The sequence below is a fragment of the Ixodes scapularis genome, unplaced genomic scaffold, assembly GCF_016920785.2.
Source record: "Ixodes scapularis isolate PalLabHiFi unplaced genomic scaffold, ASM1692078v2 PGA_scaffold0__279_contigs__length_252992795, whole genome shotgun sequence".
Classification (NCBI taxonomy): domain Eukaryota; kingdom Metazoa; phylum Arthropoda; class Arachnida; order Ixodida; family Ixodidae; genus Ixodes; species Ixodes scapularis.
Window position 1 is genome coordinate 54,078,326 of NW_024609835.1, and position 259,433 is coordinate 54,337,758.

Sequence of the window (259,433 nt, forward strand, 5' to 3'; positions counted from 1 at the left end):
ACTATCGCAGAGAATGAGCCAGCACGGGATGCTGGAGGAAAAATTCGCTTCGTTCAAGGGCTCGTGCAATCAAAACATTTGTTTGTTCGTAAGAATGCTTCCGCTTTCGGCACATGTGCGTTGTGCTTCAGTTATTAAGGATAACAAAGCAGCTCATAAAAACATGTAGACAGTACGAGCGCTGACTGGCAGTAAACTTTATTGGAAAACGTCGCCCATCTCCCGATTTTGATAACGTTCAGATCATAGACAGGGACAAATATCAAATGTCAATGGAAATTACTAGAGGATTTAAAAATAAAGAAAGAAAGCGTTATTAGCTGTATTAGTCAAATAGGTCATTTTTATCCTAAGTAATAATTTAACAATTTTATTGTTAAATATATATAAAGATATATAAAGATGTTTAACAACACTAAAATTATACTTGGGTAGTAATTCAATTACAGTAATTGAATTACTGTAATTTAATTTAATTACTTTTCTTGGTGATTTGTAATTGTAATTATTTACTTTCGGCCAAAAAGAATTGTAATTGTAATTTAGTTCCTTTCTAGCGTCAGTAATTGCAAAATTTCAGGCACAATTACAATTACTTTTGCAAAGCTTTGCGCCGCCGACGGAACCTCTCTGAAAGCCTCAGCGCTCGCACAAGCGGTCTAGCTCTCGGTGAAACACTCGCACAAAGACACGCACTCGCACACACGTACAACATAAATAGCGTCGCATTATTTGTTGTTTTGTTGCTTACACTGCGGGCTGCGAGACAATCCTCTTTGGAGGCCACCTCAACGGTGCCATGTTGCGCCGTCTGCTGTGCGAGCAGATTGAAAGAGAAAAAAATTGAGTTTCAGCTTTCAGTTGAGTTGTAAATTTAAATTGGCTATGAAGTTTCTTTGTTGTTGTTGTTTTTTTGGCCAGTTTTTTACGTTTCTTTTTTTTTTAGTACTGCCGCATATTTGTATATTTGTATTCTAAAATTTTATTTTCTCTGGTCTTACAGCGTATATATTTTGCATAAACATTTTGGGATCTGACCTCGCACCTGTGAATATCGTTACCAATGAATCGGGAGCTCAGATTTAATTCTTAAATATTTCTGAGCCATTATAATTTGAACTCAATGTAAATATTTTATAATACCATGATGTTTGTATGTGAATGCGGTCGTATTAGCGCGTGTGGATTTTAGTTTTATATTAACACTTGTAAAATATTTAAATACGACTAATTGACGCATTTTTATTTGCCGAGCTATCAAAACTCTGTCAACCCACTTTTTCTTTAGCGATCTGGCGTCTTCCAGCATATGAACTAATTTATTATTATTTATAAAAACTATAAGAACGTAGTTCTTCATTGCTTCAAACTGTCAAGTTCCAATATGAATTTAACAAAATTCATATAAGGAAAATACAATATGTGGCATTTATGCAGCGATGCTTAAGCCTCCTCAAACATTGGGGCAACTAATGAACAAATAAGTTGCATTCTATACAACTCGTTTAAAGTCATATAGCCCAAGTCGGGTCGCACTCAGAAATAAGTAATCGTAAAGTAATTGCATTACTTTTAATAGTAATTTGTAATTGTAATTAATTGCCTTTCACGTAGTAGTAATTGTAATTGTAATTAAACTACTTTTTAAGCAAAGTAATTGTAACTGTAATTAAATTGAATTTTGAAAGTAATTTAGCCATGTATGAGTCTAAAATGAGATAGAGTTGCTCAGTACTGGCTGAATCAAAATTCATCTGGTCCGAGTTTTTTTTTTTTTTTTTTTTTCTATTTGTGCATGTTTGTGTTGTTGTATTTTTTTTTTTTTTTTTTGTGGTTGTTATAGCTGGGTTTAATTTTCCAATAAATTTGGGCCGTCAATCAGCGCTCGTCCTGTGTGTCTCTTCCGCTCGTCGTTGAATGTTCGTGCGCTCTTTTGTCATCGTTATTCATAAATCAATTCGCGCACAACGCCACTTTAAATCAGTTATCAACGGGTACTGCCTGGCAGTGAATAAAACGAGCAGATTGAACTGCGTTATTAACAAAGGGTCTCAACTAAAAAGCATTTGTGAACTGACATTAATTCGCATTTTGACTTTCATCTGCTCATCAGACGTCTTTAGCGCTCATCAAATTTGAGCCACCTTTACTTAGCCTTCTTTGCTTCACCGAGATGACCAGCCGATAAAATGGGCGAGTACGAATCTAGACAAAACCACCGTTGTTGACAAGAACACTGTAGTCTCTAGAAAATTCATCCCGCGGTAATGACGTGAAGAAAACAATAAAAAAACAGTAAAAGTTGGTCATGCATGCACTACCTAAAATCTACACCTAAAATGCCCATGCCTGCACTACCTAAAAACGTCTACACAATTTTTTTATTTTTTTTTTTTAACAGTGGACAAAACGAAGGTTTTGGCTGGTCTCAACTATTAAAGTTATCTCATCGATCTTTGCCGGTTTAGAAACGAAAATCCTCATTACACAACTTTAACGACAATTTCGAGCACATGTGTTCTCCTGCGAATCACGCAGACCTCTAATCATCAAGTAGTAAGTGAAAATCTATACGGATGAAAACTGAGTGAGAGACAGAAGACGTGAGCGCGCGGGAACTTCAGAACGCCGAACTCTGGTTCGAAGGATTAATGGGTATAGACGTGAAGATATAGCTGCCTTTTGTCTCACAGCTCGAACGGCGAACATCGGCGTCCGGCGTCCGGCGTTTGCGTTCGAACAGTGAGCAGAGGTAAGGGCGTCTATAGACCTTTTCCGTTTACTCTCGCCCCCGACCGCCAAGTAGACATATCCGGTATGGGCGACGAAAAAATTTTAAAACGTTTCAACCAGCAAATACTAAAAAATAGAGGGGAGACAAAACGAGAATGGGTGACGGTTACGTTTATCTCGTAAATGCATTCTATTGGCGTGGCGGCGGCAAAACAATGTTTTCGCCCATACTGGAAGTGACGACAATTCAAGATGGCGGCGCCCTTGTGAAAAAGGTCTACAGTCCGTTGCAACCTGAGAACGAAGGGCGAGGATAAGACGGGCCGGGGAGGAGGGAGCAGACGGAACGCTGGAGAAAAGAGGGGAAAACCTCCTTCTCTCTTTAGCGTTCCGTCTGCTTCCTCCTCCCCGGCCCGTCTTACCCTCGCCCTTCGTTCTTAGGTTGCAACGGACTCTAGCTTCGTGTTTCCCCACTAATCAATCCAACCAGACCGTTGCGCTTTGCCGTCCCCGCGCTTTCACGTCTTCTCCTCTCACTCAGCTTCTACCCGTGCAGTCACTGATGACGAAAGAAATGCAGAACGTTGCGAGTAGTTCCGCACATCTAATTATCTCACTACGGCCATATATATTGCAGCATTAGCCAATCAGAATGCCGAAAAATAAATCATGAAGCAAGGAGCCCGAAAACATTGAAACACAATCCGCGTTTCTTAGATGACGGCGACTATGTACTTATATATGTGAGCGATCCGCTTTGAGATGGTTCCCAGGTCGGCGTTTGACAAAATAAATGTAATTATATCGTCCATGTCGTCACATGATGTCTTGCATGCTCGGTGGTACTGCTTGGTTCCCATTGTTTCGGGCAAAGTATGACCTGGTTCACGTCTTTTGACGATCCTCACCCATTACCGATTTGCGCTGGACGCTGGTCTCTAAAGAGACGGAAAAGAGAGTTCCCAGGACTGAATAAAACGCATGCTTAATAAACAGTTTAGCCCATTTTACCGACGTTATTGAATAATAGAAGATATGCAAAACTGCCTGGAATGCCAAAAAAAAAACAGTTAAAAAGCTATAGTTGGCGACATTTATAGGACATCATTTCTTTCTTCTTCCTGTGCCTCAATAGGTCGCTCAGAAAATAGCACGTCGACACATAAGTAGTTTTATCTATTTTAGAAAAATGCGCGAATTATATCCTCGCGAACTTCTTAACACCAACGATTTGAATGAAATCTCTTTCGCACGTGTTCTAGGCCACGGGTTTGGCACGCTGTGCTACATAGGACTTATTTTTCCTTGGGACTCTCGACGAAGTCAGAGGATTCGCTGGCCTCCTCGCGTTTTTAAGCTTGTATGATTATATAATGCCATAATGCAAATACGTTTGTTAAGAAACAGGCACTGCAGATATAAAAATGCGACGTGATACAGCTGTTACGCATTTCAAACGTTTCGCGTTTCGTTGTCTCCTTTACTTATTTCTTCTTTACTGCTATTCTCACCCATTTCCCAACACCGGATATTACTTACCCTGTGGACAAACCATTTTTTTTTTTTTACCTTTCCCACGCTACTGAATAAGTCAAGAATGGTGGCCCTGGCGATTGAAGAGCACATTCGTGAGCCAGTGCTCCCCAGCCACCAAAATGGCAAAAACGCCATCAAGTTTCAAACACACCTTGCCCGACCTCTTCTTCATCGCTGAACGTCGATAGAAAAGTGACAAGGCCTGCTGGGAGCAGGAAGGGTTTTCCGGCATTGTGTCGCTCCAGTCTGAGGGCATCAGTGACGCCTCACTTTGGATTCGAGGCTTCCGCGAAGAGGGAGCTTGGAAAGATAATCACTCCTCCTAAGGAAGAGAGCTGTTTCTCCACAAATTTCACTGTCATGTCAGATTGAATATGTTTCTAGCTTTTCGCAACACCATCTTTTCATTGAGAAGTACGAACAGGTTCCGTAACCTCTGCTAGTGCATTGAGAAACGATGGTCGAGTTGCGAGCCCGTCAATGTCACGTTCGATAGTTGCACCACAGATTTTCTGTGAGCTTTGAGTAGCGCCCACACTTCCGACCTGGTACACCACAGCCTTCAACGGGCAATGGTGGCGTCTTGTATGCCCTTCCTTGATGTCACCTGGCACGCTTCGGTGGTTACTTTTCCGACAGGGTAGTGATATTTACTGAGCTCGTTAACCTTACAAGCTCAACATAAAGAGACCTGCAACTCCAGGGTTAGGAGCACAAAAAGATGCTGAAAGCGATTATTTTAATGAGAGCACTTTTTTTTTCTTCCTTCTTTAGTTTAAGCGAACAATTTCGGGACCAAAATGAAGATAATGCTGTGTTTTTAAAAGCAACACTAAGTGTCTGGGTTTAAATTAACTCTAAAATAACAAAACACTACCTTCTAAACCGGGCAATGCTTCAAGTCGCGGCTTCTGTCAAGAGACTGAGGAAGAGACCGCCGGCCTTGAAACTTCTCGCCTTTCTCTTTTGACAAAAGTTGCGCTTTGAAGCATCGCTCGGTTTAGCAGATTTGCTATTGTATTACATTACTCGCAAGTCTTCTTTTTTGCTGTTAGCTTCCCTACCCCTAAAATATAATGTATATGCACTAATGTTCTGCATTCTCTGCACGTTGTAAATCTAGCTTCGCATCGACTTTGATATTTGCTTCGGAAGATAAAAGTTTATTTTGTATTCGAATTGGTCGCCATGCATCATCGTAAATATTTGTGCCCCCGATCTTAATTCAACTTTACAAATATCTCCTGCACCCCTTGCAAATATGTGGGTCTGATTAGCATGTACAACTAATTTTGTCTGTGCGCCAATCACTGCGAAGCCCAAAAAGTGAAAAGGCTACGTTCTATCCACATTCACGAGAAATACATTTTGAATCGTGAAATGCAGCAGTGCAGAAATTTAAAACGAGCTGTTAAATCGAAAGAATTACCTCATTATCAAGTTTCATTCATTTTCATAATCCGCAGGAACCGATAGGAAAATTGTTATCTTTCGTAGTTTGAACCTAATATTTGTTCGCAGTTTAGACACTCTAAAAGAATATAATTCATAACAATGTGTTTCTCTGTCATAAATACGAATGGGATCGTACCCAATATACCATTCGATCCCAAGATGTGTTGTTGTTATAGGGATATCTGATCATACTTAGCATGACCCCATTGTCATACGTGTGGTGGGCGTCTTGCTAAGAGTAATTCGAAGATATTAGTGTGTTTTATTCTAATCGAGACCGCAGTTCAACCTGACGTGTACATTTTTCCTAATAAATGTTTTCTGTGCACATCTCCTACCTTCTCTGCCCTGTATCAATAATATACACAAAAAAAAAAACAGTCTTCGCTTCCTGCAGCCGAAGCTAGATTTGGGCAAGATATTCTCACTTTCAGCTCCCCATTGCCTAAAAAAGTGTGACCTTTCATTTCATCTGTATAATCACACCGATGCCGGTAATTGCCAAAATCAATTTTATATTTATAAATTATGTTCTTCAGAGTAACTGTGCACCGAGTAAACAGTCAAGGAATATTAAGGAATACCCGGTACTCGGAGACAAGGGCGTGCAGAGTAACCATAAACACAAAAGAATTTGATTCTTTTGCGTGCCAAACCACCGAAAAGCCATAAAAGTCATGATGCTTGACGGTATACGTCCGTAAAAGTGACTGTTCCATGCCGCTAGCACCCCGAAACGACTCGTACAGTTAGCAGTTTAATGAACGTAAAACACGCATTCTTCGAAGAAAACAAGCGTATGCACAAGATAGAGTTTATGTTAATGGTGGCACTAGGCTGCAGTCACTGCAGGAAATGCCGGCGGTACAACACTAATTAAAGCCACTTTAGAAGTGACCAGCAAACCATAACGCATCTGCCATTGAAGGACACTACCTTTCTTCGCCATAACGATCAGCTTCATCAAGGTTATAATACGCTGCGTTTCGACAGCCCAACCATTCTGTACGTGTCACAGACGTTGTTTACAAACCGACCTATTATACTGGTTCACACGAACGTCGCGTTTCTCGCTGTCTCCTGGGATTCCTCTCTTATTTAGGACACGCTTGAGGTTTCAACCAACAGCAAAAGACGCAAGCCAATTTCTTGCGATTTCCCAGCCAGAAGTCGTCGGCTCGTTCACCCCCTTCTATTTTATACGCAGCTTGCGTCCGCAAACAGGTGAACCATAAGAAGATGAGACATACTACACGATAGAACCTGGTACTTCATTTGTTTGGGGCGGGCCAAAAAATACGCATTATATCGAAAATATTTAAAACGCTATTAAAAATTATTAATAGTTAATATTTCGATATATTAAAAATAGCGTATATGCCTTAATTTATAATGTACCACAGTTAAATTATACACCGTTATTGATGCCGAAAAAAAATGACGTGAGAATTAATCAAATGACAAGATCAAAAGGTTGGCAAAGTAATGTTTTGTTGCGCTTAAAGGGGCACTAAAGAGGATTCTGCAATCGTTTGTTCTTGATAATAAGTGATTCTACAGGTCATAAGCATCCTAGAAATTCAAAAATTGAAATCACGCAATGCGGATTTCCCTATTAAAAACGTGATGAAAGGTAGGGACCCACCCCTTTCTGAGCGGATTTTTCTGCTGGGGCGGCTTGCGATTGGCCAAGGAGCGCCATCGTCACCGCGCTGACACCGCTGCTGGAGTATGACCCGATTTCCTGAGTCGAAAAATCCGCTCAGTGGGGAGTGTGTCCCGTCCTTTCATCGCGTCTTTAATAAAAAAATTGGCGTCACGTGATTGCAATTTTTTTTTCTTAGGATGCTTAATGCCCGTAGAATCACTGATTACCAAGAACAAACGATCGCAGTATTCTCTTTAGTGCCCCTTTAAGTCGTTCTTTACCACTACCTAATCCACCTTATGTGCATCATTACCAAGGCTTCGGCTGTTTATGAGCACATAAGCGCCGACTACAAAGGGAGGGGGGGGGGGGGGGGGGGGGTCCAAGCCCCCCCCCCCCCCTCCCCCCCTCTCTCTTTCTCGAGTTCTTTGGAAAAGCAAGTACCATCGCTTCCGGAACCTCTCGGTGCACCTCATCAATCTCATCTATGCGCCCTGGCGCCCGCACATATCGCTAGCTGGCGCCCAGTGGATAATTTTTTCTAACTACTCGCGCAGTCCTGTTCGAAGACCCTGCGTAGTAGAGGAAAATACGATAGAGGCTAGCGCTAGAAATTTCTTGGAAAGCCACTGGAAGTAGTGGAGAGTGACTACAGTGGCACCTCTAGCGGACCTGTAGCCGAGAGTAGTAGACGACATAATACGTTTTGTAAGCACCATTTTGTTTTCCCAAACGTTGAAAGAATTCATTACGTCAGTGCTCTTGAAGCCTTGAACCACGGAATTCACTGATCACAGCTGCAATGACAGGTAAATTGTGGGGTCACAAAAGCCAACATTTGTTTCGGCATCATGCCGTCAGCATGCTTATCTTCGGTTATCCAGGGGATTACATACGTTTGGGACGCCTCTGTTAAGAGACGGCCCAAACGTTTCCCGGAAGAAAAAACAAAGGGGGGGGGGGGGGGAAGTCGCCCCCCCTACCCCCGGGAAATTGAGAACTTTCCGCTTACGCATGAGCACACAAAATAAAATACACCAATGACATTATTAAATAAAGGGAATAGATGATACCGTTGTCAAAGCTTTTGGTAACAATTACGTTACTTCCTTGTTCAATATATCTAAGGATTCTTTATGCAAATAATTGTAAAGCTTAGAAAAACCATCGCTGACATCGCTGGCGTAGAGGGCCAGGCGATGTCGAGCATAGTATACATTCAACATATTTACTGCAGATGATATAAATTGATTTAAAAGTATAGTAAATAATATGAAGGTGTCGAAACCTGCGGGTTACGATCAAATTGAGGAAAATTCAGACAAATTTTTAAGAACTAAACGACTTTTTATACAATTTAGTTTACAGCTCTTTCATAACAGGACAAATTCCCGTAGAGTTAAAAACTGTTGTGGTGCGACAGCTGTTTGAAAACGGTAGTAAAAAGACGTTAGGAAATACAGACACATTACAATATTACCGGTTATATCGCAAATTATGAAGAAATTTGTATTAAGTGTAATAATCCACAGCCGTAAACAAATATATATATATATTTTACATAACTCTCAATACGGACTTCGTAAAATAGGAGCACTAAAATCCTATTTTTACGCATTTTTACGTAAAAATAGGAGTACTGAACTTCTATACAGTCTGAAAAAGCGCTTTTTCAGACTTCTTAACACAAGATATCGATAGAAATCAATTTGTTTTGGCTTTATTTTTAACTTTAACAAAATCATTTGAAACTATCAATTAATATGTTCAAAGAATGTCTGCAAATAGATTTCAGACACTCATTGATCAATATAATCGATTCTTTCAAATGATTTTCTAAAGACGACTCATAAATAGTAAGTCCCAATGTCCTGCAGTTTAACAACACAAGTCATTGTCCTGATAACCTCCTTCTTATGTCAATTCCTGTATGGACGATGGATTATGTGGTTTCGGCCATAAAAGAACTTGCAACGAAAAAGTAATTTTGGAGAAGATGGGATCCCTGCCTTCATTGTTAAAGAGCGTTCTGCTATCGTGGCTCCCCTGCTGCCGTACATTTTTAACATGTCCTTAAAGACAAGTACATTTTTATCGGCGTAGGAAAATGCTGTGGTTGTGCCAGTGCACGAATCTGGAAGCTCTTCGTGTGTCGATAACTACAGCCCAATTGCACTGCTTACTGCTCTTTCAAAGGTTTTTGAGAAAGTTATTTGAAGCATCTGAGTTTTCATGTTAGACCAATGCTCAGTTCAAATTAGCACGGTTTTTGCCGTGGACGATCTGTTGAGACTAACCTTGTAATCTTTTTGGAGTTCGCAAAGCCCACAGTTGCGTCCAGTGGTCAGGTTGATCTTATTTATTTTCACTGTTCTAAGGCGTTTGACATCGTAGATTACAAGATATTGCTGAAGAAGCTGTTTTATATGGGTCTTTCTTCGGGTCTTTGTGACTGGTTTGGCAGCTACCTTAGTGATTGCTCAAATATGATGTCCTGCATAGGATGCAAATCATATCATTATGTGATAAATTCCGGAGTACTAGAAGGGTCCAACCTTGGACCTTTGCTTTTTAATATTTTTATAAATGACCTTGCAACTTGTGTCAATAACTCGGAGATGATACAGTGAAAATCTATTGCAGTATTCGCACACCTGCTGACTATGAATTGTTACAAAACGATGTTGATACGATTCGCCTTTAATGTTGTACAAACTCGCTGCTTCTAAACCCCAGCAAAACTAAGGTTGTTTCTTTCTCCTGTAACGCAAATGTTATTGTTCATCCATATTAATTGCACGACTCACACATTCCAAGATCTTCAGTTGTACTTGACCTTGGTGTTTTGATTGACTCACGCATCAATTGTAATTACCATGCCTCAAAATTTATTAATGATTCCCTACGCATCCTAGGCGTAATTGCACGCATTACCCGTAGTTTCCGCAGTTCCACCTGCATACCGCACCTCTTTCGGTCCTTCGTTTTGTCAAGGTTAAACTTTTCTTCTACTGTGTGGAATTCTCTGGGCGTCAGCTACATGCTAAGGTTAGAGTTCGTATAGCGACGGTATGTAAGAATTATCTATGATCGCTACATTGGACGGACAGCTTTCTGTGATTACGTGCAACTCTTGGATACAATCATATTTCGCCTCTTTCAAATAGACGACTAATTCTAGACATGTTATATATATATATATATATATATATATATATATATATATATATATATATATATATATATATATATATATATATATATATATATATATATATAACTGCTTAGCGCTGTTATTGATTCCTCCCTGTTATTAGTAGAACATATCCCCCAGCAACAAGAATGGCCTACCAGTTTCTTTGTACCCTTCAAACTTAGAATCTAGTCCTCCGTTGAGTCGGATGCAGACCATGTATGAAAAGTGTTTTAACCCTGACGTGGGCCTTTCACTACTCTTGCATGTTTTACTGTAATACTGGGGCTCACTTTTCAGTGTGCAAATATTTTTGTCCGATGGTCTTTCACTTCGCGCAAGTGTAACCTTTATAAGGCTCACCAGCTGTTTGGGGCACAATAAAACAGGATTAATTCATTGATTGACTAAAGTATTGATTGATTTATCGATTGATTGTTTGATTGATTGATTCATTGATTGATAATCTACTTAACACAACTATGTACTGTTTGTGGGTTTCAGAAATCTTTTCAGGTGCCTTTTTAATTAATTATATTACTGACATACTTTTTTTCAAGAATTAAATCAGCTAAAGTTTGCACAAAAAAAGACTGACAAAATTGGCAAGCATCAGTTTTGCATGAGTCAAATTGGAGCCATTCTGGTATTAAGATACGATGAACAAGCACTGCGAGCTTTCCTTTTTTCAGAAAGATGTTGAAATGTTAGTTAATTGGTTTTCGGCTTATTATATTTTAGCTAACTCTAATAAAACGGAGTTAATGTGCTTTCGTGGTCTGTATAAACGCCTGAACTTGACGACTCCCCTATTTCTGCACTCATAAAACTGTAAAAGCTGTAATTGCCGACTATTAGATTATGTTACAACTAAATATCTGCTGATGCATCTTGATGAAACTATTCTTGGAATTATCATGTTAAATTTCTTGTCAAAAGAATGTGCGTTTTTTCTGGGCATTTGTACAGGATCCGTGGTATAGAAGCTGTTTCCCTTAGGAAAAAAGTGTATAAATGCGCTCGGTGAATTCATCCTTTGATATGGCATCTCGTTATATAGCATGCGCACAAATTATAACAAGCTAGAAACACACAAAATACTCCACAAAATCAAGTAATACATCTCTAAAAAGTTCAAAATAGCAAACATGTTATTTACTATATTGATTTACCTCTAAAGGACTTTCATGGCATGCTAAAACACGCTAACGAAATAAATACCGAAAAACTGTTTGCTTGTTTAGTTTTGGCACAACAAAAAAGTTAAGATTTGGAGGCATGAGAGAGTTTTAATTTCCTGTTAGACGCCTGCCGGCACTAATACTTTCCAGCCAGAACAGGGACTGCTAGGCAATGTCGTCGGCTCATTCACACCGTTCTATTTGACACACAACTTGTCTCTGCACACGTGGACCAGAAGCCAAACGAACCTTCGAATCCACAGTAAATACTTCAATAGAATGCAGGAGACTCGAGATTTGTCACACTGGTTCCTCAGAATGGCACACTACACCTCAGCTTCAGACAGGTCAATTCGAAGACAAGTGCCTGCTGATCCAGTCCTGTATAGGCAAGGTTGTGCCTCTGTGTCACAACCCTGCCAGGCAAACGGCCCAGTCAGCTGCGGAAAATGGAACATACTAAGCCGACAAGATCTGCCACTGCGTTTTTCTTTCGACAGTTGATATGTTACACAGAACTGGAACTGATTCCAATTTCACCAGTCACTTACGTAAACACCACCACCGTGGCTCGGCAAAGATGCTGGTTTTGACAATTGGCCAAGTCGTGCCCTCATCCGCCTACATTTTTTTAAGACGTTACAATTTAATCAAATTGCAGTTAGATAGCTCCGTATTTTGTATCAATCAGCACGTCAAATTTTCCAAATATGGCTTGCTTGGAAAAGCACGGAGATGAACGTAATTTTCATTGCGACAGTCTGTGAACGCTCCAGCGATCTACATGTTTTCTGATGTTAACAAGGGTACGCTCAGACGTTGTCTACTCCGAGTTCTCAATTCACAAAAACAAAAAAAGTATTATAAATAGGGCTGGGCTACTGATCGATTAACCTACCGATTAATCAAATAATGCTTTAATGGCGATTAAAATTTTCCACCGGTTAATCGGTAAAATTTGGTGGAGTAAAATAAAATTAAAATTGAACGCTTTCACCACACAGACGTGGACGACCTGTATGAAGGGCAAACTTTGTATCAAATTTTAGAATAAAGTAGACTGTAAGGACGAGAATTGTAACTACAAACAAGTGCAGAAGGTTACACGTGGCCCGGCCCCTTCAACGCCATTCCAGTGTCCGTTTAATGCAGAAGCGACTATTGTGAACAATCAAAGGAGGTCGCTCTTGCCGGAGAATATCTACGAACCTCTTTGCTTCATGCAGCTGCAGTAAAAATGTGTAAATTCGAGTGTCTTTTGAACTGCCCTTAACTACACATCGCGATTGATTCATAATCGAAGTTGTATATTTCACCGTTTATCACATATTTAGGGAAAACATAAAAATATTATTATTCTGAATTTTTAGTATTATGCATGGAAATAAACGAGAGCGATTTATCGTATGATTAATATATTAAAGGGTAGAGGGTATTCGGGATAATACTTTTAATCGACACCCAACCTTAATTATAAACAAATTTTTATGTACACAGAAGTTGTTACATATCCTTGGGTCATCGTCCTATGTAAATCGCTCAAAGAACTATACATAGCCTTGCTGCATGTGACCCCGCCTCCTCCAGCGTACACACACTATGCAGCGCTAACTATGTGATGAGTCAGCGCTGACAGTAGTGCTAATGCAGCACTGACTTCGCATTATCTCAGCGAAGGGATGCATCTGTGAATCCTCCTTAATGAGTCACACAGATCTTACTGTCAGTGAACAACTCTTCAAACTTACTCATTCTGAGCGTTGAGTTGCTTTTTGAGGAAAAGCTCTTTCGTGAATAACTAGTTCAACAATTTTAAACTGAAAGCACTTATAATCGCTATCAAACGTTTAAAAAAAATATCTTGATAATATGTTTCAAGGACTACATTTTATCAAGGTGCCTGCTGCTCTTTATACGTGTTTCTATTCATCCCTTCTGCTTTTCTTCTTTTTTGTTTTGCTTTGCTAAGTGTTTGCAACGTCAATGTTTTGAAATAAAAATAAAAAACTCAATATTTCATACGTTAGAGTAGACATATTCATGCAGGTTAAAATTATAGAAGTTGTCCAGCGATATTACTCAACCAAAAGTGCGCCATGTATTTTCGAGAAATAAGCAGCATGCATTCAAACGTGCTAATGCATTAAAAGAGAAAACACTTTAATGTTAGAATGCTACTGCCGCAGCAAATGCTCGCGACTTATATGAATTCAAACATGCAATATTTATCCAAAATCATATCAAACCAGATCTAAGCTAGAGTCGTAAGCGTTGCAGTCGGAAAAGAGCGGTAAGACACTACACAGGAAAACCCAACTAAAACAAAGCATGTGGTAGCTAAAATTTACGCGTGCTAATAGCTTTAGCACACTACACCTGCCTGCAATGTGTTGTAAGCCTTAGACGTGAATATATATCTTTCTTTTCCTATAGGCACGTCGCGCGCGCAGCCACTTCCGCCTCCTGTCGTCACTTTTCATGCCTGCGGACAGGTGACAACGTGTCGGCATTTAAGATCCGCTACTATGCGCTCCCATTGTTGCGCAAGGCTGATTTAATGAAGTAGAACACTAAGATACCTTCCTTGCGACACTATGTTTCTATAGACAGAACGTCCGAAGATTATTTCACAACTGATTATGCTACCTCCTCGGCAACGTTTTGTAACGGAGGTCACATGACGGACGTGTAAGACGTAGTTACTTTTTTAACGGCTATAAGGAGGACTCGCTGAACAAGAGCTGTATGCTTCAGCGCAATACATACGGAGATAGAAAGAAAAAATATTGACACCTCTAATGGGGCAGTTTCAATCGCGTCTTGAACAAACCTTCGGAGTTACTTCTACTGGGCTACTAGCGTAGTGAAGGCTATTTCAGTCATTATTTTTTTTATCAGTTCGTGTCCTTGAATGTCAGAACTTGGGGAGCGGTTTTAGAAGGATAGGTAGCAATCAGTGGCTGCGTACAAAACGCGGAACAATGACAGTTTATACTTTTTCATAAGATTAATACGACTAGCACATCTCCGTGCATGTCAAGTGGCGTTAGAAGATGTCACATATAGTTCTGTGGCGCTTCATGATGCAACAACTGGTGCTTCCAAGCTCTCGCTCGCCACTCATTAAACCGCTTGCAATGCTGCCGGTATAAATCTCAAGAAAACGCCTCTGTGGAGTGGAGTGATGCCTGCTTCAGTACTCATGAATGGATGGATGAATCGGCATAATAACGGATGTTCCCATGACAGTGGGCGGTAGCTGGCACCACCTACCCTAAAAACTGAAAGGACGTACAATTCCTACTCCCGCCCTCATATGTCAATTTCCTTCCCCCTACATTTTCGTAGCCATCACCAGGCAGTGGGTGGTGACGGCCAGGGTGACCTTTGGAGGACGGAAAACCTTGGGAGGATCGAATACCGCCATCACCGTTACCAAGGTTCCACCATACTTGAAGAGTACGTAACATTGAAAAGATTTCTAAAGGGACTCATTGTGTGCAGTTCAAAGTTGTTTGCATCCTTCACTTTGCCTACTTCGACTGAAACCATCCCCGGAGATTGGATGTAGAACGAGAGGGCAGCAGGTATGCAGCAACGCGTGGTGCGGTGGCGTCTCAGAGAGGAACATATGTCAAGTTTTTCCTTCGCGTTTGACGGATGCGCCGTCTTTGAAGGCCGACTTCTGCAAACACGTACTCCACGCGTACCCAAGTGCGAACCACTCTATTGGAATGGACGACACTAGATAGCCTTTGTCTCCCACGATATGCCGTAGCTGTTCCGACATCCTCGTCGAAATGTGCTCGAGGAAGTCTACCGCCGGTGTTTACGAACCTTCTGTTCGCGCATAGCGAGGTCCGCGATATCCAAACAAAGATCGTCGCGAAGAATAAAAAACGAAGATATATTCATTCCTGTACGCGCAAAGTCAACACGTGTCGATGGGGCTGGTCGCTTTGACAGGTCAGCGCCAGTAACACTTTTACATTGTTATTTTTTTGTTTAGAAAGCCGATTTAGTTTGTTTTTTCAATACGTGTTTTTCTGTCCACATTCCGCTACTTCGTCCTTTAAAGAAACTGCGCCGCAAGAGCTGCTGAGTGCCGACGGCCGATATTTTGCAAGTCTTCACTTCTAGGAAATTTTTTACTATACTTTATGCTCAACTGCCGCCGCATGTTGCCTTGGGGAAAAAACAAAATACCGTTATATGCCGCCTGGTATTCCTGAATATATTTTACATAATAAAACGAATTATACAAGATATATCCTCACGTTTTGTCTTGGTTTTTTGTTCTGTTCTTAAAGCTGTCATCGCTTATCCGGACAAATTTATGGACTTTCTCCTGACTTTACTGCTGCCCCTCCACCATAAAACGGAATTATAGAGCTACATTAGGTAGCCAATAACTACAAAATGCAAAAATTGTGTCCATTCTGGGAACATCCTCGCGAAACTCCAGATAACGCAAATGAAAACAGTAGGTGGCACTTGGGTCCTACAAAAACAGAAAATGTCCCATTTTCTGTTTTTGTAGGACCCAAGAGCACAGAAGAGTTGAATGACCGATCAATCTACCAATCTGCATGTTATTTTATACTGTATTTTCCCTTATGAAAACGCCTACAAATGACAAATTATTTGAATTCTTGTCAGGGCACATAACTAAGGGGAGGAGGGGGTGAAATAGATCAAGTGTCAGGATGAGCAAAGCCTAAGAAACATCACTATCTTTGATTTGCTGTTTAATCTAGAACCCAAAGCGACCTCGCCCTGAAAAATATTTAGAGGAATGTCTATTTACGCAGCGACAAAAAACAAAAAAAATTCTAAATAACAGTAAATCTGCAGGCTATCTAGTGATAATTAATCATAACCTAACACCTGAGACCGAGGCGCGGAAAAATTAGGAAACTTTTAAGCCGAAGAAAAAGACAACCGCAGCAAGACTTCTCAATTGAGACGTTTTTTACTGTTGTCTCTTTCTTTGACTTAGAAGTTTCTTCATTTTTTTGCAACACAGTATCAGGTGTTACTGTGACAACCATGTGGCGCGCCCCTCCTGCCTAACCTTCGTGGGCCCGCCAGGCTCGGCGAGCAACATTGATCACTCGCATCAAATAAACGCTGACGAGCACAGCCGCTCGCGGCCAGTCATCGTCCAACGTCACCAGACTGCGTCTATTCTCTCGGCGGATGCCTCGAACCCTTGTCCGCGATTCCGGGCGATCGTGACAGTTACGTCATTAAGAGATTGCATCTTCGCATATATAACCGGGTACGAGCGTACGCGGGCAAGACGTTGGTAGAAAGCTTTCTCTCGTCCCATTGCACTTGCCAAACCCCCACTGTAGAAATTACCTTCATTACCCCCTTCAATTGACACTTTAAACTCTACTCGTTAACCAATTGATGACATTGGAGAAACAACAAACCGTGTCTCTAGTCGGACGGTGCGAGGACTTCCCGCTGTTTACTACGAGAGCAGCTCACGGCTGATTCTGATGAGACGCCTTTCACGGCAGTGACCGTACTGAAGATTGAGCTCAGAAGGCATTCCCCATCGCCTTATGGATGGCGGAGGTCTATTATTTCTGACAGGTGAATCCAAATCTTATCGCCAAAGAAAATGTCACTACGGCACAAGAGAAAAGGAGTTTCCATAATATCACCAAAAATGGAAGCCTTGAGGTATGCGTTTTCCCTCTCTGTCGGCAACAAACAAGCTTCTAGATTTCAAATGCGTCGCTGGAACTGATGTTTCCGCAAATTTACTACCGTCTTTCCCGGGAAGGTTGGTAAGATCAAGAATGTCTTAGTTAAGCACGCGGATAAACAACTCAGGGGGTATCACAAAGGGATGGCATCTGCCAGATGGGAAATTGCTTATGTTCTCCAACACCCCTGCAGTATCGTCAACCATGCACAAAACAATGTAATGCGACGAACTTTTTCTTTTTTCTTTTAGAATTCACCAGTCAAAGGTAGAAATCCATTCTTGACAAGTGGTACGATGCTTCCGTTGCCAAAAGCACAAAAATCATAATCTTAACCATGTGACAAGACGAACTAAGACTTTGGGTCGTGTTGTCCGTTATTTAATTTTTTCTTGTCTCGTGGATTAGATTGTGATGTTTTCGAAACAGCTCGACTGTATACTTTCACTTCTGCCATGGACATTTTGTTAATTCAAACGGCAGGACTCCGCAATTAGGTTGTTTATCAAATAATTTTTAAAAAATAAGCAAAGAACAAAACAAAATGAGCTGGACTCTTCTTAGTGTTCTATACTTTCCGACACGCACTCCCATTTCATGTGACGTATGAAGTTGTATAATTTTTCACACTACTTTTTTTGTCTTCTCCTTATTCACTTCCGTGTCTTTTCCCACTGAATTTTCTCCTCCTGCCCGACGTAAACAAATGTAAATCCCCGGGAAACCAGGAAGTTCAAATGTCAAGGAGCACGAAACAGGATACGGTGTCAATCCGCCTGTTGTTTTTTGCCTGAGTTTTCTTATCGCAGAAGATACCCGGAAGATAATGTATTTTATATTTAAAGAAAAACGAAAAACTCTTATACGAGCTGTTTTGTTTTGTTTTCAGAAGGGGGCTTTCAGGAACCAAAATACAAGGATAAGCAAAACCTTGTTCTTTACAGGTGAGTCTACAGTAGTCACTCAATTGTGACGACACAGTATAGTCATCGTTAACGAACTTTTTCTCGCAGAAGGGTAGGAGCCATCAAGTGCTTCTGAAGCATTGCTCAGAGCTTTCGGCTTCAGTCTGTACATATTGAACATAATTGCGCCCTTACTAACCTTTCATTTTGTGCTTGTACTTACATTTCGATCTTGTCGCCACGACATTTTACATTCGTTGTATATTTCTAGACAGCGTTGCCTTCTATCGTATATCAGTTTTTACAGCAGCGAAGTCTGTCTTGAACGTACAGTTGCGGCAGTAACGCCTGAATATCATCAAGGAATACTTTTCGTCAACTGTAAACTCAAAATTAAGTTCAGTGTCCCATTAAAAGCGCCCAAGTGTTTTCATTTCACTTCCGAGCTATCCAGCAATGTGTCTCTTAGGCCACCTCTTCACCGCGTACACTCGACATATTTATGATGGGGCCCTGTGAATGGCAACATCAAGAACACGCTTCTGGGGGTTTTAGTCACACTCCCGTTGACGACAGCGGTTGTGTAGAACGGAACTTCTCAAAACGAAAGAGTCTGAAAATTTATCTTCTAAATATTACGACGCTTTTTAGGTCGATAAGCGTGGACGACGTAATTCCAACATTCCTGAGTAAAATATGCATATCGACACTGTGGCAAAACACATGGTCGTCTAACGATGGTAAACAGAGAACACAGTTACCGGACAAGCTAAGTTTGTTTCTGACCGCGTTCTGTTTCCTTCCTAACCTCTTTTTTTTTTTTTTTAATACGTGTTTTAGGTAAAAACGAACGCTTTCGGGACAACAGTAAAAAAAGAATGGAAGACGTTTACAACTCCTTTTAATGCCGAATTAGAGAGTCTCTTGAGGAAGAGGAGGGGAGGGTATGCCCCTCCTCCTCTCCTGCTCCTTTCCCATTTAGTGGAAAATTTTCCGATAAATTTAGCGGGGAAAGTTTTCCGCTAAATTTGCCGGGCAATATTTTTCCGCTAAATTTAACGGGGATTTTTTCACGCTAAATTTAGCAGGGAAATTTTTTCCGCTAAATTTAACGCGGAATTTTTCCGCTAACTGTTGTGCGGGATTTTTTCGGCTAAATTAAGCGGAAAACATTTCCTTCTCCCTCGTGACCGTCGTGATGTCACTCATGAACCTCGTGATGCCACATGTGACGTTATTATGGAAAACGTTCCATAATGCAACGCGCGGTTACGCCGACGGCGACGGCGACGCCGACGCCACTCAAGCCGCCGACGCCACTCAAGCCGCAAACGGGCGCCTAAGAGCTGCGCTCTAAGAGATAATTCATGCATCTTGTATACAAAAAGGTGAAATAACAAGGAAATAAAGCAATAAGTACAAGCGGATCTTTATTATGTAATATTGTTCTTGTCTTTTTTTTTTTTAGGTTGTGTGCAATTTTACAGCACGTATATGCCGTTCATTTTGCACTTTATCTTAAATTGTATCTAACATATATAGATGTACGGTGACCAGAACACCAAATTTGCATTGGGGTTGGCACCATAGAGTTATTATAATGCACGCTAGAGGTTCAACTGGCGCTAGTGTCTATGCGACTTCTGGGAGGCTTTTGCGGTGCTCCTGTGCATTCCTATGGGAAAACGCACGCACATTTTGTCTCTTCGCCGGAAAATAACTCGAATAACTTTTGTTATTTCGGTTGTACCGTATAGTATGTACCTTTAATAATATTGTGAAAGTGTAATTGCTTCGGTTACAGCATTTTTCTTTACCACTGAACCGTGTTAACCTTCGCTGTATTTCAGGCCCAAACCTCTGTACCATAGCAGGTATGTAAAAACGAGTGGCGATTCTAAGCAAACAAACGATCAAAAGGAACGTAGAGTGTGTTCAAGGTTAGCTAGCATTTCGATGGCGCTTATATATTGCTAATATGCCCGTCCTGCCATTGTATGAAAATGACTCCGTCGTGCGCATCTTTACGATCGGTTAAAAAAATTTGCAAAGATTTGGAGCGTGCGGGTGATGATTTGAACCCAGAACAAAGCATCTTCGCACATATTCATGAGCAGAAAAAATAAAGCCCTACTTATTTATTGGAAATCGAACTATATTACGTGGCTTTCAATTTATTTTGATGCTAAAAGAGTCACTTATCCAGTGTTACTGCGTAGTTCTTGCAGTCTCTCTTAGTTTTCCAGATATGTCTTTCGTTCGTTTGGCACGTATATATCCTCCATGCTAGAAAGCGCCGACAACGTGTTCGCGCTAACAATGTGCGGCAGTGCACATAAATACACGTACGAAGCAGTTTTAGCACCATTTTTCATGCCAAGAATTTCAAATAAAAATGCCGTAAGTGACCAATTATTTCGTCTGCGTGACTGAGAAATGCTCCAATGTGCCTAGTACGTACGAACTATTCGTGATATTTGCTCTTATAATCGAGCGCAAAGAGAAAATGCACTTGCTTTTTCCTATAGAAATGCATTACCGGAAGTCAATTTCAACAACAGTTCAACACTAGCGCCAGTTGAACCTCTAGCGTGCATTATAATAACTATGGTTGGCACAATGCCACATCACTACAATGTGTCGCGGGGGTGGGGAAGAGGGTTGGTAGCAAGGTATGATAGTGTTCTGTCATATCTCGAAAATAAATTCTGGTGACGTGAAACCTGTTCGGGCCCATGCGAGCGAAAACACTGAAAACATCCGTCTTTCTTGACGAAAACGAACAGCGAAAGATGCTCAGTTTTGTTCGTGACGTAGCGGACGCGCGGGCAGAAAATTTCGCATGGCGACTCACTTGACCACGGGAAAGCGTATGAATCTAAACAGTTGCTGCCAACCGATCTAAGGCCCATTTTTTGAATTCCCGATGATTCGAGTGTAGTGCGTTGCACCTCAAGACACTGAGCACGAGCGCGTTGTACCCAAGAACGACACAGGCTGCACAAGGGTGCACTCGATGAGCTACAATCGCCGCAGAATCTCGACATTACGTATAACCGCACTCCACTGGGTCCCGAAGGTCCAACGCCCCCTTTATTTCTTTTACAATGAGTTTATATCTTTCATTCATATTTTTATTGACTTTTTCATGATCATTTACAATAAATAATACATATGGGTGTTTTCACCTGAATTCATGCAGGGTTTAGAGGTAGAATATTTAATTCTGACGAACAAAAATGTTTTAGGACCACTCTTAAAATTAAATAGAGCGTAAACGGCAAGCTTCGCGGATTTTTTGTTCTCAAGTTGACCATTGAAGCGGCCTTTCACCTGTCCGGTATCGCATGTATGACCGCTCGATATTTCGTCATTTCTCTTATTGCTGCACTATCACACTTCTCTGAAACTCTCAAAATAAATTTCATATTTATTTCTTTTTTCAATGATTATTTTTTTTTTATTTCGGACATTCTTTTTTTTTATAATTTTTGGTTAAGTTTGGCAAGGTCTTACGTATGATCTATTTAATATATTCTGATTACCTTGATATTACCAGAAAGCTCGAACTTAGCTCTTTCTATTGCATAAAAATTCGATATGATGTACACAAACTGAAATCCGTTATATGCAGTTGAGTGAGCGAAGGTTTAGAAAAACCTAGCAAATTCGGGATCGCTTTTCTGAAAGACCTATTTTTTTATGTTTTTATCGGTTGCAAGGTATAATAGTGTTCTGTCATAAAATTTAAAAATTGCTTATTTTATTTTTATTATATGACCGGAAAAAAGGCTTGAATCTTGTTAAATGTGCGTTATAAAACGGAAAGCATTATTACTGAGTAAAATAACGTCTACTACGTATTACGCACACTTTCAATTATTTTAAGCTGATATGTTAAGTATTAATGTCATGTAATTAGCTAGGTTTTAGAAGCATTTGCTCATTCAAATATATATAACGTATTTTATTCTGTACCATCGGGTTTAAATGAAATGCGAACAATGACGGAGCAAGTTAGAACGAGTAGGACGCACAACCCTGCGGCGCCCTACTCCGATCTGTTTGAACCAGTTTTGGACAAAATACTCGATAAAAGTATTTAAGTTAAGTTATAAATACCTGCTAAATAGTGCAGTACAACCGCTAACCTGGGTTTCTTAACGTGCATCACGCAGTAGTAATTACACGAACGCGTGCCGGTACGAAACTCACCCCGATCGAAACGGGCGGGGGCCGTGGGATATCGAACCAAGGAGGTTCCCAGCGTAAACTTTCGCTACCGCCACGCGGAGCACCTTTTGTACCCGCATGAGTTTCAAGAACATTCGGCGTAACAAGTTCGGCGCGTAGAACATTCGTAACTCGATCACACGAAAACGTTCTTGAACTTACGAGGACTTCAAGTTTAAATAATAAATAAAAGAGGAGTCCGTTCCCTGGAGTCGAATCCGGAGGCTCCGCGCGAGAGCCAACGCGGTAACCATTCAACCACGCGCTCACTCGGCAAAGCGCGTGGCAATACCACTGATACCGACGCCACCAGCACCTACTTGAATGTTAGTCCTGGTCGCCATCTTGGCCGAAGGACGTCTGTGAGGCAGTTTCTAGGACTGCCGAGTATAAGTTCGTGGGAACGGAATGTGAGGGGGCCCCTTGTTCGGGAATGCCACTTCATCTGCCTGCGTCTTATTTATTTCTGCGGTCAAACTTGCGTGATGAGCAAAATTAGCACTAGTTTTCGAAAGTAGTTTGTAATTTGAGTAGAAGTTACCTGAAAAAGTAGTTTAATTTAACTACTAATTACCCAAATCAGGTTGTAATTGAAAGTTACCAAGTTACTCGGAAAAGTAGTTAAACTACAGTAGTTTGAGTAGAGTTCTTGAACTATGTCCAAGTCTGGATACATGTTCCAAAACATTTCTTGGACAGAAATAAAGAGGTCGCTTCAGCTAAAGTGACATCGCAGAATATCACGTTTTGCGGCGCACCTTAGACGCATCGTTTAACTACAATCTATATTCCCTATAGGGGGAGTTCACTATAAACAAACTTGGGATACCGATATGAGTGAATGGATGACAAAGAGAACCCACATAATAGCCACGGCAATGGTCTCACCTTCTTCAAGTAGGTTGCGTTCAGAAAGGCATTCAGCTTTGGGGCGCGCTTTGTTGGGATTTTGAGAAATCATCGAAATGTGGTGTAATATGACAAATGACAGCACCAAGCCCGTAGGATGACGCATCGCAAATCAATGCAATTGGCTTCTCTACGTCATAAAAAGTGTTAACAAGCAACTGCTTCGTAGCAGCAAAGGCTTCGCTACACTTCCGCGTCCACGACCACTTTTGCCTCTTTTTTAGAAGCCGATAAAGAGGCTTTGCTACGCATGAAACGTTGTTTAGGAACTTGGAATAAAATTTCAACATCCCCAGATACGCCTTTAGCTCCGTTTCGCTGGTGGGCTCGGGCGCTTCAGTGATAGCCTTTGTTTTCGGCCTAAGGGGGATAAATCCCGTCAGCACTCACTTTGTGACCAAGACAAGTCACGTCGCTTTCAAAGAAGCTGCATTTTTTTCCAGTTTGAGGGAGACGTTGTGATCCCTCAGCCGACTTAAGTTACGTTCCAGTGTCTTTTGACAGTCTGTGATGTCCTTTCTAGACAGGATAACGTCATCAATGTAGCAACCAACATTTGGTATGCCTTTCAAAGCCTCGTCCATGAAGGACTGTAAGATGGCTGGCGCTCTGGCCACACCATATGGTGGGCGTTGATACTCAAACAACCCCATGTGTGTATTAACGGTCAAGAGTGGTCGTGACTCGGCAGTCAGCGGCGCCTGCTGATACGCAGCAGACAGATCCAGCACACAACACTTTGCCTCCCGCAATGGCGGTAAACAAATCTTCGGGTCGAGGCAGTGGATAGTAATCCGTCTTTATCGCGGGATTTACGGTTACTTTGTAATCGCCTTACAATCTTAGCGAACCGTCTTTCTTGTGCACTAGGACCACCGGTGTATCCCAATCACTTTGGGTCACTCGGCGCACAACACCTTTTTTCTCAAGATCAGTTAAATGTTTTTCAACCTTATCGCGTAATGCGAATAGCACGGGCCTTGCTTTGCAAAAAACTGGCATGCAGTCTGGCTTTAGAACAACTTTCGCTTGATAGTTGCTTATCATGCTAGGCTGATTAGAAAACACTGTCGGGAACTTTGTTTGCAAAGCTTCCACCCTGTCTTCCGTCGTAAGATGCGACAATGACATGACACTTGTCCAGTCAAATTTGAGCCTCTCCAGCCAATTGCGCCCCATGAGCGCGGGCATTTCCTTGCCTTGACTTTTCACCACGATCACGGGCAACGTCATGAATTGGTTTCCGTACGTTACCGTTACCTCACATTGCCCCTTAAGTGGTATACGCTCTCCAGTATAAGTTTTCAGGACTACCTGAGATGGCTCACACTTGACATGGGGAAACGCTTTTTCTAAAAACTCTCTCAGGGACTATCGCAACAGCGGCTCCGGTGGCAGTTTGCACGCAAACGTCCTGACCTTCTACATTGACGTACACTTCGTAACCCGAGTGCACCAGATTAACGCAGCGGTAGATGTCCAGGTCAGAGTCTGCATCTGAGCAGTCCACCACGTTGGCACTCTTGGGGGACGCCTTCTTTCCATTTGGGCACATTTTCTGTAAATGTCCCACCTTAGAACAGCTATGGCAAGCAGCATTCTTGCACCAGCATTCGCTTGCGGAATGTGCTCTACCGCATCTTTCACACCTCTTGTTTTGGCCGATTTTCTTTGCTTTACTTGTTTTCTTGTATCTCAAAAGTACGGACACTAAAGACATACATGAGTTTGATATATCTGATCTCAAACATTTGGCAACATATTTTATTCGTAACTATTTATATTCAAATGACATCGTATGTCATAACTCCCTCTCGTATGCTCAAATATGTATAGTTTCAACTGCGCAAGGGAGATCAGAGTGACGCCTTGAAAAACTAACTTGCGCAATCTTTTCAGGGAACGAACGATCCATTTAGTCCGTTCCGCGTTGGCACCAACATAAATTGGTGAAAGTCCAGTCCGTGCAAGTCCGGCTGTGGAGCTGATTCGAGGTGCCCGCAATATGACGGAGGCTTATTGTGGAGAAGGCGCCGTGTAACCGAGCTTTCGGTTGCACGTCAAAAGATCCCCAGGTGGTCGAAATTAATCCTCAGTCCTCCGCTGGGGCGTGCCTAGGGTGACCACCCGTCCCGCGACTCGCGGGACTGTCCCGCATTGAGGGCTTCTGTCCCGCGTACCGCGAGAAATTTCCGAATCTTCAGAATGTCCCGCATTTCACACTGTCGTACAATTTACTCTGCAACGTATGGTGCTGCCGAACAACGGGGCACGGGGAAGCGCGGAGGTCGCCGGTAATCGTGTGAATCGCAATGGTATGCCATTTTATATACCAGAATTGCGGGAAGCGACTGCCGTTCTTGCAGGAGATCCGACGCGCATGCGCCGTTGTGCCTGTCCTCTTGGTGGCAAAATATTCTAAGGGAAAACTGTTCGCCAAAAGTTTAAATATAAATTATTTTACTCATCTTCATATCGCTGTATCAATGCGAAAGGGTTCCTGTGGAAGTGTTTTTTAGTGCAAACAGCAACACAAGGACAAGAAGCCTGAAATTCACAAAGGTCGAAAAGAACATAATGTTAAAACATTTGTGTAGGACCATGTTGATAAACGTAAGTGTTGACAGAAAACAATAACCCGAAAAAAACGTCCTGTTTCTTATTTACATTTGATGCATTGAGTTCTGCTGCAGTCGATTTTTATGTTTTCAACTTCGACGCAATTAATAACACATTTAGCATTAAAAAATTGTATCACTGGGAGTGAAAATTATTCGAACTTAATTGCTGTTATACAATCTGCGAGAGTATAAACAGCAGACGATATTAAATGTGTTAACGAAGCCTCGGGTCGTGGTGTGCGTGTTAAAAAATTTGCTCCCCCCCCCCCCCCCCCCCTCTGCCCCGCGTGTCCCGCATTTCGCTGGCAGGAAGGTGGTCACCCTAGGCGTGCCAGATGCCCGTCGTAGGTTTGGCACGTAAAGCCCCCAAATTTGACTTTTGGTGGAGCTGATTAAATATAATGAGGTGTTGGGTTCACAACAAGTTTGTCGAAAATGTTGAACAGCCACTGCAAATTAAAAATCGGCATGGCGTTCACCCTTTTCTGTCCTTGTACAACACTGCTTTCGGTGGTGCTTTGAGTGCCCAAGAAGTCCAGTCGTGTTGGCACACCGGAACAGTGCTTGAAGATACTGGTATAAGAAAACATGAAAATCTTCTTGTTGGTCCAGATCATCATCATCATCATCATCATCATAATTTATTTTCCTTGAGGGCTTGAGGGGAGATGCTAAGAAAGTACGACGACGAAGCGCAGAAGGAGCAAACTTCTTCAGGTCTAAGTGCATAATATATTCTCTTGTATTTTTTTTCTTTTTGTCAACAAAAAAGTTATGATTTTTTTTTTTTTTTTTTTTTTACTGAAAGGCATTATTATTTCAAGTCATTTTCCGCTTGTCCTAATTCATTATTAAGGGTAAAAAGATCCTAAAAAATCGCACTTTAAGAAATGTACATTTATTTTAAAAAAAAAAAAGAGACAAGGTATCAACAATGCGGTTGTTGATGTCCAACAGGGAGCCATGTGTGTCCGGTTTCTCACCGCCGCCGGCATGGAATTTCCTTTGGAACCGCGAAAGCCTGGGTTCGAGAGACGCCCTAATGAAAACCCGAGAATGGCGACAAATAAAAATCGGACAAGCACACACCGTCTCAAACGCGATGTGTTCTTGTTTGTGTGTTTTTCACGATTCTCGGGTTTTCATTATGAAGTTAGTTCACTGGCTGGCCTGCGTTTGTTGTTGTTGTTTTCACTTTTATTGCGAGACGTCATGGTTTGTTTGTTTTCTCGACGGGCGGGAAAAGTACCGACATCGAGGCGATCGACTCCTGCAACCCTGATTACGCCTAGTCGCAAGTGCATCGCAATTACCGGTGATAAATAGGAACGAAACAATCGTCAAAAACGAATACATCCCCGGAGAAGCGGGCAACATGATCGTTCAGATGGCAGCAAACGATCTGCTTTGACACACTGACCAAATCCGCTTGCATACGGGTGTCGAAGTAGCCGCACTGACGTACAGGGGACGATGGTTCATCACCAGTCCACACGTAGTAGGTTGCCCGAAATGAAAAATTAAACAATATTAATCGACCGATTTATACAGTAATTTCGGGGACTTATTGATTTGTTTATACCGGGTGTTATTCTTATTTGAAACAGATTTATAAAAAAGGCGTCTTTACTGCTACGTGAATGCCATTTTCACTATGCTTCTTGAGCTCGGCGGACATTCGAGGCGCAGGCAACCGCAACAGCCTGGTGAGTAATTAACTAAAATTCGTTTATTAACTTTCTCATTAATAAAAATATACATATGGTTCCAACGGGAAACTTGCTCAGCGTCATTCAAAATCACGAAATCAGTCATTTTCAGAAAGACTTTGAGCGCGTGAGAAGCGCAGTAGTGCGCTAGTTACCGGTGCGATAAGGTGCCCGCGCGATTCTTCCGTCTTGTCTGTTGTCATAGCCCAGCCTTGTACCTGCTGCACAAGTGATAACTTTGCCGCACTCCTGCTTTTCTCATGCGCACAGAGTCTTTCTGAAAATGACTGATTGAGTGGTTTTAAATGACGCTGAGTAAGTTTCTAATTGAAACAATATGTCTATTCTTATGAACTAGAAAGTTAATTAACGAATTTTAGTTAATTGCTCACCAGACTGTTGCGGTTGTTTGCCCCTCGAATGCCCGCCAAGCTCAAGAAACACATAGCGAAGACGGCATTCACGTAGCAGTGAAGACGCCTTTTTTAAAAAGCTCTTCCGAATAAAAAAATAACACGCTTCGCAGTTGTATATTCCCCACTGGGGTTTATACTTAAAATAATCGCGTCTCACTTTCAGCCAGGCTACTAAGCTAATGCGGAGCGGGATATACGGCGCCTTGAAACTGGTGCGACCCACTGACCTTGGAAGCGAGCCCTTCACAAGTAGGTAGGTGGTCGGTCGACGGGAAGTACCCAACCGGTCACAGTTGCGAAAAATGCTGAAGCGCTCGCAAAAAGAAAGAAGAAAGAAAGAAAAGACTGGTCAACAGATAGGCGATCCAAAATTTGAGTCACCTGTAGATACCCCAGAGCCCGAGTCGGTTTCCCCGCTTGTATGCGAGCGTACTTACCTGTTTCCGCGTGTTAGAGCATCTTGAAAACACATAACTGTAGTACGTTAAGAATTCTTTTAAGACCATTATTTATTTTGTTTATTAAAAAAAAAACACCTACAGCGCCTGGAAGGCGTTATCGTGTGTGTGTGTGGGGGGGGGGGGGGGGGGGGGGGGTACGAAATAACACACGGGACACATATTCACACGATTACTTGTACAAACAAAACAAAAACACTGTTGTTCAATATGCTTATCTCTTCCTCCGGTAGAAAATTCCACTCTCTGATTGTTTTACACAGAAAGAATTCTAACACCTCTTTGTTTTAAATGGATATTCGAGAACATTTTTAGAATTATCACACCTTATTAAAATTTCAAATTGCTGCATGCCACGCATAACCTTTTCTGAGACCGTGTCGAATTAACCTGAGACTTGGGTGGAAGAGAAACATCCAAGCGTGAAATGAACAAAAATAGACAGACATGATGTATTTAGAATTATATCTCAATAGAAAACTACAATTTTCTCAAGCCGATCGTACACTGCTTAAAATGTATCTAAATAAAAAAAAAAGAACTTGGCCTCTCAGATAACCTTGCGTAGCCCTGGAAGTGCGACAGAAAAGCTTTAATAATTATTATATTTATTAGCCGAAGAGACCATGAAACGATTGAAGGTAAGTCGGAAAAGGATCCTTATGTACATAATAAATAAGGAATGCAATATTCCTTCCCTTCCTGTGCAGGCTGTAGCAGGAAAAAAATTTAAAGAAATCTAGTACATCAAAGTAAAGTTTCTGATCCGTATGCTGTTCAGACTCAAACTATTTAAATCTTCCCCAAGAACAAACATAGCATTTATTTTAACGTAACTAAATTCAGACAACTAAAATGTAAGCCTGATGTACCTCAAGACAGGCCCACAGCTACTTCTCGTGTGCAAACATATGATATCAGTTATGCGGCACTAACACTTGTTTTCTGGCAGTACAACATGGTTAATGTCTTAGGTAAAACGTGCGGGCTTAGGAGGAGTTCCTAAGCAACGCCGGGGGTTACTGATCAGGATTCAACATTGGCCACGTCATGAACGAGTCTTCAAACTTTTCAAATAATAGAAGAAAAATAGAAGTCCGATTTTACTCTTGATGTTACAAATCGGAAATGAAGCCTCTGGCTGGTCATCTTTTATGCTGGAGTACTCGTGTCGTAACACACAAAACACACTTGGTACACTTGCTAAATTCCGAGCACAATTGTATTTTGGCCTCCTTCTATGCACTCTAAAAAAAAAGGTTATCACCTTACACCGTTTTGTCCCATATAATACACCCCAAAACTTCATTTCGATGTACAGCGCCCTATAATCGAACATACGGCCCCAAATTTTACGAGGGGCTTGATAGCCGTGTGGTACAACTTGTTAAATTGCTAAAGTACGTATCAAAAACCAAAGAAAGAAAACACGGAGCTTTTGCAGTACGGCCAGGAAAACTCCGATAGTCTTTTTTGTAGTCAATAATACGTCCATCAGCTATCTTAATAAGTTGTACCACACCGCTATCAAGCCCCTCGTAAACTTTGGGGCCGCCTGTTCGATTATGGGGCGCTGCACGTCGAATTGAAGTTTTGGGGTGTATTATATGGGACAAGGGGTGTAATAATACACCTTTTTTCCTGAGAGTGTGGGCAATAAGTGGTATACTTTGTTTCCCAGTAAATGCAAGACAAGCTGCAGATGTCTTGATACTATTTTGAACGGTGCATTTCCACTTCTGGAGCCCGCGCGCACAGGAGGCCCACTCATGTTTTGTTTTTTTCGTTACTGTATACTTTTGTCTTTAGACCCTTACGATGAAAAGAAGTTTAGGTGAACACGTTTCGTTCGCCTCACTTCGTAAATCACCCGTCGACTCCAGCCGTCACAAAAACATCAAACATATTGCAACCCGGAACCATGAGAAAAATGCGTGCGTCATTTCATGCACTTGCGTTTCCATGGTTAAAACGAAGATAATTACACGTGTATACACAAGCGTAGGCATAATAAACGAATATGCACGCGCACACCCTGCACACCCCTTCGCGCGAATTCTCGGACTCCGGACACGTTAGCTGCTCTTCACATTCTACCTGAGCAAGTTAGTGTGTCGCATGTTGTGAGCACATATACAGGGTGTTTCAGAGAACGCAGGCCAAATAGCTCCTGCGAAAACTACTCGTCGCAACGAAAAAAGGCTTGTGGCGTTGTGGCCCTAGGCCAGGGGCCCATTTAAGAAAATTAATAATGTCCCGGATAATTAACTTGTTAATTATTTTTGCCTAATTAACTTTTTTAATATTGTGTTTAAGGGCATGGTTTAAATTAGAAAATTGCTCAGCATCATCGAAAACCACTAAACCAACATATTGCAGAACGATAGAAGGCACACGAAGCATTTTACGGCCTTCTGAAAAACCGCACAAATTCGACGGGTTTTTAAGTTTCGGTTTGTTATCGGAGCGCATTGCGGCCCCGGCAGCACCGCGCCGCGTGGAGAGATAGTGCAACCAGACTCTGCTGCGTCGCGCGATAACAGCGCAGCAGAGGTTGGTTGCACTATCTCTTCGCGGGGCGCGGTGCCGTCGGGGCGGAGATGCGCTCCGATAACAAACCGAAACTTAAAGGAGCGATGCAACAATTTTTGTACTTTGCGCAAATACCGCTTAAAACGGATCCCTAACGTTAATGACCTATGAAACACGCGCTCGTTTTAGAGCGCAGCTCTTAGGGGCCCGTTCCCGGCTTGAGCGGCGTCGCCGTCGGCGTCGCCGTCGGCGTCGCCGTCGCCGTCGGCGTAACCAAGGTCATCCCAAGGTCACGTGACCCCTCCCAAGGTCATCTCAAGGTCACGTGACCCCCTGAAGGTCACGTGACCCCTCGAGGTCACGTGACCCCAAGATGACCCCACGTGACCCTTTGAAGGTCACGTGACCCCCAAGTCACGTGACCCCTCTGAGGTCACGTGGTCGCCTCCCCAAGGTCACGTGACCCCCGAGGTCACGTGACCCCCAAGGTCACGTGACCCCTTCCAAGGTCATCTCAAGGTCACGTGACCCCACGTGACCCCCAGGTCACGTGACCCCTCCAGGTCACGTGACCCCAAGGTCACGTGGGGGTCACCTTTGGGGTCACGTGGCCTTGAGGTCACCCCCAGGTCACGCCTCCCCGAGGTCACGTGACCTCCTCCCCGAAGTCACGTGACACCCCCCCCCCCCCCGGAGCATATTAAAGAATGAGGGGAGGAGGAGGAGAAGGGGGAGGGGTCTACCCTCCCCTCAGTACCCTTCACTCCTCCTCCTCAAGAGCTGCGCTCCAATTCGGCGTTACAGGGATTTGTAAACGGCTTTCACTTTTTTCACTCCACGCAATAGAAGTCCCAGAAAAAAAATTAAAGAAAAACGAGCAGCGTTCACCCCCTCAACTCGCAGCCAGAACAAGCGGCCACGTGATCTGGAGCCGATTATATGCCGCCAGTGTTGATCATATCCACGCGCTGGGGTTGGAAAAGCGCAGGACACGCGCTGAGTTCCAGACATTGTTATGGCTCGGCTGTTGTCGTCGTTGCAGCGATTGGACACGGGTCACTACCCGAATGCTTCTCGAGCTAGCAATTATCACGAGCCCAAGTCGAGTGCCCACGCAATGCTCGGGTCCAATCTATGAACCGCATTCAAATATCATCACTTGGGTGTACTGCGATCCCCACGTTACGTCATCAAATTTTGCAAAGGAGAGATTGAATGAAAATGATCGCTTTTGTCCTTGAAATTACACCGCAACAAAGGAGTTTCTTGGCCAGTGGCGTTGCGTGTGAGTATCCTTGAGTCCCAGGTGTGCCAGTAAGCTCGCGTCAAGTGAAAAACATTCCAACTGAATATCGTTGCACAGCTCCTTTAAACACGCGTGGAATTTGTGCAATTTTTCAGAAAGCCGTAAAAAGCTTCGCGTGCCTTCTATCGTTCTGCAATTTGTTGATTTAGTGGTTTTCGATGATGCTGAGCAATTTTCTAATTTAAACCATGCCCTTAAACACAATATTAAAAAAGTTAATTACGCAAAAATAATTAGCAAGGTATTTGAAGTTAATTACGCAAAAATAATTAGCAAGGTATAATTAGCATTCGAGGCACGACACCGCCATGGGAATGCTGGCCTTACGGTTCCCTCTACTTCAGGTGTTCCAGACCACCTTGCTGTCCACCTTGCTGTCAACGGCGCCGAGGACAGTACGAGGAACGACGACTACCATCGACGGATACACTCCGGAGCCCGAAGCGCTGAACAAGACGAGCACCTACCAGCCAGCCTTCTTCGCGGCGACCATTTCGCCAGGAATGGACGTCCACTCGCTTTTGAGCGTGCAACCATGGTCATCGATAAGAGGCGTGGGACCGCTTGACTGTCTTCCACCAAACCGTCATTCGAGGCACGACACCGCCATTGGAATGCTGGCCTTACGGTTCCCTCTACTTCAGGTTGGTCCATCACACCTTGAATGTTACAAAGACGATAACCCATTTTTGATTGCGGTGTCGTGCCCGACCCAAGCGTACACATTCATTGTTTCTGTCCATCGCTTTGTAACTCAGAAGATTAGAGCTCTACAGCTACTCCTTTCCGGTGACATCGACGAAAATCCTGGACCAATGTCAAAAGAACAAGAAAAGCAACTAAATCTTGTAGTGTCCGGTGTTCAAGGCCTCGAGAAAGGTCAGGCTGAAGTGCTTGTCACTCTGAGACAACTTCGGGAAGACCTAAACAAAAGTGACGCTATCGTTGCATCATTATCAGCTACGGTGGCAGCCCTTGAGACGCACCAGACTGTTATACCGGATGTAAAAGAAGAAATCACCGCAGCTACTCAAGCACTATCAAACGTCAGGCGTGAGTTGACTGTTCTGGGGACGCGTTGCGAGGATAGCGAGAACAGACAGCGGCGCTCAAACCTGTTTTTTTATGGATCATCAGACAAAGAGGGGGAGACCTAGGCTGAGTCAGAAAGGCTTGTTCTCGATATCTGCTCTGCGCAACTTGGTTTACCATTAGAACCTGGCATCATTGAACGCGCCCACAGGATCGGTCGTTTCGGCCCGATTAAAAACCGCCCTATCATTGTAAAGTTTTCTTCAACAAAGCAAAAGGACTTAATACTAGGGAAAGCTTACAAGTTCAAGGGTACCACGTTTTCTGTAGGCGAAGACTTTTCCCCTGCCGTGCGTGAAGCTCGTCGAGAACTCCTACAGTTTGCCAGGCCCCAAAATAAACCGTTTAAACTAAAATTTAACAAACTTTCGATTGGAACGCAGATTTTTGTTTATGATCCTGAAAGCAAGAGGGTTGTGGAAGACAGGCATCCATAACATTTGTGTGATCGAGACTCACCTCGGTGCCCCCAGATTAAAAAAAAAAAAAAAAGTTTTTCTGTACTTTACACTAACATAAGAAGTATACTGCCAAAGCGTGAAGACATTCATTTATTAACTGACTCTTGTGCTGCCGACTTTGTTTTCCTAACGGAAACATGGCTAAGACCTGAAATAAAAGACTCTGAAGTGTTTCCCACGAATTGTAATTACAATATTTATTATAGGTGTGATAGAGAGTTCCGACGCGGGGGTGGAGTACTAATTGCTGTACGGAATCATATTGTAGTTTCTTTAGTTCAAATTCCTACTTGCCTTGAAATGGTATGGCTACGGCTGCATTCCCCCTCCGCGTGTATCTTCCTTGGTGTGTGCTATAGACCGCCCGACTTTGTTAATGGTTTTTTTTAAAGCTTCATGACGCGCTCTTTTTCATCTTCAACCAATCCCGAAACGCATCATGCATTCTCTTAGGCGACTTCAATTGTCCTGACATCATTTGGGATACTCTTTCGTTCTCGACTCGCATTTCAGGAGAACTCATAGACACATGTCTTACATTTAATCTATCGCAGCTGATTACTCAACCTACCAGATCAACCCAAAGAACAAGTCATATTTTAGATCTATGTCTCACTACTGACACTACACTTGTTAAAAATATAACATACCACCCACCCATTAGTGACCATGACGTAATTCATTTCAACATTGAATTTGAAACTCAGCGGGAATCACCATATTTTAAAACCATTAAAGACTATAATAAAGCTAATTACTCCGCAATTAACAATGCGCTTGAAATATTTTTCGATAGTTTTCAGCATGGCTGTGTGAGCAGGACAGTCGATGAAAACTGGATTCTCTTCAGAAATAAACTTGCACACCTTGCCAACACTTACATTCCATCAATAAACATAACTTGTGACAAATCAAATCCCTGGTTCACAAAAACGCTTAACCAACTAAACAGAAAAAAGAAAAGACTATTTAGCCGTGCCAAACAACTGACTACCGATCTCGCTTGGAAGCAGTACAGTGATATTGCTAAAATTTATAAGAAATCTATTACAGAGGCGAAGGCAAAATTCTTTAACAATGACTTAGTAAACATTCTTCGCAATAAACCTAAAAAGTTCTGGGAGGTAATTAATCCAAAAACGTCTAGATCTCTACAACTAATGAGCGACGATCGGTTGCCATTATCGGATGAAGAAAGCGCCAACTGTCTTAACGACTATTTCACCTCAGTCTTCACCACAGATGACCACAATAACATGCCTCATCTTAACAACACATATCACACTCCCATGGCTGCCATTGAAATAACGTATGCAGGTATCATAAGCTCTATAGAAAGGTTAGTTGTCGTCGTGTTCTGGGGACGACAAAATTAGTTCCAAATTACTGAAAAACACTAAATTACACTCAGCTCGTTTTTGTTAATTATCTTCCAACAATCTTTGTCTTCCGGCGAGCTTCCTACAGATTGGAAAATTGGCAGAGTGATCCCCATACACAAATCGGGGGATCGAACTTCACCATCAAATTATCGTCCTATATCTCTAACCAGTGTCCCCTGCAAGCTACTTGAGCACATAATATATTCAAATGTCATGAAGCATTTCGAAAATAACCTCATCCTCTTTCCAAACCAACACGGGTTCAGACAATCATATTCTTGCGAAACGCAACTTCTACAACTTGTTCATGAAATACACAATAACATCGATAATAACATACATTCGATAAGGTATCCCACAGTTTACTCATGCTCAAGATAAACCAACTTCACATTCATCCACTCGTAACATCATGGATAGGACAATTCTTAACCAATCGTACTCAGCATACTGTTATTAACAACCAGTCGTCAGCTTATTCTCCTGTATATCATCCGGAGTCCCCCAGGGCAGTGTTCTCGGACCTCTGCTTTTTTTAACATTCGTAAATGACCTACCAGATCGCATAACATCCTGTATTCGATTTTTTGCTGATGACTGCGTAATTTACCGATCTGTATCTAACCTGAACGATAACATAACCCTACACGCTGACCTTAACCTAATAGCCGACTGGTGTAAACAGTGGAAAATGACAATTAACTTTTCTAAAACAAATCTCGTTTCCTTCACGCGTGCTCGTAGTCCTTTCTCTTTCACTTACACCATGTGCAGCCAGGTAATTACCAAGTGTCCATCTTACAAATATCTGGGTGTTCACTTATCTGACGATCTCTCATGGAACACGCATATAACACACGTCCTGTCTAATGCTAACCGCTCTCTTGGCTGTCTTCGACGAAATCTGAAACTAGCACCATCATCAGTTAAACAACTAGCCTACATTACACTCGTAAGATCGCAACTTGAATACGCGTCATCCATCTGGTCCCCTTGGCAACATTCATTGATGACAAACATAGAGGCACTTCAAAACCGCGCAATCAGATTCATTTTTTCAGATTACTCACGAGACACCAGCATCACTTCTTTACGAATGAAAGGTAACCTTCATCTCCTCTCAACCAGAAGGAAATTATCACGCCTGTCTCTTTTTCACAAGATTTACTATCATAACCAGGACATCAGAACTTCACTATTATCCCCAGCCACTCGCATATTTCCTCGCATTGATAACGTCTGTAAAGTTCGTCCAATTTTCGTCTCGTCAGTTTCGTTTCTTAACTCCCCCTTGCCATTCACAATAACGGACTGGAATAGCCTGCCTAACAGTATCGTGACCCAAGCAGATTATAATACCTTCATATCCCAACTGACCATCCATCTGCATTGGCACTAATAGCAAAGTCAACTCGTGTTTATAGAAATGTTTTATTTGGGTATTTTTCTGTTTCATCAGCTGTTTTTCCCTAAAAATGTTTTAAGTGTTTTTTTTTTCCTGTTTTTGCTGCTTTATATAACAATGTTTTCCAGCATGTAACCCACTTTTTTGTTTGTTCATTTATATAATGTTTCTTCGGCAGTTACTCCCACCTTGTGTAATGCCAGCAATGGCCTTCAAGGTTTAATAAATGATGATGATGATGATGAATTAATTATCCGGGACTTTAATAATTATGGCGTTTTGGTCCTGGCCCAGGACCAAAACGCTACAAGCCTTTTTTTGTTGTCATAAGTAGTTTTTGCAGGAGCGATTTGGCCTGCGTTTTCTGAAACACCCTGTATACATACGCCCATTTTCCTTCGCTCGTCTTCTTTCTGGTAGCATTTAATCCAAATGGACAAAACTAAGGAAAATTGCGACGTTCACGCGTTTGAACGTACCGTCTCAAGCTCTGTTCATGCCAAATCGCACCTTAGGAGGTTTGGAACCTCGGGTGGCAAGCTCCTATAATGTTAGCTGATTTTTTTATGCTTAATTTTTTTTTTTTCTAAACACAAAATAATTATAATTTTAGGCATTTAACATTCGAATTAAAATCGTATGTAACAAAATGAAAGTTTTGATCAAAGGCCGGGACACTAAGTGCTCTTCGCCAGCTAAAGGCTATCTTAACAATTTCAATTACAAACATGTGCCTCTATTTCATATACAGCTAAATTAAGCCGTCCTTCGCGTAACTCACCCAAAGAAAACTGATAGATATCGGAATTTATAATTGATACATCACATTCCCGGATGAACCAAGCAAGACGGACAAAACTTTGAATTGCCGATCTATTGCCGGCCTTCAACATCGAGCTCAGCACCAAGGCATACACAGGTTCCATCTTAGAACCAAGCCGGTCGGCATATTTCAGCTCGACATTCCTTGATAGGTGGCAGAACTTCAGCGGCATACCGCTGGATCGGCTAGTTCCGAAACACTGGAAAACAGCATCGCCACAAAGAGAGGTTCTTCGGAAGGTAAACTATTAAATTATATTTGGTATTTAGTCAATTCCTGGCGATACACGCTTGAAAACACCCGAGTGTAGAATACGAACTTGTACGGCGAGCACCAAGAAAAGAAGCGGCCTTTGTATCATTCACATTTAGAAAACCGTTGTATTTTCCCGGCGTAACAAAAAAAAAAAAAGGCAACGGCCTTTAAGGAAGGAAAGGACGCTGAGTGCAAGGAGAAAGAGGAAAGGGGGGGGGGGGGGGGGGGGGGGGGAGAGAGAGCATGAGAGAGGGCGATGCTCGCTTCGTTAACAGGAACATCAATACACCGTGACCGTGGTGAAACAGTCAAAACAGCGTGGTCGGAGTGATCAGCTACATCTTCACACTATTAGTGTACAACTCATGAAGTCAAACTTTATAAAAAAAAAATCGTCATTAATATCGTACTTAATAGTGACGTGCTGTCGTCGCTATTAAGTGTATAGGAGGCTGCAACAAAAGACAAAAAAAAAAAAAACATCTGACACGGTCATCAGTTTCCTAGAGGACAAAATACGAAACATCAAACTGAGAGAAACATGAAATTAAAAAAAAATCATAATTTTATTACTAACAAGTCAGGACCTCAGAAAGCTTCAAAATACTGTAAATAAAATATCCTATGCAGACAAATTATAATATTATTTTTTTTAACACTGACACAGGTAATTGGCAAGCTGTGGAGCGGGTGCTACTCAACTCCAGATGTTTGTCTTCACAAAGTAAACCACTTTCGCCGAAGTATATCATACGTGTAAAGAAAAACATCTCGCTTTCTTTTCTTTTTCCTTTTCTTCTTTTTATTAACTAGGCCAGCAATAATTTGAAAGGTTTCCGGCTTAATTACGGTTCGTGCACAACGTTTCGCATAAAGGTATAGTCCCATATTTCGTTTTTGGGCAAGTTCTCGAAATGATCTCTCAAAGGGCTTCCAGCTCAGAATACGATTAGATCTGAAAAATGCTATGCGCAGAGGGGCACAAGCAAATGAAGCGTCACGCCTACTCTTTGCCGTGATTGGCCGCCTATGTGTTCTACAGAGAAGCGAACTCACCGATTTTTTCTTAAAGTGTACACCTGCCCAAAACAACACTTTAATATTATTATTATTATTATTATTATTATTATTATTTATTGGCGGTTCCCACGTGTTGATTTGCCCGGAACGGAATCCTGGGACAAAACACTTCATCGATTGCATGATGATAGCCCGTCTCTACCGTTTCCCCATCCAATACGAAAGCGAAAGTCAGTGAGTGACGGGGGCAACTGCCCCTGCAAAACCTTCATTACAGAAAGGAACATCGACCAAAACAAAACCAGGGACACCCAGAGGCTGCGATTCCCAACACGTAATCCCGATATATATTTCTTCCAGTCTAAATGCCAACTGAACACGCCTAAACATTCTGCGACGGTCCGGTCATCGACACGTACTGGCAACGCCACGTGGCTGGCTACCAACCGAATATGCTTGTGAAGCAATATATGTTAGTCAAGGCATTACGGACCGTCGGTCACGTAGTCTTCCTACGTGACCCATAGCACGCTTTCTTCGCTTAACATATGTGTATCGAATGCCCTGCGGGAGAAGGTGGCAGGAGCATCGCAAATGCATCCAGTTGCTGCCATTTCTAAAACGTTTGCCAGAAAAAAAAATCGCTTCGGAAGTTTTTTGGCGTCGTGGTGGAAGGGGAAGAGAGTCGTGTCAAGGTGACGTCACAAGTAGTATGGCAAGATCTCTCCAGTCGACCTTGCGCGCCAAACACTTCAATTTCTCCGTTGTCGCAGCCTTTCTCGTCGGCTTCTTCTGTACACTTCTCGTTCGAATGTCATGCGGCTTCTCTGACCAACACAAGCCATTTTCACTTTGTTGGCCGGAGTCGAGCACTGTTCTAGTAACTATATGTACTTATGCTGATTTGATTCAACAAACCGATCGGTTTGGCCGACCTTGAATAATGTGCGCGCGACGTTTCGGATAGACTTCAGTGTGACAACCTTGTTTGAGCGCTTTCTTTTATCTGTTCATTAACAAATTGTTTCAGTTAGTAGTGTTCGTGTGCTGCCTTGTAATTGTGACGTTTATTACAACAAAAGGCACATAGACGAGATGTCGCGCATTACGATGCCCGATGACTCGCCATACTAACCGATAAAAATTAAAAAAAAAACTAAATATGCATTTGGCCTAGCACGCGGACGCATGTGCGCTCCCGCACTCGCAGAAACATGCGTAGCGAAGCGAACAAGTGCGCCAAAGTGTCACATGGTCCTCCATGGCCACATATCGCTCACAAAAGACGGGCTCCCTTCCGAAGTTTCAATCGTACTAACTGACACTTCATATCACGACGATTGACGCCTCAGTCGTCTTTGCTTTTTAATGGGCGTCAGTTCAGGCATTTAGAGAGAGATAGATAAAACATCCTATACTGCGTCAAGTCCAGTGCTACTGATGCAATAGGCCCCATGCAAAATTATTGCCAGCTTTCATCATCATGCCATTTGGAACCGCCATATTGTTTGTTTATTTGTTTCACATTTTTTAGCTTTGAACGAGGCGCATCTGCATTTAACTCAGTTTTTCTGATATTAGGTCAATGCATTCATACACTCAATAAGTAGCTGTTTAATTTCGGTTCCGAAAAAAAAAAAAAAAAAAGGAAGACGGCCGCGGAAACGAGGTCGCAAGACTCGTCACTCAAGCAGTGAACTGGGCCATCCAGGTCAGTGAACGGTCTTTATCGAAGGCGCTTTGTGAAGGCTTCGAATCGGACCTGCAGCACGTGGTCCTATTGAGATCTATACGACTCCCACTTTTTTTGCCGGGACCATTGTCTCTCCGCCTAAACTATCGGTGTGGGAATGCCCAATATGGAAGAAATTTGATAATTGATTATGAGTACACTAGGTGGCGCTTTTATTTTGCATACGGTCTATTATTCGCACATTCTTGACGTGTTTAGAAGTGGCATGGTGTAGGTGTCTCTTAGTCTTCGTTGTTACAACGAAGACTAAGAGAAGGAACACAACACAGGCCATAACGTAAACTCCACAGCCCGTGGAGGAGTGACCCAGTCCTCCCTTCGTTACTGAAACTCCCACGTGAGCCTATACGAAAGAAATGTCGGTGCACAAATACGGAAGTAAGGGAGCTGCCGGGTCCATATCACATGAGCGAATGACGTTTTAGCGAATTACTGGGGCGCGCACCTACTGAAGTTTCAAAGCATTCTGGGCATGCGTGCAATGTCTTCCGCTGGTAGGGATCCCAGATTTCTTGCTTGGTGGAAACGGAAGAAGATATTTTGATGTACCGTTGGCTATTTATCCGGAAGTGCAGCATTGTCCTCTGGGAACGCCGGCCAAAGTAAACACTTCACAGGGCATTTCGGTGAACAGCCAGTCAATGAGGATTTCATTCTAGGAGCCACCCTTCCAAAGGCGTTTCAAAGAATTGCCGCGTCCTGTCCTCTTTTACGATTACCGACAAACACGTCGACGTCGAAGACAACGTTATTTCAACGCTTTGTCAAGAACCGCCAGCTTTACCACAAACGAAGCACGGGTAGTTCAGTATATTAAATGTAACTTTATATGGGAACCATCTATGGATCTTCGTTGCTCGTGTTTGGTTGCACCGTAGGAAGGGAGGGAGCGGAGGAGAAGGTAGAGAGAAATAAGAAGGGATGCAAGCGGTGTCCAATCCCCACTCCTCCCCCTCCTCCACCGGTGCTACCGACCGACCAAGGGACTAACACGAGCAAGCAACATCCCATCAATCACATCAAATGCAATCGCACCTTCAGACATTTGACAGAATGTCTAAGTCAGGCTACTTTTTTTGCCACATAAGCAAGGCATTGACATATTACATTAACACTAAAGCACTGACATCTGAGCTGCTGTCAGCTAGTAAAATTTCTTCTCAGAGGCATAGTTGCGGTCTTGTATTCCTACAAACGTGCTACAAACAGACATCACACCCCATTTCCAAAGACGGCCGGTGCACTCCTAGGTGGTCACATTTTAGCATTGTTACGGAGCTGCCCCGAGCCTATCGGGAATGTGCTACACCAGGGCTTCGAAAACTTGTTTGGCTTCGGAAGGTGTCTCCATGATAGGTTTCAGTACTCGGTACTTTAAAACAGAAACATTTGTACGAATACTTGAAAGGATAAAACATCGAGGACGGGGACGCAAACAGGACTTCTTTCATACTGGCACGGCTCCAATTTCAATGAGGCGCGAGGTCACTATCTCCGACAACAACTTCGAGGCCTGAAGGTGCTTATGAAAAGCAAAGACATCCATTCAAATTATTCTACAGGTCAGCACTAGTCAAGTTTGACCGTGCAATTGCCCCCCAACCCCCTTTTCCCCCCACACACACACATACGCACACTAAAATAAAACTAGCTAATTTTGTTTGAGCAGCCACAGTAAAGATTCATCTAGAGAGAGGTTGCACATGACAGATATGAGAAAAATCACAGCCTTCATTCAGTGCTGTAAAATGCCTAAATAACAAAGGACAAAAATAAAACGTCCTTTTTGGTGCTAGCTTTTTTGAGAATTAATCGAATTTCAAGAAAATTTCAGCGCCGTTTTAGTGTGAAATGATACGCAAAGTTTTGGACCCCTGTAGTTTCCTTGTCAGCGCGTCCGTGTGCTTTGAGTAACACTGCAGTGGTGCGCGTTTTATACTAAAAAGGCAACGCGAACCAGGACATATCGGAATATCCGCGTCAACGATGTCGTACCCTCAAGTAAGGGCGGCTTCGTGTGGTTTCGAACAAACTTGCCAAATAAGGTCTTCATTTTTTTTTTAATAATATATGATCGCCAGGTAGCTGTGACTAACGAAGCTGCCTTAAACATATTAGATCTGCTGTTTTGGATAAACCTAATGTAATGTTCCGCGTGATGGAATAAGTCAAAATGATTTTAATTTTCTTAGGTTCAGCCGGTTTCCGAACAAGCTGACCTAACTTAAACCGATCGTAACCGGGACTATTGCGGACTATTTTAGACTCCTAATATTGTAGCCTATCATTGGTTCTTTTTCATGTGTCCAAAATCGCAAACTGGCGATTCAAAATAATTGTACATCAAATTCACATCCGTATCTTTATAGCTAAGCTACCTAGTGGCATATAGTTCGTGTTGTCGATTTGCTGACAATGTTAAATCATAACACAAATTTGTGAAACAAAACTTTTAATGATGAAATGACCCGAATATATTATTTATTGTAGTGTATAACGATTTATGCCAGAATGAACTACATTTACTCTTTTAAGGTTTGCTTACCAGACTAATTAAGGGTATTTAGTACGCAACGCCGATGTGCTGAGGACTAGCTTCGATCCGGGGTATCTTCTGACGTGCGGCCAAAAGCTCAGTTACATGACTGTGAGCACCTCTCCTGCACCCCGAGACTCAAGTCACGACCGTATCAGCCCTCTTAGCCATCCCCACCCCGAAAATAACTCTATACATGCCTTGCACGTGACGTCATATGGCACCGTACCAGCTGCCATTGCTCCGTACCAGGTTCCTGTACGGAGCATTCTGTGGCATACATTTGGCACCATCGAATCTGCTCTTTTCGGCAAACCTTGACCAGAAAAACAAATTCAGTGGTGTCAAATGTAGGCTGCAGAATTTACGGGCACAGGAGAACGGTACGAAGCAATGGCGGCTGATGGTGCACCGTACGTAGGTACGGTGTTTCAGTGACTTCCCTAACCCCTCCCGCCCCCTTTGTATTCCCGAAGGCCAGTGGCGTACCAACTTGTTTTTGAGTGGGGGGAAGGGGGGGGGGGGGGGGGGCCAAACCAGACCCTCTCCCCTCTTTCCCCGCCCCGATGGTTGCATATTTTTACTAGTGATGGGTCGAACTTTTGCCGAATCGAAAATTCGGCGCAACTTTTGCCGAACTTTTCTAAAGATTTCGCAATGATTCGGCAAAAATACAATGGTACCAGACTTAACATTGATATTTTGTTTGTTTTTTCTGACGAAAAAAAATGTGTTTTTTCTTCTTAAAATAAATACAACACGTAGTGCCTATTGAAACAGGGATGACTAAATAAGATGATATCCTACAAGATAATTGTATCGATGTCGTTTTTGTGTGTTCACTGGCAATTTTAGTGTTTGCTTGCAGAAAGTGGCGTGACAACGAGGTTGGGTAGTAGCCGGCGCAGTCACGAATCACGCTACGAGAGTTTTGATTATGAGGCTTCATCAGCGCACGCCTGCAAGTGTGTTTACATTGTTAAAAGAAAGTCAATCACTGCGTTCTTACTTTCTCTAGAAGTCACCGTTTCGTGCGCGAAAACGAATGCAACGATTGCTGAGCCTTCACCAGAAGAGATAACAATATTCTAAATATGCATGTTTTTCGATTTGAGTCACTTGACGTCAGCTTTGCATGAAAGTGCGCGTTCCATATTTGCAACGTGCCGTTTTTAACCTTTAAAATTCCGGTTTCTTGTGTTAGGACACACACAGACGTTTAGGAAGATGGGGAGAGTTAGGAATGGTCGGATGTGCAACGTCGAGCACGATAGTTCTGTGTTTAACGAATACTTTTCATCAGTGTTTACTAACGAGTGCTTAGACTCCGTCCCCACTCTCCCTGAAGAGCTTTACGAGCGCGTGCATCCTATTAATGTTAACTCCGCCGGTATTAAAAAATTGATTGTTAGACTAAAACTTGCTTTGTCCGCTGGAACCGATAACATCAACTCTAAAATTAAAAAAAAAAAAAAAACACCAGTGTTATTTCTAGCGAGTATTTGAAACTCATCTTTAACCATTCCTTATCTCAAAGCTGCCTTCCATCTGACTGGAAGCTGGGAAGGGTAATCCCAGTCTTTAAACAGGGCAGCCGCTCTTCCGCATTTAATTATCGCCCTATTTCTTTGACTTCATTTTCTTGCAAACTACTTGAGCATATCCTCTACTCCAATATCATGAGGCACCTATCATCCCTTTTTTTTTTCTTTAAACAGCAGCACGGTTTTCGAAAGGTACCTTCCTGCGAAACAAAGCTCTGCGACTTTATCCATGACTTGCACAATAACCTTGATAGCCACGTCCAGACAAACGCAGATTTTTTTTTTTTTTTTTTTTTTTTTTTTTTTTCAGAGCGTTCGAACGTGTCTTTCATCGACGCCTTCTTTCTAAACTATCATATCTTTGCCTCGACCAATAACCGTTTGCATGAATTCGTGACTTTCTTTTTTCTCGTGTACAGCTCACGTCCATTAATGATCATGAATCTTCCTTAATAAATGTATCTTCTGGTGTTCCCCAGGGGCCCGTACTTGGGCCCTTCCTCTTTTTAATATTTATTAATGACATTCCCATTGGGATTTCTTCAAAAATACGCTTTGTCGGTGACGACTGCGTCATCTATAACAAAGTAGCTTGTGTGCAAAATAATAACCAGCTTCAGGAAGATCTACATAAAATTAACAATTGGTGCAAAGAGTGGATTATGTCATTAAACAAGTCTAAATACAAACTAATTCACTTCACCGGGAAAAAAAACCACCCTGTCATTCAATTACTTCTTGGAGTCCGATCTGATTGAGACCGCTACTGTGTATAAATACCTTGGTGTAAGACTAACATCTGACCTTTCCTGGAATAACCGCATCGAAGAGATTAGTGCCGATTCATCTAGAAGTCTTGAACTAATCCGACGTAACTTAAAAAGCGCTCCACCCTTTGTCCGTAAGCTGGCCTTTGACACGTACGTCAGACCAAAATTAGAATATGCCTCAACCATCTGGAATCCCCATCAACTATACCTCACCAATACCCTAAAGGCAGTTCAGAACAGAGCTGCTCGCTTCATTTCATCCACTTTAGACTTTTCTTTCAGTGTCTCAGCGCTAAAAACTCAACTAACCATGCCATCTTTGCAGCTTCGCAGGAAAGTCTCTCAGCTGCGCCTTATTCATAAACTCTACTACCACATTCCCGATCTCAAAACCACTTCGTTATTACCCCCCAACCGAACATCTTCTCGCCTCAACAACGTCTGCACCATCAAACGCATTTGTGGCTCTACTAACGCTTTCAATCGGACATTTATTCCTCAAGCCATTAACGACTGGAACAGTCCCCCATCCTCCATTGTCACTATCTTGGACCTGCTGATTTCTCCTCTGCAGTAAAACTACACCTTTCTTGGCCCATGTGATGGTGTGCGGGGCTAGGCAGATAGGTGAAAACCCTTACGCACAGCGCCTGCCAGCCAGACTTGTACGTAGTTCAACTACTTTACTCAAGTTACTGTAGTTTAACTACTTTTCTGGGTAGTTTAGTAACTTTCAATTACATTTCTATTATGGTAATTAGTAGTTTACTTTAACCACTTTTCCGAATGACTTCCACTCAAATTACAAATTACTTTCTAAATTTAGTGGTTGTTTTGCCTATCAACAGAGAAAAGATGTTGGAAGATCAGCCGATATTTGCAGAGGGGGAAGCATGGTGGCGTTGAAGAGGGGGGAAGGAAGCAAGCGATTTCGATAGTCAAAAAAAAAAAACCGAAAATATTGAGCCCACCACTGCAACAAAACTGCTACGAGGCGCGGGGAGCGAACAGACACGACGCAAGAGAGGCCGAGTAACTGTGGGATTAGCTCCGAATACTGGCAATTATTTGTATCCCGAAGCTCAAGGAGATTTGACGCATTTGAAGAAAGGGCTTGTCCCCGCTTCTTCCCAATGTAAGAATTCTTGCCCACTACAGGAGGTGCACACACTGCATCCTCACTCAAAGGAGGTAACAAAGTGCAGCACCCGCTCTGAAGTTAATCTGGTGCTTGTGCTGTCTTTCGAGACGTCATCTGGTCATTTTTCTGAGTGAAGAAATGGCGGCTATAAGACCGATACAAATAAGTGCCTTATAAGTTGATTGCGTTAAATGGTTCGTCAGCGAGAATAAAGCAATCACTCTATGGCGTATTAATCGCCGCCACTCCCCCCCCCCCTCCCCCCCCCCCCCAAAAAAAAATGATGCACCTCCGATTTTGCCGCCCTTCCCGAAAAAACACTGATGCACCACCATTTCCCTATAAACAATGCTAACCGTCCATAAAAAAAAAAAAAAAAAAAAAAAAAAAAAAAAGTTGTACAGGTAATGAAAGGGCATTCTGAAAGAGCGTGTTAAAAAGTACTTCTACTTTACTTTAGAAGTTCATTGTAATTATAGTATGTTCCTTAAAGTACATTGCACTTACTACTCTACTTGAAGTACATAACCTCTCATTTACTTTGAACTTTCAATTAGTTTTTAGACGTACTTTACGCAACACTGTAAGCAATCCAACACCGTCTGCAAAATCAAGCTCAGGCAGTGCTAAACCTCAAAGGTGAAATGACACATCCGCAGAACATCCTTGACCAAAGAGAAGTACACAACAATTAGGCATGCAGAAGCAGAACTAGCTATTAAAGCATTCCTGTGAAAACGCGAGCCGCCTTATATTCGGCTCGCAGAATTTCGCTCACGCATCAAAACCTACGTAAGTACTTCCTTGTTAGCATAGAAAAAAATAAAAGTAACTTTAAAAGTAATTCGCTACTTTTTTACGGTAATTAGTAATATACTGAATTACTTTCCATTTGAGTAATTTTTAGTCTACTCAAATAACTTTTAAGGCTAATACTCAGTAACTTAACTTAATTACTTTTTTTTAGTAGCTTGTACACGTCTGCTGCCAGCCCGCCACCACATATGAAAAAACAAAACAGACAAATAAATTAGACATGAGGAAGATACATAGAAAGGGGGGACGTCCCCCCTTTCTATGTATCTTCCTCATGTCTAATTACCGTTACCAACACGCTCGTTTTGTTCTTAAGACAAATAAATGTACTGAATATACACACAACAGAAAGTACGTAAAATGGAAAGAAACGAAGGGAGAAAACATGTATCACAATATGACGAGGATGCCAGATGCATCCCATACATTCTGGCAAGCTCTCGTGAGTCTGCCCCGTATGCCGGCAGTGGGCTGCGCACACTGATCGTAATTGTCAGTTGACAGTCAATGTTTCAACTACCTCGTTGCACCAATGGAGTGGTCAAATGAAAATCACGTTATCCAGAATGCATCGCACCATTTTTCACTTGCGCAGTGGACTGAGTAAATTACTGGTCGATCTTCTGCTCTTGAGGCAGAAAGTATTGAAGAGAACCACACTCGCAAAAGCTCACAAACGCACAGTTACCGTATAGCCTACTCCAGACCTCGCCATAACCGATGGTTGTACTAAACTGTGCGATGGTAACCGCGCGACTGCGCGGCGTCCATTTGCGATCCATGGCCCCGTCGCGTTCGTGCGCGTGCGCAGACATTTGCCAAATTTTTGCCGAATCTTTGCCGCATATATACTATCCTTCAAAATATCGGGAAGTGCGGAACTTTGCCGAATCTGAAGTTCGGCAGATGCGGTCCATCACTAACTTTTACGGCGTGTGTGTGTGTAGGTGTTGTAAAAGGGGGAAAGGGGGGGAGAGGAGAGGGCCAATTGTGTATGAGCACCGGGCGTCTTGGTCACTGGCTCCTTTTACGGCGCAGGCGATAGACTCCCTTGCAACGACGCTCACGCCGGATGGGCTGCTCGGCAACGCGCGGGAACAATTTTGGATTCGGACGGCGCGTGTATCACTCGAAGCGCATTAACCCACCCCCGCGGCTGCGTTCACGCCGCTTCGCGGCGACAGTGTGCGGCTGCTAATTACAAATCTATTAACCCACTTAGCCCCCCCCCCCCCCCCCTCCCCCCGTACACTCCGCTTTGCGGCGTCCAGTCGGCAACCTAAGCCCCGCTGTCCCCCATGCACTTCCATAGAGCCCCATACGATTTAGTTCAGCGATGTTTCGTCAACAGCATTCGTTTTTTTTTCTCCTTTTTTTTAGTTTTAATGTTAAAAAAAAATGTAAATATCGCCAAATGCCTCGATAACACAAAAAGTTCGAGAAAAAAAGAATAAAAATAAGTAAGCCCACACCATAAACAGGACCCGGGTCTGATACGTATTAGGCAGACATCTCACCACTAAGCTACGCTACCTCTTCGGAAACTCGCACTGTATCCGATGCCTATGTTGACGGCGGCAGCGCCTATCTCGAAGCAAGCAAGCAAAACTTTATTTTGTGTAAGGGCCTACATCCTGGTCCGGACGGCCCGTCCGGCCCACGTCTCGCGGATGGATTCCGCAAAGGGACCGTGGAGCCTTGTTCGCGGAGCAAGGCTCCACGAACCAGCCAATCCGGCGTGAGCGCCGTTGCTAGGGTTTGTATCGCCCGCGCGTTAAAAATATGCCCGCGCGGGTCGGGGGCCAGTGCCCTTGGTAATTTGGTATTCCTTGGGCGCCGCCGGCCAGTGTTTGCCCTGCCCAGTGGCGGCCGTTTCAGGGGGAGGGGGGGGGGGGGGGCAAAACACCATGCCTTGACCCCCCCCCCCCCCCCCCACACACACACACACTCTGAGAACTGGGGAGGCAAGCGCCCCCCTTGCCCCCACGGTTGGTCCTCTATTCTCAATACCCTCCCCCCCCCCCCCCCCCCCCTTTAAACATTTAGAAAACCCCAAATTTCAGTTCCTGGGAAAAAGTTCCTAGGGGTTGTGTATCAGATCCCCTTCACATGTGGTAGGGTGCACATTGGACAAACGGGGAGGTGCGTGAACGTGAGGGCGAGGGAGCATTCCCTTTCTCTCCGTTCTTCCCCCGCTGGCCACTTAGCGGTACATAGCAGCAGTCTTGGGCAGTAACTAGTTACTAGTAACGCGTTACCGGTAACTAGTTACTTTTTCCGGTAACTTTTGCCTGTAACGCGTTACTCTTTAATAGTGGTAACTTGTAACTGTAGCACTGTTACTTTTTATGGGGTAACTGTAACTGTTCACGAAGTTACAGTTACTTTTTTTTTTTTCCTATATAAATTAGAACCCGCTGCCGCGGACATGAAAAAATTTCCATCTTGAAGTATTGTTCTCCAAGCTCCTCGATGACAAAAAAAAAAAAATAAAGAGAAGCGTGATCACGCATTAAACAAACAAAAAATTGTCTGGTTTAGCCCACGACCGAGAATGGAGAAAGGACGAGTCAGCACGAAACTGAGAGATAAAGGAAGCGGCGCCTGCGGTGGTAGGGGCAGCAAACAATGTCTGTTTCACCGACTTTGGCTCACTCTTCTTTCGTGGGGACCATCTGCGGGTGTCGGTGGTCCTGTGATATGTCTCCGAGTATTCCGTCTGGGCTGTGTCCGTGCTGTCGTTTTTACACCCAGCCGTTCGCCGTTTCCTCTTCCCTATTAGTTTCCAAGGAAGCCGTCCCCATATTGTGCAGAAAGCCGGCGCTTGTTTAACTTATTCATTCCCTTCGGAGGCTCTCGAGTGAACACGACTTCTACAGTTGGCGTTTCGGACATAGACGCCGGGGTTGTCGCCGTACACTCGCAAAGCACCAGAAGTTAATTATCTCCTTTCCCCCTTTATTCTTTCGAAGCTGTTTGACCTGCTATGTTTAGGCCTGCTTCCAAGTATATCCCATAAGGTAATGATGTGACTATATCTGTTCTCATTCGTTTCGGAGTGAAATATAAACCAAAACGTTCACTTACACGTGCCAATGACAATTTTGAAAAACGGTTGATTGTAGGTTATAACAATTATTGCAGATAAATTATGCACATCAAAATGCTGAAATGGCGAATGATGCAAAAAAAGAAACACCCTTCGGGTTTAAATTTGTCTAATATCTCATTTTACGTTTCTTTTCACTATAGTGTAACAACTAAAATATTACTGTTTTGGTTTGGGATATCTTGTGTCCAATTTTCGTACAGTAACGAGAAAGTAACGACGTTACTGTTTTTACAGTAACTGTAACTGTAACACGTTACTTTTTTGAAACCGGTAACTGTAACTGTAACAGAGCTACTTTTTCCCATAGGTAACTGTAACTGTAACACTGTTACTTTTTACTGGTAACGTGCGCATGCCTGCATAGCAGTAGGTGCGGCTGCGTACCTATATTTAATGACTTGACGATCTTGGCGCGTAATAAAAGTAAGACCGCCAGAGAGATTGAAGAGGCATTTTTTTCATTTTATCAAAAGGGGAAGGGGAATGTGTGAGCGCACCGTCGGTGCACTTGGGGGATGATGAAGTCCTTTTTATCGGGGAGAATGGCAGGCACGTGTGAGGGTAATGACGCGGTAGAAATCTTGTTGGTTGGGTTGTATTTTTTGTGTGTGTGTCTGGATTGGTTCTTTCCTATGCTCCTTGTGTTTATTTTTCCGGTTCGCTTGAAAATTAAACTTTAGTTGATTGTCAGCGCTTTGTCCGTGCACTTCTTTCACCTATCCTTTGTCATATTTTTGCGCTGTTTTCACGTTTGAAGATGTTCAACCAAATCGCCCAACTTACCGCCTTGTTATTGAAAATTATATGCCACGTGAAACAAGACCTTCGATCATCTACAAGACCTACACCTACAACACCGACTTAATGAATCGAATTTGTCTCTTTCCAAAGTGTTTTAAATATATATGCCTAAACAGCTTCACGGTAAGATGGACATCCTAAATCTACTTCTATGTGCCGTCAAAGTGACATAACGCGTAAATTATTAGCTCCAGGAGATTCAGAACTCTGCAGCACTTTCGCAGTAAAGCCGTATACCAAAACAATGTCTTCTATATATGAATTTCTGCTTGCATCGGCCTGTTCTTTAAAGGGACACTGACAGTGTATTTATGCTCGCCGGGGTTTTTAGTTGTACGTGACATATGAGAGCTCAACTACCCAGAACAGAATTTGCGGCTCGAAATTCGGTTTCTTTCCGCCCGAAAACCGCCGATCAAGAACTGGCCGGTTCGAGTCTCGCTCACTCTCTTTTCCGCGGTCACGGGCCGTTTTCTAAGGTATCGATGCGACCACCAAATTTAATCAAAGTCGTGGGTCACTGAAGGCACACACTCAATATTAAAAATAGAAAAAAATATGAAACCCATTTTTTGTGGCTTCTAAAAAGCTGCAAATACGTTGATTGAAAAAAAAGTTCCACAGACAACCGGAAGCATTCTGTGCGTGCGTCGTTTCGCGTTTCGCGTATCGTGGGACTCGCAGGGACGGCGATGGCAGCGGACGACGGGCGTGGGGCTTCTATTTCAGAACTGTCGTTCGCGGTACCGGCGAATTTTGTCTGCTTTTAAAAGAGAAATTTGGGACTGATCAAAAGAATTGGTATTCATCCCGTACGACATGCCCGACCACCAAGCCGATTTGCACGAAGACGTCGCCGAGCCGTCGCTCCCTTCTCGTGACTGAAGACATCGCTCGCGCAAACGTCAAGCACGACGTGTCTACTTCGAGTTGAATATGCACGCGTACGATTTCTTTACTAGGTGAGAATGTCGCCAATGCGTGGTGCATCCCGACTTCGACCCGGGAGTGCTTTTGCTAGAGGAAAATCGGCAGCAAACTTTCCAATTTACAGTTTATTGGCTGAATTATCACCAAGGAGAGATCCCCCAATTCCGGTATGCCCCAGTAGCTCAGTGGGAAAGACGTCCCCTTCACACGCGGTAGGACCGGGTTCGATCCCCCGTGAAACTTTTTTTTTTCAAATATTTTTTGATGTTTACATTTCTTTTTTTTTTTACAATTATCATTGAAGAAACAAAAAAAAAATAAGAAACAAATGTTGTGGACGACGCGTCGCTGAATTAAATGGTATGGGATTTCCTTTTTGACACCTGCGAACTCATCACTTTCCACAAAATGCAAGGAGCATATAAATCAGCGTCCGCTTTCCGAGGTGCCCGTAAATGGTCTACAGGAATTGCAGCCAGCCATTGGTCCCGATCCCGTTGATCTTTCGGAAACTCTGTCGCACAATGCCACTTCTGTTTCGGACGCAGGACATGTGAGCCAGCTCTTCACGCAACATCTTGGGTGTATTCTTTTCGGAGCCGATCAAAATTCACCACGGGCACTCACTACTCATCTCCAACTCCTCAATGTACAAAACAACTCATCTTGGAGTACAGAACGACGAGCGGAACATACATAACTGCAAAAGAATCCCACGGCGAGCAGTTCCCGTACGCCGCATGTCGTCTGCTACCGGGAAGGAGAAAAAAAAACAAAAAAAAAACACACGGTCGGGTGTAGCCACGTGACTTCCGCCACTCACTCTCTTCTCTCCACTTCTGCGACCTCCGTCGGGTTTCGGTTTCGGTTTCGAGCAGTTGCGTCTTTTGGCTTTATTAAAAAAATACGCTACTCTGTTGCAAAATATTAATTGGGTAGTCCTCCGACACCATAATAAAGCGCCTGGCAAAAAATTAAGAAAATATTTTGGGGGGTGTCAGTGTCCCTTTAAAAAAAAAACGCCACTCAAAATAGAAAAGAAACATGCTTAAACAATGTTCAAGATTTATTTATAAAACTTTCACTGTACAAAAAAGTAAATTTAGTAAAATAGTACAGCATAAAAATACTAAAATAGATTTCCACAAAGTAACGAAAGCTTACAGGTACCATGAGCAAAATAATCTTCCAAAAAATACCATGTGAAAGCACTGTCTAAAAAGCTTAAATTTACAGATAGCGAAAGTGTACTCTTTGTGAGACGTTATTGTGTTGTCCCTTCCTTTTTGTGCCCTGTATCCTTCGCATTATTTCAGTCTGTCAGTACTTTTTTGTGAAGCATCAAGCAGGGATCAAAGTTCTGAACTTGTTGAGGGGCATACCCAATCCAGTGCTTACTGCAGTCACAATGACGAGTGGGTACGTGAAGAGATGACAGTAACATTCCTGCAGACAATTTTCATCTTCTAGAGCTCAATTTTTAGGAAAAAAACTGGTACGCTACCCTGACAAGATTAAATTGTCAAGCAAAAACGTTTTTCTTTTTTTATGTTTGAAACTGGTTTACCTAAAATAGTGAATAACTGATCTTAAATATAAGTACTTCAATTAACCAAATAGAGAGAAAATTTGGTAACAGTCTCGGTGGAGCTGAACGTTTTTCACTGCCGTTCTTCAGGTGAGAATATAGATGTGCTTTGAAAGTTTGGTTTTTGCATGGCATTTAGAGCTTCTTGTTGCGCCATAGAATTCGGAAGATTCTACAAGTCCGGCTTTACGTGGGGTTGCTCATGAAAAGAATGAATTGCAGAACAGTTTAGAAATTTCAACAGATGATGAGCTGAAAATACTCAATATTCAAGCCCCACCCTTGTGCATTCTGATCCCCTTTGCCAGTTTTGCTCAAGCCAATATTTTATTTTCTACTTCACGTATGTGCCACTGTCTGGTTCACTGGAGTTGCAAAGACTATTGCTCCCCAAACCTTGCACAATAAATTTAAAGTAGATACCGGCACCTTCAACAATACTTTCCGCAGTCCCGGCCGATTCGATTTCAAGTTAGCCATTCGCCAAATGTAATGTGCACAGCCCATTTTATCATTCCCTTTCCCGCTCCTCGAGTTTTAGGCATGATATATATCAATAGCTAGGATTGACCTTTACACAGCTCTTTGAGAAACCTGTCACTTCTGACTTAAAATGCAATCTAATGAATATACTAGCTGATAGCAAGTTTTACTTATGAGGCATATTTTGAGGCATGATTGAAAAGGATAGATTCACATGGACCTTTTTTTATGAGTAACACTGAAATGCCCGAAAGAATGACCCTACTTTTTTTAGGAACATTCACCATTTAATAGTGGAAATTGATTTATTAATTAAGTGCTTGTCTCATTCCTCTGAGTGTCATGCCTTTAACCTCCCACATTAAAATAAGCTGTAGCTTCCAGCTGGAAATGAAGAATTTCCAGCCACATTTTCGGCTAAATTATACAGCAGCAGCTGGAAATCCTGTTTACAGCTGGAAATGGATGCTGCTCATGCTGGAAATCAGAAATTCCAGCTTGGAAGTACATGATCCACCTGGAAGTTTCCCAGCTAGATGAGGAAAAATCTAATTTCCAGCAAGAAATTTCTCCATTTCTGGGTGGAAACACCCTGAAATTCGGCTGGTAAAATAGATTTCCAGCTCCAGCCGTAGTCGATTTCCGGTTCCATAACACAGCCTGGACTGGAAGCATTTCTACGTGCATTAATGCATAATGACTGGAAGCATTTCTATGTGCATTAATGCATAATTATGCATAATGACCAAACCTCCTTTTGAAATGAATTTTGGTGCAGGATGTAGGGGGCCAACTAGAGAGTTGTCTAAAGTCACATGCTGCATCACACCACCTCAGAAAAAGTTCGTTTGTCCTCCCCTTGCAGCCAGCAAGGAAAATAAATCTGCAAGCTACTGGCACCCCATTGTGACCTGGAAGGAGTTGGAAACAGATCACAAAGAAAAAGCAAGCCACGTTTGATTCTTGCAACAATAACATCTGAGAAACCAAACTTACAAGGCATGTTGCTAAAAAAAGGAAACGCATCACAAAAAAAAAAAAAAAAAAAAGCCAACAACTTCTCCCAAGTAAATGGTGGGGAAGCTGGTTTCCCACTTTTAGGATTATTCTACTGTTCAAGGAATCTTCAGAACGACATTAAGGAAACCCACAACTTCCCTCAAAATAATCCTAGAACACACAATCACAGGAGCCTGCATTGTACAAATGTAATAAATCTATGAGTGTTGTTAGTAGACAAGCCAGACCAAAATGTTTTGACTGTAAAATGTACTCAAACAATCCTGTTGAGTAATTTCAACAAGAAGCTGCCACTGATACTGTTGTCACTTCATGTGATTCCCTTGCAGGAGATCAAAGAATAGCTTGACAAGCTAAGGACAGCAAAGAAGACGAGAGTCCCAAAAGTCCATTGTGCCACGCCTTGAGCTTGCCTGCCCAGAGAAAGCTTCCTGGTAACCAGCTGATTGCATTTACGAAATCAGCCACATTGCGAAGGATGCCCAAGACATGGCCCAGTTGCTCCTTCATGAGAGCGTCACACTCCTGCCTGAAAGATTGGTGAAAAGAAAGTTCAAAAAGTCATAAACGATGCTCATTTTGTCGAAAAAATTACAGGCTTGATCACTTGCATGTAAGCAGTGACCTGCAGGGTTACCAATATTTGGCTAGAAGTTCTCCTGCCGTCAATGTCAAGACATAATTGGTAACTTGCTTTTGCATGCCCAACCCATTTCATATTGATGGAAAAAATATATAAATTAATGGCAAACAGAGAACTCGAATAATTCTCTAAAGTACTTGCGTATTAAAGCCAATATGTCAATCTTTGCCAGATATGTTCCAACAAAAAATAACACTTTGCTGGAGCAAATTAAAATTCACTCCTTTGTTAGAACACCACCCGGAAATACAGGCTTTAATGTTTTAATTTATACAGAGAAAAAAATGTTACTGTTCTCTGCTCTACATTACCATTTTAAAATACAGACAATGTGCCCACACTTGACAAGTGTTGCACTAGATGTGCTAGACAAGTATTGCAGCCATTTCGTAAGTCATGCATTGGAGAGGCAGTGGGGGAGACTGGAGGATGCAGTGATTAATTAAGGGTTCATTAAAACGCAACTATTTATATACGTCTAGGATAAGAAAGAAAGACAGAATCGAAAATGCCGGCGGGAAGTCATCCTATATTTTAATGTTATTTTTAACATGAAAGCTTGTGCAAAGACGTTTGGGGTGAAAACCATCTTCACTTCTGACTTAAAGTTAAGTTGATGCCTTTTTAAACAATGCAAAATTAATGCAAAAAAGTAACAGCAAAAAGTATGTTCCTTGGAAAGAAATAGCATTATTCACGAGCCATCGTTGGCTTGAAGTTTTAAATATGCAGGCTAGACCTCGAAATACATCAATGATAGATTGACTGAACACAAACACAATGCCAAGAACAATTTTTCCAACTTGGATTTAGCTAGGCCAATGTAAGGTGAACTAGCTATGTAACAAATGTGAGGTGAACGGATTGGAAACAGAGGTGATTCACAGAGTCCAATGATGATAAATCTGTCGTGAGAGAAACAATTCAAATAGTAATTTAGAAAAACTGCATCAGTCACCCTCCCATGCGGCTTGGCAATATGTCCAAAAGATTTGTTAAAATATAAAGTTCCAAAGTGTTTTCTTTTAAAAGTTGTTTGCTAGGTTGTCAGTAGGTCTAGAACTCTTCCATTTTTGGGCTTGTTTTATTCTTCTGCAGTGTGCCTGAGTTTGAACCCGAGGTTATTTGTTTGTCTGTGTAGAAGTTCGGACAATCTAAGTTTGTCCATTGTGTCATGTATGTCCGTGTATGAATTTTGTTCCAATGGTCTCAACCATGAAAAGTGAAGGTGAAGATATCAGGAGGTAAGACAATAGTTGACACCCCTCTTTTTTTCTTTTTGTGTGTGGGCGTGTGTGTGTGTTTGTTCGCGTGTTGTTTTGTTTTAGACAAGTGTCTCTCTCATGGAACCGTAATGAGGAAGGTACATATCTGTCTGTTGCATTGACAACATTGGAAAAAAAGTATGCAAGGCTTGGACGGAATAAATTTTATCGCTGAGTTTGATGCACTGTCTGTCCCCCTTTTTCTGTTGTATCTATTACTGTTTTAACTCCTTTCCTCCCAGTCTGAGTTTACTATCATGTTCAAAGAAACAGCCGTGTTCCTCGTCATACCAACCCAAAAATGGCAAAGCAGGTCCTATGTATTTTCTTTAGTACTGTTCCATCATGTCTTTCATGCTTGTCACAAACACGACTAAAGTTTTTCTGGAACGATTTCATGAAGTAATGATTGCAAAACTTCAAGAACATGAGTTGCGAGATCAGAAATTCTGAAGCTCTGGTTCTCCAGAATTTCCGCCAAATTTGCAAAATTGCAATGACAAGTCTACTGCTATACAATAATTTTAGGAAGGCTCTATCATCTTTCAATAGACATATTTGAACCTATTTGTGCTGTTCAATTTTTTCACTCATTGCATTTTGTCCATAAATTTCACAGATTTGTCACTTAATCCCACACACTCCAACATTTCGCCTTTTCAAAAATTTCATCACGAAGCAAACTTCATAACTGGTGGGTCATTCAATAAACCTAAACATGGTTAAAGTTTAAAAAAAACTGTAAACATAACCACAGTCTCACGAAATGGTACCAGGATGTGAACAGTGGATGAAAAGCACAACTGCATATGCACGACTCTGAAGCAATTACCTGTGCAAGACTTAGACGTGTGTAAGGCTCCAAAAGCTTACAATTTCAGGGCTGGAACTAATGAAATGTACTTAGGAGCAGCCATGGGAGCAGCTGAAACTGCTGTCTTGGATCAGGCTGGGAGCAGCTAAAACTACATTCTGGAGCAGGCTAGGAGCAGCTCAAATCAGTTTTCATTGCACTTCAGCTTGTCTTAGATGAGCATGCAAGCAATTTCAATTGTGCTTAGCAGCACAGATGAGCATGACTGGTTAGGAACCTATGTAGATGAGATAACAGTGTATTAGGTGCAAAAACTTGGCCTTAGTGAGAACTTAAAAGCAAGTACCATATGTTTGTGAAGATAGTGTCCTTGATATTTTCTGAGTGGCTTTCAGCTGCACAAAATCCACACCTGCACTGTTTATAGCACGACCCAAACGTGCTCGACATAGAAATTATATGTGCAAACCACGTGACGTGCGTAAGCAACGGACGTGCAGTTGTGCGGAGGAACAGGGCAACAAATTTTGAGCTCATCCTATTGTACAACTCAATATCGAAGCATCAGACTACGATTAACGGAGTTATCATATTCGAAGCAATGAGCCAGAGCAAGATTAAAGTACGCCGAGCAGATCTACCACTCACGTGAGAGCTGCTGGCCGGCAAGGATTCAGATCGGACAGCATTTCAGTCCGATCAAATCACGATTTATCTTGCAGGAATGCGGTTCTAACTTCTAACGATGAAGCACTAAAAGAAATCTTTCGCTGATGTGTTTTCAACTGGCTGACGTCTGGAAGACGGGCCGCAGACCTTCAGGCTATCTGACGCTATCTGAAACCCGGGCCGCAGACCTCACCTCGGCCGACTTGCTTAACCGCTTATGGTTGAAGAATAACAATCCAGTCACAGGTGATGTAGTGCTTGAAATCCGACCCCAGAGTTTTTTCGCGTGCTTCCGACTCGGGATACACAAGAAAAATAAACAGAACAAAAAATTGCAAGGCCGACCAAGCTAAACGCACTCATCGTTGCCAATCGAGTCGATAAAAACTGAAACCAAGACAAAATAGAACTATTTTGGCACACGTTGTGCGATTTAGAGCTGTAATGGCGCAAAGTGTTGGCTGTGGCGCAGTTTCCGCAAAATGGCGCAGGATGGCGCGGACAAATGCGTCTGGTGCAAAATGGTGCAAATGGCCCCTGAATTTAGGCCCACCCCTGAATTTCGAAGCAGGGAAAGTTTGAGCATGGGGGAAGTCCCCAGCAGGGAGGGTATCACATCATTCAAGAACAGCCTGTGCGGTGGCCCGCACCTCGTCCTGCTGGTTGTGACTTGGGTGGCTATGTCTAACATACTCTCTCCGATGAACTACCAACACAGCCCCTTGGTTTTGTTTATGTAGCAAGAACAGAATGTTGCCACCCATTAACAAGAAGATGCTTGCACCTCCTGTCACGATTGTTGTGCTGTTTCTATCTGTACCTGCCCCGCCAGCTGAGGGCTCAGAATGCCAGGGGCGAGTTGTGCCCTCTAGATGTCAGATTCGTGCCTGGGTGCCCTACGCCCGGCACCGCAAGGGTCACGCGCTTGGGCTCTGACACTGTGTGGGAACACCGACCCTCACGGGGAAGCGGGAAAGGGGATAGACAGAAATATGCAAGAGCAAAGACAAGGCAAAGAAGGAGGTCTTCGGGTCGGTGCCACCGCAGAGATCCGAGCCACTGTCTGACATCGGCCAAGTTCAAGGATCAAGTTGCTGACATCATTGTGTTGTGTATTTGCCCAGTCATATGTCATCTATTCTTGTCTGCCTGCTATTAAACTTTAAACCTTTCTCATCCCGGCATTCGGGCGACCCAACACCTCATCGCTCAATGCTTCGTTTGGCAAGGGATGAACAAAGATGTGCGTGAATGGGCTCGCACGTGTTTGCATTGTCAGCTGTCTAAGGTTCATCGACATACCCTTGCACCTTTCACCACAATACAGACAACCACCGCTCACTTCAACAACATCCACGGGGACATCGTCGGTTCTTTGCCACCATCCGACGGAGCCATCTACATGCTCACTTGCATAGATAGATTTACCCACTGGCCAGAAGTTTCCCCTATTGCAGACATCCGCGCGGAAACCGTAGCGAAGACAGTCGTCAGTGGTTGGATTTCGCGACTTGGCGTTCCGTCATCTATTTCCACCGATAGAGGCGCATAATTTGAATCTTGTTTGTTTCACGAGATCATGACTCTTATCGGATCCTCCCGAATTCGAACAACAGCGTACCGTCCCGCTGCTAACGGCCTGGTGGAAAGATTTCATCGTACCCCAAAGGCCACACCAAGAGCACACAATGACCCGAACAACTGGAGCACACTTCTTCCCATCGTGCTTCTAGGCCTCCGCACAACACTCAAGCCAGACTTGGGATGCACTGCCGCAGACCTAGTCTACGGGCAGTCACTTCACCTCCCAGGAGAAATGTTTGTGACGTCTCCTACTTCTACCGTGCCCGATCCTTCCAGCTATGCCACCCAGCTTCGAGAAGTTATGCGGAACCTGCGTGCCACACCAACAAGGCAGCACGACCGTCATCCGACGTATGTATGCGACGAGTTAACCTAGGCCACACATGTTTTCTTGCATTGAGACGCAGTCCGGAAGCCTCTGCAACAACCTTACGATGGCCCTTTCAAGGTCCTCAAAAGGTGCAACAGGTATTTCGTTCTGGATTTGAACAGGCGGCATGACACCATCTACGTTGACCACCTGAAGCCTGCTCACATTGAACTGTCGTCCGCATCCAGCCTACACCCTCTACATTGACCGCCTTCATGCCAGCCATCGGCACCATCCTTACGAGCTACCGAGCATCAGCATCATCGCTCCGTCTCTTGGGCACAACATCGCCCTTGCGACTCCTCTAGGGGGGACCCCTTTTAGCGCCAAAGCGCGAGACTTAAAGCGGTGGTGCCAAAGCGCGAGACTTACAGCGGTGGCACCAAAGCGCGAGACTTATAGCAGTGGCTCACGCAACGTCAGCAGCTAATGACGTTTCAAGCGCGCGGCACGAGCAGCACCGATAAGACCGAGCTCTGGGCTCGAACAGAACAGCACGAGCCTGGCAGCGTTCGACGATGTAGCAGCGCGGTCTCAGCGGAGCACCCCTTTTCATGTTCTTTTCAGTTTTTGTGTGGTTATAAAGATCAGTTTGTTGATTTGCATCGACGGACGTCTTGGTGTCCAGCACTAACGCCGAGCAACATCTCGAACACCTGGAGATCCTTTTCCAGTGCAATGGCGTCTGACCCAGGTGATTGTTGAGCGGCAACGATAGAGCTCTGGTGCACATATCCCCCAAGAGGATGGTGTTTTCGATGCAGCCGTGGGAAGGGCCTTCCGTAAATTGTCGGTAAATAGTGCCATATATGCTTTGGCTGACAGCAACAATGTGCGATTTTCCTGGTGTGTGTCAATGGTAACAGATCGGGTGGTTGTCTTCGGTTCACAAGATGTCAGTTTGGCATTGAGAGCCATTGGTCCGTGATGATGGGAGGGTAAACAGATGGTTCGAACGAGCAGGTGCAAGAGGCATGTGGCAAGAAATTTGAAAAAGAACTGCCTGTGGTGCTGGCGTAGAAGTGGAAGGTGGCAGAGCCTGGTGATTGAACAATTTCACCTTGCTCAACTTTCTGCGTGGATTGTAGCTGTTGTGTTGTGTAGTGAGGGGCGACTTACGGAAGCAAGACAGACACACGTGCGACGCTTAGGCAGCCATGTTTGAAGAACGTTTATTTCTACCCGTGTTGCCAGCGTCTTGGGCAAACCTGCTAGTTAACCTATGTGTTCATAGATGGCAGCACTATCCCACATCTCCCCTTTTTATGGGATAGGCATAAGGTCTGCTACTGAGTATATCGCTGTGGTGTTTTCAGACACCGGCCACCTCTGCTGCGTAGGTGCGAGTTGTCCCCGCATCTTGTTTGACCTTTTCCCGAACCATCGTCGTCTGACACACTTGTTGACGGTTTCGATTGGTTTGGTGAGGCAGGAGAAGGCGAACAAGGGATTAGATGTGTTCTGTTCCTCCTGACTGGGCCTTCTTGGGTGTCGACGATGTAAGATTTTGGCTCAGAAGTGCGACGGTGTACTGTTCCTCTTCTTTCCAGGTCAACGACCCAGACTTCTGTTCGTCGACAATGTCGGCAAGGTCTTGTACTCGATGTCGGCGATCATAGGCCTTGCGCTGTTTCACGCGAAGCTCTTCTTCGTATTTTCGTAGCTGTGTCATGTCTGGAGTTGACGGAACCAGCATCTTCTTGGCTGTTGGGATCGTGGACCGGAGTCTTCTTCCCATGAGCAGTTCAGCTGGGCTGAACCCATTGTTTAGTGGTGTAGTCCTGTACGCGAGTAGTGTCTTGTATGGGTCTCCAGTTTTCTCCATCGATTTTTTGATGATCTTAACAGCTGCTTCAGCCAGGCCGTTGCTTTGCGGGTAATGGGGACTGGATGTGATATGTTGGAAGCCGTACTCTTGAGCAAATGCGGAGAATGCTGACGTTGTCACGCGCGAGAACTGAGGACCGTTATCCGACACAACAATCTCCGGTATCCCGTGGCGGGCAAAGATGCTCTTACAGTGGCCAATCACTGTTTCAGAGGCGAGATTGCTAAGCAGTGCTACTTCCGGGTACCTGGAGAAATAGTCCGTAACGATGAGCCACCACTTGTTCTGATGATAGAACAGGTCCATAGCCACCCGTTGCCATGGCCTTTCAGGGAAGTCCGTTGGTAGTAGTGGCATCTTTCTGTTGCTTGACTTCTCGATGCAACGTTGGCACCTCTTTACAGTCTCTTCAACATCCCTGCTGATGCCAGGCCACCACAAAGAGTGTTTAGCTCTGGCCTGGGTCTTGACAATTCCAAAGTGCGCTTTGTGTAGAAGACGTAAGGCATCTTGCTGGCAATGCACAGGCACGACGATCCTTGCGGTATACAGCAGGATGTCGTCTTCCAGTGTGAACTGATGCCGGAACTCGTAGAAGGGTTTGACATGTTTGTTGAGGTCACGGCGACTGGGCCATGCCTGCTGAGTGTACTTGCGCAATACTTGGCATACAGGATCCGTTTTCTGGTTCTTGACAAGCCATTGAAGACATGGTTCTTTGACAGGAATGTTGGCTCTGACTTGACGGACATAAGCGCCGACCACTTGCTCAAGGTCCAATGAGCCAGTTTCTTGGAGAGGCGATCTGGAGAGTGCATCAGCAGCAAGCAGCTCCTTTCCTGGCACATAGGTGATGCTGTACTTGTAGCACATCATGCGCATATGCAACCTCTGCAACCTCGGGGTGAGGTCATCCAGTGCCTTCGATGAGAAGAGGGGAACCAACGGCTTGTGGTCCGTTTCTAAAGTAAACTCCTTGCCGACAAGGTAGTCACTGTACTTCTCACACGCCCAAACAAGTGCCAGTCCCTCCTTCTCTATCTGGGCATATCGCCTTTCAGTCTCAGTCAGGAGCCTTGATGCATAAGCAATAACTTGAAACTTCCCATCTTTTCGCTTTTGTCGCAGTACTGCACCCAGTCCATAAGAGGATGCATCCGCAGTGACCACTGTCTCTGATGCGGGATCGTAGACGCCGAGGACAGGCTGTGATGACAGGATGCTCTTCCACTTGTCAAAGGCTGTCTGTTGGCTTGGTCCCCAGACAAATTCTTGCTTCGAGCTAAGCATGGAGCTCAGTGGCTGAAGAACGTCAGCCAAGTTAGGGACAAACCTGGCGAGGTATGTTGCCATTCCCAGCATTCTTTGGAGTTCTGGCTTTGATGTGGGAGGGCACATTTCTCGTACTGCTTTGGTCTTTGCATCATCTGGACGGATCCCTTGGCGGTCGATTTTGTGGCCCAGGAAGGTGATCTCCTCAACTTGAAAGGAGCACTTGCGATGGTTGAGTGTGACTCCCGTCTCTTGTAGTCGCTGAAGCACTCTACGGAGCCTCTCGTCGTGCTCTTCCTGGTTGGAGCCCCAAACAAGGACATCATCCATGTGGCAGACAGCCCTGTCAATGCCGTTCAGGATGCTTGAAAACTGCTTCTGAAAATGTTCCGGGGCAGAGGAGATACCAAATGGAAGTCTGTTAAAACAAAACCTCCCGAATGGTGAAATGAATGTTGTCGGACTCTTACTTTCTTCACTGAGCGGTATCTGCCAAAACCCTGAGTTGGCATCAAGTTTGGAAAACACTCTTGCGCCTTGGAGAAGTCCCAGCGTGTTTTCAACAGACGTGATGGGGTGCCATTCCCTCTTGACGTAGCAGTTGAGCTTTGTAAAATCTACACAAATCCTCACCGTACCATCCGGCTTTGGTACTACCACCAAAGGAGCACACCAGTCCGTTGGTCCATCGACAGGTGATATAACCCCCATAGATTCCATCCGCTGTAGTTCTTCTTTGGTTTGCTGGTACAACGGTAGAGGAACACGGCGTGGGGAACTCACCGCAAAAGGAGTCGCTCCGTCTTGAAGCTGCACGTGGTAGGCGTCCTTGATGTGGCCTAATCCTTTGAAGAGAGCTGGGAATTCCTTTTTCACGTCAAGATGTGAGCTCCGGTGAATTTGGCTGTTCTTTGTGGCAAGGCGGTCCACAAAAGAGACCACTTGTAGCGCTTGAATGGCGGGTCTGCCGAGCAGAGGTGTGCGTAAGTCCTCGAGGATGTAGACATCTTGTAAGGATGTCGAACCTTTGTAGGTCATGGTCAGTTGTGCCACACCTTGGACTGCTAAGGGACTGCCGTCTGGGCCGTGAAGTTGCCGTCGTGGTTCTTAAAGCAGTGGTTTCCGCTTGATTTTTCGGAACACGCTTGTCGGGATGACTGTTTCATCAGCCCCTGTATCAATTTTGAAGCTGACAGGGTCGTCTTGAAGCACCACCGTAGCCTCCCACTTGTCTGCTTCTGGATGCGACACACCTCCGATGAACCCGATCTCATCGTCGGAACCGGAGACATGGTTGACCCGTTTGGAGAGACAAACTGAAGCATAGTGACCTTTTTTGCCGCAGTTTTTGCACGTTTCGTAGCGAGCTGAACAGGACCTCCTCGAGTGCCGTTTCCGCCCGCACCAGTTGCACGATTGCTTTTCTTGAACAGCTGTGGATTTGGAATTCGACGCGGCAGCCGCGAACTTTTCTGTAGTGTGAGTAGCTCTGTCCCCGGTTGTGCCTCGGGAAGACTGCTTAACTTGCTTGGACCCAGAGGAGACCTTGTTGACACTGCCGTTCGACTTCCCGTCTTGCGTCAGCTCCGCTTGTTGTTGTCGAACACTTTCCACTTGCCTGGTGGACTCGAGTGCTTTGCGTAGCGTTAGATCCGAGTCCAGTTGGAGCTTGGCCGATAACTTCTTGTCACGAATTCCTACCACAAGGCGGTCTCGGACGAACTGTTCTTGCATCTTGCCGTATTCGCAGTGTTTTGACAGGCTGTGAAGCGCCGTCGCGAATTCTTCCACAGACTCCCCTTCCTGTTGGACGCGCGTGTTAAATCGAGCTCGCTCGAATATCACGTTTCGCCGGGGTATGAAGTATCCGTCGAAGCTGGCGATGATGGTCTCGAAACGGCCTGCCTCCTCTTCCGAGAGTTGGAACGAAGCGAACACGTCTTCGGATTGGTCGCCCATTATGCATAGTAGAGTGTCTACCTGATGCTCTTCGGGTTTGTTGCTTAGTCCGGACGCATTGTGGAACCGTAAAAAGCGCCGTTTCCACTTGGGCCATTCGTTGGGGTTGCTGAACACAAATGGCTCCGGTGGTTGGAAAACAAAGGATCCCGACTGGGGGCCCGTCCCGGGTGTACCGTTGGCGGCTGTCCCGTCGGCCATGGTCAGGAGTCAGGCGTGACTTCGTTTCCGGTTGATTCTTGAAGCGATTCAGCACGATCCCACTTCTGTCACCATGTTGTGTTGTGTAGTGAGGGGCAACTTACGGGAGCAAGACAGACACACGTGCGACGCTTAGGCAGCCATGTTTGAAGAACGTCTATTTCTACCCGTGTTGCCAGCGTCTTGGGCAAACCTGCTAGTTAACCTATGTGTTCATAGATAGCAGCACTATCCCACAGTAGCTACAGATGTTTATGGTTGCAAGTGAGCAGAATAGGGATAAGGATCATTCTACCTTGAAAAAGCACTCAAATGGTGTCTTTGAAATTTACATTGCTCTGAAGTTCTTTATATTCCCTACATTCATCTATGAGTTGTTGAAGTGAAGGGGACAATTTTGCAACAATAATGAACCAGCTCCTGTGCAGAACTTCCAAGTGCAGTTCCCTTCCAGCATCGAAGCATCAATAATGTGGAAGAGCTAAAGTATGTTTTTGATTTAGTAAGCGGACGATTTAGTGGTGGCCTCACGATGACTAGCCAACTTTTCCTTTGCTTACTGCTTGCACTGTTTTGGTTTGTCAAAGGCATCTGAAAAGGTTGTCTCGAGGTAATCCAGGAGCCAATTTCCTCACTGGGGTTGTGAAACAATTGTACTTTTGTGCTCTTTAGAAAAAATATGCTGCCTAACTTAAAGAAGCCGTCCCAATAGTTGCCTTAACCTGGCCAGTCGTAGCTCTTAATTGAGCAAGTCGTGGACATTGAGATGTGGTATTGTTAGTGTTTAACAATTTGAGTTTGTCAACAGCCTGCTGCTGAAGTGGTGGCTTTACCAGCTGCCATTGCAGACTTGAAATCTGAACTGAATACTGCATCTACACCAAACTTTTTGGCACAAGCTTCCAAGTTATAAGATATTATATAAATAAAAATAGTGGATCTTTGATTTTTGTTTTTCTTTCTTGTCTATGGTATGTAATGTCAGGTGTCTCTTAATGAACCCTTCTTTGTATCCTGCGTTATGTGGTCTCTTTGTAGGACCACTGCCACAGGGGTCGCTGTCGTGTCTAAAGGTCTAATATGAAAACAGTACCTACCTGCATACGTCATCACTCAGGCCATACAACTTTTCTCGCTTCTTTTGAATGATGTTGATGGTTCGGAGAGACCTAGAGAAAGAGTAAAAACTTTGCTACAATAAAAATGCAGCGTAACTAAACTTAATGTGGGGCAATTTAAGTACATAATGCCTGGTGATGAACAGGTTTTCAAATTTTTAATTAATATTGTTCCCAAGCTGATGTGCTTTTGTGATATATTTTGTGGGCCACAGGTCCCTTAACCACTAAAATGTGGATTAATAAGCAAAAGCATGTTTATTTTGAGCATTCATTACAGTCTAAAAATGATGTAAGGACGATGTTTTATGGCAACAGAAGTTATCAAACTACCACTTTTATGGTACTTATTATAAAGGCTGGACATAAATGACACATTTATGCTTAGGGCATATATTTGCACATTTCTCATGCTACAGCAAGATATTTCTTTCTATTCAGGCATAAGCCAATCATCCAACATCATTTTAAAGTTAGAACACATGAAGCTCTATAAAAAGCATAAATGCAGAGCAAGTGGTGCCGAGACATGGACAGCTTTACTCCTAAATGTTATAATTACCTTGACTATGCCTGGGGTCCTTTGTTTACAAATTCGAGGATGTAAGATAGCTGATGTCCATTTTGTCATAAGGGTGTCTCAGAAGTCTGGTTAAAAGCAAATACTATATATAGTTCAATTGTTACCAATGCTTGTTCGAAAAATAAGAAATGGGAACTAGCATGAAGCTCCAGCTTGACACATGCTTTTCTAAGACAAAAAAAAATGATTTACATTTTTGGGGAGGTAAGGTTTAGCCAGATATCTTGAAAACATGTTTGAGGTACAAACATCATGCAGCTCGTGTATAGTAGTATATTGTATTATATACACAGTGTCACAATACTAATATCCTGAAATCGCCGCACTCCACAGTAGCTTAACGGCTCTTCTTAACCCTCTGAATACTAAATTATCTTAAATTGACTGCATCTTCTTCCCTAATTTATCGGTCGTTATTACTGATCAGTGATTATCCTGCCATATGCTTCCTTGTCTCAAGATCAGGCAACGTACTAAATTAGATTTCGGCGGTTTATGTGCCAGAACAACAAAGGGTTCTAGCGCACCCCAACAACAAAAAAACTGAAAATGACCATCTTAGTCAAGGTGTTTTTGCAACAATAAGCAGCCTTCAATAAAACGCGACCCAAATTCAAACCCACCAGCTAGGAATTCAAACACCAACACCGTGCCTCGGAGCCACCAGTGCAGCTGACTGGGCTTACGATCATGCTATGATGGCACATACTCCACGGAGGGCTCGGCACGACCAGATCAGTCTCTTTCCTTCAACATTACAAACATTCATATGGTAGTGAACACCAGAGACAAGTTCTACCAGCCCCTGTTTGGCCACTTAGACATGTCACTGGCTTTGTGGTTTTGGTCTTCTTATTGTGAAATTATTATGTGTCACAAATCAGAAAAAAAAAAGTGGTTTCTCATCTTTGTTTTGACAGTTTGTAAGCTTCTTTTTAACTGAGCATTTGTAGGATATAAAGACAGCTCTATCATATGCCGCCCCACGATTTCATGAGGGCGCCTCTCTCCCTGGCTTCGTGGTCGGGGGGCGAGTCGGAAGAAAGAAGTTGCCTCCTGACCTCCGTTTGCCCTTCCGACCAATAGATGGCACTAATTGGCACCCTTTGGTGGTGGCTGCGAGATATTTGTTTGCTGATCAGTTATAAAAGACGATGCACCGGGGATGCCTCTTTTCCATCCCCTGGACGTCGGCCTAGGACGTGGGCAAGAGAAAGGCCGCACAGGTATGATATTTGTATGGTGGATGCCACGGGTACAACAGGCGTCGGTCTGCATGTCAGGCCTAGCTCTTTGTAAACAGCGTGGTGCAGAACAATTCACCTGCTGCCGTAGTTAGCACGTCCGTTGTCAACAGATGCAGCTGGCCTTGCATATACTGAATGCTCGATAAACAGGAGCATAACTTCCCTCCTCAGTAGTTTTATGTATTTATGTTTCTTTTGTTTTGTTTTTGTTCTTTTTATGTTTTGAGCACATAACCAACAAACGGACCTGGTCCCGTTTGCTTGATGGTGGACCACGTGGAAGCTGGCTTGCCGGAGGGTGTACATAAATCTCCCACAACCAGAAACCTCCATAATGTCATGGCTCTTAAAAAGAATGCTGGGTTGCCTACCTTGCAATGCCACAGTACAGGGAAAATGCCCACAAGATGGTCCCTGCAGCTTCCCAAGAGTCAGTTTGAATGTTAATTATCTGCTTCTTTGCCAGCCACGTGACATGCTCCACTGGGTAGAACACCTGGTCCGCAATATTTTTGAGAACTCCAAGGATCCGTAAGACATAATCCTGCTCCTGGAACCAAGAGAGGTCAATAGCAAAAAAAACAGTAATCGACCCCACATTTTAACATACAAAGGTCAGGGGAAAAAAAACAATCAATGTTATTTGTGATTCGAGAATAAAACAGCAGTACAGTTGAAAGGTTAGACTCCACTAGATGAGTATAGTCCACACACTAATAATTTTGATAAAAGCCTTCTAGTTGTGCCACAAAAACAAGAAAACTTGGACAATTACTTGCTTAACTGTACCACTCTCGAGATTATCCGCAACAGCAATTATTTTGTCATTTGTACAAACTATCTTATGTTTGGTTAGACCATATCCTCCTTTACACTGGGAAAAATGCTTGTCCAAACACCTTGGAAGGATCTTTCAGGGTGGCACCACTATTAGAAAGGAGCACATTTTGGCTCATGATTCAACTATGTTTATCAGGTCTTCATTGACTTTTTATGCGATCGGCGAGCGCATGACATTAAAAATTCTTTTCTGCATGAGTGCTTGTGTTGAGTCGAGGACATGAGACTACAACAGGGCCACGAAATAATCTACACGAGCCCAAGGTTTCACTGTGCAAGTGATCTCTACACAGGTTGCAATCAGAAATGGCTTCAAAACCGCAAAGGTAGAACATGCAAGTAGAAGGCTTCTTTATCGGTTAATTACTCTCGCATGTCAGTGAGTCTAGGTCATCCCAGTGTGCTGCTAGGACAACATTCTCTTACAAGGTCAATGAACAAAAATTTTTTTTTTTTTTCAATTCGAACACTTGAAAGAGGAGGACCTCCTGCAGGTGTTGTGGAATTTGAAAGCGTTGTTGTACACTGGGCTTGTGGCACCTCTATCTGGCTTTAATATGAAACAAAGATGATGATGGCACAATATATGGGGAAGTACGGGCAAGCATTTTTCTATAGTGTTCCAACCGCAACTTGTCTTAAGGCGGTGGCTCGATCGGAGAGCCAAGCTTGGCAGGCCGTGCCTCGGCAAAGCTACCCAGAATCAGAAGCACGCAAAGGAAACAGACTGAGTCGACAAAGGGTCGAGAGACCATACTACATTGGCGTCCAGTTGCGGTGGTGGCGGCTACTCCCTACAGAGGGCTCGCACAGCTACGCCTGCTCTCGGTCAAATCCTGTGGCGGGTCGCTCCTCGACTTCCCTCCCAAGAGCCAGCTCTCTAGCTGGCTGTCATCAGAGTGACTGGTGTCTACTTACAAAGAGCTCTCCCGACCCGAAAGTGGGCCTTCCCCGTGAATCGCACTTTGGGGGATGAAGGGTAGCCGAGAGAGGAGGATCGCCTCTTGCGCCATCTAGTAACTACAATCTACACTACACCTTGTGTGCCTCCAGTGCCATCTGTCAAGAATGCGTGCAATTAACATTTATTTTTGTAACCTCAGGCAGCATTGCACGTAGAATTCTCGCACTTTGGATAAGTTCTATAGTTTTTGCATTAACTATAGTCTGTTGCAATCCAAGAATGCAGGGCGGGGAAAAGGAAGGATGGGGAGGAGGAAGCAGACAAAACGCTAAAGAGAAGAGGACATTTTCCCCCCTTTTCTCCAGCATTTCGTCTGCTTCCTCCTCGCTGGCCTTCCTTTCACTCGCCCTACCTTCTCGAGTTGCAACGGACAATACATAGCTTGCATTGATGTCCCACCCACCGCCATTGTTCTGTACCCTCCTCCTGTATCCGTACCTTCTGCAGCCTACATTTGGAATCGTTGAATTTGTTCTTCTCGGCAAGCCTTGCCAAAAACAAATTCGATGGTGCCAAATATTTGCTGCAGAAGGTACGGACACAGGAGCAGGGTATGGAGCAATGAGCCCAGCGATCCTGGGTTCAATCCCCACCCCTACCCGTTTCGATCTAGATGAGCATTGCACCGGCGTGCAGTCATGCATCACTACTGCATGCACGTTAAAGACCTCAGACTAGCGGTTGTACTGCACTGGCTAAATTGCTCATCTACATCGAGTGACTCGTCGCAACTTTGAAAATGGCTGACCAACTACACGCTGTTTAAATATCCGTACAACCCCAATTAATTAACAATGATGGCTGGTACAGTGCCATACGACCTCATGTGCAAGGCATGTATAGACCATCTGCAGTGACTGGCAGTCAGCCATGGCCACTTCTGTTTACTGCTGGGGTCCTATGCTACTAAAATGGCAAAGCAAGCAAGTTAATTCATGACTTATAAAATTTAGAAGCGCTATACAAACATGAGGACAAAAAAAGTGAGGCGAACAGGACGAGCGCTTACTCTCAACTGAACATTTATTTAGAAACAGCTAAGGCAAACAACCTTCCATAAAAATGCACTGAATCACTCAGTGGTGTCCCTCCATCACCACGCGTCAATAAAATCACTCTCTTTTTGATGCAGGAAAACTGATGGCTGGCTGAGGCAGCCTTTGGTGCCCTCTTTCTTTAAACCATGAGCTTCAAGCACTTCGCTTGCAGCTTTTTCATGGGCCCTCCCCACGATCGTGGTATTTTGAAAGTTGGGCTGTCACAGACAGTCTCTGCAATGAAGAGGCAAGTGTCCTCCGGTTGTTGAGCGCAAAGACAGGTCATGCTCGCGCATTCTCTCATTTATGCACCGTCCTGTCTGGCCGATGCACACCCTACCGCATGTCAGCCGTATTCTGTACACCACGCCCACGTTGTAATCTACAAATCTTTTGGCATGACTGACAGTGCATAAGCGCGCGTCGTTTTTTTTTTCCTGAATCCTCGGGCGAAATTGGGCCAACTTACATGGCGCCGAAAACACAAGTGGCAGATCAAATCTTTTTGCCACCTTTTTTAAGTTATGTGAAATTTTGTGCAGGTAGGGGATGACCTGAAGTCTCGTTTTTGTTTTTGCTTTTATACCCTGACACTTGCCCGTGATCTTTTTCAGCAGCGTCTCAGCAACTCCAAGCAAAAGTGAAGTTGGATAACTGGTATCTCTAAGTTGATTAACCTGCAGACTGAAGCTGCCACTCATAACACGGTGGCATGACTTCTGAAGTGCCGCTTGGTGACAAAACGAAACAATGCCCCTTTTTACTAATTTGGAGTGTGCCGAATCGTAGACGAGGATTCCCTTCTTGGAGCGGGGGTGGTAACTCTAACGCACATGGTTTCTCGTGAACTGCAGTCTCAAGTCTAGGAAGTGGAGAAACTGGCCGTCCGAGAGTTTGTGAGTGAACTTTAAGCCATTTGAGTTGTCATGAAACACTTTTAACACACTCTCAACAACCTGGCATGTCAAAAGATTGTCAGAATGTTGCCATAGTTGAAAGAACGTATCATACCTTTTAACGTGCCAGGTTGTTGAAAGTGTTAAAGGTGTTTCATAACAACTCAAATGGCTTAAAGGGGCCCTGCAATCATATTTAAGCGTCTACCTTTTTTGCGGTTTCCATGTCTCTTGGGGTTCGGGCAAACCAGCGGGCACGGAGAGAGGAACTAAATATCAGTGCTTCATATTTTAACCGGACGACGCGGAAACCTCCTTTCCCTACAGGGGCGACCCGCGGTGCCGAAAACGCACGAAATGTGAAGTTTTTGGTCCTGGGCTTACTACTGGTAAGAGCCGCTAAAAGCTTCTTTTTAGTCGAAATACAAAATAGAAGTGGCGGTTATTAGCTTCAGTGGTTTCAGTTCTTTATAAAAGTTGTTTTTGTTCAGTGTTTTATATCAGAAAAGAAACAAATGCAGTTTATAAAGTATGGAAACAAGAAATGACCTGTCGACATACCCACCACCAAGCGGCGGAAAAGGCGGCGCATACTAGAAAGGCGTAGTGGGATCAGGCACCGACTAGCGGAGAGCGTAGAAAGGTCCCGGATGTACGCAGCGGCGCTGCAGTCGAGGATCCAAATGGTTCCGAGCTTTCCAAAGGCCTTCGGCGAGTAGCTTTGGCTTGCGGTTCGGCCCTTTGGCGGTATGGCAGCGTGAAGTGGCTTCCGTTCTGAACTGATCTTTACCCTGTGTTTGCTGTAGCTTGCGGCCAATGAAGTGTCATGCCGAATTAGTGTTTAATCGTGCACCACATGCAATGCGAGCTGCCCTGGCTGCCTGACTCATACAGCCTATCCAGAACATGCTTTAGTGGCGCCCTCTCAAGCCGTCGACACGGAGTGCGGCAGCCGTGAGCATTCGCTGAGCTCACTACCCCTCCTCTAGTTCACGGCCGCTAGAGCAACCAAGGACGTCATGAAGGAGGTTATTTTTTGCTTGTTTTTGTAATTTTAACTTGCATGTAACTTTTAAAATAAAGCGAAATTCGAGAAAAGAAAAGTTTCATTAAGTTACTATGTTCAGTGCGCTCAATTTCGGTGCAAACTAAAGACCAGTTAAAAAAGTCCTTGCAGGGCCACTTTAAAGTTCACTCAGGAACTCCCGGATGCCCAGTTTCTCCAGTTTCTAGACTTGAGACTGCAGTTCACGGGAAACCAAGTGTGCTGGAGTTACCAACCGCGCTCCAGAAAGGGAATCCTCGCCTACAATTCGACACATTTTAAATTAGGAAAAAGGGGGCATTGCTTCGTCTTGTCTCCATGCGGCACTTCAGAAGTCTTGCTACTATGTTATGAGTGACAGCTTCAGCCTGCAGGTTAATCGACTTAGAGATACCGGTTATCCAACTTCACTTTTGCTTGGAGTTGCCGAGACGCTGCTGAAAAAGTTCAAGGACAAGTGTCAGGGTATAAAATAAAAAACAAAAACGAGACCTCAAGTCATCCCCTAGCTGCACAAAATTTCACATAACTTAAAAAAGGTGGCAAAAGGATTTGATGTGCCGCTGGTGTTTCCAGCGCCATGTAAGTTGGCCCAATTATGCCCACAGATTCAGGAAAAAAGAATGACGCGAGCTTTTGCACCGTCAATCATGCCAAAAGATTTGTAGATTGTAATGTGGGCGTGGTGTACAGAATACCGCTGACATGCGGTAGGGTGTACATCGGCCATACAGGACAGTGTGTAAATGAGAGGATGCGCAAGCATGACCTGTCTTTGTGCTCGACAACAGGAGGACACTTGCCTCTTCATTGCAGAGACTGTCTGTGCCAGCCCAACTTTCAAAATACCACGATTGTGGGGAGGGCCTGTGAAAAAGCTGCAAGGGAAGTGCTTGAAGCGCATGCTATAAAGAAAGAGGGCACCGAAGGCTGTGTCAGCCAGCTGTCAGTTTTCCTGCATCAAAAAGAGACTGATTTCATTAATACGTGGTGATGAGTGACGCCACTGAGTGATTCAGTGTATTTCTATCGAGGTTGTTTGCCTCAGCTGTTTTTAAATAAATGTTCAGTCGAGAGTAAGCACTTTTCCTGTTTGCCTGCCTTTTTTGTCGTCTTTGCTAGCGCTTCTAAATTTTATAAATCCTATGCTACACGGCGGGACCAAACGGAACCAAGGGACCGGGACAACATCGTTTGCAGTGATTGGTCAGCGCCGCGCCACTGACCAATCGCTGCAGACGGCCTGTCCTGCTTGGTCCTGCCGTGTAGCATAGGGCCCTGCTTATAAGCACTGCGCTGAAGTTCCCATCCAGGGTGAATCTTAAGATATATCCACTGACAAGGCGCTATGTTGAAGCTGTCTATTTTGCCATGAATCTCACAGTTGAGACATCTCAACTCAATTTGCTCTGCATAATGGCCTAAGGTCTACGGGCTCTCTGTTTTAAGCTGGAGTTACAGCTGACACGTTCTGCTCAACAATTCCGCAAACGATGTACGAAAGCATCACCGCCCTCACCCCTGCCTCCGCCCCTGCCTGACAATTATTTTTGTGGCCATGAACAGAAGTAAAGTTTATTTAGCATTTGTCTACATCACGCATGGGTTAGGGAAGTTATTCCTCCGCTGACTTAGAAACTGAGTGTGCTTTCGATTGGTTTCTTGCCATTTCTTTCGTTGTAAATGCAAACCAACATGCGAAATAATCTGTTCGAAAATAATGTGCTACGTAACAAAAAGAGGGACGACAGGGACGAAACAATAGGTTATGTTTTGTCGCCCCTCTACGTCGTTGTCGTCTTTCGCATGTGAAACTTGAACCAGCACAATCGCAAAAGCAAGTTTTACAAACTTACTTGAGTCCCTAGACCGTACGACATACTGTACGTCAACATCGGCCAGTCGTCCAACAGCCTGGAGATCACTCTGCAATGACTAAACTCTGAACTCAAGATTCCAAACTTTTTCGATAAACTGCCTTTTGTAAGGCCACTGCTCAAGAGACACGCATAACCTAACGTCCGAATAATCCCATCTCGACCGCTATGAGTACGTAAAAGTTCCTCCAAACTCGGCATTGTAAAATTTCTCGTGTGAACTAGGTAACTGAATAAAACTTCGCATATACAGCACGACAAGCCGCTAAAAACAAAAAGGTTTGCTAACTTTCCTCAAATGATTTCCGCTGCTGTGATACAATCGTCGGACACAAACAAAATCGCCGTCAGTAGCAGACTTCAGCATCGCGTAGGAATATGGCCATTTTCCTGTTCCGCTAAACGTGAGCATGCGCAAAACTTTTTACTTTTTATTTAGTTAAATATATGACTTAATATTTAAAATATAAAACTCATTAAATTATAAATTTTATTATTTATAACTATAAAAGTTAATTTATAAATTACGAAATAGACGCAATATTTGCACTACATTTTTCCGCGCAGTATTGTCGCTCTAGGGGCAGTGCGTTGGTCGTGGTTGGTTTGATAGTGGACGGACAACACGACCGGCTTTATACTGCGTAAAACATTGTGATTTTCCAATTATGGTGAGAGTTCGACTTGTTATCCGCGCCGACGGGATGAACAATCTGGAAAAATCAATTATAGTAACTGTTTTGTTCAATCGGAGAAAAGCGACGGAGGCTTGGCGGAAGTTGTGGTTGACCCGATTGAGCTCTGAGCAGATTGTAACATCGTTTTTTTCGCATTTTCAGGCACGATACTTCAGAGAGCAGGATATTGATGGTGAGCTCTTCTTAAAGTTTGCGAATAACGGTTTTGTCATAGATTTTCGACAACGGTCATTCTGTCAAAGCTCCTGCTCGGGCACCGACAGGTGTACTACGAGGTGCTATGCTTTTTGGTACACACGGTACACACATTCGTTCAACTCGTTTTTCTCTTTTTACCCAGAGTTTCGTGACTGCTTCTACTTAAACGCCCATTCAGGCCAAATTCGTACGCTGGACGAGCTTACCCTCATTATGCGATCTCTGGGATTGAGTCCTACCATAACCGAGTTGAAAAAGTACTACAAGAATAAAGGTGAGTCGATACCTCCATATTTCGAGACAAGCATTGTGAAAAAATTGTAAGGGTGCAGGCGAGCTGGTGGAAGTTAACCATAGCATTGGAAGTTAACCATAGCATAGCATTGTATGTGTGTTTACCTGCTTTCCGACCAAGAAGTTGCGTGCCATAAAGGTAGTACCGTAATTGAAATTTTACAAGGTAACTGCATCTGCTACTGCTTGCTGAAAAAGGTGTGCCCCTAGAGGCCTGCAAATAGCAGGTTTTATTCGGAACAAAGGGGACTTATGTGACATCACATCATCACCTTGAAAAGGACTAAACATGAAATGACAAGCTCAAAATTCAATACACGTGGGTGTTTCAGAGATAAACGAAACAATGGGAGCCCTAATGTACTGCAAACAAAATAATTCAAGCCTAAATGGCCCAATAAGCCGGTATCATATGCTTGAAAACAATGAGTCCACACACTGATCTTCACTAGGGGGCTGGACGATGCATTGGGCATAAAGATCCTCGATGTGTTTGTCTTACAGGTATCATGAAATGTGCGAGGCCTGTACCGCATGCTGCAACGTTCTTAGATCTATGAGCTGACAAGCTCCATATAGGAGCGGCGTTTGAAAACAGTTCTATGTTGCCTGCATGTGAGCAGGCACAGGCGGATGGCATTTCTAGCGCTACCAGCGTCATCGCCTCTATGGGCAGCAGAAAACCATCTTCGAACGACGCCCTTTTTGCGCAAACTTTATGTTTACCCTAAAAACCACAACAGAATCACTTCCCACCACAAGTAATGTGCATCCACCGGTTCCGCTGCTTCTGTTCATAGGGCGGGCTAATAGTGTAGCAAGCGCCGCCGAGCGGACGTGCCACGAAAAGGTGCCAGCATTCTAGGAAGCTTGCCAACTGGCTTTGATCTAAAAGTTTGCATGCGGCCGTTGGAGGCGAATGGTGGTGCACCACTGAAATGAGTGGCCCTTGGAAGGGAATGATGGCAGAGCACTCGCTCGTGGCACATGTCTCGCACATTCGCATAACAGTGATTGGCGGTACTTTCAAGAAACGTGAAGTGTGGATTTTATCAAAGAGCGTAAGTGAGCGTCTAGCAGCCTTTCTGAATGTTTCGAGCATTGGTCCAAACGGTGTCCAAGGTGCTGGATATTTTTTCATTTCATCCGGAGAAAGTTTGCTCGTTGCGCAGTAAACATTTCAAATGAAGCAAAGAAGTATTCTGGAAAGCCGTTTTTTGTGCTAGTATTTCGAGCCTCTAGTTAAATCAAATGTACATTCCCGCTTGTTCAGGCACTTTACTCTCATGGTAAAATGCTAAAAGCTTATTATTAATAACCGCTTAAAAGCATGACTCAAGACATCGACCTTTTTACTTTTTCCAGATAACTTTTACATTAAACCGTCAATGTTCACTGAATGCCGAACAGGCATCCGTTTTCGTCTCGGTTTATTAACTTTTACACAAAAAATTATTGAAATATCGACTTTTTCATTCTCTCCAACTGACCGCAAAAGAAGCCGTGACGTAGACCGTTTCCGGAACCGGAAGTTCTCTCGGCAGTAGCGGCAACGAGTTGGGGTGCGCCGGTAGGTTTTACTGCGCTGATGTCACCGACGTATTTCCTGAATCGGCGCCTCTCATCGCCGCATCGCAGCTGAGCGAAATTCAATGAGATATGTTGCGCTACAGCGACAGCATGGGACTAGTCCCATACGCCGGTATGCCTGTTGGGAAGTGCAGCGAGTCTTGTCACCACCCCGTCATTGTTGGCAGAAGGGCCGGCCCGTGTCAGTCGTTTGCAAAGCGACGTAGATGGCGTTTTTCGCGGCCTCGGAGATGCAGGAGCGAGGCGACGTTAAAAAAGATACGTTTGAACTACGAGTGTCAGCAAGAGCCACGTAAATACCTGCTTACACTCGGAGCGGACGCGCGCGCTTGATGGAAGTCTTGTATTCGCGCTGTTGGTAAGCTCTTCGGGACCGTTCTTTTACGATTGCAACTCGATACTGACGCGACACTCGGCAAAGAAAGGTTGGACCGGGGTCGACAGTGACGTGCAGTCTCTCAGAATAAAAATGGCATACCAATAACAAAGTGTACATACCGTGTTACGAGGCAATCCATACGGCGTTTATTTCAGCTCTATATCACACAAAACAAGAAGATAGAATCGACGAGAGTCCCTTTTCGACGAGTGTTCGTCAACACTGCCTCGGAAAACAAGGGGAAGAGATTGACCTCCTCACCTCTTAATCTAGAATTGAGGTCAGTGATCAAACTATAATACGGGAAGGGTCCACAAGGGTCGCGCGGGCATATTCCATTTAGCACGCCAGCCGGTCGTAGGCAGACGGTCTTGCGACGAAGCAACGCAGCGCCGAGTCGGAATGCCTGCTAGGCCTATACGCTTCGTCGGAGTCGGTGAATCCAGCGTTCTTGTTCGTCGTGGTCTGTTTTAAGTACTGTTTTCTTGCTGCTTGAAGTCGGCACGCGCGGGAAGAACACGTAGAAAAATAAACGTTCAGTCAGTCAGAGTTTTGAGAGGAAGGAAAACAAAGAAAGAAATGTTCGTCGGTCGCCGTCACCCAAGTAACTGGCGGCCCTGCCCTACTGCGCACGCGCAGTAGTTGCTTCGTTTACCACACGATAGATGGCGCTTGGCTCTCAGCATTATCAAATTTGGCAATTTTCGCCACACATCTCTAATTATGCTACAAAATGTGGATCTGAATATTATTTAACAAAACTTTTAGGAAACATTCGCCGGCTATTTATTGTTTACGATCGCGGTGCTGGTGAGGTAGGCTCTTACCCAATAGGCGATGTGGATTCGGCTGACGTGCACCGATTCTGCGTATGCATCGTAGTGAACAGGCGAAGGAAGGAAGGCGCAAAAGAGTCCAGTTTTCTTTTAAAAGTTCTATAGCAAATAATTTTTTTTGGCTCCCTATTTTTGTGTTTTTGTGTTTCTTTTCACACCTTTTACGACGTGCGGTGGATGAAACTCGATTTTAAAATCATTTCATGGTCCCTTTAAAGGCACACTAAACCATTTTCTGCTATGGTCTGTTTATGATGATAACTCAATCTATGCTCTTTAAGCACCCTAGAAAACCAAAGATTACATTTGTGTGTGGACGATTTCTCTGTTGAAATGGGTATCAAAGATTGATTACCTTGGAGCTATCATTACACCAGAGGGCGCCGTCGGACGAGAAGAAGGGTTTCTCCTCGTCATCTCATGGAGACCTTTATTAATTAACGAATGATGATTCTGGTAGGTAAAGGTGGGTTTATGGTCTAACCAAAGTACAGTGTGAAGAGTGTCTTTTTTTTAAAGATTACCATGCTTGCTTGAGTGAACTTGCCTTTTATAAAGCTGAACTACAGAAATAATGCAAATAGACTTTTTGCAAAGCGTGCAGCGCCCTCTGCGGCACCGAAAGGAACGCTAGGTACAACCGGGTCTAGCAAACGACAGAGGTGATGGCGAGCAGGTCTAGGCAGGCAAGCAACTCCGGTACCCTCTCACTCTCTTTAGTATCACGTGGTAGATGCTGAAGGGGGGGGAGGGGGGTGGCAAGGAGCACACGGCATTTTGTGATTTTCGCAAAAGGTCTATTGAATCGCTTTCAAGTGTTGATGTCATGCCTAAATCTAAAGTACCCAACAGATGTCTGTAGTGTGCCCCTGATATCCGTCTTTTCCTTTGTCCGCAGGGGGAAAAATCTCATTTGCTGATTTTCTGGAGATCATGCACACACACAGTGAGAAAGAAAGCATTCCCGAGGAAATCGTCAAAGCGTTTCGCGCCAGTGACAAGAGCGGATCCGGGCAAATATCTGGGCGGGAGTTGCGTCGCATCCTCATGAACTGGGGCGAGAAGCTTAGCCCCCGCGAAGGTAAGAGCATTTTGCAATCTTTCAGTTTAGCAGTTGATTAATAAATTATGGCAATTCACTGAATATGTGATTGTACGCAGACGAGCTGGTTTCATGACCACATGGCAGTGATGTGATTGCTGCGTCAATTGCGCCAAACTGCGCCAAGTGGCTAACCCTGCTACATTCTGCTACATTTTGCCAAAATATGGGTAATCTGCGCCAAGCCTGCGCCAAAGGACCAATGTCGGTTGCCTTTAAAAACCGAAACTTAACTGAGTACCGTAATTGAGCATGCGCCATCCAGTCTTGCCTGGTTTTCCTGCCGTTTCACGTTTTGCACTCTCATCGTCTTGTAAATTTCGTCTCGCGTCTTTTTTTTTTTTTTTTATGTTTTCAACGATAGAGGTGGGTGTGTGCGGACGCTCCGACGCTAGAGTGCCGGGTACTAGCCATGCCGTCATGCTGCGAAAAGCAAACACGTTTTTGCGCGGCGTGAGTTACTTTGTGAGCTGAAGCACTCGCTCCTGAAAGCAACGGCCGTGGGAAACTATATCGGGTCCCTGCCTTCCAGTCACCGTGGTCGCGCGACGTCGGGTGTTGCCGTCCCCACGTCGCTGTCTATATGGCGCTTTCTAAAATGAAACTGAGTACCGCCGCATGTTCATCACCATTCCTTTTCTAGTTTTAATCATACGTTACTAAAAAAAATACCTCTTTAACTCGGACTGTTGTGTCGAAGTATTGATTTCCTAGGTTTCTCTCGGTGGGCTTTCTTTCGAGAGGGCCCCGGTATGCGAAAACTCTGTTGCGAAAGAAAGTTGGTGAAGACAAGTGAGCTAAAGCAAAGAAGGCAAAGTCTGCACGCTGAACCCGCACAGCCCGCTTGTTTGTCTCGAGTTCAGTGGTTGCACAAAGCGCTCCAAGAACTTTTTAACCCTGGCTCGCGATGTCCTGGCTCAATGCGCACAATTTTGTTTGTTTGTTTAGCTTGTAGTTTGTTTGCCGGCCTTGCAAGCACGTTCCGCTCGACTTCTTTTGTCGTATGCTGGACAGTTACATTTTGCACACAAATTTGGGAATCGGTTGGCGACGGAGCAAAGTGGCCTGGGTTCGGCTTCGATCGAATAGCCATTGCCTCCGCTCGCGCGACAAAGACGCGCATCTGCAAGCCTACCGAAGTTGTCCTCACGTGCATGCGAACATGATTGCACGACAGAGGCACCAGTCGGGACGCTTGCAATCCAATGTTTTACGTCTGCTTACTCTTTGACGAAAATCGGGCACGTCAGGAACCAGTAAAATGGTGGCTTGCTGTTTTTTGGAATTGCTCGGCAATGCCTACAGTACTGTACACTTGTGGGATGTCTCAGCAATAAAACCACAAGTAGCGAGTTTTGCCGCAACAAGTCACATCAGAACACAACATGAAGTGCCCTTCGTTTGTACAGCACTTAAAACAAATATTTTTATTTTTCTAAGAATATCTGCTTCCAAATCCACTTTTGCTGCTCCAAAACATTGTCTTGGCTGCTCCAAAAGCCACTTTTCCTGCTCCAAAACACTGTTTTGGCTGCTCCGAAAGGTGCTCCAAAATGGCTTAGGCCAATCACATCACTGATATGGTTAAAAACTCTACTGTACTTGAGTATTTATAGATTTCATTCTCTAAAAGTTTTCTGCTTAATTTGGGACTTTATCCACCTAGTTTAAATATATCTTTTTATCAAAAACATACACAGTTGTTTGAGGTTGTATGGTTGTGGTTATAAACAAGACAATGTTCATGTTCTAATAGAGGAATGAATTCAGTTTTGTGGGCATACAAATTGTCTTTTTTTCATGGCATCTAGCAACCGGGAAAATTGGGAATTGTGAGGGAAATTTTAATTATCGGGAAAAATCAGGGAATCGTCAGGGATATTGCCAAAAACCGAGCCCAGTCAGGGAAAATCAGGCGGAAGCGCCATAGAGTGCCCTGAGCAAAAACTTGGACTTAAGGGCAGAAAAATAGGCAATAAATTCTGCTTAGAGTGGAGCGCGGTCTCTGCTCACCCGATGTAGAGTGTGCTACCCGACGCAAAGGGAACAGCCGACAAATCCAGTCCAAGCCTTTGATTGGATTGAAGGCGCGACACTTGGCTAAATCAAGTTAGAGCTACTGCATTTAGTACGAAATAGAAAAGCTGCAGACCCCAATCCAATCCAAGCCTTAAGCCGAAAGTATCCAAAAGTGTGCATCTGGTGGCCATGCTGCCATTTGGTTATTGACGTGTGTGGTTGAGCATCATTTTTTGATCGTGCTTCCGGAAGTGGCTTCTTCACTGATGATGTCGGCGGCAAGATTGTGCTCGTTTATTCTGGACTAGACATACCCGAATATTTCAGAATATGCAAGTTGGATTAAGCCGTGCAAAAAGATCCTCACAGTGCTCAGTGCCTTGTGTTTTAATGGTCTTTTATATTTAACCACCTCCACAGTGGTCAGGGAATTTCCCCTGTAATTGTCAGGGGATTTAAAAATAATAATTTGCTAGGCACCCTCTTTTTTACTGAATTACATTTTTAATTGATTTTTCATAACCCTATGTCTCATTTCTAAGTAGCTGAAACACATGAGCTGTGCTCACAAGAGGCACTCCATGAAACAGTGTGCAAGACAGGTGTAGAAAATGCTGGTGCAGATGGGTTCAAATAAAAATGTGAGGCAAGTTTAGTTTACAGTGTGGCCAATGCTCTCTTTTGAACATCTCAGATTTTGCAAAGTATAGACGTGGCTGCGGTTATGCTTGAGCAAAAGTATTTGGATGTGTGTTTAACTGTCCATTCCTCTTTGCAGCCGATGGAATCTTCCGAGAAGCAAATATTTCACCGAATGGGGCAGTGCGCTACGAAGACTTTGTGCGAGTACTGTGTGCTCCTGTGCCAGACTACTACTAATGCACACACCACGGAACGGCTTATTGGCTCTCATTCCACTTTTTGTGTGTATTGACATGCATACATTCCAGTATTTATTTACCTAAATGATGCTGTTGGGTGCTAGGAGGGGTATAGGTGAAGTTTGTGCCTCAACTCTTGTAGCTTGCCTGTGTACCTAAGGCATTTTTTTAATCCTAAAACTCCTTTGCCTTTAATAAATCCACAAAATGTGCCTTACACACCAGCACCTCATGTGCCAGTGCCGATCACTTGTAGATCTATATGGGCATTGCAAAGTGAAAAGGCTGAAAAACCATATTTGTAAGTTGCAGTAAAATATTTACATATTAATACTTTGAACCAATGGGTCATCAGTTAGAGGAAAGGAGCCCAGAAAACTCCCTGTTGCTATTTGTCAAAGTATTGCTTGAATTTTACAATTTATATAGTTCTACAAGATGTGCTGGAAGGACAAATACTTACTTATCTGGTTGTGATAATGGGAAATATTTCTTGTCCTAGTGAAACTGCACTTTTACACCTTGTAACCTTATTGGACTGCCTATCAAAGCCACATAAAGAGTGTCAAAACATGAAAGTAGTACTTTGTCATTCCCCAACAGCAGCTTAAGCATTTACAATCGACCCTCTTTTCATCTCTTCCAACACACTTCACCTATGCTTGTAAGTGTTCTGTGCAACTGCTAAACTAGTAAAGAATAATTAAAGCATAGCTAAACTAGGTGGCTTTTCTTTTTCATTAATAATTGGCTTAAATAAGTAGTGTAAATCAATATGGTGTGCCCCTCATAGTTTGCACATTTAACCCTTTGCATGCACTTCTGGAGTAAACATAGAGTTATGTTGCCTCGGTACATTTCAGGCTTCCATCGAGCAAGGCTATACTCGGTTCAACCCTAAGCTGACAGTGCGGTGCAAACTGCGGGCGACGTTGTTCTCCGTGGGGATTGGCAAACTCCCACGGAGAGCGTGATCCCTTCTAAGACACGCGATGACACACATCAGTTTCCACTGATAACCCCTAGATTCGGGAACGCTGTTTGAAGCGTCATCCTTCTTGGCCGCCACGGTTGTGTTTTGAACTGCTGTTGCAAGACGCACCGCAGCGAGCAAGAAGGTTGGTGCTTTGAACAACGTTAGCCTGGCTGAGGGGTACGAAAAAGTATCATGCTCTCCATGGGAGTTTGCCAACAGAGTTGATAGAGTAACGTTGGCTACGAGCTCGTTGGACCAGTCGTACGCCTATTTTTCCCCACATGATCCCACTTTACCGCTCCTACCCAGAAGAAAAAAGTGCAGTCAAGGGATGAAATGGAGTCGGTCGATTAGTCCGGCGAATACATAGCATCCACTAAGCTGTCAGCTGAGGGGTGATCTGAGTATAGTACTGACTAGTATAAAGGGCCAACACCACTGAATAAAAATCCTGAAGCCAAATCTCCAGGCTTAAATTCTTCTTTTCCTTTTTAGCCTTCAAATTATACATTATAACTGCACTTCCAAAATAAGCGGAGAGACTGCAAGTGTACTGCATCACTAACACTTCAGTGTGGGGCAGGTGCCAAGTGCCTCCTCACGCTGCAAAACTCAGATCCTGCTTTGAGGCATTACATATGCCACTGGACCTCACCCTAGTAGCACACTTAGTTCTGTGAATGTCCTTAGGATATCTTTAGGATGTCCCAATGTTCTGAGAATGTCCTGTGGGCATTTATAGGACATCCCCACAAAGTTAGAAAATCCTAAGGACATTCACAGAACTAAGTGTTCTACTAGGGCAACCACTAATGTTTTGTGGACCCCTACTTTTTTGGCAGAAATGATGGGGGACCTTATCCACTGGGGAGGAAGGATGGTATTGAATGATTTGAAGCTCTAAAACAAAATAATCAACCCTACTCACTCTGCACACATGGTTTGGTCTATTTAGCTTCTTGAAACAACTAGCCTCATTAAAAAAAAAAGTTTCATTCATTAGCTTTACTGACGGTCAAGGGCTCATATTTAAGGTGCATTAGCCCATTATGCAGTAGTATACTAGTACAGCAGCACATACCTTTGCTTGGTTCTTAATTGGTAAGAAAACCCTAAACAATGCTATCTTTTGCAGCCCAAGGTATTTGCATGTGGGAGCACACTCAGCTACATCACGAAGGATGAATCAAAGCTAGCTGGCAAATCCAAATTGATATAATCATGCAATTCTTTTTGTTCCTTCAAGTATGTCCCTGCACATGCTGTTTCTTCTGTCCTTTACCCTGTTTCTGTCCTTGTGTATGCTGTCTTCTACCAGTCTACATAACTTACATATGGTTTTTGGTACCCATCGTTTACTTTCAAGTTTCTCGGAAAATTTCTCTCCACACACTATTGATGCATATCAGGCGCATAATGAGCTGGCACGGCGGAGTGCCAGTTGAAGGGGGAGATGCTCCATGCACCCTGTACAGTAAACGACACTGTTAATCTAAACCTGACATTAGCGCTTTTTTCTAATTTTTTCCAGACTGGTTAATGTCAAACGCTAAATGCCACTATCTGGGTCGACGCCCCACATATGCACATTACACTGCACCAATGTCTAAACCAGGCTTCACTGTTACACAGAGAAAAGAGAAGGCATATAAAAAAATGAAAGCCGTTTACAACTCCCTATAACACCGAATTGGAGTGCAGCTCTTGAGGAGGAGGAGGGAAGGGTACTGAGGGTTACCTGTTCTCGGGGCGGGGGGGGGGGGGGTCACGTGACCCCCTGGAAAAAATTTTCCGCTAGATTTAGCGGGGAATTTTTTCCGCTAGATTTAGCGGGGCATTTTTCCCGCTAGATTTAGCGGAGAAATTTTCCCGCTAGATTTAGCGGGAAATTTTTTCCGCTAGATTCAGCAGGGAAATTTTTCCGCTAGATTTAGCAGGGAAATTTTTCCGCTAGATTTAGCGGGGAAATTTTTCCGCTAGATTTAGCGGGGAAATTTTCACGCTAGATTTAGCGGAGAAAATTTTTCCGCTAGATTTAGCGGAGAAATATTTCCGCTAAATCTAGCGGGGAAATTTTTCCGGTAGATTTAGCGGGGAAATTTACCCATAATGCACCGCGCGGTTACGCCAACGGCGACGGCGACGCCGCTCAAGCCGGAGACGGGCCCCTAAGAGCTGCGCTCTAAAAACACACTGTATTGTCTTTGTGACAACCATAAAGCACACACGGCTGCAAAAGTTAAAATATTTATTTGTCACTCGATTATAGAGATCTCATCTGACCTTGGCAATTGACAGCATCCCAACCTCATGGGAACATATGGAATATAAAAACCCACAGGCACAAGGTGCACACAACAATGGAATGATTGCTTTGTTGTAAATGCTCACATATATATTAGAATTTAACACAACCCTTAACTGGCACATGTTTATGAGCAAACATGCACCTCGGAATGTGTGAAACCAGTACTTTTCACAGCACTTCCTCTTAATAAATAACAAAAAGTTTGTGTCCAGCACATATTCCCACACGTCTAGCAATCTCTAGCATTACATCTAGAGGAACAAACAAAAATAGCACAGAAACCATTTCCAAGTTGCCACAACCGTCTTTGTGCAAAACCAGAGCAAAACGCTATGATGGACGGAAGAACTTTCCAAGAACCACAATTGAAATGGTAGGATTGCTATCAAAATGTTCACTATAAATGCTCGCGGGTCATAACCTGCAATTAAGAAATGCGAGTCATATGATGCATAAACAAGGCATGCTAAGCTTGTGTATGCTTGTTTCTTAGATATGTTCCAGCATAAAACTTTATTGTAAAGCTGCTGGAGATAAAAGCATACGCATAGACATGGGGCAAGATTGACTTTGACAAACAATTCACCGTACATTAATGATCAGAAAGACGTGTTATGCTTATATGTGATAAGCACGTTGTGCAGTGATGGGCCGAACTTCTACCGAATCTTCGCACTCTGTAAAGCAGAACTTCTGCCAGGGGCTCCGGAACCGGGGGGGGGGGCTGGAGGGGCGTCCGCCCCCCTCGTGTTTTTTTTCGTAGGGGTCACGCCCCCCCCCCCCCCCCCGACGCTGAAGGCTGACCCACAACCCTCCCTTAATGTAGCAACATGCTACCGTGCCTTTTAAGCTTGAAGCGGAATAAGAAAGGACAGCGACGATTTGTCGGGACGAGAATTGGTAGTAAAGCTGATACCCCTGTTAAGTGCTGGAGTAAACGTTTCTTCAGAGCTAGCCTTGAGGCGCGCGTATTGGTCACATCTTAATCACTGGCAGCCGGATGGGGACAGCTTAGGAAAGGCACCTTTCTACCATTCCTTGTCATCAGAAAGAATGGCGGGGAGAAGGCCTCCCTCCGGCTCTGGATAAGCCTCCCCAAACGTAAAAACCTCTTGCCGCGGGAAATTGGTCTCTGGCAGAGCGCTTTAACGAACGGCAGTCCGGAGCATATGTCCTTGGAGGGACTGCACTCTCTCTTGGACGAGTTTCGCTTGGGATCGGCTCTTTCAAGCTCGGCCATGCAAATACCGTGCCAATTAAGCGCACTGATCCCATAATGGCCGGAGAGGGTTCAGAGCTGGCCTAGCATGGGAGGCGCCCCTTGAAGTTTCTGCACGACGCCTAGACGCGAAAAGCATTTCTGTTATCTGTCAATCATTTTCGTACTTTTGTTTCGGTGTGACAGGAGAGGCCACGGAAACGCTCTTGCATGCTAGAGATTTTGAATATCTATTTTTGTTACTCAGAGATGATTTCGGCTAAACAAAGGTCGCTTCCTCCATTTCGGTTTTTCCGCGCGTACGATCTTCAAAGTTGGGGGGGGGGGGGGGGGAATCTGCACTGCAAGGATGTGAGCCTTGACCCCCGCCCCCCCGATCAGAATTGACTTCCGGAGCCTCTGACTTCTGCTAAAAATTTTGAGAATTTCAACAAATTTTTGGCAAGCCATTTTTTTTTTTTATTCCTTATACTTTTTAGGACATGAACAAAATAATTAAATTCACCATCATAACAAATTAAAACTTTATGCAGAATGATGGTACTCTGCAAGCGTTCAGTCATAGAAGTGTTTGGCAATAAATAGTCACGCACTCTCTCAATGTCTGCTACCAGGGTAGCAATCTGAGCCATGGTAGACTTTAATAAGGGGTATCATAATGCTACATATATGTATGCTTTGCATTCAGTACTAAAATGTGCATCTGTTCTTGTGCATAGAAAAGGTCATGTAACAACAATCTTATGAGAGCGACAAGTGTCTCAGTGTCCACATCGGGTGCATTATTTGTAGTATAGTGACGTAAAAGAAACCAAAGAGTGTCCAATTTAGGGTAGTGAGGCATTTGTAATTGTGTTGTATTAGTACTAACAAAGGAAACTTGTTTCAAGCACTAGGTATTTGCACAAGGACATTCTCACTTTTCATGTACCCTGTATTAGAGCCCTGCACAGTTCAAGCAGGTCCAAACCAAGTCCAACTTTTGGATCAGGTTTGGAGCCACTATTTCATAATACTATTCTCGGCATCCACAATTTTGCGCTAAATTGTTAAGGCTAGCATAGCTTTAGCAGTGCTCCAATGCTGCCAAAGCTTCTTCCCGTGAGAGCATATGCGAATGACATCATACAAGACGAAGTCACATGCTCTCACGGCAGTGCAGGACCGCTGCACTATGAAAGCTACGCTAGCCTTGACAATCTAGCACAACATTGGTGATGTCCAGTATAGTTCAAGATCAGCTTGAGCCAAGCTTTTGGTGATGGGGCTGTACCAGCTCAATGGTACCAAAAAGGTGTGACCGTCACTCCTGCATTACACAAGAAAGTTGTCCTACTGTTCAGTGCCTTCTAACATCCCCAGTCGTTATTTCTAAAAAGAAAAATGACCAACTATCTAGCTTTCAGAACGCAGACCACACCATGTATGCCCTCAAAGCACATGGCTACTAATATTTTTTCATTAATTATGACCGAAGTTATCACTGAGTCGAGACGAACCAGCACGCTGGTACAAGACTTTCCTGCATGTCCCCAGTTCTCTACCATGTAGATTTCTGAGTTATGGTTGCTCCTCCGACTGGGATGACAGGTTCAGTGCATCCACGGTACACCCGCCGGCGATATGAAGGTGAACGCCCGACCGGGAACCGGTCCGTGCTATCAGCGCCACGACGCGGCTGCCGTAGCGGCTCGCATTCTTATCGCGCGCTTTGCCGAGATTGAGTGCTTGGATCGAGCGCTGTTTTCAGATCTGCTGCTACTCCCTGCAGAAAGCGTGGAAGTGGGTTTCGATTTCGGCATCACTTTTTGTGGGGGCCGTGCCCACTTCATTGCCGGCAAATGATCTGCACATTGCACGTGAACTAGAGCGGACATTGTTCGGCATGGTTTAACAGTGACGCAACCACTACATGCACGTTCCAGCGGAGCCCTAATTTCTAATAAATTATCTTGGCATGCACTGCAAAGTGTTAAAGGGGCACTGACACATCAAAATCATTTTTTTTTTTTATTATCCGAAACGATTGAAAACGATGCCGGGACATTATCCTCAAAATTCGAAACTTGGGAATTCAGTATTTGTGAATTAAAAAAACAATTTCCAAATGCGGAATCTGAAGTTCCCGCGCGATCCGTGCCAGTGCAGTGAGTCAACTTTTGCGGTCTCCTGCGACTCAACTTTCTTTTGGACCTCCGCTCCACGCTACGAAGCAAAGCGCTGTTGCCACCGTACCCAAAGCGAGGATGAGGTGAGCAGGCGGGATAGAAGGGCGCCGGCACGGGAAAAAAACGGTTTCTTCCCCGACTCGCCGATCATCCTCTGCTCGAGCGCCGCCAAGTTTTCCGAGGGAGGATACAAATCCAGGAAGCGACATTACACCGAACTCGGGATTTTCGGTATTTCAAAAAGAGGGGCCGTAGTGCGTTTGCAATTCATTAAAAAACATGTTTTACGATTGCCGTTATTAAATGTTATAGAAATGTTGCCTACAAAGCTTCTAAATTTCCCGATTTGTCATGTCACCGATCAAAAGAAGCAAGGAGGTGAGCGGCGGGAGATATAAACGCCAAAAATAAAAAGGCGCACGCTCGCGCAAACAATTTTTTTTCCAAGATGCGGGGTTTTTTTTTTTGTTTTTTTTTTGTGTGTTTACGACTACAACTTGCATTGTTTTACACATTAAATAAAAATACGACCTTTGGGGTGTCAGTGCCCCTTTAAGCATCTCACAATAGGTAAATAATCATGCCCTCTTTGTAATGTGGCTAATATAACATTGTTGCAAGTGCGACGCAGTTGCTGACACATCACACAAATGAAACAATGTTGCATTGTTCTTTTTAAGAAGTGGAAAGTATAAGTTACTTTTTTATTTGTTCTGCAGCCTTCCAGTTTAGGACATATCACAACGAAAAACTACTATATCGCATTGTCTACCGATAGCGTCCGAAAGGCGCCTTCTTGAATCCTCGCACTTTCTGTGGGGAGTAGCAGCAGAGGTGAGAACAGCACTCGATCCAGGCACTTAACCTCCGCAAAGCACCAATAAGAAAGCAAGTCGCCACAGCAGCCGCGTTGTGGCGCTGATAGCACAGAGCGGTTGACAGCCCAACGTTCACCTTCATATCGCCGGCGGGTGTACACGTCATGCGCCCCACCCACATTTAGGAAGCCCTTGACTTTTACGGGAGGTCTATTGTTAAGTACTACCTTGAGTTATATGGAAGTCACTAGACACCTAAGGCTCTCAATGTGTTATTTACACAGAACGTGTTTTATCAGTCGATTTCCATGGACTTCTGCAATATTTGGCTGTAACGGCCGGTCATAGCTAATAACCGACACCGATAAGCATTACGCCTAGAGAGAACCATATAAAAATACTTCAGTCCCCCGGCAGTATTTGAACCTACCGCCTCGAGATTGTGAGCCAAGTTTTTTGCCAACCAAGCTATCCAGGCTCGATGGTACAGACTACGCAAGAGTGACCTCATTTGCACAGTGCATGACTAGAGAGGCTGCTCCGCAGCCTCTCCAGTCATGTAGCGCCATCTCGCGGTATCTGTCAAAAACTGAAAGCGAATCTTCGGTAAGTGGTGCCATTGAGACGCCCTTCTCCTTTCCTGGAAGGCCTATCGCACATATTGTGCTTACCCATCTTTGTCAGCAAGATCAAGCTTGTAATGCGGAAGCATTCGCTGTCTTATGGAGCGAGCTGACATTCTCAGCTTTGAAGCCACGCCAAACGGCACCTTAGATCCTTCCTCCAAGTGAAGCCAGCTCCTAGCTATGAAACCACGCAAAAAGCCTAGCCAAACGGCACCTAGTTTCCCCGATCCCAAAGGAGCATAGTAAAGCTGATGGATTTCGGCTTCGGTCCCATTGGCTGGCGCATGTCGACGAGGCTCCATTGGCTGGCGCATGTCGACGAGGCTCCCATTTCCTGCTGCGAGTCAGTTACAACGACCACCACCTCATGGCACTGTGTGTTTGTCAGCACGCCGCTAACACAAAACGTCCAACGTCAGAGCGACGAGGAGAGGGCGCATTCTGTCGTTGAAGCAAATAAGCTGCAGACGAAATAAGGGAGTGGAAGAATGATGTATGTGCTTTCGCATTCACAACTCATAAGAAGTGCTTAGGTGTACCTCGAGCCTTTTTTGTTCTCATTTTCTGCGTGTTATCTTCATATCTTGTGATCTAAAAAGTACTTTCAGTTATCTGGTAAAATGATAGCGCAGTAACTCTTCGTCGTCAGTCATGCTTGCAAGATGCTCAAATGTAGCATTTGCACAACTGTAACCATTTGCCAAGTGGCTAAATCATTCTGATGAAATTTTGCTCAAAAAGTTTGACAAATGCCAAATAAAATCTTCGATTGATTCGGCCCATCACTAGCGTAAAGGCAAAGGCTTGCTATCAGGCCTACCAGCATTGCTATGCTACACTTCCTTCAGGTCTCACTCAAGGAGCATAGTAACATCCACTCCTCCGACACTTACAAAAAGATTAGCAAATTTGCTGCACCTTTGATTTGCATTGGCCCTTTCATGCTTAGCAGCTGAAATGAGAACTGCAAATTACAGTTCTCTACAACATATTGCATACTGATAGATTGTTATTTATTGCCTTCATTGCACTATGTGTGAACTGTGAAGAGTTTATGTCATGTAGCCTGCAGAAATGTGAAGCACAAACACACCTCTGTCAAGGGCAGAGAGTGAGATTATCTCCTATTCTTGATGGCAACTCTCCAGAACAGGTGAAATTAAAGGTGAAGCAAACATTTTCTTGACAGAACCCTGTCAGAATGCACTACAGTGCAGTACAAAGCATGCCACAATGTTTGCCCTGAGAATTCTGGCACCTCAAGACATACCCCTACACGGCACAACAGGGCTTGAGAGCTAGCCCAAGTCATGTGAATTGGAACCTATTCTTTGTCTAATTCAAAGACTGAAGCTAGTCTGGCACCACAGCCATTTACTCCATACACTCAATGGAAACGTCAGTTCCAATAGCGCACCTTGCTAAACCAAAATACGCACCAGCAATTCTGAGTGGACAAAGTGAATGGTATGTCACGTGGCTTAACCACAAAGCCGGCATAAGCTGCACAGCCAGGATCTCGTAATCCGCTAGCTACTGGACACTTAACTCGTCACTAAACGTCTTTGGTCCACGCTCTTCAAGCATTCAAGGTCAAGGCCCCTTGCACGTCTCACAGGAAAGCATTTCCGAGGGAGCGTAGACTTCCACTTGTATAGTAGAGCTGAATATTTTGAACTTTTTTCGGACCATTTGTTGTGCAGCTTGCAGTACAGCAGTTGGATCAGCATCCTCATCTGCAACATGAAGGCACATTCTTGGTTGATTTCTGCACTTAATTCTATAAATAGTAATAAGAAAAACCTACTTATATGGTACCCTAGTATGGTAGTCTAGCATGTAGTATATAGTATACCACATGCTAGTCACTCACAAGATGAGAACGGCGGGGAATCTCTTTCGAACGCCCAGCCTGGTCTCATTTGAATGCCTGACCTTTATAGTATATTTATAGTATAGTATATAGTATACCACATACGCTCGATGTTCACGAGGCGTCGAAGCATTATCAAAGGTTGGAAGCTTGCGCTGAAAGCAGGACAACTGCAACTCCTTCTTGTCATCCTCATTCTACCAGTGACTCTACCTGTCTTATTTCAAAACCAGTTTTCTGGATGCAAAAGGCTGCTCTAAGTGCCATCATTACTGCCATCTGACCGCACGCTGTGATGCCAGCTTATTCTAAATTAGAGACAGTTAAAACACTAGAAATATTCGCTGCACCTCTCACCGACAACCTCACAATCATTTGAAACCCAACTCAATGTTAAACACCATAAGAGAATGAGTAAAGAAATTGTGTATGAATAGGGTTCTGTGTTTTCAGTTGAAACAAAAACCAATCAACATATACCAAATTATTTTATTTCAGAAGTCAGTTATAACCGAAAAAGGTCCCTATTTTATGCCACTATGGCACAGCTGAAGGGCGCACTGGGGGGGGGGGGGAGGAGGAGGAGGATGAGGGGTCTCGTCATTATTGTGTGACCTTGTGATGTACTTTGTTATCCAGCTCTCAACTATCTTCGGGATCGACCTGCACAGTAAGGGGCTGGGTTCAACAATAAACTGTCTTTTGGAAGTTAAATTCTTGTTCTCCTTCGTGACTGGGTTTTGTGTGCCAAGTTTGCTGTCCTTTGGAGATGAAGTTTGGATTATTTTCATTGTTCCAAGCGTTCCACAACTTCTCATCAATAGAAGGGCATTTTCAAAGTGTATCAGGGCCAATGACAAGGTTCAAGCACCGCAACCAAAGTTTTGCAAGTACATGAAGAATGTGGTGCTTTGAAATCTGGTGGTGGTCATCATTTTACAATCATTATTGACTGATTGGTCACTTCACCTCGACAGCTTGCCAGTTTCGAGTGCACTGGTTTGGAAAAGGTGCAGAAAGCAGCCATAATAAATGGTGTGAAGGCATTCCGAAAGCGACAGTAATAAACAGAAAAGAATGGGCATGCTTTAATATAGAAAACCTGGGAAACTAGTACATGTCTTTTATTACAGTTGTAGAAATTAATTGCAATCTAGACTATACATGCTAGTGTGACAAATGAAAGTTATTCTAAGAATCTATCTCGATAGATTCGAGGACTACCTAATCATATAGTTTCTGGGTTGTCACCATTTAGTACGGGAAATGGAAACATCCTATGATGGCACCCTTTGTTAATATTTGCTTACAGCCCACAAAAAAAAAAAATAAAGAAAACAAGCGAAAGGAAGACCTCACATGGTCTTGGTCAAAAAAATTATTTCCTAAATAAAAAAAAAAAGTATGCCAAATTCAGAAGAAAAGAAAAGTCTAACATTTGTAAGTTTTAGAATAGCACACGCTAAACCTTTGCCTACGCAAAGAATAGCGTCGTTGCCACTGCTCATGTGCCGAAAGCAAGCCATATTTTGCGCTTTGCGTGCGCAATTGTAGTGTACGTGGGAATTTGGCTAAAGCGAAGACAAGCACAGTTCAAAAATAGTGGCTGCGGCTGGAGTCGTGAGCGAGACGTCGGCGGCATCCTCTCGACTGCGATCTTCAACGCAGGATGACATTGCACTTCTACAGGAATGCATGTCAGAAGCGTTTTGGAAGAACCAGCAAGGAGGCCAACGCTCGCCGCCCACTTGCTGCCTGCGACATGCAAACATTTCTCGGCGAAGGTAGTGTGGTGTGCGAAGGTCAGTGCACAAAACCTTTCTTGCCGATGCGGCGCAAGCGGACACGACCGGTCGACCGCTCCGGTCGCATTGTTATAATTAAATGAATCTAAAATCTTGCAGTGAAGCAAAAAAACTTGTTTTTCTTCTCAAGTTACTGCATTTCGCATGTGAAATAAAAAGTGTGACTGTATGTTTGTGACATTGCGAGCAGGAGGTGCTTGGGCTTTTTCGTCGCGGCGGAGAAACGCTATTCTAAAACACTCCTGCGTAGCGTGCGCTAATGAAGGCACTAAATTTAACGCTCGAGAGCGCTAAAATTGCGTACGTTATTCTAAAACTCCCTATTAGGTTTGGTGCCTGCTGTTACCACACCTAGTTGGATGTTTCTACTCAGCTTGATTGATATAGTACTGGTGCCTCCTCATTCCCCCTTCCACTATTACTCAACTAAAAAATTGTTCCAGTAGAGTTTGCATCAGGGTTTCATACACTAGAGCTTGTTTAGTTCTTTGCAGCTGTTCTGTGGATGCTTTCTTTGACACAGCAGAGCACTGCCCAGTATGGCAAAGTGGTACTAGTGTGTTACTAGAGCATAGGCTTCTATCACTTTTGCTTAGATCTCAGATCAAACCACCGTATTTGGCCAAATCAAATGGAACTTGCTTTGTGAACAAAGCTTTGGCATCTACTTTTGTGCACAATGGAAAGAGAGCCAATCGTTTCGATTCAAGGAAGAATGTCTATGCCGGTGAATCAGGAGGCATAGGTGACATTTGGACCCAAAACAGCAATCCGCTGTGGGATTTTAGACATTGTGATGACTCACTCAAAATCCCAGCACAAATTGCATTCTTGTGTACAAATGTTATCTGAACAGTTTGCTCTAGGTACAATGTTCAGGAGAGTAGACCAGCTGACTTCGTTTGCAAAAACATCATTGTAGATTAGGGTAAACAGTAGGGTAGCTTGCTGGTTACAACTTCCTTGGAACTATATCATTAATGGAATCCCAATACTTAGTTAGGTATGTTGGCTGGCTTGATAAAAGTTTTGAATAGTGAGCCTGCAATGACCCTAGGTCAATTATTAAATATTTATGGGAGCTATCAATACCTTCTAGGAGCACAATGTGTCACACTGCTATGGAGCTCATATCAACAAAACAACAATAGTGAGGAAAAGTCAGTCAAACTGGTTTGTGTACTGTCTCATAGCCGTCACAGTAAATGCCTCAGCAGTCTGCAATGCTATTTCTTTAGCTTCACAAGCAACTGGGCTAGCAATATGCTCAATCAATAGAAACATATCTTCATATTTGACTTTTGGCTCAGAGAGCAACACATATCCTGAAATCTGTTAATCATAAAGGACAGAAAAGCACACAATGAGAGAGACAGAAAACAAGGGTCTCTTCCAGTGTATAATTCTTTTTTTTTATCCACATCAGTTTCAGGTTTTACCATCATAATTAAAGTACACCAGCTCGCCTGTACATTTTTGTGCGAGTCCGATTTTTCATTCAAATCTGCACAACAGATGTCTGTCTACCACAAATTATATCTTTGCTTAAAAATTACGGAGTGAAGGGGTAAAAAAAAAAAGGAGTTATAAAATTCAATAAATTGACAGCAGCTTTAAAGGATTCGCCCTGAAGTGTGGAAAACTATGAGAATCATCTTTAGTGCTCAACAAAAGGAGAAAAAAATTAACTTGAATACAGTCAAGCATTGGCAGCTAGGCAATGATAATGTCAGGACTTGCAACACAGGCACATAGCATAAGCACACAATGCAAAATACAGGAGGGTTTTTGGACTATGCTGAGGTCATCAATAATGTTGGGATCATCTGGCAATACTAGCACCTATCTGCTTCTATATTCATTTACACTGCCCTTTTGAGCTAGCTGCCGTGGCGTGGCACCAGTGCAGTCAAGGAAAATTTACAGTTCAAAGTTTACAGTTTACAACAATATGATGTGTTGGGCTAGTTGGTTTGAGGTGAACATCTCGGGAAGAAATAGTTTACAGTTTACAGTACACAGAGAATATGCAATGACAAGCTCATGCTAAAAAAAAAGACACTTACCAACTGCCAAGTGCACAGCCAGTGCGTTCCTATCCAGCGTGAGTGACCAAACATGAAGGCTGTGTGCCATACGAACTCCTTTGAGGCTTTGAAGCGCTGTTTTTACTGTAGAGTAAGCCAGGTCTCTCGGAAAACCTGAAAGAAGCGATGCAACAATTTTAATGTTACAAACAAATTTGCAGGCTTGTACAATTTTAAGGGCCGAGGTCCCCAAGGAAAGTGCGACGAAACGCCACGGAAACATGTTACGAAATATATAACACTTACTTCAGAGGACAAAAAAACACATAACTGATAAGAAACAGTAATTAACTGAGAAGAACAAAAGTGTGAACACAACCTGAAAGAAATCGAGCCCACGGCCTCATTAGCACGAGCCTGACACTCTACCACTTCCCCTAAAGGCGCATTGGTAAAGTGTTGGCACCAAAGGGGCAGTGGCAAATGCGGACACCGCATGCCGGTGTTGGGCGTTGGAACGCGTTTGAACAGTGCGAAGAGACAAAGGCGGCTTGCAATGTGTCCGCCCACTAATCATTCCAACCAGAGTTTGGTGCCCTGACCTCTCTTATCTCGTCCTCCTCCAATTGGTTTATATTCGTGTAACCAAAAAATAGAAAAAAATAACAGCGAAGTCTGCCACAAGCCCCAAAAGTTTGCTGTGGAAATACATTCTGCATATACACACTTTATCTGTAAAATCAAGACAATCATTTTTTTTTCTTTACATTTGTCTATTTTGAGAAAGGGGATAGGAAACACGTCTTCTTCTTTCGAAATGTTATGATTTCGCCACGCCGAAGCAAAGCAAAAATCAAGAATGTGTCGCGATTTGCAGCTGCGAGTGGTGGCCATGGGAGTTACGGCCCAACGTCAACACGAGCATCTCATAATAACTTGGCAAGATGTGCCATTATCTGTTGAACCTAAGACTATGTTTTGTAAATATTGACGTTTCAACATATAGTGTTCTTATATATAAGAATATACCAGTATTCTTATTTATATATTTTTATACCCTTGACAAAATTTTACTATTCTTAATTTTAGTAATGCCATTTGCTCAAGGCACACAAAACCATTCCCTCTGCACTCATTCGAGCCCTGCTGCCGCAGTGAGAGGGTCGGATGTGCGGGCAGCCTGTGCTTTACCGTGGGACCGCTTTCTGTGCCAACATTGTGACGGCGTGTCCATGTGAAGGGTGTTTCCCATGCTGCGATTCTGCGGCCAAAATCACTGCAGCACATTTGCAAGGTCTCTTGTCATAAGTGTCGACCAGGAGCATTGGCTGCCGATGCGATGCCCAAACGTTGCCTGCAGCGAGCGGATGCACACGAGTTCCAGTGGCTTCCAAAACCACCTCAATGCCATATTTGTTGTTTTATTTTCTTTTATGAAAATAGAATGGGCCTATTAAACACCTAGAGACAATCTTGGTTTGCACCTGCTTTGCATGTTTTGATTTTCATTTCCACAGCACTTTTGTTTTTGTTGTCTTAAATGTGTTTCAGTTATTCACCGGGCAGTGTGAATAGACACACCTAGACACAAAAGGAAAGGTGAAAGAGGGACTCAACGTTACAAAGACAGCCCAGACACAGGCTAAACCCCTCTAAGGTTGAACACACCACTGAAATAGGACCCAACACGGGAAACCAGATCGACTGCGTATTTTCTCCGCACAATGTCCGCTCGAGAGGCAAAAACATTGTCCTATGTGCAAGCTTTCCCAGTGTATCTCCTCCCATCTGAGGATTGCCCACCACGCTGAGAATGGCCAGCAATTTCTGCCACTCCGCTCAGTCTGCTACGGTTCAGAGGGGCAAGGTCCAATCTTTAGCCAAGACCAATCTTTAGCCCAAACTCAACTTTTTGCGACTTCATCAGGAAATGCCATTCTCAAGCCAATTTCTATATACCATTTGTAACAAATATATACCACAACACATTTGATGTTTTCTACGTGACTTAAACTGAAGTTCACCCAATAATGATGTATCTGTGTGGAATGATGTTCGTTGGGTTTCAGATTTTTGTGAAATTGAAGAAGTTTTAGCTTTTACGTTTTCTTCCGTAAAAAGGAAGGGAAATTCGACCTCACTTCAAGTACAGTTCCACCAGAAATTAATCGAAGGTGGACATCGGACGACCACCGAATGAGAAGAGGGGAACGTTGAGGCGGGTTAGCTTGACACTTCCCAGATAACGAAGCCATAGTGCCGAACTTTCGGCGTCACTCGACGCAGGGCACAAATTGGCCACGAGTGCTGCTTCGTCGTCCGACCGAGATTCGTGCCCAGTCGGTGAGAACAAGAGTCCCAGCCAGACACTGACGCCCCATAGTGCCCGCAACGCGTCTTCGAATGGCACATGTAGCGTCCCATCCGCATCCGTCGGGCAGAAGTCGAGGGACCGCTTTTGACAATGAATCGAACGCGCTGGTCGGAGAAACATTTTGGGTCTCACGCTGATGCAGCGCTCGTGTCCAAACTGTGCCCCATGTTGGACTTTTCTGGGTCATGTAAAAAAATTTGCACTCTGGCTTTGTTATCCGGGAGGAGTTAGTCGACTGCAGTGACATCGATCGCGGAGATTTATACCGATGCTCGGCGCTGCATGAGTTTGCCGAGCGCAGTGACCTTGCGGATTTGCGAAACCCGCAACAATCTTGCGCATTGTGCGTTTGCAAAATCAACATCGCCTATGGTTCGGCCTTGAAACATTATGAAGGTGGATGGGACTTTGCAGGGATTGCCAGTCAGTTGGATGAGTGGGCAGTAAAGCCATTTTCTGCTCACAATAGAAAGAACCTCGATTTCGTGCATTTAAATTTTCAGCGATCAACGCCGAGAGATTTCTACAACTGCTATTGGGGTTCACTCAAATGATGAATGCAATGTAATGTTGCACCTCTTCTTCATTTGTCTTATTTCCAAACATGCCAAACATACCTGAATCTAGGTTGACTTTTTCAGAGCCAAAGTCTACCCATCTATTTTTCCCACAAAGTATGTGGCAAGCAACTAAGTAAAATAAAATTGAGTCGAAAATATGACCAGGCCTGGAATTGCGTACACTTAGTGCTTAGAGTCGTGGTGCGTGCCACTTTTTAAGGTCCACATGTTGTCTACGCACAATTATTCGCTGGGCTATCCCTGTAAATGGCAGTGATTGGCTCTCCATATGCTGCTCCCAGGAAAAGCCGGCAACCTTTTTAACATTAGCGGAAAGAGCACAGATTCAACCCCCATTTACCCATTGCATGAATATGTGTAATCAGCTTCACCCAGTCACATGCTACAATTTAGCCAAGAGAAATACAGAATTGTTAGAGTACTGTCTCATGACTGCATTTTTACAGACTGTGCCTGGTTTCTGGCCTGCTATGCCTGTGTCTTCAATTACATCTGGAGCTTCATTCAGTTTGAATTCAACGGTGCCACAGATGCACCTGGTTGTCAATCATAAGCTTAACAATGAACAAAGTTTATTTCGAAAGGGCCGTTAATTGATCAATGATCGTTAAGAAGGGTACTGCGGTGACTAAGCCAGTCTACTGAAAACAAATATTTTGGGGCCCATATAATAGGTAATAATGTATTGTGTTTAGAAGCAGCCATTCAAAAGCTTTGTTGCCCACAACACTTCTGTGTGCATGCATTTTCTAGTGTATGTTTTTTAGGACAGTATACAAAGGAGTTTTTTTTTCGTACCTAAGTCGATTAGTTTTAAAGAGGCAACTTGCATTAGCATTATTATGGCCCTGGGGCTAAGTTGGAGGTCGTGGGGGCCACTAAAAAAAGAGGCAAAATCGGTAAGTAGTTAGCTAATCTACTTAAAAGAATTAGATGCCGCTACTTACTTGTTTAGTCTCAATTTGAAGACTCATACAGTCGAACCCAATTATATCGAACACAGGCATATAGAATTATTGCCTATATTGAACCCTTGTAGAATTGCGATAAAAATTCCGCGCACTTTAAACCACTTATGTCGAACATGACTGGGCTTGTAACGGACACATCAAACTCTCCTGCGCCGGACCATGTAGGGCAACGTGGCGTTGCCGATCCCCACGTACGTGCCCCCCGCCGCCTGCACTCGGTTGGCTACGTCGCTTCGTTGCATTCCTGTCGTTTCACTCGTCTCCTCCCAATAGTGATGGACACCAGCGTGAAGAAACGGACATCGGCGAGGACGACGTCGTGGGAACCGCAGCAGAACTAAAGGCTCTGTTATACTCCGATGTAACGCGTGCACGCGTGCGAGCGCGTCACAGCGATGTCACATCGGCGAAAACACGACGATCTATACTCCGGCGTCGTGGCGTAACCGACGCGACCGGCGGCGTTCGACGTAGCCTGACCGCCTCGACGCCAAAATGGAGCATGCCGTATACCGCGCCGGCCGCGCCAGCGATGCCGGACCAAGATGCATCACGCACTGGCAGCCCTCGCGCGGGAAGCGCACTGAATACGAGCAATAGCAGACGACAGGAGCACCACTCTGTGTGCCGTCATGTTTGAAGAATCGGACTCGGTCGTCGAGAAGCTCATCGAGGGAATTCGTCCTGACCCGTGTGTCAACGACACGAGGAAGCTTGAGTACCGTAGACCGTGCGCTTGTCAAAGATGTACCTTATGTACATTGACCGCCTACGCTTGCGACACAGGCGGTGCACCAACAGTGCAAGCGCGAGTTTTCGTCGTGCAAGGTACGTCCACGCCATCGCTCGAACTTGGCGCTCAAGAAGCGCAAGGATTTTCGTCTGCTCTTCAAAACGAAAAGGAACCGGAAGTGGCGCACTCTCGCAAGAAACGTGCCCTCGTAGTCAAGATTTTGCGCATGCGCCGCGCCGGCAGCCCACCGACACCCGCCGCGGGAGCCGCTAGAGCCGCCGGAGTATAAAGAGGCCGAATTTTTGACGCGCGCAGTGTGACTGACGTGACGTAGCCGACTTCGGCCAGCGTTTGCTTGGGCACGCGTTACGTCGGAGTATAACAGAGCCTTAACCGACACTGAGATCGCCACTGAGGTTGTTTAGGAGCGGCCCGTTGCAAGCCGAGTCCTGCAGACGCCGAAGACTCTATACCGTTTCCGAGCTCAAGCGAAGCCATTGCTGCTGTGGCCCTGCTGAGCCGCCACTGTGGCGCCGTTGAGGGAAGCGGACTCGCTCTCTTGTCAACTGTTTGGATACCGTGGAGCGGGCCGTTAACAGGTATGTGACGAGTTTGAAAATACAGGCTACACTTATGCAGTTCTTTTCACAGATATAAATTATTGATATCCTTTCAAGGAAGTGTTCTGATCAAAGGCGAAGTGCAGGCTGGTAATAGCTACGAGTTAGCTTGTGACTATGTTGGCCTCGTTGCACTTACATGCGTGTTTCACAGTGAAGCTGTTAAAGGGAAGCTACGGAGCTTCTTGGAAAAAATGAGTTAGAAGTGAATTCTAGTGTATTTTTACCCCATGAACCAGAATACCCAAACCATTTGCTGCGCAAGTATTGTTAAACGCGAGAAAAACGCAAAAGACAGTCGCTGTACGTGACGTCATCGACGGATCTTTTGGCTGCCCAAGGCTAGGGAGGCGGGGCTTCAGTCCTATTTTGAAATTGCTCGTACGGCTGTCCGGCGCGTCGCATTGAAATATAATTTTGATATGTGTTATTCTAAAGGCCAAATGAACGCAATTCGAGCGTTTTTTCTCAAATGTAGAACTGCCCCATCTTCCCTTTAAGGGCTATTGGCGACGTGCGCGATCGAAAGCGTCGCTGTGGTCGGCCCACCACAGTTGGCCAAATACTGACTATGACGTCAGCAAAGGATGTCTCATCGACGGAAATAAGAGGAATGCAAGAACTTCAATTTAGGCGGTGTTGGCAGTGTTGCTTTAAGAGCGCTACGATTTCAAGCTTCTACCATGCCCATTAGAAACACCATCGAACTTGTTGTTCACAAGATAACGACGTCACGAAAGGTAACCGAACGAGGGCGCCACCGAAACATCTCGACGGTAATAGTCGGTTACAAGTCAAGAAGGTAGAAGAAGCGCCTCCCACAAGCGTGGTGCACCTGTTTCAAATCCCTCCGCAGTTGAAAGAAGAGTTCACTGGAAATGCACCTTGTTCCGCTTCAGTGGATAGATATTGGCTACAGAGTGATGCCAACTTGTCTTTGACCCCACTTTCTAAGAAAGCGACCTTTGCATTTATCAGAGGGGGAACCGAGCCCCTGAAAGCAGCCTTTGTATCCATCGTAGGGGGAACCTAATCCCCGAAAGTCGTATTTGTTTCCATTGGAGGGAGAAAACTCTAACCTCCCTTTCGTGGCTTCCACAATGATAAGTCAAAGTCGAAAGATAAGGCAATTATGTACAGAAAGGCAAGACCCTCCTCGCGCGTTACCGCGACGTCATTGAAACGATGGGACGCTATTGGATGCGGAGGTGGCGGAAAGATATACGATTCCTTTTGAGGAGCATTTGCCGCTACTTCTTGACCTGTAACTTACTACAGTATAGACCACTTACAACGTAACCGCTTATAGTGCAGGACCGGGTATAACGCGGTTTTTTTAAACCACCGGTTCGCCTCCCATAGAACTCCACGTAATTACATACCGCTTAAAACGCAGGCGCGCGAAGGGAAATACCGGTTATAGTGCGGTTTCTGGCACAGCCCGCCGACCGCGCCGACGACCGGAGCAGCGAGCACGCTTCCCTGTGCGACACTAGATAACGGCGCTGACGGCGCGAGCCGCAAGCGTTGCGCAAGCGGCACTCGCGGGGCAAGGAGGTTGCTCGAAGAAGCGGGAGAAGCGAAGAGAGAGGCTTCAGTTGCCCTAGCGACGGAGGGACGCACGCACGTGTCGTTCACGTGCGTGCTGTGCGTGCGTCCCTCCGCTTCCTTGAAAACATCCGAAGCAACCGCAACGACAGACCAATCGCAGGTCGAGAAGTGTTCGCGCGCGTCGCATGCCGGTCGCGGGCCGGCTGCTTCTCCGCAAACATGGCATCGGTTGTGATCAACGTTGTGATCGTCGTCTTAGACGGCGTTCATCTCATCGTTCCGCGTAAAAGCGCTATCCTTCACTGTGAATTTTCGCTGTGTGTCGCTATGATAACCCAGCACGTACTAGAAGGGAAGATCCACCTACCCGAGCGGCGATGTCGTGGCGGCGCTCTCAAGACGGCAGAAACGCCCGTGTCGTCGTGTTTGTTTACTTCGACTACAGTGGTGATTTCTAAGCATTTGTGTGCTCGAACATCGCCCGGATTTCTTATTTGGCGCATTTCATGCGTGTCCTCAAGTTCAAGGTATTACTGGCGCGTACCGTATGAAGGATGCGAATTTTCACGCGTTTTCATCTCCGGAGAAAAGTGATTAGGGTTAGCAATCCTGAACGCTCGCAACGTCCGTCCGCAACCCGCGACGCCGCTAAAAGGCTGCGCCAGGCGAAAGCCGCTCATTTCTTTCAAAATGTGTGACACACTTGAGAGAGAAGTGTACTAGTCTGGTGAAATGGGTCCATATCACAAGAGCGAATGACATTTTAGCGAACGGCGACATTTGAGCGAATGGTCGTTTTAGCGAATAACGGGGGCGCGCGTTAACCCATCCGTCGCGCTGCGCTTTACGCCGCTTCGCGGCGACAGCCTGCGGCAACTCATTACAAAAATATGAACTCACTTGGCCCACCCGAAAACGCCGCTTCGCGGCGTCCGACTATTCGCTAAAGTGTCGTTCGATGAAACGTGGGCGTTCGCTAAAACGTCATTCGATCAAGTGAGTGCCTCCCTGTCTCATGGCATGTATTTTGGCCTGAAAAATTGATGTTTTGGTTATAACGCGGTACCGCTTATAGTACGGATTTTCGCGACTCCCGCGACATACGTTATATGCGGTCTACACTGTATACCCCTAATATCGTGTCCGTAGACAAGCAGTGTGTCGACAAAAAACTTGAGCTAGTTCAACATCACCCTACGTCATCGTCTCACCTACCAGTCGTGAGTGTCCTGTGTCCCGTGATGTCGAGATTGCGCTAGCGCTCTTATCAGTCGCCCTTTGGACTCACGATGGGTTGGCCGCGCGCCGCTCGTTCGAAGGAAGAAGAGCGGGAGCACAAGAAGCGGCGATATGTGCGGCAGCGCGAATGGCCACGCAAATGCTGCGGAGCCGCTATCGCCTTGAGTTCTACCGCGTCGAGTGGTTCCGTATTCCTTGCGAAACAAGAGCAGATCACTCGTTTAAAACGCTGCCAAGAACAGAAGCGGCTACGTGACCGGCGCAAGCGGGCCAATGCCACGGACACTGATCGTGCCATGGAAGCCAAGCACAAGTGCAAGGCCCAGCAACGACAGGACGCCACGCTGGCTAAACAGTTTTTATAAAAAAAAGTTGGAAGACACCTAAGCCCTTCTTATGAGTCGCGAATGCGAAAGCATGTATGTCCAATGAAACACCGCGGAGTGATCCGCGGAGTTTTGTGGCACGAGTAATGTTTTCGAGTTGTGGCAGAAGCACCGGCGACGATGTGGATGCTAGAGGCGGCGCCATGTTCGTCGGTGACAAGACGAGCAGAAGCCTCCAAGCGTGCGCCGTGTCCATTTTAATTGGCGCGGGGCTCGTAGTGGCATGGGGTTGCGGCGGTTAATTTTATCGGCGCGCTGGTGGCGCGGACACGCAGCCCCATCTGGCGGCGGTCATTGAAACTGACGCGTGCAGCGGCCAATGAGAGCCTCGTTGCCGCGCGCCAGCCAATCGGACCTTTGGGATCAGGGAAACTAGGTGCCGTATTCACGCTTCAAACTGATAACGTCGGCTCGCTCAATGGGACACTTAATGCTTTCGCATTAATACTTGAATTCCACCATAGTACAGCTTCGCTGGTCTTCCATCTTCACCAGAGTAGAAAGGCTCAAAGGTCTTTTTGCTTCATTTTGTGTATTGATTGCTATATTGAATTATTTTATGAACGCTGTTTGATATAAGCAAGCTTGACTGAACAAGGGGGACAATGCTTGCCCCGTAGTGCCCACTACGAAGTTTTCAATCCGAACTTTGCAGCGTGGCTAGACTGTAACAAGGTCGGGCATCCCTTTTCAAAATATATTACGCCGTCAAAAGCAAAAATTTTAGAAGTTGTTTGAAACCTTGTTAGCTAGTTAGCTAACTAATCAATTCATTTCACCTCTTTACTAGTGGCTGCTATGGTCACCAGCTTGGCTATAGGACTAAAAAAAATAAACACAAGTTTCCTTTTTTTTTTTTTTAATTCTAGACATATTAAAGCAAGAACGCATTGTATATGCGAGTGTGTTAAATCTGCACTGCACTCAAACATCGAGAATAAAAATGGAACTATTGTATTATTGAGCAAGTGCAGTGCTGAAGTCAAATGCAGCACAATAGTATGTTCCTTGCACTAGCTTTAATGAAAAGTGGGCATTGGCCATAAAATTGCGTCATTACTTTCTCGCCATAATAAACAGGAACAAAAGGCAACTGGAGGCAAAGCTCATACCTTCCATAAGGATGACTACAGCATCCCTCAAGATGGAAACTGTTGTAAACAGAACCAGTGCAGAGAACACAAAGGTGCATATTGGATCAGCAATCTTGTACTCTGGCTGAAAAGACAAATTGAGAGGCAGAAACAGAGAAAGCAATTGAAGCACTTGCAACAAAAGCGAAATAAAGATGGTAGTGGGGAAATTATAGGAAGCAAACATTTATGAGTCAACATGGTGCATGTTCAGTACTAAAACTTATAGCTACGGTTCCGTGTTTTCGGAGTTTATTTCTCGCGACTAGAACTTGTAGCTAGGGCAGGGTGTCTAGCAAATTATAATTTTGAAATTCCCCGACTTTCCAGGTTTTCCCTGACCACTGTAGAGGCGGTTAAATATACAAGACCATTACAACACAAGGCATTGAGCACTGTGAGGATAATTTTGCATGGGCTTAATCCAACTTGCATATTCCAAAATGTTTGGGTTCGTCCAGTCCGGATTAAACGAGCACTTTCTTGCCACCGACATCGTCAGTGAAGGTGTCACTTCCGAAAACACAATGAAAACACGACGCTCAACCACACACATCAATAACCAAATGGCAGCATGGCCACCAGATGCACACCTTCGGATACTTTCGGCTTAAGGCTTGGATTAGATTGGGGTCTGCGGCTTTTCCATTTGTTCCTAAATCTAGTAGCTCTAACTAGATCTAGCCTAGTGTTGTGCCCTCAATCCAATCCAATCCAATCCAAGGCCTGAACTGGATTTGTTGGCTGTTCCCTTTGCATCGGGTAGCACACACTACACTGGGTGAGCAGGACCCACGCTCCGCTCTAAGCATAATTTATTGCCTATTTTTCTGCCCTTAAGTCCTCGTCAAAGCTGAGGGCACTCGATGGCATTTCCGGCTCATTTTTCCTGACTGGGCTCACTTTTTGACGATATCCCTGACAATTTCCCGATTTTTCCCAGTAATTAAAATTTCCCTGACAATTAACGGTCGCTAGACACCCTGAGCTAGGGTTTCGTGTTTTCGGAGTTTATTTCTCGTGAAATTAAGAGGGTGTTTTTCGGAGTTTATTTTACGCTAAAAATTTGGGGTTTATAAAAGTTTATGAAGGCGAAAGCCTTACTTGTCTCATTGAGCAAGAAACTGGAGTAAATGGCCATAAAAACGCAATTGCACAACACGCGCTGCTCAATTGAATGCTCAAGGACGATGCTGTCCTTGGCATCGTCCTTGCGGTTGTCCTAGACCTCTAGGATGACCTCACTTGTCACAGTATGTGAAAAACGAACGTCGGCATTGTGATGGCCATAAAAATATGTCACCAAGTGTCATCAGCACGATGTCGTAAAGCGTCATCATACGTCATCAGCGTGATGTCACCACCGGAGCGCCGTGTGCAAAAGATGCACTTCGGACTTCATATCTGCTCCCTGTGTGCTTCGTGCAATGGCCTGTGAGGCGACCGCGTCAACCTCGACATCGGCGTCTACATGTGCAGTGGCTTCCGCAGGTGAACATGGCCGCCATACGCAAATACGACACAGCCTCCTCAAGTGTCCTCCTCCAGGCGTCACTCTCGACGTCGTCCTCTAGGCATTGCTCTTGACGTCATCCTAGAGACGTCCTAAAAGTCGTCCTAGAATTTGTCCTTGACTGGCTTTTGCTTTCCCACATGTAAGCAGTCTTAAGTGTACTCGTGTAATTCTCTTGTTCGATTCCCAATTCTCTGAAATTATAAATTTATTTTGCTGTTTTCCTAATTTAAAAAAAAAGTTAAGAAAAAAAATTAAGTAAATAATGTCTGGGTACCATGAGTTGTTGTTCTGAAGGAACCTTTGAGAGCTAAAAAGCAAACCCCTTTTCTCATTATTTCAAGATTTCAAAGGAAACTGAAGTTGCATCCCCCAGGACCACTCATCTTATGCTCTTTCAAAGTTTGTTTCAGAGTTTTTCGAATAAAATTTAACTGACGGAAAATTTACCAGCGAGCGTTTTTCGAATTTATCTGAAAACACTGAACCCTACCTATAGCTTAGTGTGTATGTTCAGTTCTAGGACTTAGTGGCAACTCCAGCGAAATCGACGCCGCGTAGCGCGAACGCCGAGAAGAGAGAGGAGGTCGTTTTAACTCTGTCGCCTGCTATCGCTGCTTCTTTCCCGTAGGCAGCATAGAAAAAAACATTGTTTCCAGTAATTATTTTATGCTTCCGCTGTGTCATTCCTAAGCACTGACTAGAAGAAGGTTCTTAACGTCGAAAAATTGGTTTGCTTTGATATGTAATACCGATTCTATGCTGCAATGCAAGACAATTATGGTGGTCCGCGTGCTGAACGACGAAAACGACCTCCTTTCGTCCGCCATTTTGCCTGACCAGCGTTCCCCCTATAATTATATTGGAGTCGCAGATAGCTTTTCTGGCCACTAGGGGAAATGACTGGGACAATTTTGGGACATATAATAGTGAAACCTTAAAGCAGTAAAATGAGTTTTTTAAGGTTGTTTCACACACTTGCAATTGCTTACGACTGGAGAGGCTAAAAACTGGTTTTAAGCCTAAGAGGCTTGAAAGCTGGTCATGGCATAGTCGGTCGCAGTCAAAGACAGGTGCGTGAATGAGCCTTTTGGAAGGCATAAATGGCCAATGGGTTTCCGCAAGGATTCGAAAAAATATTTGTTAACCGGCTGCTTCCCCTAACATTGGCCAAACTTTTCCTGTGAAAATTATGCATCACAGAAAAAAATTATTGCTGCTAAATTGGTTACTGTTGAGGGGCCAATTTAGGGAGGTATGCTGTTTTTAGGATAATTATTTTCTTACATAGTTTTGCATAATTAGGTTTTAGGTTGGTAAAAATAAACATTGGTTCTAATTAGAAACTTCCTGAGCATCCACAAAAGCCACTAAATCAGTCATTTTTTGAAAGACTTGGTGTGCATGGGAAGTGTGGTGGTACAAAAAGTTGCCACTTTCCCTACAGGTGCAAGTCTGCAAACAAAAATGCAGATAAAAAAAAAAAAAAAACAGAAAAAATTTGCAAGTGTGTCAGATTAGAGATGCATTTTTCGGGATCCGGAAGAATGAAGCACTAACTCCAAATCTTTCTAAAATTGACTATAGTCTAGTAGTTTTTCATGATGGCCATCAAGTTTATAATTGAACTACATCTATTCATTTTCACCCATTAAAATGTTAATTAAGCAAGTCGAGTTTAAAACCTACTTGTCCTAAATGGTATTACCTAAAAATATGCTAGGCCCCTTGACAGTGACCAGTGCAGTATATTTTGTTTCTGAGTAAAGCATAGGTTTTACGTAAAATATCTGGTCTATGATTGATAATACACTGGGTATATTGCTTTCAGATATGATGCGCTTGTGATCATCACAAGCATGCCATCACTTTCATCCCCTGATGCATGTGAGTGACACTCGACACTTGGAAGCGTAAAGTGTATTTTTGCTACAGAAACTTCACAGCAACCAACTGCACACGCTGTACAGGTGACAAGCATATCACTGTCAGAGGTTGCTCTAGCCATGAAAAAGATCATACAGGTGCCAGCTATGTCAGTCCCATGCAAACATTTCCTTAGTCTGGCAGGGATGATCGTCAAAAAACAGGGAAAGCAGTTGTTCACAAAATGGGGTGCATACATTTTTGTCTGTGGAACTGAGCAACAAACTGCAAGCGAATCATCTCCAAGTCATGTTTCGTTCGAGACCAAGATACTTCTATTTATTTGTGCTTGTTTCTATGGTTGCAAATACCCCCACTGAAAAGCAAACTTTACATTTTTTTTGCTGTATATGGCATCAATGAATACCATATTTTTTTAAATTATCACTTTATTTATATAGTATAATGAAAAAGTGACAAAACTAATTAACTGATTATTCATTTATTAATGGGTCAATTGATTGGGTATAATTAAGGAAACTGGAAAGATATTTTATCAATCCCTGGCCTTATCAAAGCTCAATCTCTAGTAACCAGACAATTAACTCAATATAAAAGTTATCTAAAAAAAAATATTTATTCATTACACTTGATTGATGGCCCCTATTGGCCTCGAGATCGACCTAGTGGTGGTGCTACGGTCACGCTATCATCATCATGGAAGCGGCGATAGAAGCATCACTGCCCCATAGGCTCTCCACGTTGTATGTACACTCTTGTATTTATTTTGTCGCATTGTATCGGTGGGAAAACAATATTAGCGGTAAAAGATGCGGTACTGCTTGGTGCTTCAATAAATATTGATTTGTGTTACCAGCGTAAGGCCTAAATTTAAATAATCACTTGTGCAGATGCGTCGTCTGCTCCAGGCAGACATTGGGAAGCATGGATCACCATGACGAATGCCTGTTTTCGGGTGAACTGGGTTGTTTATGTTAAATATGTTTCTTTTAATAAAGGTGTAATGGTTTACCAGCGTAGAAATTTAACAAAACAAGGAATTCCAACCCGGATACTTACATAATTCTGGTACTGTGGGTTGTGGAACTGCAAATCCTATGTATACATTTTTTTTTTTTTTTTTGCATAACTTTTATTTTTTGCATTAATATCAATATTTTGCATTGAGAGAAGTTAGTGCTGTATTGAAAATTATCATGCTTTTGCTAGCTTTTATGAGTTAGAAAGTTCCGCTGCAGCCAAGATTCTCCTTTACTGTGCCATGGCGTAGGTAAGTTTTTCGGAGTCGGAACAATTTTACTATGTTGCGGTGAGGACAAAGTGCCTGTTCTAGTTACGATACGCAAACTGTTTGTTGGCAAGACAACTGCGGCAAGTGAAACAAACTGTTCTAATATATGCCGCAAGCGGAATAAACGAGTGTAACCGAGCAACGCAGCAGCGTGCCTGTTATTAGATGCTCTTCTCGGTAGTGTGGGTTCATCAATGCGCCATCATGACATAGTAAAATAGTCAAAATAATGTGTGGTTTTACCGTTTTTCATGTAATATGACTGGAGAAAGATCAAACAATGGATTCATTAACTGACTAGTCTATTAAAAAAAGAGTGGCGATCAATCGGGTTAATTTTTTATTCAACACCCATCTCTTATCAGCATTCAATGCTTTATGAAAGCTATGGATTGTGAGAGATAACAAAAATGTATAGGACCAGCAGTTCTACGAACCACAGCACTAAGAGTATGAAAGCATTTGACTTAATATTTATCGCTTTGCTGAATTTCCACGCACACTTGAAACGATACAACACAACCTTTAGCAAGAAGAGAAAACATAAAAAAACAAGCATATTATAGGGAGGGTTCCAGCTCAGCTAGAAAGAGGCTTGCGTCGTCGAGATCCATGCTTCTGAACGTGTGCCCGTGGCAAACGACGCACGGCGATACCCCCTTTCACATGTTACCAATTTCGGCCGCACAGTGGCGACACTGTTCGATCTGAAGGCGAATAAGAGTGTCAGCACAAAATAAAAACAAAAAACGAAAATGAGCTCCACAGAATGCAGGCATTTGACATTTCCTCAGCAGCTCTTCAAATGTTCGCAACTGCATCCTTAGACTGGAGTGTTCAGCCACTGGTGTGGCTGAACACTCCAGTCTAAGGATGCGGAAAAAGCCCGATAAGGTACCGAGATAAAGTGGCACGCTCGAGGCAGCCCAGATATGACCATGTATAAGGCAGCCTACTCATAACTGCCGTGTCCACAGCAGTATGTTGTAAGTGGCTGACAGCACAGTCCTTGGCAGTATTTGGAAAACACTTCCAAGCAACATCCTTGCGACGACATCTCGTGCCATATTCTATTTCAAATGTCGCACACAGCACCTGAGAGTACACTAATTTTTGTAGTTTTTTTTTGTTGCAATGCTGCAGCTTGCCTGAAACATGGTGGTACACAACCAGATACACATCAATGAAGCCAAAAATTTAAAACAAGTAGGTCTTTCAGAGGGTCTCTCCTCAAGGTTTCTCCGAATAGATAAGCTTCAGCTGAGTGCAGTTTATGAAACAATTTTCCCCGAATCTGCCTGAATTTAACGGAATGGAAGAAAGAATGAACTTCACGTAATATAACTTTATGACAAATTATAAAAGCAAGGTGGGGAAGGGGGCATTTCTTTGTTTGGCATGCCACCTGGGCATGCCACACTGCACGTGTACGACCAGCCCTCATGCAAGCTCGATGCGTCATCGAGGATGCTTTACCCGGCATCGAGGATGCTTTACCCGTCACCTTCTGATCCCTGGTGCAACAATGGCTGGAGGTTTCAAACTGGAAGACCTAAAGATGTTAAGCTCCGAGCATCCACACCTTGTACTTGATGACGTATGCCGCAATCAGCACACCAATGCTCTGCAGGAGGTCGCCCAAGACATGGATGAGAGCAGCCCTGATGTTGATGTTGGACCTCTCGCTGTGGCTGTGGCCGTGAGAAGACCGAAGTCCATGACTGTGGCCGTGGCTGCCCCCCACGGGGCACCAGCCATGCAGGATGAGTCCCATGCTGCAGGCAACAACTGTCACTTGGAAAAAGCATAAACTTTCAACCATAAGCAAGTATAATTTAGAATGATCCCATTAAAAGTTTAAGATCATCTTTTTACTTCCTTGCTCTCTTACACAGAGTGTTTGATTTTAAATTGAACAGATTTATTAAAAACAAAAGTCGTTATATAGGTATACTACGCTGTCTGTGCAGGTGAGCAATACGGCCAAGGGGAGATAATAAAGGAAGCTAATCGTCATAAGTCAAATAATTAACAAAAATTTGTTTTTGAACCTATTAACTAGTGAAAATAAACATACATTTCCAATTACAAACTTGCTGAACGTCACTTAAACCCCTAAATTAGTAAATTTTTTTGAAGACTTGAGACACTTGCTAGTGCGTTAAAGTTGCCACTTGCGCAATGGGTGCAGTGCTGGTGGTGCAAAAAGGCGCACAATAATCTTTACATCCGTGTGTTCCATTGAGGTAGAGGGGCCTAGAGCGATAAACTGGCAGCTGAAAGCGACCCCCGATTGGCCGCCGCCATGTTGCACATTTCTGACCACTAGACACGTGACCTTAAAGTTTCACGTCTTAATTTTAACGAAGTACCGTGCACAAATAATTGCTTATTGATCTTTAATAACAGTGCTGACGAGATAAGTTATGCTTTGTTTGTTTTAAGTTCAAAACATGCTTTTACGACAAAAACTCAAGCAGCTTCGCAATGCCTCTGCTAGACGCCGTCAGCTGCGGTGCTGTATTTCGGGTTTTTATCGGAGCTACACTGATCTCTGGGGCTAACAGTATTGAAAAAATAGTTTATCATGTTTTTTAGAGCGATCACAATACAAATCTCGGCTCAGTTTTGCGTAAAAGCCTCAGGATTTGGTACGGTCACGTGTCTAGTGGTCAAGATTGTACAACATGGCAGGAGCCAGGGGGGGGGGGGGGGGGGGGGGGGAATCACTTTTGCCTGGTGAACGGGATACCAGAATATTGCTATAAGCCCTTCTATCTCATTGGTGTTTCCGCGCTGCCATCGCTGCACCCACTGCACGAGTAGTAACTTTGATGCACTCAAACACTTCCCGCTTGCTTCAAGCCTTTCAAAAATTTACTGATTTAGGAGTTTGAGATGATGCTCAGCTGTTTATTTTCACTAACTAAAAAGGTAATAGACAAATTTTACTTAATCAGCAGACTTATCGTTAGGGTTAGCTCTCCAAATTATAATTCAGACTGTATATTGTTTGCTTATCAGTAACCTTTGAAGGGCAATATTCAATTACAAGCTTTGGTTTGTTGTTATACAGCGGAACCATAATTAGAGTCAAAGGGCTATTCACAGATCTCAGAGGTATCACCTGTAAGGGCCAATGAAAAGAAAAATGTTTTTTTTAAACAATCTAACTGGGACACGCGTGTCAAAAAAAAAGAAAAAGAAATATTTACGCGAAAATAAAAAATTGTTTAAAATAATGACGGCACGGGACCCGATTTAATCGCTTCCTTTCCGCTTGTTTTCTCCTTCGCAGTGATGGAAGTGCCATTTGACCTTTTGGAGCAGGCCTTGTAGCAGGCAAAATGTTGTTTTGGAGCATGTAGTGGCCCTTTTGGAGCAGGGTCCGGCATAAGCTGGCATATTATTTGAAAATTAAATAATGCTGCATTGCTATATAAAGCCCACCTCTATTATTGAAACACAGTGCCTGTTGCCTTTTTAAGACAGGATATATAAAATTCAACAAAGTAAACACGAAAAAACAAACATTTTTTTTTTTTAAATAAGGCTTATCGGCTCGTCAGATAAAAAAAAAACAATTAAATATGTCACACTGAGTTCTGATGGTACAGGATATTTAGCTTTATCAGCCTGCACTTCTTTTAAGGTATCTGCAGCACCATGTAACGACCCTCACTGTTGTGGAATGTTTTAGTTCAGATTAGAGTTGTCTTTCGGGCAGCAGCTTCAAATATTCCGGCATCTGATATTCGCTTCAAAAATTCCGCCTCATTTTCGATGTGCTGGCGAAGTCACGATCGGATCACGGCGAGTTAACCCGTCGAGTGCGCTCCTTGGCAGGCACCGACGCGCTGCAGAGAAGCGACACCCACGGAGCAGACACCGCAGTCTAGGGTGCCTTCATGTGCGCTTCGCATAGAGTGATGCCAACTGCCTGTTTCCCTTTACGCCTCCGCCATTTTGTTCCTCATTGTTTCCCCGTGCGTTTCCCATGCGCCGGAAAGTGGCCTTTGTATCTATCGGTCCCCCCATCCGACGGGGGAAATGCTAATCCTCCCTCCATGGGTTCCACAAAGCTGCTCCGAACTTGTGAGATAAGGTGCTTGTTTCCGGGAGGGTTATAAGCCCCACGGATTATCGCCGAGACCAAAATGGCTGCTGGTTTGTCGGCGAGTGGTATTACAAAGGGTGGCACCACCCTAGCAAAGCGCACATTAAGGCTCCCTACCGCAGTCGCGCGAGTCGTGCAGTGCTTTGTGCTCCGAAAAGGACTGTGAGGCTTTACCAGCACTACATCCAGAGTTTGGTGCAACTCAGCTATACTTCGTTTCAGCTTCGGTGCGAGCGCAGCCGAAGCTACAAGCGCGCGCATGGAGCCCATAACGGTGTCCACACTGCACGAGCCCAAGCGCGAGTCAGGAATGCACAGAGCATTGGGCTCGCGCTAGCTTTGACTTCGCTGGTAAGCTATACTCTGTTTCATACTTAGTGTGCAACGCTGTCAAAGCTACTGGCGCGAGCGTAAGGCTTGATCTCGTTGATCATTTGCACGCATTCTCGCGCAAACAAAAGCATAGATGAAGCCACGCTCTCGCGCCAGTAGCTTTGACAGCGTTGCACGCTAAGTATGAAACAGAGTATAGCGCACAGGAACAGGGCGGGCCAACATTAAAAACATCCACAAACTCAACCTTTTTTTTTTTTTTTTAAGTAAGCTGCTTAGTGGGATGGTTCTTAGTTATCCTCTGCGGCTTTGGTCTCAGATGTTGCCAACGTTGTTCCTTTCAATGATGATGATGATAATGCGTCCTCGCAGTTTCGGTTTGCGTAACAGTTGCGGCGCTTAAAATACCGCGGTACCGCGACGCGCTCTGATCAGACTTGAATTTTTATTTTTCTATAGCTACATCTCATCTCGGCGCAGGCAAGGCGCAATTCTTCGGTAAAATGACAATTTGGCGCTACATGTAGCAGGATTGCGTCCTTGGCGCAATTTGGCGCAATTGGCGCAGCACTTCCATCTCTGCCTTCGGCATTTCGGATGCGTGGAGGAGAGGTGGATCGGCTTGGCCATCATGTTGAGGTGGAAAGAGTGTATGAGTATTCTGTGATATTATGGACTTTGTGGAGAATTTGAAATTAATCTTGCGCCGTCAATATGGCTCTAAAAAATTTTTGTTTTCACATAAAATTTATTTTTTGACACGCTTGTCCCAACTGGACTGTTTAAAAAAAAACTTTTTCTTTTCAGTGGACCTTTAATTGCTAAATGAACTTTGATACGAAACCAAGCAATCGGTAATCAAACATCCACAATCTGGAAAGACTGATCTATTTTCGCGACGAGAAAAGAATGTGACTTAGTTTCCTGTCATGTTTCTCAAGATCAGCGACCAATGTGCCAACATTTATAAGTTTGCATACAAGATTGTTGATCTGTGTACCTACATGATATTCATGGCAACTCCAGTGCCAGAGACTATGAGCATGATGTCCGCATCAATGTCATAGTCGTCGTGGTATATCCTCTGTGCAGCCGTGTAGACTAGGATGCCAGTGAGAACCCATATGAACACAACACTGACCATTGCACCTAGGATTTCTGAGAGTGCAGGGAGAGAGCAAACAGAAAGCAATACCATAATCAGGCTATATTGGCATAATCTTCATCTTGTATCGTGGAAAAAGATTGAGGTAAACGTGAAACAAGACTAGAAGACTACAGAGCCTAGTGAGAAAAACCAAGCCTATCTTATGAGCAGTGTTCTCCCCGCAGTAAGCCACAGTGGATATGTCGCCTAGCAATTCTGTTGACCACTCATCTCTACGATGTCACACCCACCTATAGATTTTGCCAAGGTTGGACTAGACCAGGGGTCGGCAAGCCACGGGCCGGCGAGGCAGTTTTATGCCGCCCCCGCAGGGGTGAGACAGGTGAAACAGGTTTTGGAGCAATTTTTGGAGCAGAAAAATCTGGATTTTGGAGCAGCTTCCTCACACATACACAAGGAACACATGGCAGTTTTGACCTCAAGTGAATTAGACATGACAGAAACAAGGAGCACTTCCAATGGACTTTTGTCCAGTAAGCTTCTGCACGTGCGCACACCCTCTCCCCTAGCCTTGCTTCCCGCTTTCTCCATTTTTAAAAGGCACCATCCCGCTCGACCAACCATTGTAAGCACCCATCTTTATTGATAGCATGGGGCATAAAAAGCAATGAAAACTGATACAATGGCACAAGTGTTTTGATGAGTGGAGTCCTGTTGGGCTGCCCTTCATTTGTAGTTTGCAAACAAATCGCCATGCGGCACTCATAACTCAAAAAAGAGTACACTGGCATTGTTCGGCATTCCCATACTTGAACAGAGAACACCTTCTATTTCTTTTTGCCTTTTCTACGTCCTCTCCATTTGCGACTTGCCATCTGGCCCCACCATGTCGGCTTCGTAACGCCTCAGCCCGCCGCAGCTAAAGGTTGCCAACCTCTGAACTAGACAACGCCAATTTTGCAGGCACACAATGAGCCGGATTGCTGTGCACTAGATAGAGGGCCTCCTCCTCCTCCCCCACCCCTGCAGCTGTCTGATGTCCATCTCTTACAGCTTCAAAAGCTTTCTGAGGAGAACCCTGCTCATGAGCCAAGCATGAATGTCGAAGGGATCAGGACACGCAAATAATTATGGCCGAGGTGACTTCTGGGCAACTGTCTGTGGTAATTTCCATTGCAAGGTGGCCAAGTGCAAGTGACCATAAAAGCGGCACTTCCCCGCTGATAAAAGGCCGGCACAGCATACGCACAAGAGACTTTTGGGTCGCGGTGTGCACCATCAACAGTCAATAAATGACTATGTGATGTTGAACTAGTATGTTGTGTAATTCTTTGAGGTGGGTAGCAGCAACGTAAATCCTACACACTATATCGCTGGAACCCACTAGATGCTACTATATTAATACTAAATTTCTTCTGTAAACAACATGTTAATTTCGTGAATAAATTTAATTCAATTGTGGGACACTCGCATCTGCCCTTCAGGAAGGCAGCCACAACTGAAGGGTCGGTGACACCATCTGCCTGAATGCAGTACAAGAGTTCTGTACTTGAACATGAAAATCTGCCAAAAGAACAATTAGATTTCCTGCAGCCAACTAACCAGAGAAATTTCTATGTGATAACATGCATTCTAAGTGCTGTAAAGTGTGTTTTGCGGACACAATAAAATAAATATTAGCAACTTTTTCATAGCACATAAAATGAGAACATGGCAGTTTTCATCATACACATTTCATTTGTTAATAATACCTGCCTATGCATTTCACCACACAAAGCAGTAAAACTAAGCCACGCAGTCTGCATCAAATTATCAAAATTCAATCCCAATAATTTGCAAGACGTATTTCAAAATGCACGCTCAAGCTATCAGCACAAAGTGTCAACAGACCTGCTCTGTAGAACCCAAAGGACATTCTTTTCGTGGGTGACTTCTGTGCAATCCAAACGGCAAAAATGGAGATCACGAATCCTGCCAGGTCGGCGCAAAGATGTGCGGCGTCTGACATGATGGCAAGGCTGTTGGACAAGTATCCCCCTGGAGGAAGTTTCAATGAGAATGGCATTAATGTTGTTTCCTAACTCCACCTTGCAATTAACAATAATAGACTGGAATAATCTGCCTAACAGTACCGTGACCCAGACAGGTCATAACACATTCTATCATATACCAACTAACCACCCATTTGCCGCTGCACTAAGAGCAAATTCGATTTGTGCTTGTAGAAATGTGTTATTTCCGTATTTTTTTTCAGTTTGTTTAATTAGTTGCCTTTTTCTTGCTTTATATAACAAAGTTCTCCAGCCTGTAACGAAGTTCTCCAACACTGCATAATACCCGTAAGGGCCTTCAAGAAGGAATAAATGATGATGATGGTGGTGGTTTTAGTTTCAGCTCAGGCAGACATGGTACACCAGAAAAGAAAAGCGAAACCCCTAAATGCTACCAATGTCTCATAATGTTGAATTACTTTCATCACAAATGTCAGGATGATTTTCACACATCAATGACTAAAGCTGATAAACACAACTTTATAAACCCAGCTTCAAAAATATTTGTGTGTCCCATTCACCAAATCTATTATGCTGATTATTCTGAGGTTCCTCATTCTTACGGCCTTTCACTAGGAGCCAGAATATACTTCGTCCTATACTCCGTACCACGGCCCACAGTAATTTGGCAAATGGTGATGGCTACAGTCCCAGTGGGCCAATTAGTATGTCGGAGGGAGAGACGTGACTATTCTCTGTCTCACTAGTTGCATGCAGCGCTGTTGAAGTGAAGGGTAGGGGAGAGAGAGAGAGAAAAGTCACTTTTGAATTGATTTTGAGTGACGGGCTAATCTTTGAGGGAGACAAAAGCGACATCCGAGACACACAAAAAGAGAGTGCAGTGTAGAGGGGAGTTCATCCTTCCTTCATTCTCCAACTGATTCGGTTACGCTGTCGACCCTGCACCTGGGCTGTCACATGCTTCACCTATGTTGGCTCGAAGGGGCTGCAGAGTTCGCTCTTTCCCAAGTTACGACAAAACAGTATACAGTGTGATCCACTTGTAACGATACCACATATAACGATGTAATGCTTATAACGATCAGTTTCTAGAGTTTCTAGTCTAGAAATGATTAGATTCTAGTCCAGATACAAGGATAATCGGTTATAACAATTGAAATTTCAGGTTTTTCTCGTTATTGTTTTAAGTGGATTGCACTGTAGACCAAAGATGATATGGCTTGCAAGTGGTTTTTAGGCTTCCAGTGTCAAGGGGGAAGGACTGTTTAAACTATATTACCTTTCACACAAATTTGGGTTTCTCGCAAAATGGCAAGCAATCTATGCCTATAGAGACGAGTGATCAATGCACTGCTCAACACACACGTCTCCATTCGTGTAGCGTTATTAGCCAGCGATGACATTTAGCTTGCAGCATGCGCTGCCCGCGTCGTCCAAGGCGAAGCATTGTTTTATGGAACTACAGCTGGTGGGTTCAAATCCCGGCCTAGGCGGGATTTGAACCCACCCACTACCCTCAACAACCTCAATCGGCAAGATTGCCGGCCGACATGCCAGCAATCTAACGGAGGCTTATTGTGCACCGCGCAACCAAAACCTTGGCTAAACAGTGCGTGTAACCAAGATTATGATTGCACATCAAAAGACCCCCAGGTGGTCGAAATTAATCCTTGGTCCTCCGCTGGTGTGTTTCAGATGCATGCCCTTTGTTGGCTTGGCATGCAAAACCAAAACTTGAAAGAGAAAGGTGCGACTCATACACCATCAAATAATACTTGTTTCAGCTCCCACCATTTTTCAGCTGTGCAAGACCCCAAAAATAGAACCAGAACACTACCTGAGACAGGCGATAAAGTTCATTTCATGGACGTCACGTCACGCATCTACCTTTGGACATGCAATAAATATTCTTGCACGTGTGTTGCACCCGATTTCCAAACCAAGAGCAGCCATTGTCTGTATAAAAACTCAAAGCGACTTTATTTTATTTCTATAATGCTTGACACGACTTACAAGTTTCCCCGTCTTTTGCACCTTTCATTGCTGACTCCACCTTTCTGGCACCATGGACTTTCTATACTACATTTCACTTAATGTGTGAGCGTAGCAAAAGCTGCAAGAACAAGCTGTGAACTTTCAGCGTCCCAGCCAAGCATGCACCCTGGTGCATTGGAATCATTGTTCGGGACAACATGCTTGCACTTGTACCTTTGGCTTCACTCACACAAGCTGCACCCTGCATTTCTAACCACCACCATAACTACTAAGCTAAAGCAAGGATTCAGGCAAGCCGACTTGATACTTCAAGCATCTTAGCCCAGGGAGAGTGGAGACAAAAAGGAACACATGAATCTCCAGCAACTAATAATTCATGTTCACTTGTCCTTTTTGTCCCAACCCTCCAGGGCTAAGGCATAAACTTCAAAATCTATATTGCAGTATAAGAACAACCAGTATTCGATACCTGAAAAAAATGCCGACATTTTTTTATAGGGAGCACTCCAGCTAGGCTTTATAACAATTATGCATATCAAATACAATGCCCAAGAGCAACTCACCCGAGCAGATCAACTAAGAATCATGTACCATATTTTTCTAACCATGGTACCCAGATTGTACATGTTTTAAAAGTTAAAATTTTATGTGGTGCAGGCTATCTACAGTTGCGGACTGCACGAGAAGTTGTTTCTCCTACATCGATCACTGTGACAAGATGCGACGGAGTTTTCAAATGATGATTATTTCACGATTTAAAAACAAGTTATTAGCGATTTATGGATGACGACTTATGTATGATACAAACTGCCTTGTGGGCTAATAAAGCGGGCAATTGTCAAGGTGCATGAGAATTTTTGTTTATGCCAACCAGACACTATTCACCCAATGCACACCAGGGAAAGAAAGGTGTCTGAACAAGGCCAGCCAGGGTAGAAAACGTTTGCTCGGGCTTTGCCCATCTCCCGGCAAGGGTATTATTTGCTTAGGGTCCTTTGTGCAGGCGTGGTCATGCACGTCGCACGACCTTGAAAATGTGTGACCGAATAAGGACGGCTCCTCGAGTGGTTCTCACGGGTCTCCTACCCCCTAGACATGCCGTGCATTCTCACGGCGCCAGAAATGCAATTGAATCTTCGACAGACTTTTTCCACACCGAGGCAGCGTCGTTCAGACCCCTCTCTTCTACGGTGGTGCGGACTACCGAAGGAAATACATTTTTTGACAAAAATTTGCCTTTTTAGGGTATGTGCTGGGTGTGGACTGTAGTCCAGAAAATATGGTAGGTCAGTCATTTCACACTTTTGGACACCTGGTAGAGATGGCCTTCCCTACAAGCATGATGCCACAAAGTTTTACACTGAAGCTGACCTTTTCTGTTTCCGATACATCGCCTTCGCTCAGGAAAGTTGCAGAACCTGAACAACTGTTTGTATGAGAGGCATATTTAACGAATCACTTGAAATGGCCTAATGCTTAACAGCTTGTTGACAGCATAGCTTAGAAAATTGAACGAGAAATTCGACAAGAAAATGTTGAGACAGCATCATTAACTCTTGGCACGACTGTACCTTTTCTCTACCACACCAAAGGAGAAGGCCACTGATAACTTGCTACTGCAGGCATCTGTTCCTAGGTCACAAGATGGTGACCTAGGTTTTACTATGAAAGAGCTTCTATGGACCACTGAATCAGTGCCAAGTCCCACAGTTAAAGATTGACCAGTATCCTCAATCATATTGCCTTTATTTAATATTGTGTTGCTGTTTTTTTTTTTCTGTCTTGTTTTTTTTGTATTTTGCTCAAGCAATGCTCACCCTTGTCTTAGCCACCTTGTAGGTGGCTGGCAGTATTATCAAATAAATCAATAAATAAACACAATACCCTTCAGTACTGTCCAAAGGCATTCATCAGGATCTCTCATGTGTCACTCTTTGCAAACGCTGCTACCTTTCCAACTCGCTTTGACAGGTTTAACACAGATTCGCCACACTCAAAGAACGCTGCTAGAAGTAAAACCTCCCATTCTGAGCAACATAGGTGTTTATGGCTGTATTACAGGAGTTCAGATATGCAATTTTTAACAGCATGTCTCAAGTAAGGCATAGTCGCAATACATACCTACGATCTCTGCTGTCATAAAGGCGAGGCATGTGAGGCTACTCGCAATGAGCTGCCTCTGTGCGATCTTGGAGGAGTAGCGCGCTGGTGTTCGCGCATGACAGTGCAGCGTATCTGCCTGATCATCTTCACTGGAATCCTAAAAAAAGGTAGAAAGGTAAACAAACACGCTTAATATCTTCTTCCAATCGCGTCTTACGCGGTCTAGAAAGCACAAATACGGCGAGCACATTTCTTATAATTGTTTGACAGGCTGTTACAAGCTGGACGTCAACCGTGTACTCACGTAAAGAAGGGACGTGCGCTCGACACTATCTGTATTGTAGTGAACGGAAGAGTTCGTAATCACAACAGGACTTTCGTCCGCGTTGGGTGCTCTCAAAGATAGATTCGCCGGGTATTCCACAGAACCATTCGCTTGGCAGGGCTGCCCAGTGCGGGACCCAGGCTCACCGAAGGTGCGACATCGTCGGCACAAGCAGAAGTCTTCCCTGTCATCCATAAGATTGAGACGAGCGCTCGTAATGTCCAACAACTCTTCGTCGCCAGATTCCGACTCGTCCTCGAAACTTGTACTTTTTCTGGACACACCGTAGGTGCTAAACAGCTGCGCAATTTTTGAGCGAACTCGGCCGAACTTGTTGTCTGCCATCGTTGCTGATAAGACCAATCTGCTGCTGGGATCTTCTTAACGCATCAAACCGTGAACAGATTAGACAGCGGACCACGACCGTGTTGCTACAACGAAGGCCCAGACGTCCCATATCGCAAGCGAAAGTGCACAACTCAGGTTGTGAAATTTGCAACGGCACGCAAAAAGAAAACAGGCTGACTAGAAAACAAATACACGGAACGACCAGCACCGAATACCCAACCCCAAGCGGCAGACTGGCGCAACAACCACGTATCATTCATTTCAATGTAACGCGTTATATGTTCTTTCAAGATCGTAATCACATAACAGAGTATTATATGTAATAAATTCATAAACGAAATTTAGCATTAACACAAAAATTAAATTACAAAGAGCGAAAATGTATCGCGCTACTTTACGCACGCGCAGTCAGCATAAGTAAAACGGCACATGTATTTCCGCCATATCCGCGCTGAGCCGCTGAACGTTCATGCGGTTCCCATTTCAGCGCGAGCACGCCAGCCCTTGCAACGTCATTTCCGCTGTCAAGAGGACCTTTGATTTTTCCTTCTTTTGCATTATTCTCCGCCATCTTGAGGGTAATCTGCACACGGCTCCAAACTACACGGAGTCCCGCGGGGACATTTAAAGTTCCAGGAGATACAGGTAAGATCCCCTTTCAACGCTTTTATCGCTCGCGTCGTGCTGTCCGAGCCGGGATAGGCGCTCGCACGGGAAGCCAGACTCGAGGCGAGGCGTTCGTGCCGAGCGGCGGCGTATGTTGCCGTATATGGGAAGACTGCGTGTTTGCTCTTTTTTCTTCTTTTTAACGACCTAGTCCGTCATCCGACGCCCGTCCCGGTGGACCCGCGTGCCGAGCAATGACTGTTCGCGAGTTGTAATAACTTCTTCAAACGCTGCGGTCGCACGTCTGTGGTTAAAATGTGAGAATCATGGTGTAATTGCCTAAGCCTTTCCGGAGGCTCCGGCGCTTTCTATCGTAACCGGGGGATGCTCTGCGTGCAGTCACATGCGTGCGGAGGTTTGAGCGCACTTTCACTCTTCCTTTTATCGACGCATTTGACGCTCGTTCATGTTTTGTCAAATGGAGTAAACACTTGACGGAGGGGCGTAACAGTTTGAATAGCACAGCTGTACACGCGGACGGCAGAGCGCTCTTCTCGATAAAACGTGCAAAGCGCACACGCCGGAGGGACACCACCGCACATTACAAACCTTGAAGTCGGCTTCCCTGAGCACTTGCTCCTTCTCAGAGTTTTCGGTAGCCGCGAAGCGTGCTGGATATGCAAGATGCTTATCCGGGGGGTGTTTCTTCTCGCTGTCGATTAACGCTACTTGATCTTCGTCCATGTCCATCCTTGAACCTTCGTTGCCTTTTGGGGAAAAGAACCACTTCATGAAGAGGCAGCAGTGGTCGAAGGCTGACTGTCGCGTCCTTCGTTGTGACTATCTGCGTTGTCGACAGTTACGGCGGAAAATTAGCCGTGTGATGTAGGAACCATTGTTTTGTTTTATCTATTGTCACAGGCAACCTTTGAACTTTTCGGAGGGATACCAGTTCGAGAACGGCTATTGTTGCGTTGCTTGAGAGCGTACGTAGCGCTTGCTGACGCAAAGCCCGTAGAGGTCCAGCGAGACGTGGCACAGCTGCTATGATACAAAAAGTCGAGACGAGAGTCTTCTGGAAGCATTTTACTCCCGTATTCAATCGTGGAAGCGAGCTCACGAAGAATCCGTCATCCGCGTTGTGTCATATGTGTCACTTACTTTTCCTCTTTTATTTTTTTTTATTTTTATTATTTTTTTTGTAAGGTTTGTGATTTTTAAATATTCTCTACGGAGTAAATTTTTCTAATGGTGTTCCGCGTCTGCGGTAGTCATAAGGGAGCTTTAGAAGAGCGCACGCTAAAGCTTTGCGTACGCAAATAGCGTCGTCGCCACTGCGCATGCTCCGAACGCAAACCAAGTTTTGCGCTTTGCGTGCCCAATTTTAGCGTGCGCTATTTCTCGGAAATAGCGTGCGCACGTAAAGAGTCTTTGCGCTTTTCCAGGGAGGATTCAGAAGTTGGCTAAAGCCAAGACGAGCAGAGTTAAAAAAATGGCGGCTTCCAGGATTTTGTTGGCGGCTGCTTTGGCGGCGTCGTGAGTGCGACGTCGGCGGCATCCTCGCGACTGCGATTTTTAATACGGGAAGACAATGTACTCGGTTTGGCAAGGATCACCGGCAACTTGATGCTTGTGACGCGATTTTCAATACGGGACGACATTGTACTCGGTTTGGCAACGATCACCGGCAACTTGATGCTTGTGACGCGCGAACATTTCTCGGCGAAAGTACGATGTGCGAAGGTCAGTACACGAGACCTCTTTTGCCGAGGTGACGCAAGCGGACACGACCGGTCAGCCGCTCGCGTCGCATTCTCATGTTTAAACAAATCTAAAATAATACTCTGGACCAAAAAAAAAAACTTTTTTTTTTTTCTGAAGTTACAGCATTTTGTGGGTGAAAAAAAAAAAAAATTGTGACTATCTTGGTGGCGTCGCAAACCCGAGAGGCTTGGGCTTTTGCGTCGCGACGAAGAAACGCTATTCTAAAACTCTCTCGCGTCGCGTGCGCTAATACAAGCGCTAAATTTAGCGCTAGTGTGCGCTAAAATTGCGTACGTTATTCTAATACTCCCTATTCTCGTGATAATAGGGAGTTTTAGAATAACGTACGCAATTTTAGCGCACGTTAGCGCTAAATTTAGCTCACGCGACGCAAGAGTTTTAGAATTGCGTTTCTCCGTCGCGACGCAAAAACCCTATCAGCTCGCGCTTGCGACGCCACCAAGATAGTCACAATTTTTACTTCACACACGAAATGCTGCAACTTTAGAAAAAAACAAGTTTTTTTGGTTCCGAGTACTAATTTAGATTTGTTTAAATATGAGAATGCGACGCGAGCGGTTGACCGGTCGTGTCCGCTTGCGTCGCCTCGACAAGAGAGGTGTCGTACTGACCGTCGCACATCGTACCTTCCCCGCGCACGCAAAGCGTAAAGCCTGGTTTGCGTTCGGAGCATGCGCAGTGGTGACGACACTATTCTTTGCGTGCGCAAAGCCTTAGCGTGCGCTATTCTTAAACTCCCTAATGTTCGTCTTTCATTACCTGTGTCACGTGTTCCATTGCTAACAAAGCCGCAACAATAAAAAAAAAAAAAAAATTTAAAGTGAAGCGGCTTTTGCGTTTCTAATTGTAGTGCTGTGTAGCCTTTCGTGTAGAAATGCAATACCGTAATATACCGAGAGAGGCCCAACCTTCGAAAGCTAACCCACCCCTATTTTTGGCATAATTTTTTTTTTTTTTTTTTCGAAAACGGCGAAAGTCTCTGCAATCACATCTAGTGATTGTGGGGACTTTTCTGATGGTGTTACTATGGCGGGGGATAAGCAGTCGTTGCTTACTGGGAAGGACAGTCGTCTTTGGTTATTCGCCCCCTCCTTGCGGTGGCAATTTTCGCAGGTCAAGAAATGGGAATATTTTTTCAACCGGTTTGCTTGTGATTTTAGGTGGGCTATCTCTCGGGATATTACGGTAGGTGCGTGTTTTTTGGCGCCTTTATATGCCAAACCATAGCCTCCTTTATCGTTAAAATCCTCTCAGAACCTAAAGAATAGCGGTCCCGAAAAGAGGAAGAGGCGGATAAAGAGGATGCCCAAAGCGTCCTGGGGGAGATGGGGGACCTCTTGCTGGCGCTACCACAGCGCGAGCGGTGAAATCCGAGAACACTCCTGTTCTTTTTTTTCCCCGATGAGAAATAGGACGTCGGCTTACGGTCTTCTCTTCTTCCGTGCAACGGTCGCCGCATCCTTTACGTATCTTCAACTGCTTGTGATACCGCTGTTTCGTTTTGCGTTGGGCCCTGCTATGGCATAGTGCAACGATGTAACGATCGTCGAAAGAGCAGAAACGTATGTAATTTTTGCACTGCACGATGTGTATTAAAGGGGGGGGGGGGGGGGGGGGGCACGGCACTGAAGGAGTGTTGCCTTCAGAAAAACAAGGGGGGGGGGGGGGTGCACCCCACTCCCCTTCTAGGTGGTGTGTAGGGAAATCACTGGTCTGCTCCATCCACCATCGCTGCTGGAACACCGCCAGGATCGCGACCAGCGACAGCGTGACACTTTTGTGACGTCATCAGGCGGACATCGAGGGACCACTTCTTTGGTAGTGGCAAGCACACCAGTCGGAGACGCGTTCTAGGCGCCATACTTATGGCCAATCTCTCCCTTGGTTCACTTGCGCGCCGAGGTCGGTAATCGTGTGCCGTGTTTGCGGTATTTCCTGGCTATTACATGTTTTTCCCCCTCTTCCGAACTCCGTGTGTCTTAAAATTCGATGACAAGCACTTTACGTGCCCATCTGCACTGACGTTTTCCTTTCTTTCTTAATATTATTTACTTTGACGCTGCGCACTACGTTTTCTCGTTAGGGATTCTTAATATTTGCCCTGCAGGTTGCCTTTAATTTATTCATGTATTACGAAAATTACGCAGTGGCCGAAGGAAAATCTCGAGCAAAATGCCTTTGATCTCGCGCGAGCAATAAATGGCGCCCCTTTCGTGGACTTTTGAAAATGAAGCAAACAATGTAAACAACGTCGAGTTTGTTTTGCCAAACACTACTAAAGAAATACGAAGTAACGGTATTCCATTACTGGCATTACCGAAATGCTCGTTTTTTATTATATATATATATTTTTTTTATTTTTTTATTTTGTTAATAATTTATTTATTATCATTAGCGAGGCTTTCGTACTTTTGAGCAAACAACTCGAAAAATGTTTTTCAAAGAATGTCTTTTTTTTTTTTTTTTAACTTCAAATTTTGAGGTTTTTGTAGCTAACGTTTAAAGAGTGCACGTAGTTTTTCGGACGTTTGGTGTCATTCGCCGAGGTAGGGAACAGCAGTCGGCAAATTTCTTGAAGCGGAATTTTCATAGGCAACCTTCTACGATATTAATGAATTTGTCGGTAATAAAAGCGCTACGCTCACCTTTCTCGACACGAAGTCTCTTCAGCTAGTTCTGCCGATTACAATCCCGATTCTTAACAATGCGGAGGACGCTTTTTCTATTGGTTGTGTCAACAAGTGCGCTGCAGAACCTACGTTCAATGAGGACTGCGACGATCGCGGAAAGGGATATACATACCAAGCACCACGTATTCCGTGGCTTCATCAGCAGGGAGCTTTGGCTTCCTGCTCATCGCGCGCAGGTAATGAGAAAGCCTGACAAAGTTTTGAATCCCTGTCGTCAACGCAGATGGGGTAAGGAACGTCTAGGCATCTGTCTCGCCTAAGAGGAAGCCTCGACGTTGAGCGTCCAAAAAGGAGACGGGTTCGGCGATAGGGTGTTTTCACGTGACGTCAGTCCACCCTTATGTTGTACCGTGTCAGCGCTACACAACCCATAGGCCTTTGTGCACCACATTGCCTTCGTTGTGATGATAAGAGTTGAAAAGAACACTTCTGTGATACAAGCAAAAGTGGAGGTGAAAAAAAAAAATCGTGAAAGTTGTATTAAGCCGTGGTCGCACTGCTTATCCCACCGAATGAGCCCTCATACAGATTCGAACGCGAGTCGCCGCGAGATCCGTGCTTTGAATGCCGCTTGGCCATGAATGAGTTCAAGGAGAAACTTGGGCACGCGGCATTCGAACCACGGATACTGCGGCGACTCGCGTTTGCAGACTGCCTTTTGTATTCACAACTTTCACGACCTATAAGGGCCGCACTGGTGCCTGTGTCAAAATGGCTGTCATCTGGAGGATCGTCGTAGAACAGCAGTACGAGGCTGGGTCTGCGACGCGTAAGTAATTCTAGTTTTGTTATTTGCGAGCAGTATTGGAGCCTCGCTTAATTTTTTCGCGTCAGGAAGGTGTATGCAAGCACCTTTATTCTGAAGCCTATCATCCAGGAGCTGTAGGGAGCGCAACTCTCACGCCGCGGTACCACCATCGCTGGAAGTTGCGAATGATGTATGAGCAGTGTGACCCTGCTTTGAGAATCCTAGGAAAATATCAAACCATTATACTTTTTACGTAGGCCAATCCCAACATTCAGTTTTTTTTTTTTATTATTTTTAGAGAAATTCAAGTTTTTAGTAGTTTTACTGACGAGTGTTTATTTTTTTTTTATCTTGTTTATCTATAAATGTATCACCCTATCGATAACATCTTCAAGCTTGGAACGATGGAATTAAGAAACTGTCCAATATATCTAAGGGCATTAAAAAGGTGGGCAATTCAGTCTAACGATTAATAATACAATACTTCCATCAGTCTTCTTTTTTTTTTTTTGCAGCAAAAGATATGGGTATAATTAAGATCACAGCAGGCGCCTATATACGGGTATTAGCTATTTATTTATTTACTTTAAGTGCTCCGTATACAATTACGGTCGAGCTCGTTTTACCAAGAAACGGAGTGAAAGCATATCCTTCAGGTTTTTGCGGTCTGCGTCAGTTGTAAGATTACGAACGAGATAACTCTTCAGCATTATTATTTTTTTTTTTTTCAGCTAGATTGATAAACAGCATATCAGGCTTCTCGCCTGTGACACCCAAGAAACTTCGATGAAGATTGTGTGAGGCATGGTCGCCATAATTGAGCTCTTTGTTCATGGATCCTCTGACGAGAAAGGACAGCGGTCCCGCAGGATTAACATCCTCCAAAGCATGTCTGCTCGAGCAGGTAGCCTTCGAAGTGCTCTACGCGAGAGGCTGGGTCACACATCTGCGTTTGGGTGGGATGGATGGATGAATATGGCTGAGCCGTTTTAATCGGGCGGCGGCTTGCGTCACCTAGCCAAAGCTTCTAAATCCAACCATTGACGAATTTCCGATTAAGTCTGATTTCTTGGAGAAGGGCAAAGAATCTCGTATTGTCGCTAAGTACGAACATTCATCTAACGTTCTCCACAACCGTAAGTTACAATGCGTATGACGGTATATGCCTCTTCGCAACCCGGTGTGCGCTTTTTTCGCCCTATGGATTGAAATGAAAAGAATAAAAAGACATTATCCTTCACTCGACTTATGCCCCCAGTTCGATGTTTTGTAATCTCTGCTTTCCCAACATCTATTTTTACGTTGCTCTCTTTCCGGGCCAACGCCTGTACTAAATCGGTATCGCCTTGAGCAACTGCAGGGTGAAGCCCTTTACAGTAAACTATTAAGTGTTCAGCCTTCTCCTTTTCTGCCCCACGTGCTCCACATACTGTATCGGTGTCCTGATAATTTGTTGTGGAGTCTGTAGTTCGCAACACCCCTGTCCTGGCCTCAAGCAACGACGTGCTTCCCTTAGAATTGTTTTCGATACTTTCCTTAGCATTCTTCATCTTTTAGAGCGCAGCTCTTCGGCGCCCGTTTCCGGCTTGAGCGGCGTCGGCGCCAGCGTCGGCTTAACCGCGCGGTGCATTATGGGAAACGTCCCACACTGCACCGCGGTGACGCGCGCGTTGCATCATGGGACGTTTCCCATAATGCACCGCGCGGGAGAAAGGATGGGGAGGAGGAGGAGGGAAGAGGGGGAGGAGGTGAGGAGCACGGGGGTAGATGAGGGAGGAGGAGAGGGTACGGATGAGCAGGAGGGGCATACCGTACCTTCCCCTCCTCCTCAAGAGCTGCGCTGTAATTCGGCATTAGAGGGACTTGTAAACATTTTTTTTTTCTTTCTTTCTTTTTCTGTAAGTTTTTATATGATTTCGTCTGCATCCCTGCTTCGCATATTTCCCTCTCCGAAGCATTAACTCTCTTCTTAACTGTCATTTCCTAATCTGCGTCCCCATTCTCAAAAAGTTCGACCCGAGTTCTCTTGTCAACTTTCTCCACTTCTTATCGGCGCCCTTCATGTATACAAATAGCTAAAAACTCTCGGCGCTTATCGTTCCCCCTCCATGTATCTCTCTCTCCCTCTTCGAATTCTATCGTACTACTGCCACTGCAGAACGCGGAATCCTAAATCTCCCGCGATCACAAAAGAGAGCAAGGCTCAGAATCAAGAATTTACACAGACCAAAAGGGTCTTCCGTCCTCCGACTTTGAGCGATGATTTTTCTTTTGCACGGAATTTACGGTTTACAAGTGCTACCAACTGTCGGATTTTCATAACCGCGTCGTTGGAATGCAGTCCATACGAAGCTTTCGCCGCTTCGAAGATTTCGAAGGAACTATGAAATATGTCGCCATAAAATGTCCGAATCTCGCATGCAGGAATAGCAACACGGAAAGGTTCCAGACGTATCGAAGTCCGTTTGCTTTCGCGTTCTGCGCCGTTTCTCGGGGAGGAAAGCGCGCAGTGCATAAGTTTTGGAAGGCATAGATTTATGTTTTGAAGCATATGGTGACGTCACGAACGCCCCGCTGCATTTGACAATTGTAATAAAAATGAGGGGGGGGGGGGGGGGTGAGTGAATCTGCAGTTATAGATACGTAGGCCGGGGGGGGGGGGGGGTGGGGGAGGGGGAGAGGGAGAGAGGGGGGCACAGGGGATGTATCATGTTTTGCATACGTTAAAGATGTGACATGTTCAACATGTATTCGTGTAAAGCGACAGGAGCTCCATGCTAAGACGAGCTTAATGCGTTCTACTTTAGTGTCACGTTTTTTTTCTCAAAATTAAAAAAAAAATGGCCGAGTTTTGATTTTATAGAAACTGCGGTCTTTTGCTTGGGACGGTCAACACGGGTGCCCGTGGAGGTGCTTGACTGCATGTGCAGTCAAGCACATGCAGTCAAGTCGAAGGCATATCCACACTCCGGGCAATTGGGCGGTGCTACGTCGCTCCGACGACTTCAGGGGTTCCATAAATTGTTGTTCTTGTTAAAAACATTTTTTATTGAATCTAATAATAGAGAGAAAGGGAGAACGATGGGTGACTGCCCCTATTCCGGGGCTGCACCGGCCTTGGACGCTATTGCCGCTCTCGTTGCCAGCAGTAGCTGTTGGCTGAGGTCCTCGCTGCGTAACCGGCCTCCCATCGTTCCTTTGGGATCTTCTGACAGGCCCACACGACGCGATACGCATCGGCCCGTTCGCCCCCGCATTGCGTGCATGCCGGAGACGGGTGGGACGACGGGTACCACGCGTTGAGTCTGTCTGCTGAGACCCTCTGGAGTCTTCGTGTAAGGTGTTCTTCTCTCGAGAGAGAGAGAGATCCTTGTGCGGCAGAGGGAACCGCCGCCTGGCGAGTCGAATGGAATTCAGTCGTTCGGAGTATGATGCCTGCCTCGTGCGGCGTCGTCGCCGCGGCAGGGGGGGGGGGCCCGGTTGGGAAGTAAACCTCGGGCCGTGGCGTGAGCCGCCTCATTCCCCCTGTGTCCTACGTGGCCCGGCGTCCACACGACATGCACCGACTCCGGCGGGTACTTTTGAACCAGTCTTGCTGGTATACGGGTCCGATTGAGCCCGCCGCAAAGTTTCGACACGCTGCCGGCGAGTCAGCAAGCACGGTCGCCCTCGGGTTCCAAGCGATGGCCAGAGCTATGGCTCCCTTGCCCGCGCGAGCTGCCGACTCGGATCTTCTTCACCGACGCTGCGCTGATCGTCTTCTCGCCGTCCAAGGACATCACGGCCACCGTGGCGATTCCGTCCTGTCCCCGGGCCGCGTCCACGTACACGGTTCCGCTCCTGCGGTTCCACGTGCGCCCCAGGGCCCCGGATCTTGCTCTTCTTCTGTCTGCGTCTCCCTCCGGATGCATATTCTTCGGTATTCTCTATAGATTTATCGAACTCACGTCTGTTTGGTCTAGATTGGAGCATTATGCGGCACATCTAATCTTGGTAGGTAATTATTTGATCAATGTGACAGGAGATCAAAGGTACACGCTTGCGTTCTACATTTTCGTGGGTTCAATTGTTTGCGAAAAGGGGTCTCAAAACGTTGCTGCTCGAATCGAAATAAGCTCGAGCAGCATTTGAAAGGAGCTTTTAAAGCGGCCCTGAAGACGATTTCAGTCTATCATATGTGGAAGAAGGTATACCCACGGTTTAATACGGGAATCCTTACGCGGCACGGGTGCTCGTGGCTATAGAAGTGACTTGTTTTTTTTTTTTTTGGTAGACACCTTTTGGTTTGAAGTTGGCACGGTGTCTTTGTTACAGGGTCTAAACTCGGCCGAAGTTGGTGACATTTGTGCGTTCTCGCTTCCTCAATGTTGGGTGCTGTTGAAAGCACACCCTGTGTCCGTGTTTGATGTTCTCTCTCTGACAGAATAAGAACGGCAGGGCATCTCTATCGGATGCCTGGCTGCCCGCGCGCGCTCGTTGATTTTCTCCGTGCTCCGGCTGCGCGTGCACGATCGAGACTTACGAGATGCCGATGCGTTATCGAAGGTATACGAAGTTCGCGCTGTATATAGGCGGGACAGCTGAAATATTTCCCTGTCGTTCTCATCCCGCTCGTACGGTCGTTCCGCCTAAGTACCCGTATTCTGGTCCGCTGTATGTGGCATAATCTTTCTGAACCGGCTTGCTAATCAACGTCTTAGCTGAGACTGTGCGGAAGAAAGCACTGCCGAAGGCGCTCAGGCGCAGTGGCATGTGAAGTCGAGGCTTGGCAGGTTGGTCACACGACCAGCCGGCGAATCGGCCCGCGCTCCTGCAGGTCGCGGGCACATGCCACGCGCGAAAGATCGCCAACTCTTTCGCCGCCTACCATGAAGGTCCCTTATCTAAGGTTACCTTTATCGTGCGAATCTTCTTCTGTAAGACGCTGATTTTAGCAACCCGGCCGAGGCGTCTCTTTCTGCCTTCCATCTCGATCCCCTTCTCTTCGTGTAATTCGACATTCCGTGCAATGTCATCTCCGTATTATCATGATTGCTTGGGTCTGATGACACTCGGTGCGAACAATAGGGGAATGTCCTCGATTATCCTACGATTATTCACGATCTCGAAGTCCGAATCTGCGCTGTGTTTGCTTTCTCTCTTTCTGCGGCGTCTTCGCGGCGTTTCCGCCGTTCCTTTATGGTCCCGCTATAGACCCACTACGACGCTACGATACGGTTTCTACCGCGGCGTGGACAGGTTTCGTCTGGTTTGCACCGGTCAGCCGTCGCCCTCATTCGGGCGATCGTCTCGAGAATTTCCGCGGAGAGGTGGTCGTGAGCCTGAGACACTGTCATTGTTTTCCATCGCGTTGTTTTCCCACCGTCGCAGCTGTGTGTTTGTTGCGCGTGTCTGCCGTGGCCTTCGCGTCACTCTCTTATCTTTACGAACCCGTAATTGAATCGGCGTTATCGTCTCGAAGAAATGGGGATGATAGCACCCCCGAACCCTTTTGTTGTTCGAGAGAAACGGCAATATATAGCTGACGCCGAATTGGGAGGGTGGGAAAACACCTTGGGACGCTGTTTGGAAGGCAGGTGCTGGCAGCACGCTCGGGGTACGTTGAATCCGCTTGTTACTCTCATAGGTCGTTAAATATGTTACTTGTTTTGTGGGGGGAAAAAAGTCGTGTTGATTTACGTATTTTCCATGAACGTTTGTGTGTGGGTGCTACGGAACGTATCGCGTGATAGTTCATTTTTATGGCACGTCTGAACCGTACACTTACGCATTTGACGATGTATCTATTACTTATGAATCTGGTTGATTGGACGCCCAAAACTTCGTTAACTTCGGTCCGGCGATTGAACGGCGGGTGCTCAATTATGTGTCTACCTGAGTATGAGAAAAAAAATAGCAAGCGTCTTCAAACAAGTTTGGTTATGCTGCAACATGTATCAAGTTTTCTCGTGCACAATTGCGGGTTAGTGCGCTCCTAAAGCCGGGGTCACACTGCTTATACACCGTACAAAAGGCAGTCTACATACAGATTCGAACGAGAGTCACCACGAGATCCGTGCTTCGAATGCCACATGGCAACGAGTTCAGGGAGAAACTTGGCGCGCGGCATTCAAACCACGGATATCGCAGTGACTGATGTCTGCAGACTCTTTTTCATGATGTACAAGCAGTGTGACCCCGGCTTAACATCCCAAGAGGCATGGTGTCGAGAGAGTCCTCGTGCATATGAAATAAGAAAGTGCTAGGTTTTGGTAAACGTTACGGGGCAAAATTTCTCACAAAAGGAAATGAAGATCCAAAGGAGATTCTTGACCGCGTTACTGTAGTTGACGGCGAGTTCGCCCCATTACCTACAAAGTACAATTTTGGAGCAAGCGGTTAGTGTGGTAGAGAGTCCATTAAAGATAGATTACCCTCGCACTGAACGGCCTGTGCACGGAAGCAACTTCCAGAGAAATCTGCAAGAAGGTCGAGGAATTCATTTTGTCAGATAGACGAATGGAAGTTTCCCGAATAGACAAAGAAATGGACATCTCGGCAGGTTCGGCTTGGAAAATAATATATGAAAAGTTGGGGATATCAAAGGTTAGTGTAAAATGGGTTTCAACAATGCTGACGCCATGTCAAAAAGCCACCTGACTTCATCGCTGTGAGGAAAACTTAGAGATTCTCCGTGAAGTCCAAGACAATTTGTTTCTTTGGTGACTGGAAGCGAGACGTAGGTCTGCCACAGAGATCCTGAATCCAAAGTGAAGTTAATGCAATGAAAGCACTAGTCATCCTCACACCAAGAAAGTTCAAAACAGAAAAATTTGCAGGCAAATTCTTACCAACCGTCTTCTGGGGATGTTGAAGGACTTTTGCTTCTGGGATTCATGCCACACAAGACAGTTATAACCGGAGGGAGTTATGTCAACTCGACGATGGCTTTGCGGGAGTCAATCGAGGAGAAAATACGTCACAGCAGGCGTGCTCCTTCTTCACAACAATGCGTACGTCGGTTGACATGTCACGTCAGTCACAGACTGCCGTCCGAAAATGTGGGTTCCAGCAGCTGAGATATCCACCCTACAGTCCTCACATGGCTCCCTCGAATTATTTTCTGTCCCGAGTTTTGAAGAAGTCTCGCCGTGGACGACGCTTTTCCAAGTGATGAAGACGTCAAGGTAGCCGTGCCGCCTAGCAATTTGAAGGTCGCACGGAACATTTCTTTTTTCTTCTAAGGGGTTGAAGGTATTGCAGGAAAAATGGATGTAGTGTAAAGGAGCTATCGGGGAACTGTATTAAAAAGAAAACTGATTTTAAAACAAAATGTGTTTAACGGCTGGGATCCCTGAGGAAGTTGTGGGAGCCACTGTTTTCCCTCCCCCGAGAAGGCGTAAGCCGAGGACGCTTCGGGCGAAGCCGTTTGACTTCGAGCCCGGTCGCTCCGTATCGTGTCGGAGAGACTACGTCACCATGCTGACCTACTCTCTCGCACTCCTCCGCGCGTCTCCCCGATTTCGGGGGAACAGCGACATCGCGGGAGGGAGAGTGGGGCCTGCCCTCCGAGTGGACGGCCGTGTGGTCGAGGGGTCCTGGATTGGACTCCGGGCAACGGGTCGAGTCGCGGCGCGAGCATCGTCCGACCGGCGATGACTCCACGCTAGTGATTCCCCGGGCTCTGACAGTCGGCGTCCCCACAACCTGTGGACGTCCGTCTGCCGAGAGCCCTGGCCCCGAACTCCTGCGACGACGGGTAGCGGCGTGAGCTCTCCCGACCGGCGATGACTCCGCTCGCAATTACCCCTTTGGCTCTTAGGTCGGCGGGCGATGCGGGCACACTGTGCCCGCGGCGGCTCGCTTGACCGCAGTGTCTTGTTGGGGACCCCTGGTACTCAATAAACGCTGCTGGATACCGGGATCATTGTTGTTGGCAAGGCGTTGGCCGAACCCGGCGCGGCGACCGCTCTCGCTGGTAGCCGTCGGCCGCGCGGTGGGACGGGCATCGGATTTCCCCTTTGAGCACCGGACCGGTCCCCGGACGTAGAGGTGCGTAATCCTCCCTCCTTTTAACTCCCACAAAGTGTAACGGGGAACGCCACGGAAATCCTTACCAAATGTGTAACACATACTTCAGAGGACGATCTACACAAATTAGCGGTAAATTGAAGGCGTGAAATTTTAAACGCGCCCAAATGTGAAATGAACCCTTGACCCAATTGTTATAAGTTCAACATTGGAGCACTGCGTCAACTAGGCGGGGGCGGCAAGGGCGAGCGAGCGACGTGGGTCCCACATCGGTTTTACAACTGTGGCCCGAGTGGGCCTACGTGGGTAGCCCACATGAGTTCCCCCGGGATCGTCCTCATCTTCGGGGTTATTTCATCATTTCCCTACTTTGTGGGGCATTGCTGTGCATCCTAAATTGAGCATGCATCACTTTCCCCGTGTGCCTACTAGAAAAAGTATTACCATTGTGATACATTAAGCTTGATAGATCAGTAAAGCGTTTCGAGTTAGACCATAGAAAATTGGGCATTTCAAGTGTACAAAATGGAACAGAAAACTCTGCAGACTTCCGTATCCTGTTGGACGGGTAATCGGAATGCATAGTCAGCTGGAGCTGGCTACGGACTTCGAGTTATAACAAATAACATTCCGACGAGCGTTTCTGGAATTGATCCTTAAATTTAATACCAGACCACGTAAGACGGCCTCCTGTACATAGACGTTGAGTAGTGAGTAATTAAATTTTGAAAGCATAACATGTATATTTCAGGCTTAAAATTACAATCCTCGGTGATTTTGTATCAAATTAAACCGATCTCCTATGTCGAATTTCCAAAACGCGCACTAAATATTCTTCATATGAGCAGAAAGTGCCATTTTGGGAGTCGCTCGGGTCCAAGTATAGGGCATGCCCACGCTTTGTACCCTCTAAGCCCACAAGTATGCCAACTTCGCCATTCTTGGCGCGTTGACCCGTAATACGTGACCATGGCTGTGTTTCAAAATTTGCTCGATCCGACTCCGGAGTAAATATAAGGTTTCGTACCTTGGCGTTTCAAAACTTACTCGCGCTTACTCGATGACGTCGGAACTCGCGTTCGAGAAGCGGGTTGTTTACTCCGGAGTAATTACTTACGCTACCCTCCTCGAATGGGGGATGACGTCGGATCAAATCGAGTAAATATGTCACGTGATCTGTTCGTCGTCTGCTTCCTGCGTCGACAGCCATCAGAGCTCGCTTGCTCCGTTGGCATTGATGAACGTTCGAAATGACAAAGAATGAGGTGCATTCATTTATCTGTGGTTATTGCGATTTGCTGTTTTCAATACAGTCAATGACTGCATCACATCCTGACCGCGCACCTTCCCCGGGAAGGTATACGTGTTGTTATTATCAGAGTGGGAGCGTAAACACGAGCTTCTCCGCATCCTCGTCCTCGGCGTTGGAGGGAATTCTGTATTCTCACGTTCAAGGCTGAAAATGTTCGAACACAGCAGATGATGTGGAAGTATTTTTGTTTCCCCCAGAGTGTGTGTAATGATAACGCTTGTAAAGCAGTGAAGGCTCCGAAGATTTCATGTCTATGGTGAGTCGACAACCCCTCTTCATCTTCCTCCCCAAGAAATTGCCTATAGCGGTTTGGAACTTTTTTTGTGTGTGTGATTTTGTGATCATATTCGCGTCAAAGCGAACGTAAGTTACATATCCCTGTTGAGAAAACCTCCTGCGCTGTACCGCTACACCGTGTGGAAGCAATTTCTGCAAAACGCAATCGGTGCAAATTACGATGCGTGGAACATCTGCGTTTAGGGCACCTGGCCTAGATTTACAGCGATCGCGCGGATTAATACAAACACATTTTTTATGTCTACCTGAAAGAAGCAAGTAATTTTGACCTCAGTATTGTGAGGACTACGGCCGGGCGTCGGCCAGGCGAGGCGTAAGGCGATGAGGCGAGGGCGGGGCCAAACAATCGAATAAAGGTTTATTAACTGGCAATAATTAAGAAAAGGAACGAGGCGCTAACGCGCCACATGGAATGGTCGCGCCAAAACAGACAGCCGGCAGCAACTCTTGTTCGGCCAGGCTTGACGGTAAGGGTTAAAACAGCGGGCCGCGGTAGGTGGCGCTAGCAGCTCTCGTCTTCACTCTGATAAGTAATAGTCCGCCAGGTAGTCGGGTGGTCGTCTTGCTCGTTGGGGTCTGGAAGAGCCAATTGTCCAGGGGATGGAAGCTCGGGGTCAGCACTGGCTGTTGGACAGGCAGGCAAGACGCTCCCAAGGGCATCTGGAGAACTGGCAGCTTTAGGAACGGAGGCGGTCTGGTCGTTCATGAGGTAGGGTTCGACATATGGTGGGATGTACGGCTTCAGTTGGGAGACATGGACCAACCGTTCACGGATCCGATTGTGGGGCCCTTGTCCTGTGATATGGGACACCACGAATGTCACCGGGGTCTTCTGGTCAATGATCTGGTAGACTCCTTTGAACTTAGGGGCTAGCTTCGTTGTGCCGTCAGTAATGGGCTCCTAGCGTCGAACCCATACAAACTGACCGACGCGGAAGGAATGATGCCTGTGGGCTTGGTCGTAGGCTGCCTTGCGTTTTTCTTGAGCCTCTTCGGTGTTGCTGGCAGCGGTACTGCGGTGCTACGACAGCGTTAGGAGGCGATCTTGAAGAGTTTTGGCTTCAACGGGACGATGACATTGCCGAGGGAGCTTTGGAACATACCCAAAAAGGAGTTCAAGCGGGGAAAAACGAGTGCTTGCACTATAGGTGCAGTTGACAGCCAACGCAGCTTCTTCTAGCTTCTTGTCCCAGGATGACGGGTCCTTTGCGCACAGCTTACGAAGCACTGCAACTAAAGTCCCGTTACTTCTTTCAACGAGGCCGTTACTGGCTGCTCGGTATGCAACCGAGTAGTGAATCCTCACACCATGTAAGTTCATGAATTGTGTGAATTGGTGGGATTCAAAGGCTGAACCATGGTCACAGAGGCAGTCATCGGGACATCCAAACTTGAGGAACACGGACTGCAAGTGCGTCAGAAAGTCCTTGGTTGAGGTCGAAGACACAGCTGCTGGAACAATAAAACGGGTTCCAAAGTCAATCACGTTTAGTAAGTACTTATTGATGGGCGTTGCTTGCATCGAGACGTGGTCGATAGCGATCATCGCGAATGGAACATCCGAAATGGGCATCAGTCCCATTTTGCCCACTCCTTTAGACACAGGGCGATTGCTGCTCTGGCAGATCTGGCAGGCTGTCACATAACGGGCTACTGCGGCAGCGAGATCTGGCCACCAGTACCGTTTTCGTGCTTTGACCAGTGTTAGAGCGATGTCCATGTGGCCGGCACCGTCGTGAACCAGTTCCAGTACTGCCTGATCTTGGCAGGAACAACGATGGTTCGTACTCCTGTGGCATCGTCGGTATAGTAGAGGACATCATCAATGACCACAAGGTGTGTATACGGCTGCTCTGAAGACGAAAGGCTATGACGCAGAGCTTTGCACTGTGGGTCTTCTGCTTGCATCGATGCCAATGTCTGTGGCTGATTGAGAACTGATGCGGACAGCCGGGAGAGCATGTCAGCAACCACGTTTTGGCGACCAGGGTGATGCTGCACTGTAAATTCAAACTCGGTGAGATCCATCAACATGGTGGTGAAACGGCGAGAGGGTCGGATGTTTGTGGTGAGGCATGCAACAGTCCAGTTGTCAGTAAGTAGAGAGAATTTCTTCCCAAGTAGATAGTGGCGAAACTTGATGGTGACTGCCCAGTGCACGCCGATACACTCCCAAACGTTGCTGTGCAACTTCTTTTCGTCAGCAGTGAGTACTCGACTTGCGTACTCATTGACAGTTTCCTTGCCTTGTTGTTTCTGGGCAGTCACCATCAAGTTTGGCGCATTCTTAAGTCCGAAAGGCATATACGGGTCCATATGAATGTTCCATATGAGTCACAAAGGCCGTCTTCTCACGATCTTCCGGGCGGACGCGAACCTGCCAGTATGCAAACTTCAGGTCAAGACAGGCGAAGTATGAGGAGCCTGCGATATCGTCTATGATATCGTCAGCGTGGGGGAGAGGTTGGATGACAGTGATAGTCATCTTGTTGAGGGGCACATAGTTGACACAGAGACGTTTACTTGTAGCTCTGGTGACAACCACCACTGGGGAGGCCCACGGGCCCGTTGCTGGGAGGATGATGTCCCGGCGAAGGAGCGATTTTGTCTGTTCTTCGAGGAAACGACGGTCTTCAGCAGCATAGCGGTACGGAGACCGGCTATAGGGAGCTGCATCTGGAAGCAGATCTATCGCATGTTCCACGCCTTCGTACAAGCCAACATCGTCTTCCCCGCGGGCGAACACATCTGCATGTTTGGACAACAAGGTTGAGAGCTTCGTCTTCTGTGGGTCTAACAGATGACTCCCCACTTGCGCTGCAGGCAGGGCTGGGTCAATGCAGACGTCCACTGTCGGGGGCACTGTGTGCTTGGGCTGTGGCTCGGCTGTCAATGCGGCCCACAAGGGCTGGTCTGGGCCTGGTAAGGGAAGCTGCTGTAGCCCCGCTGGGCTGTGGTGTCCATGGACACAGTGACGGAAAGCTGAAGCTTGCAGCATTACAGCATTTGCCATCCGAGGAAGCAACCGTTCATGGCACTGAATGCTTGTTCCAGTTGGGGCATGGTAAATTTTGGTGGGGCTGGGTGGCTGGAAGCTTAACTGTGCTTGGCTGGAGAAAAACCAGTCTTCACCCAAGATCACTGGGAGGGCGTTGTGGTCAAGGGCTGCGGCTTCGACCACTCCAGTGACTGGGCCAACGGAAATTTTCAGACAGATGGCACCAGCTGGGATAACTGGCGTTCCTCCAACTACAACAAGGGGTGCTCGAGTCCAAGGTAGAAGGGGCACAGAGCTGACGAGCTCACGGGACACTAGTCACCTTGGATCCACTATCAGGGAACGCAACGCATCACCTTAGCCAATACCTGCGATGGTGGCAGTCACAAGAGCACATTGCACTTGCGAACCATCAAGCGTCTCAGCGGGCCTAGGGCTGCTATAAAGTGCTGGCGCTTTGGGCAAAGTGGTTGTCGCAGCAGATGACTTGGATGGGCATTTGGACGCAAGATGTCCCTTTTGGCGACAGTGGAAACACTCTGCTTCTTCCAAATTCTGCCCAGGACGAAAGGCTGCGACACCATACTTCTGTGATATGGCATCGTATCGAGCATTCTGCTCTTCTGCAGAGAGGGATCTGGAGCGCTGCTGTCTTGATGTATAGTTGGGACGGGGTTGCAGCGGTGCACTCTTCTCAGAGGTTGACGGTGTCGAAGGTGCGCGGGGGCTTTGGTCTGTCTGGAATCCAGATAGCTTGTCTGGTCGAGCTCGCTTGATGTGCAATGCAGCGTTGTCCAGGTCGGTAGCGATTGCGATAAACTCGTCGACCGTTGCGGGTCTCTGGGCGGCGATGGCGGAGACGAGGTGATCGTCACGAAGTCCTTGTAGAAGGTATTCAATTCGTTGCTTGTCTGTCAGTTGTACGGGACTTCGAGCAAGGATTTGCAGTTTGGTCAATGCATATGCATGCAGAGTCTGGTTCTTTGACTGTAGACACTCGCTCAGTTTCACTTGCCATTCGATGAGCGTTAGGTCGTCGTTGAACTGTCTCAGAAATGCTGCACGCCATGACGGCCACGTAGGGAAAGCGTCGCCGCATGCGAGGTGCCAGTTTTTGGGGGGTTCCGCGCAGTTTACCTTGGGCGATAGCGCGCAGGGCGTCGTCGTTCCAGGATGCGAGCTTTTAGGCTCGCTCCAATTCCTCAATCCAGCGACGTGAGGACAGCTGTTTTGAGTCGTCAAACACTGGGAGGGTTTACGACAAGTCGGGTAGCGTTGTCAATTGGGTCGGTCTCAGGGCGAAGGACTCCTGCATTCGAGCCAAAATCCTAGTGTTCTGCTCAAGGCAGGTTGCCAAGGTCGCAACAAGATCGCTGGGGACTTGTGACGGAGGAGATGTAGCTTGCTGCGAAACTTGTAAAGTGTCAATGTCGTCGGCAGATAGAACAACTTTGGGTTCCTTCGGACTTTCGCGGACGCGGATGTCCAGGATGATTCGATCAATTAACTCGGACTTGGTTCCAGAGGCGTCCAAGCCTCGGCGCTCGGCCTCGGAGCGTAAAAACGTACTTGTAAACGTCTCCAAGTCCTCTGGCGTCGCTTGCTCCCATGCGATGAACGGCATGGCGGTTCCGATGCGGTAATGGCGGAGGCAGGCAGGAGGTTCCAGGCGGGCAGGTAGCGACGTCGACTGCGCCAATTGTGAGGACTACGGCCGGGCGTCGGCCAGGCGAGGCGTAAGGCGATGAGGCGAGAGCGGGGCCAAACAATCGAATAAAGGTTTATTAACTGGCAATAATTAAGAAAAGGAACGAGGCGCTGACGCGCCACATGGCTCGGTCGCGCCAAAACAGAGAGCCGGCAGCAACTCTTGTTCGGCCAGGCTTGACGGTAAGGGTTAAAAGAGCGGGCCGTGGTAGGTGGCGCTAGTAGCTCGCTCACAGTATACAGCCAAAAGGAAGGTGAGCACAAGGAGCTGGTGGAGCCACCTCAGAAAACGACGCGTCTTAATATTATCGTCTCTTCGAATGCTTTTTCCGTGATAAAAAGAGATCGTCTGCTATTTTCTGCCGTCGCTGCTCTGTTTTATTTTTGGCGTAGCCCCAGACGAAGCCAATCCGCGTAATATCCAGGTGATTATCCCAGTCGTTGAAAAAAAAAAAAAAAATCGAGTCGCGGATTGTTTACTACCGATCTGCTCGCGATTTCAAGTGGTATTTTACTCATGTAGGAGTTAGGCTACTCGGGTGAGATTTGGAACATAGTCCATATTACAAATTACAATATTACAAATTTCGGGTTAACACATGACCCGAAATTTGTCTTTTCAACAGTAAAGACTACATGACCGCTCAAGTTAGACACATTTTGAAATAAATTACTGTAATCGTGGTGTTGAAAGACTCTTGCCGACAGACGTCGTGCGGATTTTCCGCTTCGAACTTCGAACATCGAGAGTCCGGGCACGTTTCGCTAACGCGGATGGAACATTGCTTGGAAACGGCGTTACAAATTCATACCGGGAACTTGGCGACGGAACATTTGATACACATCGTTCATAATAGATTGCAACCTGTTCCGTCACGTTCGCGCGAGTTTGCGCGAGCAGTCGCTCGCGCAAACTTGTGCAAAGACGACGGCTCTTCTACAGCCCGATAACGAGGGCACGTTGCCTCTATAGCACTCGCCGGCGGCTTGTCTAAAACTCGATTCGCTCAAAATAATATATGAGGCGCCGCCGACGCAAACGAGATTTCTTATTCATCACGTCACCAGCTGAGTGTAGTTTCTGCCGCATACTCCGGTGCTCGGCGGCGAAGCCGAAGGAAGCGGAGCGGGACGATGTCTTTGCGGGCTTTCAAGTTCGTCACTCGTTTCGGGAGACATCTCCCTTCGTAGATTCTATTTGCGCTCAATTAGTTCTTAGATTTGCGCAGGGCTGTATACTGTCGCGCTGGCGGTCATTATGCCTTCCAAAACCGGCGCCTATATACGCTCCAAACCTTGTTGTAGAGCGGAGGCGGCCTCCTGGGTGACGCTTTTTCGTGTCTATCTCGGTTTTGGCAGCAGGCTCTGTGTCGCTATTTCTGTATCGCTGGAACTCTCGAGGTGTTCCCTTCTGTCTGCTTTAGTCCGCCCTCGCCATGGGATAAACTGTTTCCGTTGCTGTGCTTTTCGTAGGTGTCATGTTCCGTGATTATTGTGCCGTGTGGGTCACCCTATCTGCTAGTTCGACGTTAGAATTGAGTCTCGTGCCAGCGGTACGTATATACTTCGACTAGACTCTCTCTCTGTCAGGTGCTAGGGGCGCAGTCGCGTCTCGCTGCCCTGACCCGTGTTCTCGGCGGAAAGTGTGTCGCTGCTAGACCAACATCTCTCGCTGTAGCCTTCCCGTTTTCTCTTTCCGTGTTTAGCGCGCGTGGTGTGAATGCTGAAGGGGAGGTTCCGGTGTTCATTCGGAGCGTGTGTATGCCCCTTTCGTTGCACTTGTTCGCGTTGGAATGGACGCCTGTCGGTCCTTTCTTTGGTGAGGCGGCAGCGTCGAAATTTCCGCTGCGATGTGCTCGTGGAAGTTTATGTTGGTGGTGGAAAGAAGAGGATGAGCAGGATGTTAAATGTTGCTACCTATCCTTAAGGATGACATAGCTTCTGTTACGTGTCAGAGTGAAAGGCTTCGAAACAAAAATGGAAAAATGGGGGCCGCGGATTGTGATCAATTACAATTTGCCGCAGCCTATTTGTGATCCGTCCTCGTCATTAATTTCTTCGCTTTATGCTGTCTTATATGTTGATAGATGTATAATCCTCGCCAGTTATGGAACACTGAGGGGCAACTTTGATGAACCACAGAGCTATAGTGAGGAATGCGTCAGTGCTCTCAGGGATATTGTTGTTAGCCGTTTTTCTGACCCCCGAGCAGCTGATTGTCCCTAGTGCCACTAAATAAGCTACGCTTCAGAGCAACGACACTTGGCCATATTGTGGCATATACAATCGTGGTTGCCAGTTATCGGAAGCTTGTATCTGAAATCACAGGAAACGCTTTTCCGTCCTTTACAAATGTTTAAACAGTTCGCGACAGAGCAAAGCAATATTACATGAGCTTCCTAACACCGAATCTAATGCTGAGGAAGCCGCACTTTTGAATCGTGACGATCGGCAGTTGCGTCTGCTCTGCATATGAACCAAAATGGCGACGCCCACAACAATGTCGGGGAACGGAGTGCCGGTGCTCTAAGCGCAGCTCATTTAGTAGGGAGTTTTCGTAGATCGTTTCCGCTGTCCCGCTATGCTCTCCGCTACAAGATCCGGGTTTCTACAGCCAAGGCTATCGGCGCGCAGGCGCGGTAGCGGCTTCTTCGTTGCGGAGGGCTTAGCGGAGGGGAGAACGCGGTCTACGAAAACTCCCTAGTGTCTCTAGTTGTCCCGTTTACTTATATGGTGACTATTTCCCGTTTTCCCTTTTTAACAGTTCTGGCGCTTTTGTTAAGATAACCTACTTCGTCGTTGTCTCGGTATAGTGTTTAAACTCGGAAGAAAGATACTGAAAAATGCCCAAAATCTATTCAGCACTCGAGCGTATTCAATTTCTTTCAAATATGGCGGTTTACTTGTCTTGGGAGTATAGTCAGGGAGGTTTCAGCTCGCAAGGGAAGCCTATTTAACCTACGTAGCTTTCGCTCGATCCCTTTGACCAGTGAATCATATAGCGTCAGCTTTTGCTCCGCATGCTCCGGGTTTCAGTGCGCTAGCTCTCTGCCACCGATCCCCCGGAATTTTCCCCCATAGTACCACAGGTATTCGTAGTGCACGTCTTGTCATAAAAACAATAACTAACGTTTTCTTAGCTGTTTTTCTTTTTTAAGTGCATTTTTATAAGCTTTTGTACGGTCCGAGATTGCTAGCATGCTTCATTTTCTTGCGATCCTGGGTGGCGCTTCAAATCAGCTGACACAGAACGTATCTGTAAATTTAAAACTTCCAATCATTTTCGGGTGGCTATCGTTTTTAATCATTGACTTTCTCTCCCTAAATTATAAACCCATATGTATATAGCATGCTAAAATATGGTCTGGTGCAACGTAAGAACAACAGGAAAGACACTGCCTCCAAATTCTTATAGAGGTAAATGACGTCTCCGCATTACACTGTACCAACCCTTTATTTTAAGACTGACGCTAGCGAAAACAAGGCTCCGCATAATTAGAAGGAGCGTTATTTTACTTGTATCCTCTCCTGCAATTCTTACCTTGTAACATGCTAAAAGAATAAAGGAACTTCTACTAAGGTACTTTTCTCCCTTGGGACACATTGGCGGCCATGACGAATACTAGAAAATAGGCGAAATAGGTTTATTATTTAGCTAATTAACCTTAAAGTTGATCAACCTTTTTAAAGGGGCACTCGAGTATATTTTGAGATCGTCCATTTATGGTGATAACCCAATCTACGGGCTTCAAGCATGCTAAAAAAAAACGACTCATGGGCGTTGATTTTTCTATTAAAGTTCTAATCAAGGGTCGTGACATGCCCCTCTTTTTGCGCCGTAGAGCAGACACCATCGGGCGCCGTCAGACTGCGTTTTTAAACAATAATTGCTGTACTACGTCTCCTACACCCAAAAGTTAAGTATATAGAAATCATGCTTATTAATTAAGATGTTTTCTCTTTTGTTAGGAAAATTTATCTTTCCAGCGTTGCGTCGCCATTTTTTTTTTTTTTTTTTTTTTTATCTTTTTATGTTTGTGTCGGCGGGGCCAGCGCGGCCGCAATGCGGGAGCGGTTCCCCGCGGTCGTTAAGAAACGAAACGTCTCGGGTTTCGGGAGTCTGCTCGGACCGGAACCGGGAGAGCCCGCGCTTGAAGATGCTTGTGGCTTTTAACCGAGTGTGCCTGTATATAGAGGGTTTTGCCTATTAGTGTAAAATTGTCGCTTTTTGTCCGATGCAATAATTTAGCAGTTAGCGCCAGCCAGACTGGGAAAATTGTACAGAACGACTCTACAAAGAATTTGGGTTTGGCGGTTGGAGCGCCAGGCTGACATTGGAGAGCCGTGTACCACGTGTGAGTGGTGGCATTTGAAGAGATTGGTCGGTTCCTGAGGGGAAAGGAGGCCCCAACGGGCGTACAAAAGGAGTGCGGAGAGGACTTTGGGAGATTCGGACTTTGGATTTGATTGAGAGAAATTCGAGACGGGGGTAGAGACTTTAGACGAGGCAGTATAGTTTCCGAAGTTGGGACTTGTAACTGGAGTGTAAATAAATGCACATAGTTCTCTACAAGCAGTGAGTCGACCCGTCACTCAGCGCCGTTAGTGCTACCACGCTCCAGTCCATCGGAGCGGAACCTGCCTCCCACACCACCGGGAGGGCCAGCTACTTTAACTCCAAAGATTTGACGTTCTTTGTCAAATTATAATGCACAACGCGCCGAAAAACAGCAATAATAGTAACGATCGAAATCTCCATGGAATTAAATATATTCATTGGTCAAATTTTATGGAGGTGTTGGGGAGCCGAGGATGGCCCTCCCAAGAAAAAATGGTGCGCGTGTATTTCGATTGCTGCGAGTTCACTTGGGCGTCTTGCCATCTAGAACTGGTCATTCTTTAGTAACTAAAGCCCTATAAACCATCAAAAACAAGCTTATAAAAAAAGTTGAGTGCCCCTATATAATACGTATTTCTGGGGGCATAATGTATTTGGAGAATCAACGTGCTTGACCTCGATACATTCTAGCCGTGCCGTGAAGTTGTCGTCGAACATTCGTAGTGGGAGCTGTATACAGGGCGAGAAATGTCGTCCTTGTACACGGCTTTATACTGAAAGTAAGCGCGCAAAGATGCCAGTGACGTCGATGTCTCCGCTGTCCGCTTTGCGTCGCACTGCTGACGTGCGTCACCCGTGGCGCGGACGCGTGGGACGGTGCTATCGCAGCCAATGTTATTAGATTACCCCAGTTCTTTAACTCCCGCGGAGGGCGGTACCCTCCTCATTCCTTCGAACTCCCGTCGTTTGAAGCGCCATCTAGATTTATGTTTCGAAACTGTGTGACAATAAAACGCCATCGATAGACGCTGTGCTTCGAAACATACGTATTCCAGAATGCACTGAAGTTACCATAATTGCCGTCCCCCAAAAACGGTGGCGATTAGAGTGGCGGGAGGCGAGCCGAGGGTGGATAGGCGGATATGGTTCGTGCACGATAGCGTCTATCCTTGCTCCCTTAGTTTTGGTTTTAACAGAGCATACACAGTACCCGTGTTAGCTCTGCAGGCGGAATATATACGCAGTCACTCCAGAAACGGGATGGCGTAATCCACCCAAGGCATTGCCTTTGTTAAAGAAAAAGAAACATAGAAACCTCGTCGGCAAATAATGAGGACCGACACTGCCGGTCCTAATTGTTTATGGTCGCGGAAACTCCTCTCTCGAACTCCGTGGCGCGCATTTGCATGAACATTCTTGCTAAAAAAAAAATCATGTGGGACGCTAATTGGCTGGGCGTGTTCGCTCTTGTCACTCCGCATAGCCTGTTTACCTCCCCTGTGGCGCATTGCAAGCGGCTCTAAACTTTCCCTTTCCACGTCTCTAATCCCGAAAGAGCATTTCAGGCGGATCCCTCGCTGTTGTGTGGTTGTATTAGTAGGCTCGAGCAGGGGTCTCCAAATTTTACGGCTGAGAGTAATGATGATAATGCAATTTTAATGCAAAGGTGCAAGCGAGCTGGACAAGAATGACGATAATAATCCCTGGAGAAGAGGAACAAGGGGAACAAACACAAATCTCCAAATTGTGTGTTTCTCCTTTGTTCCCCTTGTTCCACTTCTCCAGGGATTATGATCGCTATCGTGACTGAGGAGCTGGATTAGGTGTCTATCGAAGCATCCAAGGCCGGAAAATAAACCAGTAACGAGGATATGCCAGTAATTATGAATGCGAAAAAAAAAAAAAAAAGACAGACGCACTTCAATACAGAAATTTAAAGTAGGGTCATATTTAAAATAAAATTAATCGAAGGTTTGTGAAAAGCTACTTGCGTGTAACATAGTTCAATATGTAGTATAATTGAATATATACCTAATTATGACATATATAATAATTGTAACCCGGAAAGGCGCACTTAGGAACGTTAAATTTTAAAACGGCGGGAGATTAATGAGAATGATGGTATTATGATAGCAACACGCGAAACTTGTCACGCAGGAAAACGCGAAATAATTTTAACGTAATTACACAGACATAAAACGGGGGCTATAGAATGGAGATGCCGGTGATGACAATGTGCAATAAGTGTGACGCAAAACTATCAGCGGAATAAAAAATAAAAAGAAATCAGCGAATACGAATTCGTTTTGTGAGAGTTACAGCGCCGTTTCTTTGCATGCTCTTATTTCTGCGCCGGTAGCAGCGGGCCTGCCAGAAACGTGGCGCGGGCCGGGCGTCACTGCAAGGACCGCAGCCAGCCGCTGGCCGGTAAGAAGGCCTCCGCCCGGGCCGGATCTGGCCCGCGAGCCGGTATTTGGAGACCCTCGGTCCAGAGCAACAAGCTTGCCGTCCGTGCGTTCTCGCGTCCCTACACACTATCCTCCGCCGAATCCAGACTTTAAAAATAGCGCGTCCGTTCACTGCGACGTGAGCGATTGAAAGCGTCGCTGTGGTCGGCCTTTCACGATTGGCCGAATGCTGACAATGACGTCAGCAAAGGATTTCTCATCGACGGAAATAAGAGGAATGTAAGAACTTCAAATTTTGACGGTGTTGGCAGTGTTGCTCTGAGAGCGCTATGATTTCAGGCTTCCACCATGCCCATTACAGACACCATCGAACTTGTTCACAAGGTAATGACGTCACGAAAGGTAACCGAACGAGGGCGCCACCGAAACATCTCGCCGCTAATACTCGCGGTCAGCTTTCTGTGGCAATGCAGTCAATGCTAGGGGAAAGGGTGCACCAACCGCTGCACACGCGCTTTCTTCCTCTCTTCGGATTGCCACAGAAAGCTGACCGAGAGTATAGACATTTGCACGGCTTGCACCGTTCGGAAATAGTTCAAAGAACGGAACGAGATGGCCGGGTCTGCTGTTCTTCTGTAATTCTTCCTTGCTTTTCGCTCGCGTAGGGCTGCGCTCGTTCTGTGTGTCTTCTCGCCGATGCTACGAAAGAGGCGCCCTCTCTCCTTTTGACAGGCTTACGAGCTCGACGTTGCGCAGTCCGTATGTATATGCTTCCGCCGCTTGCTGTGCGGCTGCTTCGAGATCGATGAGATTAGCCGACCAGGGGAGTTGGCAGTGCCTTTGCTCCGGTAACGAACTTAGCTCGGCTAAAACTGTTCACTTTGGCGGGGACTTCGCATGTTGTCCTGAGCTGAACTTGCAACAGAAAGAGGGACTTTAATGCATGTGTCAAAAGCAGAGGTGCGCGAATGTTGCTTGGAATCGAATAGCGCAGGCGTGGCTTCGACACTGTAAAGAGGGCCGGCATGTCGTGGCTCACCCTTACAATGTGGATGCGCAAGTGATGCAGCGCGGTGCACACCCCTAATTCATAAGCTCACTATAGAAAAACCATGTAGGGAGGAAGCGACCGGCTAGTAACGTTTGGGAATCCTGCCTTGTTGTGATATCTATTTAACTTGCAGCTCTCGCTGTGCGTGCTAAAATACCTTTGAATTCCCATTAATTCAGTCACCGGAGGGCTTCCACAGAGCAGTTTTCATGACACGGAAACGCAGAATATCCCGTCATTTTCTTCAGAAAGCCTCCGTATAGCACTGCGGGTAATCGTGTTGCCGATCATGCTTCAGATGTGGCGACACACGGCCTACGGGGCACCGCTTGGCGAATTCCCCATTCACGAATTTCAACGGAACGTGACTCTATCACCTTCACGCTGCGAGACTTGCGGGTTGAGGGAAGACAACAGCAGCACGTGACTAGCTATTGCGCACGCATACCGCGATGGGCGCGTTCTGATGTTGTCGTGGTAGTTGCGTTACTTAATTTGAATCTTCAGAATATCTATAGTTTCCTGACGTGGTCTTGGTATTAGGTAATGTATATCATATGTGACAAAAGTGCTTGAAGTCCGAAGTGGCATAGTTCCTAGTACGCGTAAGTAAAGAAGCATGTTGTATATTGGGAGAAATACAAAGCCTAAGTGCTGAATTTTGCTGCTTCACTAACAAAGGCCAGGGTTGGCCAGAGATAGGACACGACTACGGCGTCAGCGTTCGGCTAGGAGTCGTGTTCTCGCTGATTTCACACGAGTTTCAACCGAACGCCGACACAGCTTTAGTGTCCAATCTGTGGGAAATTCAGCACTTAGACTCTTATCTACGATATGTTAGCTTATAAAGCTTCAGCCCCCCCCCCCCTCCCCCCCCCCCCCCCCCGCCCTTCCGCGCCCCAAGTCATGGACATCCCAGCCACCTACCCCCCCCCCCCTCCAAAAAAAAAATATTAGCCTGCGTTATTGGTCCCTCCAGTCAAAGGTGTCTTTAGTACAACAAATTTCAGTGCAGTTTAAATGTGACTGCGTATGTAGAAAAAAACAACAACTCAGTATTTGGTTTGAAAATGTTTATTTACAGCATGTGAACTAACGCTTTTAGAGAAGGCACTTGAGACGGCCCCCAAACAGTCATTTCTCAACATATCGTGCTGTGATTTACTACAGAAGTGCAAGCAGGTTGTGGAAGTTTAAAAATAAAAAACCAGAAACCTGTTTTGGGCAATGTACACGCCGTCACTATGCAGACGATGCGCGCGTAGAGAGAAGTGCTGCCGACAGATGGCGTAAGTCGCGTCGAGGGAGCGCCGGCTGATTCGGGTTCTTTTGCGGGATCGTCTGCTATCGCCCGAGTCGGCCGGCGCTCCTTCGACGCGGCGTACGCCATCTGTCGGCAGCATTTTTCTCTACGCGCGTATCGTCTGCAAAGTGACGGCGTACATTGCCCAGAGCACGTTTCTGTTTCTGCTTCTTTCTTTTGACCGAGGGAAGTTCATTCCTCGATTCTTTCGCTGTAAACCTCCACCACCTGCTTGCACCTCCGTAGTAAATCGCAGCATGCGTTGAGAAACCGATTTTTGCGGGCTGTCTGAAGTAATTTACATGCTGTATATCAGCCAAGTAAAGCGAAAACTCGCGCTGCAGAACCCAGGAATCCTGGGCTCAATCCCCACTTCTGCCCGTTTCGATCTGGATGAGCATCGTACCAGCGTGCGGTCGTATATCACTACTGAGTGATGTACGTTAAAGACCTCAGGCTAACCGTCGTACTGCACTTTCTAAATTTCTCATCTACAGCTAAGACACCAGACGCCCATTGAGGCTGACTGACTTCCGGCTGCATAAACATACACACTTTTTTTCCTGCCAAGTAGGGTTTGTTTTGAACTTTGAACCATTTATAACAGTCTAAATTTATTTGAAAATCAAGTATTTATTTTTGTTTTAATACCTTAATATGTTTTGCTGAGTAGAGTTCAAGCACGTGCTCCTGGAATGTATTTTGGGGTAAAATAACTAGTTTCGGAGTTCCAGAGCACAACGTTGTGCTCGGAACTAAATTGCACCGCGTCTTAAACTTCCTGCGTGCGTTTCTTCGATGTTGATGAACTTCCCCGCTCCGGAGGCACCGTGGCACGACGCGCCCGTACCCGCTGCCGGATATAACGCAGGCGTCAAGTACGCAGTTCGCAGGCGGTTGTACGCCTTGCCCGTGCGTGCGGTGTCACGCGCGCACACCTCGGCTTGACCTGGAAACGTCTCTTGTAAGCACGTGGTTATTTTGAGCTCCCAGGCGCCACTACGCATTGAGCCACCCCCAAAGAGAGCGCGTATGCTGGGCGTTTCCAGACAACGTTTTCTGGGGCGTTTACTTTCATTCGTATATATTTGGAGCGCTCATATGCACAAACGACGGGAAGTCTTAGTTGCTAACCAGTTATAATCGAGCTTAACACGAACGTTACAGGTTTGACATTGAACGAACTTACTGCTATTTCGGATCCTGAAATGATTCCTACCTGCACCTTATAGTTATAGGCAAGCGCAAGTTCGGATACTCTTTTTGGCACATCGTGGCTCTTTTACATCTTTAATGTCCATTGTGCGTCTTAAAAAGTGATGTAGTTTTTCTTGCGTAAAACTCGTTTTATAAAAAAAAAAAAAAAAAAAAAAAAAAACCAAAGCGAACCCGTACAATTGTATGCTGAGGGTGAAGATTTGGGCGAGTTGGTTTTGCATATTGAATAATTAAAAACAGCACGAACAAGGCGAAGGACAAGGGGAGACGTAGAAAGGCAGAACGCTGTTTTTAATTCTTCAGTAACCATTTGCTGGCGCGTCAAATATTTTTAATTGAAAATCATAACGTAATTAACAACAAAAAAAAACGAGCAAGTATCACTTTTAAAATTGCTATTTATCGTAATAAACTGAAGAGCGTACAAAGAAAGAGGCGCAAGGTTTGACCTTGTACTGTTCGTTTAATATTTTTTTCGTACCGGTATATTTGTCTTGTTCAAAGGTGTTTCCAGTGTAACAAGATGTTTTGACTCGATTTACATAAAGGCTATTGCGATAGACAGATTCGTATGTTGCTTTCATTTAAATTTGGACAAAAAAAAACAAAAAAACTCGAAGCCGCATATTTACACAAATTTATGATGGCCGCCTGTTAGTCAATTGCTAAAGGACTTTTTGACTGGTTTTTAATTTGCACCGAACCTGAGCGCACTGAACGCTACCAAAAAGTTACTACGTTCAGAGAGAAAGAAGTGTTGAAAAAAAAAGGCTTCCTTTCTTTTCAACACTTCTGTCTCTCTTTCTCTCTCTCTCTCTGAACGTCGATTTATTTTAAAAGTTATAAGCAAATTAACATTACAAAAACAAGCAAAACATAACCTCCTTCATGACGTCCTTGGTTGCTTGAGTGGCCGTGAACTAGACGAGGGGTAGTAAGCTCAGCGTGCGGTCACGGCTGCCGCACTCCGTGTCGACGGCTCGAGAGGGCGCCACTAAAGCATGTTCTGGCTAGGCTGTATGAAGCGGGCAGCCAGGGCTGCTCGCATTGCATTTGCTGCGCGATTAAACACTAATTCGGCATGACACTTCATTGGCCCCAAGCGACAGCAAACGCAGTGTAAAGATCAGTTCAGAACGGAAGCCACTTCGCGCTGCCATACCGCCAAAAGTTCAAACCGCAAGCCAAAGCTGCTCGCCGAAGGCCTTGGGAACGCTTGTAGAGCCGGTCGGATCATCCAGTCCATAAGACCGCAGCGCCGCCGCGTACATCCGGGACCTTTCTACGGTCACCGCTCGTTGGTGCCTGATCTACACCTTTCTAGTATGCGCCGCCTTTTCCACCGCTTGGTGGCGGCTATGTCGACGCGTCATTTCTTGGTTCCGTACTTTCTAAACTGCATTTGTTTCTTTTCTGATCTAAAATAGTGAACAAAAACTACTTTTATAAATAACTGAAACGGCTCGCGCCACTTCTATTTTGTGTTCTGACTAAAAAGAAGCTTTTAGCGGCTCTGACCAGTAGTAAGCCCAGGACCAAAGACTTCAAATATCGCGCGGTTTCGGCACCGCGGGTCGCCCCCGTAGGTGGAAGAGTGTTCCGCGTCGTCCAGGTTAAAATATGACGCACTGATACTTAGTTACTCTCTCCGTGCCCGGTAGCTTGCCCGAACCCCAAGAAACGTGGAAACCGCAAAAAAGGTGGACGCTTAAATATGATCGCAGGGCCCCTTTACATCGCGTTCACACTGGCAACAAAGCCAAAGAAAAAACGCCTCTCCGAAGCCACTCCAGAGCACCCCGTATTTTGCGCTTTGTCTGCACTTGTTTTAATGAAGGATTATGTGGTCAGTTCATTGTATGTGTACCTATACGAGCAGCGCAAAATGCGTCGGACAAGCGGACGATCGATGTCACCTGTCTGTGACGGCGGGTGACGCCTCCCGGCTGGAGGTTCTATACGCATTTCTTGGGACAGTTGTAGCGCGTCGGGCCGGCCGTGCTCGATATTTTTAACTTTCAGCCGCGCAGAAGACGTCGTGTAGCTCCGGCCCTGCACCGTAGTGGCACGCATCCCGCGAAGTCGTTTATCTTGATGGACGGCGCCTAGGTATTTTCGAGCCGGCGAGTCCGTTTGTGTGGTAAGCCACAATGGCCGTGGCCCCCAAGGACGCTCTCCACTACTTTGAAAATAAGTTTGTCTGCCTGCTGTAAGGTGCATTTTGTAACTTGGCAGTGCACGAACAGTGGAAGTACACTGCTCGGCACGGTTAACGAAAACAAGGAATCGACAGTTGTTGTTTGTTTTCTTTTTTTTACTTATATGATTGAAAGTATGTTATCAAAACTGCTGGTGTGATGAAATGTGCTAATTCGAGGTACTCACCAATATGCAGTAAAGTTTGATGCCCTCCAACGACCTGTCAAAGTGAAACGCGTCAAAGTGCCGATGTTCGCGCTAACAGTGTCGCCCATTGTACGTGTACGTCCCGATCGTTTTGTTTCCTTTCGAAATATGCAAATTTGTTTTTCTTGTCAGTCGGTAGTTTGCTTTCACCGTAGGCGGAAAGTTGAAATCAATGGAGGATATTTCGTGAAGTTTCTTTGACGAGACGCGAGCGTCGAACGAGCAATGCGTCAGCATCTTCCTTCCTACGCCGGCATGGACTAGGTCGGCAGTTAACGTCCGGTTGCCCCCTTCTGTTTTGCTTTGGCAATCTGGAACACGATGGCTGCTGACGCCTCCTACGGGCATGATAAAAAAAGGTAGCCTTGAACGATATCTCGAGTCAATGTCGTCTCCAGACGCCACTTGGCCAGGCCACAAACTGCGTCCATTGCTTCTCGTAAACAAAGGCAGCTTTCCGGGTCCCTAACCCTACCGTGAATTGGGCAGACGGAGGCGTCTGCATACGATACGCCTATCTCCTGCTACTGTGCACGTCTGCCGGACGTTGTCCGTTGACACGGAATAAAATAATCTCGGCATTCCTGCGTAGACTTGATTCTGCCATTGCTGCAAATGTACACTTTTTTTTTTTTTTTTTTTTTTTTTTTTTTTGCGGTGGGGGAGAATTGTTTGAGCTCGCTTATGTTTCTCTTCCTTGAGGAAATAGTTTACTCGGCCCCGCGTTAATTTATGGAGAAATAAGAAAAAACTGTGTTCTACGTTAGTTTTAGTTTTGTGTTTCAGTAATTGAAAACGAAGAACAAGTTGATGCAATATCCTTAGGCAAAATCGATAAAGTAACTGTTTCAAGTCGTCTGAATGCTGAATCGGGTGTGAGCACATGGAATCGTTCAGAAGTCACGTTTCCCGGGCGCTCAAACTTCGATTGCTTCGCCGTTAAAATACACCGCAGCTTCCGCCGGTTTTATTATTTTTTTTTTTTTTACGAGTGATATTGCTATTGCGAAATTGCAAGCAAGATAGCACCATTTGCTTGCAATCGGTGCCATGTTGCTTTTCTATTAGCGCATTTTACGAGCAAATTTGCACGCAATATTCGAGGCACGGTTGTTGTTCGTTTACAAGGTTGTAAACCATGCAACGACTGTGGGCTTCGCTATTTTATGGAGGCATTCCGGAAGTACCTGTTAAGCGTGCGGAAGAGAAAAAAAAAAATGCTCCGACTTCATTTCGTGCTTTTTTTGCTACGGCTTCCCGGAAGCAATTTCCTGGTCACGAAAGAAACGTCACATTGCGACGAAGAGGCGACCCTGAAAAGTCTTTTGCTTGGAGCGCTTGCTCGTCATGTCAACCGAGAAAGCCACGTCAAACTCTGGGAAACGCCTCATTATTTAAAAATCGTGACGCGACTTCAACAATTTTTTTTTACTTTTTTCCCCCGACGTGTGTTTAGGGCATGGTGCTCCTGGGGATCTAATCTGCTTGGCGAAAAAGTCAGCGAGGAATTCGACCGCCGTGATTGGCCGGCGTTCAAGGTCAAGCGCGGTGCCGGCCAATCATTGCCGCCGAATTCCTCGACCATTTTTTCGCCAAACGTCCAGATTAGAATCCCAAATCTTTATGTATAGTGAGCGCTAGCTGCCATGAATTGTTTATGCGGTCACGCATAGATGATCGTTATATACGAGCATGGTGCAGCCTGGAACGCGCCTCTGACTGGAAAGTTTGGCGTCCTATCCCGCTTATACATCAAGAGTGGGGCCGAAGTGGTAACAAATGACATCACAAAAGCCGGAATGTCATGCTGTCTGATGTCGCGATCCTGGCGACTGGTCGAAGAAATGCTGGCGAGAAGGAGCAGCGAACGCGAGTGTCGCTGTCGTCGCAGCGTCCCAACTCCAGGCTGCCGAAACTACCGTGGGCTGTCGAACCGGAGAGCGACCTGCGGCGGAACAGGCGTCTGCCACTTTCACGACAGCTGTCGGGACACCGCCAGGATCGCGACCGGCGACACCGTGACACTTGTATGACGTCATCAGGCGGAAATCGAGGGAGCACATTTTTGGTCGCGGTAAGCGTACACACCAGTCCGAGACCCGCGTTCGAGGCACCAGAATACCAGGGTTGCAATATAGGCCAGCCCGTTGTTTACAAACGCGATGCCTACACTTGGTGCTGGCATCGCTTCGTTTACCACCGGAAAATGGGAACGCGAGGCCGCCGTATTTTTTGCCATATCGGATATTCGCGGCAATACGGGACTAGGTCGGCAATGTAGTTTCACCGTGTCTCTGTGGCAATGCAGGCGCTCGCGCGTGTCGTTGAAGTGTGAAAAGTTGGCGCGCGTTCGTGCGTTTTTTAAAGCCTGCGCGTCACGTGACATGGCGTCACGTCCCGGAGGCCTGCACGGACGCTGATTGGATACGAGTGCCGCGTCAGCGTTGAGACCCACGCGTCAGCGCTTGGGTCTCATTTTCTATCATATATAGTCCCACGCGAAGTCTGACGCGGCACTCGAATCCAATCATGCAGCGCCCGTGCAGGCCTCCGGGACGTGACGTCATGTCACGTGACGGGCAGGCTTGAAAGACGCGTCTAGGAGCTTCGTCGCAGCTCAGTTTCGAATCCGGCCGTCGTCAATATCTATGCGTCGATAAAGTGAGGGAGGCAAGCTCTGATTGGAAGGATTAGGGGGTAGACCTAAAGCTATAGCTGCCTTTGTCTCCACTGCACTCGTCGAACGCCTTCGAAGGCGGAACGCCGGCATCCGGCGTTCGGCTTTCGAATTCGAACGCGTTCAAGGGAGACGAAGGCAGTCTTTTTCTCGGACTTGTGCCTATCTCAAATGCTCTACTCAAGATATTGTATTTCAATTACTTTTAGAAGTAATTCGGTGGCTCGCAGATACATTTGATCGCGAGTATTTCCTGCTGTATCTTAGTTACGTTTCTCGGTATCTTGTACTCATTATCTCGAATACATTTTTAAAGCTTTGAAAAACATTGTCGCAACAATACTTTAAGGGAATAGTAATCCGCACACCTCAGCGTAAAGTTGAACCGATCGCGCACTTGAAGCGGAAACGGCCGAACAATGAACAGGAAACAAGCGCAGAACCAAAGATTCAACCTGAAAATGCCAAGAAAACAACACATTTTATATATTTATTTATTTATGTATACTGTCAGCCGTTGTGAAGCTATTACAAAGGTGGGAAGAAGAAATACAATAGAAAAAAAAAACGTGATACGTCATCATTGAGGTTTAAACAAAATACATAAAAACGATACATTGTTTGTTTTTTTATCACAAGACGTAGCTTAAGATCAAATAATTACTGACACAAGAAAACTAACTTTCCAATTAGTCGCGCACTCAACTGGTAGTTTATACTCTCCATAAATTCTCTGAGAGAAATAGAAGAAAAGGATAAAAGAAAAACGCACTTTCTTTTTATGTTTTTCTGTTCGACTCTGCTACGGCAAGAACCGTGATAACCCGACCCTTTCATGAGCATAGCGATTGCAACAAGACTGGAAACAAGCTACGAGCCGGTGAGCTCTCAAAATGCAAACAATGAGTCCTCCTAAAGTTGTGCGCCTTTTTGAAGGGGTTCCTGGAGCTTAGTGTGAAGAGAGGATACATAAATCGACAATTGCGAAAAAGACAGTAGTGCTTTTTCGTGTATGGAGCGAAAGCTCGCTGCAGAACCCAGGATCCTGGATTCAATCCCCGCCGCTGCCCGTTTCGATCTGAATGAGCATCGAACCGGCGTGGTGGTCTTGTATCACTACTGCGTGATGCACGTTAAAGGCCCCAGGCTAGCGGTTGTACTGCACTGTCTAAATTGCTCATCTACAGCGAGTGACTCGTCGCAACTTCGAAATGGCTGACCAACTACACGCTGCATAAATATCCCCACAACCCCAATTATTATTTCTTCGTGTCCATCGGTGCCTTTCTTTTTGAAGTTTCGTCATGTTTGGGGTACCTGACTTCAAAAAGGTCGCGGCATGTCAGCCCTCCTTGCTTCGGTCTTTCTTTTGCGTATAATATAAAATTTGTTTAAAGTCAACTCCGGATATAGTGACTTGTGGCACTTAGTAGAACGATGCGTCAGAGGTGTACACTATTAAACTATCAGGAGATGTGATTACTAGCGAAGTCACTATACAGTTTCTTATTTTTGCTCATTTGTCTAAAAATGAACATGCACCACTGTTGTATGCTCCTACTGGGGCTGCGTAGAATAGCACGGTAATTTTATTCTGTTTGCTTCTATTTCCTGCAAATGAAGCATTCTATAGTGTCACTGCAGTCGACGCAAATTACGCAATGTGGAAGTATCTTCGGAAGTAATTGAATTACATTTCGAGGTATTTGTACCCTACTCAAGATATTTTGCGGGGAAAGTAACTTGAGTAGTACTCTAAAAGCTTTATGAAGCAGGTATTTAGTAACGTAACTTAAATACTTTTGTCGAGTGTCTTGTCTAACACTGCTTTGTCTCCCCTGCTCTCGTTGAATCTGTTTAAATGCGGAACGCTGGCGTCCGCATTTTCATTTGAACGCGTTCGACGAGTGGATTGGAGACGAGGGCAGCTAGCTTTAGGTCTACCATAGCCTCCTCTATACTCACAAAGCCTGGCAGATCGCCACGAGAAACGGCCGCCGAAATTGAAAAGGTAGAGCGGCAGACAACGGATGAGGGGAGAGCCACGTGACGGGCGCCCCGCTGCGGCGAGACGCCGGAACACAGTTGTCCCGAGCGATGGGATGTCCGCTCGCGCTCCCCGCGTTACCGCTTCTTTCCTCGTCGGGTTTGAAAACGGTGTTTCGGGTCCGCGCCGCTGCAAAAGCTGTGCGCTGACGTCCAGACTCCCCGGGAAATGCTCTGTGCTACCAGATCGTCGCTCTTCAAATCTGTGACCGGGCACTCTATGGCTCCGTCGTCGAATCGCCAGGTTTTGAGTATATAGGGGAGGCTAGTGCCACTAAATAAGCTACGCTTCAGAGTAACGACACTTCGCCATATTGTGGCTTAAAATCATTGTTGCCAGTTATCTGAGGCTTTATCTGAAATCACAGTAAGCACTTTTCCGCCCTCCAGAACTGTTTAGACAGTTCACGACGGAGCAAAGCAATATTACAATAGCTTCCGAACACCGAATCTAATGCTGAGGAAGTCGCACATTTGAATCATGACGATCGGCAGTTGCGTCTGCTCCGCATACGAGCCAAAATGGCGGCGCCCACAACAATGTCGGGGAACAGAGTGCCGATACTCTAAGCGCAGCTTATTCAGTGGCTCTAGGGGAGGCTATAGGGGTCTACCCACTAATCATTCGAATCGGAGCGCGGCGTTCTGACCTTCTCTCTCGTCTCCTCCTCTCCCTCACTTTATAGGCGCATAGGGTCGTCGCCTGCCCTGCTCCGCCTCAGCTGACCCTTCCTAATTTAGACGAGGCGGCTTCTCCTCTTCGCTCGTCGTCTTTATTTCGTTCTGGCTGCCGTTTCGATCGCGCGATTGCGCTCAAGTTCGTCCCGTGCGCGTGTCACTGTTCTCTCCGACCCGCGCTCTGTTCGGGCGCCGTATAAATAGACGCCTGGAACCGGGGAAACGACGGGGGCGAGGGTGTCCCTCTCCAGTGCGCGTAATGAGACCGTTTGGCCACTCCGGGCTTGCGTCGACGGGGGTCGAGTCACGTAGCGGCTGTCAAAGATATCGCAGTTTGAAAGCAAAGTGAACCTACAGACCTCGCACTATACGTATATTTGAGTATAGGTTTCGTGTGTACGGTCAATAATTTACCTTTTTTTTTTTATTTGTTAAATGATATGTACCAGACATGTTTTTTTTTTGTTTTGTTTTTTTTTACTTTATAAAACGGGAAGCTTTATTTTGCAATACGTCGGCGGCTGTAGTGCACACCATCAGCAAACTCGTACAGTATTCAGTTACGAAATGAAGGCATGCTCAAAATGACAACGCTCACATTTAAGCGAGTTAATTCGGCCAAAGCAGCGCGACATTGGAAGTTTTAGTATCGTAGTTTCTGATCGCATATCTCCTTAAAGCGTGTCCTCTGTTGTCTCCTCTCTTCCCTCTCCGAATAACTGAACCATAATTTGAAAAAATTGTTGAAATGCTTATCGACCGATGGCTTTAGGCGTGTTATCAATATATCGATTATGACTTATGAATTCAAAAATCTATACTAAATATTCTGTTTTAACATATAGCCTTTAGCTTCTCGAACAGATTACTTATCTCCACGTCATGTTGGATGACGCCTTTGTTCAAGCGTCTGCAAATGTATTTTGGAGGTATTCCTGCGGGACATAACTCCGCTAGACTAGTCAGATAAAACATAGCGCTTCTTTACGCTGTTTTTTTTTTTTTTTTTTTTTTTTATTGCATGAGATTTTGTTTGTTCAGAGCGCTCTAGCCACTTCGGTCGCAGCTGCTTTCTATTCGTTTGCACGCACGTACACTGCGCGACATAGCGCGCGATCACAACATTGGCACTTTTTCGCACTTTGCTCCGTCACCAATTTCGCCGGTTAAATTAGCAGGGGTGGAACGCCTGCTAATTTAACCGGCGCCATTTTGCTCCAGACGAATTTGTCTCCGCCATCCTGCGCCATTTTGCCGAAACTGCGCCACAGCCAATACCTCGCGCCATTATGCGCCAAATCGCAAAACGTGCGCCAAAAAAATTGTATTTTGTATTGGTTTAGGTTTCTATCGACTCGATTGACAACCATGAGCGCGTTTAGCCTGGTCAGCCTCGCAATTCTTTGTTCTGTTTATTCTCCCTGTGTATCCCGAGTCGGAAGCGCGCTAAAGAACTCGGATTCCAAGCGCTACACCACCTGCGACTGGATTGTTATTCTACAACCATACGCGGTTAAGCAAGTCGGCCAAGGTGAGGTCGAGTCGTTAGCGTCAGATATCCTGAGGCTCTGCGGCCCGGATTCCGGACGTCAGTCAGCTGAAGACAGATGAGCAAAATATTCCTTTTGGTACTTCATCGTTAGAAGTTGGAACCGCATTCCCGCAAGATAAATTGGGATTTCATAGAACTGGAACGCGGTCCCATCCGAAACCTTGCCGGCCATCAGCAGCTCTCACGCGAGCGGTAGATCTGCTCGGCGTACTTTAATTTCTCCTTGCTCTGCTTATCGCTTCGAATACTATAACTCCGTTAATCCCATAGTCTGCTGCTTTGATATTGAATTGCACAATATAATAAACTTGAAATTTGTTGCCCTGTTCCTCCACGCAGCTGCACATCTGTTGCTTACGCACGTCACGTGGTTCGCTCATATAATTACTATGTCGAGCACGTCTGGGTCGTGCTATAAACAGTGCTGGTTTGCATTTTGAGCAACTGAAATCCACTCAGGAAATATCACGAGAAGCACATGGTTCTTGCTTTTTGGTTCTCATTAAGGCTCACAGTTTCAAGTGTTCACTTCTGTTGCACTGTTACCCCATCTATTTAGGTTCCCAACCACTCATGTCCATCTGTGCTGCTATTGCCCCCGTGCTTGTCTAAGACTAAGTTCAAAGTTGAAGTGCAATGAAAACTGATCGGAGTTGCTCCTAGCCTGCTCGAGAATGTAGTCTTAGCTGCTCCCAATTTACTCCAAAAACAGCTGTTTCAGTTGCTCCCTTTGCTTTTCCCGTGTACATTTCATGAGTTCCACCCCCGAATTGGTGTTCCGATTGAACACTTTCGGCCACACTGTATTAGTTATGGCCTTTCCATAAAAATGCAACTAAAAAAAAGGGGCGATCGCTAGCTCGAGCTGTATTTATTTATTTATACAGCAAGCATCATATTTGAAAGCGGCAGTGTTCAGTCTCTGAGCGACGATCGAGCTAACGTTTTTTTAGCAAAACACTTCTAATTACAACCAAAGAAAACCATAAAACGCTATTATTTACGGGTCGTAAATTTCTCTCAGTGCTGGCCGGTTTTGGTGTGCGTCGTTCGTGAAGTTAAATGTCGCTTCATAAATCACGAAATCTACCTGTCTGGGCAGGTAGTTCACTGAAGAACTTTACTTTCCATTCCAGTACATGAAATCAAATTCAACACAGCAACAGCATAAAAGTCAACATGGCACATAAAACGGAATTAGCTGAATTTTACTGATTCATCCATTGCTGGTCAATTCACAGAGCAAATCTGCGCTCGAATAAATAATTTCGATGCTATTGTTTAAAAGAACATTCAGCGTAATCTACAGGGAGTGTGTATCTGTGATTATTAAAACAACGCGTCGTACAGAGTTCCGTCGAACGAGATGGATAGGAATCTCTCAGATCAGTAAGATCAGCTGAGCTATCTTCAGTTATTTCTGCCTCTGGCGAACTTGACCTGTTTCGTTCGTTTCTGTAGCACACGTGACTCCGTTGCATGCCCGGATAAGGTCTTACTGCCGCTTACAGAACGGCTGATGCAACTCGGACGCCTCACAAAAGGAGTCAATTGCGGTTTGATCCGTGCAAAGATAAGAGGAGAGAAACCGAATTGCATCGTAAAGGAGAGAAAAGAGGACGGCACTTCCGAGGACCGTGGCCGCGGCAACCCGTCCGCTTTAGCAGCCCGCGGCCTGAGGCTGTCTGCGTCGCAACCTCACTCGAATTAAGGTCGTGAGGCTGCGCTAAAAGTGTGCCTCCCTCTATGCCGAGCTTGGCCTTGGGGCGCTGCGTCCCTACAGTCCGCCAGATCTGGCGCGGTGCCCGGCTACTCCTTGGGTTCGTCTCGGCCGGTGATGGGCCTCTCGTGTCTGAATTTCAATGAAATCGCAGCGCTGCGATATCTTTCCGAAGCACGTGCAGGGCTGGATACTCGAGCTTCTCGTGTAAGCAGGCCGATTTCCGAACGGATCCGGAACAGTAGACGCGCGGTGAAGTACCGGTCCAAGTGATCTGTGTTTGTTAGATGTACGTAAAAGTCAAATTCGTTACTATATTTTCAAGAAATTATTTAAGATTCTTTTGCCCAACAGCCCGACACTGATTTAGACGAGCGACGAGGAAAAAATGAACCGAAGCACGCAGTTGTGCCACATACTTTTGTTTTGTTGAGTTATTACGGGCAGTTAGATTGCTCGGAGCGACATCGTGAGTAACAGGCTTATGTTGAGCTAGTTGGTTCGTTTGATGAAGGCAGCGTGAACAAATACAGTGTACATTAATACACATAATAAAGGGGACGTACACGCCGCTAGCTTAGGCTGCAGCTTAAATGTGTACACTGGTGTGTGTGTGTGTGTGTCTACTTCTCAAGCCGACTCTATTATAACATCGTGAAATAGTTGTCTAAAAAAACTGTCTCTCTCTCTCTGGTATATCTCAAAGGCATTCAAATGTATTACTCTGACGTAAGGACGACGACCCAGAGTTTCCTCTTTTGGGACTGGTCACCGTTCAGCACCTCGGTCGGACACCAAATGGTAAAAACACCGTGACGTCATCAGCGTAACGCCACCATTGAGGTTGCATTCCGCCGCGGACATGAAAATGACAAGAGCGTATAAAGCCTACCAAGCCCTATAAATGATGTGCGTTCAAAAGGTTGTTGCGTGTGAGTTCTAGTCTGTAACAATTCGCGAGAGCATAACACCTATATCAATTGTAATTATTTGTTTTGTGTATTTTATTACTTTTTCTCGCTGAGTCATGCATAGTTTCTCGCGCTCCTCTTTCGACGGGCGTAGGGTTGGGCGCGCCTCGACGCCGACTTCGTAATATGCCCGTAGTTTCGTAAAACAAACTGGAAGACCCATTCGATTCCGTATCTTTGGAGACGGGCGTCGACTGTGCGGTTCCGTTTTATCTGCAGACGCTCGAGAGTTCTTTACCGAGGCAGCCAAGGCCTTAGCGATAAAGGGGCCTCTGTGGTTTGGTTGGTGCTTTACACGTGTTCCCCGTCCGCGTACCGTGACTCTCGAAGTACCGACGAGCTTGGAAAGTGCTTCGCAACATTGAGATGTTCCGCAATACCCACCGCTGCTGGTACGAGGAGCCATCGCGGTGTGCGTCACCCGATTTCCCCGTTTATCGAGGCCGTATATTCCGCACCGGAAACATTATAGCTTAATTGAGTGAAATAGAATGCCTGAGGAGCCCTTTTTGTTGTTGTTGTTGGTCTGATTTCGATCATCTGCCTGTCGAAGCCCTTTTTGTATAGACTTTTAGTTCACTTTCTTTCCTCGTCGTTGTTGATGAGAAGGTTGATGTTCTTGTTGTGGAGTTGCCGCAGACTAGGATTATGTCAACCCGGATTCCGCCTTAGGCAACATAGAGATAAAGCGCAGGGGCATCCCAGTGAAGGCTACGGATTGATATGGCCTATTTATTTACCACACTGGGTTAGACATTTTAGGAGTCGCAGAGTCTGGTAACGTCTTGCCCCTCCCGATGCCGAGCGCCCCTTCAAGTTTCCCCGAATCATTCCCACCTCTCTGACCTGCGCTTGTGGTCGAAATGTCCGACACGACATTTCGTTTATCCAGATCAGAATGCCCAAGTAGACGACATGTCCATCGGGACAAAACGTCCCAATATTGGACGTTTTGACCCGCTGGGCATTTTGTCTCATTAGACATTTTGACGGGTAATCTCCGTTCCTTTCCGTCTTCTCGCGACGTGCACGGGAAGGGTACCTCGACACCTCGCTTGGTAGTTCCCTTCCTCTCGCCCGTGCCGGCTTGATGACCCGCCTTTATAAACGTTGCGAGACGCGCTTTCTTTTGATCATCTCGCCGCCATATAAAATTTAAAAAAAAGAAGACCTATGAATTTAACAGATGTCCTGTACCACGGATCCCGACCCCCTGTAGGTATCTTGGCAGGCGGTCAAAAGTGTCCAGGGGCGCTGCAGATTGGAAACTTCTGTTTGTAATTTAGTTACCGTTATCGCTTGTATGGCGCGTGTATGTAGGAATTATTTATCTTTCAAAGGCCGTTGCGATTTCTCATGCTGGCCCTGAACCCCCGCTGCATTCACCAGAGGTCCACAGGACATTGACGTATCTCAATTTCGGTCGCACACACACACAAACACAAACAAACGAACAAAAAACGAGCAAAAACTAATGAAATATGGAAACATTATTTTTGGGCATTATATCATATTCTGCATATTAAACAATCCCTGTCGTGTCTACCCCTCTGTTCACTGAGGGGCTGTTGATCTGCTTTTTGATCTTATTGCACGATCAGTGGGTCAGTGAGCTCGCGATCAATCGGCGCTTTGCTTGTTGTGTGTGCTGTTTTTCTTGCACGTCATTTGTCAAAGAAACGTGCACGGTATTGCTCTTTAGCGCTGCATTGTTCGAACAATATGCTATCAGGAGTCGATGCCGAGTCCGCGAAAGCTGTGCCTTGTCAACCGGCTTAGAGTTATCGTGTGGATGTTTTCGTGGTAGTTAGTCTGCCACGAGAACAGGTGGCAGTTGTTTTCGTTGCAGTGGGATCATTTGGCCAGCCTGTACAATTGCTATATATATCGCAAATGTTTTTGATCATGGTTGAAGGGTCAGGTAAGAACAAGACGTGATAAAAAAAATAAAAAAAACTTCCGTTTTGAGTTTTGCGCCGTTCTTTTTTGCCTTTGCAGCTCGACTTGGCGAGGTTTCCAACGGAGCTTAGCTGATGTTTTCCTGTTTCTCTTCCATGAAATGTCGGAGATCATAGGTCATAAATGCGCGTTTTTTTTTTGTTTTTTTTTTAATGCGACTTGGTTTGTGCATTTATTTACTTTTTTATAGTCCCAACAACACACGACGAAATAAGCACTACAGTATTAACGACTCAAAAATTTGTATTTACATATAAAAGGCGTCAGTTGCGCGACGTTCGTGCGGTTGGTAGCCGCAAGTGACACATTTCAGGAAGCGAAAGTGTCGAATACGAAGGATTCATTATGCGTATTCACGAGTTGGAAGTACGCGAAAATAATGGTAGACAGCGTTGATCCAGTGTCGCAAGCGCTTCAAGGGCTCTCTACCTCTGCATCGCTTATCATCCGGGCGAAAAATGCCGAGTCACTGGGCTGTGGACGCCTGCGCAGCGCCCGATATTCGCGACGTGAGCGATCGAAAGTGTCGCTGTGGTCGGCCCACCACAATTGGCCGGATGTTGACTATGACGTCAGCAAAGGGTGTCTCATCGACGGAAATGATAGGAATGTAAGAACTACTATTTTGACGGCGTTGGCAGTGTTGCTTTGAAACCGCTATGACTTCAGGCTTCCAGAATGCGCATTACAAACACCATCGAACTTGTTGTTCTCAAGGTAATGACGTCACGGAAGGTAACCGATCGAGGGCACCACCGAAACACCTCGCCGCTGGCGCTAATACCGCACAGCAGATCAACAGCGCATATGCACCGAAAGCGTTCCACAGCCCAGCAGGCAAAGATGGCAGCGTGCTCCCAAACTTACAAATAGCGAGGAGAGCGTGGAGCCTCGATTCGCAACCGAGCACGCGCGCGCGCGGCTCTGTGTCGATATGGTATCGGTGGCTTACTGCACTCGCTCTGTCTAACCACATTGTTGCGCGGTCTATATCGCTCGACGCGAGGCCGACACATCGCCGGAGGTGTTAGGAAAACGAACGACTTGCGATATGGCGCGTATCGCCGACCCGCAAGAAGTGACGTATATGTACGAAAACGTGGCTCGCGGCCCTCGGAGACCGCACTCACCCTGAACGCCATTTGCCGATAGAAATTTCCGTCCGTTGCGTCACGGGGAACGTCGGAGACCCGTCGCATTTCCACGGCCATTGAAGAGGTGTTGGACGGCCGCGGCGCAGCACATTCCTCGTGCGCCGGCGGTGACATTTGGACGCGCTGCCGGCTGCTGCGCTTCCGTCACGTTGTGCTCGTATTCGCCGCACTTGTTTTCTGCTGCTTTCAGTTGTTTTGTTGTTGTTGTCGTTGTTTTTGTGTGGTTTTTACTTTTACGTTTTGGAGCGAGCCTTTGCTGTGTGGGAGAGGGGGAGGCGGTCGTTACTTAATAAGGTGCACCGGTGTATTCAGATTTCGCCCGGAAGCTTCCGGTGCGCTAGCGAGGCAACGCTACACCCGAATGCATTGTCATGTCAGGACCCAGCCGCGTTGCTCTTTTTTCTACGTTGCCTTCTCGGCTTTCGCGTTGGCAGGTTTATTTCGCCATTTTTAGTTTTTTTTTTGTTCTACTTTCTTTTCATTTCTTTTTTGCGTTGGTTTAGCGAAGCACTCTTGAATTAAAGTTCGAGCGAGCACGTCGCAGGCTGTGCGGATCGGAATATAGTCGAGCCATCCAGCCGAGTCCTGACCTTTTGATAGTGCTCTGCGTCCAGCGCAAACGTGGACGACGGCGGAACCACATACGTGCAAACACAGCGATCAAGGAGTAAGACAGCTTTGACTTTTTCTTTTTTTTTCTTGCTTTCCGCAGCCTTACGCACGAGTGGCGACGCGACATTAGGGAGTTTTCGTAGATCGTTTTCGCCGTCCCGCAAGGGACTCCGCAACCCGCTAGGATAGCGGGAACTCCACAGTCAAGGCTATCGGCGCGCAGGCGCAGTAGCAACTTCTTCGTTGCGGAACGCTTAGCGGAGGGGGCAACGCGGTCTACGAAAACTCCCTATTGAACTGTTTCGCCCTTATCGCGACTGCAGCAGGTCGTCTTTTGCGGCCAGATTTCCTTTGGTGACTCTGAGCTTTTAAATTCTGGCAATAATATAGAATTTAACACCGGTAGCAGTGGAATATCCGATTGTCTGCTCGTTAATCGGGGATTGGGCCTGCAAGGCGGCGCTTGCTGGAGGCGCTGTGTTTTCATAATCTCCCGAAATAGTGTGAATTCACTGACTGTGCTCGTAACAAAAAGAGCAGATATCTTGTTCGAGACGTTCTTTCTGGTATTATTGCGCGTAGGCGCCGCATTACGACAGCTATCCCAGCTATAATCCAACGCCGTGAACGTATCACGCGAGTGCGCCCCTCCTCAAGGTCACGTGACACAGACGGCATTGGATTCGCTTAGACGGCTCGCCCTCCGCAGTTCGATGGCGAGTTCCCCTGGAGCGACGAACAGAAACAACCGGCAATAGGGTAGCTAAAGGGGAGGTGTGCTCATTGCCTGCCGCGATTCAATCCAGAGATCCAGGTCGGAAGTAGATGGCGCAGTCACCGAATCTGATCAAAATTTCTGACAAGAATCGCGCTCCTCGGTGCCGCGTTGCCGCACGTGCTGTCGGCGCTGGGCAGTACTCGGTTGCATGCTACTGCTGACGGATTTTCCACCCATTGCGCTTTATCTTATTTCCTGTTACGATATCCCGCTACGAGAATGAAATCGGGCCTTCATGATAACCTTTGCACCCGAAAAATAAATACCAAAATTGAGCAGTTCGGTCGAGAGGTGACATTTCACATAATGCTGTCCTTATGAAGTTCGACGTTTTTGTGGAATTTTGCAGTGTTTCGACTTATACGATGAATTTAACAGCGCCCCCTGACTAAAACTGCTTTCGGAATAAAGGAATACAGCTGTCCAAATAGCCATCCGAGGATATTTGTTTTCCAGGTTTGAGACTGGTCTTTTGGGAGAGAAAAGAGAAACCCGTAAGGCTAGGTGGCCGGGCTCTCGCCCTGGTTCAGAGCGGTGGCGTTCAATAGTATTTCCTCCTTTCAGGCGTCCCTCAGGGTTTGGACAAATAATGCTCCGAATCCAAAAACGCTGCGTCATTTTTATAGCTTCGGCACTGCAAGGAGCCAGTACGTCGTGACTTTCTTTGCAATGTAAAAATGTTGAGTCACTGATGGCTCGATCCGAACCACTGTCCGCCCATTCCCATCAGTCATCCGAGACGCGGGTGCCGATACGTTCATCGAAGCGAAGTGCCAGGCAATGTCTAAGTAGCTCGTGATTGGATCTGGCGGTTCGTAGCTTCTGCCTTTAGTCCACCGTAGGGTGAGACGAAGTATAGTCGCCGTGAGAGTCCAAAAAGCGCAACATAGGGCCCCTGGAGAAGTACGTCATCATTCTTATGAACACAGGTACAGTGCCCCTCAAACTTAACGCCGCCACCCGGTTACAGCCCGGTTACGCAAATATTGATCTATTGCATGCTACCCAAAGATAAATTGGTCGCTGCAGCTGCTCGAATACCTTCCCCTTATTGGGTTCTTATCGGGGACGCAAATGTTCACCAAGTAGTTCGACCACTAGGTTCAGGAATAGCTCAACAAGTGAATGAACCGGAAGATCTATTGGCGGCGTTAAGTTTGTACAGAGCCCTTCGTATTTTTTCCTCGTCTTTCACTTTAGTATCGAATGGGTGAAAACAGATCGGGCTTCGTGAACGTTTGAGAAGCGAGAGGGCAAACTCCCTCCGAGAGTCGGTGGCAGGGTTCTACGTTGTGGAAGGGTAACTTATCCAGCGCGGTCTGGAACTTAACCTGGGGCCCTATATATATATGTTGCGCTTTTCGGACTCCCACGGCGATTGGGGAGAAGGAAGTGATGTCAACAACGCTGCAAACGCAGATTGGATGTTGATTGACGAGAGTCGCTGATGACAAATTTCCGCAGAAGAAAACAAAGCTCACTTTTTCTGTTCCCTTCTGCGGAAATTCATCAGCGACTCTGACCAGTCAACGTCCAATCTGCGTTTGCTGCGTTGTTGACGTCACTTCCTTCTCCCTATAGTCGTCGTCAGAGTCCAAAAAGCGCAACATGGGGCCCCTGAGATCTTTAACGTGCTTCGCTCTGCTGGGATTACACAACCGCACACATGTATAGACACCTGCTCATGTCAAAACGAGCAGGTGCGCGGCTCGGGTAGGTAATTGGTTGAACAGATTTATTACGTTTGCATCAGATTTGATTCCAGCTCCCCCACACCTGTCCTGAAGCCGTGGATTATTTGTCTCAATTTTCCGCAATTTTCGCGCATCTGTCTAGGCAAAAGTGTGCGATCATAGCTGGATGAGGGTTCGTCAGTCGATTCATGATATGTCGGAGCTTTCCCCAATGCGACGAGCCTAGTGCAACTGTTGCTTCGTTCGATTTACCTGCACGCGTAGGGCGGAGTACTTCCCGTCGTACCTCAGTTCACATACCGGAAGTACTCTGCCCTGCACTTTTCTGCATAAGTGCAGGACGTGCATGTAAATTGAAAGTTAGTACTGAGGGATGCTCCTTATGCTCGTGCGACAAAGACTACACGTCTATAAAATCTCTGACAGTACATGCGAGTGCCGAACACTGAACAGATCTGGAGCTCACTTGAAATAAAAACAACTTTAACCTTCTCATCTTTTCCTTCTGATCCTAGATAACAAATTTTCTAACCGTCTAGAACAAGGCGTCGTGTACCACGCCTTGTTCAGCGCCGTCATGCAGGTCAGGCAAAGGTGGTGTTTCTGCCGCAATGCTGAGAAGCAAAGAACACTCGCACCATTACTTCCAGCGTATTATGCCGAACCAGGCAGTGAGCACACCTACCCCTCTAGCCCATTCTAGAGCCTACCCTAACCGACAAGCTGCAAGCACGTGCAGAAAGCACGCGAAGGCGTCTTTAACCTGTGTTTTAACAGACTTGTACAAGCCTGCCAAAAGTATCGTCGTGTGTGTACCGCACGTGCTTGAGGCTTGTCGGTGTCGGTTGCTTCTGTTTGCCGCTCTAGTGGGACTCGTGTATAAGAGGAAACTGAGTATTCGCAAATTTCAGCGATGGTGGTATGGTGCCTGGAACGCGTCTCCGACTGGTGTGTTTACCACGGAAAAAAAAAGTGGTCCCTCGATTTTCGCCTGATGACGTCATAGAAGTGTCATGCTGTCGCCGGTCGCGACCCTGGCGGCGTCCCGACAGTTGTGGTATAAATAGCAGACGCCTGTTCTGCTGCAGGTCGCTCTCCACTGTGACAGTTCACGGAAGCTAGAGCAGCCGGAAGTTGGGACGCCTGGGACGCCGTGACGACAGCAACACTCGCGTTCGCTCGTGCTTTTCGCCAGCATTTCTACGGCCAACCGCCAGGATCGCGACAGGCAACAACATGACACTCCGGCTTTTGTGACGTCATTTGTTGCCACATTGGGACCATTTTTGATGTATGGGCGGGATAGGACGCTAAACACACCAGTCGAAGGCGCGATCCAGGCACCATAATGGTGGTACCGCGGTGTGAGAATCGCGCTCCCTGATACCTGGTCCCTGGATGACCGACGTCAGAATACCCCTGTTTGCTTACACCTTGCCGACGTGGAAGTATCAGCTGTACAGCTTTTATATCGCTCGTATTTCACAAATTTAGAGTTATATACTTACGCGTCGCAGACCCAACCTCGTACCGCTGTTCCCATAGAACTAGTACACGAGCATAGAAATCCTAAAGTCTGCTTTTCGTGACGAAAATTTGAAAATATAGCCAATTATTTCTTACACGCTTTCCTTCGAAAGCTCTTGCCCGCCTTTTCACTCTGGTCCATCCGCTGTGCCCGAGCACGTCAGCCGAACCCAGCTCACGCATTGGACACGAGCACTGCGTCACTCGGACGTATGCGCTCGTCAACAATCAATCCGTCGACGAATATTTGAACTCGCGTTGGTGGCCAATCGAGTGCCGCGACGATGACTCCGCGGTGCCCAAGTATGTCACGACCACGTGATTTCTCATTTCGCTTTTGAGTTGAAGATTATATCTAAGAAGGAAGAAGTTGAAAAATAATGTCATGGTCTCTTTAAGGGTGAACGGAGTGTGGAGGGCAAGTTTGTCTGCTTCTTTTGCAGGGGGTTGTGGTGACGTCAGAATGCCGAGCTCTGATTGGCTCTAATGGAGGGATAGTTGGTAGACCTCAAAGCAAGCTGCCTTTAGGTCTACCCACTATATCCTTCCATCAGAGCCAATCAGAGCGCGGCGTTCTGACCTCACCACAACCCTTTGCAAAAGAAGCAGACAAACTTGCGTCTGGCATAGGTTCTAACTTTCCCAGACTCCTTTACGTTATCTCAAAAGCACTAAAGTGATTTCAGGGCCGGTTTGCTAGAACAGCGTCTCGGCTAAACTGGGTGAAAGAAAGCACTGCAGAGGCTGGGGCGCATGAGCGTCTTCAAACGCGGTTTGAGTCCCGCTCAGCTCGTGCGCCGAAATTGGCGGTGCTTTCTTTCAGCCGAGACGTGGTTTCTAGCAAGCCGGCCCTGTACTTCGAATACCTTTCTCTCACACAGACTGACCCGAGGCACCCGAGGTGAATGCCGAAGCTATCGCCACCATTATACCGTATACAGTAATCATCGTCACCGCCATCCTTCCATTTATTTATTTTTTTCGATTTTTATTATTCAGTTTATTTTATTTGTTGGTTCCTTAAAGGCTCTTTTGCAAGGGCATTATATAAGGAGGAGGGCTGGCACCTACCCCAATAGGGAGTAGCCTGCTAGGACAACCTTTTCCTTCTCTTTCTCGCTCTCGTGATTTGTAAGTTGGAATATCTTTCTTACCCTCTTTTAACGTTTGTCGGTTAGTCCACCGATGAGAATAGGTCGCCACTGCGGAAAACGCCAGCGAAGAAACGTGATTTACGAGATAGCTCTATTAGGGCTTCATTCACGGCCGCAGATTTATAAGGGCGCTGTTTCGAACACAAATCGAAAGCAGCTGCGTTTATGTGTGGCTCGCACACGACGTCATCGAACCCGTGGCCAGCTTTCTGAGACACTCTGTTTTAGTTCCCGATTCTCACGACACGTGGCGTATCAACCTTGAGCAAGATAGAGTGCCTTCATACACACGCGCGCTTTTGCTTGAGTGGTGACATCTCGGCCATTTTCCCGCCCAATCGTTTTTCAATGCATTTTGAAGCGCGCGCAATCTGGTGTCACTCAGCTCGAGCGCGTAGCTTTGGCTAATGCATAGACGCCATTTTACCACACAAGTCACGCACCGAGTGCGCGAGAGCGTCGCGCGCTGGCACATTCGGGGCAACAATGGATGTCTTCACCCTCAGAAAGACAGATATGTAGGCACCCTGGAGCAAAATAAACGGAAAATTCGAAGCGCGCCACCGCTATCTGAACCTCCTCGCTTGTGCATCGCTCCGGCCTCCCACCGTTTTCACCGTTTGCGTCTAGCCAATTACTTTACTAGGGGGAACACATCCCACTCCGCTCATTTGCATCATAGAGTTATTACAATGAACGCTAGAGGCTCAGCTGGCGCAAATGTCTACGGGACTTCCGGTTGCAAATTGAAGCAGACGGCATGCAGTCTACTTTTCCAGTCTTTCTGTGTATTCCTATGGGAAAACGCGCGTGAATTTTGTCTCGTCGCCGGAAAATAACATGAATAACTTTTGTTATTTTGGTTGGACCGGATAGTATGTACCTTATTGATATTGCGAAAGTGTAATTGCTTTAGTTACAGCATGTTTCATACACTGAACGATGTTAAACTTCGCCATATTTCAGACCCAAACCTCTGTTCCATGGCAGGTGTGTAGAATCGAGCGACGATTCTAATCAAAATAACGATCGAAAGGAATGTAGAGTGTGTTCAAAGTTCGCCAGCATTCCGTTGGTGCTTATATATTGCTAATATGCCTGTCCTCTCACTATAGGAAAATGACCCTGTCGTGCATCTTTACGAGTGGTTAAAAAAACGTTCGAAACGTAAAGAATATAGTACGTGGGCTACGAAAGGTTTTTCGTTTTTTTTTTTTATTATTATTTCCTATGTTCGGCAGTTTTTATCGCGCATTTGTTCTCTCGCTTCGCCCTATTTGCAAAGATTTGGAGCGTGCGGGTGATGATTTGAACACAGAACAAGCATCTTCACACATATTCATGAGCAGAAAGAATAAAGCAGTACTTATTTATTGCAAATCTGACTATATTACGTGACTTTCAATTTATTTTGATCGTCTGCAAGCACGAGGAGTTACTTATCCAGTGTTACTGCGTAGTTCTTGCCGTCTCTCTTAGTTTTCCAGATGTCCTTCGTTCGTTAGCCGCGGCACTGCGGAAAGGCAGCAGCCCGTACCATGGAGGCCCGCTGTGCCGCGTCTATACTTCGTTTCACCTTGTGTCCGAGCGCGGACGATGTTATGACCCGAAGGGCCAATAAACAGCGGAAAAAAACGCAACGTCATGGCGTGCTCTCTGCGCTTGATAGGACTAGCCGGTATTCGCCGTGTCTCTGCGCGTGCTTCTCCGCCGGCTAGTCCTATCATGCGCATAGAGCACGCCATGACGTTGCGCTTTTTGCGCTGTTTGATTGGCCCTTCGGATTATAACATCGGCCGCGCTCGGACGTAAGCTGAAACGAAGCATAGTGGCCATAATGTGATGAGTATATACATGCACGATGACGACGACATGGATTGTTAGTATTGGGGAGGATGGCAGTCCGATTCGCTTAAGTCCAAATTTCGTGGGGGTGGGTTGGGCGGATCAGCAGCGAGCCATGGGGATCTGGCACGCCGTTCGATCGGTGCATGAAGGAGCCCCAGGACCATGATGGCGCTGTTGCTCACTGGGGTCCACGGGGGTCGAAGCATCAGGCTCCAAGGAGGTAGCCCAGTCAAAGTAGAAGCTGCCGCTTCCAAGGAACCAGGGCTCAGATTGAGGCACCGCCGTCGCCCGGTGTGTCATGCTCTCAACGTCGTCGCCGTTGTGTTCTTTATTTGTACGCGTATATTTGTATAGATAAAATAAGGTAGATAAAACAACACACAATTGAACGGCCAGCGGCGCGCCGTTCTAGTTATATTTCTAGTTATACACGCCTGAAAGAATTCCGTTCAGTTTGTGTCTTTAACCAAGCTGAAACTTTACGTACACGGGCTAATTCAAAGCAAAATATATACAATACAAGTGTTTCTGACCCTACATAACAATTGCTTATATTTGAAACCCAGGACACAAATGTTGATTGTAAACATCTAATTAATATATAGTCATATTATAACCGCCACATTCTTAGTCAATATGCTGTCACAAACGTATCGCACAAATCTTTTTTCGATAAGCCCTGTAAAGGTAGCTTGGCCGCAAGCTTGTTGGTGCACGGCGGAGTGCCAACTTTACAGGGGCAAAAAGCGGGCCGAATTTGAAAGTCTTGAGGAATAAAAGGTATTAATTAATATACCGAAATTTTAACTGCGGTGTGTGCTATAAGTCGGAAGCTATTATATTTTTTGGGAACTTTACGATTCTTTATTTCACTGAGAAGAAATTTAAAAATTTGTTAAAGTGGCCCATAGGACCCAATAAACAATATTATATCGGGTCCAGGAATAAAAGTACGCAATCCTGAGGTTCAAGTAGGTATTAAATAAGAGTGTATTAGTGCCCTCTATAGATATCCCGGGGAACTTAAGGATTTCTGCAATAGTTTGGCTGAAATTATCATTTTACTGTGTTTTGCTGAGAATAGCCAAGAGAGGGCGCGAGGAGACCGTGTCTAGGAATGCTGGGGATGATCGAACCTGGCGTGCGGTCGTGTGCAACTACTGCGAGGTGCACATTAAAGACGTCAGGCAAGCAGTTGTACTGCACTGGCTAAATTGGTCACCTACAGCTGAGAGGCAAGTCGCCCGTTGAGGCAGAATAAGTTCAGGCTGTTAAATAGATCACCCACAGCTGAGAGGCGAGTCGCCTGTTGAGGCAGTCTAAGTTCAGGCTGTATAAACATACCCGCAACACAATTTTCATCGGACCATGCTGCGGGTTATTCGTACTAAATTCACTGGATCCTGGGCAAGTAGCGCCATTGGCTTCCCTGCCTGCGATCCGGAAACAAACAGATACTAACATACAGGCGACCAAAAGCTCGCAAGGCGATTGACTTATCGGTCCCTGTTGCCATGGCAATCGCCGTGAAGCTTCGAGAGGGTCGTTCTGAACCAGTCACACCAAGATCACCATGGAGCATCATCATACTGAAGGCGTTCCTCGCCAAAATAAGCGGCTTTGGCACTGTATGCGATCAACCTATCATGCCCCGTCTCCATGGATCTCTTACAATGATATTGCTCTTGCGTATTTCGAGACAATTAAATTATTTTTCAATGTCTCCAAGCACCGCCAGCTCATGTGTTGGCAGTACGAAGATATACAACGCTTGTTTCGCCTGGTGTGGATAGCCAAATCTTGGTATGCAAGAAACGTCTCTATAAAGCTACCCGTCGCCAGCGAATAAATTGGCTCATCAAGAATATTGAGGTCAAGGAGAAATTGCTCATTTCGTGAACCAAAATGGCGACCATAGGGGGGCTTGGCGCTACTTTCCCAGAATCAAATGCGTTCTTGTTGAGAGTAAAAAAAAATCGGTGCAAAATGAATGCTGCAAAGGGTAGGCGCTCAGCAGTAAGGCTACCACAACGGCACGTGCGCGTGCCGTTGTGGCTCGTGTTTTTGCCACCAGACTGTGTACAGGATACGAGGTAGTGTTGTGACCGAAGTGGCTCGCGTGAGGCGTGTGGTGTAGATCACGATAGGTGTCGACACCGGCCCATCGGCTGCAGGGTCAGTGTGGGGGTGGTTGTGCGCGTGCATCGCGTGTTCGCGGACGTGCGGCGGCACGTGCAGACTGCAGCGAGTTTCTGATGCCCTGTCGACTGCAGCGCCGCGATTGTTGTCTACACGCACAGCCTCAGAAGCTCCCATTGTCGAGTCGCGCCGGTCCAAACACTACCCCGTATTCTAGTACACTGTGACCAGACTTCGGTGCACTCAGCTAAAAACCGGGCTTCTCCACACAGCTACGTTACATCAAACTCAATAGTTCATTTCTTTTTTTTTTATTATTAATCATAAATCGGGGGTGGCCAGGCTGACCCGGCCGGGTATTTTGAAATCTTAGCACGTACAGCGGGGCGGAGCCAAAGAAAAAAAACAAAACAAAAACGCGTCGACGCCTATTGGTCCACGTGACTGTGACGTCCTTGGCTGTTTCCTTTAGCTGAAGCAACCCCTTTTTTTATTTTTGTTTTGTTTCAGTTATGCAATCGCTGTAATAGGCTCTGCGCGGGGCACAAAAATAGCAGTAGCACAAGACTACCGAACCGCAACCTGTCTTTCAATTTAAAACGCGTTCAATTTCTCTTTTTGGGGGAGTGCATCGTCTACCGGGCGTCCGCAAGAAAACCGAACCCTTCTTTTTCGCACCGCAAAAACGAACTAGACAATTTGGAGAGCTCGAACTCCCTCAGAACGTAGCCCCAGCCGTTGGAGCAAGATGCCAAAGTTTCAGCTCCAATCGTTGTCCTTTTGAAAAGTTACAAGCGATTTTCTGAAACTTTCCTTGAAAAAAAAATGGCGGCCAACGGAGCTCGCGAATGCATAGAGCTCTATGGCGCCAGAAACCGAAAACAGGCAAAAATAGGCCCTATTTTGCCATTGAAATTTTCAGAAAATCGCCTATAACTTTTGAATAAGATAACGATTGGAGCTGAAACTTTGGCATCCTGCTCGAACGGCTGGGGCTACGTTCTGACGTAGTTCGAGCTCTCCGCCAGTTCTAGTTTATTTTTGCGGTGCGAAAAATGGGGTTCGGTTTTCTCGCGGACGCCCGGTATATCACTTAGGTCGTTTATCATCCTGTGACCGGGAGGGAGGTGGAGGGGGTTAGGCTTGTCATATCACTAGTTGAGTGCAGTGCATGCAAAAGCAACACCAGGCGAAGAGAGAAAGGGTGAGCACTAGGAAGGCGGGAGGGGAGAGAAGGGCAAGGTAGAGCGAAGGAAGAGAGGGAGAGCACTAGGAACGTTAGAGAGGAGAGGAGGTGTCTCTCCACCTCCCCAACCTTCTTAGTGCTTGCCCTTTCTCCCCTCGCCTGGCGTTGCCTTCGCCTGTATACTGCACGCAACTAGTGACACGAAGTATAGGGAGCCGCGAGCCGCACTTTAACTCGTAAAGAGCCGCAGCTTGGCCACCCCTGTCATAGATTTTTTTTCAAAGGTCAGCCCTGTTCCATTTTCAGTGTGCGTGCGTATAGCGCGTGATTTTCATGCGCTTGCTGGGGTGGGGAGATCGCACGCTGGGATGAGGACTTGTCAAATATTGGAATGGTGTATACTGTTGCGCTGTGAGATACTCGTGTGAGTGCCACTCGTGCCAATATCAGCAGTCTAAGCAATATAATCTAATATATATATATATCAGTGTGTCGAACCGAAAAAAATACGGGTTCGGTTACGGTTCAGGTTCAGGTAAATTTATTTTGTTCCGGTTCAGTTCCGGTTCGATTAATTCGATCCGCGAACCGGTTCGGGGCGCTGAACCGGTTCGCGAACCGCTTCGTAAATTATAAATGACAAATTGCAACATCAAAATAAGTTACAAATAAAACATCTGAAATCAGCACATACGAAACGGGATACATCGTAGTGTAAGGCTCAGGGATTTCTACCAGGAATGGCTTCTTTATGTGCACTCAAAGTTTACCTCACCGACGTTTACGCATTCGGACTTCATCTAATTGGGTCCGACGCAGTAGCTGTAAAATCCGCGACCTCCTTACAAACCCACTTACAAGTAGAACTCGCTAACTATCCCGCCACCTCGGCGAGTGGGGAGAAAATACAGCTTTCTTTATTTGAACTAGCCTTCGGTAACTCAAATTAGACCCTTAAAGAAGTTTTCATTAAACACGATACGGAATATGAAAAACACTTCACCGAACGCAACGCCAGAAGGACGTAATAGGATAAATATTAAAATAGAAGAGTTCGCTGTCTCACAAGTATGTTAGCTTCTAAGTGCCTATACGAAACCGGATGCATTATTATCAAACTCCACAGCCTTTTCTTTTCTCATTCCGATGGAAGCAAGCTTCAAAAACTCGCGCGTTCTAGAAACGTGTTATGAAATGAGCACATAGCAGCATTTAGGATGCTGCTCTGCATTTAGGGGGGGGGGGGGGGGGGGGGGGGGGGAAGCAATGGCCGGCCGACTTGCGGCCGGCCATTGCTTCATTCTCACCATAGTACAGCTACGCTGGTCTTCCTTCTTCACCAAAGTAAAAAGGATGAAGGTTTTTTCCTTTATCTTTTTTAATCGGCCTCGGTTTTAATTATATCGATCAGGCCGTTACTTTTATTTCAACTGGGGTGCGCTGGGAATGATTAAAAAAAAAGAAGTAATATATACCGCTCTGTCGCAGCTTAGCCTCGGTCTCTCAGGGCGCTTCAGGTGCGTCAGTGCACGAGGTGCGCGCCTTGTGCGGCTCTTAAGATGATATTAAATGTCGTGAAGGTGTAGCACGTTACTGACTGACTGTACTGAGCTCATTAAACTAATAAAACGCCATAGCTTTTTTTTTTTTTATTTGAGTGGCAAATGATTGTTTTTTGCGCCAATGTTGCAGAAGTGGTTGTGCAAATGTGCAAAGCACATTTGCACAACAATAAACGGCCGTACTTAGTAATAATCTGAATGAGCATCGTGCCGCGTGTATCACTACTACGTGGTGCATGTTAAAGACCCCAGACTAGCGGTTGTAATGCACTGGCTAAATTTATCATCTATAGAGGAGACACCAGACGCCCATTGAGGCTGAGTTCCGGCTCTCCAAATATACACGTGACACGATTATTATTAACAGCATCTAATTCCATTTATTGATCCTTAATAAAGGGGCCCTCTTCGAGGACATAACATACAGAGGGGGCCATACAACAAATAATGCCATTTATTTAAAGAAATATGGTAAATAACAAAAATAACACTCTCGTAAGACAACTGAAATACTTGCACAAAGCCCAGGAGTCCTCGAAACTAAAAATGCGCCATTTAAAACGCAAAATCTTTCTGCCAGGATATCACTTCGCTTGCACTTACTTGACTGAGCAGGTAGACATACAGCTTTGTTAGCTTAGCATTTTCCTCAGTCTTTTGTTTAAGATATTTCTCCAGACAGCTGGTCTGTATCTCCACTTTCTTCAGCTGACCTTTCACGACAGAGAAAGGACAGCATGCTGTATGAGGGGGACGGGGGAGAGGAGTCTCCAGCAAAATGGAAGATTTCGAGGGGGAGAGCCTGGGCCCATGCCCCCCCCCCCCCCCCCCCCCCTTGCTACGTGCCTGCTCGCACGTAAAGTGAAACAAACTGTAGCAGATGTGATCAGCAGCATCGCCGAATGTATTTTGCAGTGCACATATGTAAATGCATTGTGGGTTTCTTCAACTTCCATAAATGTTCCCTTGATGATGATTAATTTGAGGGGGCACCATGTGACTCCTTCCGTGCCTTGGACGACTCACGTCGGGCGATTTGGAATTAATCGCCTTATTGTTGTTTTGTTCCGCTGTTACTTGCTGACGACCGAGGAACTCAACATTCTCTGCATTGCTGGTATGAGAGCTTTTGGTGAGTGCTGATGCGTGCGCTTGAAATAATGCTCCCACCTGACGAGCGCTCGTTCCGTCGAAGCACGTGCTCCTTCCAGACACAAATGGTGGACTTCCTCGCCCGAATCACTATATCGTGATTTTCGACAGCGAGGCATTTGGGGCGCCCAGCTTCACACATACATCCGTGGTATTCACGTGGTTCCGTGCATTCAGCCATTTTGTTGGTCGCTTCGGCTCGCTTGACAAGCAGGCGGGGTCAAGAGTATACGATGAAAGACACCTGTCAGCGCGCACTTAGAACAGGGAAAAACAGTTGCTGGGCAATGCGCCGAGAAAGTGTGGGAGAGGAGGAGAGGAGAGAGCGCGGGAACTTCAGAAAGCCGAGCTCTGATTGGAAAGATTAGTGGGTAGGCCTAAACCAGCTGCCTTTGTCTCCACTGGTCTCGTTGAACGCGTTCGAATGCGAGAGCCAAACTCCGGACGCCTGCATTCCGAGTTCTAACGCGTTCGACTAGTACTATCGGGGAAAAATGAAATGCGAACAGAGGAGCGCGTGGCTCGCGGTACAGGCTGCGCCGCCTGGAAGTGAACCTAGGGGCGAGGGTGCGTGGCCTACTTCGATGTGTTCACGCTGCTCGATTTTCGTTCCCCCAGCTTCGGCAGTGCGCCTCTCAGTGCGCTGAAAGCTGTCACCGCTATCTTTGCCTGCTCGGCGAGTGCGGCGAGCTTCTTTGCACCGCACGCGCTGAGCCAGCAAAGATAGCGGTGATAGCTTTCAGCGCACTAAGAGGCGCACTGCTGAAGCTTTGGGAGCGCAGAGGGAGGGGCGTGAACACGTAGGAGTAGGCCACGCACCCTCGCTCCTAGGCTCACTTCCAGGCGGCGCAGCACGTACCGCGAGCCACGCGCTCCTCTGTTCGCATTTCATTTTTCCCCGATAGTACAGTGGAGATAAAGGCAGCTACTAGGTTTAGTCTACCCTCTAATCTTTCCAATCAAAGCTCGGCGTTCTGACCCCCCTCCCCTCCTTTCCCACACTTTCTCGGCGCATCGTGTCGGATACGTGAAACGTTCTTGTCTCGCAATAACGATACTGCCTGTGTCCAGAGATTACGAGGAATGGCGGTCTGCGGCCGGTCACGTGTCAATTTTCCCGCTAAATTAAGCGGGTAAACAGAATTTATGTGGCTCACGTGACGTCAATTTTTCCGCTAAATCCAGCGGGGAAACTGAATTTGAGTATAGGTCACGTTCCATCATGTCGCTTGATGTAAATCTTTCTGCTAAATTTAGCGGGAAGAATGAATTGGCGTTGAGGTCACGTGAAGTCAATTTTCCCTCTGAATCTAGCGGGGAAACTTGTGTTGTGCATAAGTCACGTGACACGAAGTCGTGTGACGTAATTTTTTTTCGCTAAATTTATCGGGGAAACTGAATTGGCGTTGAGGTCATGTGACGTCAATTCTCCCGCTAAATCTAGCGGGGAAACTGAAGTCGTGTGAGTGAGGTCAAAGGCCACGGCTTCACGGAGCGCGGCTTCACGAATGCTGCTTCACGAAATTCGGAGCAACGAGCCAAAGAACGTTTCACGTTAAAACAAAGTGGGGCGGCAAGACGAAGCCTGTGCTGTATAGCGTGCTTGACTGAAATTGCGGACAGTTCAGTTTCGTTGCTCGGAGTCGTGCGAGTCGATGTCCATCTTGATGCGCTCTTGTTGCTCCTCTTTCGGCTCTCCCCCGGAGTGACCGGGGCAGTCGGACAACGACGCGGACGCTTGGTTGGCGACGATGTGGCGCACCCTTGACCCTGCTCGTCGGCGCTATCGTGCGCGGGATCTCCGCTGCCAGCTCAGAAAAGGGGGGGCTCGTGCACGTGACCCGCATCTGAAGCACAAGTCTGGGCGCGTGCTCCAGAGCTTGCGAAACGGGCCGAATCATGCGCTCGACGCTTCCAGCGTGTAGTGCCGCCACGTAGTGTCGCCTCGTCGCTGCTTTTCCGGAGCACGCGTCTTCCTTGCCCCAATCCTTGTGACTTTTTTTTTTTTTTTTTTCTCGCCGGCGTTTATGTTGGCAGAGATCATTGAATTTGTGCGCGCGAGTCGGCGCATACGAATATCGACGGCTGCATCGGTAGAAAGAATATGGCTTCGCTTCAAAGGGGAGCGCGTGTCTTGGTAGATCTCGGACGCCAGACAAAGGAAACAGTGGACGTACATGTACAGCTTTGTCGGCATTGTCTCTGAAAGTTGTCCTCAAATTAATTGTGTGTTTGTCCAGACGGCGGGAGGTGCCCTAGTCTGGTCCCTCCGCTGTAGATGAGACCACTGCTAGTCTGGGATCTTTTTAAGCACCATGCAGTAGTGCTTACATGTCCGCACGCCGGTACGATGCTCATCCAGATCGACACGGACAGGCGTGGGTAGTCAACCCGGGATTCCTCCATAGGTTCTGCGGCGTGAGGCTTCGCTTCACGTGCTCCGAGCTGCGCTGTCCGCGCTAACACACTCGGACACCGATCATTCGGACACTCGCAGCGATGTTTGCTAAATGCCCAAACATAATGCGAAAATTATGTTAGCTTCCGGTGCTCCAAGTATTTCCGAAAGGGAAGTTTGAAGTTTCAGTAACTCTCACTAAAAACCCGAAACAGTTTTTCTTTTTTTTTTTGTGTCTGTATGCAAATTTTGTTTTTTGTGTCCCTTTTCTAGAAGTGACGCAAAATCTTCGGGTGAGTCGGATAGTTCGCTCAGGAACTGAACGATTACAAATTGCTTCGGTAATGGAAGTGCTTATTTAGCTCGCGCATTGTACTCGTCGGGATGCCCAGCATTGACTGTATGAGGACATTGAATGAGGGGGCGCAGTTCCTCTGCCTCAATCATTGAGGTGAATAGTAGTTTCCACCATCAACCCACACGCGGGAAATCACAGTCCGAGAATGCGCGCAAAACGCTCCCAATCAATAAAAAAAAAATATTTTTTTTTGAGTGCGGAGCGCATGATTATATTGCAGTGATTACTCCCACGCGGATACTCTTCCGCGTTTTGTCCGTATTTTTGTTTATTGGCTGGGAGTTCAAAATAAAGGGACCTTTTGTCCGTATTGCTTTCCGCAGAGCTCGATGCTTACCCAACACAAGGACCGTGAACGAGATTAACCTTTACGCCATCATTTTCGATCGAGCGCGGAGCAGAAATTGGATTCGAGTGCTACGTTAGCTTTTATTCGGCCTGGACTCGTGCTCAGTTGGTGCTTCACTGGTTGAGCACGAGCGCATACCAGCCAAAGGCTGACGTAGTGTTCGCCTATGTCAGCTGAGCGCTGCTTCAGAAACATGAACAAATAATTCACACTGTTGTCCTCATGGGTTCAGATCTCGGCTTTTGCCGCTGAGGGCGCGATGGTTGAATTTCCTCCCCAATACTTTCAGAAACGTTTAATTGCAACCGACATCTTAGCGTAGATTTTCTTAAAAATTAAATGTCAACTTTTGGATGGAGATCTGCGTCTGAACGCCGCGCTGCGAGGATGTTTCGCTTTAGGATGAGCGCGTGCTTGGTGGGGGATACACCGGGAGCTCCCCTTTTTGCGTCACACCTATGGAGATATACACACGAGATCACGAACGTGTTGTGTCCAGCTCCGGTCACGCGTCCGGTCGGCTGTCTGAAGGTTACGTAAAGTGTTTTTGGTAGCGTAACATCTGACTTGAGAAATCCGCGGCTGACCTATACGATGACTACTACGCACGCAGAGGTGCCACGGTGATCAGATGCTCGCTCTTCCTGCTTTCTTGTGGGAAGTGTGACCTATTGGTTGCAGGACATGTTGCACTAATGCTTGAAATACGTCCTTGTGTCGCTTTTTTTTTATATGTATATATATTTTTATGTATAATGTTAGAAAGGAATTAGCAAGGGTTCGCACCAACAGCCCTTCTTTTTTTTTTTTTTTCTTTTTTGTTTTGTGGGTCTGTGCTCAGCCGACACTACACTGTTTATAAATTACGACTCGCTGTTCAACGGTGGCCAAGAACGACACGCCATGATGACGTGGAAATAATGCGTGATAAATATTGATAAACGCTAGTCGACTATTTGCCTCGACTTCCTGCTAATAGACCCTTCCCGAAATTCAGTGACATCTGGTGTCTATAATCGCAGTTTAACATTCGCCGTACTATTGGCGGCAATGAAAATGGAGTCTGCCGTATTTTATCGGGCACCGTCACTTTGGCACGTCAACGGAAAACGACAGTGTGCACTTCACAGTACGTTTCCTTCTCAATCTCTTTCAGTGATGACAGAAACAAAGATGCAACCAGTCAGAACGATGCGTCAACCCATGTACACGGCTTGATAAATTTCTACGAATCAAGGGGCTTTGGAGCACCCTGATGCTACCAACAGATTGGCTGGGCCCGAGCTAGAAATGAGCGCTTACGCAAATCTGGCTTTCAATCCCTGCTTCGCGTCGTGCTAACGTCACGAATCTATAAGCCTCGAATTATCTGCTAAGGAGCATCTTCAACTTCTTCGTTCATCAGTAAACAAAAGGCCGCCATTAGTACGGCACATATGCCATTTTTCCGACGATGATGGTGACCAAAGTGGCCAGAGTGAATTTCGGAAAGGGTCTATTGCGATCTCACTGAAGATACATTCGCGAAAACATTTGACACATCCTTAGATAATTAAAGTTAATGCTCGTGTTCCATTCGTGAAAATGTAATTTTGTATCTCGCTTTCTCGTACAATATCTACATTCCTTTTTTTCCTAATGTTTTGATACAGCATTTTGTGGAGTTATCTGGCACCTTTGCACAGCATACGGTGTGCACATGCACACTGACTTTCACCTCTAGATTGAGACTGCGGGGGAGCTACGTGCCCGCCGGACCAATCAGCCGCCTCCTTATCACCTGACCCGCGCGGTTCTCCGGGCGTAAGTTTGGCCCGGAGTGTGATGTGGCGAAACAGGCGTATAACTGTTCCAACGAGGACGTTGCTTTCACCGCAGTCTCAGCTTAGGGGTAAACCATGTGTAGACTTCGTTTATACCAGGGGTCTCAAACACGCGGCCCGCAGGCAACCGGCGACGAGTCCCGCGGCGCCCACGTCTCGTGCGCTAGACATGACCTGCGCCATAGCGACCTCGTCTCTTAGACTCATTTTCGCTCGAAAAGTAGCTCTGCTCTTTTAACGTATTGACATAGTTTATACTTATCGGTGTTCAATTGCCCCTTGTTTTGCTTTATTTCTTGCTTTACAGCTTTTTGTAGTGCATGCGCGATCTCTCGATCAGCAGGAGCAAGTGCCAAAGGTAAAGGTACAAACCCAAAAATTCCTCATTTTAATATATTATGAAAGCAGCCATGAAACGATTTTTCTACTTTCGCTAACACTTACTCAAAATCACTCCCTAGCGTCAATAACTGAATAAACTTTCCTTAGCTCCTCTTCCTAGGCAATGGCAGTCGCAAAAAAGAAAGAAAAAAAGTCGAGAAATATGAGCATCGTTTGTTCCCTCGACTCGGAGCACGGTGACTCGGAGCGGAGTCATGCGGTTTAGAGAAGCTCGTTTTAGCGAACGCCGTTTTACCGACCCCAGTTTATCGAATTCCTTTATAGAGAAACCCAGTTTAGAGAAAATGGCGATGAACCTCCTTTTAGCGAATTCGGCCGCCGCGAAGCGGCGTGTGCGGATACGTCAGGTGAGTTAACATTTTTGTAATGAGCCGCCGCAGACTGCCGCCGCGAAGCGGCGGGAGCGCAGCGGGGGGTTGGGTTAACACGCGCACCAGTGATACACGCGCGAAGTAGAAAACCCTTTTTTAAATAGCGTCCCCTTTTCGATAAACGGCATTTCTCTAAACTAAGGCTCTGCTTTCTCTAAACTGTGCTTCGATAAAACGTGCCCGTTCTCTAAAACGTGCTTCGACAAATGGCATTCTATCGACCGTAGTAAACCTGACTCGAAGCCAGAACAAGCGGCCACGTGGCCTGGTGCCTATCCTATGCCGCCAACGTTAATCATATCCACGTGCTGGGGTCAGCAAAGTAGAAAACGCGTGCTGATCTGCGGACATTGTTAGAGTTCGTCTATTCTCATCACCGCAGTGGTTGGACACGAGCCACTACCCGAGTGTCCGTTGATGCATTGATTGTTACGAGCTGAAGTCGAGTGCTCACGCAGTTCTCCTGTCCAATCCATGAGCCGCGCTAGACTGTCGTCAGACGGGTGGTTTCGATCCCACAATTACGTCATCAAGCTTTGCGGAGGCAAGACTGAATTAAATAGTCCTCTTTTATCATCGCAATGTCACCGCGACAAAGAAGCTTCTGAATCAGTGGCGGTCTGTGCGAGTATACTTGGGCCAGATTAGGAGCAGTACGCCTTTGCAAAGTCATGAACATTCCAACCCGATATTGTTTCATTGCCCTTTTAAAAGACAAGTACTTGTTCGAGTGTTGTAATACAAATCGCCAGGAAAGCAAGAACTGTCGAATTAACTGTTTGTGTTTTTTGTTTTTTTAAAAAGACATGTTGTGCTTGGTTAATTCCTGAGTGAATTGAGCAACGGGAACCGCAGTGTATACTTGCTCTGTTCTATTAACACCACCCCGCCAGCACGTTGGCGGGGTGGTGTCATTTTGATTATTTCTGTCACGCCAGGTCATGGCCCAAAGTGTCCATATAAACAAATCAAATGTAAAGATGTCACTGGCAAAACTAAGTTCACAAAAAGCATAAAGCGCGAGGTCTTACGTTGGCCCTCGACCTTTCCGGCGTAGGATATCTGGCCCGTGCACTCAAGTGAGTTTGAGACCACTGGTTTATACAGTGGATGTTGCACTCGTTAGTGGTGGTGTAATGGATGTAATGCCTCAAGAAAGTAAAACGCATGTGCACTCTCTCTTATTTGTTTTAGATAATATTTGTGGATGAATTGAGACGCATGTGCTGGCCGCACCATATGTGTTACATATGAGATGGAGTTTGAAAACGGGCATGAAAGATTCGGGCACATTTAAAACGAAGACGACTGCGTGTTATTTCCCGCTACTCCATTTGTTGTGTTTTCGGGCTCCGCTGCTTGCTTTTCTACGCAAGTTTTGCACCGACTTTGTGAGAAGTTGCTACCACGCAGGATAACTGCCCATTAACGCCGCTCTTCTCTCCGTAAAATCCTGTCTGGAGGTTAAACGCCAGAAACTTTGGGCATTTTATGAACGCCGAAGGAGTCTCGGTGCGATTGTTTATGTACAAGTCGTGAGCGATGCAGTCCCGCCGCAGACTATCGCGGGTGTGCCGTCACCAGTCTTCCCGAGGTTTGCAACCTTACGTACGAGTCGAAAACAACGAGCACTCCGGTAAACAACACGTCCTTGCCAGTAGACAGGCGTATCTCCGCCAGCGCGTATATCTCTACGGGTTTCACGGTCCGAGGTAGCGTCATTGAGCGTCGTGCTCTTCTCTTCGTGACACCGAGTCGGGTGCCGCCCCTGCCGAGAAGGGCGAACACTTTCCCCGAAATCGCTCTGGGTGAAGGTGAAGCCCTCGCAGGCTCTTTAGGAAAACGGGGTCGCCGCTTTTGATTTCCGCACGGTCATGCTCGCGCGCACGTGCCTTATACGCTTACAGATCTACATGCGACCAAGGACGGACGTAAACTTGTTTGTCATCTTGTTGTTTTTGCCCCTTAACCATATTTACGCATTCAAAGAAGTTTTCTTTTTTTTTTTTTGTGTGTGTGTTTCCGAAAACAAATTGATGCGAGCTCGTGCTATAAAATATACGATGATAACAAAAACGTAAACAAAAGCCAGCCCTTGGCGGCGTTTGACTCTCCTCCGTTTCACCTTAGGATAGACCGCAGTAGGCGCTATGAGTCATCCTATCCAATCCGACGCTTTGAATGCATCGCGTGACAAGGCGCCCGGCTGGCGTCGCTACGCTTTTCCCGAAGTCCACCACGGGACGCTCACTCGGCCTTGCATTGGCTCCGATCGCTCGTAGTGACTGCTGCGGTCCAAGTGAAGCTGAGTTCAGTAGCCGACCCTGGAGCACGTCCCGCGGACGACGCGTCTGCCACGAGACCATGACGTCCTGTTGGCACCGAACTCTGTGTCGCTGCGCGGCGACGTGACGCAAGGGTTTATTGTTGCCCGCGCGTTTGCAGAAAGTGGGAGCGCTCTCTTCTCACCCGTCGCGGATGGTGGCGTGCTCTTCTTCACCAGGCTTCGATCCTCGAAAGGAATAGCTCCCAAGTTGTCGTGGTTTTTGTTGCATCAGGTTCCGTTTAGTGTTTGGGACGTCTGCGCGGGTTGAGTGATGAACTTGTGCACGATCTACTACTGTGCGTGATTCTGGTGCTTTCAACGGTTCCGGCTGCTGTTATCTGCGCCGCTGGTCGTCAGACGCCGTGGACTCGTAACTATAATACCGACCGCCACGGAATCCTGGTAAGCTTCCAAGTCGACTTCGGCGCACGGCGGGGCAGTATGGTTGCGGGGGTGCCAGCCAGGGTGCGTGACTTGATGGCGGGGGATCGACGAAAACGGAGGCCTGTTCTCAGAGACGTGACCCAGCGAACCCGTTCTAGAAGCCGTCGTTTTCTTTCTTCGTTTTCGATTTTGTTTCTCTGCGGGGGCTCTGGAGAGTACGAGGAGGCGGATGGCGATGCGATGGGAAAGAGTAGGAGAATAAGAACAAAATGAAATGAGCTTTTGCCGGAACGGAGAAACGAGTCTTCCTAGAAGCGTCTGTATCTCTCGGGATGCGTGACGATGTTTTAGATGGATTGCTTGCCTACTTCAAGGTCAGGGTACTGTCAGAAAACGTTCTTTGCTCTATTTCTTATCTGTGAGAGGGGAAGCAGAAGAGCCGTCCCCTCAACCTCCGCAAGAATCGTTGAGCTTTTCTGCCACCGAGTCTTTCTTTTGACTTGTGGGATAAGCGATGAATGTTAATGATGTGACCTGCGTTGAGGGCCTAGTAACACGCCTCGACGTCTTTGCCGCGTTCAGTTTTTACTTTCGCCGGCTTGATTCAATTAGTTTTCCTGTCTCTAAATCTAAATCGGTACATGGAGAACGCTTCGCCGCTGGAGAGGTAAACTGTATCTATGGCAGTTTTCCTTCTGCACCCGTCATGACTTCTGCTTCTCGGGAAAATGCATTTCTCTGGAATTGCCTACTTACCCTCTACTCACCCGACGCTTGCAGCGAAGCCGGTACAATGAATGGCGTCGGCTGATAATCATTCGTTCAAAGTGTCTCAATTCGTTGAAGGCTTTTTTCCATAGGATTCTTTCTAAGAAATCAAGACTTGATTTTTTACCTCTATTTTCACATTTGCATTTTGATATGTGTCGACGTGTTTGAGCACAGTTTGGGTAGCGATGGTTGGAACTGAGGCTCATATTTGCTGATATGTTCGTGATGCTAAGATCTTTTTTTTTTTTTTTTTTTTCCGGGGCTTGTTGAGTAATTAGGCGGCGTTTGCTGTGGCTTGCTGGCTAGGTTATCGCGGTTGGCGTCTTTTACAGATCAGCGGAATTGCATGCGAATGTTAGTTTTCTGCTTGTCTACATGCCGCGGCCTGGACTTTAGAGTGGGAAAAGCATCGTTAGCGCGTAGGACGCTAAACAGTATCTCACCTCTACTGCTGTGCACCGACGAGGTAAGAACTTTTAACCTATTAGTCGTGGACCTTTGAGCGAATATTTTATCGGTCTAGTGTGGAGGCTGAGAGGAGGGTTAAAGTACTGCGAAACTTCGAATAGTCTTAAATATGCACAAACCCTTTGTAATAATACCATTTAACTTTCTTCCTCTTTTTTTTCTATTTTAGTGAAGATGGGGAAAATACGCGGGCGAACTGGTGAATGCCTTTCATAGTAAACCCGTGACAAAGAAAAAAAAAAAAAAAAAAATGACAGAACAACGAAGTCTTGATTTCTCAACTTCGTTATTCCTTTGTCTCGGGTTTACTATTGATGTAATTTTTCTTGTCTGTTTGTTTACCAGCATCCAAACCACTTTCGCTAGTTGAAACTGTAGATGAGAGGACAGAAAGAAATGTGTACGAGTCTTGTTTTTGTTAACGTCAAGTTAGCAGTGGTAGTTGCGACGTACTTTTTAAGTAATTGAAAAGCGTGAGCTATGTGTTATTTGCATTGTGTTTTGTACTCTTGACGCTAGGTGGTCATGGTTGTTCCTTATTTTGATTTAGCATCGAAAAAAAAAATTCGCGGTTGTGTATTTTGATAACATGGCGTCCCGGAGGGAGCAGAAATATCGACAGGGATTAAATTCTTGGTGTTGAGTTTGACGCCGGCGAAGATGACACCCGTGACTCCCCTATAGAAGAGTTCACTTTTGATCGATTAATCGTATAAGAAAGTGCTTGGCGAGTTGTGCAGTAATCGATTGAGGTATACGCAAATTGAATAACTTCACAGGCTTACTACATGCTAAAAACTGAGGTGCCGCGATAATGTTCAAACCAAGGAACTAGAAATGTTAAAAAAAAAATTCAGAACTGAACTTATTACGTTTAGAAAAGCACCGAAAGTTCGATCGACTATAGTTGTTTTATTTTTTGCTGGCCATTGCCCGCATAGAATGTTTTCTGTCTCAACCGCAGCGTGAAACGACGAGCGGAAGATCCCGCTGTGTGCCTCGGCGGAGGACGTCGACTTTTTAATCGCCGGTGTTTTCCTAACCCAAGTTTTCCTAACCCCCCCCCCCCCCCCCCCCAAAAAAAAAAAAAAAAAAAAAAAAAGGTTTCTACGCCGCCGCTTATTAGGGCACTTGGGGCTTGCAAGGGCGTGCACGCTCGTGACCCCGTTAACAGTTAAGGTCGCGCTGGGCAGGCGACATGCAAAATGGTGAACGAAAGGTCATTTTCGTCGTTCAGCACGCAGCGTAGAATCGGTGTTACACATGAGAGCAAAGCCATGTTTCGACGGTAAAAACCTTCCTCTAGTCAGTGCGTAGGAATGGCATGGCAGAAGCATAAAAATAATTACTGGAAACGATGTTTGTTTCTATGTTGCCTACGAGAACCAAGCAGCAATAGCAGACGGCAGAGTCGAAAGGACCTCCTCTCTTGAGCTTCTCGGCGTTGCCGCTACGCGTTTCCCAGGGCGGATCCAGAGCTCCGGGCGGGCGGGGCGGAAAATTTGTAAAGATACTATTCTCCCATTTTTTCTTGTGTACCGGGGTTCCACCCATGTCAAATTGCCCTCCGACAAGGAGGGAGGGGGGGGGGGGGGGGTCGAGTTTGTTTAGGGAGGGGAGGGGGCCGCCCCCGTCGTCCCCCCCCCCCCTCCTCCCTGGATCCGCCCCTGTTCCCAGGCTGACAGTGCGATTCATCTGTTACTTCACGGCGCGGTGGCGGCGCGTCGGGCGCACTTCCGGTCTGGGGCTGTGGGCGGAAGTCCCCATGTGAGACGTGTATTCCTGCGTTGTTTTTAAAGGAACCTGACAAAAACCTGCCTTCTCGTCAAAACGCCGCGACTGGGGCTGTACCGAAAAAGTCGAGAAAGGTTTTAAGATCAGTTTTCATGTGCTCGGTTCGTCCGAGAACGTTGATATGTGCCGTGAGAATGGAAAACAATACTCCGTCGGACCACGCCTGCTTGAGCGGGAAGCACTTTGGGTTAAATTCACGGATACTTGTGGTCATCAGATTTATTTGTTTTGTTCCAACATGAACGCCGGAAAACCGTCAAGTTGTGCGGACCACCTGTGGACAACGTTCAGTGCGACTTCAAGTTCGAACGGCCGCCTGATCGTTCGAACTGTCGTCTGCTCTTTTAAACGCTTCTGCTGGACGTCTGATCTTTTAGGCGACCCCGGCCCGTAGATTAAATGTTGGCCCGGTACTTGCGATAAGAAGTAAGTGCAGGCCTCGAAAGACAGGCTCGATGTAAACAGTAGATACAAGGAGATGTTGATTATTGTTACCAGTGGCCATCACCGACTTGTTATGCCTGATTCACTTGGTCTGATTCTGCTTGCGGTTTTCAGTATCGACGTCGACAATCTTAGCTACGGTTCACGCTTTTGCAGTTCGAGCGACGCCGCGACTGAAAATTGCGAGCGAAATCTCACGATGCGAATCAGGCTTTAGCGTACATTCTGCGGCGTCCACGCGGAATGAATCGCCGCATGTCTCATTATTCACGTGAAGTTGTGCGGTATAACGAGCCTCGGTAATTTCGCTGAGGCCGCTCAAGTAGTCAGGCATTGCCAGGAAGACGTAGAATTAACAATTCGAACACGAAAAAGGGCAGGGGGACTCACACCGACGCCGACAACATCGCATTTCAATGGTTTTGTTTATGGGCGACGGCGAGCTTCTTGCCAGCACTCCATGGCGCATGCGCGGCGCCGGTGGCGTCCGCTAGGGGCCCTCCGGTTTGGACTAGTTAGGGTGCCTACATGTTTCCGCCGCTCTAGGACTAGTCATACCTTTCGCCAAGTGTTCACGCTGCACCCCACGCACAGCGAGCGGGGTCAGGCAACACGGCTTTAAAGCCTGCGCGTTACGTCACATGACGTCACGTCCGGGGGTCCGGCACGGGCGCTGACGCGGCACTCGCCTCCTATCAGCGCCCGTGCGGGACCCCCGGACGTGACGTCATGTGACGTAACGCGCAGTCTTTAAAGCTGTCTAGGAGGTGTTGAGTCCGGCAAGCGGAATTTTTTTTTTTTTAATTAATATTTTGTAGTAGGAAGCTCTGGACTGAACACGCCCTGCTCTGTCAGTGACTTTAATGATAAAGTACTAAATTAGACAGGACCTATTTGGATTCTGTTGCGTTACTTTTAGTCTACCTGTAGTACACCTGTTACTTGTCTGCGTAAAACTGGAAGGTGTTTTCAGCTGATCGAGCAGCAGAAAGCGCGGAGAGCTTTCTTAATTAAATGTTGCTTCACGTTTACGGGATTCGCGACTTCAAATAACACACACGTCATCCGGCATTCCGTTCTCCACAAAGACTAAACCGTTCGACTGCTGTCGCGGGAATTGCACCGATGGGCGCTCAAATGACAGTTCGAGGAATCTCGGTAGTGCACTGTGGGTGGCGCACAAATGTTTCGCTGTCGGGCTGATTGTTGAGGAAATTGGGTGAATTAATGGCCCAATCCATCGCTCTTCCGCGGCGTGCATGTCCGGGGTGGGGGCGATCGACGTCCGTCGACTCCGGTTTGCGAAACTCTGGCGCGCTCGATGTTTCGGGGTTGAGCTCGCTCCTTGATAGTAGCGTTGCATGCGCGCGCGGGACCCTCCCCATTGTCGTCTCCGTCCTCTGCTTAGCATATTGCCGAGTTGCCCGGCCGCTGTCTCCAAAAACAACGGCAAATGTTTGTTTTTTTTTTGTTTTTTTTTTTCATTCCGGATGAAGTTTTTGTTTCCCAGCTTCCGCTCGTATGCGGCGCGTGTTTAGGCGGGAGAAAATGGACCTATTTCTGGGTTCCCTCGACAACTCTACTTTTTTCCCCTTCTTATTTGCTCCTTTTTTTATTCGTCGCTGGAACGTGAAATGGGTGTACGCATTAAATTCTTTTGTTTTTTCCCTCTTGCTTTAGGTTGTTGTCGTAACCCGTATATTTTGTTTGGTCCAGTGTATCTTTGCGAGTATGTCGGGTTGAAGGCTGTTTCAACTCGGCCGTTTTCGGGAAGGTGGACTGATGACGTTGCAGAGATCGTGATTTTGTACAGCGATATTCGCATCGGGAGGGAAGGAGCGCTGCTACTACCTCGAAGTATGCTTTGTAGCGCGCATCCCATTGCATGACAAAATGCTCTATGAGGGGGAGGGGGGAGAGGAGGTCCCAGCAGAATGGAAGATATTTGGGGGGAGGGGGGCCATGGGCGCCCCCTCCCCCCAAATATCCAAATATCAAAAACGTGCCTGACATATATATGTATATATACTGTATATATATATATTTCTTAAATTCTTTAGCACGGCATATCGCTAAATCACCTTGAGAGCTGCGCTGTAATTTCGCATTAGAGATTTGTAAACGTCTTTTTTCCTTAATTAAATATCGATATCTGTAAACAACCGTTTATACCCCATAATCGTCGCCGCCTTGTATGTAGGCTCGCGTCCGAATCAATACTATTCAGGTACATTTGAACTTTGCAGAGTTCGATCCGCTCCTGTTTGCTCGACAGGAAATATTCATTAGCCCGTACAAGGGGCCCGACATGAATGGTCGCTCTCAAAATGTCATTGTAAGAAAATTCATTTATTCGATTGGTATACTTGTATACCGGTTGGCGGGACGTGGATCTTTCTCGATGAAACATATTGCGCAGGGGGTACAACACGCCAATAGAACAAATTGAAAACGAGACTCGACGACGATCAATGCTGCAGTGGTGGCGGCCGGGCGGCTGGCCTTTGCAGACGGGAGATCTTCCCGCATTCCCATCGCAGTATCGGTGCAGTCTTGGCGTCTCATGTTACTTCCGTTGTCGTGTGAGTCGCTCGTTCGCCATTGTCTCGGAGACGGCTCCCTTCCTGCGCTAGTCCCCGCGGTCGGGTGTCGCCGCCAGTGGAAATTGACGCCACCCGATCTGCCGCGGCGCTTTGCGGCTGCCCGTCTAAAGCTACAGTGGCAGTTGTTTGTCGGTGTCGAGGGACCGGACGCCCACCGTGCCGCTCAAGGGATCCCTTCTCTGCTGTCTGCACGAAATTTCTCGCACCTTCCACGAGTCGTACGCCGAGCAAAATGTAGGTGCTCATTTTTGTCACGATTTTGGAGGCACTGTAACAGGGTTATTTCATGGCCAAGTTGCGCGCGGCGTCACTTCGTGGGTGTCGATATTCTCTTTATTATTATTGTTTATTATCATTTTTCTTTGTGTTGCAAATTGGGGTTTGCTGTTTTGTTTCTTGCCTAATTCTGTGCTTTGTTTCGTAATGAACCTGGTAGACCCAGAGGCGACGAGAATCTAAAGCGTGAAACACACGTAAGCAGGGGATGTGTTGTATAAAACAAAAATAGAGGTTTAATGCCTAAGTAAGCAGACTTGTAATCCAGGAAGGAGAAAGACTCGCATAGGCGAAACAAGTGAGCAGAAATCGCGCCGCGCCGCAGAGCGGCGTAACCATATATCGATAGCATGACAACTCTCGGTTTGTACTTGCTGGGGTCCGACATGAACTTGCAGTATCTGAGCGCCAAAACCCCGAAGATAATTGAGAAAGAAAATGGAGGACGCTTCACCTTGGCCGTTGAGACTGGAACGCGATAGCGTTATGGGGCCCCTTTAGCATCGCCTTCTCATTCGCTTCTCATGGTTGCCAGTGAGCAAGAAGTGCGGCGGGCATGTCCCAGTCAATGGCTTGTCTGGCCCGCAACCGGAGGGTCGTTAGTTCGAATCCCCAAATGAATTACTTTACGAAGTAAAATCACTTAAGTCATGCGCGAGCTTTATTCGCATTACATATCATGTTTTTTAATCACTTTCATTCCAGGCGTGACCTCACGTGAGCGTTGTGCGTTGTTCAAAATTTCCGTGCGAGGTCACGTGGCTGTGACGTCATGACAATATTGACCAATTAGAATTTTCGCGTCACGCCACCGACGCCGGCTTTTCTGCGACACGAGCTCCTTAACGCTGTCGCGTTAAAATACCATTTGCCCTAGACTATATATTTCCGCGTGCATGACCGAGAAGGAACGCTTCTCCCTAGATCTAGAAGATTCGTGTTTACTCTTGCTCCGAGTGTAAAAGATAAGGAGCTCAGAATTACCTTTCCGAATCAGTCTCGCTGTGTGACAATCACGCAAAAAATGCGTGATTGTCACACATTCTTGTTTTGCCTTACCTATATTTTCTCGCGTATTCCAGGTTGAAATGTTTTAATATTGTTTCGTCCCACATACAAGATACGGAACCCACGTGACTGAGAACGGCAGGAAACAGAAAACGTCTATAGCTCACTCCCAAACATTCTAGGTCGAATATTCGAGATACCGAGTGTAAGGAGCCGACCGCGGCATTACCGACTCATTCAGTCTCGCGCGAGTCGGCTGTCACGCCGACGCGCCGACGCTCGCTGCTGCGGCCTACGCTCACTGCTGCTTACTCGACATTTGTTTCTGGTACAAGTTCGCCGATTAAACCTTTATCTTCAGTCATCATTCATCGTCTCGTCGCCTTCATCCGTGACAATATGACGTGGCTTAGTACAGCGCTGGCACGTCGCAGCGTCAGCGATGGTTGCTGTGGTTACGTTATACTTCGCTCGGCGACGTGGCGCGGTTTTTGCTCGCGTGTTTTTTACGCTTTGGCAGGTCCACTGCTTCGAAATCTTGGTACAGGAAAACATTAATTTCCCAGCGAGGGGACATCTCCATGGAACGTATATTACACGGCCATCTAGAAGATGCTCAATGATAGGCCCCCGACGATTCAGTGACTGCGATCCAAGTGCTATCGTTTCTCTTTTACGAATAGGAGAAAATTATGCACTAACGTATTCAACGTTTTCAACCCGCGTAGCTCGGATAGAGAGAGAGAGAAAACTGGTAATGGGGAGAATAGTGCGCATACTCAGTGTGATCTCCTCGGTTCTCGGAATGCGTGCGTACGGGTTTGAGGCGGGGCGTATAACGAGTTCGGTTTATCCGAAGTCACTCCAGCCGCTCAAGCGTAACCGGAGCCTGGCTCCGACATTCTGCGGCCTGTGGGGCGGTCGGCAGAAACCGCGCGTGCTGGCGCGACATCGGAGGATGTCGCGTCTATCGTGGACGACAGAACCTTCGCTAAATGCAAGCGCTGCCTGCCCCCCTTCACTGGCAGATCGATCATCTTGCGCATCCGTCCACGGTAAGACCATTTTTGGGCTGCTTCGTGAAAACGGTGCGGTATGCCGCCGTGTGTATACCTTGGCGCGTCGCCATCTCTCCGCATTATTCGGATGATTATCTACGTGCCGCTAGGCCTTCAGCGGCTCGCAGATTTGCTTATGCCTTTCGGAACCGCCATCTGTCACGGGGCACCGCTTTTGGCGCACGTGCGGTTTAGTTTTCGTCGCCAAAAGCGTTGTCGAATCGCCAATATCGCCAGCCATCGTGTCGCCAACGCCCTAGCTACGTAACACATGCACGCATTTCACTCCACGTGATGTTATGGTCTGTTTGGCGATTTGGTTCGGGTGAAGCGCTTTTTCACTTAGCAATACATTCACGAGCCGCCTTATTTAAACAACGAGCGCGAAAGCTCGTGCCCCTCTGCTGGTTCGAACAGAGCTGGACGTTCACATAGGCCAATCGGAGTGCCAGAATCTTCCAGGGAACTTAGTCCACGGGATTGTCCATCCGGGGGCCCTAATCAACGCTTGACGAAAAAGTCGGCGAGGAATCAGGCAGCCGTGATTGGACAACGCCGCTCTTGACCTTGTCACCGGCCAATCATAGCCGCCGAGTTTCTCGACGACTTTCTCGCCAAGTGTCCAGATTCAAACCCTATAGCGCACATTAAAGTTACTGGACTTAGCGCACACCAACATACACACACACTTTTTTTTTTTGTTCGGGGACGTGATATTTTAACCATACTAATTAGGGCGTCTAATTGTATGCCTGGGGTAAGCTGAACGTTCAAGCACCTCAGGACGTGAAGGGTACGATAATACCCAAGAAGGTCGACATGTGAAAAAAAAAGAAGAAAAAGGAAAGACACCTGTACCTTATGTTGTCGAGCGGCTTCCACAGCAGGTGTAAGCTAAAGGTATCCTTCAAGGAGCGGGGACCTTTAGTCGTTGGAGGGATGAATCAGACCCAAAGGTTTCCGTGACAAAAGAGCTAGGCGTTTATCGTTTAATTTCCACGCACACTGTATGACGCTAAGGTCCTCTCGAGAACGCGTGCGCCATGCTATCGTCTCCGCAGTACCAATGTTTTCATTCTGCGGAATGTTTCGTTATCTCGAAACACATACGAATATATCTGCAGAAACGTACGTTGTGTCGTGAATACACTATAGGTGACAGAGTCTTTGCGTGTGTGTGTGTGTGCCTGTCCGTCCGTTCTTGCAGATCTTTGCGAATGTAAAAGATCCATGTCCGCCGCTGATACAAACAAAAAATGCCTTTCATCCTCCGATCTAATCTTGATAAATGGTCGCCCCCATCGGCGTGCTCATGTGTAAACTGGGCGTTCACGAGAAAAGAGAACCGTGATTTTCGACCCGGGCAAATAAACTATGCGTCGCAGAAAGCTCGAACTCCCGGTGAGTATGTGACGCTAGCAGTTGGGATAGAACGTGAATCGTCGAAACAATAAATTGTCAGTAAGAAGAAGAAAAAAAACAATATTATTTTATATGCTGACAAGTATTTTTCATTGATATAAATCCCATATACGTCTACAAATGTCAGTTCTCGTTTTGAAGGTTAGGCTTAGGTGGATATCGGCTTATATAGAAATTTCGTCTTTCTTAATTATTCTTTGATGCAGGTAACGTCATATTCTCGAACCTCCACGTCCTATTCCAACTGCTAGCGTCGCATTCTCACCGAGTTCGAGCTTTTTGCCATGCATGGTTTTTTACCCGCGGGGGCCGGCACGAAAAACGCGGTTCCCCTTTGTGGGGAACGCCATGTATTTTGGCTGTTCGTTGGCACAAACATTAATTATTTGACCAGTTAATTATATATTTTGTCAGAATTGGAGCTGTCTAGCTCTACTGTAGTACTTGCACCACAACTACCATTATTTTTGTAAAGATTCTGCGCTTTTGCTTAAAATTGAGGTTTGGACATCTGGACTTTGTTCAACGTACATTTTGTTCATCTGCGTAACATGTTTAATGACCCTGACTTTTTTTTTTTTTTTCATTAATTCAAGAGTTTGATTTTAGCGCTCTGGAAATCGCGTGCGTGTGAGCCTGAAGGGATCGAATTTCGCGGCACGAAACTCGACCCTGTTTAGAAAGAATTGACCGGACGAAACTGGGCTATTGATTTTTTTTTTTTTTTTTTTTTTTTGCACACGACGAAAACTTGTTAAAGAAGCTTCGTCAAATATCCCGCTCACTAAAAATGGGGAGGACTGACGCGACTTGGCTTGCGGTACTGTTTCCGCCGTCGTACTCGCGCGCACAAAGGAGCGCAGCACAGAACAGTACTCATGCCCAAAGAAACGCACGCGTTCTTTTCCCAGTGGCGCCCTCCTATATCCCACGTGCGTTGGAGCAGCTGTTGCTTCTCGAACGCTAGCTAGCACTGGATAGTGGCACACCTGGCACACTGCAGCTTTCCGCGGCGGCTGCTTTTGTCTATGCTGCCGCGATTGTCACGTCTGCCTCTTTGGATTGGCCGAAGTGAGAGGTATACACGGAACTGCGTCAGTCGGTTCTTATCAACATTCTAATCGCACGCCACTCCGTCGAACTCCTCGGGCGCTTCCATTCAGGTAAGCGTCTGGTGGCAGTGCTCGTGAGGAACGCTGGAGATGGAACAAAAATGTAGTTTTTTTTGCAGAGCGCTCCTTTCAACTTCTGCTTTGCGGAGCTGGGCCGACATCACCCATGTGGAAGTCGGTTTGCTCTATGCGACGTGTAGCGCTTGCCCCGTGGTTGTGGACAGCTTGCTCCTCTTCGAAATTGGCCGTCTGTTTCTGTTCTTTGTTGGTTGGTTGGCTGCGTTTTGCTGTTCCGATTGTATCCGGTCACGGCGTTTTGTTTATTCTCGCGATTTCGTGCCGCGCGGTGGCAGAATTCCAAACGCTGCCCAGTGTAGTACGTACACCACAAAACCAGGCGGTCACACGAGACGGTTTTCCTGCACTTGGCGGAAACGCGCTCGGGACGTGAGACATATTACGATAATCTTGAACGCGGAAGCAACTTTTTATCCCTTCCACTCGGACACCCCTTTTATATTTCACACGTGTCTGCGGTGCAAACAAAAACGCGTGAGCGTACAGTTTTGCCTTTGTCAGCGCTTGGCCGCATACTGGGTGGAACGGGCAGTGTACGGATCACGGGCAGATTCGCCAGTTGCCCGAGTGACATCTCTTCCTGCACGACTCCCTGTCAGATTTTACTTGTTCGTAATATACCTGGCATCCCTCTTACCATACATGTGTGACTATAGTTACCCAAGCGGTGATTTTCTCTCACTAATCTCGTTTTGAATAACCCTAGGCCTGCTCCCGGTTGCCTTGTAATGTGGGCAGCGGTACAAGGTTGTCAGCTTTATGGGGCTATTGATTTGGTGGCCCGGATATGCAGGTTTAGAATAGCAGAACAAACCCTTCCCACAAGCCTCTCTGATCTCTCTTCAGCCTATGATATGCTAAAGTGGAAAGAGTGATGGTCTTTGCGGGTGTAGCTTGCCCTCTTTCCGATGAGGGGGGGGGGGGGGGGGGGGAGGATTTGGAAATTCGTTGTCCGTTAGGGCGGTTCAGATAGCTCCGTCGAAAGCGCTTCACTGCAGCGCACTGGTGCGCTGTAGTGAAGCAATAGCCGCGGCGTAGACATTGTGGTTGTGCATGTGTATGTCGCTTCGCCGCAGCGCACCCGCGTCTAGAGGGAAAACGCACTCCTTGATAGCGGGACGGCGCTCACTCATAGAGCGTCGGGTATTTGAGAAAAAAAAAAAAATTGACTGAAATTTGTGAATGCTGGTGTGACAACTCTACCTTGCACTTGAGATAAAAAAAGACTGCAACTAATAATATGGAGCTTATCCTGATGTGTTGTGTGCATAATTAGTCTTTTTTTTAATTCATATTTGAGATTTAATGGACTTTTTTTTTTTTAGTTACCATATTTGTTCAGACCTTCCACTATTTTGGAACACATCCTATACATTTATTTTTATGGCAAATTCTTTATTTAGTTATATCCGGACCTCCCACTGTTTGTGGGCACAATCAGTAAAGTATATTCAAATTAAATTGGTTTGAGCAGTGGAATGGTAGACTGCAAAAAAAAATGAAAGCCGTCTACAACTCCCTGTAACGCAGAATTAGAGCGCAGCTCTTGAGGAGGAGGAGGGAAGGGCACTGGGGGGGTGGGTCAAGTGACCTCGGGTGGCGGGGGGGTCACGTGACAATGCTGATGACGTCATCAGTGACGTCCCTGATGACGTCACTGGTGACGTCATCAGTGATGACGACGATGCAGATGCCAGTGACGTCATCCGTGACGTCACTGATGACGTCATCAGTGGTGATGACGTCAACGGGGGTCACGTGACCTGGGGGGGGGTCACGTGACCTGGGTAACCGTCGTGACTCTCGTGAGGGTAACCGTCGTGACTCTCGTGAGGGTAACGCTAGTAACCCTCGTGAGGGTAACTCTCGTGACCCTCGTGAGGGTAACTCTCGTGACCCTCGTGAGGGTAACTCTCGTGACCCTCGTGAGGGTAACTCTCGTGACCCTCGTGAGGGTAACTCACGTGACCCTCGTGAGGGTAACTCTCGTGACCCTCGTGAGGGTAACTCTCGTGACCCTCGTGAGGGTAACTCTCGTGACCCTCGTGAGGGTAACTCTCATAACTCTCGTAACCCTCGTGAGGGTTACGAGGGTAACCCTCGTGAGAGTAATCCTTGTAACCCTCGTAACCCTCACGAGGGTTACGAGGGTTACTCGCGGTTACGCCGACGCCGACGGCGACGCTGCTCAAGCCGGGAACGGGCGCCTAAGAGCTGCGCTCTAAAACATACAAAAGTTGAGCTGGGATTTTTTGAAGGTATTTATTGCACACATACGTGTTGATTTTACATTAGATGAATCTTTACATACAAAAAGCCATTGATGTTTATAATACTTAGTGGCAAAAGCTATGATGTTTATAATACTAAGTGGCAAAAGCTATGTGTTTTTGTTTAGTCTGAATTAAGGTTTACATAGTTTTATTAAAACCTTTTAGAACTTAAAAAGAAGCCATTTTGGTGCTCGAGATTATTCTCTTCTATCATTATTTTAATGGAAAGCCAACCAAAGGTGTTAATGCTATGTCCTTCATTAGTGAGCACCTTGATTTCATGTCTGATGCTTTTAAGTGCAACTAGCCATCCTTATCTAAACATCTAGTTGAGTGTCTGAGGAAATCAAATTTGCTGTGCAATGGATGCTAACAAGTGGTTGCACAGAAATAGAGAGGCAAAGGAGGCGCTGCCTTTTTAGCTGGCTAGGCAACACGACTCAGCATAACTTGCTATTCACTGTAGAGGGAAAGAGAACGAAGTGTAGGCTTGCACTCTAAAAGTTGTTTTCATAGCTTCAAAATAGATTTTGGCTGTTCCGAAAGGTGCTCCAACGTAACTTGGACCAATCGCATCACTATTAAAAGCTTTGTGCCCCGTAATATTGCCTCTAAGGCACTACAATTAATATTGAATAAAAATGATGTGCAACAAATTGCTTTTGCAGTGGCATAGTCTGAAGGTCTGAATGGTTACCTGAAATGCTTCCTTCTCTGTCTTGCAGAAAACCTACTGCAGCTACATTCATGGAGTCCTCACATAGGACAGCAAACTCTTCATGCCGCTGGACGTGCATTCGATCGGGATTCTGCAAGCAGCGGCGACAGAGCCATGCCTCCACTGCTTCGGTGCGTTCCTGGTTAAACTTTTGTTCTGAGTCGTCAGTGAATAGTGTAAGAAACTGAGGGAGTGACTTTGTAATTTATGCAAAAGAGGTTTCACTGCTCGACATCATTCAGATTGGTTGTAATTGCCTTCTTGTTATGTTAACAGCATTTTTGCTGGCTTGTTATGGGGTTTCGGCATCTTTTTCACTAAGTGAATTCAAGGGCCCTGTGTGACAGCTAAATTACCAGGATTGAGCCTAATTTATTCCAAAAATTAGGGCTTACTTATGCTTCAGTGTTTTTGTTTTCATGGCTCTGTGAAATACTAAAGCATATTTTTATGTGAAGTAATTTATATTTTTTTATTTGGATAGGGGGAAAAGAATTGTTCTCATTTTGGCAACAATATTGGCATAGAGGCATCAGATGAAAAGAGTTGGCATGCTTTCAGCTCTGGGTATAGGAAGGCGATGTTAGCACATATGCCAGCTGCTGTTTATAAACAAACCTTGGGGTGCCACACATGCACGATGTGGTGTGGGCAGGAGGAGTGGCGTTACGCGTTGACCAATCATTGGGATGCATTGTCGTCGGTGCTGGTAAGAGTACCTATGTGCCTCCCTGCTTTCTTGTTGTTGATTCTACATCTCTTTGCTAATGACCTACTACTTGAATGGCCTCAGCCATATGGACAGGGCTCATTACACTGTGAAACATTGCTCGCCGTATAGGAGTGTCTTATTTCTGTGCAGGCAAGAAAATATGGCCTGCTAAAGGCACTACAATCCAAGCGTCATAGGAGCACTCATGTAAGTGTCATTTCTTTTGACTTGGACCTAACCCAGTGCCTCAAGGCTGGACTAAAAAAGAAGTGAAAGAATGTAGTCTTGTACTGCGTTTATTTCTTTTTTCTGTATCATCACTCGTAGTTTAGCTACTTGTCTTGCAAAAAATGTGACATTTTTTTGGTAGGCACAGGAAACTGGGCAAGGCTGTTTTATGGAGAGGTTCATCTTGCCGACGTGGAGCGGCGAATGTACAAAATAAGTTTCTTCCTTCCTCTCTCAGTGTTACAGGACAATGTGTTTCTGGTGCCACGTCTTCCTCTGCGTACTGAGCACGGTGCCCTGCCTGGAGGCCAAGGAAGCCCCCGAGCGCTACCGCGAGCACGAGTACTTCCTGCGCAAGATCTTTGACAAGTATGGCCACAATGGAGTCATGAGCTTCGAAGGCTTTGAGCACCTGCTGGAGAACCTCGGGCTGGCGCAGATCGTTTTCCATGACCACGACCTCTCCCTGCACCGGCCAGAGGGTGCAACGGGCTTCGTGAACCAGCACCCGCACCACGACCACAGCGGGGCCGCCTTCAGAGGTCAGTCTGGCGACGATGGAGAGGGCCACGATCACGAGGACCATCATGGTCACAGCCACAACAAGCGCAGCGGGGATGCACCCGACGCAACAGAAAACGATGTGGCCTCCAGGGTGGGAAGAGGCGTACCTAGTCAAGGTGAGCATGTGCCAGAAAGGACTTGCTCTTTGAAATTGTGTGCAAGGAAAATGTGTCTTGTTTTGTATATATTTTAGCCTTTTTTTTTTAGTTAACGTTCTATATGCATGCAGTCTTTGTCTTCCATTCAAATTGCTGCGAGCATCTATTGTTAGTATTGTTCGCCTCCAGCTGAAAATGGCAGATTGTGGTGAGAGAGGACGCAGGTGTTTGTCACCTGTCTAAACCTAATTTTCTGAATAAGAATAAACCATTGCTACAGTTCTGTTATTGGCATCATTACAGTAGCCTTTAAATTGGTGTTTTAATTTTAGGAACAACAGTTTTTATTGTCTGTTAACGATTTTCGTTCATAACATCAGCCTGATTGGTGTGCTACTATTAAAGCGCAGTGTTTCCGGATAAATCCTAAAAACTCCGAAAAACACCCGCCGGTAAAATTTTGGTCAACTCGGATTTATCCGATAAACTCCGAATACAGTTTGATTAGCACAGAGCCAATGGTCGTGGGATAATTTCATCATAATTATCTTTCAAATCTCGGACCGTTGTCAAAAGGGGTCTTGTCTCTTCTCTTCAAGGTTGATTCAGGGGAACAGGTCGTTCGTTGTACATTCGGGTCACGACAAAAGCCACTCTTTTTGGTTTCCAGTTTGGGCCTTGCAATTTGTGATTTAGAGAAAGGAGAGGGTATGCTTTAGTAACAGTGAAAGCTATGGGCCATAGGGATTGTATAAAATTGGGAGGAGGGACAATTCAAACTCTCTATTACCTCCTTAAAGGCCGACGTACACTTTGTGCTTTCCACTCTTGCCCGCCTCCTCCTTTCCTATATCCTCTCCAGTTTTTATTTTCCTCCAACTTGGCTACCCTCGCAGCTTAGGAAAGGAGGAACGCTAGAAGGATTATCTTCCTTGCAGAAAACCGAGGTTGTATGTCGGCCTTGAACCACTCCACCTCGCGTGGCCGCGGGCTAGATTGATGGAATAGGATGGGATGACTACGAGTATCCTAGCGACTACCTCCGGGAGTTCATTGATTTTAGGGTATCGGCGTTCATCGAAGCACCACTTGTATGTGACTTTTGTCGTGAGAAATTGATATTGCCAATGGCAATGGCACCAATGCCAAATTCAACTGAAGATATTTATTAATACAAGCGCGTTTTCTTTTTTATCTGGCATACATTTACATTCGGTTATTATTTATTTATGTATTGGAATAGGGAACACAGCGAAATTAAACTCCAAATTTCGGAGAATGGGGAATAAAAAAAATATAAACTTTGAATCTTTGGCAAAAAATAAACTCCGAAAAACACCCTCCGAATTTGACGAAAAATAAATTCCGAAAACACAGAGCTCTAGCTATTATACTATTATACTAGCTATTTAGAAAAAAAAAGCTGTGAAAGCTACACTTACGCAGTTTGTTTGGGTGAGTTCCATGGCCAGGGGAACATAGTATAGGAGGCTAATTGTAACGATCAGTTGGGTAATTAAGTAAAATTTGTTAATTAACTTTTTAATCAGTGAGAATATACAGGTTTACAATTAGAAACGTGCTGAGCATCACTAAAACCACTAAATCAACTTTTTCTAGAAGGGGATAACGCAGGGGCAGCATTTTACGGATAGATTTCGGTTTCTTATCGGAGCGCGTCTCTGCGCCAGCAGTCCTCCTCCCGAGTGGCTGAGATGCGCAACACGTGTGCCCACTTCCCTCTATCCTACGAGGGAGGGGGGGGGGGGGGGGGGGGGGGGGGGCTAAGGTGCCTTTGCGCTGCGACCACCGGGTGCGGGACAGTGGGTGCAAAGATGCGTTCCAATAAGAAACCGAAACCTAGAAACGCATCCAAATTTATTGTTTCTTCAGATCGCCGTAAAATACTGCCCCCGTCTTGTATCTTCCCGAAAAGAGTTGATTTAGTGGTTGTTGATGATGCTTAGCAAGTTTCTATTTGGAACCATATGTCTATTTTCATTACTTACAAAGTTAATTAACAAATTATACTTAATTAGCCGACTTATCGCTATGATTAGCCCCCCTATACTATGTCCCCCTGGCTGTATAACTCACCTGCACAAAACGCGTAAGTGTAGCATTTTCATCTTTTTTTAAATAAGTTTGTAAAGCTTAAAAAAACACCCTGAATTTCGGAGAAAAGCTATCGGGGGTGCCCCAATGAAATGCAAACGACCAAGCACGTGGCCTTCAATACATGCTGCACTCCCTGGGGAACTCCAGGGTGAGGCAGGGGTTCTCCAGGCTCGTGTCAAAGGCCACTCCACCATTCGCGTTCCATTGCAGCCCGATAGTACAAGCCAAATATTTGAAGTGCAGTGTGCTCTGCACTGTTTGAGAGATTTTAGGGTTTTAACACATCTCAACATCTCTTCCCTCTGTTTTTTGTTACTTCAGAGCCATCAGTCAAGGCATCTTTCAATGCTACAGGTCTTGTGGATGTACCAAACCCTACTCAAAAGGCTACTAGCATCACCTTTGAAAAGGTTAGTTTTTCTAGGTTGTCACCACATAAAAATGGGCAGATCTATACTACAGGTACCTCACACTTTTTTTCGTAACACAAAACTTGAACTGTAGTCATTCTATATTTTGTTAACTTGTTAGGTTTTGTTTGCTCATATTGCTTAGGTTGGACAATGCAAGGCGTAGATCTGTATACATTGTAGTACAGTCGACTCTCATTACTTCAATATCCGTTAATTCAAAATTGCGGATAATTCAAAGTAACATGCAGATCCGATCCTATGCGTCTTTATAAGAGGGAACTCCTGATAATTCAAACTTTGCTTTATTCAAACAAATTTTCAGCCCCCCTCGAGTTTGAATTAATGAGTGTCGACTGTATTGTCATAGATAAAAAGTTAACCAACGACAGAAATAGAACTAGTTTAATGAGATTACCATTAAATACCGGGAGAGCGTCCACCCCATTTTTACTGAAAACTGGGTTACCAATTTAGATGGGCGCTTGTCCGGTCAAATCGGGTGGTTAATATATAATTTGCAGAATTCCCAAGTTTGCAAAATGTACCGTATTTGCACGAATATAACGCGAGTTTTTTTCCGAAATTACGTGCTCCAAAACGCACCTCGCGTTATATTCGGAATCGAGTTCAGCCACGAGGCGCGCGAGTCTGGAGAAAGCCAGAGGAGAAAGTCATCCCTCCGGCTCAATGCAAAAGATCCAATGGGAAAAGAAGTGGGGGTGTGGAGGGCCATTTTCTAGCCATTGGGCCACGTGAAGGGGCGAATAGAAAACATAAAAAAGCATTTTTATCGCTTTTGTGTTTTTACATCGCGCGCACGCTGCACGCGCGCGCGCCATGCGGGAATGCGGGCACCGGCCAATTCGAGCCAAGCCAAGCCGGGTCAAGTCAAATCAACACAAGCCAAGCCAAGACCGCCGACCGCGTTTACGCAATCGTGCAACACGAGGCATTTGTTTACGAAGAGGGACCAGAACAAGAAGTGTGATCGTGTATCGGGTTCAGCAGTCTTTTTTTCTGCCAGCGCATTGTTTAGTTTCTGCTCCAGAGTGGTCTGGTGTTTGTGTGTTGGTGCTTCTGCTTCCGCGCCTTGTTTGGATTGTGGGCTGCCGAGGAGCTCCCACGGAAGAAAAAAGAACTACCAGACAAGCAGGTGCCGTGCTGCTGCATACCTGCGTAGTCGCCAAGTGGATTGTAAACGGAAGGACCTGAGCAGTGAGGATGAGTGCAGTCAAAACATAAACAGATATTTCTTCCATTTCCATTGACTTTTCACTTCTGCTATGCCCCCAAGTGCGAGAAATTGACGCGGCATCGGTTCGCGTTATAATAGTAATAATATTTTTTTTTCTTTTTGGGGGCATCAAAAACTGCCCTCGCGTTATATTCGTGGTCGCGTTATATTCGTGCAAATACGGTATATTCTGGGCATTTAAACGAAATGGACGCATCTGCGGTATTTTACAGTAAGAAGACTAACTTTGGGGGGGCCTGGAGTGTATTCCATAAGGAGCATGCCATCAACCTTGGGGACTAGTGGCGTAGCCAGGAATGATTTTTGAAGGAGGGGTGGTATCTCCATTACTTACGGAGTGGAGGCTGCATTATGCATATGGGCAGTTTTATATTTAGGCAGTGAAGTATATTTATATTTTTAGTTTTTCTTCAAGTTTTTAAATGACTTGGCATATAGTCCACATACAATGTTTCTTATTTTAAGGTTCGGAGATGTTTAGTTTTGAAGAAATGGTATTCCAGAGGAGTGGGTTGAGAATGTAGGCATGGTTTTGACAGTTGTCATCTGAAACACCTTTGATGTGCTTTCTATCTCAAACTATTAGCAACAGATTTCCAATACCTTCTTAGGGAATCTATGTAAATTTTCAAGTAGCGTCTAGTGTGCATAAATATATCCTTTTATAAAAAGAAGTCCCAATCATGCGTCTGCAAACAATTTTGCCCATATTGTCTACTTGTTTTCCGAGTGGAGTTCTTGGAGTATCACATTCAAATTGATACTGTATACAATATGTGTCAGTGCCTTTTAAACAATATAAAGTGTATATTTTCTGTTGCCAGGACCATGCGGCCATGACGGTTGCATGGCCCTGACAGCAACATGAGCATGCCACAAGGAGCTGTAGAACTTGCAGAAAATTGGTCTTTTGCAACCCAATTTGCTGGTGGTTATAGCTAGGGTTCGGAGTTTTCGGTTTAAACCGATAAAACTACGCCGGATCCATTTTCGAAAATTCGGTTTTAACTGAAAAAGGTCAGTTTGTAGGTTCGGCGTGCTCGGTTTAAACTGATAAAAACTGATAAAAGTATGTCTAATTCGGTTTGAACCGAAAAAGGTCAGTTCTTTAGGGCCGCGTCGAGGTGGGTGAGGAAAAGGGGGGGGGCAGGGACAGAGAGAGGGCTTTGCAAGGTTCGACCTTGTGTTACGTCTTCGTGATTGTCCCCTTGCAAGGTTCGACATGCAACAAAAGAGGTCTTGGATTTGCCTTCACGGGACATCTGTGTCCTTTCTGTGATCGGGCTTAGTGTGTCAAGCTCCCCGTCCTAAAAAAAAAGTTCGGATGTGGGCTAGTGTAAGGTTTTTCGTTTTATGGCACTTCAGAGGACATCGAGGAAAACCGTTAATACCTTCCTTAACAATATCTCTCAAACTTCCCTGTGGTTAAGAACATTAGTACAATGCATTTTTTTTGCCATTCCACTGTTAGCTGTACGGTCATCACCTCAGACAGTCACGTCGTCAAAATGGGAAGGAAAAAGAAGCGTGCTAAAGATTATGCTCGCGAATTCTGCGATTTTGAGGTGTGTCCTGACGAAAGCTGCAGCGAAGACAGCGTATGTATATGTGCCATCCTTCATTGAGTAATCTCAAATATCACAGCTACAAGGATCATCTAATCCGGTGTCCGATGGTGTTTCTTTCATATTCACAGAAGGAAACCGGTAAACTTTCTTCGGAAGAAATGTTCACCGAAAGAAAACGAAAATTGAATTTTAAAATAAACACCGAAAAAAGTATGCCGTATTTTGAAAAAACAAAAACCGAAAACGCCGAACCTTAGTTATAGCATTGTCTTTGCTGGCATGGTGTGCATTGCCTATGTTTTGTGCTTGCAAGGAATGCCCCAACTCAAACCTAGACTAGGCATGCAAAAGGAATATTGAACCCACGAAAATAAATTGTTTCTGGTATTTTGAAATGTTCAAATCGATTGCTGATGTCTTCTTACCTTTCCCAAGCAACATTAGTGTGACAAGTACAGCCTATTTCTTTTAACTTGGGCTTTCTAAATGCTTATTTTCTATTCACCTTTTCAGTGCCTAACTGCTACGGAAATACTGCACACTTTCGACATTAGCCCCGAGAAGAGCTCTATCAACCTTGAGAGCTTTCGGTACCTCTGCCCAGCCATTATTTACCAGCTTGACCAGAAGCACTGCTCTACACCTGTTTCCAGCAAGCACATTCATCATCATAGCGATGGTGAGGGAGTCACAGTGGATTTTAAAGGTGGGCACATCACATGTCTCAGATGGTTCAGCTCTTAATTTCTAGGTTTTTTTTTTATATGGTAGGACTTCAGTATCATCCATTCAATCTTTTAGTAACAATTGCATCAGTGTCAAGTAATTGAGTGTTTCTATTTCCTTCATTTTTATTCTCCTTTATTTGAATAAGAAGTTTCGGTTCGTTAAATTGAGTTGTCCCATTCATCTTTTTGCGACCATATGTAAGATGAAGACAAGCTGAAACTGGTACCGACTGTAGGGTGCCCTTTTGTGGCCCTATCAGGCGTTCACCAGTTGCCTTTTGAAGCATTTAAAAGGGCACTGCAAATATTTTAACGTTTGAAAAATTTGCAGCTTGTATTTTTTTATATTGTTTATCCTTGCCCAGGTGAGAGAAAATGTGCCTCCTCCTTCCAAAGTATACTACTATTCCGCCGCGTAGTCGCAAGGCCGATCTGCAGCCGCATTTGGGGGCGAACCACAATCACACATTATTGGGAGTACACAACTTTTTGTGGCGCCACCTATCGAAAATCAACGGAACCATTTCCTCTCCGCTGCGCTACCCTCCCCGTTTTTCCCGTGGCAAACCGTCTTTCGTTTTGATTAGTCGCCGTGACCTTCAGGGATGCTAAGCGGGCACAGTGCTTCATTGTAGCCGAATCGGACCTTGAAAAGTCAACTATCACGATATATATATATTTCTGGGGGCCCTGAAGGTATATTACCTGGTGATGTCATTGCGCATCTTTCTAAAGACTGTGGAGTTGAGGGGTACCTTCGGTTTGTTTCATTCTTCTTGTAAAAACTAGTGCATGCGTGAAAGAATGTACTCATCTGTGTTTTGTCCTCTCTGTTTTATTCTTTCTGTTGCCTAGTAAAAAAAAAATGGTTTTGTATTCTTCATCCTGGCATATACTAATTTGCGAAAATCGTTGCACCACCCCTTTAAAGAGGGTGGGTCATTTGTCTTTGCCGAATTAACCTTTACTTAACGTGGAGAGCTGAAAATATTTTTTTGCATCCTTTGTCACAATTAACAGTCCACACCATTGATTTTTTTATTTTTTTCAATGCGAGGGGTTCAAAAGTTGTTTTTTCTGGAAAGTGTCCCCCCTAATCGTGAAAACTTATCACAGTTCCTTTCAGGGACACACCAACATTGCTTAGTCAATTTATCATGAATAAAATAATACAATGTTCAGCTTTTACAGCGGAGGTGTTAAGGGCTAGGTTCCCCAGGATTGTGTCCGGTATGTCGACACAAACCTACTTGGACAGCTACTGCCATCTGTGAGCTACGGCAGCAAGCGTTGGTTTCCGCCGTCGCTCGTAGATGGCGCCGATCTTTCCAGCTATAATAGAAGAATGGATAGTTGGGTGCGTTGGTGGAAATTCATCGTAGGAAACAGCGCAAAAAACAGACGACGATGACGAAGAAGAAGCAGCCAGTGTATTGAGTACAGCTCCGCTGGTCTTCCTTCTTCACGAGAGTGGAAAAGCTGAACAATTTTCTTTTTTTGCCATGTACAATACAGATTGTCTGGGGAGTGCGACTGTGAAAGGGGATTTTGTAAGAAGTAATGTGTTTTGATAACATTGTTTTGCAAAGTCTAGCATGTTTTATGTCTTCTGTGTCCTCAAAAAGTCTTAATATATATATATATATTTAAACATCAATAAAGTAAAAACACAATCCCACAGTCGCTTTCCTTCATTAAATTTCAGCCTGGAAAAATGAAAAGTGAGCCTTCCCCTTAGTCTTTGAAGAAACTATAGAATGACTAAAGTGAAATTTATACTGAAAAAATGGATTGAAGAAAATTGCATCTGGAAGGGTCCAGATCTTCATCTTTTAAATATCACTGAGGCACTGAAAATAATTGAAAGCAAGTCAACTGTGCTGCAGAAATGAATGAAATTTTGTGGAAAAATTCTTTAGTTGTTGGTGAACCTAACTATAATGTTCTTTGAAATCAATTAATCTTTTTTTTGCAAAAAGAAAAAGTTTTTTTTAGGCTATCTCTGCCCTTAAAACTTCTTATAACGACTTATAACTGTTATTTTACTTCAAACTTCGATCTCCATTGAAAATAAATTGAAATAAACTTGCTTCTTGGCTTTATATGTAGTAGCAGAATGTTGGCTCCTACCTGCTCCGTGAAACAGGCTCCATGCCAGTGTTAGAGAATTTGTGAGTTTGTTTTACCAAACTGCTTTTGCTCCTCTGTTTCAGTCTGGATGTACGCCTTCCTCGGAGTGCTGGCCATCAGCCTGTGTGGCCTGGTGAGCGTGGCCATTGTGCCACTCATGAAGAAAGTGTTCTACCAGACACTCATACAGTTCCTGGTTGGGCTGGCCATCGGCAGTCTCACGGGAGACGCTATGCTTCACCTGCTGCCCCACGTAAGGCCGAATTTCGTGCTTCGTGGCAGCTTTTACATTTCTAAACTTGGGTGGTCAGATAATGCAATAAGCCTTTCTAACGCAGAATGCATCATAGGGCTAGGTTTCATGAGGAAAGCCACGCATTTTCCCGACAGACGGGCCGCATGACTTGACATCAAGTTTGGGTGTCGTCTGGTGTCATGGTGTTACATGATGTCACACACGAAGCTTGTGCCTAGCTCACTTAAATTTTGTGCTTTTCTGCACTTATGAGATACAATCGAGAGATGCTTAAATTAATTCATTTTTTGTTTTAGACGTCTGCACTAGCATCATTGTTTCATTGAGGAGGTACATAAATGTGCGCTACAGTAATGGGACAGAGTCCCATAGATGCTGTGAAAACTTGACTTTTTGGTAGAATTTCATGGGTACGGTTTGGGTTGACACGGTTTCCTAGTTACTTTCAACACCTCCGGCCCTGTTGCAGCTCTCATGGAAGTTGTGTATTCATTTATTATTTGTCTTAATGCACTTTGCGGGCCTTCCTGGTTGTTGCATTGGGAGTGCAACAGTTCATTTATTAAAGCGTGATTTTCAGCAGCCATTGAACCTAGCTCGCTTACAGTAACATGGCCGTTGCAGCTCTTGAAGCTGAGTAAATGAATTTGATGGTGCTTGTTGTAATCGGGCAACTAAGCTTGTGGGTTTTTCAACTGCCTACTGTTGTCAAGGTGCGCACGGCTCTCCTTCATCTCTATCTCCCTCACCTGTACGAAGTGTGGGAATATTTGTTTTTGTGCCCTCCTGCTGGTTTTATCTGGTTTCCTATCGCACACACAATTTGCAGCCAAAAAAAAAAAAAAAATCCAAGCACCAGGCAAAGCTTCTTTTTTTTTTTCCAACGCGAGTTTTGATGTTTGATGCCTGCAGAGCATAGTACATTCAAACTAAGCTATTGTGCAACAATTGCTTTAGTTTCATCTCCGCTCATTGTCGCCCTTTGCTGAAGGCCTTGCTCCGCCTGCCTCCTTCCTACCTCTGCCCCACCTTGCTCCGACACCAGTGTCTAGCAACAAAACAGGTTACCCTTTAAATTTAATGGTAGACAAGTCATAAATTGTCTTAATCTGGCAAATTGATGCATCACTGGTCAGTTCATTTTGCCTGGAGAGCTCTTGGAGGTAAAGGCTCTTAAACTTGTTTGCATTGATTTCAAACTGCTCGTCGTCTTGGGCAGAAGCAACATTTTGTAAGTCCTTGCAGCTTGTGACTCGGAAGCTCTGATGTTGGGTTGTTTTAACGTGTGGCTCAAAATGTGCAGGCGATGTCGGGCCACCATGATCACTCCGAGGAAGGAGAGGGGGAGGAGTTTGTGTGGCACGGGCTCGCTGCTCTCGGCGGCATTTACGTGTTCCTCATTGTGGAGCGCTTCCTCTCCATTCACTCCAACCACAAGCACCGCAAGCACAGTCCAAAGTCTAGCAACAGCATCCAGGTATGTGGCGTTCATTGGCACGAGATTTGGTCAGAGCTCATTCGGGCAGGCATTAAAATCTGAAGAGGTGACAACCGAGTTGGCCTCAGATACACAATGACTGCAATTATGGCAAATCCTACATACACCCGCCGGCAAGTCGGCTCCCCAGCAGTCTGCAACCAAGCAGACGAGACCGGGCCCATCATTGTCTTTGTGTCCAAAACATAAAAGAAACTCTTAAATGCATGGAACAACCTAGGAGCAGAGTTTCACTCCTGTTTCACTCCTGTTTATTGAACGTTCAATAGACGAAAGACCAACCATGTGTATCGATAACGCACGGGCCAACTATGACAGCAGTGCAATTGTCCCGTGCCATACAATTCGCAAAGAGCTAGGCCCGATTCACAAGCCGACACTTGTTGTACTTGTGGTGTTGGCTATCAAAGCACCATACTTGCGCGACTCTGCATTTCCCCAAGTCCAATGCTGACGTACAGGGGAAAGAGATGCACACGCCCCTTGTGTGCAGTGTTTTAATGACCGATCGGCAAGAGGGTTTCTCTCTGCCACCTCCAAAGGACGCCGAAGCGCCCTCTATTGGTCTTAAGGGCAAACTGAGGTCAAGAAGTGACTTCGCTCTCCCGAATCGCCCCACGTGCACGAAGCTCTGGTGCCTCGTGAAATCACGGGACACCACACTACATCCCAGCGCTTTGGTTAGCGAGCGCTGTCGCAGCACGAAAATAGTATAAAGAATACCGGGTGTTTTTGCAAAGACTTTTTCTAACATTGCCAAAAATAATGTGTTTGAAAAAAACAAACAAAAAAAACCTCTTTTTGGGAACAAACTGCCAGCCACAGCAGCCTTTTGGTATTGCAAAAAACATACTACTGTCGAGAACGGTTATAACAAAGTCAACAGGAATCTGAAATCACTTCGCTATATCCACTTCTTCGTTATATCTGGACTCCATAAAAGTAACATACAAGAAAAGATAACACGGGCCGTCACTGGCACAAGTTTATTGTTATGCAGAAAGCGGTCGAAGCTTTTCTGCACGCTCTCTGCTAGATTGGAGCCGCTTATCAACCAACTTCGACAAGCTCCAATCAAGGAAAGATCCAGCGAGCGAGCTACGTACAGATTGTGTCGACAGGTGCGACGGTCGCTGCGGAGGACATCGGCGGTGAATGGCATTCTTTGCGTTTATGCACACTTCATCAAGGATGGCACGCTTTTGTTTCAAGGAGATTGCCTTCGTCTGCTCCGTTGAGGTGCCAGCGGTGCCAGAACTCTCCATTGTTGAGTGGCGATGATGCGCCTGATCAGTACTTGAGCAAAGTTACTTTTGTGGAGGAGCGACCGCACCAACCAGCGACGCCGACATGGAACACATGGCAAACGAAGCACACACAGCACAGAGTTCGCGCTGAAGTTTGTGTTTCGTTGGTATAGAGAGCCTAGATTTAAAAGAGTGGGCAACTGCTCAATTGGAGTCGCATGGTTTGTGGGCCGCGTTTGGAAACTGAGCCGCAGCCTGCAAGGAGTCAAAACTCAAACGTTCACCTTCTGCAAACGTGTCCGCATCTTTTCCCAGTTTCCTCGGCACACTGGCCACGAGACAACCAAATGCAGGCACACTTGCGCCATTCTGACCAGGAGGTGTCTGCCATTAAATTGCAAATGCTGTCAATGGTTAAAGTGGCTCCCCCTTCAAAATTCAGGCTCTCTCCGTCATCTTCATCAGTAGGCTGTCGCTAGCGCTCCGAACGCCCCTATTGGCATGCCACGACAGTTTATCTTCGTTCTATCTGGAAATGCCTCTTTTGAAATAAGGAGCAGGGAGCAGACGACGATGCAAAGGCTACCACCGCCGGCCTTTGCAGCATCGTGTGCGGCCCGTTCTGGATGGCTGCTCGGCCGCGGCAGCAAAGTGCAGCAGTCTAAAACTTTGTAAACTTTAATTTTTTTTTAAATTATTGTTAATTAAAATGTTTTTTTTTTTTTTTGCTATATTCATTTACAGGAGGTTCTCCATTTCCTTCGCTCTAAAGAGACACCAATGCATTGAAAAAGTGCATACGGGATTGGGAAATTGTGATCGCTTCGCTGTAGCGGCTATTCCATTGTAACTGGCTTTGCTATAACCAGTCTCAAACCGGCTTCATTACAATTGGGCAAAACTAATTGCCTAAAATTTACTATAGTATACACTCAAAAAAAAGTTTGTGCGTCTACTTTCACGCACAACACTCAGAGAGCCAATCACTGCAACCTATGGAGGCAGCTCAGCGAATGACAATGCCAAAACATATGTTTAGATTAAAAAATGCAGTCCGAGTTGTGACATTAAGCAATGCAAAACGTCACGCTTGCATTGCTTAATGTCGCAACTCAGACTGCGTTTTTTCCTCTAAACATATGTTCCGGCATCGTCGTTCGCTGAGCTGCCTCCGTAAGTTGCGGTGATTGGCTCTCCGAGTGTTGTGCGAGGAAGCAGACGCACGCGCTTTTTTTTTAGAGTGTTAGAGAGTTACTTCGCTCACTATATATGTTGAGACATTTGAGCACGAAAGAGAAAAGTAATATGTTTCTTGTGTGTTTGAATTTTTGCTTCTGAATTTTGTCTTTTGTGTGGTATGGACTTCTGTACTTTCATTCCTATTGCATTCTAGCATTTTTAAATTGACGGTGGTTTCTTTTGTTTACACCACCTACAGTCAACCCACACACCAAAGAGGCTACGAAGCGCAGTGCAGGAGGAGCACAGCCGGGCAATGGATGAGAAGCTTTCCCATCACAAGCGGGGATCCTACAGTTTTATGGACCCCTCGGGAATGGAAGCCCTTGAGCGTAAGCATCAAATGATTACCAGGACCGGGCCACCTACGGAAGAGGAATGGCCAAGAGCACACAAGGCGCATCTTTTTTCTTGACTACCAGTGTACACTCAACTGTGTTGTTGTATAGCACCTGTCCATACTGTCATAGGAGCGACAGTGTTGTCATCATCTTTTACAACACTAAACAGAAATTTCAACTTCACTCGATTCCCGAATGTTTTAAGATACAAGGAAACCTTGTTAATGTCTTCCAGGGTACTGCAACAAAAAATGTGCGATCCAGGAAACATAGCAACTGATAGAGTTCTTGTGAAAGGGAGCAACTCACGTACAAGAATTTAATTTAATTTTATGTGCACTTCGTAACTGTGGATGCTGTGTCAAATATATGTCGACATTTTTTTTCGGCACCTCTTTTTAACATTGCGGTTGACTCCTAATAATTTAAGGCTCATGGGGACAGCAAAACACTTCAAATTAAGCATATCTTGCCTTCAAAACAAAAAAAGTCACTCAAACCATTTTTTTATTCATTGTTTTTTTTTTGGTTTTTAATGCTCATATTGATTTTTGCTTGCCTCTGCTAACGAAGATGCACAGTATTAACTATGATCTGCAAATTGTAAACCTTTCTTGGGGTGACTCAGAACAGTTTCTTCACCAAAGAAAATGCAAAATTGGACCACAACAGTTTCCGCACCGGCGGCACTCGGTTCGGAAAGCGACGTGATTGTTTTTAAAGGGCGACTCCACTCAGTTCTGAAGATTTCGGGATAATGAGTGATTTCACATTAAAAAAGCACTAGCAAAAGACACTACGTCATTTGCTTCGTGAAAAATGGGATATATATTGTTAAATCTAATTTTAAACACGAGCAGAAATCAAAACTGAAACTTCGGCTCCCTCTGGCAACATTGGCCTTGGGCCGCCAAGAACATGGCTATCCAGTGGTACCAGATGTCAGGTGATCCTCTACGCAACAACAGGCGGGATTGGGGCGGGCACGTGCCGGGCACAAGTGTCGTCTGCACTGCACTCTTCACTACGTTTTGATGTCTAGGACATTCAGCATAAGTCTGTGGACATTGTGTCTGTTGCGTGAATGAAACTCCGAGAGACAATAATCACAAACAGTAAAATGACGATAGTGGTTGCGTTGGGGAGACGGCGGTAACGGTGGGACCACGGCGAGACAGCCGAACGGCTCCCAAGAAGCACACTGCGCAGGCGCAATACGCCAATCATGTAGACACCGCTGAGCACAGGGAGGAAACATTGCTGACGTCAACCGTTACACTTGTCCGGAGAAGTAAAAACAAGCAAAAGAGGGCTATGGTGATGATCTTTAGTTCAATGTTGGCTACGCCCACACCGTAACCTTGACTGCGCTGTTGGTTGCACCTGAATTCGCCCGCTCGAGTCAGCAGATTTCAGCAACTTGGCGAGTTGCAAAGTTTGCCGGACTGTCTAAGAAACATTTAGACAGAACTAGGTCGTAATATTTGACGTGTGGTCTTCCTAGGTGATACTGAAGAGGACTGAATTGTTTTTCCAAAAACAAAAATGAAGCGGAGTTGCCCTTTAAAGGGGTGCTCCACCGATTTTTTGAGCTACCTCAACTAACTATATTTTCTGACTCCCCAGCCTTTACCCATACCTATATGCTATTTAGTATTGCAAAATTCATAATAGGTATTGTGAAATCGGCAAATGAAAATGGTGCAAAAACCAACATTCAAATATTCGCGCACTTTTCAGTGCCGTGACATCAGTGGCAGGCAGGCTTGCCAGTCGGGCAAGTAGTCTAAAAATGACTTGGCTGCTTCATTGGTCTGGCCACGTACCGTCTTAGTCGCGCGCCGCACTTGTTCCCTCTTGTTGCCGACTGCTCGCACGGTAGATGAAAGCGATAAAGTGTGCAAGGGGGCAATTTAAGCTTGGTCAACATAATCACGCAGCTTCTTCATGTTCCTAGAGTTGCCAGAGTTCTCGAGCGTGTAAAAGAAAATCCTTCAAAGTAACCATTTCCAGAGGTTAAACTTTGAATTACTGTGCAATTTTTCCCATAGAAATGTAATTGCCAGGACTGCACCTTTGCTTCGAACTCACCGAAAATTCTAACAAAGTGATTTTGAGCTACCAGAGTCAACTGTAGTGGTCGACCTATAATTATAATCAGTGAATCTAGTTTTAATAAAGGGGAAAAAACTTCCGAGCCCACAAAGCTGACTTGGATGTTTCCCCCACGTCATCCGCTGTGGTGCCAAGTGGTGATGATCGATGCTCGCACCGGTGTAAAATAGTGAAGCTTGGTGATTGCGCACTGGTCTGAAGTTATGAAACTTGAGGCCATAGCAGTGTCCAAGTGCTATGGCATGGTGATACTTGGTTGGAGACGTGAGGTGCAACTAGGGAATTGAGGTAAACCAAACACAACAGAAGTGTGTCTGTGCCAGTGAATGAGATGAAAACTTGCAGTGGGCTCTTGCGAATGATGCCTTAATGCTTCTTATGGCTCGCAAAAAATAGTTCCTGCCCAGGTAAAGAAATGCACATGAGAGGCAACGGCATGAAAAAGAATTGGAACCAAGCAAACAAAAAAGAGCAGTCGTGACCAGGCAACTTAATGTGTCGCCTCAAGTTCTTCAATGGCAGTTTTTGAATGTAATGACCTCTAAGGCAAATGCATGCGATTGGGAAATCATCAAATATTTGTGACCTGTTTAAGAAACATTTAACGTAATTGCATCATATTTGACATGTGGTCTTCCTAAAAGGTGCTGAAGAGAATATTTTTTTTTTCTTTTTCAATAACAAAAATTTGAGTTCTATGATAAATACCCTATAGACAGGGGTATGAGAAATCTGTACCGACCTCTCTCTATTATTTTCTAGACTTGACAGCCGTCCCAGCGGAAGAGCTGGAGCTGTCACCACTCGGTGACAATGGTGGCGGAAACGGCTACATGGAGATCGTGGACTTGAAAGACCATGACCACCATTTGCATGCCGGTGACGGTGATGCCCCACTCCAGCCAGACAAGAGCCAGGACCTGGTGGTGATTGTGAAAAATGGGGGCTCCAAGATGGCCGCCGGCAGGTGCCCCCCCTCGCCTCCGACCCCCGAGGAGGACAGCAGCCACCGGCACCCGCTGTGCCATGGGTCACGGGACCCCGGCACGGAGGAGTGCCACACGGAGACGCTGGTGTTCCGGCAGACAGGCGAGGAGCACAGCTTCACCCTGACGGTGGCTGACCACCACCACCACCACCACCACCACGGGCACAGCCACGAGGTGCCCTCCACAGTGGCGGCCATGGCCTGGATGGTGATCATCGGGGATGGCCTACACAACTTCTCGGATGGGCTGGCCATCGGTGAGTGTCCGCCCGTGGTCAACGCCACCTGTTGCACTTGCACGTGAGTTCTCGGAAAGTGTTCCTAGAACCCAGGGGTTTCCCAGAGCACCCTCACGGGGTCCTTGGGCCTCCACATTTTCTCGATTGTCCCTGCCTCTAAGTAAAACGTCTCTCTCGTTTAAGCCTTACCTTAGCAGGTCTAAGCCACGTACCATATTTTCTCGCGTATTGCCCACATCAAAATGGACATAAACTCAAAGGAAGCACAGGTCACGTGCGAATTTCGGCAGAAGTGCAGCTTCCAGGGGCGGAAGCACTGCACCATTGTGTGCCAATCCACTTTCACTGCGCCATCCTGCCTCCAAGTGCACATGTCGTGCAAAAAGCAGCAAAAAAACATGTGTTTTTTTTTACGTTATTGGAGTACTTTTTTTTATGGGCCACAGTGGTTTACTCTGTTGTGTTCGTTTTGATCATTTTGAACCAATAGGGACTTAAACCATTACCGTGTTCCGCGTACCGTGCACTACTGGAACCTTTGAAGCATACTTTTAAGAGCGCTCTTGAGTGATACCATGACCGCGGGGCGCACGCTTAAAAACATGCTTCAATAGCTCCATTAATGTGGTACACGGAACACAGTAATAGTTTGCTAAGAGTCCCCATTGTTATGAAATCGCCATACCAATGGGGTCTTGTCAACATTGTGTGCCTGTAAAAGTGCAATTGCGCCGCATCCGCGTTCTGCTGCCTTACTCATAACAGGGGACTTCATAGCGAATTCCCGTATGCTTATCGCTCAATCGAGTTTGTTGTGTCTGCAATATGTGTCATTAATAGAAAGACAGTGAGTGCGCTGGTGAGCTGGTGATAGTTAGTCGTGATATTAGAAACCCGAGACCGTAGTGAGGAAGAAATTAAGAAACTGAAGTTGAAGAGTTCCTGTTTCATAAACTTGTAGTGCCCTATGCCCCCTCCCCCCCCCCACCCCCACACACACACACACAGTTCCTATTTCACATAACTTGTCGTGCCCCGTGCCGCTCCCCACGCACACACACACACACACCCCATTTACCTTTTCATTTTGGGTGGGCATTTTCTCAGAACCTTATGGTATATAGACATACCTAAGAGCTTTCTGGAATTTGTTCACCTGTCATCTAACCTCTGGGGGAAGTGATAACTACTCTACAAAATTAAACAAACATTTGGCATAATATTTTTTTTCTTTTTTGCGTGTTTGGGGTGCAGTGCTTCTGCTGAGACCGCTTCCACACTCCTCATTAGTATTATAAATGTAACATATAAAAGCCACGGTTGACCATCTTTTTGCTAGAGTTATATTGACTCTAGCCATCATGGTAATATGGCGGCCAGTGCTGTGGCGGCAAGCTGCCACAAAAATAGCCGTGTGTCTAGTCCACTTTATCGTAAATGATACTTCAAATTTTCAAAAATTGATAAATGGGTCGATCTACATTCGTGTAAATATGGTATAAAGTTTCGCAGACTTCGCCTTCGACGATTTTGAATTTGGAAGACAGCATTGTGGCTACCGTAAGTGCCAGTGATTGGTTTCCTGACTGCAGTTGCTTTCTCGACTGCACGCTCTCCTGTGGTGCTAGGCACTGCTTTCATAACCCTACTAAATGAGGGTCGACTAACTGCTTTCGTCTGTTACCGCCACATTTTGTAGTGGAATCTTATTTGTAAATGCTGACTTGCAAGATGTGAGGCAATTAAAGGGTTTTTGGAGCCTGGAAGACCAGTTGCAATGCTAAAAAACAAAAAACCTCTGTTTAACGAAATTTCGCAATTTAATTAAATTTTCGGCTTAAAAAACGACTTTGTTAAATCGAGGTTCAGCTGTATATCATCCACGCCATTACACTGCAGACAAACTAAGGGTGCAGAAGAAGGACATTCATGCTTTCACTTTGGAAACAGTTCCGGAGTGTCACATGGAGATGCTTTTTCGTTGATATTTTTGTATTTAGAAAAACGCACCTCTACCTTTAGCCCCAAGTTTGACCTGGGTGACCAGCTCCAAGATTTATGTATACTGCTATGAAACTTGACTTTTGTTGCTCCTGAGCTGTTCCAAAGCAGAACTTTTACTGCTCCAAAGCTGTTCCAAAGGGGCATCTTTGCTGCTGCCAGACCTGCTCCAAAAGGCTGAAGCTTCTTTCCACCCCTGAGCTTCACAGCAATGCATGAGAAGTCATAGGGATAGGTTCCCCAGAGCCTCCCTCCTCTAGTCTCTCCTAGGGACTCCATTCACCTTCTCCTTCTTGTGGGTAGCCATCTTTGAATCATTTTTGCGGGCCGGGCACTCGATCCGAGCTGTCGAACGTCGCTCCGCACCGACTGTCGTCAAATCCATTGCCAAAGAGATTGGAGACAGCGGCAGGCCGGAACGATCATGCTAGGATGTTGACTATACTCACAATGCAAAAAAAAATGAATAAACGCAAACTTACAGACTGTACTGGGAACATTACCTTTTACTGTACCTCAAGTGAGATTTTTGTCCGTACTTCATTTTGAGGTAGTCAGCCCCCTTAACGTTTTCATTGTTTTTTGTTTTTTTTGCTTCTCAGGTGCTTCGTTTGCATCGGGTCTTTCCGGAGGCCTCAGCACAACTATAGCCGTCTTTTGCCACGAACTCCCACATGAGCTAGGTACGTGCGATTGACTTTTCTTTTGCTTCAATATGCTTGTAACAATTCTGTTTTAATGTAGGATCGTTGTACTTGCGTGTTGGGAATTGTGGGTTTATAAATTATGTATCATCAGTGTGTTTCACCAGCAGACTTGTCTGCTGCAATTTTCATTTATTTTGGTTTATATTCCGAGATATGTTTTTAGTCTCTCTTTAGTGGGAGGTTTTTGAAATGGGAACATTCCCCTGCTGTGTTGCTATCATAGCTAGGAATTAAAAAAATGGGTAGGCATTTTTCTTCAAATATTTAGGAAATCTGGCCAAAACATTTCAGATCAAAACAAAGGGGATTTGGATATTGTGAATGCTAATAGAGTAAGCGATTGGTTTGCCCTCCATTTTTGGAGATATTGATTCAGCGATTCCAGGACACAGTAACATTGTGGGATTATTAAAAAGATTTTGAAACTTCACTTTTTTTTTGGTGAGTTACTGTAGCTAGATACATTTATAAAAATTTAACCGGTCAGGTAACTGTAGCTTGATCATACTTTTTAAGAGCTGCTTTCACAGCACTGGATGAAACCAGCTTCTGAATGTTTACTAGTAACTGTATTTACATTGACAAGGTTATTAGGAAGAACTTCATTTCGCAGCTTCTAGTTACATCAGTCCTTTCTTAATGTTTTCCAGTAATTGTATTGACATTGAAAATGTGGCTAGAGAGAGCTACATTGTGCAGCTTGCAGCATCTAGTTGCATTAGTGGTGGTCTCTCGCTCACATACGGTGCCTGCAATTTCAACTGCAGGAGACTTTGCCGTCCTCCTGAAGGCAGGCATGTCGGTGAAGCAGGCCATGCTCTACAACATCCTCTCGTCCATCCTGTGCCTCGTGGGAATGGCCATCGGCATCTCCCTGGGCAACATCCATTCAGCTTCATCGTGGATTTTTGCCGGCGTGGGTGGCATGTTTCTATACATTGCCCTCGTGGATATGGTAAGTAGTTACGATTTATTGGCAGGACCATTCTGATTTTCTTGATGACAAGCATGTTGTTGGTCATGATCTGAAAAGAATGCCAACTAGGATTGTTTGAAGGCTGTCTTGGAAGGGGAAGCAAACATGTAATACGGTGAAATCTACATCTGGTGAAGTCTACGTCTGGGACCATAAAAAAACAAACACAATAAGGTGAAAGTCAGGGGGACTGTTCTTCTGCAACCCAGTCTCACACCATGACAGAGTGGCGAGGCAGATAAGAGGTAGCCAAGAGTTATACCGTTAAATACAAAAAGTCTTGTTAATAATACTAGTCAAATGAAAGCCATGATTTTTTCCTGCAACCCACATGTTATTATGGTATCAAAAACCTGGCTGCATGGTGGAATTTAAGACAGTGAAGTGGTGCCACCTAATTACAGGTTAATTCGTAAAGATAGATGTTCCCGAGGTGGCAGCGTTGCTATAGCCGTTCAGGAAAATCTAGTTTGTCAGTCTTTAGAACAAGCAGTTGACACAAAAAGTGTCTGCTGCAAGTTAAATTTTTGGGCAACTAACATAACATTAGGATCTGTCTACAGAGAACCCGGGCCATCTCCAGAAGACTTGATGAAAATAGCTGATTACCTAATTGCAAACACTGATAATCAAAGTAAATTGATAATAGAGGGAGATTTTAGCGCACCTAATGTCAGTTGGTTGGATGACGGTTTGGCCAGGCCGGGTGCAAATGTATCCGATTCGTTCCTTGAACTGGATTTCAGTTGTGGTTTTAGTCGGGTCGTTCAAGGACCCACATGTATCTTTGATACATCATGTTTGTTACTTGACCTTTTGTTTGTTAGTAAACACTTTGATGAATGCAATGTTTCTGTTCTTAACGGGATATCGGATCACAAATCGGTATATTTTTAATGTGATATTTCCGTTTCTCAAACTTACCTGGCTTAAGCAACGACTTTTTATGACTTTAAGCGGGCAAATGACGAATCGGTAATTGACCATCTTAAGCAGTACCTTGATGGCTTCGACCAGATGACCGATGTAAATCACATGTGGTTAAGAAGTCAATAGTGGGCTATTGTATTGCTACTTATATTCCAAAAAGAGCAAAAAAGATTAAACGCCGAAACCCATGGATGACGAAAAATTTTGCTCGTAAAACGGAAACTGAAGAGGCTTTGAAAACGCCGGTCGTCGGATGTAAGTGAATAGACTGGCAACTTAAAAAGAATGATAAAGTCAGTTAAACAAACATACTTTACAAAATCCTTGACAGAATTTCTTTCATCAGCCCCCGAAAAGTTATGGCATTACCTATCTCGGTGAAAAACGGCATCAGCCAGTTATGCATTAATGACCAATCAGCGAGTACAAGACGGAAATGGTATTTAAATTTGACGCCTTCATCCAATCTGTGTTTACAAGAGGGGAGAGTCAAAATATGGTTGTTACATGTGGTAATGAAATGAGCAGTATTATATTAGAGCAGGGTATTGTCATTATAGCTATCCCTTCACATTAAGAAATCATCAGGGCCAGATGCATTGCCAAATGCATTCCTTAAAAGGTATGCTGAATGGGTCTCTAGGTGCTTAACAGATATACCTATTTTCTAGATCATTCAAAGGTGCAGTATTGCCAGCTGTCTGGATAGTGGCTAGAGTTGTTCCCATAAAAGAAAGCAGAAGATATGACTCATGGTGAATTTCACTGGCAGATCCGGAGCACTTTCCAAAATTCGCGAGGGAGGCGAAATTCTGCTTTGTGGGTCCCGCTCCAAATCGACGAGCGGATTATAAACTCGCATTTTTGGAGCGACGCACCTGAGATGGTCAGCCGCTCGAAATGGCCGCTGCTCGAACTTGACAAGCTGACCAACGCCTCAGCCGACTGAGTTTTCCGACGACCAGTCACACTGTCACTGTTTAGCTCCAGAAATAACACGCGACACGGGTCGGGCGAAAATTTCCGTACCACGGAGCATATGTCACAAATAAAGAGGAAGACATTCGTGTTCGGCATTATCACATACCTTTCGACTGCCCCGAAGCGGTGGAGTACGCGCAGCAATCACCATCGGGGAAGTTCAAATTGCTGGTAAGACTTTAATAAACACAAAGAGGTAACAAACCATTACTTGCACAGTCAATGGCCTATTTGATCTTGCTTTATTGCATGAGAAAACAATGGCGGCATGCAGTGTAGAAAGGTAAACAATCAGTGGCAGCAAAATCAACAGGCCTAACGTTGCATCTGCCTCCTTCGGATGTTCTATCATTCTTTTCTCATTCTTCCTCTCACGATCACAGATGTCAGCGCTTACAATTTCCCACTCTCCAGTCCCGGCTTTGCGCTCCTCATCTATGCGAGGTAGAAGCGTCCGAGCCATCACAATCTCGTGTAAACAACCGACGCATTCGAACAGATCCAACTTGACGGCCCGGCCGGTCCGGCGACCTCGCCTATAGCCTCCTTGCCGTGCATGCGCACCGCCAAGTTACAGGAAATGACGTAGCACGCTCGGCACGTTTCTGTCAACTTTCACCAATCTCTCTGGAATCCCACGGATACAGTTCGGGGGGGTTGGAAACACTCCACGGGGCAGCCACTGCCACAAATCTACGAGTGGAAGATGACCAACCTCAGCTGGATATACCAGCGGAAGATGCTCACTCCAAAAGGGGCGTTTTGGAGCGCTCAAAATCTGCAAGCGGATTCACCATCAGTTAAAAGCTATCACCCCATTTCCCATATCTGCACATCTTGTGAATTACACGATCACATTGTAACCAGACAACTCGTTTCTTCCTAGAGGAAAATGGTGTGCTAGACCCCAACTAACGTGGTTTCCATAGAGGCTTGTCTTCTGTTACTCGGTTAATTGAATTCTATCATGAAATAACCAGCTAAAGTGGAATCTCGTTGATACGATTTTCACGGGAACTGAAAAATAAAACGTATTACCCGAAAATCATATTATCCAAATGAGCTCGAAAATGTAATAAAATATGCATACCCGGTGAAAAACCTGTTTTTAGTCCACAGCCCTGAACTAGTCGGTCACTTTGGTTTGAGTTTTCTTCTTTTCAAAATCAACAAAAAAGTTCTCTTGAAAAAAAAAAAAAAAAAAAAAAGATTTGCAGTTAGGTTGGCCAGCTCACTATTTCATCGGCCTTCTCGCGGAGAACTTTACCGTCGATGTTCACACCTGCTACTCATACTTCTTTATACCAAGCCACGAGGATTTCTTCCATCTGTGCATGCTCCGCACCTCTCGTTTCCTTGACGCCCGCACCGAAGACTTCCACGTTGCTGCGAATTTCTTCCAGCTTTCCGACGATAGCATTAAGAGTAGAAACCGCAAGCCTAATTTGTGTGCCAGGTCTACGCGCTTCTTCGGGTCTTCTTTGACCTTGGAGATAATGTCTATTTTTTTTTTCTTTTAGAGACAGCTGCTTGCGTTTCCTTGACATTGTCACGGTGGTTAACGATAACACGAGAGCCGTGGATAGGGAGCACCGAGAACAAACCGACAAAGCGAGACAGCGCACTCGGAAAACGAAAGAAAATGCGCGGAGACGCAAAAATTGCACAAGAGGCAGCCATCACTGCCAGTGCTACCTACTGGATGCAACGCATACCTAACCACGTGAAACTAGAGTGCGCTACTTTCCGCTTGATGGTGAACGGCAACACTCGACCGGGCGGCCATGTTGGAACACCCCAGCGTTAACTGTGGCTCTCCTGCTGTGGCCGCGCAACAGGTTGTTCGTGGCTCGTGAAATTGTGATTTGAGCTTGTGATTCCGGTATGTATACTGGAAACGTATAATCTTTTAAATGCCCTGGAGAACTTGCTTTCAGAGTCATATTATCCGATTTCAAGCAAAAATATGATTGTATTGTCCCTATCAAAATACATTGCTTCTATGGGATGTTGGCCGGGAATGAAGAAAATTATGTATTATACCGAAAAAAGTATTATGCCGAATCGTATCAATGAGATTCCACTGATTGTAAGCAGGTGGATGCAGTGTTCATTGACCTGTCGGAGGCCTTCGACAGAGTACCCTATCATGATCTAGTGAAAGTATTAATATACTTTGGTGTGTTCCTTTATGTCTAATCAGATGGTTTAGACATATCTTACAAATCGCCAAGAATTTGTGGATGTCAATGGTACCCATTCAGGGATGCTTGATGCATACATACGCCGGGGTACCACGAGGTTGTGTTTTGAGCCCCCTGGGACAGCCCTCAGAATACAGCAAGGGCCACAAAAGCTTTTCTGCATTTCCTAAAGGAAACGCGGCTGAGCTTCTGCCTCTAAAGAGCACACATACTTTATTTGTAATGTGATCTATAAATTGTGCTCTCGTGTCACTATTTCTTTTTTTTTTTTTTGACATGTTTATTGTTCTATGTCCTCCTATCCTTTCCTTCCTCTTTCAACTCCCCGCTACCCCCTCCCTAAAACAGAGTAGCCAACCAGGACTCCAACCTAGGTTAACCTCTCTCTCTCTCTCTCTCTCTCTCTACTCTTCTTGGTGTACGTCAACAGTTTGTTTGGACTTGTTGCTAACGGCCTTGTGAAAATATGAATGTTCGCTGATGATTACATTATATATACCCCCTGTTTTATCAGTTCAGAACCAGATAAAGCTAAACAATGTATTATCTGGCATGGCATTTTGGTTTTGTGAATATAACATGCTGAACAACATCAACAAAACTAAGTATGTGCAATTTTCAAAAAAGAAAAATATTTAAAATTTTAATTTTCAAGGCTGATGGAGACGGACTAGAAAAAGCTAACAGCTATAAATGTCTTGGTGTAATCATTTCAAGTCATTTAAAATGGAACCGCCATGTGGAGTACATCAGAAAGCCGCCAATGAACAAATCGCAGTATCTTAGGAGAAAAGCTTCTAGCATATAAAGTATTATTAGACCTATCCTAGAATATGCGTCCGAAGCTTGGGGGTCCCTGGCAGGTAAACCTCGTTAAAGAGCTTGAGGATGTTTAATCACTGGCAACATGGGTGGTTTCTTTCAGATTTCAGGCGATCAATGTCGGTCACGGGATTTAAAACTTCAGAAAATTTACAACCACTAATCAATAGGTCATGCCAGCGTGCACTTTCGGATTTATAATAAAGTCTTAAAAATTGATAGCTGTAAATACTTAAAACCAAGAGCCTTCTACTCTGAACGGCTACACCGTTAAAAAATGGTGACTCCTGTTGCTGCTCTAATAAATATTTTTAAACAATGATTTTTTGTGCATATCTATGGAACAAGCTGCCCAGTGACATTGTAGACATTGATTCATTTTCAGCTTTTGCAAATTTTCTAGATAATCTTTTTCAGTGCTAAGTTGTTTTGATACTGTATAGTCATTTTGCTGTTTATCTACGAGGGTCGTTTGATAAGTTTGGTCAACTCTTCCGAGATGGTGCTACAGTTCATGTGATGATATTACGGCTGGCAACTATGGTTTTTCAAACTAGCTCGGGCCTAATTTCAACCACAAGCGACACGTGGTTTACGCTCGAGAAATGTTTGAAGCAGCACTTTATCAACTACCGTGAAAATGGAAAAACAAGAAAAACTAGTTCTCCGCGGTGGACCCCTGCACAGATGAAAGCCGAGTTGGATGAAGTTCAGGAGGGTTCTGCACCAGTGTTGAAGACGGTCTATTTTTGGATCAACGGCTCTCAATGTGGCCAAACATCTACCGAAGATGAAGCATGCTCTGGACACCCAGTTGAAGTCACCACAAAGGAAATCGTTGAAAAAATTCACAACATCATTTTGGAAGACAGTCTAGTGAAAGTGTGCGAGGTCGCTGAAACCGTAGGCATCCCAACTGAACGTGTTCACAATATCCTACGCAGAACATTGCACATGAAAAAGGTGTCTGCACGATGGGTGCCGAAGCCGCTCACCGTCGACTAAAAACAAGGTCGAGAGGATGCCTAATGCAGTGTTTAGCGACATTGAATCGCAATCTGGAGAACTTTTGGCGTCGATTTGTTACTGTGGATGAAACTTGGATCCACCACTCGACAAATGAGTCGAGGCAGCAGTCAAAGCAGTGGACAACGACTGGGGAGAGTGCACCGAAGAAGGCAAAGACAGTCCTGTCAGCTGGAAAAGTGATGGCCACTGTTTTTTGGGATACCCAAGGAATTATGTTGGTCGACCAGCCCACAAATCGACCTTCGCAATGGCAAAACTGCACGAATTTGGCTTCGAACAGATTACTCATCCCCCTAATCTCTAAACTTAAACGCTTGCAACTTTTCTTCTTTTTTTTTTTTTTAATGAAGGCATTATTGCCATTAATGCATACTTTGCAGGCTTTGAGAAAGCCTTTTTTTTAGGACGGAAAATTGTTGAAACTTGCTGGACCAAGTGTGTAGCCCTCAGTGGAGACTATGTTGAGAAATTAAATAAATTTGGCAAAAATAGTGTTTATCTTGCTTTTTTACCATACTTATCAAGTGACCCTTGTATTGTTTAGGTACCAACCTTTAAATATCTGTAAAGGTAAAAACCAACCATGCTTTATCAAATTTTGAAAAACAAAAATTCTGGGTGTGTGCAGCTAAGTATATTGTGTAAAAAGAGGATGTGTACAGAAATTATTGTATTTTTTCAGTGAAAAATGGGCATTGTACTTGAATCATTCACTCCTGCTCGGGTCCCAATGGACTGGCAGTATTGATAAATAAATAAAAAAAATTTTGAATAGTAATGATTAATTGAGTTGCAGTTAGAAAAAGCAAAAATGCCCATGTAGCAGCTTGCTATATTTAATGGTGTTACAAAACCCATATTTGATTGTATAGACTTTTTTCTTTCAGTTCTTCTATTCTTTTACATTTTAATCATTTTTATTGTTGGATCTGTTCAGACTACTAAGCACAGCCGACTTTTATTTATTTTTCCACCGATTTTTAATAATTACTCAAACAGCATGCACTTATTGGACGATTGGAATTTGAACTGGAGACGTCTCACTGTACTCCTGTTGGCAGTATGATTGTGAACAATCCACCATATGCTTTAGTGTATACAGTTCAAACTTCTAAAAAGGTCTGGTCATGACTAGAGTTAAAATGCAACGTGTAGGTTCTAGTCTTTTAACTCATAGATATGCAGTTGCCATGGAACAGACTATAGTGTAAAATTTTTTTGTCGGCGCTCACTCGATTTCTTTCTTTTTTTTCCATGTAGCTTCCCGAACTGTCTGTGAACCCGAGCCACAGCAACTCCAGAGCGGTGCATCAACTTGGAATACAGCTACTGGGCATCTCTCTAGGCATCAGCACCATGTTTGTCATTGCCCTCTATGAACGAGACCTTCAAGGGCTCATGAGCTCGTAGCACTTATGAGCTATACTCCGTCGCAGATTTTTACCTTCTTAATGTGCGAAAAGACATCTTTTTCTTTTTCGTGTTGTGGTGCATAGGCAGGCAGGGGAACCGGCCGGAGCCCTTCCTAGATGGCTGGTCCCACATACACACCGATGTGCCTCCTAATTTTCCCACATGTCAGTTTTTGTTGTTGTTTTTTTCTCTTTATTTTGGTTGTTCTTTTGCAAACATGTCTGCTAAAGAAAACTCCCAAGCAAAACTTTCTGGAAATACTACCACATTTATATGTTACCTCCTTAATTTATGCTTGGTTTTACCTTGATGTCTGCCTGAGCTACTACTTTACTCCTGTGTGGCAATCTGGGCAATCACGCCCTCCATGTGCTCTTGATGAAATTATCATGTTTCCTAATGCTTGCAACACCTTTTTTGCTTCAACTCCATGTTGGATAGTCTTTTCCTGGCTGTTCAGATTTCACTGAGCTTTTATCCAGACTTTCTAGTTTTCTTTCGTGTGCATGTTTGGACCAAATGTCAAGGAGCCATTGGCCATTTTATGAGGTGTTGATGCTTGTTCCTGATGCGTTTTTGTGGCCCGGCGTTCGGACGCCACTACATTGTTTCCACGTTAGCTTCATTTTCTTGCATATTTTATTTTTGAACACTAGGTTACACAATTGTTGCTCAAATTGAGCAACCTATTATATATAAAACATTTTGAAAATAAAATTTTGAAGGTGCTTGAACTGTGTGTTTGGTGTCTTCTCAGCTGGACTTGTTTTAAAATATAAAAGTGGGCTAGTTCGATACGCATCTTAGAAATAAATAGCGTGAAGGTCAAGTACAAACTGACGGAACAAGCGCTAACTCACAGCTGTCATTTTAATATTCGCATAGAAGACTAGAAAGAGGAAGCCTTTCTCTCTCGTCTCTCTTTTCGTCATGAAAAATTTCCAAAATGAAGTTGCCTCGATGGGAAGGTGCTGCTAATTTTAGAAATACACAAAGCTCACCTTGACACTGCCTCAATAGGACATTCCATATCATTTCAGTGGGTACCTAGTCACTGTGGTCTAACAGGCAATGAGATGTCTGATTCGATGGCTACACATGCTCACATATCTCTTCAACAAGTGCTGGCTCCATTCCCAAAATCCGATATTCGTACGAGATCATGAAGTTTAGGGAAATCTGAAGCAGAGCACTTTTGAAAGAAGGTCATCAACGACAGCTCATCCTTAAAACATATCGATCCATATTTGATGTTTTGAGCCCCCCGTGGTCGGAAGGGACAATGTGAAGCCGTACTCTATCGAATATGGCTAAAAGTATCTTACACCAACTATTACCTTTATCTTATAGGAAAGCTAGAAACACCCAACTGCTCAGAATGTGAAATCATTGACGATATTACACACATTCTAATTATACCATATATCCAAAGTATGAAGAGCACCGGCAGAAATTATTAAAGGACATTAAGCAGCCACCAGGAACAGTTCTTATGATTCAGCTTCTCCTTGGCCCCTGGGATTATGAAGCCTATGCCTTGACAACTATGAACACCCGTCTACGCTTCCTTACAGTAACAGACCCCAACAAGAGACTAGCATGTTGCACTGAACTCTATCTTACATCTATTTTATGTGTATGTTTAATCTGCAAGTGTGATTCTTTCTCATTGTTTTTACTCTTTTTTTTTTTTTTTCTTTTATATCTGTCATACCCCTACCCCATCCTTACCAGAGTAGCCAGTCAGGAGAGTATCTCCAGGCTAATTTCTCTGACTCCCTTTTTTTTCTACCTCAATAAAGGAAACAAAAAGAATGGGAAATAACATAAAAAAGGGAAGAGGAGGACGTTACATTAAAAAATGAGAAATAGCAGAAAGAAAGAGGAAGTTGCTGACAGTAAACCAATGAAACAACTTCAGCAGGAAAGCTAAGTAAAAAGTTCTTTGTCACTCACTGATGGTGCACTGATACACGAGTTTTCCTTTTCTTTGATGGCTATTGCCTAGTATATTTCTCTTGATTTCTTAAAGAAACTTTGAAGGACGTTTGTTTCTGTATCGGTTAGCAGTGACAGTCTCTTACGTGCACCGCAAAATGACTTGATGGTGTTGATTTTAGTGACAAAGCATGTTCACGTAACCTAGTGTTCACGGAGCGGCCACACTGACCCATAGAGTTATTACAATATGGACTGACCAACATATATACTGTGCCACAGGTGAAAGGTATTTCATATATATAACCTGGGCTTTGGCAAGGTATATATGTTTGCTTGTGTCTCTGGTCGCATTCATTGCGACGTTCCTGTGGGGAATTTATCATAGGACATGATATAGCACTTGTTCCGTCAGTTTGTACTTGACCGCGCTATTTATTTGTAAGATGGACTTGTTTTCTTGTTTGATGATAGTTTTCTTAAATTGAATTTTCGCATATTGGTGCCAAATAGATTTCACCCTCGGGCTTTAAATAACTAATGCCACCGATGCAGAAAGCTCAAGCTTTCCCAATGCATCTTTGTGTTAGTAATGCATACCACATATTAGGGATGCCGCAAACCACCCTAGGTTGGAATTCGAAAGGTTTCGATATTTTCTAACCTCAGTTCAGTTCGAATTCGAAAGATTTCGATAATTTCGATTGTACCGAGGTCCGGAAGCTAAAAGTTCGCAACTTTCAAATGCTGTGGAGTTTTGAGTTTGAAAAGTTTGAAGCTTTAATGGTTTTTAAAAGTTCGGGTTCGATTATTTCGAATATTTTTTTACTTGACGTTTGAGAACTTCGAAGATTTTTAACTTTCCTAACTTGAAATTTGAGAGATTCAAATGTTTTGAATTTCTCGGAATCTAAAGTTCAAATGTTTTGAATTTTTTGGAATCTAAAGTTCGAAAGATGCAAATATTTTTATTATTTTTTTAATATGAAGTTCGAAATATTCGAAGATTTCTAATATCTATGTATCTGAAATTCGAACGTCTCGAATATTTTCAGACAACAAAGTTCGATAAATTCTAAGATTTTGAATTTTGTTCTACATAAAGTTCGAAGGTTTCGATTCTCTTTTAGGGCTAAATTCGAAAATAACTTCGAAGGTTTCGAATTTCTTTCAAGTCCAAGTGCGTGAAGTTCCAAGTCCGGTTTTCATGTTCCTCCACGGTTTCAGTTTAAAATAACGTTTTCACCCCTCACTGGTTTTCACAAAATCAGGTTTCGAAAAGTTTGGGTGCGATATTTAGACTGCGCGAAGTTGGTCAGGCAATCAAATGAGACGACCAGTGTCCCGGATATGCTGGAATATTTGCCAGTGCAGAGTGATGTTTGATCATAGATCAATAATTGTGACTGCTAGCCCGGGGGGGGGGGGGGGGGGGGGGGGGCGGGGGGGGGGGGGGCAGGCACTGTTTAACAATATTCATACAGTTCGAAACGTCCAGGGGCAGGCAGGTGGTTGAGGCTCAGAAAAACTTTGAAGCGATCTGGCACACTGCCTCCCTAACCCCTTGCACGCTGGCAGTAATCCGATCGGGCGCCACCCGAGTGACGCTGGCATATAGTGAGTTTAGTTTGTACATGATGCAAAATCCTGAGACTGGGAATGAAATTTGAAAGAAAAAGTGTAAGAAGACAAAAAAGGGGACAGGACAATGCCTCAAACTCAGCTCTGGGAATGAAATTTGAAAGAAAAAGTGTAAGAAGACAGAAAAAAGGGGACAGGACAACGTGTCAAACTTAACTCTGCAGAGTTTGAGACGTTGTCCTGTCCCCTTTTTTTTTCTTTCTTCTTACTCTATTTCTTGCGAATTGCATTCCCAGTCTCGGGATTTTGCATCATGATCAACATACACCAGCTCGCCTGCACCTTGACATTTTTTTATTTTGTGACTTCTTCCAAAATCGAAGCGCCCCATCGCGGCGAAATGCCACACAGTGCACTCTGGGAACTAGTTGGCCTCTCAGTTTCGGTTTCGATTGAGCAGCTTCATTTCATGCTATCGCGCCGTGACCGATTGTGCTGCTTGCGTTTTCAATTGTGTGAACTTTCACGAATGTACAATACACTCATTCTCGAGCGATACAAAACGAAGACTGGCGCCGGGAAACGTCCATGTGTCGAAAATGTGTCCATATGTCGGAAATGTTCACGTGTCGATCGAAACCGAAACCATGCCCCTCTCCTCTCTGGCCAACAAGTTCCCAGAGTGCAACGCGCGCCGTGTTACATGCAGGGGTTTATGGAAGTTGTCTTTGGAGATTTATTTTCCGGGACGGAAGAAACGCCGAGCAAAAAGTACAGAAGCTGTCACAACTTGAGGTCGAGGAGCGTTCTACCATACCAGTGGCGTCAGAAGAGGAAAAAGGGGGGGGGGGGGGGGGGGGGGCTCCAGTTTCTCCCCCCCCCCCCCCTGAAATTATTTTTGCACATGTATATATATACTCCGTTTCACGTTATGTTGTACCGCAGCGAAGGCTAGAAGCGCGAGCTCATAGTGTTGGCAGCTGCCTTTAATGCACGAGAGCTTGTGTCACCAAGATGTGCCCCAGACACGGTGTAAGATACACTGTGAGGACACGGCGGTACGGCGGGGCTGAACGCGCGGCGCGAGGTATCAGATAGTGTTCGTTCGACAGGCATCCGGAAGGCTGCATTATTCCGCGGCCACCGTGCCCGCGGCTGACAGTGTCGCCGGCGGCCAAACGGCAAAACTGTGTGAGAGCGAAAAAAAAAAATCTCGTTGCCATGACACCCCGATGCACCGTGGTCTTTCTGCACGAGCGACAACCTCGCTGGAGCTCTGCGCGTGAGGAGCATGAGGTGGCACGAGCCGCCTTTGCCGTGCCCACCTGTCGACGAGTCATCTGCCGGCGCCGCTTGAAACCATAGTGAGGGAGAGAAAGAGAGAGTGAAAAGCGAACTTTATCTGCACTGCGCGAGGAGCGCGCTGTCCTCACCTGAAGAGTATTATCTTACACCGTGGCCCCAGAGCAGGGAGCACGCGCTTGTAGCCTTTCCTGCGGTACATCATAAGGTGAAATAGAGTATAGCTATGTCGCTCTTCACTGCATAAAATATCGCGTAGATGGTCACTGTTAGAAAATCGTTGTCAGAAGGCACTTCTCGTCATATGCTCGGAGGTTCGGAAGTTCAAAGCTATGTCTTTTCGACCTAAATAACTGTGCCATTGGTAAAAAATAATCAATAAATAAACATAACAATAAATGCAAAATAAAAAGCTGGAGAGAAAAAAAAACCTATCAAGAACCCGCCGGAAGTGTTGTATTCTTGCATATTCAGAGGCCCAGAACTACGAAACAAGTTTCTCCTACCAAAATGTGTACAGGCTAAAAGAAACACGTCCCAGGAACGTGGGATGAAAAAAAAAAAAATAATAATAAATAAATAAAATAAAAATGTTTTCTTTTTTTTATGACGTGCTGAACTTGAACAATTTTAGAAATCTTACCCCATGAGTTAATTTATTCCTCAACGTGAAAAAAAACAATAAATACATTATTTTGTATTCTGCAGATGGTAATGATATGTACTGTCTGTGGTGTTAATTTAAATGCGATGCCTCAAACAATTTAGACGAAAAAAATTATCAAGTTTAGGGCATAATTGCCCGTAGATGCAGTATTGGACATTTCTTCGAAACTCGTCTTGAACAACAATAATCATTTAAAACGACACTTACCTAGGCTATACATAGATCATCCTTAAAAAGTTTAACGTCTCTACCATAAATAGCTTCGGCTATAGCGCGCTTCAAATATGGCACAAACGACAATTGTCAAAAACCCGTCGTCCTTCCTTGCTCTTTCGGGAGTCTGATATTTCTTTAAAACCAATCATGCCAGATGATTGAAATAAACGGCATTGTCCTTCGCAAGGAATGCGGCACCGCATGTAAAAACGCGAAAAAAGAAATTACGAATGTACCTCCCTCCTTGAATCCAAATGAAACCGCCCGCCGGACTTTCGAAGGTCGACGAACTTTTACCCTAAAGGTTCGAAGGTCGTCGAACTTTTGACTTTTCATTAATCAAAGTCGACAATTTTCGAATTCCTTAGATTAATAAGTTCGAAAATTATCAAATTTCTTAGCGTAGGAAGTTTGAAAGTTCGCAAAGCGTCCAAATTCTTAGTTTAGTAAGGTCGAAAATTCGACTTCCGCCGAATTTCTCGATATGGAAAGTCTGCGGTCGAAAGGCTCTTTCGAACCTTTCGACCGCTTGATTTGATCATCGAACCTTCGGTTCGAAAAAAGTTCGTGGCATCCCTAGTATGTGAATTGGATTTATTTGCAAATATGTTTACAATCCTTCAGAGGCAGAAGGCATTAAGATTAGAGCAAAAATTAACTACAATAATAAAGATGACGAAAGTAATCCCTGGAGAAGGGGAACAAGGACAAACATAAACCTCCAAACACAGCTAGGTGACTGGTGAGCGACCGAAAAAACCCGCCTGGTCCGGGTATCGAACCCGGGACCTCTCCATTACAAGTGGAGCGCTCTACCAACTGAGCTAACCAGGGGTTAGACGTCATTAGAGCAAACGGGTTTAGTCAGCTGCCACCAGTCGAACACCAACAAGGGTGAAGCTTGCAATTTCAGGTTATAATTATAATGCAATTAAATGCAAAGGTGTCCTTTGTCCCCTTGTTCCCCTTCTCCAGGGATTACTTTCGTCATTCTTGTCCAGCTCGCTTGCACCTTTGCATTTAATTGCATTATAATTAAAAAAAATAATAAAGTTGCTTTAGTGAAATCTGACAGGGCACTCGATGGTGACTGTCTTAGGGCAGTCCATTCCAGTTCACATCTGCCAATGAGAGGAGCATATTGGTAAGCTGTGGAAAAGTACATGCCGGATTGTCTTGTCACAATGACTAACTCTGGTAGGGCAAGAACAAGATTGACATGCTCTTTTAGTATTGGTTTAAGTAGAGCGACTAAATGACCTACGCCTACGCCCAGAACATCCATGTTGTTACAGGCGCCACCATCTTGGTGCTCGTGCAGAGCAGATCAGCTGCCCATCGTCATGATTTAAAAGTGCGACTTCATGAGGATCAGGATCGGTGTAAGGAACATCAATATTGCTTTGCTCTGTTGCAAACTGTTTAAACATTTGTGGAGGACGGAAAAGCGTTTCCTGGGATTTCAGATAAAGCTGCAGATAACACACCCATGATTTTTAAGGAGCCCTGTAAGGACTTTTTTACTTGTTTTTACTTTGCACCGCACTTGAGCGCACTGAACGTAGTAACTAAAGGAGACTTTTCTTGTCTCGAACTTCGCTTTATTTTAAAATTTATAGGCAAATTAAAGTTACAAAAACAAGCAAAAAGTAACTTGCTTCATGACGTCCTTGGTTGCTTGAGTGGCCGTGAACTAGAGAAGGGGTAGTGAGCTCAGCGAGCACTCATGGATGCCGCACTCCGTGTCGACGGCTCGAGGGGGCGCCACTAAAGCATATTCTGGATAGGCTGTATGAAGCAGGAAGCCTGGGCGGCTCGCATTGCATTTACTGCGCGATTAGACACTAATTCGGCATGACAATTCATTTGCCACAAACGACAGCAAACACGGGGTAAAGATCAGTTTAGAACGGGAGCCACTTTGGCGCTGCCATACCGCCAAGGGGCCAAACCGCAAGCCAAAGCTGCTCGCCGAAGGCCTTCGGAACGCTCGGAACCTCGATTGTCAGCGCCGCCGGATGTATCTGGGACCTTTCTACGCTCGCCGTTCGTCGGTGTTTGATCCCACTACACCTTTCTAGTATGCACCGCCTTTTCCACCGTTTGGTGGCGGGTATGTCGACAAGTCATTTCTTGTTTCTGTACTTTCTAAACTGCATTTGTTTCTTTTCTGATCTGAAATACTGAACAAAAACTACTTTTATAAATAACTGAAACGGCTCGCACCACTTATATTTTGTTTTTCGACTAAAAAGAAGCTTTTAGCGGCTCTGACCAGTAGTGAGCGAAGGACCAAGGACGTCACATATCGCGCGCTTTCGGCACCGCGGGTCGCCCCTGTAGGTGGAGGAGGTTTCCGCGTCGTCCGGTTAAAATATGACGCACTGATAGTTAGTTACTCTCTCCGTGCCCGCTGGCTTGCCCGAACCCCAAGAGACGTGGAAACCGCAAAAAAAGGTAGACGCTTAAATATGATTGCAGGGTCCTTTTAAAACAAACGTAGTATCTTTATTGTGTTTCAAGGGGCCCTGCAATCATATTTAAGCGTCTACCTTTTATGCGGTTTCCACGTCTCTTGGGGTTCGGGCAAGCCAGCGGGCACGGGAAGAGTAGCTAAATATCAGTGCGCCATATTTTAACCGGACGACACGGAAACCTCCTCCACCGACGAGGGCGACCCGCGGTACCGAAAGCGCGCAAAATGTGACGTCTTTGGTCCTGGGCTTACTACTGGTCAGAGCCACTAAAAACTTCTTTTTGGTCGAAATACAAAATATAAGTGGCGCGAACCGTTTCAGTTATTTATAAAAGTAGTTTTTGTTCACTATTATAGATGAAAAAAAGAAAGAAATGCAGTTTATAAACTACGGAAACAAGAAATGACCCGCCAACATACCCGCCGCCAAGCGGTGAAAAAGGCGGCGCATACTAGAAAGGAGTAGTGGGATAAAACGCCGATATGGTGCACTAGCGCCGACACGGAAAACTCCCGGATGTACGCGGTGGCGCTGCAGTCGTATGGACAGGAGGATCCGACCGGCTCCGAGCGTTCCGAAGGCCTTCGGCGGGAGGCTTTGTCTTGCGGTCTGGCCGTTTCACGGCATGGCAGCGCGAAGTGGCTCCCATTCTGAACTGATCTTTACCCCGTGTTTGCTGTCGTTTGTGGCCAATGAAGTTTCATGCTGAATTAGTGTTCAATCGCGCAGCAGACGCAATGAAAGCCGCTTTGGCTGCCCGCTGCATACAGCCTATCCAAAACATGCTTTAGTGGCGCCTTCTGGCGCCGTCGACAAGGAGTGCGGTGGCCGTGAGCGCTCAATGAGCTCACTACCCCTCCTCTAGTTCACGGCCACTCAAGCCAGGACCTACGACGTCATGAAGGAGGTTATTTTTTGCTTGTTTTTGTAATTCTAAATTGCCTATAACTTTTAAAATAAAGTGAATTTCGCGAAAAGAAAAGTTTCACTAAGTCACTACGTTCAGTGCGCTCAGGTTCGGTGCAATTTAAAAAAACAGTAAAAAGTCCTTGCAGGGCCCCTTTAAAGTGCGCGTTTCTAATGATTATTCGCGAGGTTACCTTTCTGCTCGACATTACTTAATCCCGATGGACCGCAGCGGACCTCAGGAGCCATCTTAGCTAAGCGAGCACTGCGCACAAATCACGCGACTACGCACCCCGCGAATTGCTGTGTGTCTCTCGAAGTTCACGTGATACTCACACGACATTAGAATGGCTCGTAGCGTACGCTGCTGTCGATCGTCAGGTGAAGCGGAGTATATTCGGGTCTCGACGGTCTCGATCAGTCCCACAAGGCCGGCTTGCTATTGCGAGCGAAAAGCAGCTCGTTTTGTGCGCGCGGGAAAACTCGATGCGTCCGTTTCCTTCTCAACGACAACTCGCGTGACGCACAGCGCACCGCCATATCCGCTTTCCCGGCCACGAAGCACCTCCTCTCCCGATCGGTCCGAAAGTCACGTGACGACATGACGTTCGCGCCATCCGTGCTGCCATTGGCTGCAGCCCTCCGAAAATCGGACAGCAGTGCGGCGAATATTTGGCAAGTTGCTCGCATGCTGGAGCCGGACGGAGCCCCCGTCCGGCGCTCCGATTCGACGAAAACCCTCGCCTCCGAACGTCGTTCCGACTGCACGCACGTCAGATCGGCCCACGTGTCTCGCTCTTTACACACACACATTCGGAGAGGAGGCGTGAAAGAAAGTCGAATCGCAGGGCCGCTCAATATTTGACGTCACTGTACTGGCGCGGATCGCGCGGGAACTTCAGAACTTCAAATTGACACTTGGAAATTGTTTTTGTACTTCACAAATACTCAATTCCCCAGTTTCGAATTTTGAGGGTAACGTCCAGGCATCGCTTTCAATCATTTCAAATAAAAAAAAAAAAAAAAAAAAAAAGATTTTGACGTTTTTTTAAAGGCCCCTTGAAAGGGATACTTCAACGAAATTTAAAATATTCCCGTCGTGTTCAAAAATAGATTGAATATGATCCACAATATCCGTAAATGACAATCGCACGTTTGTATTTTGAGCCTGGTGGCTGTATTGTTCGTTATAAACGGCCCACTCTGGCAAGCGCTCGGAGAAGTCCGAGCGGAGACTACGTCACGATTGCGTGACCCACGTCAACGCAATCGTGACGTAGATCATCTCAGGACCAGTGTTGCCAATTTAGCTACTTTGCAGAAAGATCTAGCTACTTTAGGCTAGAACTAGCTACGAAATTTCTCCGTCAGCTACGAGTAGCTAAATTGGCTCTTTTTCTAAAATCTAGCTCCATACTTAGCTATTTCCGTGAATTCTAGCTTTTTATACATATTTTCTGCGGTTGGTAACTTAATAACTTTTCTTTTTTTTTTTTTTTTTTTTTTTTACTTAGGTTGTGGACTACATACGATTGAGTGGACCACATAATGGTTTGGGGACCGTTACAAGCGGTACTTGAATTTTTCTTTGCTGTATCTAGGGGTGTCGCGAGCCGGCCGGGGTTCGAGTTCGACCAGGTTCGACTTTTTCGAACTTTTAGTGCAAAAATCGACGACCTTTTATTGAGGTTCGACTCGTGTGCGCATGCGCGACAAGCTGGCCAGTTGGCTTGGGATTGGATGGTGATGGCTCAGGGATGAATGAAGGGCAGCGCTGATTAATTATTTCAGTTAATACAGTACAAAAAAAATAAGGTATTAACCTCTTCAGGGATTAGAATTGGTTTATTTTCATTGCAACTGTTCATAAAGTAAAATAACCCTTTGCATAAAAAAAAAAAATTCTCCAAACCTAGACATGCTACACTGTCCACAAAGTCGAACCGGTCGAATCTGGTGAAAAGGTCGAAGGTTCGTCAAACCGGTTTGACCCAGTCGAACCCCGAAAGTTGGACCTAAAAATCCGGTTCGACAAAAGTTCGCGACACCCCTATACTTCGTTTCAGCTTCGGTCCAGACGCAGCCAAAGCTACAAGCGCGAGCTCCGGGCTTTCAGCATCCCTGCCAAGCACGCGCGCTCGTGCAGTGCAAGCACTGTTCTGGGCCACATGCTCGCGCTTGTAGCATCGGCTGCGTTTGGACCGAAGCTGAAACGAAGTATTCGCGTCTCCAGCTCGACGCTCACCCTCCCGCGGCGGAAACGGGAAGCGCTCTAGTGAGGGTCCCCCGACTCTCCTGCTCAGCGGGCATGGCGGAACTGCTCGCGATCATGGCTCGCGAAATGTCGTTTCCGAATGTAAACAAGACTCTTCACTGTCCCAACCTAGTGCTGCAGCCGGTATGGGATTGTACCTTACTGGAGAGTTTTAGTATTGCGCATAGAAGCAAACGCAAGCGGTATGCGTTTGCGTTAGAGTTCCGTGCCCCACGTTGTGCGTGCGCCCCATCGCCATGCGCCATCCAAGACCGCAGTTTCGGGCTCCGCGCACGCGCAGTGTAGAACACGTAAAGCTAACGCAAACACACAGGGCTTGAGTTACACCTTTCCAAAAACCGCTCCTAGGCCGCCGCCATGTTGTTGATGCTGATGCGGCTGGTGCGACTCTCGCGCCCTCTATCAGCTAGAAATTTTCTGCCACTCTCTGGGACTGTGAAGACCCGCTCAGCGCGGTTCTCTACCTACGTTTTTGCGGTTTTGCATTCGATGATTTCTCGCCCCTCTTGAAGTTTTCCACTTATTTTTTTTTATGCGTGCTGCGTACCCTTTTTGTGTTATCTTCCATTGTGAGAAATAAGGCTGGTAAGTGCCTGCCATTCAAGCTTTTCTGCTCGACATTCACGGGAAACGAAAGACGTGAAGGACGTCGAACGACCCTCGACGCGATTTTGCGAACATTGTTCTCCCCCCTCCCAGAGATAATCCGCGTAAAATCCTCAGCCATCTCCAAAAACAGTTGTCCGGGTTGGGGTGAGAAACGGGTCAGTCACGTTTGTTTCTTTGCCTTGGTGCGGTTGTGAAAAAAGGAAGCTCTCCCCAAGACGTGCCCCAAAACGAAGTCATCCCGGATTCCGTCCGATCGTCAAGATGTGACTGTCGTCGACTGTGACAGTGTTATTTGAGATCTTTCTCAAATAAATTTGTTTCGGATAACGCTGCATCGTGTGGTACGTACGAATGTTAACACTTCCTCAATTGTATGTCCGTGTCCTGTCCATCGGTAAACACGTTATTTGTGAGCGTGAAAAATGCATGCCTTTCGGCCCTCTTCTGTTGCAATTTATTTTTGACAGCAAAGCCCTTTGTCGTTTCACATGCGGCGAATTCCGCGGTGCCGTCTAAACTTATCGCAAGAAAAAAACAAATAACTAGAACTATTCATTCCTGTCGCATTCGTTCTGTCGCGCGTGTACCCAACAAAAATAGTTTAGATTTTTTTTTTAACTTTTTTGTTTTTTTAAATGTGGCACAATGCTTTCTCAATGTCCTCGGGAAAATACATGTACCATGAAACACAAAATATAGCGGGAAAAGACGAGAATTTAGCCGCCAGCAGCGTTTGAAACTGCACCTACGCAGGCTGCGCCTATTGAAATCACAGTCCACTCGATTAGGGTTAGGAGGGACGCCGGTGAGAGTCTAGCCTCAAACTCAGTGACTGGGCTCACAAGCGGTTTGTTGCCCCTGATGTCGAGTGTTTTTTGGAAAGGTGTTAAACTCACAACTGTTTCACCGGCTTCCAACGCCAACGAAACGTGCTGCAGTGACCAGACGTGCAAGCAGGTAGGCGTTCCTTCGAACTGGAAAGGTTGAGATTGGCAAAACAACGGCGAGCAAATACAAAAGTAAATAAATGTTATGAAAAAACTAATAATTAAAAAAAAAAGCTTTTTTTCTTTTTTTCATTTTTTCATTTTTTTATTTTTTTATTTTTGAGCATTTGGTTTGGAAGGTTATTGGCGGCGACTTTGGGCGTTTCGCCGGTTGTCAAAAGTCGTGACTTTGAGCAGAATATACTTTATTCACAATTAATGTAATTTTACATGAATTTCTCACATTCGCTAAAATGTTTTCATTGATTTTAGACTATTTTTTTATTGGTAATTAAAATGCAGCAACTGAAACCAGTGATGATAATTAGCACAGTTTTTATTGTCCTATTTCTTCGCGCGTTTAAAATTAGATCATAAGCAAGAAATTATATTAGAACTCTAAGAATTACTTATTCAAATATGTGACTTTTAATATTATTATTATTAATACAAATCGCGGCAAAGTATGCCTCTAATTAACGCCAAGATCGCGAGAATTCTCTATTTAACAATAATAGTCTTCCGAGAAAGGTATAATTCTGTTTTCTTTTTAGCATATGAAAAACTCTGACATAGTTATCAAGATAGACAAACAGCCAAACAATGGATGTAATATGAAGTCCTACACGTCACGCGGTGCTATAAACACACACACACACACTTCAGCTGTCTGACTCGGATTCCGTCTTTGGGTTGTTGCAGTGAGAGCAGCGTTTATTAGTTTATACGTTTCGTGGACATATTATAAAAATTAAAATTATTTTCTTATTCTTGTGCTGGAATAATTGTCATTATTTCCCATGACAATTATCTGAGCGAGAGAAAGGCTGCGAGAACGCACAGATATCAGCACTGATTTTTTCAGCAACTACAAATATCACCCTGGATCGAACAATATGTCACAAAATAAAGTTTCCGCGAACAACTCTTCTAAGTAAATAATTACGATGTGAGACACATCTTGAGTCGTGAAATAATTCGAAATTAAGGCCTATATCGAGAAATTAAATCCAAAATAGAGGTAAGTTTCGGTTTCGCTCCAGAATTAAAACGCGCATCCTTCCGTAAAAAATACGCTAAACACCGTTCTTGTTTTCAGGTTAAAGGGGTAACCTGCGCTCATAAAACATTAGCTTCCTTGTATTACCAGAAATAATTTATGTCGCTCAGTGAAGCCAGCACACTAGACGGGCTCAACAGCGGCACGCATCTCTGACCCTCACTAAACCCGCCATCTTGGAAAATGAGTGGCGCCACCTATAGTTATTTGGAGTCGCGGTATCCAAACGCGCCACAAGTTCTCTTTATTGGCTTCACTGAGACAGAGTGCCTCATTGTTGTTGGAGTTAACTGAAGTCATGATATGTATAGATTGTAAACCGGATTAATCGCACAGGAAAGAATCCCTTGCCTTGACAGTGCTCTCTTTGCCTCTTTCTAACGCTGGCGTAGAGAGGAATTTCTGCGATATGAACGTTGTAAAAAGCAAACTTGGCTTTCCGTTCGTAACGGGCTCCGAAGATTGAAGAAAAAATGTCCCGAGTACCAGCTACCGACCTCAGTGCTGGCAAAAATCGCAAAAATCGGAACGATGTCTTCCTATGGAACAGCGGAAGAAGAAGCTGCAGGCGCGATTTTTTATGTTTAGCCAACAGGGGTTGTAATTAAAGTTTTTGACAAGTTTACGAGGCTTATATAGTTTCTTCTTCTGTCGAAAGATTTCATTGTTGCGCGTAGTGGCTGAAAGAAATGGCAATTTCACGTTTCTGAAGGCAAACGTTGACCCGCCGAAACACTGCATGATTTCGCCTCAATTTCGAATCTGTAAATGAACCCAATTAACTTCTTCTAAACGCAGGACGTGTACAAAATGCAGCGTGGTCTATCTGTCTATGCTAGATCGCAAACTCAACGATGAAGTTAACTCAATCGGTCGCTGATTGGCTGCCCTTTTGGTCACGTGATGTGACGTTGCGATTGAGTTTTTCCCTACGGATTCCGACGGAGTTCGAGCTATGCTGGTGAAATAATAAAGTTCGCGGTGACGTCAAAATGTCGTCACGATTGAGTTTGGCGATGGAGATAACTTTGTAGTAGTCACGAAGCCAAAGTTGCCAAAGTCAATGAAGATGGCGACGTTCAAGCTCGCGGACGGGGCGGGCCAAAGCGAGCTTTCACGGACTATCGCTACGTTTTTTTATGTGTTCGTCGTTCAAGGTTCGTCAGGGACGTAATCGGGGAATACTGCCCGACACTCGTTGGTGCTGACATTTGCCGTGGAAGCTTTGGCGGCGTCGCGAGGGGCCCCATATGGTGACCGCCGAGCAGCAAGTCCTCTCCTTGTGCGTTGCTGGCGGCACATTTTGCTGCGACAAAGACGTCACCGTGCGTCGGTGTGCTACGAGTCGCATTCTTTGGATGCTACAGAGGCGATAATCGATAACCCGGGGCTGAAGGTAGGTGGGCTTCGCGCGCCAAGTGAAGACGGAAAGACGACGACCAACAAGTTCAGCTATGCGAATTCAGCGGTGTTGTCGGTAAGTGCTCAATACGCTGTGTTCTAATACAGTATGAATAGAACATTTGCTCAATGCGCTTGCACGAGAGCTCTCAGTAGAAAATGGGTGCCTCATTCACCGTGATGAGTGTCGTGCGAGGTAGTCGCACGGATTGAAGCTTACTCGTGATTGCATGTGTATCATCCAAATGTCTCGGGCCTCAACATCTGGAAATTGTTCTGCCGCAGCACGTTGTGTACGTGTTCATTTTATGATTGCAGGTTCAAACTGGTACAGTATCTTGTTCTTTGCTTGTGTTGTCTGAAACGTTTCTGCTGCTTTTCTGCCACACCGGGTAGGGCGCCTCGTCAAGCTGCAAGCCATGCAGCTTGACGTTTGACATTATATGCCCCATCTCCCACCTTTGTATATAAAGGAAAATAAAGAGATTATAAACTCAATTGACACCTCTTTGCTCTGAAGGCACAATTTTGGGTATTATGCAAGACAAGTGGATTACCTCCACTTTTTTTCCAACTTTTTTATTATTACATTTTCAGCCTTTTTGGGATGCTATGCAACTACTAGCTCCAAGTAGAGGCTGCATTATCATATAGAATTTCTATCTAGTCTTGATGCGCTTTTGGACAACTGAAAAGGTTATGAAACATTCATGTCAGATACCGCCTCACTGTTGTGTGCAGGTGACAGCGACAAAACCCTGAAGCCATGCTTGCACACCAATTTTTCGACACCCCAATGGATGCTGTGCTGTCCTGAGGCCAAGCTTAACAAAAAGCATTGCTTAAGATCCTGTCGTAGAGCAGTGAATAGGATGCTGAAATGCAGGTGTAAGGTCTGGCGTCATTGTTTATCGCTTTCTCGGCGTGCTCTATGTGTTGCCGGGCGCCGCCACCTTCGCATTCGTGACTAATGCATACCCGTAAAGAGATTGCCCTTTGCGGGAAGCTGGCCGGGGTGTCATGTTTCCTCTCCGTGCTCCGATGGATGGACGAGCAGCATTGCATTCCGGTGTGCCAAGGTTGTATGAGAGTTGCGCAAGACCTGACATCAGAACCGACGAATGGCAAAGCCTCTGAAGGAGTGATGTCAGTTTTGGCAAATAGCAAAGCGTCTGAAGAAATGATGTCAGTTTTGACGAATGGCGCAGGAGAAAAGTGATGTCAGTGTTCGGAGTGTTTTTTCTATGTTCTTTCACTTGGGGGGATTGTAAGCAGCGCGTATCCGCTGGTATTTAAGCGTGGTCTTGACTGGAAAAGGGGTTCTTGTCTGGAGCTAGGTGGGCAGGCCTCACCTCGAGTAGCCGCGGAGAGGGTCCGTGGGGCGGCCAGAAAGTTCCCTTCCTGCTTTGTAAAAGTTGCTTTATCGTGATTCCCTGTATATAAAGTATACCTACCCCATACCAAGCCTCACCGAGCCTTCTCGCTGATGACATCGGGAGTCCGTGGCGCATCGAGAAGAACCATCTACTGCAGGTTCCGGTGGTTGCAAAGGTGCTAGGCACATCAACATCATTTGCACAATGCGGGCTTGTATAGCTCTATTTTGGGGCCTCCCCCTTGAGCCCCAAGAGTCCGACCCCGAGGACGGTGTAAGCTTTGGCAGAAGAGGACACGCTGTGCAGTGCTGAAAATCTGAGAGGTGGCCGCCTCTGCAAGTATGTGCTGCCTACCAAGGTCTCCCTGCTCAAACTTGAAGCCTGCAGCTGTTGAGGCTACTACGAGCTTTGTCTCTCGTCACATCTGCAAAATGTACTTGTGTGTATCCGCTTGCAATGTTTTTTCATACTTTGTAACTTGCCAAATCAAGTAGACACGGTAAGTCCCTTTGGCTGCAGAGTGGTCTACCTAACAGATAGTTAAAGCGGCATGCAATTCTCTCGGGGTCTTTTATAGACCCCGAGAGTAGTTTGATACAAGGGCACTTTTTTTGGTCTCAAGCAATTGCTTACGCATCAAAAAAAAAAATTACCCCAAGCCTATGGCAGACAAGTTTGGTACTTCAGAAAATGGTGTTTCATATCAGACAGAAAGAGATAGATATGACAAGTACTTTTTTTTTATTGCTGTGGTGCCTGGGCTGAAGAAACACCGCAGCAAGCGTGTGCTGTTGGGGTTTTGGTATGGCACCTAAAAATGGAAGTTTGTAATAAGTTGATGTTTCTGAAAAAGCTTTTTAACACAATGTTTTTGGCAGGGTAACCTGGCAAAAATGCGAACCGCATAAGTGAAACGTCGGGGCATTACAACAGAGAATAATGGAGGGCCTCCTCATGGGTAGCATCTTGTTTCTTATTGACTGCATAAGCATTCTGGCTCTAACAGTATATTGTTCCAAGCATAGAGGAAGAAAAAGGTGAAGAATTAACTGTGGTTGCTGGTATCTGGACGATTTCATTTCATTTCATTTATTGAACCTTAAGGGCCCGTGAGGGCATTACATAAGGGGGGGGGGGGATCATTCATATTATACATTGGAAAAAATAGACACAAAAAAAATACATTCAGGAAAAGGTTGGTAAACAGTTAACAACATAAAAAGTGCTATTGAAGACTTGATTTAAAGGCGTTTGGTTCTACGATGGTGACGATGGAGGATGGGAGGCTGTTCCAGTCATTGATAGCTTGTGGGAGGAAAGATCGGTTGAAAGCGTTTGTTAAGCCAGAGATCCTTTTGATGGTACAGGCATTGTTTAGGCGAGATGACGTTCGATCGGGAGGTGATAATAATGCTGTTTTAAGGTCTAGACAGTCATAATAAATTTTGTGAAGGAGGCAGAGCTGAGTGATGTTCCTACGAAGCTGCAAAGAAGAAAGGGTGAGTTGACTTTGTAGGGAAGAGACACTGATGGAGTTATCGTACGTGGAGAGGATGAAACGAGTGACCCTGTTTTGAATTGCTTCCAGATGATTGATAAGGTAGCCTTGATGGGGGTTTCAGATGGAGGCAGCATATTCTAGTTTAGGTCGGATAAGTGTGTCGTAGGCCAGCTTGCGGACAGTTGGTGGAGCAGGTCGAAGGTTACGTCGGAGTACTCCCAGGGTCCTGGAGGTGTCTGCGGAGATGGCTTCAATGTGATTATTCCATGAAAGGTCTGATGTTAATTTTACACCAAGATATTTGTAAGAAGGAACGGTCTCAATTAAATCGGAGCCCAAGTAATATTGGTAGGACAAAACAGTTTTTTTTCTAGTGAAACAGATTAGTTTACATTTAGATGTGTTTAATGGCATCAGCCACTGTTCGCACCATCTATGCATTTTTACTAAATCATCTTGAAATTGAATGTTATCATGCACACTTGTTACTTTGTTATATACGACACAGTCATCTGCAAACAGGCGAATATTAGATAAAATGGTGGCCGGAAGGTCATTTATGAATATTAAAAAAAGTAGGGGACCCAGTACGGACCCTTGGGGAACACCAGATGAAACGTTTGTTAGGGCAGACTCATGGTAATTAGTAACGGTGTATTGCACGCGGTAAGAAAGAAAGTCACGTATCTATGAGAATATTAGCGGGTCAAGACGTAGGGATGCCAGTTTGGATAGTAGTCGTTGATGGGGAACATGATCAAAAGCTTTCGAAAAATCCAGAAAGATGGCGCCAGTCTGACCGCGACACTCGAGATTAGTATGCAGGTCATGGATGAAGTCGCAAAGCTGCGTCTCACAGGAGAGTCCCTTTCTAAATCCATGCTGCTTTTTGAAAAAAAAAATCTATTAGTTGTTAGGTGACTCATAATTTGCGAATATAGTATATGCTCAAGAAGTTTAGATGCAATTGAAGTTAAAGATATTGGACGATAGTTTGAAACCAAACAGCGACTTCCCAGCTTGAAAACTGGGACGATCCTGCCAACCTTCCAGTCAGAAGGGAGGGAGCTTTCAGATAGTGACTGGTCAAATATTAATTTTAAGAACTCACTCGAGATACTGGTAGTATTTTGTAGAATTTTTGAATTGATGTTGTCGGTACCGGCGGACGATGAGAGTTTTAATTTGGCAATGAGGTCTTGAATACCGGCTGCGCTTACACTGATTGGAGGCTTGGCTTCGTAAGGTTGCTCGGGGAGGCTGGTAACAGTGTTCAAACACTCGTTAGTAAAAATTGAAGAAAAATATTCGTTAAACACTGTAGGAATGTCTCTCTCTGGAATGGGATCACCGTTGTCGGTACGTAGCTGGATGGCCGAGATGTCGTTCTTTGGTGAAACCATATTCCAAAACTTTCTCGGGTTACTCCTCAAAATGGACAGTAAGTCATTAAAAAAGAATTTATTCTTGGCTTGTTTTATGCTCCTGGTGTAGTTTTTTAATGCAGAATTGTAGACATCCCAAGACTGGCTGGTATCTAACCGTTTGGCCTTTACGAAAAGTCTTTTTTTCTTGTTTCGCAAAGAGAGCAAGGTTTTTGTAAACCATGGATTACCTAAATCGGTGCGTACATGAACTGTAGGAACAAACATTTTTACTAGATGGTTCATTTTAGTTTTAAATAATGTCCAGTGCAACCGTTAATTGTGAAATTTTTGGTTGCCTGTATATGAAATATACATCGACATCTCAAGTCGAGATACGAGTTCCGGCACATAAACAATTGCACCGAGATTTCCTGACCCAAAATTTGTATTCGATGTATGACAATTTTGTCGGGTATGACCAAGGTAGTGCTGCAAATCTTTTTTCCATGCTATACTGAAATCATGACAGACGCAAAATGGTGCCTAGGCAGTACGTTTTATTGTGGATGGAAATTCTGCACCGCCATGAGGGGCAGCGCGAGTTTGGTCAGTGAAGATGACTGCTGGGTATGTGCAGCTGCTTGTCCCTCCACAGCCTGCAAACAAAGTACACGAAAAGGGTGAATGTTTATAAAAACAAGCATTTTTAAAGACTATGTTACAGAAATTACATAGAACAAGAGAATCCCAGGGGTGTGGTGAGCAGTAGTGTATGGCATACCACTGCTTTTACCTTCTTTTAGAACTCTCGTGCAGTGCTGGAAATATCAAGAATGCGAGACTTCTGAAAAACATTTTGTTTATGCGGGCACCTTCCCAACCAAGGAACTGCTCAGACCAGCAGACTCATGCTGTGGGTCTTCCAGTACAACACACAACATATAGAGCAAGCAGCCTTGAGCAATGTGCACCTAGCATGATCTAATTACTTTGCAGCAGACAGGCCTGCTCTGTCCATCACATGGAAAGCGAAAAGTTGGAAATCACTCACTTTGAAACACAACACAAGGTCCGAAAATGAAAAAGAGCGAAAACAGAAGAGTCCTGCATTCACTTTCCTTTGTGCTATAACTGTCTGTCATAACTGATTTCCGATGACAATTTAACTGATGTTCCCGTCAATGTTTTTGGGTGCTCTGGAAGTCCAGCTCTTCCGCATTGCGTTGAGCAAACAACAAAGACTGAGCACAAGCTCACCTGGATGTAACTGAATAAAGCAAGGACGAAGAAACTCGGCCTGGAATAATTCATTAGTGCCATGACACAGGTTTTCTTTCCACAGTTCTCAAAACAATGCTTGCCAGCCAATTTTAGACCTTGACGGCACTTCTCTACAACTAGGGCACTCATGCTGCAATGTTGGGTGCCCAGCAGCATGTGCAATGCAACCTGCTGCTTCTGCTGAGTGGGCGAGAGCTCCTAGACAGTGCAGCTGGGGGCAGTTCAGGCACTCACCATCCAGGGTGGCAGTGTACAGCTGCGGCTAAAAAAGATTAGCACAAGTGACCGATGCCCGGAGTAGCAAAATCGCGACAGGCAGTGCTATTGTTCCTGAGCGCGCCGATAGCAAGTGCCAGTCAAGCTCCATGTCTCAACGTGTGGGTGGCTGCCAGAAAATTGAGGGATAAGATAGCTTTCGAAATGCAAGCTTTAGGATGGGCTGCTTTATGCCGGCCACCACCGTGTGTCGCGATTTTGCTGCTCCGGTCGTTGGTCGCTTGTGCTTATCTTTTTCCACTGCAGCTCTACCTGATGACTGGTGCATAGCTGACATGACACAGTTTCAGTAGCACACATACATGGTTTGCAGGTAATGTCATGTCAGTATAAAAGACAAGACTTTCGAGTGCTTCCAAGGGCACCGTGTTGGTGACCACCACTTGGTACATGTCAGATGTGGTTAATGGCAGAGGCTGCTCATATTGCCATGCACGTCTCCGAGCAAGCTTGACCGTAGCCGAATGGTTATCGTGCTTAGCTTGCACACAAAGGGCTGAGGTATGATGCCTGGCAGCACATGCACCTTTCTGTTATTTCTGTAAATGTTGCATTCTGGTTTAATTCAAGAATCCGGTTGCTTCTTCAAAGTCAGTATGTTCTACGCACCGAACTTTCTATGCCGATTGTTCCAGAAGTCCACGCATGAACATGAGGGGCTCTGCGTGGCGATACAGAGAGAGTCTCGATCTTGCGCTCGATCTTGCTACTCCGCCGACCTTCGATGCCTGTGATGCTACCTCTTTGTATTTTTGTTTTCGGCACAAGTTTGCCAAATTAAACGTTTAGGTTCTGTTCATTCGTCGACTGATCATCTGTCATTTGTGAAATTTTGGTGGAGGTGCACGCGCGGCCAGAAATCGAACCTTGGCCCTTTGTGTGGGAACTAAGCACGAGAACCATTCGGCCACGGGCGCGCTTGCTCGGAGACGTGCGGGGGAATATGTGCTAGTGCAGGCACTTGGGCTAAGCCTAGGCAGAAGTTTAAACCGTCAAGTGATGATGACAAAGTTTGTCCGTGTTTGTCCAGTTCAGTACGCAGAAAATATTGCTCTGTGTGGTGGCGAGAACCATCTGCTACTTACTCTCAACTGTGACAGATTGTGATATCTAGCCAAAGGTGGAGGACATGAATATCTGAGTGCAAAAAATTAAGAGAAGTATACAAAACTGCACGCCAATATGATTTTGCCGAGTTTGACAGGCAATGCTTAGCCAGGTGCGTCCTGCTCCCACAGCCCTTTGCAGCAAATATTTTTAGAAGTGGACCTTTATATAAATAGCAGATACCGGTTTTGAAATTGGTGAGCCAGTTTTGTCTTGGTGTCATTCCCTTGTCCATTTCAGGGCGGTGGCTAGATGTGGTGCTGCCGGGAATGTTCGGTGGAAGCAGGTTGCTGTTGGGAAACAGGACCGGAGGCACCGTCTTTTTACTAACTGACACAGTCTCATTAATTGGATCTGTGTCTTGTCCGACACAAAACTCGAGTAACCATGTGTGTATTGTCTCTGCACCATGTGTACACTTAAGTTTTTGTGAGTCTTGCTGAGGTGTCACCTTGCTAGAAACATCAACACGGTTGGACCTACAGCCACCTTGGGAGCTACCGACCAGGCACAATATGTTAATGACAGCATCTTCTACCTTCCTCATAGTTATGCACAGTGCAGGTCATGTTCACATTTTTGTGCAATTGCTGAGATGGGTACAAAAGCTGTAACTTTGGGCCACTGAAGCCAGCGCAGTTCACCATGATCACAGTGTAGCAAAGCTGCAACCCCACAAAATCACTACCGACGGCACTCATGCATAGTACATGTCCTGACGCAGGCGCAAACAACGTATTATGGAGATGAATCCAGACTTGTTTTCATACCTACCATTTGGTGGTGGTGGAGCTGCCATCTGTGCTGGGTCCTCACTAGCACCTTGGGCCACAGTAGATGAGTCCTGCATCACCCAATCAAACACAAGTTAACGCACAACAAATTGGCAGCCTTTCTGGTTCCGCGTTGATGTAATGCCCATTGCCTACACTTTAGAATTCAGGTATTGGAGTGCCTCATGCACAGCTCTAGAGAAATTAACTCGTCAACTTGCGCGCTACGATCCGAGCTTTCAAAGAAACATCACGAGGTAGCACACTCGTGCAAAGTCAATAAGGCCCAAAACAACACGGTGTCTGTTTACTACAAGAAGCAAGTTTTAGAAGACCGTTATCGTGTTCTGCGGTGGCCACGATACGGCTGGTAAGGCTTTAAGCGCGCTGAAAAGCATGCTTCAAAGTTACAGCTTGAGCTCCCAGTAGCAATTTCGCTGCGCACGGCAACGGTACGCTAAAACCGCCCATTAGGGAGTTTTCGTAGATCGTTTCCGCTGTCCCGCAACGCTCTCCGCAAGCAGTTACGCTAGCCGGAACTCCACAGTCAAGGCCATCGGCGCGCCGGCGCAGTAGCGGCTGTTTCGTTGCGGAGGGCATAGCGGAGGGGGAAACGCGGTCTACGAAAACTCCCTATTGAGAGGCAACGCGCGTGGATCGACCGTCGTAACGCACTTTTCGTCACATACGCGTGTCTTATTAGCTAAAATGAAAGCTGCACATAGCAACGGGCCTAAGCAACACTTTATTACACTCCAAACATTACACCGCTAAATAATCGGTACAAAATGGCACGACCGAGGTATGCGTAGAAGACGTCTATAGAAAAATGTGATTGCACATTGGGTCACGCAATTATTGCTCTATGAATGCATATTTTATACAGAAATACTTCGACAAAATGGCGAGACACGCAGTGATTGGACACAGCAATACAGATCAGTTAAAAATCACGTAGACGTAGCCAACGCGAACACGGCTCGGCAAGTGTCATTTACGATCATGTAAGCGATGTTATCGCGTGCAGTCACTGAATTAAAATTAATGTAATTTCGATCGAATGACGATATGGGGTCGACAAACCAGCTTGCGACGCTCGTATAATCACTCAAAACAGCGAGCTGATCAAATCCCATATCATTTAATCAAAATATATGAACTTTTCCGCGTGGCATGGGTACTAAACTTACTATTTATAGTCAACTAATTTACTTCTCCCTACGGGCTCCAGCTGCCTTAGAACAAAATATAACCTATTTTGTATACAATAATACTTTTACCTTAATACAGTTGAGATTCTAGTATAAACGTGGTAAAGGCAATAAATAACATTAGTATAAATAAACGCATAATCACAAACAACGCACTTACAATAATCGCACAAACAATGCACTTTCAATACTCACAGAAACGTGTTATTTACGAAAAAACAGTTAGGGCGCAGGCGAGCTGGTGTCAGTTTACCATTTTTTACCACCTGAGACTGGGTTGAAGCATTGTTATTTACCTTCCAGTAAAAACTAGAATATTACCACGCATATTTACAAATGTCGACGCAATAGCAAACAGATAACGACGAATAACAAAATTCCATTATATCACGAGATTTAAAAACAAAAATCGACTGAAGCACTTTACTTTTTTAATAATAATAATCAATCAATCAATCAATCAA

General features: G+C 45.4%; 4 protein-coding genes across 12 annotated transcripts; 2 read left to right on the forward strand and 2 right to left on the reverse strand.

Annotated features, from left to right (window-relative positions):
• Positions 1-53,440: 53,440 nt before the first annotated feature.
• On the reverse strand, positions 53,441-76,175 carry LOC115329189 (peroxisomal membrane protein 11C). 2 transcript variants are annotated; one of them, XM_029990713.4, is made up of 4 exons: positions 75,679-76,166; positions 69,412-69,590; positions 67,190-67,261; positions 53,441-56,016 (listed from the first exon to the last, which is right to left on the reverse strand). In XM_029990713.4, the coding sequence occupies exons 1-4, from the start codon at positions 75,898-75,900 to the stop codon at positions 55,821-55,823; spliced, it is 669 nt and encodes a 222-aa protein (XP_029846573.2). In that variant the 5' UTR covers positions 75,901-76,166; the 3' UTR covers positions 53,441-55,820. The 2 variants fall into 2 exon arrangements, with proteins under 2 accessions (XP_029846573.2, XP_040077292.1); XM_040221358.3 differs by having other exon boundaries at positions 53,451-56,016; positions 75,989-76,175.
• Positions 76,176-76,267: 92 nt separating this feature from the next.
• On the forward strand, positions 76,268-84,274 carry LOC8035456 (calmodulin). The gene is made up of 5 exons (XM_029990715.2): positions 76,268-76,370; positions 76,539-76,569; positions 76,738-76,869; positions 80,593-80,775; positions 83,594-84,274. Exons 1-5 carry the CDS (start codon positions 76,368-76,370, stop codon positions 83,692-83,694), a joined length of 450 nt encoding a protein of 149 aa, XP_029846575.1. The 5' UTR covers positions 76,268-76,367; the 3' UTR covers positions 83,695-84,274.
• A 2,629-nt stretch (positions 84,275-86,903) lies between these two features.
• LOC8035454 (zinc transporter 2) lies at positions 86,904-170,147 on the reverse strand. Of its 5 annotated transcripts, none has more exons than XM_040504918.2 (8): positions 169,748-170,147; positions 123,482-123,620; positions 119,244-119,390; positions 117,250-117,403; positions 113,378-113,570; positions 107,084-107,189; positions 97,556-97,690; positions 86,904-93,547 (listed from the first exon to the last, which is right to left on the reverse strand). In XM_040504918.2, exons 1-8 carry the CDS (start codon positions 169,883-169,885, stop codon positions 93,405-93,407), a joined length of 1,155 nt encoding a protein of 384 aa, XP_040360852.1. In that variant the 5' UTR covers positions 169,886-170,147; the 3' UTR covers positions 86,904-93,404. The 5 variants fall into 5 exon arrangements, with proteins under 5 accessions (XP_040360852.1, XP_029846568.2, XP_002411364.3 ...); XM_029990708.4 differs by lacking the exon at positions 169,748-170,147 and adding an exon at positions 125,352-125,649; XM_002411319.5 differs by lacking the exon at positions 169,748-170,147 and adding an exon at positions 123,768-124,389.
• Positions 124,564-235,393, forward strand: LOC8035458 (zinc transporter ZIP10). 4 transcript variants are annotated; one of them, XM_042288479.1, is made up of 13 exons: positions 124,564-124,781; positions 205,867-205,990; positions 206,722-206,778; positions 207,038-207,479; positions 209,901-209,989; positions 213,329-213,521; positions 215,757-215,926; positions 217,233-217,406; positions 220,113-220,245; positions 223,132-223,614; positions 226,200-226,280; positions 227,072-227,259; positions 234,507-235,393. In XM_042288479.1, the coding sequence occupies exons 2-13, from the start codon at positions 205,889-205,891 to the stop codon at positions 234,654-234,656; spliced, it is 2,262 nt and encodes a 753-aa protein (XP_042144413.1). In that variant the 5' UTR covers positions 124,564-124,781; positions 205,867-205,888; the 3' UTR covers positions 234,657-235,393. The 4 variants fall into 4 exon arrangements, with proteins under 4 accessions (XP_042144413.1, XP_042144417.1, XP_042144415.1 ...); XM_042288483.1 differs by lacking the exon at positions 124,564-124,781 and adding an exon at positions 150,994-151,055; XM_042288481.1 differs by lacking the exon at positions 124,564-124,781 and adding an exon at positions 191,548-191,852.
• Positions 235,394-259,433: the final 24,040 nt, after the last annotated feature.

Excerpts from the sequence above, each read along its gene's own strand:
- LOC115329189 (XM_029990713.4), bottom strand. The coding sequence starts at position 75,900 with ATGCCGAGTTTGGAGGAACTTTTACGTACTCATAGCGGTCGAGATGGG. Across the intron at positions 69,591-75,678 it reads CGTACGGTCTAGGGACTCAA|GAGCAGGATTATGTCTTACG; the intron begins GTAAGTTTGTAA and ends TCTTGGTTCCAG. Across the intron at positions 56,017-67,189 it reads CTGAGTGATGACGTATGCAG|GCAGGAGTGTGACGCTCTCA; the intron begins GTAGGTACTGTT and ends CCAATCTTTCAG.
- LOC8035456 (XM_029990715.2), top strand. Across the intron at positions 76,570-76,737 it reads CAGAGAGCAGGATATTGATG|AGTTTCGTGACTGCTTCTAC; the intron begins GTGAGCTCTTCT and ends CTTTTTACCCAG. Across the intron at positions 80,776-83,593 it reads GAAGCTTAGCCCCCGCGAAG|CCGATGGAATCTTCCGAGAA; the intron begins GTAAGAGCATTT and ends TCCTCTTTGCAG.
- LOC8035454 (XM_002411319.5), bottom strand. The coding sequence starts at position 124,133 with ATGGCAGACAACAAGTTCGGCCGAGTTCGCTCAAAAATTGCGCAGCTG. Across the intron at positions 113,571-117,249 it reads GGAGTTGCCATGAATATCAT|CATGGGACTCATCCTGCATG; the intron begins GTAGGTACACAG and ends TGTTGCCTGCAG. Across the intron at positions 97,691-107,083 it reads TGTAGTCATCCTTATGGAAG|GTTTTCCGAGAGACCTGGCT; the intron begins GTATGAGCTTTG and ends CGCTTCTTTCAG.
- LOC8035458 (XM_042288479.1), top strand. The coding sequence starts at position 205,889 with ATGGAGTCCTCACATAGGACAGCAAACTCTTCATGCCGCTGGACGTGC. Across the intron at positions 213,522-215,756 it reads AGTCACAGTGGATTTTAAAG|TCTGGATGTACGCCTTCCTC; the intron begins GTGGGCACATCA and ends CCTCTGTTTCAG. Across the intron at positions 223,615-226,199 it reads CTCGGATGGGCTGGCCATCG|GTGCTTCGTTTGCATCGGGT; the intron begins GTGAGTGTCCGC and ends TTTGCTTCTCAG.